The following is a 275,512-nucleotide window of genomic DNA, read 5'->3' as shown; positions in this document are numbered from 1 at the left end:
CCTGCACTTATAATTCTGGACAAAACTGAGTCAAAAGTATTGCATTACAAAATCATCATCTTTTTTTTTTTAATTTTTTTTTTTTAAGGTTTGGCATAAAGATTGTACCGTGCTATCAGTCATTAAAAGGTACATGCAAAATATAGCAAATGTCTCAATTAAAATCAGAGGAAAATATTCCTCTGCATTACATTTTCTTTAAAGAGACAAAGTTAAGATGATGATGCAATAAAGCAAAACATGAATCTGGAAGATGCATGGCATTGCTTTCTGTGTAGGACACATTTTGACTCATGACTTAGCGAGTATCCTACTGGTTATAAAACAAGTACCCCTGTAGTGGGACCTCCACGTGAGGGAATCAGTTTCCAGAAGGACAATAGCATCTTATTTTCTGCTCCCCTAGATTTATGGCTGAACTACCACCAGTAGTTTGGCTGCGGTGTAACAAGTATCTGACACCTGGAACACAATCCTAAGGGCTAATGACCACCAAGCTGATGCAATGTGTATTTCAAGAGGCAACTTAATATAAACTTTGGGCTACAAAGTACCACATTGTGCTGTAAGTGCCCATTCTTGTGTAATTTAAGTCTTCCTCAAGTTCAGCTTCCTATTGTATACCCACATTTCTGGATGTTAAAAGAAACTATCAATTATTTTTCCTTGCAAAATAATTGCAACAGTTTCAAATGAAACATAAAGAAATAAATGCAGTTTCTTATATTAATGAAATAAATACATAGGTTGTGTTTTTCAAGGAAGTGTTACAAAAAGATTGATAACTAGTGCAAAAAAGTAGGGGTATGAACACTATTATGAAACTGGGAACAAAGATCATTTATGACCTCTGTTTGTTTATTGATAAAAGATTTCCTAATAATCCAGAGAATTATATTTGTAAAATGTGATTTCCCTAGATATGGTGATGCAAGGCCATTTATATTCTTTTAATTTCTTGCACCTCTATTTAACTTAAGTACCATATACATGCTTGGAAACCTAGCTTTCAATAGCAGCAAAGTATGTACATAATTAGTAATGGGGCCTTCAATCATTCTCCCTCTCATGTTCCACTGTTTTCCCGTATTCCAGCACAGTTATGTGCCCTTTAAGCTATTTTTATCAAGTGTGACAACTTTGAACTTGTTCCAAGACCATATTGCCTTAGATGTGACCTTCTGGTGTGGAAGTTAAATGTTCTCTGAAAATCTTGCATATAACATGTACTTCTCTATATTTACTCTTAATGTAATATCTTCAAAGAATACCAAAAAGTCAGTGAAACATGAACTTTTTCTATAACAGCCTTAGAGCCTGATCCTTTATACATGACTTCAGTAGGATTTACACATGTGTAAGGGCTGTGGACCATGTGTGCAAATATGGACACATGTTGTATCATATTAAGGTTCAATAATAGGGCTGGCCAGGAAACAAGGATTCTGTTTCGTGAAAAATTCTGAGGTTTTGGCATTTGGTTACATTCTGATGCAGAATGAGATGAAGACTTTTCAGGATGTTTTGAAAGCAAGACAGTCCAAGAAAGAGACAGACAGACCGACTGACCACGGGGGCTAAGTAGTTACCTGTTGCAGCGAATCCCTGTTTCAGACAGCTTCAGATCTGACAGCAATGATTTAAATCTGGACAAGATGAATTTCCTCACTACCACATCATTTGGTGTCCACAAGCAAATGAAGCAAGCGTCCTTGTTTTGAATGAAATTCCGCTCTCATTTTGGGGTGGGCAGCTCTTGTCCGTCTCTAAATGATAGATCCCACATCACTGTGAATCAGTGGTTCTCTGTGCTTTGACCTGTGGAGCATCACTTAGCCATGAGATGTGTTGCATGCCAGGGGATGCAGGGGTGTATTTTGTCACAAGGCAGGTGACAGGCCACAGTGCTGTGCTCTGCTACCCAACAGCGCTCTTTAAACCCGTGTGGTATTCCCTGTGCAGCCACAATGTACTCAGCATGCACTCACAAAGCAGGGTTTGGGGGCAACGATGTAAGGAAAAGGGCTGGGTGTGATGGTTTTATACCTCAGTTTTTTATAACGTGCCACAAAAATTCCCGTCACTCGAGTTGTTTGTGTGTTTTATCTGCAAAATATTTGTCCAGGATATACACCTCTTAAGTGTCAGCTTTTCTCCAGGTTTACAAGGAATTGGGTATCCAAGGGAGCAAATTTTCTGTTTGATGAATGACGTCTAGTTAGAAAAGAAATACTGAATGAGTATGAACTCCATCAGGTCTGTTTTATTTCCTCACAAAATGAAAGTTAACGTTATTTGATTTACTCCTTCAGAAGAGTGTTGATAAAAAGATTTTGAGAAATTTGTATGCATTTGAGAGAGATATATGTACCACTGCAATAGCAAAATCAGGATAATTTTAAGTGTACCTGCAGCATTTTGTGCCCCAAAAATAACACCAAAACATTGTGCTGAGTTTTCCTGCAGTGATGTAGATAATTACATTAAAGCAATTCTTGCAAAAATTACATTTCCGTTTGGATTATGTTAATTAAAAAATGACTTTTTCAGGTTAGGCATAAGCTCTAGCAAACATTTGATGATAATTTAACTGAATATATATTTGAATAAAGAAGAAAAATAAAAAGAAAGAAGGAAAGAAGGAAAGAGAAAGAAAGAAAGAAGAAAGAAAGAAAGAAAGAAAGAAAGAAAGAAAGAAAGAAAGAAAGAGAAAGAAAGAAAGAGAAAGAAAGAAAGAAAAAGAAAGAAAGAAAGAAAGAAAGAAAGAAAGAAAGAAAGAAAGAAAGAAAGAAAGAAAGAAAGAAAGAAAGAAAGAAAGAAAGAAAGAAAGAAAAAGAAATATCTACAACCTTGAGTGAAATTCTTACAGACAAATGGAGTATAGCTTTGCCTGTGGGTTGAAAAAGACTTGGAAATATTAGCGGATGCCTGTTTTGTTCAGCTGCTTTACTGTCTGCAAGCACTCAACTGTGATAATGATAGGAAACAGTTAAAACAAGTATAGAAAACTTTCTAGAAGGGGAAATAGCAATTGACTGATACTGCTTATTTTAAATTTGAACAGTTAGAAAATTAATGAGCAGAAACAAAATCCAAATTTCCTGAGTTTGTTTCCAAGACAATTGTCTAAATTTAGTCTCTATGTTTTAAAAAGTTCACAAACTAAAATAAAAATAATTTTAAAAAGTGTTTGCTTTCTTCATCATTTGTTGCTAGCATGACCCAAGACAAGTTTCTGGAACATTTTGCCTAAGGGCCAGAGTAATAATTTCAGTCTGAATGTAAAGTACTATCCAGCAATCTGTCCTAGATCTTGACATAAGAATTGGCCAAGTAGACTTTTTTTCTGTTCTCTTTTATTAAAACAGTATTTCAAAGGGTAGTTTTCCAAAAAAGGCAGGGAATTGGATCTGCCCTTTTCAAAGATCAGATGATGGTAAGTTTTAGCATTTATGTGGTAGCACCAAAGAGGCATGACCTAGTCAAGCAGAGGCAGCTTAACAGATGATATGAAGTGTAAATGCTGAAGATCTGCTTCAGTGTGCCTGGTAAGTATTATAAGTATGGATTATTCCCACTTTGTAGATGTGGAAGCAAATCAGGAAGATCATGACTAGATTTAGACCAGAACTCGGTGTTAGAGACAGGGTTAGCATTTGAAAGCCGATTGCTCTCAGTTTTGCTCATGAACTCCAGCTGCTGGCTGTGCTGTGAGGTACCTGGCACTCCTGTGGCTGGCAGTCACACCACAGGTGGCCCAGCCCTGATGTCCATGGCTCCGAAGGCATCGCTTTTCGGCTCTGAGATCTGACCCGCAGCGTCACCAGCTGCGAGCCCTTGCTCACGTGGCTATGCCGCAGCAGGCCGCGGCCAGAGCTAAGAATGAGTCTTTTCACAGAAATTCTTAGTTTCACTAGGGATGCACTGTTAGCATGGCATTCCCCCCCCGACTGTGCATCCAGATATAGCGAACCATCAAGGCTACCTTCAGTTAATGCCTGTCTGCCCATGTCTCAGATCTCCACAGAACCAGGAGACCAGCAGCCAGGCTGTCCTGCGCCCCAGAGCTCAGCTGGGAATGGCCGTGTGAGGGACTACAAGCAGCGTCATTGTGGGGAGGAAAACAGTGGCACTGATGCACAGTAAAATACCAGAAAAACCATTTTATCAAACAAAGCCTTGAGTGGACTCCATGGACTGTGAAAGCTTTTGTCTGAAAGACGGAGGTGTCAGTCTTTATGTTCCATTGACCGACCAAAGGTGGTGTGAGCAGCCGTGATCTCATAAATGTATGGAATATAATAAGCAGAGTGTTTTAAAACTCTTTTAAAAACCTGGAGGAACCGAATTTGACTTTATTTTGATCTTGGTGCGTAGAGGCAAATGCCAGCCAGAAGAGGGAGCACATGTCAACTGGAAGACTATTCCCAGAGCTCCCCTGACCCAACTCATCATTCTGCTGACGAATACAGCCATGTTGGCAAAATAAATAAAGGAGATAAATCATGGCTTGCCTTCTGCATAAAGGGCAAAGCTGATAAGAATCAGATACTTGCCTACCCTGCTGAACTGCCTTAGCAGAAGGATTTCCACGTTTAAGAGTAGCTGGATTTGAGACAGAAATGTGTGTCATTGTGCTTTCCTGTACATCTCTCAGCTCATGAGAGCAGCGGTAGGCTCCTTGCTGGGCTCTCCTACTTTCAGCTCACAGGGATCACGTATGTGTAGCATGAGTCACTCCTTTCTCCAAAGAGGCCGCGACCATAAATTACTTTTCCCAACTCTCTCTCAACTCTCTTCCCTTTTTCGCCCTCTTTCTGTGACCCTTTTCTCACGACAGCTTTCGCTTAGCCTTATTTCTCCTGCTGCTCTCTTCCCCAGCTCTTTGCCCAGCCTCACCTCGTTAGGCTCCTGCACCCAACGAAGACAGGAGGCTGCAGGGGTCTGGCTGCTGGTGACAGCTGTGCCGCGGTGGGGTGGCTCACCCCGTGCCCAGGGCAGCCCCGCTGCCTCCAGCTGCTGCTGGCCGCCGCTGCCCCTGGGGCAGCTCCGCTCAGCGCTGGCAGAGGTGCCGCTTCCCCGCCACGTGGGACTTTCTGACATCTTTTCCCACTGGACAACAGCTCCGAATAGTTATCTTGGCATCGAGACCGAGCAGCTACGGCCGTAGGGTGCCTCGGAGGAGTTACATGTGTGTAATTGGGAAGCACTGATTCATCCAAGAGGGACTTATCACTCTTTCTTCAGTTTAGCACTCAACTGTGGTTGTGTGTGTGTTTATTTTCCTCCCTTTTTAACTTTTTCACCCTGCCCATATTTCATGTATTTCTCTTTTATTTTCCTTCCCCTTCACTACTTATGCTCTCTGTCCCCACCAGCCCCCACTTTTTGCTCTTGTTTGCCACATTCTTTACTCTCCACTGTTTCCTATTGTTCCTCTTGTTTTCTTTAGCTGCCCCCCTTCCACATTTTCTTTCTTTCACTTTCTTGCTCTTTACTCTTGTTCCCATCTCTTTGCCCCTAATCCCATCTCCAAAGTGACAGCTCACATCTTCATTCTGCCAGAAAATAGTCCCGCTTTTAAAATTAACATCTATTTTTCTTTCTCCTACTCTTCATGCCACTTAGTACGCCTTTCCCCGTTTGAAAGGAATAGTCGCTGAGCAGGGTTGCAAACTTGTTTTTAATGTTCAGAATTAAACAAGGGTTTCAGGAATATTAATTTGATAAATTATTTTCTCATTAATGTTTAATATGTTTACTTCTCAAATAGTCATTGTATTATGTTACAGCATATTTCACTTCTAACAGCAATCAATGAACGTATAAATAACAAACTTAAAATAATAAAAATTCACTTGTTACCAAACTGAAGATATTTTGAAAGGATAGAGCTTGGCATACACAAAACTCAGATATATTTGCAAATCTCGTTTTCATTTCAATTTTTCTGATCATATATGTCAATCATGTTTCTGCACATATAAATCAAGAAGCTAGGTATAAGTATTCTTTTTTTTTTTTTTAATTTGTCCTATAATGTGATTTTTTTCCAGATATTTTTCAAGCTCAACCAAAACCAGAAAACTTTCTTCCTTGTTATATTATTAAGACCAACAGAAGAGATATAACTGACAGTTTTATTTACATACTATAGTGGAGCAAGAGACCATTAGGCTTTACATAGTGTAGAGTAACTAATATTATTCTTTTCCATCTTTTTTTCTTTATGAGCCATTGAGCCCTTGATCTTTTTAAACAACACTAGGTCAAGTCACCTATCTAAGGAATAGTTTGCTAGAGAAAACAAAAAAGCAATGCAGTCTGATAGTCTTCAGATGCACTTTGTACCTTGTTATTTTAGTGTCAGCTATTGACAGATGTAGCTGGGGAATTTTCTGGTCCTCTTAGCAGCAACAGTTCAATCTTATATGGCACTTTTCACATCAGAGCACGTTACAAATAGCATTATCATCCCTTCTTTGCTAGCACAGGAGATTGGGTAGTGTAGGGATAACTGACAGGTTGTGGGTAAAGGAAAACTGGCTGGAAGAAATAAAATTCCGGTAAAAGACAAACACGAAATTACATCTTGCAATGACACTTTTCCCCAAAATATGATAAAAGAAGAACATTTCAAACCCTGCTGAAATTCACTATTCCTTGATCTGGCTTTAGACAGAGTTGCAAAAATAGTGAAATTAGAGTAACTTTTACTTGTACCATTTTGGATTAGTCCAGGTTTTAGTCCATTTTTTTTCATTTTTTTTTCCTCTTTGCTTTTTTTTTTTTTTTCCTAAAGTGCAAGTTCAGTCTCCGAGGAAACATTCCGTCTCTACCACACAAGTGGTAAATAAAATCTACAAATAAATTCTACTATTTCCCCAAATGCATAGGATACAAAAAAATGTATTCATTAGTGTGAGATATAAAAATGTACACTCACACTTCTGAAATCTCGGGCTGTTCATTTCACACTTGTGCCAAAGGCAAACAAACATAATTCTAACTGGCAGCTGGACGACATTCCAGGCAGCCACCACATTAATTCACTCACCTCCATCAGGCTCCGCTTGCAACCTGCACAGCTTGCTGCCAGGAAGCCTGGCAATAAATTCGAAGTCTAAATACCAAACAAGGTAGAAAATACCATGCAATGCGTTATTCTAAAGGACAAAATGGGCTTGCTCGATAGGAATACCAAAGAAGGGGCTTTTCTACCGGCTTTTGGCTTTTGTATTATTGCACCTGTGGAAGTTGGGAGCTGCTCACATAAAGCATAGATTTCCGTTGGTGGCCGAAGTCTTCATTTTTAACTCAAAATTGGAGACATTTTGTCAGTGCAGTCTATAGCTGGTTTGATTAAAATTAAGAGTGTGTATTGATGGTTTGCCAACCTCTGATAACACCTGATGTGGTTATAAGGGCTTGCAACAACTGTGTATTTTGCTGCTTCTGGAGACAAGTGTTGCATACACCACATAGCAGCTCTGCAACATCTGTCGTTGCAGGGCTGCTTATTTTCTCTTCAACAAAATGTATGTGAGAATGGAAGGCAAGTACCAAATAATAGCACCATTTATGGTTATATATTATATTTATTTACTTGTATGTATGCATATGTACACAAAACCATTCCATTCTTCTGTCAAACTGTAAGTCATCAAGATGAAAAACAAGAATTAAAAAGCAATCCTGTTCTTGGAGAAAACAGCATGCACCTCTCTTGCTTAACAGCAACTGCACAAAAAAATGGCCACTGTCTCAAAAGAGATACATTCTCATCAAGGCACAGCTAAGTTCCACAACAGAGGCATCACAAATCCAAAGTTTTGCAATATTGGCTATTTTGCTACTTTGTCAAGTTCACCTTTGGGGGGGGCAGTTGTGTATTCTGAAACAAAATGAACGCAATATGTTAATTTTTATTTCCCTGCAATGATTTTCAGGAGTCTGGTCTGGAAGAACACCCAGCAATTGAAAAGCCTTCCAAGTTCTCAGGTTCTTGTGAGCACGAAGATGTGGGCTGGAAAACTCAAGGGAACAACTGTCAGAAAAGGTTATGACAGTTTTGGCTTAAGGTTGCACTCAGCACACAGAAAAGTCAGCCATTCTTTACATTCGGGCCCCGGCCAAAAGTAAGTGGAACAAATGGGATAGTAAAGGAAGAAAATCATTCTCAGAGCTGCAGCAGGCACTTTAAGTTTTACTTTGCGTTTCGGGCAAAGTTGCTGACAATAATTTCATGCAAGCTGCTTCCGCCCATGTTAGTTTTACTGGCTTTGGTTTCGTTCACCGCCTTTAGGGATGGCAAAAAAACCTCGCTCTGTTTGATTAGCCTTCTATCTCAACTTTATCTTTTTAGAGTTTTGCAAAGCTGATAAAAATACAGAAGTTCACACAGAACAATTTATTTGGATTTCAGCCAAGCCTTTGATAAATTTGTGTGTCATGAGCTTCTGTATCAGCAAAAGTAGCTCATTTTTGAACAGGAGGATAAGAAGTCCTTTAAAACATATTTTACACCTTGGAGAAGTGCTGTAGTAAGTTAAACCTTACACACTGTGATCTATAAATTTCTCAGACTTTCTTTGAATTAACACCTACTCCACGTTACGCCAATGACTTATTTTCGGAGCTTGTGGTGTATGTGTGGGGGTGTCCAGCACACGATATCCACTTTTCTTATTTTCCTGAAGTCGTACCAGGACCTCCACCTGTAGGCTGTTTATTATATCGAGTGGCTGTAGTTTCTGTAGAATTAGAGCTAAAATGAGCTTGCTAACATAAATTGAATTCAATCCCTGTTTATTCCTCTTTCCAAATTCTAATTGCACTACATTTCCTGTCATTGGACCCTTGCCTTGGATGGATTTTTGTACTGCAGGGTATAAACTGTGCAAATGTCTCTTTTTTTTTCTCTTTTTTTTTTTTTTTTGACAGCATAGATGAAAACTTTCCCTTCGTTAACTTTGAGTTACTACACTCTCCACGAGGACTGAAGCTTTCCAGTCCCATGCTTTTCTTCGTTATGATTTTCTGCATCTCTGAATAGTTTAAATTGTTTTGTGGACTTCCTAAAATACCAACATCGGCTAAGGAGACTACAGGGTCAACAGGTCCTGCTATAATGACTAACTAGACAAGGACTAAGTGCTGCATCCCTTTCACATTTAAAACTCCTGTTGACCTCAAGAAACCGTAGGGAGATAGTCTGGTTTTAACTGTCTTCACCTCAGAAAGGGTATTCACTGCGTAAAGAGGACCGGAGACAAGATTACTGCACTTGAGGAACAACTCGGAGAAGTATATCTTCATTTGCATTTGCAAGTCTTTCCCCGTTTGAGTTTTTTTTTTTTTTCCTGCCATATGCCGAGCATTAAATGGCAACTTTTTGGCAATTTTAAACTGAATTTCTTTTTACACAAAATTACATTATTCTGCTGTATTTTTGTTCTATTTTCTTAGTGAAGATTTAAAATCTGAACTACGGAATAAGAGCTGCTTTTGGGCAGGGGGAGCGGGGGTGCAGTGTTCAGTTTTGAAAAGTCTCAAGATTTTATCTTGAGTTTCAATATTTGCTTCTTCCTTTATAACTGCCATTGTTGGACATGAATGAACCCGTGACCGTTTTAAGTTTTTTCCTTCTTTTTTTTTTTAAACTGGGTTTCTACCTCTTACATTCGTAACATCTGAAAATATAAACGCTAAATTGATAAAGGGCTAAAACTTTAAATATTCCTTTCTTTTTTTTTCTTTTCTTTTTTTTTTTTTTCTCTCCTGGAAGTTAAGATTTTTAAGCCAGTCTCATTATTTTTGAAGCCCATAGAACACCAGTTTTAGGGTTAGCGAAACTAGGAAAGGAAAGGAAAGGAAAGGAAAGGAAAGGAAAGGAAAGGAAAGGAAAGGAAAGGAAAGGAAAGGAAAGGAAAGGAAAGGAAAGGAAAGGAAAGGAAAGGAAAGGAAAGGAAAGGAAAGGAAAGGAAAGGAAAGGAAAGGAAAGGAAAGGAAAGGAAAGGAAAGGAAAGGAAAGGAAAGGAAAGGAAAGGAAAGGAAAGGAAAGGAAAGGAAAGGAAAGGAAAGGAAAGGAAAGGAAAGGAAAGGAAAGGAAAGGAAAGGAAAAAGGAAAGGAAAAAGGAAAGGAAAGAGGAAAGGGCCATAATTAAGGTACTCAATTATCATTTTCAATGATGTCCATACTGTGTTTGCTAAGATTACAGGTCAAAAATCTGTTGGTTTGTTTGTTTGTTTGTTTGTTTTCCAGCTGCCAACCTGTATCTTCCACCTGAGATTTGAAAGTAAAAAATACTCACTCTGCCTCGTAGGCAACAAAGATTCTGCAATAGGAAATCAGCTGACAATTTTGTTGATGATGTGCAAAACAGAATAGGAGCCAGCTCACCTTCCCAGGGCTCCCTGGCTCCGCAGTGCTAACAACAGTAAAATCAGGCTTCGGGTCAGGAAAGCCAGCAGCTCTAATTGCAGGATCCACGGGAACGGCCCCGTTGAGTGCAGGTGGGTGCGTTAATGTACAGCTTTGCTGACCGTAGCCTGCCTTAAGCCCCCAGCGCTCAGCTCTGGGCTGTGCCCGGCAGCTGGCTCTGCCTGGCCGCTGGTGCTGGGCTCCCACCGCTCTGCCCCAGCACCACCAGGCTGCCGCCCTTCCCTGCTGGTGGAGAGGACAGAGGGGAGCTGCCCGGCTTGTGGGGACAAGGTGTTGTGAGTGGGAATGCCAGCACAGCCGAGATGTTCCCTGGAATTAGGGACTGGAGCGAACAGTGCCTGGCTCTCCCGTGTGGCTGAGCGGCAGCCACAATCTCCCTCATGAGCAAGGGTGGGTGTTTTTCTTTCTTCCTGTCCCTAACAAAGAATTGACGGTCACTTGAAGAAAGAGGTCTTCCTCTTCCTAAATGAACTCTGCACAAAACTTCACCGTGATCTCCAGGGGTTTTAAAGTGTTTGTGGCTCTTCCTCCTGCCCACAGGAGAGGGAGAGCGAGGCACGAACCGGGGCTACGAGTCGCAGTTTGCTCACAGCCTGGGAAGAGCAACCACATGCATGAGCAGTTGCAACCCCTTACAAGGTTAAAATCTTGCCTGTGGCAAGGATTAGTTTAGTGAAAATGCATAAATAACATGGGTTTGTCTGCAATGATACATTCGGGTGTCTGACTCAGTATTATTACCCAGAATAATTAACTCAGCAATGGGGAAAACACACATATGCACAAATGAGGCGCTGATATTCATGAGATAAATTTAATTTATCATGAACTGTCTCACCTGCCTTCTGTTCTGTGTGCCATCAAGGCCTCTGAGACTAACTTGTAGAAGCCTGAAATTCATTAAGAATCAAATAACTAAAAATACAAATTGCCAGATAAAGTTTTCCTTTCTACTTCAGAGGTGGAACAAGCATGGGTCTTGGATAAAGTGATATTTAGCATTGCATCTGGGATAGATTCAATGGGGAGAACAGTGCAGGAGAGGGAGGGTTTCAGAGAGAGCAGAATGACAAATTACAGCATTATTAAATAAGGAGAAGCTATTCTGGGGTTCATTTTAGATTATTCTTAAATTGTAAAACATTCTCTTCTGGGTTGTCTAATTGGACTCATGTAAAATCAGTAGCCTGATTTTAGAAGACAGATTTGAAAATATTCTCAGAATAAAACCATAGTTACCATTTAGATGTTAAATAGAAGGGTCCCGAGAAAGAATAAGGATAGGTAGGAGAAGGGTTTTACCGTGCTCGGTTTGGGGTGGGTGTATTACTTACAAGCACATCTCTCTGTTGCCTCAGCTCATAGACTGCATCCCTTGCGCAAGGGGCTTCTCCAGAACTTTATTTTTACCCCCAGCATTTTGGAGCTGACTTTATTGGCAAACACTGTAAAAAGTCACAGATGTCTGTCATTGAAAGAAATGAACTTTATGCAGTTTGTTTCTTCCCACAGGAGTAGACAGCCATATCATTCCTTCTGGACATTTGCCAAATCCTTTTGGATAATTGGATAGAGATGCCGTGGACTTGTGAACAGTTGTATTTCTGCTGTGAACCCACAGTAGCTCTGTTTTATTTTTTTTCCACTGTGAACCTTGCTTGAGGAATGCTTGCTCTGTGGGCTTTATCTGCTCCTTCCTGGTAGGATTACTGAATGCTGTGCTGGCTTGCGATGTAGTGAAGCCATGTGAAGTGACATTAGCGGCCACGGGAGGATCTCTGGAGACATTAGCACACACACTGCCCTCGGATATCTGCTGAGCAAAGTAGGCTGAAGAAGAAGGAGGCATCCTCATTGCACCGGGCAAGAAGAAATAGTGGTGTGGCAGAGCACTTCTCATCATATAGGCTGAGAAAGAGAAACCCTGCTCTGCTTTCAACAAGGGAAAGGAAGGGCTTGGCTTTGCTTCTGCAAATACATATGGAAGGGAATAAAAAGACTAGCCCTAGCAGATATGCATCTGCTGCTGCAGAGCCATGTGCTACATGCCTTGAGTCAGGCAACAGGTCCTTCAACATCAAATGGCAACGTTGGGAATTTTGCTCTAGTAAAGCTAAGAAGTTTGGCCCATTAAAAATAACTAGATTATCCTTCAATTTTCAATCAGCTTTTCCAAGCCATATTCTTTTTCTTGTTTACATTCGTGTAAATCCATAGAGGAAGTAAGATGAAGTCATTAGTCCCTAGGTTACCCCATCGTAAAGGTTTGTTTTTCTAAATTCCATGACTCAGCTTTTAGGGACTTGGTTTGTTATCATTTCAGCAAACATTCTGAATCCCAGGAAAGTTCATCCCCTGGCAGTCTTTTTTTTCTGAAGGAGTTTGACACTAAGAAGGAATCAAAAACCACTTAGAAGGTTTTACTCGGGACTACAAATATTATGGAGGCACAAGTATTGCCAAGTGGTTAGCTGGAGGCCATATTCTGCAAATCCTAAAATCACAGGAGTATTGCTGTTTGCTTGAAAAAAAAAAAAAACTCACAATTTTAAGGACCGCTTATGTGAGTACGGAGCTGCAGGATGTGGCCTTTTCTGGCAAGGCCAAAACCATGGCTTTGCTGCATGTAGTTAACCTACATTTTGTTTAAAGGTATCCCATCAGTAAAGTGGAAACAGATTTTTCTTAACTAAGTGCTTACAGTGAAATTTAAAAATGCTGCCCTTGTCAGAGGTTAAACTGTTCCCTGCCTTGCTCTTATAAGCATTTTAAACTATCTACATTAAATACTGTAAATAGGAAATAGAAGGAATGAGGGTACAATCTAAGCAAAGTAAATGTAAAACAAAAGGGCGGTTTTGCTGTCCTTCCTAAAATGCATAAAAAGTCTGGCCATCTGCTTGTGTTTAACCAATAAAAAGTATGGTTTCACACCAAAAGAACAATTTATTCTGTGAATTAAGTCATTTTGAAGGCCTTATTAGGAATGGTCAGCCCTTGCACACGCAAGCAGAGTCAAGGGGTATATGCTTACCAATGCTAAATATTAAGTGCTTACTAATAAATAAATAAATGGATAGATATTAAGTGCTTACTAATATAGATAGTGTTGCAAAACTGGGGTCAAAAGTGTATGGAACAAGTGGATGCTGTTCTGACTCAACCCTGATCCAAGCAAAGCCCAAAGATCTGCACCACTGCCATAAAATAAATGACCCCCCTGGAAGTGGGGTCTGAAAAACCATGCCCAGTTTCTAATTTCCACAGCATCCCCTTCTATCGTGTTGCAGGGTTAAACATCTCACTGCTTAGGCCCATCTCTCCTGCTTACTTTCTCTGAGGTCTTGCCTTGTTTTCTGAGTGAAGAGAGTTGGGACTTTTTCCAGCATGGGTGTAGCTAGAAATGCTTACACACACCTCACTGAACCCATTGTGCTCCTGTCCACCCCCTCTCAATGTCAATATGCTCTGCATAACACGATCAGTAATGCGGTGGTGTAATTAGCTACAGAGGTCTAACTGTGTGCTAATAAAAGGCCTAAGGAAAACAAAAATCTGTCTTCCAGCAGGAGTGCCTGTCTAAACATTTATTTCCAACCTCACAGGCTTTACGTAAAGATATAGTGCATCTCTTCCCTAATAATACCTATAAATAAATAAACACTGACTTCAGTGAATCATCACTCCTTAAAAAACTATGCAGTGACTTACTTTTTGGCTTTTCTTCTACTTATTTTATTGTTTCTACTTTCCTTTGCCTTGCCCTGCAGTTTTCTCTACTTTTTTCCCACCACTTTTTGTCATATTTCCTTTTACCTACTAATTTTCCCCCTTTAAATTCTAATTTTGCACCACCTTCAGTTTGAACATCACTTTCTTTTCTCTACCTAGTAAGATCTTCCTCTTCCATATTCTTCATTTTCCATATTCTTCATTTTCCTTATTCTTTCATTTTCCGTATTCTTCATTATTCCTTCATTTCACTTTGGGCAGCTGGCTGCCCTCGCTGTGTCACTCACCTCCAAACCCTTCTCCCCACAGCTCCCCCACCCCCTTTTCTATCTGGCTCTCTGCACCCTCTGTGGTTATAGCCCACCTGTACTTGGAAATCCCAACTGAATTGCATGGAAATCTCTCAGGGAAGCTTATCCTACGTTTCTCGTGTTTCCCTGAAGCAGCTGTGCAGTGTATCAACTACACAAGGAAGGGCAGAGAATTTCCCTTAATGTGGCAAAATCCCTTAATGTGAAACTTTTAAGAGACAGGAAACTTAAGGTAAGTAAACAGGGCAGTATGAATACATACCAGTAGCAGGGATGCACACGTAAAGCTACAAAAAGCCCCTTTTTGAGTTGGCTTGTCAAGACAATGAAAAAAAAAAAAGTCCAAATTTTTAAAAAGACAAAATTATGAGAGAGGTAAGAAGCAGCCAAAACTGGCTGTAAGCACATTTGTCTCCACAGCACATTTTACACCAAAAGAGAAATAACCCCTGGACAAAAAGTCCTCACCCAAAAAAACTCCAACTTACCAAAAGCGATTTAAAAAACTGACTCTATGTTCTTTGTGTTTCTTCAGTGTCTTCACACTTTTTCTTCACCTTTACATTTCTTATCTTTTTCTCTTTTGAGAGGTTTCCTCTTACAGTGTGCAGGAGTTGCTTTCGTCTGCTGTTATCCTCTGCCTTTTTTGTGCGGTCTCACCCTTTCTCTCTGGATCACTCCTATTGCTCTTTCTCTTTCCTGTGTTCGCCAGTCTGACTCTTTGTGGGCTTTCTTTGTGTTCATCTTTTAACCCAGATGTTTCATCATACTTTCATCACCATAGAGGTCTTCTATGCTAGCTTCTTCCCACGCTACAAATTATGTATTTATACTCTGCTGGCATATTCACAGAAACAGCCTCCTTCTCTTTCACTTGCACGCACTCTCCTATGATCATGCATTACACCAGCACTTCAAAACTAAAATGAATATGTGGATATATGAAGATTTCCCCAATATGTGTTCATACATGCAAGCTCCACAAATCTATTCAAACCCTGCTCACAGGCTTGGTGCCAGAACCAGTTTATGTGGGAGTTGTAATGCAACCTCCCACAGCAACACATGTTCAACCTTTCTTCAGCACATGTACCCCACTTTCTTCTAGATGGTTTTTCCACATATGCGTGGAACCTCCTTCTCATGTGTTTTCTTCTTCCCTGTTTGTTCCATCCTCAGAGCCTTTCAAATAAAAAAGGTTCAGGTTTTGAGTGATTAGGTGTCAGCTAAGCTGAAAGTAGTTGGGGGAGCATTGTGAGGGAGAGAGTTTGTTCCTCCAGTTTGGAAAAGCTCTCCTGGTTTTCTCTTTATTGGTTTTAGTATATGTATATATACTAAATTTATATACCTGAAAAGGGCAAGGGGCATCTTCATTTTGAAAAGTAGGATACTGGTAGCAGCTCATTAAGCAACTAGCCTAGTCCAGTATCCTTACTTGATCTTAGGAAAAATCTGCTTTGACTTTTCAGAGGACAGTATTTATAGAATGCTCCTGTCGCTCTTGTTTTTATGCTTTTGTACTTGCCCTCAGGCATGTCAGAGAAGGAACTAAAAACTCAAAATATTGTAAGTAAAAAAGAATGTTCTCAGGATAAGAGCAGTTTCATGACAGAAGTGAGGTTCCCTAAAGCACTGCAAGGAAGGACAAACATAACTATTGACTCTTATTTGACTAATGACTGTGTAAACGATACAGGGCTACCAACCCTTCTGGGGGCTAAGTGACACAAAAAGGCTCACACACTCTTCAACGGGTCTAATTTTATCAGGACTTGGGTGAAAATATTTTACATTTCTCCAGGTAATGTCCCCTCCTCTTGCCCACCGAGAGAAAGACAACAAGGAGATGGGACTTCCAGCCTTTTGCAGTCTACCTAAGGTACTGAAGGTCAGCAGAGCGCTCTTGGCAGTGGAGATACCGGATGACATTGCAGCTACCTCCTTCCACCTACATTGCATGGGAGGGAAAGGCAAGCACCCACAGAGGGCACAGTTCAGTCTGACTGTCCCCTCAGCATGTGGCACGTACCAGCTACTCAGTGAGGATCTGGAGGAAGTGTTTCAGTGTGTACTTTGCCTAGAGCCCTTCAGAGTTGTGACTCTTGGCCTCTGCAATGTGCCCCTTGCCAACACCCTCTCAGCTCCTGTGAGACTTTCCCTTGTTGATTGCTGATGTGCTTAAAACCAGGATCTGAGTGAAGTTTATCCGAGCTGCCTGTTGTTGCCCTGTGCTTTCCCCTTTCAGTGCCTCCACCACACAACAAAACTGTGTGATCCAGGGCTGCCTTCAGCCCCCAAGCTGCTCTCAGGCTCTCCACACAACCCAATACCAACCTAGCTTGCACCTCAGCTTTGCTAGGAAATTTTTACGAGAAAAAAAATTTAGTTCTCCAGACCGCAGTGAAATGTTCTGGTGGCTGTGTTTCCTTGGATCAAAACTGTCGATCTGGTAAACACACAAGGAAGATCTCTTCTGGACAGGGTGCCCAAGTTTCTTTTTGATGGAAACCCAAGTATAGTGGAGCTGAGGAGGAAAGTGATATGTCATGAGAGTCATATTTAACATGGGTTTCCTATGCGGATATGTTGCTTGGCTCATTTCAGGAACCCCAACATGTTTCCAGGTCCACCAGCTGAGTGGTAACCTTAGCTCACCATGCCGGCCTGTCAGCAAGCCATAGTGGAAGATTTGCACCTTACTTGTGCACCAGGAACCTCACAGTGTTTCTTGTCTTACAGATAGAGGACTAGAAAGTAGGAGACTTAGACACTGACTCTGAGACCCGGTGCTTGTCTTACAGCCAGCTACAGCTGGTCATTGGTAGCAACTGGATTAGACCATCAATTAAAGGTTTGTATCACTTCAGACAGAAATATCAGCCACCTTCTAAACATCTAGTTATTATTTGCATAAAATGTTATCACATCCTTTTATAGTCACCTAATTTCTCCTACGGCAAACACCTTCCAGGCTGTTTCACCTGTACGCCAGTTATGCCACAGGACAGACCCTTGTCCAATGGTTTTTCTTGAGAGCTGGGCATTGCCTTTGTTCAAACCCTGCGTAGTAGCTGCTTCCTCCCCTATTATGTGTGTGAAAAGCAGGTGCACACAATGCCCCTGAAGCCTGAACTCACAGAAGGCCCCATAAAAGCATTGTTTAGTCTCCGGCATTAAATAACGTCCAGGAGACTAGGACATGTCTACCTTGCAGATGAAGAAACTTCTGCCTGAGCCGGCGTGGGTTGATAAGCAGGAGCAATGTGCCTGAACGAACGGGTTCTGCCTTACGCCATCCAGCTGCCAGACCTTGTCTAGCTCATTTGCACGGCGGTGATCTGTATGTAGCATGCCAGCTTGCTGACGTGGCTCTCTGCTAGCTTGGGCATCGCTGCTGTGCTCCACATGGAGACAATGCTGAGCAGCATCTGTCTGCCAGGGCGCGGCGGTGGGCATGAGGAGGAGATGCAGCAGAGGGAAGGAAGGCTGGCTGCTGCCATATTTTTATGGCCTTCTCATTTTACATTCTCATCATCTTATTTACATATGTTTTTATTACTTATGTTTGTGTTTTTTTTCCACAATGTTTTCTCTCTTTTCTCTTACTAGACTATGATAAATGTCAATTGACATTTTTCTTCGGGACTCAAATGCGTGGGAAAACCTTGGTGCAGCTACTGGAGAAAGAAACCATAGGAAGAAAACAACTTTGACATGATCCTGTCATTATGCCTATCAGGGAACATATCTCACAACTTTAAATGTAATGACCCTATCCAATAGGCAAGGATATAATATGCCACTAAAACAGGATTGAGACATTGCACCGATGACAGAAACATCCTTTTCTGTCAAGGTCACCCTTACCAACTGGATAAAAACACGCACTGGGAAGAGTGTCTTGTGACATGGTGTAAGTTTAAGGACAGAAAGTCATAAACAACTTTCAACACAAACCTCTGACACTGCAAAATTAGACTGATTCTGTATACGTGGAATTTTAGCCAGAGCTGTGCTGTAGCATGAAAATACAAAAAATGGTCAAGAAGCACTCTGACAGAGAGAAAATCCAGCTATATGCTATTTCTAATTGGAGTTTAAAAAAAAAAAAAAAGTAAGCCTCTGACCAATGTATGTATGAAGTGACAATAATCCCTTTTTTTTTATTCTTATATGGCTGGTTTCAAGGCAGAGATTTGGAAAATACCTGAAAACAAACTTTTCAAGACAAAGATTTGCAACTGCTTATGTCCAGCTTTCTGATAGAGTAGACACGCATCAGAGAAAATCTTTGCTTGCCTCTCAAGAATACTGGAGCTACGTGGATGAGTTGGGCAGAGGGGGTAGTGTATGTAAGGGCAGCTGGATGAACAAAAATAGAAACTTTTGAGAGTAAGGCAGAGGCATTTTGGAATAGAAGTCTGTATCTGGAGAGGCAGACACAGAGCATACTGGCCAAACTACATCAAGGATATCCAGGAACCTGGTGAGCAGATGTGAGGCATGTGGGGAAATGTGGTCCAAGCAGCACAAGAGACTGAAAGACTGCAGCATCCCTAGTGGGCCTCGGAGCACCACAGGAATGGATCTTGGGAGCAAATGCACCAGAAGTTACGATTTTGAGCTGGAAGTTGCTTACACACTACACATTCACACATCTTTTGCAAATGCAAAGTTAAAGTGCTGTCACAGCTGACTGTAAATTTTGCTCACATGACTTTGCTTTTGTGCTGCGTGTTGTGAGTTGAGACTCTCTCAAGTGCGAGGCATTAACCTAATCTAGGGGTGTGTTAACGTGGGCAGCTGCAATCACCTGAACAGAGCAAGAGGCTGTATCTCTGCAAAAAGACAAATAAAATATGTAGTCAGCCATTCCTGAATAAAGGAATAAGTGTACCAAGACCCTGAACAGCATCCTGAGGCTGCACACAATGCTGTCTGCATACTTCTGCATCCATAGCCTCAGCTATGTTGTAATTGGGTACCTCCCCAGGACAAACTGTGATCTTGAAAAAACTCCGGGCATTGAAAAAGTAAATTCCTGTTGATATAACACAGCAGTGGGCAATCATGTATTTCTCTGAGACATTATTATTACAACATCAGGACATTTGCATCAGCACTACATTGAGAAACTACAGCCACCGGAAGGACTGAGTGCGAGACAGCCTCTTGGCACTATTAGGAGATAAACACTCATTAAACTCCTACGGGGAATATCCAGGACCCTGTGCTACAGCACAGTGTGGAGCAACAACTCGCCAAGCCCTGAGGAAAATACCTTAGATCCCACACACAGTTAAGGGAAGAAAAATAGAGAGAGATGATGTTAAAAGTGTTAAAATATGTATGATGCTAGAGACGTTAAGACTTCAAAGGCGTGTAACACTGCTATGCACATAAGTTGGCCATGCTATTGCACTTAATTTTGGTACGTCAAAGAAATGCAGTAAATGGAACATCAATATACATATATTTGCTATGGGAGCATTAGCATGGAATAATTTACCATAAAAAACTGTTGGCTGATACCAGTAATATCTGTGAAGGCCCATCTATGTTGCTGCAATAAATACAATGACAGCAGCTGGAGCAATAGCTATGCCACCTTTAATCTAAATAGCTCATACAACAACAGTGACTGTGCACAGGAACAAGATTCAGCAAAAGCTTCACTAATCTGCCAGGGATGAGTGACTTGTTTACATAGGTACCCATGCAAGTCACAAATTGTTGATGACACTGTCTGAAGTGGTGTGAGGATGCTTACTTCTACTCCAGAATGACTGACGAGGTGCTTGGTCAGAGCAGACACCATGCAAGGCTGAAGGAACACTGCCAGGCTATTGAATTGTCTAGACTATCTCTCCACCCTTGCTTGAAAACTGAATGATCCAGGCTCTCATTGCCTTGTGCACTTACAGAAATCCACCTCCGGGCACCCCCTTGCCTCCACATGTGCTCCTTACAATCTTCTGGGACCGGTGGTGCCCAGGGAGGAGATGCCAGAGGACATCCCTCCTCCTGGCCCAGCTCTGCTGCACCATGGACAGGTGGGGAGCAAGTTCTGCTGCTGGTGTGTGGCTGAGTGGAGCCACTGATTTCTGTCTTCCCTTCTCTCCTGCAGCTGGTTTGCTCTGCACTGGAGCATGTGAAGTCACTCTTATACCGCACTAAGCACTAAAGCTGTTGTACAGAACCACCTACCTGGACGTGTATGAGAGAGTCAGGGGAATTCCTTCCTGAACCAAAGTCCAGCTGTGTCCAGTCTGGATATAGTAGAGTCCTACATAAAGAAGTGAAAATCTATTATATACATTTTTTACTTATATATTACTCATAACATTTAAAAATTGTACTTAACCTCTGAATATCTCTTTTTTGCTTTTACATGCAATCCAAGACAGTTCCCCCAATAGTTTTTTTACCTGCAACTAAATGCTGAAAATAAAAATCTTCATTTTCATTTCATTGCTGTTATTGCTGTCATCACTAAACCTAGTAACTGGGGTTTGTACTGGCCATCCAATACTGGCAGATAACTTTACGTCACTGCTAGTTAAACTTACATGAGAGTTAAAAATTTGCATAGAGAAATGGTAAATAATAAAAAGACAGACAGATAAGGATGACTCCTGTTTGAAAACAATAACAACAACAAAAATGCAACAACCAAAAACAAACAAACAAAAATAATAATAAAAAAGAAATCAGACTGTTTTTCTTGTATGTAAGTTACATAGTCAGGAATTAAAATATAGCCTGTAAGATGGAAAGTTTGTGCTATTAAAAAGTTCTGAAATTCATTTTCATTCTGAAAATTTCATTCTGAAAATGAATTTGGGGTAAGAGTCAATAATTTGCTGAATGCAACCTTTCCATGGGCACTGCAGCCAAAACAGATCCTAAGGGATCAGCCAGGAGCCCTTATGAAGAGTGAGGAAGATGATGTGACTGCTCGATTTAGCTTTGGTAAGACTCGTGATGGACTAGAGTCGATTCCTGATGTGCACCATCCATAAAGGATGCTGATAGATTACTCAGACTATGGAGAAGAGCCATGGGACTCATTACAGGATGTGAAAACATGTTTTACAGCAATGGACTCAAAGAGTTTAATCTGTTATTTTAAGAAAGAGGAGGCTAAGAGATGAGATGATCACAGTCTGTAAGTATCTATGGCAGGGATATGATTTTGATAAATGAGCGTTAGTCCAGCAAACAAAGGCTTAACAAAATTTAATTGCTGGAAGCTGAATCGAGGCAAATGCAAAATAAAAATAAGGCACAAAAATGTAAGGGCAAGAATAGTTGTTCCTTGAAACAATTCACTAAGTGTTGCTGTGGGCTCTTCATCACTGGAAATATTTTAATTGAGATTGGCTGCTTCTCTAAACTTTGTGCTCCAGTTCAAACAGGAATTAATTCAGGGAAGTCCCATGGCTTGTATTATAAAAGAGGCCAAGCCAGATGATCACAGTGGTCCCTTCTGACTTTCTAATTTATGAACTCTGATATAATCAGACCCTAGCACAATATAGCCATAGGCAAAACCACTTCCTATTCATCACAGATTATTCTGAGAAATGTTAACATCTTCTCATTATTTCATCAGGATAAATCAGGCATTACAGCTATGGCTGTATTAAGCTGGTAAAACATAACTGCAGTTTCATGTGTCTTTAACTCATTACCTTAAAAAACCTCAAAACATTTACCCAGCTCATCCTAACTATTCGGTGTAAAAAGCATTTAAATGCTGAGAACAATGAGTTCAGGCTCCAATACCACTGAGTTGTCCTTCAGTAAGAACACACAAAATGTATCCTTATAAATGAGCAACCCTAAAGTAAACCCTACATCACTATCACCTGGATGTAACTACACCTAATGTCCCCTTGATCTTTGCACAGAACTCTCGGTGCGTACACAGCGAGAGCAGTAAATGGCTCTAAGGAGGTAGATACTGTTTCACAAAAAGGTTTAAGACAAACACAGACAGCAGAGAAGTGCTGATTTAGTAACAGAATATTTTACAGCAAAGAAGGTCACAAATTGGCAGCATTAAAGGTTTTATTTTGGTTAGTTGACAAGTGCGAATAAATGCTGTACAGAACAGGTAGTCAAGTGCCAGCAATATTTTTCTTTTGAAAATGTTATCTTCACTTAGATCTTCTTCAGTAGAATATCACCAGTCAATCATAAAGCTGGCTGTTCCAGCCAAATACTTTTACCATTACACAATCCTGTGTGGATACTAGGTTCACGCGGTGGAGACATAATCCTGCAAAGCCTGAGGAAGATAATGTTTTCTAATCCAAAAAGAACCCATTTCCCCTTTATAAATTAGGAAATGAAACTTTTCAGAAAGTGGCTTTTAAAACCAACTTAAATTCCAACTCCAGATAGATTGGCTAAATTAAATTCACAGTGTTGGACCTTGTATTGGTAGGAAGAACGTCGGACAAACAGCTTATCTCCAGCGTGTTTTTAATGCACAGTCAGGTCAGTATCTTGTGACCAGCTTCACAGAACACATCAGACTTCTTAGCTAACGCACAATTTCCAAAAATCAGATAACTAAAACAAGCAATGGACTTCACAGTGACTTTAAGCAGAAAATGCAAAGAAATTTGTCAGAATACTGTGTAGCTTGTTGTGTCGTGCTAGCCACTGGTTCATTCTAGTTAAATTTACGTGAACTGTCCAGATCAGATTGTTTATTGCTTTTTTTTTTTTTTAATGTTCATGAGAAATTAGCATATTTTTAGAAATTAAAGTTTTGTTCTCATGGTCACCAGAAAAGAAATTTCAAAAGAGCTGTAGAGTCTCACTAATCTCCTCAGAGCTAGGTCATATTTTACATGATGGAGATGTCACATAATATCACCCCAAACATTTACATGCTTATCATCAGCAATAAAAAAGCAAGTGGATTGACTTAATGAGCTGACAAGCAGCAACTTGTGGATGAAGTTTAAGTATGCTACAGAACTACCAGCATGGCTCAAAGCTGATAATATCTTCTTTGGGTTTTCTTAATTTTTAATAGTCCTGACTGCATCTCTGCTACCACATCTTCCAAATCTTTTCCCTCTTCTGGCTGACTACAACACTCTCCCACTGTGATCTCCTCTAAACAGCTTTCTTCTATTCTTGGTGTTGTCTATTCTGTGTTACGACCCTTTCTTTTAACTTATTCCTCTCTGAATTCCTCTGTGTAATTCCTCTGAGTTACTTATTCTTCTCACTGGGTATTTACCTAGTTTATACTACTTGAATTCAGCATAAAACTACTAAAAGCAAAGTCAACATTTTATCCAGTTCTTCACAACACGAAAATGTCATATCTTGAGATGTACTTCCTTGCTTTCATCCCCAAACTGGTATTTAGAAAGGAAAATGTGAAGTAAATATATTACTGGCAGCTGTAACATAATAATTTGAGCACAAGCAAATTAGAGTAATGGTTTTGATATGGGCAATACCTTTTGGTAATGGGGTTGTATTCACAATATTGCTTTTGATTGCCAAAGATGCATGGATTGACCTGTATTCACCAACAACTAGCAGTCATGCCGTTACACTATCAGGAGGAAGAAAGCTATTGGCTGAGAAAGGAAATGAAAGACTATTTATTTCAATCCCCAGGAGGAAGTAGCAAAGCAACCTGAGTGAAAGCAAAAAACCTGAAAAGAGCATTGCATCTCTGAGAAGATGAAAGGGGGGTGTCAGTGATATCTCATGATTTATAATAGCTTTGCAGTTGGGCTGCAAAGTTGGCTGTGATGTGTGAATGTAATGTGTTTTCCTAATAAGAGGAATAAGTGCTCCAAGTTGATCCTTAAATAAATGTATAAAGTGCTGAAAAGCATGAGCACAGAGTATGGCTTAAGAAGTGTAAATACAGATATGAAATGACTGCTCTTGAGTGCAAGAGGCTGGGTGATGGAACAATGAGAATGAAAGAATATAGTGTTCCTAAAGAGCTTACTGTTTGGTAAGAAGGAAATGAGCATACTGTCTTCAGTCCTACACTCCCTCTTTCTTTCTTCCCTTTATTATCTTGCCAAAATTGTTTGCTTTTGAAAAATAATGAAGTTTTTCTGAAATAACAACCCTCCTTATAACTTCATACATTGCTTCATTTCTTTAAAGTGCTCAGCAAACATTGCCAAGTCATCCTAACAATATGGTTCTTAAATATGACAATGAGATAGAGAAACTGAACCCTGGAGATGAAATTACTCAGCTGGGGTCCCATATTTAAAGCTTTACAGTGATACTGTTGGACAAATTGTGATGATATGAACAAACAATGCTATTAAATAGCTGATAGTGGAATTAAGAGTGGAGCACAGGACTTCCTGCTTCTTCTTTTAATGTTGGGGACCACACAGCCTGCCTGTAGAATTCCATTTAATACCGTTTTTCTACACTATGTTCTTACTTTGCTGTATGAGCTTCTTGCCAATGAGTAATCAATTCCTGAGCTATCAGTTTAATAAGTTACACATTATGCCTTACTTGCACGTTTTATCAAATGGGATCTATGATCCATTCTAAACACCTTGCGGATTTAGAATATGTTGGGAACCCTGTGTGACCTGGAGATATCCAAACACTGCTGGATGCTCAATGACTCCAGCAGAAGAACGTGGTAGTCTCCACAGCAATCTGATTAGGAAAATGTCCCTATGTCAGACAAAAATTGTTCCACAATTGACAAACCAAACTGAAAGAATGAAGACTTCTAGTTCACTCAGATTATACCTTTTACTAATAACAGTGTTCCTTCCATGATCAAACTGAAGCACACTTAAGAGACAGTGTGAGTGCATTTTGTTGTTAGTATCTGTTCATATCTTTTTATTTAAGGACAGCTTTAACCTATGAGCAACTTGCAGGAAAAAATCAAATATACAACACCCACTCCCACTTACCAAATATCTAGGATTCAGGTTTGCCCTGATCTGTCAGTAATAGTAAAAAATACATAGTTTGCAAGAATGCAACAAAACAGGACAAATCCTATAGAACATGCATAGAATGCAATAGAATACGGAGAAGTACTTATTCTGTACTATAGGATAGCATTCTTTTCTGAAAATGTGTTCTTCAGTCATGTCATCCCTGAACAGATAATCTCTATTACAAATGCATTTTGAAGATCTCAGAAAATTGTAGTTTTTTTTTTTTAAATCAATTATTCATCAAAAATGTCTGATAAGAATACTTTTATATGTGATTGTTCTTCACCTCTGACGAGTTTACCAAAAACTGCTGGACATGCACTGAATAGGAAGTTATATCTTTCTGCTAACTCACTGAAATACCAAATCCATCATTCTGGATTTGGAACACTCCCTTGAGGACTTTGTGCCCATAAACCAATAAATGGATTACATTCATTCACATGTGTTTTTCCCATCTGTGACAGATAATGTGGCATGCCACAACTCAGGTAAAATGGGATGGTCAAAATGCAGTTTTTTTCATGCCCTACAATTCAAGAAGCATCAGGATAGATGCCAAGACTTTCAAAATCTTGAATCAAATACAGAGGCTGAACCCCAGAGGTTTAAATAAGGACACTGACATTTTTGAATATCTGGATGTAGACATCGCTGTTACTGAGGAGGAATACTCACAGCCCAGCTGCAAATGGGTAAAAATTACACTGAAAGCATCAGCTTGGGACTATGAGGCAATAACTCCCACAGTTTTCTTTCCTCCTCCCCCAAGCAGCAATAAAAATCCCACAGAACTGAAAAAGTTCTTTTTAGTTTGGATTTTAGAAGTTAAAAAATAGGTATGTCACTTTTATACAGCGTCTGATGTATTAAGTCTCAAATAACACAAGAATTCTTATGTAACCCAGTAATCAGTGGACTCAATTGTTTATAATATGCCAACAGTAAATGCAGGAGGAATTTATAATCATATTTTCATGGGGAGTAAGCCAAAACCCCTTCTGCAAGTCAAACAAACTGCTTCACTTTTTCATTTTGGACAGGTTTAAAACACAAAGAGATATGACAACGTGTCAGATAAATTTCTCTTCTGGCATTTTTCCCCATGGAGGTGACGCAAAGAAACGTAAGAAGGTGAGGTTGTTATGTCCACTATGTGTGTTATAGTTACTCTACAGGTGGATAGTTATGATAGTCTAATGACAATCTCCCCATAGTGAAAAGAATACAAAAAAAAAAAAAATTGGCTACATTTTCTACACTTCAATTCTTCTCCATTTTTTTCCTCCTCTCAAAATTTTCATTTCTTTCTCAGCATATCTTTCTAGTAGACATTTTTTTTTTCTTTCTTTCCTTCTTCTCTGCCTCGTTTAGATTCCCTCAACAATGGAAATTAAGTGGGGTTGACTGAATTGGTTTAAACACAATAGAAATACAGTTCCAGTGACTGGAATTTAAAGACAGATTTCCCCTGACTGATGTCTGCTAGTCAGAGCAGTTTTAAGGCAGTATTTTAAAATTATTTCAATACTTTAAAATTATTTCTCAGATGTTCCCTTTTCAAATGAGTGGTCCCAATTTCAGTAGGGAGACAGCTCCTTTCCCATCTCCTTGTTGCTGCTGGCCATCCGCTGCTTTCTCTCCTCAGCTTCCCCTGTTTCCTCCTCCCCCCATTCCCTTGTCCAGCCTGAAGCCTCTCCCAGAAGAGCATTCAGCTAGGGACATGCTTGAGCACCCCAAAAGCCAATCCATGCCCCCTGTCAGTCTCCCAGTGCCAGCAGGGCATTGTCCCTGCATTGGCTGGTCTACGCTAGGATTTATAACATGGCAGCACTGCAAAAGCACATCTTCTCTCCTCCCTCACTTTCAGTCAGGGCCGTTTTCAGACGCAGGCTGCCCTGGGGCTGGCTACCAGGGAGAAGAAAGCAGCCCTCACTGGAGCAAACTGGGCAGCAGCACAGGAGGAGGGGAGACATCCCTCAGGCACTTGCAGATTGCCACAGTGAGTAAAGGGGACACGGGTGACGATGGCAGGGAAGGCTTTTTGCCCAGGTGTAGTCAAGGAAATGTGAAGGACTGAGGGGTGACCTGGTACTTGAAGCTTAGTGGACATTTTCAAGGGTCCCCCGCTCAGTGGGGCCCCCTGATGCTTTCCTGATCTGCCTGTGAGCCCTCAACCCTTGTGCTCCTGCCCTTTTTTGCCTTTGCTCCTCATGTGTTTTGTTTTGTTTTGTTTTTTTTTTTCCATTTGTCATTTCTCCTCTGGGGAGGCCCTGACACTTTGGTTAGCCCATCAGTGCCCCAGCCGAGCCCCGAGCCAAGACTAACAAAAGCTTCACTGCTCCCCATTCATTTCTGCTCAGAAGGAAGGAAGAAAGGGTAGACACCCCGGGGAGGTGGGGGGGAAATGATGATCATCCCAAGGCACAGCTACGATTTCAGCCTCCAAATGTGGGTTGTAGTAGAGAAAATTAAGAAGCTGTCTTTCCCAAGCCCTGCAGCCAGGCTGGTCTGGGACACAGTGGAGGCTGCTCTTTTCACCTGGAAATGTCTCACAGATTCCTACCAAGGCTGATTCCTCTCCCAAAGTCCAAACCCTACTTCGCTTTAACACCTCTGTTTATGCTACAACTTTAAAGGCCAAGATCACAGCCTGAAATGGTGCAAAACTGCCAGTTTTTCCTTGGATTTAGGGTGAAACAAGCCTTTCTGCACTTGGGCAAAGGCCCTTCAGTGATGAGGCTAAGAGATTTGTGCTTGAAACATTCTTCGTAATACAACTTCAAGATGCTTGGCAAGGCTGAACTCCCGTGAAGGAATCTGATGCAAGAAAACAGATGAAAGCTGCAACGTAGTTGAAGGGAATTGCAGAGTTTTGATTGAGGACAGGATTTGGCCTCTATCACTGAACATTCATGAGGCCAAACATGATATGGAAACTGTTTCAGTAAATGTACTCCACAGAATCTACATGCCAGGGAGCCTGAGCAGCTTCATTTATCACTGCTGCACTGCTGGTGTTTGTCTTTATACAAGATTATAACTTTTTTTCCATTAAATCCCATGTCTGAGTAGCAGTCCCTATTGATTTCTAAGGACGCAGAAAGTGTTTATAACCAAATCAGTGTTATTTGGGGAAAAAAGCTACGTGATTCAAATCCTTCTGCCCGAGTGCATATGAGTTTGGATGTCATTCTGAAGCCACTGAGACTAAGCTGAAAATTAATTGCTACAGATAGGTGTGGCAAAGAGAAATATTAAAAGCTAAAAATACCATCTTTAGTACAGAAGACTGTCTGTGGCGGTACCCTAGCTTGACAAATAAGGAGAGAACTGTGGAAAAATTGAGGCTTTTTGATATCACTGAGAAAAACTAGTCAAGGATGTAGCTGCTTTTTCACTCTCCATCTACATCTGATTCATTTATGTTACTGCTCCCACGGTGTTTCTTTGAAGCAGCCCAAACACCACTAGCTAGAAGAGCTTTCCACTGTATTTTTTCCCACAAATTTGCTGATGGTTTTTCAAAAAAACATTTCACACATATTCACTTATTTTCATATGGAAATCTTTAACTCATGAAATAAAAAGAACTCTTTGGTCTCATATCCAATATTTATTCTAGTTACACACTTTTAAAGAGATGATACTGATTTGCGCCACTAAACAAAGAGCACATCAGTATTGCAAGCAGTCATTTTCCATCCAGCTAAGCTTTCTTTGGAATGTAGCTGTCAATTTTTCCTTTTTCAGACCCTGAAGGAAGTATCCACATTTATTCAAAATAAAGAATCCAAACTCTTGGACTCCTCAGAGCAAAATAAGCCAGAAGGTGGAGTTGCAACTGTAATTATGATCTCTTTAGTGCCTGAGGACAATGTCTTTAGTTAACTAGATGCATTCCACTGCTACTAATGCAGTCTGTTCATGTTTAAAAATGTTTATTTTTCCCTATCTAGTCCTAGCTTTCAATGTTATTGACAAATACAAGCAATGTGTGCATCCAATAAACATATGAAATGAATCACTGAAAACATCTCTTTCTTATCGGCCTATACCGGGTTCAAAGAATCAGCTTCATAAACTACTAGCTATTCTGTTATTTGATGTAAATATGATAAATATAATGCTTATCGCACCTTATTAATGCTCTTTGAATTGTTTTAAAGAAGTGTCTGTGTACCTAAAATGGAACTGATCAGATCATTTTCCCATATGAAAACACTTAAATTGCAGAGATCAGGGAATTACAGAGGTCAGAGAAAAAGTGAATCTTTGTGCACTTCAGCAGTGTGTCCTGTGAAGAAGGTATGGAAACCACACAAAGATACAGCTCTGTGAGGACACTCTGCTGCCAGCAGCTCTCCAGTTTTTGCACGGTGTGTTCCAACAAGAGGCTGCTTTCAGCTCCGCTTGCAGCAAAAACTATTGCAATATTCTTTGCACAAGCAAATATTACTTGATGTGGAAAAGAGTTTTAAGACAGTGAGCTGAATTACACAATGTAGTATAAGTGTGTCTACCCTTATTCTCCACCTTTTTTAGTTTGAAATATGGCGGAAATTTTTTCTCTGGGAGAAATATCCCTTTTTGACATTATATGCTGTACCTTCTTATTAGAACGTGATTAGGAGAGCTAAGAAAGGACTTACTCAACACTGTAAAAATTAGTACTTGTTTGAAATACGAGAACATTGTCCTGTTGCAAGCATTCAGAAATGATACTTAACTGTCAAAATCTTTTGCCGTCATTTATTGATTTTCCTCTGACAAAAGTTCCTGCCACAGATTTGAGATAAGCTGTGGTGTTGTAAAGCTGATGTGAAAGTTTGCCTACAATAAGGGAACTGAGAATAGTATATTATTTAGACATCTCTGTAACAAATTACTAAATTGTTACAGTAATTTAGTAAATTTAGTAATTCTGCTATACTACAAGTTGCTCAGCTGTTCCGAAGGCTAGGAGTCTGTGTGCGGATGCAGGTTGTGTCTATATGGAATTTGCACGGCAGTGCATTTTTTTAATCTACAGCCACATACTTCAGCAAAGCTAATGCAGGTGTGCGTCCTTCAAGCTGAATGAAAAGAGCCGCTTAGTCCCTTCATGCACAGGAGCCCGGAGACAATGAAAGATCCCAATGCCACCCAAATCATAGCAAAGCCCATATGGATGCAGGCTACACTGGACGAGAGTCAGCTGGGACATGCGGAGGCTGGGAAGGTGACTGGTTGGGTGTCGTGTGTGTCTGTCTGTGTGTGCCTGTCCGTAAGTAACAGCGGTCAGAGAAGCCATCCTGCGAGGGGCCCAAATCAGAGCGGCACGGCTCTGCGGGGAACACACTCCACACCAGAAGCAAGCTTGGAAACTCTGAGTAAGAAAAGTGCCTGTTGTTTGTTTCTGCTGTGTTCAGAGAAACAAGATTCTGAGTACATGCTTTGTAAATAAACCGAAGACATTCCTGACTCCTATCATCAATTTCTCCTCCTAATGGAAAAAATCCAGCAAGTTTCCACTCAGTGAACAGGGGCAATAACATAAGCACGAACACAAGGGTCAAGTCAAGTACTATCCACACGCGTACTGGTGCAGCCCTGCTCAGATCAACGCAGAAAAAAGGTCCCTCGATAGAGGAATCAGAGATACTCTTTCTCTCTCACTTGAAATTTTGAAATCAGAAAACTGACTGTAAAGGAACCAAAGGTCTCATCTCTTTGGCTAGAGAGAAAGTTGCACTTCCAACAAAGTGAAAGTAGAATTTGATTTCTCTGAACATTTTTAATTTATGGACGATCATTTTTCTAGACTTGAATGTACAGAATTAGCCTGGTCAAATCCCTTCTTCTTCAATCTTCCCAAATACAAAACAATTCTTATATCACAATACCAGCCTGTCTCATGAGGAATTGTGAGAGCTAACTTTTCAAACTTCAGTGATATGAGATCCTTTGGATAACAGATAGAAAGCACTCGGTTTCTATATGGACAAAAATACTTTTCCATAAGTGCAAGTCTTTGGAAAATATTGCAATTGAAAAACAAACAAACCAACAAACAAAACAAAACAAAGCAACAAAAGCAAAACAAAGCAAACAAAAACAAAGCAAAACAAAACCATCAGAGTAACTGTAACTGCTAGCCACATGTGCCCCTTAGGATTGAACATCATGTTCATTTCCATTTGATAATTTAGCATCCATATCAATGATATATTACAGATAAACACTAGTAGAAGCCTTGAAATTTTCTATCTTCTATTTAAAATTCACCTTTGAAAAATCACCTTCATTCCCATAAAAACACTCTTTGAAAGCTTCTAACTTTTACTCCTGGGATACCGCGATAAAAACGTGCATGTGGGGTTGAGTGCAGCAGCTAGGGTAAATCACATACTGCAACGCGCAGGCAGGGACTCACCAAGTGCATTCCTGCAAACAGCCTCACTCCCCTTGGCCACGTATTGTAGGCAGACGGAGAAGAGAGCATACAGGAGAGATCTGGGGATAAACTGAAGAGCTTGGCTACAAAAACTTTCATTACTCTAACACTCTGTCATTGAATAGCAGTCTTAGTGCAAGAGTAGTGCTCCTGACCACTGCCATAACATGGATAAATAGACAAAATTGGTAATATAATGATAACTAGACTGTGCATTGAAAGATGGTCTTACCAGTCTTATGTTCTTTCTGGAGGACCATCTCTCAACCAGATCTCCTGCTAAGGGTGTCTTGCAGGAGTAGGGCAAGAGCCAAGAAAGCACAGTAGCCTAAATGGTGTCAAAGGGATGACCCTTTGACCATGTGTCAGAGGGCTGACCATTTGACCGTGAGGGAATCCTTTAATCCTTTGGACGCTGCCTCTCTAAAGGTGCGTCACTGTTTTCTAGAAAGGAAAAGAAATAATAGCTGTAAGAAGTAAAAAGATCTTGCATGATCTCTAGATATAAATGGGAGGTGGGGGGAGAATGACAGTTACCCCAAAATTAAAAAAATAGAGATTGCAGAGGAAGTTGACTTAAAAGTTCAGAGGAAAAGCTGGATGAAAGGAGAACGAGTGACTGTCCTTCTGGTCTTGTGAGTTCTGCATTCCTGGCTGTATGGCTGCCCAGATTTAAGGAACAGGAAAACATGTCTCTTTTTGTTTGATTGTTTGTTTTGTTTTGTTTTGTTTTGCTTTGTTTGAAAGTGGGCAATGAAAGTAAAAGGTGTGAGGAAGAGGCAGGAGATGCGCAATAGGTCTGTGAGCTGTTAGCACGATAATGACTTCTACATCATGTTTCTGGATGAGGTGGTCCAGAGGTGCAGTGTAGAGAAACTGGGGAAGGAGGTCAGAGTCAAACCCGAAACACCCCACTGAAAATCTGTAGGGGAGGATAAGAAAGAGTTTCCAAAGAACATGTTACAAGAGTGATTGCAAAGCTGGGAGAAGCAGTAGAAGGCAGAGAGAAGACAAGAAACAAGAGGACAAGACTGCAAGAGGAGGCTCTAATTGTGGGGGAGAGGGGAGTGGAGGCATGAAGTTGGAAGGACAGTCTGAAAGGAGTGAGACTCAAGGATGAGAGAGGTCTGGAAATACTTCCCAGAAGCAGACCTCACTTACTCATAGGGAGTTTGTGCCATTGCCATGGAGTGAGAGTCCAGCTATGTCCCAGCCTCAGCACCTCCCAGCCGGGTGAAGGCTTGGCTCCCCTAAGCTGGGCTGATAACCACTTCCCAGAGCTGTGAGTTCACTGCCTGCAGGGTGCCCCATTCCTCCTCCTCCCACCCCAGCTCCCGTGCCCCGGCGCTCGTGCTCACCCAGCCCTGTGTTAAGCCAGAGTAGAACTAACGCAAGGAAGCAAATAGTTTTCCACCAGCTTAGTGTGCTATTAAGCACTACTTTAAATAGCAAAGAAAATACATGGGATGACATACGGAGACACTTTCCCACAGAAGCATTAAAGGCAGTTTAGCACAGTGCTTAGTTCCAAGACGTATGAGTATCTTTGATGTCTGAAGCCCCACCTTTACTACTGCTTGCTGCCTCAGAATGCTGGATGGAGAGAAGGATGGACATAGAGAGGCCAGTGGTTACTCTGAATAACAAACTAAAGAGGCTACATTATTTTAAATATAAGCGAATAATGCAGTAGCATGTTAATTGTGTATACAAATTGGAATTACAAGTTCTCATCACACTATGAAACACCTTATATATTTAACAGAAACTGCAAATACGTCAACCAGATGTATTTGGTCATAAAAAACACAATGTATCATTAAAGTGGAGACAGAAGGTGGGAAGATAGCTCTCTGCAGAGATAGGTGTGGAAGAAATATGACAATGAAAAACCAGGTACTATTAATGTTATAACACAAAAGACAATGGGACAAGGCAACATCCTATTCCCATAGGGCTGCCTGGCTGTCGCTGCAATATCTAGCTGCTGTTTTAGGATTTGTACAATATGCTGATGTAAAAAAAAAAAAAAAAAAAAAAAGTTCTAAAATCTCAGAAAATGCTTTGTCTAGACAGCAAATAATGGTGTTTGGTAACACTTATGCAAATTCAAATATATAATACTATAATTATGATTAGATTTTATAGGAGCATAACTGCATGCTAACTGCGCAAGCTATTGATAGTATTAACAAGCAATATAGCTATTCCCAGAAGAAAGATAAAAGGAATATAATGATGAAAGTGTATGTGTGGAGGCAGCTACCCACTGTGATGGTACATTTGCACACAGAGAGCAGCCACGAGGTACTGGGACTCCATTTTCAGAAAGTTTTTTGATGAGAGGGGACGTGATTCATGGAGGAAGGAATAAAAGCTGAATGTTTCACTATCTTGGCTCTGTTTCTTTGTTTGTCACAGAGCAATTGCTGACTTCGGCTGAGTCCGACGTTGCTCAGCCTCTTCTCGGTGCTTACTGTCAGCTTGTTCTGAAACTTTGTGATAGTGTCTGTTCATCACAAACACTCTAGGATATAGACCTGGACACAGAAGGCCATGGTGCACGTTAATCTAGCAGAACTAGCTGTTTATTCAGACAGTTCGCTGACACTTGTCGCTCAATTTTCTGAGGAGCATTTGGGAAGGGCGGGCTGCTGGGTACACACACCGCAGGCAGTAATGGTGTAGCCATGCCCAGGATGGGAGGGCATGACAGTAACATGATGTTTCTGACCCAGTTTGTTGAGGTTCGAAGCATTTTGGGGGAGCAGAGAGATGTCTGGAAGTTCAGGTCTGCCAGGCTGTGGGGCTGCATGGCCCACACTCCTGGAGGGATGTAAAAGTTGCAAGGTGCACAGGCAATAGAGAGAAAGGCCTAAAAAATCTCTGTCCTAAGAGAGAAAGCAGCTGGGATGAAGCTGATAAACTGCTGATTCCAGAGCCCAGATAGAAAACCAGAAAGCAGAGCTGCAGAAAAACTGAAAGCAGAAAACTCTTTGGAAAGGCTGAGCAAAGAAGTGGCATGACGCTCTCGGTTCCCCCTCTGGTTTGGGAAAGCAGAATCTCTGTTTATTCTATTTAAATAAACAGAATTGCACCATCAATCTCCCATCCAAAGGAAACACCCCACAAGACCTTAAATGCTGGCTCACCTCTCAGAGCAAATTATGACAATACATCTTGTCCAGTTTCTAACCTCCTGAAATACCTGTGTGATACTGGTCCAGCTGGCAGACCCGGGCACTCTCCCACCCTGCAGACATGGGAAAGGAGCAGCTGTTTCTACAGCAGCCTCACTCTTCCCAGAGCTCCCATGGGTGGAATTAAACCCATGGGGAAGGAAGCATCAATGGTCAGATGGTCTGAGGCAGGGAATTTGTACTGGGCTTGATTGAACCACCTGTTCCTCGTACAGAAATTGCACAATTTGCTTCTGATAGCTTTAGTACCACAAATAGATTGGCACAACTGGAGCTGGAAATCCCAGGTTTGCTTTACAATTCATCTCCTTTGAAAAGCTTTACCTGGGAGGGAGAGCGGCTGGTTCTTGGGTCTCATCCTGCAGGTGCCGGCTGCATGCCTCATCCCAAATAACTTCTCTGGGAGTCGAGTTTAGTCCTTTGATTAAAGCTAGCAGCAGTTTGCCAATGATAACCCAGTCCTTCTGTGAAGTAATGCAATTTAATTAACATGCATCTCTCCTGGACTGGCTAGAGGTGCAGGGTACTAAATGTGTTGAATACAAAGTAATACTGGTTAGCAGCTGAGGGCAGGAAAGGCAAAACTCCCACCTCAGATCAAAACTTCAGATGGAGAGTGCCTGGGCAGAATATAATCACCCAGACTTATCCACTCAAGTTGGCATGCCTAACTCCTAGGAAAAATTATGTGGGATCTTTGTCATGAATGACAACGGCTGATTTCACATCTTATCCCAAAAGACTCCACTAAAGATCTTTAGGAATTTCTTAAGTAACCACATATGTTGAACTGTTACTTATCTTAATGAAAAAAAGATAGTCACTTAACAAAAAGATATCCAGGGATGAGTTCACGCTACAGATTATACAATATATAACCACTCCCCCCACTGTCCCCCCCCCAAAAAATAAAAAAAGAGACAATTTTCATTTATACAAGCACAAATTTTCCATCTGAAAATACTAAGTGTAATTGTTTTCTGTCATTTGAAGGAAGTCCTGGCTCCACTGAAGTCAATGGCAAAACTCCCATGGACTTCAAATGGATCAGGACTTAAACCTTCGCCTTTAAGAACATGCCGACTGATTTTTAAATTTTCTTAAAAAAAAAAAATCAAAAGAAAAATAAATGTGCTTGTATTTAAAAGTTTTGATGCCAAGTTTCATCTCAGGATGAATTACTTCAGCCTTGATATAAATCTATCAAAAAAGGTTTAAAAAATGTAAAGATGAACACACCCTTAAAGAACAGCCCTGCTTTCCTCTTGTTCTTCTCTGGTCCATATCAAAGAATTTTGTACATAAAATAATATGAATAAAAGAGAAAAGATAAAATAACAAACCAAATAATCAACAACGTTACAGATACAGCCTGCAATTTAAAAATAGGCTAGATGTTGTAGTCCCAAGCATTTAATAGAAAAATATGTATTTCCCCAGCTTCAATTTTATTGAGATGCCAAACATTCAAGAAATAAAGCATAGCTATTTAAGTTAATTTACATCAAGTAAAAATGAATTCATTACAGATACTTAATCTGAATTAAAAAGAAAAAAAAAAAAAAAAAACTTTTTCCATTGAATTAAATGTCTTACATAATACAAGAAAGTTGACAGTCCAAAGATCAATCTGTCACTGTATCCACACTCTTTGGCAATTTTTCAGAGTGTTTGTTTAAGGACAGAGTGTAAAACCAGGTCAGTGTCTACTAAAATGCAGAAGATGCAGAGTAAATGAGAAGATTTTATTGTTTCTAAAAATGCATGTGAGATTTTCTAAATCTGTTATGTATCTGATAACGTTATCTTGCAGAGATCAGTGAAATAATGCTGCGGTTTGGTGTTAGCATACTACAGATAGATCACACAGAAACTTCAGCTTAAATGAAATATTTGCATGCATCCCATTGTAATCTTGCTTCGTTTCTAGCAACGTTAATCAAGAAAAATTTCTCCTGCACTTTCACATTTAAGTAGAAAAACAGCTGGTGTCTTTTGTCTCCGTCTGAAAATTAACCAAGCTCCTAAGCTCGAAATATTACCCAAACTAAGCAATTTATGCAGTTTTCCAGGATGCATTAACATAGCTCATCAATCATTGCAATGATAGTATGATGATGACGATACAATTTTGCTCTACTAGTTACAGTGATACAAAGCAAAAAGAAAAAAAAAAAAAGAAGAATCAAGCTGCTGAATGTTGTAGAAATGATTTCCCTACTTTCTGATTATGATTAAATCTTGGTGTGCTTTGAAATCCCTAATGTGTAATGCAAACCAGGATTTGGGGTGTTAGGAATGCATCCCCACCCTTCTTCCACAACGCTCTGCAAATTATCATCTGCAGACCCCAAATCCTTGAGTGGAGGGGGGAAGGAGTAAGAGGGAGGCAGAGAGCAGAGGAGGGGAGAGAGAGGAGAGATTAGAAGCACTTTTCACCTCTTGGTCCCGTCAGTGCGATCAGCGCCGAGAACCGTGCTTCAAATCCAGTGTTATCGTTAGGCCCGATTCAAAGGAAGTCAAATAGTCTACTGAGAAAACAGTGGAAAAAGTCAGGTCCTAAAGAAGTAAGTGCTGCATGTTGAAACGTATGCATGTCACACCCCATTTGTCTTTCATATTGAAGAATAAAGCAGCCTGTCCCGCAGCAGTTATTATACACCATATTCTTTATTTTAAAAATGCAAGAAATTTGGCACAAAGAACAAAAAATCAACTGATGAAAAGCATTTATGTCATGGTTTAAATTAAGACCTTTGTAATGCAAGAATTACATCAGCAGTGGGCTTAGCTTAATGAAAATAAGACAGTGTTTTTAAAAACCATGAACGAACAAATCCTCCCTGCTTTCTGAAAGAGACAAAGGGCAGAAATAGATAAATAGATAACTTAAGCTGAAATCAGAGCAAATCACACTCTACTACCTGTAGGAGTTACTGAACTTTTTATTCCACTGACAATTCTGTGTCAAAGAAGTAAAGCAAGAGGCTATTTTATATTCACATGTGGATTTTAAACATTTTCAGGGAATATTAGGTATTATGAAGTTTCTTCAATATTCTCATTGCTTGAACTTCTGACTAAGATTAATTGAATTTTTAGCTTTTCTTCCCTTTTGATGTGTTTTTGTTTTCAGATTCATTACAGGACTAAAAGTTCAAATGTGCTATTTTATCAGCTTTTTAAGATGTTTATCAGCATATTATTTTGATATAATGATGATTAAGGATTTTTTTTAAATATTATTTTAAATGAGAAGAAAATGAATATGAGTGGTTTGCAGCTAGTAGTTATGAAATAGTAATCATTTGATTAATGTTAAAATATACGGGTAGAGGTAGCAAAAGGGAAATGGATTCTCTTCTCTTCAGTATATAATGTTTTATATAAACTTTTGCCATCTATTCGTTGTGCACATTTTTATCTTTATGGGTCTGCCGAATGTTTTATGAGAATACGAGCAGCAATTCTCTGAAGTAAAAGAAACAGCTTAAGCAAGATAAAGTAGAATAGATTTCTAGGGGAGATCAGTAGAGAGTTTAAAAGCTAGAAAGAGAACTTCAGTGGTATGGTGAGTATAATTATATACAATATTAACATTTCTTTACTGCATTTATGTGACAGAACACTGTAATGCAATTGGATTGAGTTCGTGTTTTGCTGTTATTGATGATGAATGTAACTGTTTCAGTCACTAAACAACATATATATCGGGGGAGGCAATGTCCAAATATCTAAGTATTATTTACTCTATATAAAAATACATAGACAACAAAAATTGATTTTAATGGTATCAGTTTTCCAAGACAAAAATACTACTTGGTTTCTTTTTTAAATATGAACTGGTTATGAACTAATCATCTACATATTGCAAAATGATGTTATCTTAAATATTTGGGGATGTAAACATTTGAGATGGGCATGCAGAGCACACAATGGACACCAGTATTTATGTTTTTACAAGTCTGTTGGTTTTGAACAATACGATCAAACTAATGCCAATATTTGAGACAATGATATATATTAACACCTTGCCAATAGATCTGTTCTAAAGATTCCCTGAATTAGTTACGCAGAAGAGATTATTTCTGACAGAGATAAAACTAGCTAGCCAAACCCTGAAACATCCTTATTCTTATCAAAATTTCTCGATTGGGATTTCCAGGATGATGATAAATTCCCTGATACTGCTCCTTCTTGTAATGCATGATAAAATAAGCCTTATCCTCTGTGTTTACATGCACATCCAGTAATGAAGAGATGAATAGTAGAGGTTTTGTCAAAAAAAGATGATGTCAATGCAATAGAAAATAATAATTATCTTTCACTTTCAGGGGACTTCTGGCATCTGTTTCAGTTTTATTTTAAACAAGTGCAGAAAACAATTGACTTTCATTTTTTCACTTCCTTTGGGCTGTAGGAAAGAAAGGGTGAAGTGGAAGGATTTGGAAAGACGGGGCCTGATTCTGTACCCAGAACGGGTCAGCAACCCCCCTTGGTGTCAGTGAGACCTGCTTAAAAGCAGCAGCTGCAGGATTGGGACCAATGCTAAAAGCGATCTGGTGTAGATGAAGAAAGAAAGAGAAAGGAATCGGATATGCTGTTATTTTTATTTGCACACACACAAAAATGTTTCTTATTAATCAAATACTACCATTCCTCTTGTAATTGATGTCTCTTTGGGAGGACTCAGGAGGCTTGTTTGGAGTCTGCCCTGTCCTTGAAAAGAAGCAGACAATACACAGTGTTTACCAAGAAAGCCCTCCCTCTCTCTAAGTATTGTTTTCAAGGAATTTAGGTAGGAGCTAAACAAAACAAAACCACTATTTCAAGCTGTCTAAATAAAGAATAAAAAAAAAAAAAGGAGGGGGAATTTCTTCCAAGAATTCTCTGCCTCCTTGATGTCTGTCCTGTCATCTCAGATACCTCGTGCCTCCACCACATGAAATATCCACAGTCCCCAGGAAATGAAGAGGGGTAGTACACACCTTCCTGCGGGCAAAAAGGGGAAAAATACACCAGATTTTCTCCATGCATGATTCAAGAGAAACACAGTGTACTGACAAAAAGCAGCTAACTGCTAACCCATTTAACAGAAGCCAATAGCCAATGCAGCATTATCTGCCAGGAGGACACTTCTGCGATGTGGTGGGAGCAGCAAGGGGCTGGGGCAGAGAAGGTTTTCTCCCACCCGGGCTTTCCTGCCGTGTTGTGTTGAGCTGCTACGTAACACCCTTTGCTACAACAGTACACTTCTTAAAAACACAATGAATAAGAGGAACAGCCATTCTTATTGGAATAACTGCTACTTCTGCTTTTCCAGGGGACTTGACAGATGCCATTGTGAATATAAAGATAACATTTCTTTCCTCTCTGTCACTTGTAGGTGGGTCGGAGTAAGAATCTGCTCTCCTGCCTGCCTATAACTTCTTAGAAAACACTTCCACTGGTAGAAAGGGCATCGACACAAAAATCTTTCAAGCCAAGGGACTTTTTTTTTTTTTGTGAGCAAGGTTCAGACAGCTGAGATTGTCAGGCTGGATCCTGCATGAGACGCTTCGTGCTGTAGTTTACAAAGCAGATATTCCTCCCGATGCAGTAGGTCAAAACAGCAGGTCTTCAAACGTGGTCAACCAGGCATGGTTTCTGAAGAGCTGGCTACTCACCTGGTACTAAATTTCTTCCTTCTGCTAACTGCTAAATTGTGTTAGACACAGACAAAAACCCATTAGAGATTTTCCTTATATTAATTTTCTTAATATTAATTTTCCATGTCGGCAAGGGTTCTCTTTACCGCAAATATGTTTTGCAACTGTGGGCTGCATGGCTAGATCTGCATCGCAACTGCTATCTATTAAGGTATGAGCCACATCATGAAAATATTAGAGGATGTCTGTGTTAAAAAATGACTATCTCCTGTTTAAAGCAGATTTATATTAATAGAGATCCTAAGCCTAAAGTGTTTTGGGAAAACAATCCATAAGAAGCTTGATGTGGAGCTCATGTTCACAGGGCCTGATCTTTGCAAATGTGTACGCTCATAAATAGTTTTATTTGTGACAGAAGCTTTGCAGAGTTTAACAGCTCACCCTGTCAGATGACACGCAAACGTGTTTGCAAAATGGCCGTGCAGGCAGCCGTCTGAGCCTTAAAAACGGCACTTTGGTGCAAGACCGAAGAAGAATCTCACCAGCAAATGTTATTTGAACACTCTCGCTTGTTTCTAGACTAGAGTAAAAGGCGATGCAGCTTTAGACTCGGAAGTTTTGAAGATTATTTGCTGCTAATCCATCCCTATTACAGGCTATAACAAGAACTCTGCCCATGCCGTAAAAAAACACCACTAAGAACTGCCTTGACTCAAGGGCCTGGTAGCTGCCCACCTTGGGAATGAATGACCCGTGTCGACTTTGCCCAGCTGGATAATTAAATAACACTAAATAATAATTAGCAAAATAAAATTGTAATAGTCTTTCTTCTTGCTCAAGAGGGGAGAATCAGTTATAAATGCATTTTCCTAATACCGACCTGAATTGTATTGCCTCAAAACTTTACAGCTAGATGTGTGAATTTTTTTCTGTAGAAAAAAAGTCTAATTTTATCTTCCTCAGCATTTAAAGCTGAGCCTGATATATGGATATATATTTACACACAGATGGATTTTTGCCCTTCCAGCTCCAGAGATTTCAGTCTTTTCATTTGTAATTGCCTTGACACATTCCTACCTCCATTTATTTTAATCATCTCAGATTGCGACTAGTATTTGGAAACTGGAGCGCTTAGGCTAATTCAGAAGTAGTTTCTGAAAGAAAAATTCTCTTATACAGTATTCTGCAACACTGCTGTTGTAACATATTGCAAATTGGTGGTGTTAGACTACCGTAAGAGAATACTACCACTTAACTCAGCCCTTCTGAAATGTTTACTTTATCCCTACAAAAAATATCTAATTAAGCCCTGCGATCAACTTCATTACATAAATGTTAGTTTCCCTGGGCTGGCAACATGGATACTGAGACACAGATGGGTTAAATGAGTTGTTAAAAGCCACACAGTAGCTGCATTTTTATTATAAGGGTTAGCTCGAAGGGTAGCTTCACTGATTTAAAATATGAACAAAGGAAAGAGAATCCATATGAAAAACAAATGAAAAAACTTCACCCTCTGTGGACAAATTTCTGCTGAAAAGGATATGCGTAGTGATCAAAGCAAAGTTTAAAGAATGAGCGTCTGGAAAAAAAAAACTTTAAAAGATGTTTTAGTTATAATAACGCAGTTATCCAAATGTCAGTGAATTTGATCAAAGCTGATCTGCAGAGCTCAGGTTTAGCATTAGGTGAGTCATTTTCTTTTATTAGTGATGCTTTTTCATTCAAATGGGTAAAAAGGTGAGAGTTTGGATATGTTGAAGGTTTCATTGGCTTACAGTAGGGACAGACAAATGAGGCCCACCTAGTTTTACAATCTGGCCCACAGCTACTTTGTTTTTAATAAAATGCAGCATATTGAAAGGGCATGTCTCAACATGTCTTGACCCATCCAAACTGGATCAAGATGGCGAGTCCCGTATAGAAACCAGTCCGCTCCCAGGATGGAGCCTGTTATCCCTGGGGAGCAGGAAGGGTCAACGCCATGCCCATGGAGAAACTAGCCGGCCCTGCTCCTCCACCCCTCACCTAGGGGTTGTCAACCATCTTGACCAGCCTTTGTGCTGCCACAAGCTGTCCAAATTGTGGAAAACAGAGGGCTGTCAAGTCCCCCAGGAATCACAGAGCGGTTTAGGTTAGAAGGGACATCTGGAGGACCTCTGGTCCAATGCCAGGTTCAAGTCAGTGGAAAGCCCACCTGATTTAGAGGCAGGGGCCTTCTCCCCACCTGTGCTTCAACCACACACATATGAGAACAGTCTCTGGGGCTCCCCAAGGAGAGGGAATAATACCCCAGTCAAAAACTCAATTTCTCCTCCTATGGCCCCTGACCAACATCCCTCACTGCCAGAGAGGAGTATTCCAGAGTGCCTCAGCTGCTACCTGGCAAAGATAGCTTCTGAAAAACAAGCTTTAAAAATAAAACAGTCTTTCTCACCCTCTTTATTGTGACCAGGGCATTGCAGCATGCTCAGGGACTTGCTGGCATGCTTTGGCTACAAACTATGTGAAGGTAGGACAGGGAGTTCTCAAGTGGTTTTGGTAGGGTGTCTACTTCAACAGGGCCCTGATCCTCCATTGATCTTGGTGCTATTAGAATATTATAGTATTAATAGCAGTGTTAAGGTTGAGAGCTTGGGGAGCTGCTACTTTTCACAGCTTGCGACTGAAACCGTATAACTGCACTTTACAGCGCTTTCTCTCATCTGCAATTTCCTGTTGCTGAAACTTGAAGAATTTCAGTCAGGCCGCGTTGCTGTGCGCAAGTGGCTGCGGGGCAAAGGCCGGGGAGCTGGGAAGCGCCTGTGCCGCTCTCTCACCTGGATCAGGGTGTCGCTGGGGGGCTTCTGGGGAAGTTAACTGATTGTACCCCAGAGTTTGGGGCACGAACAACTTACTGCAAGGCAAGGTAGTGTCATCCTGCAGCTGGGTAGCTCTTGGGTGGCAAGCATCCATGTGCACTCTTGTAGGCGGCAGGACCTGGTAGCAAAAGCCAGACATCTCATCCTTTGGGTGGGAGAGGGAAAGTTAATTCGTGTTTATGAGGGGGTTAAAGAATACACAAGAGCAGTTTCTTGGCAGTAGTTGAGATGCTGAACTTTCACACCCCCTGTTTTCCCTGCAGTAACTTGTTCATCTGCCCATATCCTCACTTCCCAGTTGGAAAACACTCTTTAAGCAAACAAATTGAATGCTGCATCTCTAGGGCCAGTCTTCAGCGAAGGCTGCAAAGTCTACAGCTCCAGCCCAAGCTCCTGCGTCATAATCACAGCTCATTTGTCATTTATTGTGTTATTTTAGGGAAACGAGCCAGTTGTGCCCCCAGGAAAGGACAGGACCATGCGACTACAGCACTATGTAATATTCCATTAAAAACTTTGTGTTTCTAGAGTTTGTTTGTTTGTTTTTATTTAGCTAGACAAATGAGACTCAGAAACATTTGAGTTGCCCATAGCTGAACCAGTGATGAACTGTTCAGTTAGATAATTTTTATTTTTTTAAATAGCAGTTCAAAGTATGAATCATGACAAAGATACAGTTATAGCTTAGCAAGAACATGTCGTGATGGTATGAGATGCCACATGCCTCATAATGCAACATTTAATTTCAAGACCTACTTCTCTGTGGAAGAGAATTAAAGAATAATGGGCACATTGTGAAAGAAGAGAAGGATCTAACTTGTCCACCCAGACTCATTTTGCCATCTCCGTAAGTGAAATCTTGAAAGCTTCCATGTTTTCGTAGGGTTTCTCTGTGGCACTCCATGCCTTTGCTCTGCAGAACGGGGCCAGGCCTCTTGGCTGCCACCACTTCTGCCATGGAGTGGAAGAAGGAGTCCGCGGCATGGAAATAGGAGGCAGAGGCACAGGGTGCTTGCATGGTGGCATGATTCACCCCAGCAAAACCAGCTCCTGGCCTGGATCTGGGAGGTGTTTACATTATACCCCAGTCAGGCGGACTTAAATTTGAGCTGAAAACCAGGGGCAGCCTGCGGGTGAGCCGCCTTTGCGTTGCCCCGTAGGCAGCCTCAGCAGGCCCTTAGGCCGGAGCCACCTCTGAATCCCATCTGCCATCACAGTCAGGCTTTGGAGCCTTCTAGAAATACCCCTGAGAGTTTGTCTTCCTGCTGCCCTCCTTACCAGCCCCACGCAGACGCAGACAGGCCCGCACAGCCTCAGGCTTGTGCCTGCACATCACGGGTGCCTCAGGGTTGTTCTGGAAGTGCTAATTATTGCCGTCCCCAGGGCAGGCCTCAGGGGCAGGCCAGCAGGCAGCCTGTGACGTTAGGTGGTGCTGAGTTTGCAGGCGGCGTAGCCTTTTTCCTGCTCGCACACCAAGCGGTGGGCATCGTCACCCAACCTAACCTAGCAGGGCCCCCAGCAGGAGGGGTGCCCACTACCCTAGGAGCATTTGCTAGCTGCTGAACCCCCAGTGAGTCTCAGATGAACAGGGGCCAGCTGTCTGAATCTGTTTATCAAGTCAGAGCATTTACAAGGTTTAAATAAAAGGCACCTAATGCACATAACTTGTGCTGAAAATACCAAACCTGGGGCGGCTGTGCTGGTTTTGCACAGAGATTTGAGTATGAGCTCTCCCTGTGTGCGCAGCATGGCACGTGCCTGCTTTGAACACGGGCGAACTTGCATTAACACGATGGGAAGGAGCAGCTACATTCTAGCACACCAGTGATCCATGCAAAATGGGTCACCGGGAGATTTAGAAACTGTACCTTTCAATCCCAGCCAAGGAGGTGCATCAAGGCACGCTGACGTGAAGGACGACTGACACACCTCGAGGCATCTTCAGTGCACTGTGTGGCGGTGATGCCAAAGGATGTCAGCTGGCAGTCTCAGAGACAATGCCTCGTAAATAAGCTCAGAGGAAAAAGGGGAAAGAAAAAAAAAAAAATCTTACTTCCTCTTACGCTTGAGAAAAAGAAAACCAATCAATCAATCAATCAATGTCTCCTTCCCCCCCAGATGAATGAGCAGGTCTTCAAAATGCCCCGACGTGCAGAATAGCCCTCTCAAGGGAGCTGCGGTCTGACGCGCTGCCAAGGAGCGGGAGGCTCAGCACTGCCTACGGCAAGGCGCAGCGCCGGCAGGGTGCTCGGCGCCTGCACCAGGTGAAGTTCCTCGTCTGCAAAGCCACAAGTCCGGGGGATTTTTCTGCACCGAGGGGAAGCTGCAAGGACTGGGGTTTGCAGCCTTCTCCCAGGCTCAGCCCGCAGCCCTGTGAGGCGATGGAGCCACTCTCTGGATCCGAGGAGAATTTCAGGGAAGCAGAAGTCCTGCTGCTGCCCCGGTCCTGCCGGGAGCAAGGTGGTGGTGGATGGGCCACCAAGGCCCGTAGACTGGCTCTTTTGCTCTCATGCAGCCAGGGGACTGTCCAACACCTTCCTCGTGCTTTTAAAGTTTTAAATCGCTATCTCAAGCCAATCTGCAATGCAAAGTTTAATCCCTGTCCTGGAAAAAAGGAGAGGCAGTGTCCCACTGGCAGCACCGTGCTGGCACCAGTCATGCACAACTCCAGCTCAGCCATGTGGGGATGGAGGTGTGAGGTCCCCGCGTTGGGGACCAAACATTTTCAGGTCTTGCTCCGCTCATCAGAAATTCCTGCTTAGCTCAAGCAGTGGCTGAAAATTGCACCCTGCGAGCAGTGCTCAGCCTCCTGGGAGAGGCTGGGAGGAGTGGGGGGGAAGCCTATACCTCCCATTTCCTTAATTACACAGATTTAGAAAAAAAAAAAAATTGCTGCCCTTGGCATAAAAATTTTTGCATTTCTCATTTCTTCTCCTAGAAGATTTCAGGCAAAGTTTCACAAATGAACAGCTGCATCTGGATTTTTTTTTTTAATGGAGTTTTAAATGAATGTTTTATTCAGATGCCATGCCTTTATTTTGAAAGTAAACAAATGTTTTTTAAATCTAAGTATTTAATAACTTCAACAAAAATAACTTTTTGGCTAATAGGTACCCTGTGTTTGCCATAATTATACTTTTATAAATAAGAAAAAGAAGATACGAGAGCTTCTGTAATCAGGGAGGAAAAGAGATGCTATGAGGAGGGAATTGTGAGCTGGAAACATATTAATATAAAAGCTACATATGCGTGTGTAACATAGTTTAGTAAAACAAAGTTGCCCTCCTACACAAAGAGCCTCTATGCAGTTACAGAACGATGAGCACAGAGCTGGTGGAGGCTCTCCACCACCAGAGCAGCTCAGCTGACTGACTGTGTCCTAACATTTTGGGGATGGCAAGCAGCTTTTCTTGTTCACCACAAACCCTTCCCTCCTTTTGACCTCAGGGCTCCCAGGGCCATGCTGGTGGCTTTGTGCCAGAGCTGGTGTCACTGAAGTGGCCCGGGTCTGCCTGTGGCACCTGCACGCTCACCTGAGCAACAGGGGGATGTGGCATCTCTCCTTGCTGGGGAGGGCAAGGAAGGACTGGCAGAGTGTGAGAGGTACCAGGCAGGGAAAGAGAGGTGTGGGTTGGTGAAGAGAGAGGAGCTTGTGTAAGCTTGTAGCTGGAGGAAGCAACAAGTGGAAGCTGGAAGGGGCAGGTTCAAAAAGGGAAGGAGGTGGGAGGGAGAAAAAGTTCAAGTAATTAAAAATTTGGATGCATTTAACTCAAATGACATGAACTGATTCAAATAGTGGGAACCTCAGCACCACATGTCCATGCCACATCCCTGGGGTGCTGCTGTGCTGTCCCCGTTTAGATCCAGGCTGTGCCTGGCTGTGGGGTCTCCTCCTTGGAGCCCTTCAGAAGCCGCCTGGACGTGGTGCTGGGCACCCTGCTCTGGGTGTCCCTGCTTGGGCACGGCTGGCACCGGGTGGCTCCAGAGGGCCCTGCAGGCCTCGGGCACCCTGGGATCCGTGATTCTGTGGTCCTGGGGCGGGACTGGCACAGGGGATGGTGTTGTCAGCAAAGCTGCCCTGGCATTGGGAGTGCCGGTGTGGAACAGCGTGGGCTGCAGGTGCTGTGCGGGAGAAGCCCTCGCAGCAAAGCGTTAGGCGCACACAGCTGAACCGAGCTGCTCCACCGTCAGCCACGACAGCATTCATTCCAGCAACTCATGTACAAAGAGCTCAGTTAGTAGATGTAACTTCAAGGACCATGATTTTTTTTTTTTTTGGTCTGATTTGGCCACCAGAAATGGAGATCGTGGCTGCAGTATTCTATTATCTGCTGCGTTTTGTCCCCAGCACGGCCAGCCCTTCTGCCTGCTGCCCACCACAGCTGTCTGCTGTCTGTAACGCGGCCGAAGGCGCAGAACAAGCAGTGCCAGCGCGGGAGCAGGAGCCACAGCGCAGGAAATAAAGGGACAACAAGGGACAGAGGAGCAGGCAGAAGCAAGAGGCAGGTGCTTTGGGAAGCGGCAGGAGCACGTAGCTGTGCGCCGTGTGCTGGAGCAGAGCTCCGGGAGGAAGAAAGGTACTTTGTACAGAAACAAATGGCAGTAACGGGGATATTACTGCGTTTAGTGTTTGCATTGGGAAATTCAGGATGGCACTTTATGGCTGTAAGAAAACTAGCCCTGCCCCAGAGATAGCTTTACAGAACCTGTTTCTCTTCCAAACAGGGCTAAACACAATGAACCGCATATATATTGTAACGTGTCTTTTATAGCTGTCTCCGAAGTTTCCCAACAAGAGATAATCTTTTAAAAGTGAATGGAGCATGTCAGTGCCATTGGAAAGTATATTGATGTCAAAGAGAAACACTAAATCAACCCCTGACGTTTAAGATTATAGCTACTGGTTTAAATTTAAAGTACAGCCAAGGGACCGACTGTTGGAGATACTTGTCGCTGCCCCTATTCAGCTCTTTGGTCTTTGTTCCGTCCGCTGAACTTTTGAAATCCCGAGAAGATAAATTTACAGTCTGTGTCTGCTCAGTGGGAAGACTGTTAAACAAGAAACCCCAAACAATTAAATAAAACCTTAGCTATATGCAATCGTTTTAATTTAGTCCTTTGATATGGTTCATCTGATTAAGTTCTTTCCAAACAAACTGCACGTCGAGCCTGGCCTAGGAGCAGAATAAGCCCATATGTATCCTGACAGGGGTGTTTACTCGAGCAGAGCTATCCCAGCCTCGCTGTGCACACTCGGTTCTGAGAACAAGAAACTGGGGACACAAAAGGGCCTGGGGACAGGAACTCGGAGAACAATAAGGGTAGAGAAGCTTAGAGGAAATAACCTACTGGGAGAATGGGAATGCACTGGGAATAGAAAAATCAGTCAGACAGGAAGAAATCAGATATTGGGAAGATGCCCGCAGAGAGGGAGCAAGGGATGTCTGTAAAGAGAGGTTGGGGTGGAGGGGTGTGCTGGGGAGGGAGGACATGCCGCCAGCCCTGGGGGGACCAAGGGTGCCCCTGGGGTGTGATAGCCCGGCAAGGGAAGGGGTGCCACTCAAGGGGGGTGAAGAAAGCAGATGGCCCTTAAATAAACTTAGACTAGGGAAGCTGTCCTACAGCCAGCAGACCAGTATCTCTGGCTGCAGAGACGCTTTTTTCCCTCCCTGTCTTGCTGGACAGGAGCAGACGGAGAGATAGGCCTTGTCCACCTAGGAAATTTCGGCTGGGTTTGAGGTGGCCTCGCCTGCTGCATCAGTGGAAATCCACCTGGCTGCCTTGGCCTGGGGCAGAGCGGGGCTGGCTCAGGGGTCCGCAGCCCTATGCGGGGTAGCGAGCAGCAACGCAGCCCTTTCAGCACCGATGGCCTGACCACGGCTCAGGCACTGCTGGTTGTGTCTTGCTGCCCATTAGCAGGGTTCGGGTTCCCTGCTGTAGGACCGGTGAGGGACGGGGATGGGGACACCGCAGCCACCCCAGCCCGGTCAGCATCTGCTGACCTACAGCTGGTGGGACCTGTCCCCAAAGCACGGCACATCCCACGGCACCTGCCATGGTGGGGCACGGGAGTGGAGCCCCCCCTTACTGAGTTGAGGCCAGGAGGGTCCCCCCCGGGGTCAAAGCTTGCTGGGGCAGGGGGGAAGATTTCTCCTCATCTGGACCAGACTTCGGGAGAGGAGGGGGGGCAGGACAGGTGTCCCCAGCCTGGAAAAGAAGAACCTGGGGGGGGCTAAACTGGGGGAAGGAGGGTGCTGGGAGCGACAAGGGTGGCAGAGGAGGGGGATGCACCTCCAAAACTCCCCACAGTAAGGGGGGGGAACGACACAGGGTGACCGGAGACACTGGCAAGGGCGACAAGTGGGGGGAGGCTCTATGCCTCCACTCTGCTACCTGCAAGCAGGGGCCCCCAGGGAAGGGAAGGAGGGAACTGGGGGAGAGGGGGGGGCGAGGGTCTCCCGGGGGAGCGAGCAGCCAGCGTGGGTCCCCCTTTCCTCCCGGCCCCCCCCCCATGCTCAGTGGAGGGGAAGGAGGGAAAGGACGGGGGGAGGGGGGGGGGCAACACGAGGGGGGGGCTGCCAGAGCCCCCGGCCCTCGAGGGGTCCACGGGGTCCCGGGGCGTTGCTCGGGGCTCGCTGTTTGCTCGCCGAGCGGTGGGGAAGGAATCGTCTTCTGTGGGATAAAGTCCCTGTCTACGCGGGTGAATTGCCCGTGTCCAAAGTCTAATGGCAGGGGACTATCTCCTGCAATCTCCACGAAAGGGATGACTTTTACAATACATGGGCTGATTGCAAATAAGTTACTAATAAGCTGCTTTGGCGTAAGAAGGGCTCTATACATTATTTCCTAAGATCTGTTTATTTGCAAGTATTTCTTTCTTTCTCTTCTTTTTAGAAAAAAAAAAACGTATTTCGTTCGGGAAAATAATAAAAGTACAGAAGTTAATATTTAGACATTCGTAGTATTAAGTAATAGAGCTATAAACTCTCAAATACGGCACTTTCATTTTACTTAACAATAGATAACACAAAAGCAACAGTGAAACAGGCCAAACAAAAGCGATCACCAAAATTGTTGTGACAGTACAATTACCCGACTAGGAAATTTATTCAATATGCTTTACCATTGCATCGACACAGCAGGAAAAAAAAGCCCAAACGTTCAGAGAATAATACAACCAGGCAGGAGGTATTTGGAAAAAAAAAAGGATTTATTTTGAAATACACTTTCTTAAGAGATACTTTGACTCCCGGATTTGTTATCGCCGTGCATCTGACATGACAACACGAAACGAACAAACAACGAAAACCACATTTCTGTACAGAGCTCTAAAATGAGCCGCGAGTATCTACAAGGAGTAGCTTTACGCCTCGGTGTGGCTTGGAGAGGGGCCCGATCCTGCAGTCCACGCTCTCTTAAACGAGTTTTGCAGACGCGTGCTAGGAAAGATTGGCCCCTGAGCCTGCCCTGCGTTGTGTGTGTGTGTGTGTGCACGCCTGTGACTTTCTGCCATACAGTCCTTGAGTAAAATGAGCAACTCGGAGCTGCGGGCGCGGGTGCGGGGTCCCGGGCTGCTCTAGAAGTCCTGCCGGGGGGTGTGAGTTAGGCTGTGCCGCCGTAGATCACAGTTTCGCCTGAACACTTTGCCGCACTGCTCACAGTTGTAGGGCTTGATGTCTGTATGGGTAAGAAGGTGAGTTTTCAGGTTACTTCTCTGATTAAAGGTTCTTCCACATGTGGGGCATTTGTGTGGAGATTCCTGTTCAGATTTGAAGCAAGCAAAGGATTAATCCTTCACAAACTACCTGCCTTTCGCGTATCGCTGCGCTTTTCGTTAGCAAAAACGCTTCGAAACGTCGGGAAAAGCGGCACGGGCGCGGGGCGGCCGCCCGAGGTAGGACGGGGGGGGACACACGGCGACATCGGCCGCGTCCTGCCCCACGCCTCGGGGGCTCCGGCGCCCCCCGCGCCCCCCTCCCGCAGCCCCGGCCCCGCGCAGCCCCCGCGCAGCCCCCGCCGTCAACGAAAAAAGCCCCGAAAGGGCTGCGCGGATAAAACCAAAAGCGAAGCTCGCTCCCCGCCGCCTCCAGCCAGCCCGGAGCGGCCGCGGATTTGAAGCGCCGGCTCTCGCCGCCCCGCGCCGCAGCCGCAGCCCCGTCCCCGAGGCAGCCCCGAGCCGTGCCGAGCCGTGCCGGCGGCACACGAGCGGAGGAAAGGGGAGGGCAGCGCCGGGCTCACCTGCATGTGGAGGGTTTTGTGGACCGCCAGGGTCCTGGACTGGCAGAAGCCCTTCCCGCACTCCTGGCACTTGAAGGGTTTCTCTTTGGAATGGATGTACCTGCAAGGAGGCAACCGCGGGGGTGAGCGGCGCTGCCGGGACCGCGGGGGGACAACGCGGCTCCCTCCCCCCCAGAACCCCTCGCCCCGCTTTTGCTTAATTAATTAATTAATTTATTTATTTATTTATCGCTCTTTTTACGGCGAGCCCCGTCGGCTCAAAACGCTGCCGGCGATTCGCAGCCGCTCCGCGGGGCCGGCTTCGGGCCGCACGGCCGGGGAAGCTCCGCCGGCGGCGGCCGAGCCCGTTCCTCTGCCCGGCGGCAAAGCCGGGGGGGTTCCGCCTCGCCCCCCCACCTCCAGCAGGACCCCGCTTCGCAAGGGGGTCTCCGAGCGGCCCCCCCGACGGCTTCACCCCTGCCACCCCCCCCGGAGCAGAGCCCGGGACCCCGCAGGGCTCGGCTTTTGGCAGCCGGGTGATTCGGGTTTATTTTTGGGGGGGTCCCCGCTGCCTTCCCTCTCAGCCCAGCGATGCGGAGCCCGCCCCCCCACCTCCCCCCCCCCCCGCTGCTCCTGCCCCTCACCGGTGGTCCCGCAGGTGGTCCTGCCTCCGGAAAGCCTTGTGGCAGATGTCGCAGGTGTAGGGCCGCTCGTCCGTGTGGGTCCGCTCGTGGATGAGGAGGTTGTAGGACTTGGTGAAGTGCCTGCCGCAGAACTTGCAGATGAATTCCTTTTTCGTCTTGGAGGGCAGGCGGCCCCGGGAAGGCTTTCTGTCCGGGGACAGCTTGCTGATCCCCGACAGGGGGGACGCCAGTCCGGGGCTCAGCTTGGCCAGCTCGCCCACTTTCGGGGGGTCCTCCTGCGTGGCGGCCACGGCCAGGTTGGCAAAGTCAAAGCGGGGCCTGTCCTTGTGCAAGGCCGGGAGGACGTGGGCGATGGCCCCTTGCTTGGGGTGGAAGAGGTGCGTGGCGAAGGGGAGAGCGGGGAAAGGGAAGCGGGAGTCCACCAGGCCCTGGGCGGCCGCCATCTCCGTGATGGTGGAGCGGGTGATTTCGTGCACATTGGGGTAACCCAATGTCCAGTGGTTCATGTGCATGGTTTGCACGGCGCTGAGTCCGTACAGACCTTGCAGCTGGTCCACAGCTGCAGGGAAGGTGTTCACAGCCTGGAGGAAGGAGTAGTTGGTGAGTTGCAGGGATGGGTGCAGCGGGATGGGGGCCGGCAGCGCCTTGCTTCCCATCTTCCCGGGGCGCCGGAGCTGGTGCCTCTGCTGGCCTTTTGAGACGGGGACAAAATCCTAGGGAGAAAGAAAGGGGAAAAGGAGGGGAGAGAGAGACTTTTACTGAAAGCGGCGTGGTTTTTTCCCCCCCCGGGGCCGAGGCGAGCTGCCGGGGCCGCTGCCGTGTTCCTGCCCCCGCTCCCCGTCCCGCCGGCGGCCGCCACCGGCGCGATGGCTGCGCCCGCAGAAACGAAAGCGTGAAAAAAAAAACAACAATAATAATCAAAATAGCCCTCCCAGAAGCACTCCTTCAACCGAAACTTAAAACACTATTTTTTTTTAAAAAAAAAAGAGGAAAAAAAAAATAAAAGCCTGACTCCCATCAGACAAACCGCGGAGAAACGCACCCGGGACGCGCAGCCGGAGCCGCTCCGCGGGGTCCCCGCGGTCCCAGCGCGGCCACCTCGGGGTCCCCGCGGCCTCCCCCCTTGTCCCCCCCTGCCCCGAGCTGGCCCCCGGCCTCGCTGCCAGCCTCGGCTCGGCCTCCCGCAGCCCCCGGGGCGCGGAGGCCCCGACCCCGAGCCCTCCTTGGCCCGGACCCCCCCCGGGAAGGCGCAGGGTGCGAGCGCAGAGCCCAGGCAGGGCCCGGGGTGGTGGTGGGGGGCGGCTTTTTATTTTATTATTATTTTTTTTAATCCCTTCTCGGCTGCTTATTTTTCTTCCTTCAACACCAACCCATTTATCAAGATAATCGAGGGAGAGCGAAGCGGCTCCTGCCCCCCACACGCACACCTCCTTACCCCCGCCCCCCCAACCCCCCCACCCCCCTTCCCCGAGCTGCCGGTCCTAAATAAATCCACTTTGCGCTCAGATCCCTTCCAGATGGCCCCACACAGCCCAGCCGAGCCACCCCGGCTGCGGCCGGCCCCGAGGCCTCCCCGGCCGTCGGTGGCTTTCGCTCAAGCCCCTCCGGCCCGAAACCGTCGGGGCCGCTCCTCCCGGCGGCCTGCACCGGCACCCCCGGAGCCGCTCTGCTCCCTCCAGGCCCGGGGGAAGCTCCGGTCCCGCCGCCAGGCTTCGGTGCCGGGAGCCCAGCGGCCGGCCCAAGCCGTGGAAAGGGGCTCCTGGCCCGCAGCGGAGCTTTGGGAGGGCCGCGGAGTGAGCCGGCTCCTCTTGGGGTTTGGGAGCAGGGGCCGGCAAGGCGTGCTTCCCAAAAATATTAAAAAAAAATAAAAATATAAAAATTATAATAATAAAAAAATCGAAAGGCCTTATCCTTAAAAAATAAAAACAAATATATAGATCACACCGCTCAAAAAAAAAAAAAATAGAGCGATTCGAAATAAGAAGAGGAGTAAAAGGGAAGGTCGAGGCCGCCGAGCTGGCCCCGCACGGAGCCCTCCAGGCCGCCGCAGGGCTGGGGCTGCCCCGCCGGCTCCCCGCAGCCTCGGCCCCTCGGATGGGTTTCGAAACCCCTTCGCCCCCAGCCTCTGCACCGCTCCGGGCTGGCCCCGTGGAGAAGAAACGCGGAGAAGCCGCTCGGGGGGGCATCCCCGAGCGCTCCCCGCTCCCATTTTCGTTTTCTTCGGGCCGCGGCTCGCCGCTGCCCGGCTCCCCCCGTTTGCTCCCGCAGCGAGCCCAAGGGCAGCGTTATGGGGGTGACCCCGCGCACACGGCGACGTTTTTATTTCTTATTTTTTATATATATTTTTTTTTCTTCAGGGAGGTGGTCGCACGGAAACCCTTATTTTTAAAGACCTCGCAGCGGCGGCTCCTTGCTCCCACCCCGCCAGGGAACACCGAGGAGCGGGGAAAAACCCTCCCGGCCTCGGCAGGCTCCAGAGCTCATTCGGCACCGCGAAGGGACCCCGCAAATCTCGGCGAAAGGAGCGCGCTCAGCGCCGAAATCCCCATTTTTAACCCCAATTTTTTCCACGTGCCCCCCCCTTGCCCCAACCGCGCTACGCCTGGCGCTGCTCTTTCGGGGGGGGGGGGGAACCCCATTAAAAACTATCGGAAAAAAACCACCGCCGAGCGTCCCCGTGCCGGCTTTTAAGGCCACTTTCCACCAAGGTGAAGGGGGGAAAGTCAACCAAAAACGGATGTTACTTAAACCTTGGCACTTCCTTTTCCCTTCCCATCCAGGGCGCTTCGTTGAACGACGCCTGCTGTCTCCGCGGCGAGCCCCTCGCTACCTGCCTGCCCCCGACCCTACCCGGGCCGCCGTTCCCCTTCCTCCTGCTCCGATTTAGGGCCGGGGAACGGCCCCGGTGCTCCCCGGGTCCCCTCCAGCCCCCCGCGGCCACCCCCGGCTATTTCGACGGAGCCGGGGCTTCTCCAGCGCGACCCCGGGGAAAAAATACATACATATATATAAATCCCTCCCCGGCAGGAATTTGGCGTGAACACCTCCACCGAGCTTAACGGGGTGCGGTGGGAGAGGAAAGGGGGTGCCCAAAGGGTGGCACTCGGGGACCCCACGGCCGAGCCGCCCCCCCTCCCACCGACGGCACCGGGCAGCGCTTACCTACCGCAGCGGGCTGCTCCTCCCGGGCCTCCCGGGGCAAAAGCGAGGCGGCACCTTCACGGAGCCATTACATCCACAGCAAGGCGGGGTGGGGGGGAAGCTCAGCGGGGCCGGGACCCGGCGGCGGCCGGCATGGTGGGGACGTGGGGGGCTGCAGCTGGCGGCCGGGGTCGGGGGTCGGGGGTGGAAGGGGGGGGGTGGGGGCCGCGCGTGTCCCGGTGTAAAGCCGCCTCCTGCCTTCGAGCCCGGCGAGGCTCGGCGCGAGTGTGAGCCGCCCCCTGCCCGGTCCATCACATTTCAGCGGTGAGTGGTGGCGAGGAGCCGCTGTCCCCGCCCGCCCGCCCGCCGCCGGCCCACCCCGCGGCGCGCTCAGCCCCGCGCTCGGGGCCGCGCACCCGCCCCGGCCCGCCCCCGGCCCGCCCCGCCGCGCCGGCCCCGCTGTTTACTCGTGTTTGGGTAGCAACTGGGCTTTAAAGGGGCAGGATCGCCCCCCCTTTTCCTTGTCCCCCCCCCTTCAGCGCGGCGTTACCTAAGGTGACTCGTGCCCCCCCCCCCCCGCCTCGCAGCGCCGCTGCCGGGGGAGGTTCGGGGGCGCGCACCCCGCCGCCGGCCCCGTTGAGCTGCCCGCAACCCTATGCCCTGTTCAGCACCCGGTGTGAAATAAAACTAAAAAAAAAAACCCAAACCCCCCCCAGCGCAGATCGGGGCCCGGCAGGACCGGGAGGCGCAGGTAGTGCTCACGTCCAAAGGGCTGCGCGGCCGCCATGGCGGGTCGCCCTCCGGGCCACCACCTCCTGGGAGCTCCTGGGCTTCCCCGCAGCAAGCCACCGGGCGACAACCAGCGGAAAAAAATCCCTGTGTGTGTGTACGGGGGGGGGGGGGGGGGGACGCATCGGTGTGCGGGGTGCCCCCGCGCAGCCCCGCACCTGGGGCAGGCAGGGCGTTTGCGGAGCGGTTTCGGTTTTCGTGCCCGGGGAGCTGGGGCTGGATTCGGCCTCACTCCGGATTGCTCGGCTCCAAAAGGCGCTGAGCTCCTCGCTCCGCAAGGCTCCGGGCCGGGGTTTTAGGGAGTTTTAATAAGAACGTTATCTTTCTCTATACATTACTGAAATCCCAAGGGGGGGAGGGATTTATTGTATAACCTGGCCGGCAGATCCGAGGCTCTGAGTGTAAAAAGATGTGAGGAGAAATGGCGTGTGCGAACAGCTCTGAAAATGGCTCAAGGTAGGCTGTGTGGCGTTTAATTCAAGCCCGCTGAAGAGAAGAGGACGCAAGCGACGTTTGCATTGGGAATTTTTTCTCTTTTTAGTATATAGGAGAAAAAAATATCCCAACCTGGGGCGGGCAAGGGGCAGCTTTGGACGTGTCCCCGCGCCGGGGACGGGAGCCCAGGCTCCTGATCCTAAAGGAACGCGCCGCTGTAAATCCCGGCCCCATACACAAACGGCATTTGGGCTCCTCGACCCGAAAACGCCGGCGGGGGAGGCTCCACTTTTGGGGAGCCTGAAGCGGGGATCCCCGGAGCCCGCTGCGGGGCTGGGTGCGGGACGGGGCGCGGGGAGCGGGGCCGAGCCGGGCCGAGCCGGGCCGGGCCGGGGTCAGCGGCACGGTGCGGTGGGGGTGCCGGGTCCCCGAGGGGTCGCATCCTGCTTCGGGGCCGGCTGGTCGAGAACGAAGCGGCCACGGGAGTTTTTATTCGCCTTTTCCACCCCGCGCTGCAGCATTTCGGGGGGCCGTGGGGACCCTTCCCCGTCGACAAAAAGGCCGGAGGGGGTTGTTTCTCCTCCGCCTTCGTTTCTCGCCTTTCCAGCGAGGCAAAGAAAAGCCGCACTTGTTGGGGAAAGAAAAAAAAAGACAAAAATCAAACAAACAAAAGCCCGAGTTCGGGAAGCGACCGGCCGGCCGGCCAAACGAAAAAAAGCCTCCAAACCCAAAAGCAGGAGAGGGGAACGAAAAGCTCCCCGGGCCGCTGGCTCCGTAGACGGCTGGCGGTCCGGGGCCGGTCCGGGGGAGCGGGGAACCCCGCGGGCAGCTCGGGCCGGCTGTCCCCCGCTGTCCCCGGCCAGCAGGTGCTCGGCGACAGCCCTCGGGGAGCCCCGGGAGGGGGGGCCGTCGGACCCCGACCCCTCCGCGCCCCCCCGACGGCGGTGCCCGGCTGGCACCGACGGCAGCGGCCACAGCGGCTTGTGGGGCTCGGGGCTGCCGTCCCGAGCAGGTGCCTTCCTCCTTCTCCTCCTCCTCCTCCTCCTCCTCCTGCTGCTCCCGCTGCTGCTGCTGCTGCTCAGCACAGCCCGCGGCCGCGCCGTGCCCGGGGCGGTGCCGGGCGGTGCGGCGGGGGCCTGGGAGCCCCGCACCCGGCCCGCGGTGCTGCAGCGCCCCCTGGGGGGCTCCCGGGTGCACGCCGCCCCCCCCCGGCTCGGCTCGGCACGGCGCGGCTCGGCACGGCCCCGGGAACGGGACGGCGGCGGCTGCCGGCAGCGTGTGCCGTCGAGCAGCTCCGCGGTCGCCTCGGTCTCCTCGCTCGTCTCGCTCGTCTTTCTTAATTTTTATTTTTATTTTTAGGTTTTTCAAAGAAAAAAAAAAACAAACACCGCGACGGGGAAAAACGCCCCATTGGGATGCGGGGCCGAGCCGTCGGGGAAAGGGGGCTCCGGGGAGCGCAGCCGCTGATGCTGCGGCACCGGCGACACCGGGGACACCTCGGGGGGCTCTCGGTGGCTCTGCCGCCGCGGTGCTGCCCGCTTCGGGAGCCGCCCCGACCGTTCCCCGACGGTGCTGCGAGCCCGGGGGCAGCGACAGCATCGCCGTGCCCCCCCCCGGGGCTCCGCGGCTCCTCGCCGGGGTCACCCCGCCGCCCCCCGGCCCCGGGCGGTGGTCGGGTCCCTCCCCGGGTCAGGCCGGTGCCTTAAACGGCTCGGAGCGAGCACCCAGGGCTTAGTTCGTTTTCCTTCTATTATTTTCAATATTATTATTTTCTTCCTCTCTTTTTCTTTATCTTTTTTCATTTTTTTTTAAGGAAAAAAAAGTGACCGCCCGTCTATCTGGCACCCGATTCCGCCCGTGTTTCTTGGTGACCGAGCCAGCACCTACTTCCCTCGGCTTTATTCTGTTTTGTTGTTGGTTTTGTTGCTGTTTTTGTTGATGTTTTTATTGATATTTTTAGCACAACAGCCCCGAAATGGCAGCGTTCAACACCCACGCGTGAGCGGCAGGAGGGGGACACGGCGGGGGCGATCCCCTGGCAGCATCACCCTCCCCCCAAAAAAATCCCCTCGTAGCATCACCCCTCCAAAAAAAAAAAAAAACCAAAAAACTAATTCCCCCGTAAAACATCGCCGCGATGAGCTGGGAAGCGAAGCGAAGGGAATTCGGAGCGGCTGCACCTCCGTGCCTCCCGCGGAGGCTCAGCCTCCGCCACCCCTCGCCCACGGCCTCTACCCCCGGCGGTCCCCCCGACGGCCCCAGCCCGTGCCCGGTGTGTGTGTGCGTGCAGGGGGGCACCGCAGCCCCCTTCTCCCCTCTCTCGGAGCCCGGTGCCGCACGTCGGGGCTGCCCGCAGCCTCCGGCAGGGAGCCGGGGCACCCAGGGGGATCGGGGGATCCCAGGGGGTCGGGCACCCACCAGTTCGAGCAGCTGTTCCAGGCTGGGAGGCTGGCGAGGTGCGCAGTCCCAGAGCCAAGTGTTATTGGGGAAATGCGGGGGAAACATCGTAGAGATGCCATAAATTGGTTTAAGGAGGGCGGCTGTGATTTCGGGCTCCTGCCTCGTAACTCACCTAGGATGGGAGAACTCGGAGGGGGCAGAGAACGGGGCACGTACGTCTCGTCCCGTGCCTTATATTAAATAACTCGCTCTCCTCTGGAGTATTTTCTTTATTACGCGTGGTCATTAGATACATCTGCGGGCTGAGCAGGGGTTTGTTTATGCCAGCACAATACTCCGAAACCGGGGCTTTTCCATCGAATACGTGTACGCCGTAATCCCCTTTTACCTACCCTCCCCGTGTGCGTTTCCTGTTTCCAGCACACATTCTCCGTGTCTGAGCTATGGCGAGGGATATGTTATAAAGCAGGGTGCCACGGAGCGTTTCAGATAGTTCCAGAGCACTACAAGCACGGTGCGAGCATATGCAAATCATCACTTACAGATGTGCGCGCTGTCTGTATTAATCTCGGCATGCTTTTCCAATTGTTTGTGGCATCTCGTTCGAAGAAAAGCACAATAATGGAGATTCTGAATAAGTACCAATTGTTCCTGGGCAGACTCGCCCCCACGATGGGCAGACGAACCTTTCTGACGAAACCTTGCGCTTCTCAGCAAAATTAGCAAAAAAAAAAGGGGGATTGAAGATTTCTGAAAGACGAGGAAATTGAGGGAAAACTTACCCCGGAAAGGTATGTGAAGCATCTAAAAGATGAGGGCTGTCTAAGGCTGAACGCTACCCTGTATATCTATTGGATATGATCCAGAAAAGCACTTAAGTGCATGCTTAAGTTCGTCACAACACCCAGGACAGTACCTAGGCAGGTGCTTCAGCTTCTTTATATGCCAAAGTCCCACGCTCAGCACCTATTTCACTGTTTTCTTAAAGAGTTTCTGAGTCAGGGCCATTACTAGTTAGATCCTCATCAAAATAAAGACATGAAAAGAAGTTTATTTAAAACAAAAACAAACAAAACAAAAACAAACAAACAAAAAAACAGCTACCATTCCAGGCAAGGTTCAGCAGCAGCAGCATGGGTGCTGGCCTTGTGGGTGGAAGGACGGCTGCTGCTCCATGAAGCCTGCAGGCAGGATGCTGGTGTGCCCTGAGATCATTCAGAGCAGGGAGGTGTGGATCTAGTCCGTGGCATGGGAAAAAAAAAACATTTTGCCATGATCTCTGAGGGAATCAAGTGTCCACAGCCACCTGGGAGAGACATGGGCAAGGTCAGGCTGGGGCACAGAAAGGCTGCGCGGTCAAAGCAGTGACTGAGAAGGAGGGTGGATCAGCTCAGGAATGGGTCTGCCAGAAAGCAGAAAAATCTAGGACAAATCGGACTGACACCAAGCACTGTGTTCCCACCTCCTTTGCTCACAAACCCTGCTTTCTGTTCCCGAGTGGCACAGATCCCCGCTCAGAGGACTGGCATTCACCCTCCTCCCCTTAGTTTCCTTCCCCAGACCCTTCAAAAGCAACTGAGGGACCCACCCAGGCTGGTAGGCAGGAGGATGAAAACCAGTGAGCAGACGTTTCTCCTGTTTCGGCCGTGCCAGGCGGCGTGGTACGGCTGGTAAAGAACATCAGCAGTTACTGCACATCTGCCTCGTTTGCGCCGCCTGTTTCATTTATTTGACCTGCTCACTCACGATAGGCTGGGGAAACTTATTAGCTGGTTATAGTGCTCGTCCAAATGCCCCTTTGGGAACGGTTTCCAAGAAAAATACAAAGCCCATTCATTTCAACAACAGAACTTATTTTAGCCACAAGAGAAGTGCTGAAAGCCCGGACCATTGCGCTGCAGCAGAAACAGCAGTGCCTCCAGGCTGCTATTTTCAGCTTCGCAGATCGATGAAGAAAGGCAGGAGATACTGTCAGCCACACCACAGACTTCCAAGGGCAGTACGCATTCCCCTTTTCCACTTCATTTGTCCTGCTGGTTGCTGATTGCTCCAATACAGTCAGGACTGTTGAGTTTCCCCACTGCACTTGTCGGAGGCTGCCTGCCTAGGCGTAGCTCTGTTTCAGGCTGTTTCAGGCATGAAGGGGAGCAGCAGAGGCTCTGGAACAGAAAATGGTTTGGAGAGAGGGCCCCCGGTTGTGAGGGCAGCAAGGAGCCCAGACCTTCAGGGAGCCTGGGACGGTGGCCATGGAAAGTCGAGAGGAAGCCTCCACCATTAGCAGAAATGTAAATGACAGAGAAATCTGAAGCTCCTTACAGTAAATGAAAAAACATCTTCTGAGTCTAAGAAAGGAAGACTCTTGATGCCACCTGAAAGGTTCTTTGGACAAAAAGCATCTTGTGTCGGACCTGAGGGTGGAGAAGTCACTGTGAACTTGGCCAGAGGGCTTTGCCCAAGCTGGCACAGTGAGAACATCTGCTGGGAAGAAGGGACAAGCACACATAACATGGCATCTTACCCTTGGTGAGAGGCAGCCTGCAGCCAGAGCAGGCACTCCTGAGCTCTGCGAAGGGGACCACCACCAAGGGTCAGCAGCAGGTTAAGCAGGGCTAACCCTGACCTTTCTCCAGTCTCCAAGCAGACAGCTCTTGAGCAAATACAAAACCACAGTTATTAAGGAGCACTTAAACAACCCCAATAACAAAATAGAGTGAAGTGGAGCCAAAACTGCAGATCTGTTTTGTCCAAAGCATAATATTTATAGACGACTGAAAGGCAGAAGAATCGGTTTTCGGGACTGTGCCTACACCCAGATAGTGGAGGCACACTTGAAAGTGCCTGTCCTTTGAAACACAGCGAGACATGAATTTCAGCTTCTCGGAAATAATGTTGTCATTCCTAGAGCTATTACATGTGCTTGGTAAATGAGAACATTAGAAATAACTTACGGATAGAGCTACAGGTGGAGCCTGAAACGCTAAAAAGCTGTTCAAAGCACCACTTATGTCTGATCTAGTTCAGCATTAGTCTAATGTTATCTTTCCCCCCCCTCAATGGTTTCAAGAAGATGTAGAAAAACAGAGCAGAGCTGATGTTTACTTTTACAGCTAATGGTTCCTCAAATCTACGAGAACTTCTAAGGAACAGATAAAAGCAGCTGCAAGAGTGATCTAGAAATAAACATCTAGAAGAAAACATAGCTGCAATCAAAGTTCCAGCTGGTCTCTTCTCAATGCTTATCAGGAGTCTTTTTAATCAGGCATTTTGAAGTCAGAGGCTTATTTCCAACAGCTTTTGCCCATACATATATATATATAAGTCCCTTGAAATATTACAGAAGTTCTGTTTCACATCAAAATAGCATACATTGTCACTGAAATTATTAATTTTCTTTTCCTCATCCCCCATATTCTCTCTGGGCCCCTCTTTTGCATCTGGCATGTGTACTGATACTTGAGATGACAAATACTGATAACTGCGAGGCTGCAACGCTGCATACTTCCACAGCGCGAAGCTCAGCCAAAGTTAGGCATTGATTTATGGGCTGTATTCTGTTCAACACGGCAAGGTTGTATTTTTTTTTTTCTTTCCTAATTCCTTACCTTTAATCCTTGCCACCTTCAACCTAGCGTGTGTCAAATTTCCATCTTATTGTTGCAGCTGTGGTTTCTTACAACTAAAGCACGCTTCTTGAAGGCACTGACACATTCTTAGGTTTATTCGCAGATTTAAACGCTCAATTGTTCAAAAAAATGCCTGAGCTCATTAAAACGTGATGGCATTTAGAAGTTTTTTTTTTTTTCCTGTTAAAGGGTTGATACAGAGGTTTAAAAAAAATGGGGATGTTGGAATGACTATTTGTATTCAGCCCAAATCTGTAGAAAGTGTGGTAACTTATGCAGGGGTAGAGACCTGAAGCCCAGGGTTCTCATTAGTAAAGAGGTTGTTTACAAAATACCCAAGACAGCAAAAAAAGCTCTCTCTCACATAAAAAAGTCTTTTGCAGGTGTACAGACGAAAGGAAGCAAACCCTCTACCATCCAGGTATGGTGTTACTTTGGGTGCCTTCGTGACCCCTAGTAGGAGACAGCAGACAGATCGCCCAAGGATCTATATGCTTACAGAAAGGAGCTCCAAAAGGGAAGTATTTTTGTTACGACCTTCGCTGCTTGAATACCCACTTCTCTGTGCTCTCCTATGGAAAACGGACCAGAGGCTAGACGCTATAAGTATTCCTCCAAGGAGTGAGTGCTCCCAAGGCAGTGAGAGCTGCTCCGGGCAGCTCCAGGGCCGCGTCTCCGTCTCTTCCCACAGGTGAGCTGGTGAAAAGCACCAAACCTTTACTTCAGCCTTTCCAAGTTCAGTCTGGCACAGTAACTCAAGCCCGCTTTTATCATCTTCGACAGCTAAGATGATAGCGTTTTCCACCAGAGCAGCTGAGATATGTCCCCATTCCAGGAAAAGGCCAAGAAAATAGCCGAGAGCAGTAAGAAGTTAAACCTCTGCAAAAAATCTGCCAGAGGACATCTGTCAAAGCCCAAAGAGTTCCAGTTATGTATGATTTCATTTGATCCCAGAGGCTAAATAATGTACAGGAAAGATTTAATAATGTTATGCAGATTATGTGTGGAAATGTAAAAGGACCCGAATACAATGCCAGTTTGAGAAATGTTCGTGTGCTCATAGCTCTATTATGGCCACAAAGTCAGAAAACACAGCTTGAGCAATAGGCTATGATAATAAAATTAAAAATTGGAAGTGCTAGAATATTTACTCAGGTGAGACTGTTTGATTAAAAAAAAAGATGACTTAATATTTTCTCTCTGCCAGGAAATGATCAGTGGAGAGAGCCCCGTTCCCGTTTCCACCACATTTCCATGTGAAACCTTGATAGTGAAAACACCGTAACCAAGGGTCGCTGGTCACAACATTTCCAAGTGCTCGTGCAAAGGAGATGTCAGCTATTAAAAGAGGAACAAAAAACTGAATGGGCCTCAGCCAGGATCTGCCAAGTGGCATCTGTCAAGTCACCGACTGGCGTAATGCTCCCACGCCACGTGGCACTGTTTAAATGCTGGCAAAAAAATGGATTATTAAGCGGGCTTCTTCACCAGGGTGGCCATGGGCTTCATCATGAAAAGATGACCTGAAAGCAGAAGCAAGTGGATCCTATCTGGAAATACCTGAAAACTTCAGTGCGGACTCTTACAAAGAAACAAGTGCAATGTTTCCTGAGGCTGGCACTTGCGGTGGTCTTTCTTTGACCGGTGCTTTTAGCTCCCTCGGGATAGTGGTTATAGCTTTAGCAGCTGAAAACTTATGCTCACCAGTTTTTTCTTTCAGTGGAAGGATCTGAGCCTTTTCCTTCTAAGGTCGGATCTCTATTTGAAAGGAGTTTCAGCAGGTTTCTTAGGTTTCTCATTTCCTCTTGCTATTTCTGCTCTCATCTGTTTTGCAAATGGCCACCGTAATATTAAGCTTATCTAATGGCCAGGCCTCCTCCTGGAAGAGTGCCAGTGGCGGTCTGAAAACGAGGCATCTGAAAGCGTTCAGAGGAGATGGCCATCACCTTCTCCCTGAACCTCAAACATAAAACTTCCCTGACAAGCACATACTCCAATGTCATGAAAAGCAAGAGGTTACTCTTAAATTCAGATACCACGTTAACTGGCTTCCTCGGTGACGCTTGGACATAGCGCTGAACTGAGCTCACTCTAAAAATAATAAGTTCTTTTTTTCCAGTGTTTAGAAAAGATGCTACTTGTACATGGACAGAGTAAAGAGTGAATGTCCCAATGACAGCTTCACCGTGAACGTGAATTTCATTCTACAGTTGCTTCTCCTCATTTTGTTAACTTCGATCGTTTTCTCCCTCGCTGTGGCATATTCCAGGTCACCGGATGGTTGGGGTCAGAAGGGACCTCTGGAGGAACTCTGGTCCAACCCCCCCGTCCATCTATTCCTGGCCTTTGACGTTAGGCCAGAGTGAGTGCAGGCACAGCTGTGTCCATCATCTCCTCAACCAGGGAGACTTAGGGGCTTTGTAACTATTCCTGCTGAGAAAGATGGCAAGGGTGGAACAATTTTCTTTTCCTTGGTAAGGGGAAGTCTATGAAAATGCAAGATGTGACACAGGTCTTTATGTGCAGACACACACAGAAGACAAAATCTCCTGGATTTTACCATTGACCTTGGTGAGACCTGGATTTTATTCAAAAGGAGGAATTCAGTGGGGGTGCTGGGTCTCCGGTGTAGGAACTTGAGAAGAAGCCTAAAAAGTCTGACCAAGTTCTGCATAAGACACTCTGAGGACTCACCATATAAGCAATAAAGACTGACACAACAGCTAACTAGCTGAATGTCATAAAAAGAAAAAACACAGGTTTACTGTTGTATCTTTTATTTGTGTGAGACCTGAGAAGGAAGAGCCAAGAGTGGCTTCTATACATCTTGTAGAAGAACCAATGCTGTAGGAATGCAGGACCGGGGTCTGTGCGGACAAATCCTTCGTTTGGGTTTCTGCTTTGCCAAAGAGAAGGAATTTTGACCTTGTGGGGGAGAGAAAGAAAGAACAGGCCCAAAACTGGAAACTGAAGTATGTAGACACCGACACAAGAGGGTATTGCCTGGAGTAACTTTTTGTTTTTCTTTTTTGGAAAGAGGGTTGACAACAGGAAGAGGAAGGTTTGCTGGCTGCTGCGATGTCTGAGGCAGGCAGGTGCGATGAAACTAAAGGAGGTATCATGGTGTGCAATGCAACACGTCCTTCTGGAAAAGAAACAAGTCACCCACTTAATAATGTTTTATTAGACTAAGGGTTACTTTAGCTTAGTTTATTTTATTTTTTTTTGCATAAATAATAATTGATTTAGAAGGATGCTCTTATTTAAGTGACGTTAGGCGAAAGTTAAGCTGAAAACATCAGATGGACAGACCGTCAGCTGGTATAAATGAGCACAGCTCCGGGGGTGTCCGCTGCTGACTTACACCGGCTGCGGGGCTGCCCCAGCAGAGCCCTTGGTTGATGAAACAACCTTTCCTAAGGCTGAGGAATCCAAACAACACTGCCCAGGCTCCCTCCAGTTTCTAGCTCATGCGATAAGGTCTTGCGCTGGTCTTCCTGTCCTGCAACTAGGACAAACAAACAAAAACAGAATTTCTGGAATCCATCGCGTTTCTGCAGGATGTTATTTAAAAATTATACTGCAAAAGATTATTACCACAGGCACACGGCTTTAGAACAGACTTCCTAGAAGCACAGCAAGTTTGGGGAAAACCCCACAAACAATCCCCCTTACTGTAAGGCACCTGTTCTCCTTAAAACACTTTTGTTTTTAGTGGAAGTCACCCCAGCTGAATTAAATTTGTTTCCCTTGGGTCTGCATTTTCTTTAGCCAACACAACAGCTGCACCATGTGGAGATGAGCCACAAGAAGTGTAACAACACATGTTTGTGATTGCTGTATCAGCTTTGGCAGATTTAAGTGCAGAGGTCTTTAGCTGCCTTCTATTAGAGAGCCAGCTTTACAATATATACAACATCTTGCAAAGTAGTAGCAATAATATATGTAGTTTTATGTATTTCTTGTACATGCTGGTACAGTAAAACCAGAAAGGAACTGGCTATTACTTATAGCTATAAATATTGCGTTAAGCACAAACATTTTCTTTTGCATGTAAAAGTAGGAACAGAACAGGAGGATGGGTTGGCTATGATAAAATCCCCAGAGCCCTCCTGTGCTAGCTGTTACCAGTCCTGCAGAGATGCTCAACCATCCAGGATTCGCAGCAACCCTCTTTTTTCAAAGCTGCAGTAAATTTATTCTCTCCAAGAAATTGCTGAATTCCTGGAAAATAATGCATAATCTTGGTACAGAGTGCTTTTTTTTTTTTTTTCTCGTTTCAAGAACAGGTGCCAAAAACTGGTCTCGCAGAGCCTAATTCAATATATGTTGGAGTGCAGCTTTAAATTCTGCATTTGGGACATTTAATTAAGAGCTGTTGAGTATCCTACCCACGTCACGAAGTGAGGTACTTGTTTTTGAAAGATCATTTTGAAACTCCAAGATAAATGCCAATAATAGAGCACAAAATCAAACATTTGTGTTTAAAATGTATTGTTCCTGTTGCTTTGTTTTCAACTATTATCATGCATTTATTTCAGTGGGCGCTCTTTCTAACTCCTTCATGTGATTTTAATCTCCCAACACACTTTCTCAGTTAAAATTACTATACTATATAAAAAGCCAACACAGCATTGCGTAAGTGTCCCCGTGACTCTGAAGAGCACTTTCTTCCACTGTCTAAAATTTCAAATTCTTAGAATCTATTCAATGATAAGGAGGCTGCTTTTACGTTGCCTATTTTATCTCCTTGGACTGCATCATTTCTAATCAAATGAGCCCACGACACATTATTAAGAGGTTATGTCAAAGAAATGGTTGTGTCTAATGTGATCTGCCTCTAATTTTGACCTTTCCTCCATCCTCTTGGAATATGAATCGGGCTGAGGGTGGAAACACCAGTCAAGCAAAAGTCTGCATTTATACTCACACTCCCATGAGCAAATTAGGCAGGACTCTCCTCTGAGAACTGACCCCAGAGGAGTATATCTGAAAGAAAGACATCATTGATGCTAATAGATTTTGGACCAGGTCCTAGAGATCCTCTGCCTAGTCAGAACTGTAAAAAGCAGGGATTTTCTATCTATTCATCTTCCTGAGAGACGCAATATATATTAAAACGTGTAGTTTGGCTTTTTTGCTTCTGTTTCAGTTTTTCACTGTATTGCCTAGTATTCAAATTAGCACATTCGCTTAGAAATTAGCTTTAAGGAATTTAAAACGGGCATTGTTAACCCGGTAAGAGCAGCTTAATACCACCAGTGTAACAAATTAGATCATGGAACTACAGAGGAGCTCAAGGATGAAGCAATAAAAGCTGTGTATCAGCCAGTTCAAGGTTACAGAAAACATTAAACTCTCTCTTGTTTAGAAGACATTGAAATGTGATATATGAACACAAAAGAAGCAATGTCTTTAAATCTTAAAACGATTAGCAGCTTTACTCTGTAGGGATCTTGGGCAGGAGATGGACTCCACCCTGAGGAAGATAAAAGACCTCAGTTTTCTCAACTGGAAGGAGTGATTCATTTTAGGTGGAAGTGGTATGCATGCGATATTCCTCATGTGGTAAATTAACTGTTTCCATTAAGAAAGTTCCTAGCATATGGAATTGGTCTCTTCTGCTCTGAAGAGAAAATTGTGCCACCAGAAAAGTGCTTCTTTTATTTTTCTTTTTCTTTTTTCTTTTCTTTTCTTTTTTTTTCAAAACCCAGTCTGCTTAAAAATGGGCAGTGCTGATGGCTGTCGATAAACCCTTTTTTGCTATTCAGTAAATCGATTCGTCTTTCACTGTTTCCCTGCTTGCAACTTAAGAATTAAGAACTTGTATTATTTAGTGAAGGAATAATGGGAAAAGCTTAGTTCTGAAATTTACTGGAGTTCATAAGCTCTCTAGATAGTAACTTGCTTTATGTTTTGCTGTGTTTCTATAGGCTGACCTATGTATACTCAGTCATTTCAAGAGCTTTCTTTTTTGCAGAAAGTGCCCGTGTCACTGTGCGGTGACGGTACTCAAAAGGACTCATCTTAGGTAGAGGGGAGGCTGCTGTAAATGCTCCCATGCTGAACCAAACTGAGCCCGATTAGTGGGGGCTTCAATCAGTGCACCGCATAAAGCAAGCCTGTAAAACTTCATTATTTGCTGCTTTGTTGTTGTGTTGCTTTTTTTTGGTGCCTTTTTTTTAAAGTTATATTTTATGGGTCACCGTGAGGAAGGCTTCCTGCTGCTTTTAAGAGCAGAATGGGAATGTAAGTGCAAATCCTAATCTTTTTCTTGTTTTGAATATATTCCTGCTTTCCATGGTATCTTATCTTGTAATCAGACCCGTTACTTCAGAGGCAGTCATGAAATGGTTGTTATGCCACTGAACTGAACGTTTTTTGTGAAGTTTTAAGACTAGAAATGTATTTAGGTATTTCTTTAAAAGTGACTGTGCATGTTACATGAGTAGCTTATTTGGACTTGAATTATGATCTTCAGACATGTTTTGATTGGGAGAGGTTGGAGAAAAAAAAGTAGGAAACTGAAATTTGGTGGTTTCTTGATTGTAAAGTCATTAGAATGAGTGATTTGTTTATTTATTTTTATTTTTTTTTCACATACAGAATAGCTTCATTGCTTTGTAGCTATGAAGCAAGCTGGAGATGAACTTCAGAAATACATAGATAGGGTTTTACTAAAAAAATAAATAGAGAAAGTCCTGTAACTAGAATAAACTGTGAACATGTCATGGCATAGGTTTTGTAGTGCTCAGCACTCACGGGGTTCTTTCCAGTAGTACTGGGTTCTCCTTATATGTACTTCGTTGGTCTGTACTTGTGCTTTTTATGCTTTTCTTCATGCACTTCTGTGAAAGGTCCACAAGAACAATGAAAATTCCCTTCTTTGAAGCTGAAAGAATGGATCTTGTTAGCCTCTTGAAAGCGTTGTCCCCCCAAATAAAAAATATCCTAATGTTCCCTAAACACTTCTGTCCCATATTCTGTCCCACCAGCTCTCAGTGCAGGAGCTAAAGGAAGACAAGCTGCAGCCTTCACAGCGGGGGAAGCCTTGGGCATAAAGCTGTGTGCAGTCAGACAGCTGAAGTTTGTTTCACGTAGGACTTGTTTCGTCAAGTCATGAGGATTCAATCATTCACTATTGATATTAGTTTCCATTCCTAATGCGGGCATCAGGCCTTGCTAGATAATTATCATTTATTCTCCAGTGTCCAAGCACATGTCTTTGCAGACTGAAGAGCAGATGGCTGCCTCTAGAAAGAGGGGGAATATTTTCACATAGATGGGAATCCAGAGTCACTCAGAGTATTACCACAGCAGCAGTAATTCCTCTGCAAACCAAAAGGAGTTTTTTTTTCAAGTGGATGCTAATCCTTAGATCCCATGAGCACAATCAATGCAGCTGTACTACACACTGGGATATCTTTTGTGGTTAACTGTAAATAGCAACTCGGTATCCATGGCTTATTTTTTACCATAGTGTACTATAATAGGGAAAATAGCAAATGGTACGGCTATATATAGCCTGGTACTAAGACTGCGAGCTAAACGGTCAGTCAATAGAAAAATCCTAGCCTAATCAACAAGTGTCTTTAGGTCTAGCGAGGCTATTTTGGATACTAAAATGATGTATAGGAGGTAGTGAGAACAGCTGTAGCAGTACAACTAATGTTTTCTTATTCCATGTTTTAGGAACTTTCTGAATCACTGATTTTGTCAGAGTGAATACAGATGGCAGAATCTGTACCTCTATTTCCTGGCTATTTATTTTCTGCACCTTTCTTTTGCTGGACTAGCAAAATGCGAATGCTTTCCTTTTATGCAACATTAATTGTCTATTAAGTTGTGAGTAGCTCAGGAAAAGAAATCAAATACTCAGGAAAAGAAAACAAATTTTTATTCCTAACCTTCATAAAAACTTGATTTTAAAATGTAAATTGGAGTCCAAACTTGAGAATATGCTGTTCTTTTTATTTTATTTATAACTATTTTATGACTGACAGGGTTAGGAAAGTATATAACAAATTCTTAGATAAGCCTTCAAGGTTACTTCACATTAGACATGATAGGTAGGAAACAAAAACAGGCAGAAGTCAGTTTTTCTTATCTTCTTTATAAACAAGCTGGTATTTCATTCAAGGCCTTTCCCTTAACTTTCAGCATACCAGATCACTATCAGGCAATCACCCGGAGAGACATGCAAACATGTTGTTGTTGACTATTTGTCTACTGAATTTATGAATCAGTTTCCTAAGGAAATAAGGCTCCTGCTTTCATTTCACCTATGTGCATGCTGCTGAGCCTTTCCTTTATTACTCCTTCACATATACATATATATTCCCTTTATTCACAATAATTTGGGACTCTTTAATCATACTAATCAAGTCTGATGGAAAGCTGAAGGTCTGTAATGATATTGAGTTCCTATCTGCACCAAACCCACAGCTGATGGGTAGAGGAGGGCACGTCCTGTTTGTGGGGCTGCCCACCCCACAGTAAGGGAAGTTCTGGGTTTGGCTGCTGGATTTGCTGCCGTGCTGCGGACCAAAGTGCCAGCCTTTCCCCGTGAGTTAAACAGGGAGTTATAATGCAGACATGGAATATGCCATCTCATAGCTCTTTGGGGTAATGTCAGGGTGGGTCAAGGCAATATGAGACATTTGGTGATGTGGAGGGGTCAGAAGGAACACAGAGCTGGGGGCGTGCCTCGGCATCTACGAGGGCACTAAGGGTACCACGGGTTTTGGCATGCAGAAGTGAATGGAGCCATTTTAGGATGACAGAGGAGACATTGGGCACTGAGGGCCCTGTCAAAGAACCGGGTGGCCTCTGTGGTGAATGGGTAGAAAACACATGGAGCAAGAAGCTGGGCTGTGAATGGCACCATGGATGTGATGAAAGGCTACGTATACTGCGTATGAAGAGCATAAGACATTTGTGACACCAATCAGTAAGAAAACACGTAGTATTAATTCTGTTTTTGTTTTCCTAAGACTACTGTGTTTTAGTTAAAATGCGTGTCGTTTAAATGAACCTGATCAAATACCTTTTGAAGTGAATGTTTCTTTTATTTGCTATCAAAGGAACGAGATAAGGTCCTTCCTATAACATACAGAATTTATTTACATGGTGTTTAGGAATATGACTTTGAAGTATGTGTTTGTAATTTAAATCTTTTGGTAATACCTGTTTCTAACTCAGATGTGAGATTTTCAGGTAATTTTTATCTTTCTCAGTTTTACTGTGAATTCTGCACAACTGAGGCAGGAGGGATAACCTGGAACATGTTGGTTTATATATTTAGGGGCTTGGGGACTGTCTTAGCTTGTGGTTATACACCACCTAATTCTTGGCCATGCCATCATAATTTCTAATTCTATTGCAGAATAAGTGATTATAATATAAATTGTTTTATTTGATTATAAAATAACATTTCAATATAAAATAATTATAGTACTCAAAAGCTAAGTATGGTCTTCATCCATCCTTTGGTCTAAGGACTTGTATTTGATGTTGATGCCAGTTCTGCAGAGAAGGGAGTCCTAATGCATGCCGTTAAATTGGTGAAGTGGATGAAACACTTTAGAGGAAAATGAACAACTCAGTTAGTTTTCTCCTATATTTTTACGATTGGGCTACATTAAGAATTTTCTTACTCACCTACCTTTTCAGTAGTGTTATGTAGTTCCACTCTTGGAAGAAATGATGGGAATAGTCCTGTAGATTGTCTGCAACTTCCTCATCTCCATGTTGTCTAGACACCAGCAACCTCATAGTATATATTCATGCCTCCAGAACATTTAGACTTCCCTTTACTGGAAAGCCTGAATTAGGCAGTAGGAACAGAGGGAGTCTGTTTTCCCTTTCAAAATTCCTTCTTTGCTAGTGGCTAGGTACAGTTTTGTAATGAATACCAAGTCAGTGTCATATTTCACTGCAAGGTTCCCAAATTCATGTTGCAGGGAAAAAGTGAGATGATGTTATTTATTCTAGTGTTACAGATGTAAAAATACCATTTGAAAGGAGAGGAGATAATAAAGTGACCTTGAAAAATACTACGGTATATATATTATCTTCCTATTAACATTTTATTTTCAGCATAAATGTACCTAGAGAGCATTCTGGCAGTTCACAAGGCGCCACTGAAACTTCTGTGAGTAAGGCATGGAATTGGTCCCTATTTTTGGCACTGCTCACCTCACCAGGTTATAAAGCTGGGTTACCTAACTTTTTCTGTTTCAGACGTCCTGAATTCTTTCACACTCTTCTTGCTTCAGTGGTAGAGATGGAAGGCAGTACCATACCCTTCTTCCACAATTATCTGGTGGTCAGGGTATTTTTGGGTAGTGGGGTTTGTGGCATTAAATCACTTTGGATGAAGGCTAAATCTACTATTCTAAGACAAGTTTTCTTTAGCCTTGTTCTCTTCAACTGTTTTTAATGTAGGGGGAGGAGTGGCAGATTAGGCCGTTTAGCCTTTTTTCTTTTTCTTTTCTTTTCTTTTTTTTTTTTTTTTTTCGAGAGAAAGGGATTTGTGTGAATGGGGAGATAAAGCATTTCTTGGCTTTTTTTTTTTTTCTTTTGCCTTGGTGTTATGACTATAATACAGTACCTGTATTTTTTGTAAAACTGCTTTTCCTTGCTGGAATATGCAGCTTATCATAGCTGTGGCTTAAGAGGAGGAACTGGAAAAAACCTTCCTCCTCTGAAATAACTTGAACATATTGTCTTCAAGTCTTGTGTTAAAGGATGTGGAGGCAGTCTCTGCATTCCAGGAGTGACACAGCCAAATAGGGATGCCAAGTGGCCCTTCACTTGCTGAAACTGGTGAAATGTAAATAATAATACTGATGAAAATAATAATTGGTCAGTGTATCAGCCAAATATCCTGTAAAACAATGTTGGAAAATAGCCACATGGCATCTTCTACCTGCCTGACCTCACTATTCCTAGAACAGGGAGATGGGAAGTCTTGCAGGGTTCCTCCCCATCATTATCTAATGCACTCATACTACACTGACTCTGAGGCATCTGCTGGCTTCTTCTCCTGGGTGTTTTTTTTGGCATCTCCTACAAGCAGTTATCCATACCATAGACAGCTCTGGCAGTACTGCTTGGTAAGCCACTCTGGCTTATGGGATGATACTTGAAGAGCTCCGTGTTGATCTGTTGTGCGAAGGAAGATGTCCTTGCAGTTTTTCCATGACTCAGAAAAAAAAACAAAGAAACCCAAAAGGTCACATGGTGGTGTGTGATTTGTTTCATGGGCTCATTCAGTATTGCCATTGTGTATTCAGCCTGACCACAGTGAGTCAACTGGACTGGATTGACTTCAGGCGAAGCAGACAACTTTCACAGCAGCGGGACTTCAGTCATTCAACATTCCCTTGCTAACGCACATCAGGGAAATCACATTAGGTGTGGTACATGGATTTTTATTTTTATTTTTTTTGGAGTGCTTGTTGTGCATCTAAAATCAGCTTAATAGAGGAATTTGGGCATCTCCATATTTTTATGGGTCTTACCCAAGTGTTTTACTACCTTGAACTCCTATTAGTGAAGCAAATAAACCAGCTTTCAGGAAAGGATATAGATGTTGGCTGACACATCTAACTTTTCTTCTATTGACTTGGCTGGCTCTGCTTGGATGCACTGTCAGTCAGCCTCTTACATTGCTACGTAAACAGCCCAAAGTTGGAAGTTGTAACGTGGAGAACTGCAGATAACTGTCCCACGGCAGTCAGCAGCCTTAAAAAACTGCTGTTTGAATAATTATGTGCCAGCTTCCTATGGCTTTGCAGGGTAATTGTATGCTTTGGCACTAGAAAAAGCCAGGCACCGACTGCCAGCGCTTTCTACCTCAGAGCGGTGCTCTGCCACCCGAGCCAGCTTAGGAAAGCAGCTCCGTGATTAATACAGCCATGATTAATTAACGTAGCTTTCCCCTGCTCTGGAGCCATTTGCCCACTGAAAAAAAGCCAGGGTGCTTTTTTTTGGGGGGGGGGGGGGGGGGGGCTGGAGGCCGCCTGAGGCGGCCGGGCCTGGCCCGTCGGCAGGACTACAACTCCCGGCATGCCCCGCGGGGCACAGCCTCACGGAGCACGCCGGGAGCGAAGCGCCGCGGGCCGACCTCCATTTTCTCCCCCCCCACCGGCCTCCCGCTCTTCCCGTGGCGCGCTGGGCGGGGTCTCCTTTGAGCGACTTCCCCTCTGACCAACCAGCGCTCGCCGTGCCGCGGCTTCCAACCAATGAGCGCGCGCGTCCCCGCCCCCCGAGGAGGTAGCGGTAGTGGCGGCAGCCGGCAGCGGCCGCGGCCGGGGGAGGGCGCGAGCTGCGCTTAAAGGGCCCGCAGCGCGCACGCCGCGGTCCGAGGCGCGGGGTCGGGGTCGGGCGGCCGCCGGCCGGGGCTGCCCGGGGCCGCTCCGCACGGTGGCGGCGGGGCCGGGGGGCGGCGGCGGCATGGAGCAGGCGGCGCCCAAGAGGTAAGGGCCGGGGCCCCTTCCCCTCCCGGAAGCGAGCGTAGGCCTTTTGGGGCCGGGGCTGGTGGGGGGGAGTGGGCGTGTTTTTATTTTTAATTTTTAATTTTTTTGGCCCGGAGCCGTGCGCTCTGTAGGTGGCAGGGTCGGGGTGCCTGCGGGCTGGGGCTGCCCTCCCGCCCCGGGGAGAGGCCAGAGTCGAGCTCCGTGCCCGCAGCACCCTGCTTTCCCCGGGTATTTACACGCCTGGTCATCTTAATCCCTCTTATTTTTATTTATTTAGCCTCCAGCCTTTGCCTTTTGTCTCTGTGTAATGTTGTGAAACCTGCTTTAAACGTGACGGTCATCGCAGTGCACAAAACTCTTTTGCAAATGGGCGTACTTGAAGTGGAGCAGTACTCGCTGGGATGCACTTATCCTATGTGGGAAGTGCTTAAAGCGGAGCAGTACTTGCTGGGATTCATTTATCCTACATGGGAAGTGGCCGTGTGCTGTACAGATTGCAGTTACGCAGCTCTCATGTGCCCACCGTGTTGGAGCTGCAAGTGCTTTACTCCCACTTCCTGTTAATGTAACGAAAAATATAGGAACTGCCCGATGTAAACTTGGCCCAGAAGATAACAAATCATTTTTTTTCCTTTAAGCACGCTTGTTTGTGTTCAGAGCCCTTAGAATTCCTTAAAGCGACTTCCTGTGGGATGACAGGACTTGGGGAAAGTGCAGCTGTGAGCTTGTATTGGTCTTTCTCCAATAGTAAGTCCAGTGACAGTATCTACTACTGAAAAGTTTAATGAGGAACTGATTAGTAGCTATTATGCGGAGTTCCTTTACGTGCTCCCAAAGCCCAAGCTGAAGGTTGGCTGGCTGCTGCAGAAGCTGCACCAAATTCAGTGTCAGTTCTTACTTCTCCAAACTGAACGTGTGAGAAGGAGCACCCAGTACGGGCTTAGTTTGATTTGAGGGTTGGGGATGAGCTTTGTAGTGTTTGACTCTGCTTTGGGATGAAACCCCTCATCCTGGGTTTGACCCAACACGTTTGGGTGGATGGGTAGTACAGAAATTAACTGGAGAATCTTTAATACCGCGTAGAGGCGGCGAGGTGGGATTCTGATGACTGAATTCATTTCTGAAGTGGTACCGGCGTGGTTGACAAGATTTCCCACAAACGTGTTTTCTGCAATCTCTTTTATTTTTGGGGGAGTGCAGGGGTGCTTAGTTATGAGACTTAGAAGTGTAGGATTCAGCCACTTTTCTGTTTTAAGCTTATATGACTTTAGGGTATGAGGTGGAGGGAGAAAGGAGAGGCCTGCAGTGTGGTTCCACACTGGCAGTACTACGTGTCTCGAATAAAAGGAACGGGAGAGGCAGCAGTAAGCGTTTAGGAGAAATGGGAGTGTGTGAGAAGTAATCGGTATTACAGGCACTGGTGCAAAGCTTGGGCTCCGGTGATACCAAAGGACTGAGAATAAAACTTGAAGCTAGCATATCCTACAGTGTTGTGTGTGTGTGTGTTTTGTCTGCTTGTTTCTTTTTTTTTTGTTTTTGTTTTGAAGATCTAGGCATTGCTCTAACGTCATTACCTAGCTGTAAGTCTGGCTAGCCCGGTAGATGTTGGGGAGCTGTCTAAATCCGTAGTTTGAGTCAGGAGGAACTACAAAGCTGATGAGGGAACTCTTAATTTCGGGCAAGTTCTTATACTTTTCGTGTATTTTGATGTTTTATTTCTGGAAACTTAAATGTCATGAGACTGTAGCGGGTTTGTTTCTTTAGTGCGAGGGGAGGCTTTTTTTTAATGAGATATTAAAGTTTGTGGTCTGTGCATGTATATCTTCTTGATCTGTTTGTTTTTACAGTTTGCTTGCTGTTCCCAACAGTTCTTGTTCTGCTAGGCCACCCCCATCTGTGAGGGTAGGCATACAGGTTTCTTTTGTTCTCTTATTTTGCGGGCCGCGTTTTCGATGCCTGCCTGGGAAGCAGTGGTGACTTGGGATGGATAAATGTGTTTTCTGGCAGAAGAGATGCGATCAGGCTGCTTTACGTTGGTGCTCGCTGTCCACGGGAGCAGTTACTGCTTGGGCCCTGTTGCTGCAGCGGGCCTCACGTAAGACATTCATCCAGAGGTAGCAAGAATGGCACGTGAACACCGCAAAACTACAGAGACATCTTAAAATCTGTGTTCTCTTACAGGTGTAGGACTCTTATTTCCCAGTTCCATGTAAAGGAACGCACAAAAATTCTCCTGTGTAGAAGCTTGCAAATCTTAAAACAGCCCTTCAGAGAGCAGCAGTGATGGTGTCCGAGTGACAGGCCAGGCCGTTGCAGCTTTTAAAATGGGAATGGCATCAGAAGCTTTTAGTGTTTGTCTCTGTGCAACAGTAAGAAAAGACATCTGAGCAATTCTTTTCAGAATAATTGTTTACTTTTTAATAATTTAGAGTAGGTGTTCTGATTTCATAGTCAACTCTTGTCACAGTGATTGACACACAGCATTTTCTTGTATCTGAATTTCTGTTTCAGATGTGTTTTATTTATAGTTCCTCATTATATCAAGAGTGAATGTCATTTCTGTAGTCACTTACAAGTGATCGACAGTTGCAGAGTCTGCCTTTGAGTTGTTAGTGATTTGTCCCTGCTATTATGATTGCATTTTCCTGTTTAAATGAACCTGCTCACATATAAGGAAATAGATTGCATATGAGGGAAAGTAACCAGAACTGCCTGAAAAATGCATGGTGGTTAATGTTCATGTGAGTGGGTGTGTAGGTTCATATGGATGGCAACTCTCAAGTTCCTCCTGAAAAGTGGTAAGACACAGGTGTAAGTTTGCTTGGGTCTTATTGGTAGAAAACTAAATGGAAGTACGCAATATAATAACGTGAACTCTCTTAAACTTGCATCTGTTTGTGTCAACTGCGTAAAGCAGTGTAAATGTCTCAAGGTTTTCACGTGCCACTTCTATTTCTGATGAGTACAGTGACTTGTCTTGCTAGATTCTCTTTTAGTGCATCATTATAATTGATCCCAGCCATTCTTTTTAAATGTTTCAGTGTGCCAGTTCTTCTGCAAAATAAACCACACATTCATGTTTCATGGAGTGGTCTCCAGTTTTCCATAACTCATGACAGTAATTGTTGGAGCTGTATTCCTTAGTCCTGCTTTATTTATTTATTTTTGTTAGCTTTCTTTTTTCTTAATACCTACCTCTGTAATGCATCCCAAATTTATTTTGTAAAATTTGTACATTATGATCATAGGACACTAAACTGATTCTTCTTTGTAGGTTGGAGGTGGGCAGGGGAATCTCATGCTCTTTTAGGTCCCAATTCAGATTTTTATGGTCTTTATGCTGGGTTTGGTAGTCTTGGGTGCCTTTCACTGTTTCTGAAATTATTTTTTTCTGTTTATTTAGTTTTGTTGGCATACTTCAATGATGTGTAAGATTCCAGTCATACTAATAAGTATGGATGTTGTCTCCCATCGCCTGGATGAAAGTGAACTTCTTTGTTAGGGTGTATTTTCCTTCTTTAAGGAATTGGGTCTTATGCAGCAAGTCAAACCTGCTTGGCACAAGACAGTTGTCCCAGACATGTAGTTCAGTTGGTCCTCGTGCTTGCAGGAAGGCTTCTCCTTCTGGACAGCTTGAAATTGCCCACAGTCACTACCTGATGCTTGGGGCAACCTTTCTGGAGCAAACAGAAACAAAATGACTTTCTCCCTAGGGTTTATATAGTTAACTTCTACGCTTCTTCAGACTTTCTCACAGTTACATATATACATGGCAGTTGGATCCTGTGGCCAGCATTAAACTGTTTCGGAGTTGGCTGATAGCACTTATTTCTAATGTAGAGCACCTTCATGCTTAAGAAAAGGCAGTGATGCTTCTGAATGTTTGGCTTGGTGTCTTGTTTATTTGTGTACAGGAGGGGAGGCTGGCGGGATGGACAGGTGCTGGGGAATGGCTGCACGCGTGCACTGATTCTGAAGTCTTGGATGTGTTCCCCTGTCCCTACTTGCAGTTGCTTCTTTTTAAGAACAGTGATATTAACATTTGACGTTGATGGTAACATCCATGGTCCTTTCTTGTATTCTGCGTAGTGCTTTGCAGCCGTTATAGCATCCATCTTCCTCCCTGCCCCTCACTAAGTTTTCAGAAGTGCTTTCTCTATTGCAGCCCTTTCAGGCCATATCAAGTGCTGTTGTTTAATGACTTCTATTTCTACAAGGTTAACAGAATCCCCAGCTTTAAGCAGCCTGAGCCATGAGGATCTTTGTGCAGCTCAAGGAACTGCAGTGCTAATAGTGTCATCTGAACTCCGGACCTAGTGTCTGTACTCTTACTGTATCCTTGTAAAGCAGCGTGGAGTACTTGGAGCAGTGTGTTTGATAAAGTTCCTGAGGCCGGCATATCTTTCTTCCCTGAAAGAGGTTTAATGCTTAGCTGTGCTAGTGCTCAGTGTTGGTCTCATGACGTGTTTGTCAGAGTTGAATAATGGGAAAATAATTTTAATGGCAGTGTGCGTGGTTTTTTGTCTTTAGGCTGCCTCTTGAGTAGTCCAGGTCATTTCTTATTTGACAGGGATGCTTGGTTTTGTTCAGTTCTTGGCTGGTCGTGGTTGCTTCCCTCGATCTTCTCAAGCAGCCCCAACATCCTGGCATTAATGGTGCTGTTGAAACTCCTTTGGTATTAAGCATATTCCAAAGTTCTTAGCAAATCTGCTTCATGAAAGAGAAGATAAATCCAGAAGTGAGAACTCGAAGCACGTTTTGAAGAGGTGATAAGAACAGATTCCTGCCTCCCTTATTTTAGCAAGCATTGTTCTTTAGAGCAGGTGGAAGTGTCTCTTGTTATGCCTCGTGGGGAGAGCTCACTGGGTTTTCTTCCAGCTACTATCAAGTTCAGTCTCTGGACTGTGCTGCTGAGTATGTTTTTGTTATGCAGCCCTTCAGCTGAGTGACAGACTCAGCTAGTGGTCATGCTTGCTATTTTTTTTGAGGCACTACTGGCATTGCAAGCATTCTGTGAACGCTTTCTGCTGGTGGCAAGCAGGGAGTGACTGCAGTAACTTTCCTTTTGTGACTGCTGCCTTTAAGGATGCAGGCAACCTGTTCAGAGAGGGGCAGAAAAAAAATTGGAACAAAAGAATTAAAATAAATGACTTGTTTCTTTAATACCTGCATGCAAAGTCTTCCTCCCTCCATTTCTTGTTATGACTTACTCATTCGGTAACAAAATCTGTACTTTCCTGCAAGACTTTTTTAAGTTCCATCTTTCTGCTTTCTAGTTTCTAACGAGCAGAGAGAGGGCGAAAAAGAAAGCAGATTGTTGTGTGTTCCTGTGTTTGATTTGTAGGCTGCTCATGCGGACATTCTTGAGCTGCTCTCATCTGAGCTTTCAGCTGCTTTGTCTGTGTTCATGAGTTCTGATTTCCCTTTGCTCTAGAGATTTCTATTCTCCCTTAAACATACAGGTTTTCCAGGTTCCTGCCTGTTCAGTTTAGCCAACTGCATGGTCTTTGGAGCAGTTCATACGCTTTGCATTACTGATCACGGATGAATGTTACACTCAAATCACTGCTACATCTGTCACGTAGGTATTTGATATGTAAATGCACGTGTGTAAGCACTCCAGCACTGCTTGCTTTCCTTGTTTAGCACCAGTCCGTATGACCAGCCCACTTAGCCACTTTCTTTACATTTCTGTCTTTACTTAGATGGTTGGCAGTCGCAAGTCCCTTTTTGCTCAGGAATTGCTTTGTCAAGCACTTCACCTATTGATTTATTTGTTCTTTTAGTTCTGTGTATCACAAAAATATATTTTAATATGAAGGAGTTTCTTTTCAGTGCTGCTGTTCTAATGTTAGATCTGTCAATCTCTTCTGTCCGTGCCTTCTTCCCTTCCCCTGTTTCGTATTCATTTCCAGGAAAGTGTCACAGGATAACGTATTTTCCATAAGGTCTCAATGATCTGCAGTGCTTCAAAGCCTTCCCCTCGTGCCCCGTTTTCTCCTCTTGCATATGGAATACATCGGCTCTATCTAACACTACAGCACCAGCTATTATTCTTCAGCTCATCTCCTTTAATAGTACCCTTGGCTACCACATAGAGTTAAACTTGTGATTTCAGTCGTGTAGCAGAATTCCCTGTAGCTGTCAGGGTGAGGGATTTACACGTTGCAGCCACACGGCCTCGCAGCACCATGTGGGTGGTTATATTTTTCCCGCTCTGTGTTCGGAGTCAGCTTCATCAAAAGCTTGCAGCCAGGTTGCGTTCTCGGATCTGCGAGGCATCTGGGGAGAGACCAGGGCTGCTTGTAAGGGACAGAGGGTAAGCAGTGAGAGTGAGTTGAAGATGCTGGGAGAAATGAGTGACACAGGTTTGCAACTGCCAGAAAACTGGTGGAGAAAAAAAAAATCAGTGGTGTGTAATCAGATTTTGTTGCACCTGTCCCTGTGTATATTCCCCAAGAGGCAGGAAGGACTGCACCAACAACTCTTAGAGTACTTATCTCTTGGGAATGTAGTGTTTTGATACCGTTTGTGTGGCTGAGGTGCCACCCTATGCTCCTAGAGTCATCCCAACTCTGGGTTCTGCCTTTTAACCTGATGTAATTCATTGCCTTACCCCAGCCCTTCAGATGGGTGAAGGACTGGTTTATACTTTCTCAGATAATGGTGACGTAGGGTACTCTAGTCAGTAATGACCATGTGTTTGTATGATGCCTGCTTTTTGATGAAAGGTGTGCCTTAGTGTGTTCTCTGGCTGTTTCTGCTTTAGTGAAGGAAGTGGTTTAGACAGTGAATTTGTCCCACGCTGCTTTGAGTTGAGCAAATGCTAGTGAGAAAGTGATAATGACAAAAATTGGCATAACTTTCTCCAAGTTGTATGATGGTTGATAAAATTCTTACTGCGTTTTAATTAGACATCTTATTTTCATTGCACTATGTTTTTCTTCATAGTCCTTTTCTTCTGTCTGTGTACTTGTATGAAAAAAAGTTTGAGTTCTGTCTCTCTCCCCTGCAAAAAATAAACAAGAAACTTTGTCTTTCTTCTAGCAAACTGAAAAAGCTCAGTGAAGATAGTTTAACTAAGCAGCCTGAAGAAGTCTTTGATGTTTTGGAGAAACTTGGTGAAGGGTAAGTGCAGCTATTTATGAGGGGATGGGATCAGAGGGAGGCAGTATATAAAGCATGTGTTGGAATATTAAGTTACAGAGAGAGTGACTTTAAGTATCCTAAGGAATGCTTCTCTAGGCAACTTTTAATAATAAAGCAAATGCATACGTCAGTAAACTTCCATGCTTCCCCAAATCTATTTGTGTTTTTGACATCCCTCAATTATTGGGGTAGCAACGGTTTGCGTCTGCATGGAAATTAGATATGCTACATCTTGACAAAGATTCATTATTCAGAGTCACAACTTTGCTGAGGTCCTGATAGAACTGAAATTTTTGCAGCCTGACAAAAACCTCAAACTTCTACTTGAACATATGGCTTCTATGACTTTTTCTGCATGCTAGAAGTGAGAGGCAATTTATATTGTAAGAAGGATAACACTTTGATTCCCTCTTTTAGGTCTTATGGTAGCGTGTTTAAAGCAATACACAAAGAGTCTGGACAAGTTGTAGCAATTAAGCAGGTCCCTGTGGAGTCAGATCTTCAAGAAATAATTAAAGAAATCTCTATAATGCAACAATGTGACAGGTAGGTATAACAATTCTGCTTCGTTTCTAAGACTTTTGTGAAAATGTATTTGTACTTGTAATGTATTGGTAATATAGTTGAAATATAGGCAGCTGCAAACTTCCATATGGAAATTTAAAGCAGTTTGTGTTGGACGATCTGCATAAAGCAACCACTTTGAGGACCGACTCCTATCCTTACCTTGGATTGAAGGAAGTACCAACAGTGTACATCATAGAAACTGTTGAAAGAATAAGTACTTGCATCTGCTTACAATTCCCCATGCTTGCTTCACTGTTCTTGCATTAGCAAGCCCAAAAGGTTAATATTTCCTGTCTATGCTCTTAGGCAATGTGAATTCTGAATTACCCATTTCAGAAGATCAATCAAAATGTTTCTAGCACAAGGTTAATGGCTAGCTGTTAACTTTCAAAACAGTATTCCATTGTTAGTCTTTTTCATGCAGGAACGTACCTTTTGAAAAGTGAGCAATCTTCAAGTAGTTCTGAAGGACTGTTACCTTACACTGGCTCATAAGTAATAAATCTTAGGATTTTTAGTATTGTAGGAATGGAAGCCTAAAGAGAGAGTGTCTTGAAAGATGCAGAAATTATTTCTTGTTTCTTCTCTCTCTCTGAAGTAGGATTTTTTTCCCCTAATTTTTTGGAATAATCTGACTGAGAGGTTATAAACACAACCTTAAGATGAGTATTTAGTCTGATCAGTGGTACGAGAGTATTGTTTGCAACTCAAAGCCTAATTCAAGTTGGGAGAAACTTTGTTTAAAATATTGATTGTTGTAGTTATTATCTTGGTGAATTGTATTACAGCAAGAGGTCTGTTATTTCTCGGTTGTGTTTATGCTTTTGTGCTGTGGTGATGTTGAAGTTGTCTTTAAATGAAAAATTTGTCCTTGTTTGACAGTAGCCCATGAGAATGAGCTGTTCTTCAGACTTCTTTAGCACCTCTGCCTGCAAGCCCTGATCCAAGCACTTGGTATCTGTAGCCTATATACACGCACAACCTTAATCCATTCCCTTCTGGTCTTGACTGCTTTGAACTGCAAGAAGTTTGTTAGATCTGTGGGCAAGGGAAGTGGGAGGAAAAGGAAAGATTAACATTTTTTTCCCCACTTTCATGTGTAAAACGGTTATTTCGGGTGATATTAAGAGGGTTTGGGACCCTTGAGTATTGTTTGAGGTGCCTCTTAATCCTTTTTGTCCCTGTGAGACTTCATCTGTTTGGTCAGTTGAAACTCTGTAACAGGCATGTACTAAAGAAGAAAGTGATCTTGTTTGTCTGCTTTACGATGGAACTAGACAAGATTCCCAGAGTAGATCCTCAGATTTTCCTGTACACTGAAAAGAGAAACTCAAATATATTTACTTGGATTGTTCTCATTGCTGTGCTCCTAATTCCATCTTCCAACTGCTTCATTTTTTTCTTATTATTTAAAGGAAGGTATTGAATAGGTTGAAAAATAGCACCTCGTGAATTCTCCGAAGTAGCTGTCCTGTGGGGGTCAGTGGTAGGATAGCAGCTGTTAGGCTCTGCACAGGCTTGTGCCTTGTGAGCTGATTGGAAGCAGTGGTCATTAGTTTGAGATCAGTATTGAAATACAGTCTTAAAACAAGTGTCTGTGAAATACAGCATACGCTGACAAAAAAAAAAAAGCGGTGATACTTGATGATCTTTTCAAATTTTCAGCTTTCTTTTTGTACTATGTTTCTTGTGCCAGTTTCATTCTTGTTCCTAGGTGAGTCTACTCATCTCTCACTCGTGTCCCCTGTCTAGCCCCTTACTTCTCTGCTTTTCCTCTTTGTTCCCTGCTTCTCCTTGAGCAATGTAGAACATTTTATTAGTAGTAGGACATGTACTATTGTATAATTCTTGAATTTAGGAATAAGGGTTTAGAATTACAGAACACAAGCTCTTCGTGCAGTGGACGAGATGCAGCTATTCTCTGTTTGAAAAGGAAGGTTGGGTTGCAGCTCTGCACCATGCGGTTGCTTCTGTGTCCTGTTCCTCAGTGCAGAGAGAGTGCTGCATAGCCCTGGTGGGAGGGAGGGGTCGCACACAAAACCAAGTCTTAGGGCTCACTTTTTCATGTAGGATGATTCCACAGATGTTACAGGAAAGCACTGTTGTTGCAGCATCTCAAATAAAATGCCCAAATCCTAATGCTGTTTCTTTCTCCCCCATGCCTGCTTCTAGAACTGGTACACTGATTGTTCTGTATCTCTTCTAGGGGAAAAAATGCATATTCTAAGACAAGCAGTTAATATGGAAAAGACTGTCCCATGTAGCTAAACAGGACAAAGCCTTAAGTAAATGTGAGCGATGTTTTGAGGTTGCATAGCACTTGATATCTTGCCTTGATTTGTATGAATACACAATTAATGCTGGGAATACCAGCATAGTGAAAGTCTGACAAGAGATGGTCACAAAAATCAGTGGGTTTTCTTTAGAAATAATAGTACTTTTCCTCACATCAGGAGTTTCACAGGGGCAAGATCAGCATGTAGTACTTGTGTTTTTAGAAATAACGAGCAGGAGGGAATGGGCCCACCTTGTCTCTTGTAAAGGCAAGTTCCTATAGTATTAACAGTTGCTCTTTAATGAAGTAGTTTGCTTTTGGTTTTGACCAATGTATACAAAGAGAGCATTAAGTTGCAGGAGTCAAACAAATCTTTTTCTAATAGTGCTTTTCTGATAACAACAAGTTGCTGTCAGACATGCCCATCCAAAAAAAATAATTCCATGATAGAAAAAAAACGTTTAGTTCTACGTGATGATGTGGGTGTTCTGAACAGAAGCCGCTGAGGTCTCAGTATCTTATTTGCTGTCTTTGTAGGAGACTGGTGGCAATCTAACTGTAACCTCCTTTGCTTAAGTTCCTGGGAAAAATCCTTCAACTTTTTATTTCAGTAAATACACCATCTAATCACTTTTGTGGAGGAAGATCCTTGTTACATCTTTACCACATGCTTTTGCCTTTCCTTTGCATGTGCCTCAGAGGCAGCATGCCTCGTGACAAACTGGTGAGCATGAAATGAATGTGTTGTGTGAGGATATAGTACTGTCAGAAACTTGAGATGCTTCAATATGAAAATGCTTTTGCAGATCCATAAGTCCTGTTCAAACCAACACTAGATTCTGTTTCCATTAAGTAGTCTAGATCTGCACTTAGTTAAGTTTATGCCTGAAAAAACACAAACATTTGGGAGTCTCCATGTTGTTTTTTTTTTTTGCTCAGTACTAAGAGAAGAAAACGAGATGACTTTCTTTTTTTAAGACAGTAGTGAAAGAAGGAAAACATTCAGTAACTTTTTGAAAAGAGTTAAAAAAAAAAAAAAGTTAGGCCTTAGAGTAGGAGAGAACCAAGCTTTGTATCAGAAGACTAATGTTTGGGAAAACTGTGTCTCTATATGAAGATCACTGGAAGCTTGTGATATGTACAGTGTCTTTTATCATTTTCTTAATCAGCCGAACCTTACTGTTTCAGCAAAGCATTGGTTATGCTAACTACAGTTTTAAAATGTATTTGGTTAAATTTGCTCTTTGGTTGTGTTAGTGTCTGTCAAACTGTTTTGTTTTTTTTAACACCACTTGTACTGATTTCTACCCCCCCCCCCCCCCCCCCCCCAAGAGTTCATCTATTTATTTAATTCTTTTTCTCCCCATCCAGTCCCTATGTTGTCAAGTACTATGGCAGCTATTTTAAGAACACTGATCTGTGGATTGTTATGGAATACTGTGGAGCTGGCTCTGTTTCGGACATAATTAGACTTCGTAACAAAACGGTGAGTTTTCTTCCAGAAATGTATATAGCATGTATTTAAAATAAACCGTGAATTAAGACTAGAAGCTGTCAGAGTTACAAGATGAGACCTTGGATGGTGTGATGGGACTTACTTTTGCGTTGGTTGTGCAGTTGCTCTGTATTGTTGTTAAGTATTTATCCATTCTTTGCTGATGTAATCATGAGAATTGGAACATGCATCTTCAAATGGAAAGGTCCTGTAAGTGTCTTAAAAATTACTACTTCATGAAATGCAGAATTGTGTGGCTTCTTCCACCTGATGGCCTATTAGCAGGCTGTTTAGTATATGCATGACTCGAAAGCAGGCACCAAGTTGTCTTGCTTCCACTCAGTAATTAAGGAGCGTGTAAAGTAATTGGTATTATTCAAGGGCTGAGAAGGGAAAGGGATGCCAATTAGGGAATGTGAGAGGGAACTAAAAGGGAGACTTGTAGGGAGGAGTTGCAGAGTGGTGATACTAGCAGTAACGTAGGGGAAGATGAAAACCTGTAGGAAACAGGCTTTGTTATTTTCTTCACAGAAACTGCTTAAGTGAAGATTTTATTGTAGATATCCAACAATCTTTCGATCCTTTGAGGACACTGTCTCCAGTGGTGGCCTGTAATATAAGATAAACATTTGACTAACAAGTACTATGAGATGGTACTCCACTTGCTAGCTTTCTGCGCTTTGTCATGGTACTCTGAAATACTAGTACCGCATGTGAGTGAGGAGAGGAAAAAGAGGCTTAAAAAAAAAGTAAGGGAAGGTGGGGTTAGACTTATTAAGAAGTAGAATGATATCCACTGTAGGGGGAACCCCTATGGAAAAGGTCGCAGGGTGCTGTGATGTTAAACTGATGACTGGAGAAAAGCCAAATGTGACATCAGATTGCATGGGTCAAGTTCCTGCATCCTTTGGAATTTGTCCTTACAGTTTTATATTATACGAGGGTTAGGAGAATCGCAGAATGGCTGAGTTTGGCAGGGACCTCTGGAGATTTTGTCCAACCCCCCTGCTCAAGTAGGGCCCAGCTTTTGAATATCTCCAGGGCTGGAGATTCCATAGTCTCTCTGGGCAGCCTGTGCCAGTGCTTGGTCACCCGCGCAGCACAGAAGTGCTCCTGGTGCTCAGGGGGAGCCTCCTGGGGGCCAGTTTGTGTCCAGGGCCTTCTGCCCAGGCACTGGGGCACCACTGAACACAGCCTGGCTCTGTCCCCTCTGCACCCTCCCTTCAGGTATTTATACATGTTGACGACATCTCCTCTGAGCCTCTTCTTTAGGTTGAAGAGTCCCAGCAGCCTTTCAGCCTTTATAGGAGAGATGCTTTGGTCCCTTGATCATCTTGCTGGCCACCTGCTGGACTCTTTCCAGTATGTCCAGGCCTCTCTTTTGCTGGAGAGCCCAGAACTGGACACAGTGTTCCAGGTGTAGCCTCACCACTACTGAGCAGAGGGGAAGGATCACCTCCCTTTACCTGCTGGTGATGCCTTGCAGCCAAGAACATCGTTAGAAGGCTTAGCAGCAAAGGCACATCACTGACTCATGGTCAACTTGGTGCCCACCAGGACCCCTGGGTCTGTTTCTGCAGAGCTGCTTCCCAGCTGGGAGGCCCCCAGCCTGTGCTGATGCCTGGGATTGTTCCTGCCCAGGTGCAGGACTTTGCACTTCTCCCTTTTGAATGTGATGAAGTTCATGTCAGCCCATTTCTCCAGCCTGCCTGGGTCCCTCTGGGTGGCAGCACGGCCCTCGGGTGTATCAGCCATTCCTCCCAGCTTTGTGTCCTCTGCAGACTTGCTGACTGTGCTCTACCCCATCATCCAGATCATAACAAAGATTAATTGCAGGAAGATTGCAGAAGATTGATGTGATTAAATAGCATAAATTCTATTCTAAGAAATAAAATCAATAAGTAGGTGGATACATGTAATGAGGGAAGAGTCAGCATACCTTTTGTAAAAGCAAGCCATGCTGTGCATGGCTAGCAGAATTTTGTAAAGGAGTTATTGGGCATGTGAATAATGCTGGCCGGTGTGGATGTGCTTGGTATCAAAAGGGTTTTGGACAGACTTCCACACCAGAGGCTCTTCAATAAATACACCTGTAGTGGAGTAGATAGAAAGTTCTGTCACTGGTGGATAACCCTTTTAAAGATAGAAAGGAGGGAGCAGGGAAGCAGTCATTGTGGGAAATCAACATGAGTCTATCCTCTTTGGGAAAGAGGGTAGAAATACTGATGAGATACTGTTTTTACTACTAGAAACACACTGAAAGACTTGAGAGGCTATGTGAAACTGAGCGTGTGACTGAGAAAGTAAGTTTAAGTAAATGTGAAGACATGCATTTGGCTTGGTGGTGGCAAAATCTCTTTTATACAGGTTCAAGAGCGCTTCAGCTTAATATTAAGAAGTAATTACATAAGTAAAGGAGTTGCCAAAGAGGAAAATAGTGTCAAGGACATCACAGAAAAGAATATTGACAGGAATGATCAGAAGTAAGGAATTCTTCTCAATAAGGATGTACTGAATATATTAGGATACTTGTGTGGAACACAGGTAGCAGAGGGGGAGACAAAGTGGAAGGTTTAGAAAAGCATGAGTGGCATGAAGTCAGTAAGATATGCTTTTGTGCTTTTTTTTTTTTAAAGTTATCACTTGTATTAGATTGAAAGCAAAACTGTTTTCTACCCTTGTGGAAATTCTTCTCCATGTATCTGCTGTATAGTTACAGAAGATCCTATAGATTTTAAGTTTGTTTTCAGAAGGAATTGAACCAGACCAAGAAAAAATAACTGCTGCTGAACGCAAATATTCAATATCTGGAGCAGGACATACAGTATTCTATAGATCGCTTATGAGAAGGTGAAGCAGGGAGCTATGACTGTTTGCTTGATGTGTTCTTATGTTCTTCCCTAGTTGCCTGCTATAGGCCGCTGATGAAGGTAGACTACCAGGCTACATAGAACTGTTATTCTACCATTGAATAGGAGCTGTTGTGGTGTGTATAATAATAAAAAAGCCAAGCAAAATCCTCTATTTTTCACTTTGTGTGCCTATATCTCACAAATTTTGGAAGAGTTAGTCAGGGGCTTTGGATTTGTTTGAATTCTTCTGCTCTAGCCCCCAAAATGTTTCATAATTTTAACATCTCCCTGCATCATATGATGCTGAGATTCTGCAAGTTGAATGTTACTGGGTATTTAATTTGTAGATACTGGTGAGGGTTGCCATTCAGTCTCCTTTGTTTTATTGTTAAATATGGAAGCTATTCAGTGTTCTGTCTGCATGAGACAGTTCAGACTGACAATTGTTATTGTGTCTATGCACTGGATTTAAAACCCCAAAATGAGCTTGAATTTGCATATGTCTTTACAACTCTCTTGTATGGTAAGCTTGTGGAAAATATTATTCGGTCACAAGAACAGACAATGTGATGTGGTTCCAAGTCTTCCCTGGCAAGCATGCGTGGTGGTGGTCTGCATTGGACACTTTATAAAAAAAGAACTTGTAAAGCAAGAACAAGAATTTGACTTTTGCAATTGGTATATTTTTTTAAAAGTATCTATTTTTCTACAGATTAAACTTAAAAATGAAAAAAGGTTGCTTCCTGTGGTGTCTAGTTAGTGAAACAGAAATAATTGCTCTAATTTGCTTAAATTACCTTATTTTAAGAATGTGCTCTTTTGAAATTAGTCTTCTCTTTTCAATTCCATTTGTATTCCCTGGATATAATTCTAGGCTGTCTGAAAGAGCTCTGAATAGTTTAATAAAGCTCTGTACAGTTTAATTACTAGTCTACTAAAATTAACTGTTGATATTGAAACTCTACATGAAAAAGTTAACCTTAGTAACCTGAAGTTGGTGCACGTTCCCTTAGTTGTTGCTATAATTTATAAAAATGAAATGAATTTTTTAATGATGACTGAGAAACAAAGGAGAACTTTTTGTGAAACACTGATCTGATTACCTGGACTATTCTGCGAAGGAAAGCTTGTGACTTAGTTGAATGAGGCTGGTTGAAGTATTTCAGCTTTCTATTGCTCACCTCTATTTATGTTTTTTTTTTTTAATGGAAAGTAGTGGTTTTACTGTACTTCTATTTTTTCTCAAGTAAGTAGAAGTGTCTTCACTTGGAAGTGAGGAGGGAATTGATTCTTACTTTGTCAGAATGTGTACTGAATAGCCCCAACACCAAGAGTTGTTGGTTGTTTAATTTTCTTGAGTTGTCAAATGAAGATTGTGGCTGGGCCAAAAAAGTTTTCCCATTTCTCCTTGTCTAAGGGAAAAGAAACTGAGGAAGAGAGATGAAGTGAGAACCTGAAGTAAGGCCTTCCTTTTCTGTAGCTGTGTTTTCTCTACTTCAACAGTTCTGTTCTTCTACTAGAAAGTGAACAGTACTGTGCTTTGCTTTATTGGATAAAAAATGAGGAAAGCAGACTCCAAAGCTAAGCTCTGACTGGTGACTGATGGCCTGTTTGTATCCAGAGGTGTTCAACTTGACAGGAGCAGCACCTCATCTGAGAAGCCCAAGCCACTACTTCAGAAGTTAATTCAACCCCCAGAATTTGGCTTGTTTTTTAGTGTGTCAGGCAGATGAGCAGCGCTGGAGCAAGCTTATGATGCCTGCTAGCTCATCTGAGGTGTGGCATTTACCAGTCCCAAGGCATCAGAGCTGTGTATCTCTTTTTGTCTGCTTCTCTCTGTGGTTGACTTGGGCGATGCATTTATCTGATATGTCAGGCTGTGGGTTGTTGCCAAAAGGGCAGTGCCCCTGTTATCCTCCAACCTGGCTGCTGTGTTCGTGCCATTTCCATATCTCAGACACAGCGATTGGGTGGTTACGGGATGATCTTGAACAAGCTTGAAGGTCTGATGGGGGAACTTCTTCCTTTCTGGTCTGTGCCTCCACTCCTGTGAGCCAACTTGAGACTCGCTGTGGCAGCAAAGTGGCTAAATCTGTTGCAAGAGAGACATTAAAAGCCAGTAATGGGGAAAGGGAGGGAAAAGACGGAATGGGACTGTCTTCTCAGTGGCAGCTTGCAATGGGATGAGATAATTACAGTGTGAAGCAATACTTTGTCCTGCTGGCTGCTGTGAACATGCTGGGGTGGTGGTGGTGGGGAGGATATTGACACACCAGCAACCCTGCCTCTCTGCTGATAACTGGGGTTGCCCTTGCTCATTCGTTGATCATAATTAATTGGGTCATCCTAATCCCATCTCTTTTGGAGACCAAATTGAGTTGGTTGTAGCATGCCTCTCTAGAGATGGGTAGAAAGGGGTTGATCCTAGATGTCTTGGTTACCCCATTCAGTGTTTAACCTTATAAACCAAGATAGTCTACAGTAGCTTCTGCAGTGTGGCACACAGCCTATGAAGAGCTTGTGTAGCAAAATCCTATTTATGGCTCTGATCAAGTGGCTGTTACATAACTTCTGGGTGGCATTGTCCTGATTTTAGCAATTATTATTGCTTAGTTCTTTAGAGTAGCATTGTAAGTTCCTTCAGAAATGGGTTGTTGTCTGAATCTCAAACTGATAGACCTTTCATGTGACATTGCAATAAAACAGTATCAACCTACCTGGAAACTTGTTCATAGCAGAAAATTAGTGTTCATCTCTTGGAAAACAAGTGTTTGTTATGTGTGTGCCAGAAGTGAGATGAATATTATATATCGGTTAATTGGTACAAAAGAAGAACAAGTTAGAGCTGCTGTTATTCATCTGTTTCCAAAGTAACTATTCATATACTATATGCAAATATGACTGCAAAAAAAAGTATTCAGAAAATGAGAAATTCTGGAATGAAGACTGGTTGTGTAGCGTCCTCTGGATGTTTTGAAGACGGTGACAAAGGAGGAGAACAGTGTGCCACTGATTTGAAACAAATAGTAGTTTGGAAGGGACTTCTTGGAAGTCATCCAATCCAATCTCTTGCTTCAAGGAAAGTAAACTGTGAAGTTTGATTAGATTGATCAGGACCTTGTCTATCTGAGTTCTGAAAAATCTGTGAAGGTGGAGGTTCAACAGTTTATCTGTCTCTCTGGATTTATTTCTTCTTGGATCTAACTGGAAGTTTCTTTGTGGCAACTTGTGACTGCTGCCTATTCTGCTTTTTCTTTGCAATTCTGAGGAGTGTCTGCCTCTTCTGTGTGTGGGTTGTGTTGTAGTATGGTGTTTTGTTTTTCTTTTAAATCCTCACGTTAGGTAGTTAGAAATGGCATTGAAATGCCTCTTCAACTTGCGCTCTAGCCCCAGAGCGCTTAGTGGTCCACTGCTAATCGTCCTCCAGTTTTTCAGTGTTTCTTTACAGTAGCCTGCAACCAGGCATGATGTTCCAGATCTGGCTTTATAAGCCCTGAATAAAGGGGAATATTTATGTGCCTTAACTTGCTGACTGCTTTCCTAGTGATGACTGATACATGGTGAGCCTTCACTGCTTCTTGGGTGTATTGCTGACTCATGTTCAGCTTGTCTTGGGATCTTCTCCACCCCAAACCTTTCCTGCCGTGATGCTACCTGCCCCATTGATCAGCAGCCCACACTGTTGCATGATATGGGGTTCGTGTGTCCCAGGTGTAGGAATTTGGTCTTGGTTGAACTTCATGAGTTTGCTGCCAATCTATTTCCTCCAGCTTGTCGAGGTCCCTCTGAGTGGCAGCCCTGCCTTTTAGTGTTGCCTTTTAGTGTAGTGATAACTTCTCCTGTTTTGCCTCACCTACAAGCTTTATGAGGGTATGTCCTAGCTTACTGTCCATGTTGTTGATGAGGATGTTGAAGTATTTACCCTATAACCAACCCTAAGAAATAGCACTTACAGCTAGTTGTTAGTTACACTTTGAACCACCACTGTGCCCAGCAGTTGAACCAATTGTTCATCCTCATCTGCTCCGAGTCCCCAGTTTGGCTGAAAAAAACATAGGAGAGATTTTCAACAGCCTTCCTAAAGTCAAAGTAAATGATATCCACAGTTCTCTTTTCATCCTTTTGAGAAGGTGACCAGGTTAATTTGGCATGACATCTCTCAAGTAAACTTGTGCTGGTTGTTTCTAATCACCTTCTTACCCCTTCTGTGTGTAGAAAATAGCTTCTGCAAGGATTGGCTCCATAATATCGCCGGGAGTGAGAACAAACTGACCAGCCTGTAATTACTTGCATCATCCTTCTTGTGCTTTGTGAATATGGTGTTTTAAGGGATGTCCCCTAGTTGTTCCAGCTTCTTAAAGATGACAAAAAGTAGCTTTAGGTTAGCACGAGCCAGTACCTCAGCACCTCTGAATGCATCTCATCTGTTCCCATGGGCTTGCGTTTGTCCAGTTTACTGCAGTAATTACAGGTTGCCAGGATGGCTGAGGCTGGCAGGGCCCTCTGGAGCCACCCGGTGCCAGCCGTGCCCAAGCAGGGACACCCAGAGCAGGGTGCCCAGCACCACGTCCAGGCGGCTTCTGAAGGTCTCCAAGGAGGAGACCCCACAGCCTCTGGGCAGCCTGTGCCAGGGCTCCGTCACCCGCACAGCACAGAAGTGCTTCCTGACTCATTTCTTACTCATTCCAACATGCTGCTAGGCAGAGAGGACTGAGATCCAGAGGAAACCCTAATAAAGATGGAGACAAAAAAGATGGATAGGAACTTTTCTGCATCTTTGCTAACAGATTGACCACCTCATTTGGCAGAAGGCCAGAATTTGTCTTGATCTCTTTTGCTGCATATAGACCAATAAAAGCTGCTCTTGTTATCCTCTATTGCTGTCCACTTTCAAACCCAGCCTAAGCTTGACCTTCGTAATGCAGCTCCTTATTACCCAGGCAATGCTTCTTTATTTGTGTTTTGTAATCTGTTACTGCTGCTGTCTCCTATCCACTGTGGTTTTTGTACTTCAGTTCAGTCAGAAGTTCACTGTTCAATCAAAATAACCTCCTGCTATACTTGCTCACTGTCTTGCCCGTCAGGATGGACTGTTTTTGTGCTTTGAGGAGGTTGCCCTTGACGTTCAACCAGCTCTCCAAGGTTCCAGTACCCTTCAGGGCAACATGTGCTGGGATCCCACCTACTGATTTCTTTAGCAAGCCAAGGTTTGCTATCTAGAAATCTGGTTTTGCTACTTGCCTCTGTATCGTAACGTTCACCATCTCATCATCACTGCCAAAGCTGCTGCAGATGCTGACATGCCTGGTGAGTTATCCTTGCTTATGAATAGCTGAGCCAGTGGAACACCTCCCATTGTGGGCCTGTACAGCACCTCCTGTGACAACTATTACTGTGCGCTCCTGGAATTTTTTGTACTATACTGTGTTGCCCTACCAACAGGTATTGAGGTGGTTGAAATTCCCCCTCATCAGAACAATAGCCTGTAATTAGGGGTGCTTCTTCCAGGGCTGTGGATGGCTTCATCTTTGCCTCTTTGTGTGGTTTGTTGGAAATGGCGCGATGACATTCACCTTTTGGGTTACCCTTCTGTTTTTTTTGACTTGCAAGCTCTCGAGTGTCCCGCAGCAGAGCTACATGCATTTAAACTGTGTGTCTGTGTAGAGCTCAACTCTCCCCTGCCCAGTCCTGCTTATATTGCATGAGGTGCCTGTACCCATCTTTCACACCAAGCTGGTTGTATGAGTTATCCCATCATGTCTCTAATTCCAGCAATACTTTGGCTCTGCAGCTGTGCACTAGGTTAGCAAGCTTTTTAGCAAAGACAACGTTGGCCTGTTTTGTGAGGTAGATTCTCTTTTTCCCCAGCAATTCTAATTCCTCTGAGGATCCTGTGGTGATAAAACCCTAGTGCTCTGCTGGTGTTACCAGGCATGCTGAAGGGTGGTGATCTGCAGATGTACCTGCTTCTGCTCAGGCCTTCCCCTGCTCTGGCAGGATCAAGAAAACCATCACGCTGCCCCTTGTTCACTTCAAGCAGGTGACTTGAGGCTTCTCTTGATAGCATTGTCAGGGTTGGTGGGGGTGAGCAGCAAAGGGTGGTGCTGTGAACAGGTGTGTAGCGTGTGAGCAAAGTGATCTGTTTGCAAGTATGTTTTTTTATCACTGTAAAGATCTTTTAAGCAGTGACAGCTCAAGTAAGTGGTTCCTGCTGGAAAGATGTGTGGTGATACTCTTTTAAGCAGCCTCTGTCTAGGGCTTCCACTGGGCTTCTTGACCCTAACTGCAGTGCTTGGTCAGAACATGACTTGGAAGAACCACACTAAATAGGTGCTGATCACAGCTGTTTGTCCTGATTACACATGCACAACAAAATACATTAGGGAGGTGATCCTCCTCTGCTCAGTCCTGGTGAGGCCTCACCTGGAGTACTGTGTCCAGCTTAGGGCCCCCAGTACAAGAGGAACATGGAGCTGCCGGAGTGAGTCTAGAGGAGGGCTATGAAGAAGATCAGGGGCCTGGAGCACCTGTCGTACGAGGACAGGCTGAGAGAGCTGGGCCTGTTTAGCTTGGAGAAGAGAAGACTGAGGGGAGATCTTATCAATGTGTACAAATATCTGAGGGGAGGGTGTCAAGAAGATGGGGCCAGACTATTTTCAGTGGTGCCTAGCGAAAGGACAAAAGGCAATGGGCACTAAGTGAAACACAGGGAATTCTGGCTGAATACGAGGAAACATTTCTTTACTGTGAGGGTGACAGAGCACTGGAACAGGTTGCCCAGAGAGGTTGTGGAGTCTCCTTCTCTGGAAATACTCAAAACCTGCCTGGATGCCACCCTGCGCAATGTGCTCTAGGTGGTCCTCCTTAGCAGGGGGCTGGACCAGATGATTTCCAGAGGTCCCTTCCTACCTCAACCATTCTGTGATTGTGTGACATTGTGATACTGAATCATAGTTAAAATCCATTTTCCCATGTTGTCTGTACTTTGTACAGTGCTGAAGAGGCTTTGTGCTGTTCTGCAATAGTTCCAAGTCTGTCATCAGTACCTCCTAAACTTGTTGAGTACGTCATAGCTGTCCTTCAGCAAGCTGAAACTTGGTAGTGGACAATAAGTCCTACCGAGTCTAGCTTCCCTATTCTAATCAGTTTTTGATCTTGCTGTCTGCTAATTACAGCCAGCTGATGTTGGGCATGTGACCATGGGAGATGCATGAGATTTCCTGAAATAGCTTTCCATACTAGCCATTAGATGTTGATTAGATAACTTTTTATGTTGCTACTGGGTTCTGCTGTTTTTCAAACTACAGGTAGAACTGGAATTCTACGTGCTGCAGTTTTCCTAGTGCTATCTTGAGCTATCCAGGTTCAAAAATGCTAATTTAAGAAAATGGGATCTGTTGCATGTTACATTCAAGACACGTTACAGAGGTCATGCTACTGGGATTACATAGTCAAAAACTTGAATCTGAAGAGCTTGCTGTCACCTGTGCAGTGCTATTTCTGTGGATAGGCAGTATGTCTATTACTGTACAATTCCCATGTGATTTTATGTGCAGAATGACTTAGGTACAGTAGGATGCATAATACTTGTTGCTTCCCTTCCTTTATCATATGATCCTGTGCCTAAGTTTTACATCTGTAAAATTGGTAATTCTCCTTTGGCAGTGAGTTCTTTTTTCCCCTTCAATACCATAATATTGAGCTGTCCTCTTAGCTATAATACAGGAAGAAAAAAGGGGTTATATACCGTAGTTTGAGCAATTACTCAGTCTTCGACCACACCATGTCAGCATAAGTAATTTAAATGTCACAATGTGGTATCTCACTCAAGACATAGGCTGTGAATTTGTTTGAAGAGTACTGTCCTCACATAGAGTGTGCAGAACTGCTTATAAAAGAAGTCTCAAAGGCAATTGCTCTGAAAGTGAAACTCAGATAATTATTGGCTTTGGGAAACTGTAATCTCATTAAAGTTTGTAGCAGTCAAAGCAGGAACCAGAATTTAATATTGGCTTCAGTCTAGAGCTGCAACCATAATACATTTTTTCTCTGAAGCTTTTTGCCTTACTTGAAGGGTAATTTATGAACTGTTGCAGGCAGCAGAGGTGTCTCAATTCTCCCATGCTTATTTGCTCGTGTCCCCCATCTCAGCATCTTTGTTAGTCCAGCCATATTTTCACATAAATGAAGAAGAGTGGTATGTGATATGAGGAGATTGGTGATGTCCGAGCTTCATAGCTTCTTCTGGGGAAGGAATGATTATCCCATGGGCCCTTTATTTGCCGTGAAAAGGGACCAACCCAGTGTGCTTGATCTAATCAGTCTGTTCAAATGCAGTGATGTGATACTTCCTGGAAGCATCAGGCTTAATGTGCATGTATTACTTAGTGTAAAAAGAGCAGCTGGGAAAGGACATAGGCAGTTAAAGCAATTGAGCTTTCTAAGGGGCCCTCAGGAAGAAGAGTGACTGACTGTGAGCAGAGAACCTGGTTAGATGAGTTGTCTCAACAGCTGCATGGATTAGGTAGTGTGTGATAGGCTGTATAAAGGCACCCTTCAGTCTCCCATGTGTGACATCCATAGCCAGTTAAATAGAAATATGTAGATTAGCTGGCCTCTGAATAGATGTGAAACACCTGAGTCTTCCGTGATTTGATTTGTCCCAAATTTCCACTTTAACGATTGCCTTTGTTATTTGATGCTTTTATGTAGGCTATGGAGTTATTTGCCTTTTTCTTTCTTGTACTTTTTAATGTGTAACTTGCATGTGGTTTTGATGATGATGGATTTGAAGCTGCTTCATGGGTGACTCACATTTAGAGGGTAGCACCAGCTATCAGAGGGACACAGCATACAGAGCGAGAGCTAGCCAAAGATACCAAGGAGATAAATGAGGATCTGGACACAACTGGAAATCAGAAGTGAAGCAGAAAGATGACAACTGTGAAATTGCACTAAGGTGCTATGTACAGAGCATGCTATGCTCTGAAGGAGAATGGTGCTTTATGTTTAAAGCCTCAGAATCAAATAAATCAACTGTTTTAACAGGAAACATAAATCCCATATGGCTCAATCTAGCAATAGTACAGCATGAGAACCATACATCTGGACCAGGATAGTAACCCTGACTGTAACATATTCCTAGTATTAAAATATTAAATAGCTTTGTTAGTTTTAATTGTACTGGGTGCTAGTTATTAATGGCACAAGTTGTATCTCTTCATCAAACTACTGCTGGAACTAGAGAGCGCTGGGTGTTAGTAGATAAGTTGTTTGCTGCGACAAGGAGTATTATGGGCGGACTGCAAGTCGAAAGTCATTCAGGAGGATAATACAGGCACTGTGCAACTTACGTGGTATAGCAGGCTGCAGTACACTCTCTTGTCGCTTGCTGGTTTCTTGATCCTTAGCTTCTTTGTCAACCTCTTGATACTCAACCTTTTGATACAAGTGTTGTGATAACCTCTCCTTTTGAGAGCTGGATTTTGCCATGCGGCTGTAAAAGCACTTCTCCGTCTAGAGGTGACCCCGAGATCTCCATGTGGTTTACCCACTAGTATTTCAAGAACTGCAAGCAGGGCTTTACTTCCTTAAGAACACTTAGTATTGAAGAGAGACCTTCCCTTCAGAGATTTCTAATCAGTTTCTCATAATACTTCTTTCTAGAGGAAAGCAGGCAGTGAGTTACATAATCTCACTGTACGTTTGTCAGTGCTCTGTTTTTTGTTGTTGATGGTGTCTTTTAATATGCATATTCATGATTGCATGGGAGTCATCAGAGACTAAGGACGCTGTTTCTGAACTGGAGTAGATTTGGCAAAGCTCCAGCAGTAAGTGTTACATTCAGCATATCATAAACTCTTTAACTGAATTTTGTTAATAGCTAGAACTTGGATCGCACGTAGTGTGAGTCTTCAGATAATGTTTTATTGTACTTAACCAGAAAACTACTGGCTCGTGCACTCTGGCCTGTCTCTTTCTCCAGATATCCTTCCTTCTGACCATAGTTCACTTTACTGTACATTTGACTTTGGAGTCCCATCTTGCTTGATTGCAGAGCAGGTAGGCAGTTTTCCTCCCTCAGGGACAGAGCAATACCAGGAAAGCTGCCGTGCTTGAGCTGTGCACAACAGGGTTTTCAGTTCTCATGGCATACGTTTGAAGCAGCGCAGCAGCCAGCATGAAGAAGCAGCACAAATAAAGGCTTTGAGCAGCATGCCACTGAATAGAATCACTGTGCAAGATCTCGGAGAGAAATGGCAGGCAAGGAATGCGTAATGCGCTGTGGAGGCGGTCACCGATGACTGTGGAGCATGGAGTTAGTCCCACCATAGAGTTCATCCTCTGCTTGCATAGGGAAAGGCTCATACAAGTCTCTGAAAGCCTCTGGGTGTAGTAGCATGTACTTATTTGGAAGGAGCAGCTCCTACCTCTGCTGCATCCCTGTTAACTGACTGTGCCGTTAATTGAATTGTGGAACTGATTTGTTGGAAAAATAATTTGGCAGGCAGGTTTATTTTTAACTAGGGTCAGTTACAGTCATTTAGTGGAAGGGCTGACAGTAGGAATTACTGCTGTAGGCTTCAGCAAAAGGAGGGACTGGAGCTTGGCACTGCAGCTTAAGTGAGTGCATGTGTAACTGTGCCCTTGGGCTCCACGCCCAGGTTTTATGAGACTGGAGTGAAGCAGGAATAGGGAAGTGGTTCTATTTGTTAAATAATTAAAGCTAGTTATGAGTAACTCAGGTGCGGATCATCTTGCTGACTAATCATTTTTTCATTTCTGTTGAGTCATCCTGCTGGCTTGCGGAGGGATTGTAAGCGGTTTTGGTTCTTGGTTTTGTTTTTGGAAGGGAGCTGCAGATGTGTACCAGCACTTTCAAAACTGAAAGTGGAAGGAATTGCTATTGCTTAACTTAATTTCTGGATAGGATTGTGAAAATAGAAGGAAATTACAACCTGGTCTTGCAGCCAAATTAGAATATTCATCTTTGGTTTGGTAGCTTCTTGCATTTCCAAGCATGTCCCAAGTTCATTTGATTAGTTCTTGTATTAAAGCACTGACAAGCTGTAATTGAACAGCATTTCAGTTGACTGAACAGTTTCTTAGTATTTCGTTAAAGTTGCATCACATGGGATGAATCATGTGTATGTGGGTGTGTTTTCTTTTATTCTAAAATGTTGATCAAAATCTGAGAAGTGTACTTCAGGGGTCTGATACGTGTGAAGGATTCACTCTTACTGCTTCTCTGGTAGCACTTTCGCAGGTTGTGTGTTCCAGTTGTGCTGATCTAAAGCAATGAAGATAAACAATTGTGAAGTTCACACTGCTTCTTTATTTATAGTAGATGTTTAATCAAGGATTTTTTTTAAGTTTTAACACTGAAGTTTGTCTAGTCTGCTTGAAAAAAATGAAATCAAGCAGAAAATGTTCCTAATGTTTGCTTTGTGATGCTGTCATGGAGTTCAATAAATATTCCTGCTGACAATTTTTTGTTTGTTTGTTTTACTCTTCAATTTTTCATTTTCATTTTTCAACTTGTATTCAGTCTTACTGTGTCCTTTCTTGCTACTGTGACTAACTTGAGAATACATTTCCATTCATCCTGACTGACAAATAAACAACAAATGTGACAATGTGAAAGAGTGCCAATTTAACTGTGCTAGCTGTACTGCTGACTTCAGCAGCACTAAAACCCCAAAGAACTTTAATTCTCATACCTGAATCCTCAGAAGTAGTTGAAGGACATGCTGTTACTTAAGAATGCAAAGAAACCCGTTAAAAATTCAGCATGGCTGTGGATTATAGTGTTATAAACTGGCAAATGTTATGTAAGGGAATCATTTATTTTTTTTTGGAGATCAGGAGTTATGTCTGTGAATACGTCTAAAGTCATGGGCTGACATGTTATACTATCATTGTATAGCGGTACTTGTGCTTACTGAAATGTGGATCATTGAATAAAATATATTCAGGGCCAGCTCTAGCTATATGAAGATTCCTGTTAGTTCAGGTATACAATTTTCCAGTGCAATAGTAATACAATATATCACAACGTAGCTTTTGGGGATTATCTACACACTAAGAACTAACAGGAAACCTTTGCATAGACAGCAAAATAATTAACGTTCTTGGAAGATATTTTAAAGGATACAGTGTTTGTGGCTGAAATGGAAGACCCATTATATTTTCCTGTGAGGATGTCACCTAACAGTTCTTGAATAATGCAGGTACTCTAAAAAGAACCCAAAAGTTCAGGGAGCATTCATTCTTTGCATCAGTCGACACCAAGAAAGAAAAATAGTGGAAGAAAAAGCGCATAGCATCTGGTTGGCATCCATTCTCAGTCATTTCTGTAATTGTCTATGGATCAAAGGAACAGGTGATAATAGTTACTGGCACCTTCTAGCATAAAAGTACCCTGACATCTTAGTTGCCTTTTTTGGGCTGAGTGGGACTTCGGGAAGGTTATAGGGGCACATCTGTGTGGGTGTAGTTCTGTAGCTTTGTGTCAGTTTGGAGCACAGGCAGAGTGAGAAATGTTTATCCTCAAAAATGAGCATTTACTTTTATTCCATATAAAATGAAAGGACCAGTCTTAAAAAGAACATAAAAACATCTCCTAAAAACGTAGGCTTCAGTAGAATCCTGCAAACTAGTTAGTCAGACAATCCTCCTAACAATTACTACCTGTATTTGTGCATGCTGCGTTATCTAACTACAGGTAGTAAGTAATAAGCTCTCTGCGATGACTGTTTTATACTTTGTGAAGAATATATAATTTATTTATTTATTTGGCTATTTTCTGTATACCTCTGTCCCTTGCTTTTTTCTTTTTTTTTGTTTGTTCTTGGTGGAGAAGCTCTTGGTTCATCCTCTCTAATTTGAAGACTGCTAGCAATAAGAAACTAATAAGTGATGCAGAGTTTGGAATTGCTGATGAACAAAAGCAGATACTTTTACAAAGGATGGCAACATCTAAAGAGTAATAATTTTTAACAGGCAAGAGAATATTGCATATTCTGCCATCTGATCTGCATCAGTCAGCCCCTTTGCTAATTTTGCAGCTTGCTTGCTCAAATCAGATTCTAGCCATGTAAGAGTATGGCTATATGGATCAAGTTACTAGATAAAGAGTTTTGAATTGTAAATGCTATTGGACATATTCCTTTCCATAAAATACCTCACGTACATCGTGTGATAAACGTTATGAAACGATCGTATTTTAAATAGCCTAAACGTATAGAAACAGTCTATGTGTATACCTGAAAATGAAAATGGTTTTGTTTTCTTGCAGCTAACAGAAGATGAAATTGCAACTATTCTGAAATCTACTCTTAAAGGACTTGAATATTTGCACTTTATGAGAAAAATACATAGAGATATCAAGGCTGGAAACATCCTTCTCAACACTGAAGGGCATGCAAAATTAGCTGATTTTGGTGTAGCTGGCCAGTTAACAGTAAGTACACGCGGAAAGATGATTTAAAAATGCTTTAGTGCTCCTAACCATATTTTATACTTTTGTCTTTTTCTCTGCCTTGAATTTTGTGTCTGAAGAGAAACTAGTGGTGCTAACAGTCTTTATCATGATGAGTATTTTGTGTATCACAAGGCTATTTATTTTTTCTTTTTTCTTTTTTTACTATTATAACCCATTGCGCTTCAAATGATTGCTGATCATGCTTTAAAGTTTTGTCACCTGTTTGGCTTCTAAAGGCTGGTGGCATGAATCTGTTTGGTCTTAATTGATGTCATTACCATTTGACCTTTGGGTGGCTAATTTAACTTTTAAATATAGAATTAATATCAAAGGAATTTGTGAAAATAAACATCACTGTTTTAATTGCATAAATAATATAATTACAGGATACAATGGCAAAACGTAATACTGTTATAGGAACTCCGTTTTGGATGGCTCCAGAAGTAATACAGGAGATTGGCTATAACTGTGTGGCAGACATCTGGTCCCTTGGTATCACTTCAATAGAAATGGCTGAAGGAAAGCCGCCATATGCTGATATTCATCCAATGAGGGTAAGTGTATGCCCTAGCAATTACTTCTAGTTGTATTTTTTTTTTTTTTAAGTGCTAATATGGAATCATAAAACGGTGCATTCATGGACAAAATTTAGGACTAGGGATTTCTACTTGCTGTGATGCTTCCTATTTGCTGCAGTTTGTTTTTTAACATGTGTTCGTAAGGTGTCAGAGTGTTATCTCCACTAGAGAGAGAACTAAAACAGTAAGTGCTTAATTGACTTAAGGCAACGTACAGAGTCTGTTTCAGACTATATCTGCTCTTTGTAGAGTTCCATAACCAAGAGGCTGTCCTCCTTTGTAAGTGAGTTTTGACTTAAAGGTCGTCTAGAAGAGTATTTAGGATTCCTCTGTGTGAGCACTGCTGATGTTAGTAACCTTTGGTAGCTTTTATTTTCTTTACCAGCTCTTACAGTCTGTTGCTGAACCAATGTACTTCTTGCAAAATAAAAATGTAAATAGAATTAGTCACTCTATGAGAAGTAGCATTTATAAAGGAATTACTCTGAGAAGTTCATAGGGAAAAATGCTTGTCTAGGGATAACTGCTGCCAGTGCTAGTCATGCTTTTGTTTTCTTTTTTGAAACAAACACTAGAATAACTACACTGAGCATCAACAGATAATCATTTCTTCGTTTGTTTACACGTAAAACCCATTTGGTACTAAAAAGGCACTTTATGTTAAAAGCAGATTATTTTTCATCTTTGTGCTTTGCTGTAAAAATCATATACACATTAGATTATGTTATTCAGTTTTCTTTTGCTCGTGTGTCATATATCAGGATCACAATATAAGTATGCCAGCAGTCTTCAGAGAGAAGGTGCTGTTCATATGTGATTACTGTAAGGTAACACATTTCTAAGTTCAAGTATATTTAGTGCTGATGGCTTCTTGGTTTTTGTTTGTTTGTGCTTTTTGGACCTGAGATGTTTCCTGATTTTTTTTCAGTGTGCAGCTCAGCTAAAACTAGTGAGTGTTTTGTTTCCAACTGCAAAACTTAGTATTTTTCTTGCACCGCTTTTTTTTTCTGGGTAGCTAACTATTTTAAAATTAGTGTCCAGACTGAAAATACTCAGATGAAAGCTGATAACAAGATAAGTATCTCTGTAGCTTGTTTCAATTTCAATGGGAATGTAATTTTGATGAATAGACATGTTGGGGAAAAATATTTGAAGAATTATTCATTATGAATCAGTTGCATTTTATCATGGTGGCTTTTTTGCTTGTACTTTCAATGAAGTTGTCCTTATTACAGCTGAGTTCATTTGACATAATTGTGTGTAGTTGCACTAGCTGTTGAAAGGTGAGGACTGCATTATCAGTGAGGATTTTATAAGCATGACAATAGCTGCTTATAAATCAAAGGTCACTGTTTGAGTTTGAAGGCTTGTGAATCTGTTTAATTCTTGTAATCAAACGAATGCTATCAAAGGCCAAAGTAATTTAACACAACAATTCTGGATTACATAGAACATGTTTTCTTGTTAATAAATTACGTTATGGTTTTTAAGGGCTTGTATGCAGTTAGTAGTCTTTTATGTATTTGATACCTAGAGTTTTTCTTAATTTTTATTAGTGAGTTGTTACAGTGGTTAACAAGAAATACACAGATTTAAGTTGCAATAGTTTTCCCAGTGTCATATGATACAGCTTCACAGGACGTTTGGACATATGTAGATGCTTTCCTACTTTGTTTTAGTTATGACACAGAATTGATATAGGCAAGCATGAAAGCTTGGGCAAATTTTCGTTGCATTTTCTAGATGTTGTTGGAGTTCTGTGGTATTTATGTAAGGCACAATTTTGTTACTTGGGAATGCATGTTGAAATTACCATGTGCGCTATTTTGCTGTAGGCTGGTTGGCACTGCCACAAAGGTAATGCACTGCCAGTAGGCCATTTCCTTGTCAACTGCATTTACAGCTTAATAGAAATATTACATGACTTCTTTAAACAAGTGTTTTGGCAGAGAGGAAATAGCAGATTCCATGCAAACAAGCATAGCTTCCTCTGCTTAACCACACTATGTCTACTCTGAAGAGTTGTGCTGGTTTCAGCTGGGAAAGAATGAGAAGCAGGGGGTGCAAAATGGAATTTGGTGTGGGGGGAAAAAATCAGTTCCTCTCTGTTCAAGTATTCTTGGCTTAGTATACTTGACTGCGTAAGTGTCATCAGTGATATTTTCACTTGTTTCTGGGGCAAATCAGAGTTCAAAATAACCTGTTGTTGTTGTACTTGGTTTGAGGCTCAAAGGTCAAGACCATTTGCAAGCCTGGTAGTCTAATGCTTTGTTCATGTAAGAATTACAGAATGCCTCGCATATTTCATGTCAGAGTCCTTTTTTGTGCTTTTGGTGGTGCTGTAATAATGGTATGCTTTGTTAGTAAGGGAAACTTCTGTGTTTTCTCTGAATCTTCCTCAAAGAAGTGTTTTCAGATAGTGGGGGGAAAAAAGTGTTTTTCAGATAGGGAAAAAATTCAGACATTGTCAAGGCTGCCCTAAACTATGGTGATACAGTCGCTAGAAATAGCAGCGAATCTGCTGTTGAGTCAAAACAAACAAACAAACAAAAAAAACCACACTATAACCTAGATAATTTAACAGGGCTAAAAGTCTGATTGCAGTAGTCAGTGCAATGACCAGGGTTAATGTGGGTAATGGTGTATGCATCTGCCTTTGATTCCCCTGCTGGGATGAGCAGTTCTGAATTTATTATAGTGGAGCTAATTAAAGGGGGCTTCTGCGTGGGTCTAGAGCAAGACTAAAGCTCCTGTTCTGAACCTGCACTGAGAGGCTTTAACAGCTGTGCTCCTGTGTTTCCTATGGACTGCAGCATGTGTGCTGACTGTTTGAATTCAATTCAGACAGTGGTAGGAGAAATACTTGATCAGAACAATTAACCGCCTTGTGTAGTCTCTTCTCTTCCTGCAATATCTGTCTTTAATGTCTGTTTCTAAAGGCCTCTCTTCTCTTTTTTTTTTTTTTGGTGAAAAGACAAAGGTTGGCCCTATTTTTCCATAGCAGGTCTGATTATGCTTTTTGGTGGAAGGTGGTAGAGTGCTTTTGATGTATCTACTGTGTTTGCTAATCAAGCTGTAATATCAAATTTGGTGTGTAAATGAGTTGTCTTTGGAAGATTGTTTAAGCTGCAGGGTTTTTATTTGATCACAATCTACCTACTGCTGACACTTGTCTTTGTTAAGTAGACTAACTTTGCCATAAAGCTCACCTTGCACCTCAAGAATGGCAGCTTTTGAGGACCTTTCTCTAGGGACCACCCTTATGTATTTTCAGTACATTAATGCAATGGTCACTTACTGCCATGAGGCTGTGATTTTCATGATCAACTTAAGCCCATTAAAGCATGGGCTGGATTAGGAATCCTAGCCAGGAGCTACTGCTGACCTTTCTGGTAAGCAAACACTGGCGTTTTTGTGGCCTCACAAGGAGCTGGGCAGAAGAACCAACCTTCTGGGAAGCTAACCTGAGAGGAACCTGCTGGAGCTGAGCAAGAGGAGCTGCAGGAGCACGCAGGTGGACGGGGGAAGTGGTTGAGTGGAGTTACTACTTCTGGCCACAGCTATGTGCTGAGCCTTGTAGGCTGACTGTGAAACTGCAGCCTGTATTTCATAAAACTTGCTCTTCTTTGCAAGGTCAACACTTACTGACAGGATGGAGCGTTTCAGATAAATGCTGGTAGCTCAAAAAAAAAAAAATAAAATTCTTTCATGCTTATCAGGCAGCTGCAATAATTCATGTTGCTGCAGTATGGAAGAAGCTGGTGGTAGATGCGTTTTTCAACACTTCACAGTATTGGCCTTTGTTTCTTTCTGGTGAGGTTTGTTGGAAATGGACCATGTGGGCATCACATGTTCTACAGTGACTTGGAGGAAGCCAATTTGAACTGCTTCCATTTGCTTTAAGTCCAATCATGATATTTATTTTTCCATGGCACTTACCCAGATTATCCATGCCTCCTGCTTAGCCTGTGTCATTTCCATCCTGGACTAATCTGTTTGTAATAACCTTTTATGCCTGATGTATCTTATAACAATCTACCATTTCCCAGTTATTTATTCTCAGCATATTGCATTAAAAGTGGAGACTGAAGTGAGAATTATTGCTGTGTAAAGCTGCAAGAACCAAGGAAGGTGTCCCGTTGAGCATCACTGTCTGATTTCGACCGGTTTTCAATCATTGAGTAAATGGTTTCCTCTATGTTTTTTATGCCAGAAGTTGAGGATGGAGGGGAGGAAAAAACAAACAAACAAACACCTTTTGGCATTGTCAAGTGATTTTTCTATGTAACCAGTTCAAATAGGAGGAATGCTTACTTTTTTTTCCCCTTCTTCTCCAACAGATGAAGTTTTCTCATCAGTTTCTTTTGTTTTATTTGAGAGGTCACATTAGCATTACTGCTTTCAATTTAAAGCAGAATTATAAAAGTATATTATACTATTTTCTTATTTTAGTGCTTCTGCTTATCTTTAGAAAAGAGTTTGAGGTAACTTCCAAAAGTCATTCCCTTTTAAAAAAAAACTCTCTATGAGGCGCTTGTTAATTTGTAACTTGAGATCTTGACTGCTGTTTCTAGATAGAGCAAGTTAATATTTAAAGAGATTTAAATATGGATTGTTGATTGTATATTACTGTTTATTACTTTACTACCTGTTCAAAATCTTGTGGAAGAAGGCAGTGAGTTGTGGTAGGACTCACTGAGTGGGATTCCTCAGGGAGGTCATAATTCTTCAGAATTTCTGTTGTGGATTCTGTGTTATGATAAGTTATTTAACTGTAGGCAAACAATGTGCTTTAAAGTGACTAGAAGCACTAGGATTATTTTAAAATAGTTAAACCATAAGTCTTGGAAAAAAGCATGTGAGACCCTAACACATGCAGTTCTGTCAATGATAGGGTTATACTAATGCGTGTAGTTAAAGGAACAAAAAAAAAAAAACAAAACCCTGGCTTCCCTTTTCTAACTGGATCTTCCATTGTGTCTTGTCAGTTTCTTAAAATTTGGTTCCTCAAGATAGGATTTTAGTGTGTGCTGTCCAACACAATGCCAATTAAATTCTAAATTCTTCAATACTAAATGGTGATGCTCTGTATAATTAGGTATGCTAATATGTGGTGACCTAATTCTGTGACGTGATATGGTTGAAGCAGAAAACTAGAATTTGAGAAGCCTGTATCTTGCTGCAGGCTTCCCAAAGAGCTGTTGGGAGACCTTTAGGTGTCTCTGAGCTTTACGTGGAGTTTTTGTTTGCTTTAAACTGACCTTAAATGCAAGTGCTGGCTTCAGAGGGGCTTTCTTCCTGCCATTTCTGTTGCAATGAGCATTTAGGCAGCCACATGATGAACTGGTTCAGAAACTGACCAAATAACAAGTATTAGTTTTCACTGATACGTGGTGCTAGGATGAGGTTGGAGGACCGAATTGTGTGTCTAGAACTGGTAGGAGAATCATCCCTTTTGGGGGATCAACCAAGTTTCTGCTGAGGTTGACTTGAAGCAGTTGCAAAACTGGAGTCTGAGCTATGCATCTGTAAATATGCTATGATTAAAATGTAAGAGTTATTTAGGGAAATTCCTGTGTGTATATATAAGTACAGAATCATCTAGGTTGGAAGAGACCTCCAAGATCACTGACTCCAACCTCTGACCTAACACTAACAAGTCCTCCACTAAACCATATCACTAAGCTCAACATCTAAATGCCTTTTAAAGACCTCCAGGGATGGTGACTGAACCACTTCCCTGGGCAGCCCATTCCAATGCCTAACAACCCTTTCAGTAAAGAAGTTCTTCCTAATATCCAACCGAAGGGAGCTACAGCAGTAGTTGCAGTGCTGCCATGTTATTTTTGCTGCTCTTGCTTTCATTCACCTTTTGCCTGTGGGAATGGTCTGAGAAGAAGGAAAGAGATGGATTGCTCTTCTTTCTTCTGATAGAATGGGAAGTAGCTACAGGCCATAGAGCTTCTCTTACTGCTTTGTAGCCCATCTTACCTGTCCTTTCAGACTTTTCTAATGGGGCATATCAATAAAGTGAGACAGGTTTCTAGACTTTTTAAGGGTAGATGTGCCCTCTGCAAAGCTTCCCTCCTTCCCCACCTCATCCGCTCTTCCAGCGGTACCACAGCAACCGTATTTAAAGATGAACTTCATGAGGTAAACTTCTACTGGCACGCATGTGGCTGAAGGCCAGTGTTGTTTCATGAGCTATTTGCCCCTGTGGGGAAAAATAGGGCCCCAGTTTCAAATAGGTGTCATAACTTTGTTCAAGAACAAAATGAGCACAGCTGGTACTGTGTAACAGAAAATCATGTTCTTTATATCATTTTTTTTTTTTCCATCAATGTCAAAGGAGTTGTTTCCCACATAATCACCATGAGAAATGCAATTCTATATAGTAACAGGATATGTAGCAATTTTCTTTTTAGACAGTAGTAGTGTTTTGTGGTTCAAACCAGTTGTACCTACACTAATACCATCACTGAGCAAGGATTTGTATCTTGATTTCTTTTTTGTTCACAGCTTTCTTCTTTCTAAGTTGAATTCCAAGGAAGTATGACTTTAATATTTAATCCCTGTGGGATGCAGGGAGGAATCAAATTTTGAAAGGATTTCATTTGCTTACTTGCTTGTCACCAGCCCTGCCATGGTCTGAATGTAGAGGAGGAGACTACTGGGAGCGTTCTGATGAGTGAGGAGGTCAACCCAGACAGTACGCCGCTGGTGTAGGCCAGTTTCTTGTGATAAAGAAATATAATTTCTTCCCACTTTCCGGCATGTCTAGCATAGAATTTTAATGAAGGTTCCTATATACCAAGCATTGCTTGCTTTTGGTAAACTATACACTGGGAAAATAAACATATGTGAATTGTGCTCACACATTGAAAACAAAATATATGAGTAAGGCCTGTGATATTTTACTTATCTTATGAAGTTGAAATTGCTTAACTTTACCAGGTTCAGTTAGATGCCTTGCATCTGCTAGACAGTGATAACATGGCAGCAGCCAGTTCCCAAGACTTGACAGCTTGTTGTGCAAAGGCATAGCATGCTTAGGATCAGCCCATTTCATGCAGAAAAGGGAGTTTTTTGTAATACTGTTATGAAAGCAAGTTAGGAGAAATGTCGTTTGTCCTCTGGCAACATTAAATGAAAGATTTTTCTCCCTAATGCTCTAAGGAACTTTTTGAAGAGGTTTTGTCACGTTGCTTTATGCAGAGTTAGTATTCCCTTCTTCCCACAGAAAAGATCGGCAGATAGCTGCGGCTTACTGGACTTGGCGAGTGCAAACCATGTAAAGTAGTGCGTACATACAGTAGTCCAGTTTCATTGTTTCCATAGGGGACCACAAAGAGGCACAGAACTGGTGTGATGATCTAGTTTCTTTCAGCTAAGATACTACCTCATCAGCACAGGGCTCTTCATACAGAGCAAAAATGACACCAAGCAGGATGTAAGGTAGGGAGAAAAACAAAAGATGGGGATAACAGCAAACATAGTTGGGTTGAGTTCAGCTTCAGAAGTGCAGAAGATACTATTCAGGTAAGGCAGGGGAAGCTGTGTAAAATCTGGAAGAGTTGACTAATGGGAGAAAATCCACGCATTATAAATGTTCACATTCATTAGTATTTGTATGACTAGCCAGCACAGAATACTAGGATAACAACATTGCTACATGTATTATGAAAACAATAGATTAAGGTGTGTATGATCAATTAAATCAAAGGATGCCAAAGCTCCATTCCTGCTTTTGGAATGTCTGTAGTCTGATGTATATAATTCTTCTCTGCTCTAGGCATTGCTTCTCTCTTCTATTCTTTTATTTTTTTTCTCGCATGCCTCTACTTTGTTCTTCCCTTAAGAGAAGAAATGTCTTGAAATGTTACGCAGTGAAACTGTTGTGATACAACTGAAGCACAATTAAAACGGTGTGTGGTTATAGAATCCTGCATAAATGCTTCACTTGTTTTTTGGAGAACGAACTTTCAAATCAATAGAATTATTTGGGGCAGGATAAATAAGTTTATCACTGTTAAAAGTATATATTCTTTAATTTTTTTGTGATCCCAGGTTTGTTGGTTGCATCAGTGCACAAAAAGGAAATGTTAATCTGTCATGTGTAATAAAGTAGCAGAAATGGAGAATATTTGAAATTTGGACTGGAACTGGAGTTTAATTTGAATTAAATGGAAAACATTTATTTCATGTTTCTAAATGAGGATTTAATTAAAATTAAATTGGTTCATCTTTTTAGACTTACCCCTGAATAGGAAATTTGAAACATATTTGAGTTGATGGTTGGTTTTCTCTGACTTTGATTAATCACTTTCAAAGTAAGCGGAGGATCAGTACAGTAATTTCATAATTACACACAAGTGAGTTAACTTGAAACCTTAACTAAAATAACTGTAAGGGAAGTTTGATGTTGGTTAGTTTCATGTAATGCTGTGTATCTTTTGTGTATGACTAAAATTCTTAGAAGTGCTAATCTGAAAAAAGGACCATACCATGATACTACCCACTTATTTGCAAGGTACCTCAATAGGGAAATGTTTGACCTGGTAATATTGTTTTTCAAAGACACTGGAACACTAAATGGGGGCTGAATGAAGCCATGAAATAAGTGGAAGGATTCTTGATGAGTTCAGTGAGCATTGCATCCAGTGCACATCTGTAAGCATTGGTAAAAGTTGTTTGATGGACCTGTTCTTGTGGTTAAAGCCAGGAATATATTCAGCAAACCAACCTAGCACAGCGTGGGTTAATGTTATTCTCTACTACTGAGCTGGCCTCTTTCTCCCTGGAGGAATGTTGGAAATAAACAAAAAAACACAAACAAAACCCTCCACCAAAAAACTCATTCAGAAGTTTTAAATCACTGTAAATCTGCTCATTTGTGATGTTAGGAAAACTGTAAACATAGATCAAAGTGCAAAGCAAAACTATTCTGCAACTTGATGATCTCAAAAAATTTTTATTTGAAATAGACAACCAGTAGTAAATCATCAAGATGCATTGAAACTAGAATCACAAGTTGTATGTTACAAGACTTGTTTATTAATTAACATTACAGCATTCTTGCTTGAATAAGCCTTTCCATCATTTGTACACATAATTGTATGCTGAGTTTGTTCAGTTTATTTTTACCTTGCGCAATGGACTTGGAAAAATATTCGGCAAGGTGTTTATGCACAGATTTATGAGAACTCCTTTTACTAAAAATTCTACAATACCCTGCAGGATATTGTAAAATACAGCATGGATTTCAAAACTTTAAGTGAATAGCTATATATATGCACATATATACACACACACAAACGTATACATGTCCTTAAATATACATATGACGCATATGCATGCATCAATTTTTTTATTTCTAGCATCTTTCAAGTTCCATGATAAACCCAAAATATAAAAGGTGAATTTTTTTATTCAGAGGTCTGTCAGCTAGCTTTATAGAAGAGGGAATTCGTGCATTGCTTTTAATTGAAATAGGTCCACTTGGATTTTTGCACCTGACTAGTGTCTTTTTAAGCCAAAAAAGAACTCAGTAAATCTTAAAACTTCGTTGGAAGCTTGAATCAATGCTTCTTCATTCAAGTGAATCTGTTCATTTTTTTCTTAAACGTTAATGATTTCTCTCTGTATAGTCGGTAGACGTAGTCCTCTTCAAGGAGACTTGACTAGTGTATAGCTCAAGTCTTAATACATTATTACACTTTTTAAAAGCAGAAGTGTATTTACTTGGGTTTTGGTTAGAGGGATATTTGATTTTGAATTATGTGGCAGAAAACTGCAATCAGATTAGGAGGAAAATATTATTGCTACTCACCGTAAGATTTCTTTTTTTTTTTTTGTGCTTTAAATTTATACTGTTTACTTAGTTTAAAAAAAAATCTAAAAATTGCTGCAATTGAAAGGAAGGTAAAATTTGGAATTGATAGAGTTCATTAAGACTGTATGTACCCAGTTTCTGGTCTGGTATTATATTGCCTTAAAATGTACACTCAGTCAGTTTTAAAGAGGATGATGCATAATAAATGTAAGAAATTTATTTAAAAGGAAAGGTTGCCAATCAGACTAAATTTGTTTCAGTTAAAACTTGATGGTCTAAAGACAACTTATAATCCTTTTCTTGTTATAAAGTATTGTCAAATTTGTAGTAGTATCAGTTAAAAAGTTTATGGAAACTTTGTTTTAAGGTGGTTTAAAATAGAACTAAATCTTTAATTTGTATTTGATGGCACCTGTTTTCATTTTGTTTCCCCGGCAACACCAGTGGTATCAAAAATTGCCCGTAGACCACCCTGGTTTTAGAGAAGAATTAAACCAGCCTGTCTTTTTCATTTCAGCCTTTTATTTTACTGACTAAATATTTAAACAGAGCTCTAACACGCAGTCAGCGGTCTGTGAACTGACTCCGATGACTGGGAGATGCAACTTGTGATTTTTTGTATTACAATTTTCTGTATCAATTTCAGTTTTTATAGGTTATTTTAAAAATGCCATAAGAGAATGTATAGGAAATACTTTCAATAATATCCCATGGCAGAAAGCAGCATTGCCTACCTGCAAAAGTAGAATAAAAGTTTGCATTTGTTAGCTAGCATGATCTGTTTTCAAAACTATATAGATCCAAGTTCTTATTCCAGATGTGAGTTCTCCATTATTGACGTTCCCCTGGGAAGGAAAGAAAGCCAAGACAAACGTTACCTCCAGATTTCTGCTTTCTTCTGTGCCTCTTTACCGTGTCTGAGAACTCACATTGATTGTGAAAATTGTTTGAGGTGTTTGGAATGCCATACATATCTCAATGTGTTATGGGTTTTATGCACTGGTCCATGTTTTAGAAAAGTAAAACTAGATTAACTCTTGGAAGTGTTGCTTATTGCGTGCCTACCTGAAGAACTCTGCTAACAAAAGCCTCCTGTGCCAAGCATGTTCCTGCGCTCCGTGCCGTCCTGGTGTGTTCTCATGGAACAAATCAGAACCATCAAGACAACTTCTGATTTAGTGCGAATTATGGAACACGTGAGAGTCTAGGAAGTGTCAGGTGTGTGGTGTTTTTCATTCTTCCCCAGAAATTTAGAATAGTTTACGAAGTGATCTGATCTAAGAAAAGAATATTTTGGTGGGGATGAACTCTGAAGGTGTTCTAGGGAACATGTGTAGGCCCTTGCAGTACTTCCCAGTACCTGGGGAGTGCCGGAACCATGGATGTAGAGTTGGCAATAAAGGTGGAAGCCCAGTATTCTCTCTGCTGCTACCTTTTTTCTGTGCATGCTATGAGTAGTTGCGTGATTGGAGCCTCATATGGTAGCAAGCCCAAGATTTATGGGGAAACGAACATGCATGTGTTGAAATACCCTTCCTGTTAAAACAGATGACTCCTTAAGGAATGTTGTAATGATGAACCCTGGCCTGGGGACAAAGGGCATTGGACAGGTACGTGCAGACACAAGTGAGCTTTGTCTGTATTGTCCTTTCACTTTTGGAGAAAAGTTTGAGCAACAGAGTGAGCACTTTGAATGCTTTAATTTTACGTCAGGTGAAGGTGGAATGTTAACTCTATCTTGGTTTTGTTTATTTTTGATATTCAGAGAAACACATTTGTGTAAACTTTCCTTTCGATATGCAGAAAGAGTAAATGCTTATTTTTTCGGGTGAAAATGAGTGTGTGCAATTTCCTAATTTAAAAAAAAGAAGAAACAGCTTTATTGAATACAGTGCAGCTCAACACTGAGAGGTAATTGAATTCTGTAGAAAAATCAATGCAAAGTTTCTTAAGACTTGGTCCTTCTTTTGTGTGAATTGTTAAGTATCCTTCGACTTCAGTTTAAACAAATGGTGAGACTGGAGCAACTGGATATGATGCCAGGTTTTTGGTGGGAAAATACGTTGAGTACAAAGTAGCTAGAAGGTTCTTGCTAGACTGGAAATCCTAGAGTAAGCTGATGAGGCTAGAGAAGGGTCTTAGTGCTGTATCCCTGGATGAACAGTAGGGCAGGCCAAAGGGCGTGACTGCTTCCGTGGGTGATGGAACGTGGACGGGTGCTAAGCTATGGGTGCCCTCAGGGAGCAGTATGTGCCCCTGCTCCAGCTCCGTGGTCGCACGCTGCACTACTGTGCAACTGTATGCCAAGTGGTATACCTGGCCTCTGAGTTCATTCACTTGTTCACCTCTCTCCGTGTAAAAACATACCTGCCATCTTGGGCTGTAATTGATTTTAGTACTAGATTCCCTCATGCTGCCAGGACTAGCTTGTTGACTTTATGTCAGCTGAGGGTAGGTGAACCTTCAGTTCAGCGTAACGTTAGCTGGTTCAAAGTTAAACCTGTGAAATTTCTGTTTTTAAGTAACTTGCCTGGAGGGGGGAGAGTATTCTGTTGCATTATTTATGATCCGGCAGTAGGATTCTGAAGACTGCTTTGGTGTCATCTGAAACAAGCCCTGCTAAAAATCACTTGGATCAACATGCCTGTAATGTGGCTAAACAGTGTCAGTGTGACTAATATTGACAAACATGTCTGTGCTGAACGTGTTTTATCTGGTGTGTGTGACAACAGTGATGATTGTGGTAGAACTGGCAAGATGGGGAGAGCCGGCCAGTGGACCTGGACAGACTTCCCTGACGAATGCAGAAGATCGATACTGCCACGACGTGTCCCCATCTGTTCTAGCTATACCGAAATAGCACAGTCACACCCTCAGCTGCGACCTTTGTCATCCAGGATTCTTTGGATAACTTGAACAAAATGAAAGCATGGCTTTAACTGAAGACAGTTTTTCAGAGTTTGAACTGTATAGAGAAAAGTTTTAAATACTTTCAAATCTTATCAGAAGAAACCCCATAACTTTCTCAATGCTAACTGAGAAAATAATCACACTCTAAACACCTTTGCTACCTTTTTCTTCCGACTTGAAGTGCGAAATGTAATTAACTTGGCTAGCTGTCATGGAAAGGAACAGCTCTAAGATGTGTAAGGATTTTTGCACCTGCTGTTTTATAATGTCTTGTGCTTGTCGTAGCTGACAAACTTGTCTGTTATCATCACTGCACTGATCTAAATTTCTGATTTTAATAGCAAACTTTTTTGAGGTTGTGGCAATTTTCTTACAAAATGAGTTGCTTTTGTTTAATGCAGTTGGAGAAAGGCAGGACTTGGAAGCATGGGAGAAGTCGCCTCCCTTTTCAGTGGTAAGAAGCTGTTACATCAGCAAAACTGTATCACATCAGGTGTGCTGACACAGCTGCTTTTGAAGAGTATAGAAATTGTTTAATTGAGGTGATACTGGCTGAAAAACAAAACTTTCTGGAGGAAGAAATTTAGCATACATGGACATAAAGGTCTGCAGGTGGAGGTTTTGTGGAGCAACTGCTCCCACAAAGGCAGCCTGTCTTCGTCTTGAAATATTTCTAGTTTTACAGATTATTATTTCAAAATATTGCCAGAGATGCACAAACAACTCTGTATATTGAGTATGTTTGGTGTACCTAAGCTCTCACTAGTAACGACTCCCAAAAGAATGGAAAGGTTACTTGTTTGTATTTATGGTATTCCAAGAATTAGGTGGAAAAAATTAAAAAGTTTGGAAAGAAGTGTTCCGATTTCTCTTTTGGGTGGCATTGATCATTTTGGCCAAAAGCCTTTGGTGTTCTTTGTTCCATCAAAGAAGGTAGGAGGAGATTAAACACAGACTACAAGAATGCAGTCAATCTCACCCTTTATTTCTGAATCAGGCATAATGTTTAAACGACCTAACATCTTTCACAGTTCACAAAAGCTGTTCTCTCACCAGGCCTACTTTTGCACATTTGATTTATGCAAGAGGGGGTCAAAGCAGGCTGTTGCCCTCTGTTGTTAGGTTTGTCCTGTGTTGTCTACGATCCTAAAACATGCTGCAGCTACAAGTGTCCTATTTGCAACCAAACTGTGCTTCTGATTGATGTGCTTCTTGAAAGTGTGTTGTTTTGTTGGTGCATTGGGATCTTTGCTTCTACATCAGTGGCTGACAGGTGTCTTAAAGAAGCCTATTTGACCCCCTATTAGGCTTGCTTTGTATTCAGCAAATATAGTTTCAAACAAATCAATTTCCTTGTATTTGATAAACGTAAACAAGTATTTGGTGCCCCTGGGGATACACTTAACATTAGGTTACATACAGGCACACAGAAAAGAAAGTTTTCATGAAAATTGTTCTTTGTTTTTGTTTCCTTTTCTTTATGACCTTGTCCTTTGTAAATATTAAGCTTTTAATATAGCTTCAGAGCAGTGGTAAAATTACACTTCCAAGTAACGGTGTTTGAACTGTGGTGTTAACTTCAGATTGATCATTATTCGTCGTCATTATTTTTAAAAGAATTGTTAGGATTTCGTTTCTGATCTTACATCTTTGGTAATTCTTACATAGATAGGTTTTGTTATAACACATTTTGGCTTTCTGGGGCTACTTTCACTCATTGGCTTTTTTTTTTTGTAGACTAGTTCTTGACCTTTGGTATTTACATTTTTTTATGGATTAAGTCATAGTTCTTGAGTTTTGGTATTTTCTTTTTATTATGGGTTAAGTCAGTCGGGTATAATGTTCATGTTCACAAGCCATTAATGACCGTGTTTATACTTCATATACTTCAGGTGCTACTGTATGTACTGGGTGCATTGTTTTCCACCACTGCTGCTTGATAGTCCAGTTAGCATGTTACCTTGCTCACTTACCTGTATGCACACAGTAAAAACACGGTTGGCTCACTTTTCGCTCAAATCTTAAGGGAACTTGTTTTCTATGAGGTTAACATTTGCTGTTAATGGAAGAAAAATATTTACAGGGAATGCCATAATTAGGTTTGTAACATAGATAACTTATAACAATTATCAGAAGAGTCGTGGTGACTATAGACTGGTAACTCTGGCAATTGCATAGTAACCTTTTTCTTTTTTTTTTTCTTTCCCTTTTATAACTTTACTTTGATCAAAAGGTGAGTGCTACAAAAATAAGTGACTTGACACTCCAGAATTCTGGTGGCTGACGGAAGTCTCTATCTTGTTTCATTTCCTTTGACAATGTTTTTATAAATAGCTTTGCAGAGCAACTTTAGAGGTGCTAAGACAAAACTAATTTTGTAGCAGTTAGTCTTTTTGAATATTTAACTCCAGCCTAATTGGCTAATAAATAGATTTCACTTGCAAAGAAACAGGGTATTAACTTGTACTGGGTGTTACCTGTGCGTAAGCAGATAATGCTGTGGACTTTTTTTTAAGTGTCCATCATAGATAACTCCAGTGTAAGTTGTATTAAAGCAGTTTTGTCCTGAAATGACAGTGGTGCATCTCAGTGTTAAATACACATATATTTTTCTTGTGGTTTTCATTATATCTTTTTATTTTATCTGTCAGTAGGAGGACTCTGCGTATTTGCGGATGCTTCTCAGAATCAAAATATTTAGTTGCGTTTCCCTTCTACACCCTAGAATTGCTTCTACCAAAGAAGAATAACAAATGGTTCTGTTTTTTGCTCTCCCAATTCTGAAATATTTTACATCTTATTGCTGTTCAGTCTTCTGGACTTGGACATCTAGCTAGCTGGTAGGATTATTCTGGACCATTTAAAAGTATTACCAGAATATTATAGGAATTTGTTTTTTTTTTTGTGATGTTACTATTCTGTCCTCCCCCTTTCCCATGCCTAATAGTAAATTACAGGAGTCTTTTTGTATTTATGTACTTGTTTCTGTGCTTATTTGTAAAGATACAGGGAATTTTCTATTAAGTTTGTAAGAACTCTGCTAGGCTTTTGACATTTAAAATATTGGCTTTTGGTTGCTGTTCAGAACTCAGAATTTCTTCAGAAATAAAGATCATCATCTGCGAGAGAAATTTGTTCTACTAAATAATGTGCTATGTTTCTTATGCCTTTGCATTTCAGTTGGTGATGGTTTAAATTATGACACCCAGTCCTTGGCCTTAGGGCTTGTGATTCTGTAACTTTTTTCAGATGCATCAAGCAAGCATTGCCTAATCTGTTATGAAAGTGAAAGAAAAGTTGTTCAATAATTCTGACTAAGTTGTGCTGCTAACATCTGTTTCCGATAAAATATTGGTAATATAATAAGAATTTGAAAGAATTGTGTGATTACTGGGTTCAAATAACCATTCAAATGATAGTCAACCAAAGATAGCTTTTCCTTCCTTTAGAGAGTCATTTATATGTATGAGGTGTTATTAAGTCCAAATGGCAGAGAAATCTAATGCTGAGTGGCATGTGAAGGCAATGCGTGTTGTTTTGAGATGCTATTCTTCATGGAAACTGACAGGTTTCTAAGATAAGTTTGTAATTGCTTCTTGAATTCATCATTAAGTGTATTTATAATTTAATTAAGGAAACTGGTTGAATACTCATTGTGAAAATGAAGGTGACTTGCTGTTACAGAAAATTCAAAAATGTATGCTTGACTTTTGACTTTTAATCACTATTTTTAATCCATAGAACAGTGGTTCTCTAAAGATTTTGTCTTTTGATGGGCATGGTGGTGAGTCCTTCAAAACAGCCTGTTCAGAACCAGAGTAATGGCTGAACTGAAACTTGGCTGGTCCTGCACCACAATTTAAGGCCAGACTTTGATACTTGGTCTGTGGTGTTAGTCAGGCAAGATCTGCACAGAACTTCTGGCTGTTTTGCTGATTTCCACGCATTCACCTCATTTCTTTTCCCTGGTCCTTTGGATATGCGAAGGGAGACTCTTTGGCAGGCAATAGAGAAAAGGTGAAGTCAGAGGATGGGACCATCGCAAAGTGTCTTTCCTGTAGGTTTGCAGCTCTGTTTCATAGTTTCTTTATCAATGTCTGTGAAAACAATGTGTGCATGTCTGTATTTGATTGTCATTCATTTTTTGAATGACTCTTAGACCACAGAAAAATTTTTGGTCTCCATATATATATGAAGTTTGCATATTACAGGGAGAACACATTCTACGCTTGCCTTTAATTATATTTTTTTCCATGAAATACTCATACATTGTGTTAGGATCTTCAGTGAATATGAGAATCCAGCCCTGGTGATCTCCGTCACTGCAGGAACCTCTACTTCCAAATTTTTCAGTTGTGTATGTTTCAGCTGTATTTCGTTGTTACCACATGGCAACTTCCTAAGGAAAAAAACAAAGCAGTTGCTATAAGGTCAGGGTGTGCGTGTGAGTATATCAGGTGATGTAACTCTTTACACTGTAAGAACTCACCCTTTCTTAACTGCTGCACCTTGTGTGTACGCTTTTCTGAGTATCTTCAACTCAGATTCAGACAGCCTCGATCGACAAATGTGTGTAAGTCTTATTTGGAGTCAGGCCAGTGAATTTCAAAAACTAGCTCTAGGAGATACCTGGATAGTCACGGGCCTCAGGATTTTCAGAGAAAGATGAGCAGAAAACTGAGGCTCTGTCAGTTTTATTATTAAGGATGGAGTGTCTCAGGAATGCTAAACTAGTATGTAGAAGATACTCATTGTTTACATGGTCTTTCTAGTTATGCATTCCCAACATTAATCGGATGCCAAATATTTCCTTTGGAGCAGAATTCACCAGAGCTCCTGGTAAATCATTACGTATTTATCTGGCTACACAGATTCACATGAAAACTTTTTAACTTCTGTCTTCCAGTAGTTGAATATTGTTGTATCAAAAATATAATTACAGGCATTGAACCTTTGTATGGATTTAGTCCTGGTCAGCTACATAGTTTGCATGTATGTAAAATCAATATTTTAGTTTAATCTGTGCTTGAGTTTCAACTCATGCTACTGAATTATTTGCCTTGCTTTTCTCTTTACGCAGTTAATGTTTTAAACAAGTGCTTTTGTCAGTCTAACACAATAAGGCATTTCAGCCTAGTAATCTGTAACAGGCATGCTCTTTCTAGCTTCCTGCATGTAGGGGAAGGATGTAGAAATCTCATATCTCCCTTTCCTTTTGTATGTTGGTTGAGTTAGGATCGTCTTCAGAATTTGCTCCTGCTTGAAATAAAGGCTTGGATGGGTGAGATTTTCTTTGCTTTCTTTGATTCAAGATAATGCTCTTTATTCTTCCTGGATAGCTTGTTTAATCATCCTTACAGCACTCCTAGCTGAGTTTTTGCGTTCCTGTTGACTGAGGAAGGCTTATTTCGTTCTTCAGTGTCTGTATCCATTTGTGGACAAAGATGATTCACCAAAACCTTTGGCTTGCTGAGGCCTTGGTTGTGCAGTATGTTGGGCAATGCCACCAGGAAGGCATGTTGGGGTACGCTATGCTGTTTTTGAGTCATTGTTTCAGAACGTTGCCCCACATAGCTCTTTGTAAGGAGACAAGAGAAACTGCAAGAAGAATAATCAAGATATTGATCACCCTCTGTGCTTTCTGGTCTTGCTGTCTGTTCTAGAGAAACTCTTGCTTTATTACTTGTGCTTGGTGCTTTCAGGCTGACTGCCATGCTTTCAGGTAGAGCACCCAGACTTTCTCTCCCCAAAGTTTGAGCCAGTAGTCTTTGGCAGCTTTCCAGCTCTTGCTATCTTCTGATCCTGTTGCTCTTCTTACTCTGACATGAAATGGATTTGTAAAATTGCAATTTACAACCTGATGTTAGGCTACACACATAGGATTCCAGAGGGAAGATACGAGCCCGTATGTGGCTCTAAATACCATGATAGAGGAAAGACTGTTCCAGAAAATTTTAAAGGGCCAAGAAAGATGTAGATATTGTAAGTACAGTAATGGCACTCCTAATGCAAAGTTGTATGATGACTTCTGGTTTATATCAGTATATTGTTTTGGTATGGATGAGTGCACTGTATGTCTGGAATCCACATGTACGCTGTGCTATTCCTGTCCTTGCAAAAGGATGCCACTATCTTCCATCTCCCATCAACAACACCAGAAACAGTCAACATCAGAGCTCTGCTGTGGCCTGAGGACGTTGCTCTTGTTGGTCAGATGTACATATGATCTCTTTTATGAGAGGAACGTTGCCAAAAGAAAGATGTAAGAAGTCAAGGGAGGTTCAAGTCGCTATGAAAGTGTGTGGCCACTATGCTTACTTTCTATCTTTTCATCTTGGATTTATACAGTAATGTAATATTTTTCAGGATCAGCTTCTGACAGTTTTCAGACAGTAGATCTGGGGCAATGTTTCAAGACTTACCCTTTGAGACTAGGGACTTGCCATAGTATGTCTCTTTTTTTTTTTTTCTGCATTGGAGAAAAGCAAAGAAAGTAACAATTTCCCCTATTCTGTGTCAGGCCTTGTTTTCAGATTTTTTTATCACTTCTCCCTTTATTGGTTCCCCTGAGGTAGTGCTTTAATTCGGTCATCATGCTATGTTCGAGTGCTAGGAGTTCTGGTCAGCTAAGAAGTGTGTTAGAGCATGCCTGAGATATTCCCTTACCTCCCCAGTCTGCTTGGATTCTGTCAGTGCAGGTAGGTGGTCTTTGCCTTAAGTTCTGGATCCGTTTGCTGAGGCTTAGAGATCAGTGTGTCCTTCTGAAATGTGATTCGGATTCACAGGGGTAGCATATGCATGGTTCCGCTTCAGATACTCCTGAGGAGCCTGTACCCATTGTACTTTCAGCATCAGGGAGACAAGATCTTTCTGTATTCTTTGTGAATAGATCCCCATTTCTTTCTCCAGTTCTAGAGTGCTAAAGTAAGGAAAGTCTTTTCTCACTTAAGCGTTGTGATGTGGCAGGTACATAATTTCAGCTTTGCAAGTGGAGAAGGTATTTTGTATCTTGTCCCTAATCACAATTAGAGTTGATTAAGAGTACAGTAAATTTCTTTTTCTTGTACTGAGAGATTCTGCTCTGCAGTAGCATCAAAGGCTGATGCTGAAGTCTGAAGGCACCAGGGCGGGAGCAGCCACATGCTCCAGTACAGGGTAGGGCCTGCCCAGCTGGAAAGCAGCTTGGCAGAAAAGGGTATGGGGATCCTTGTGGACACCAAGTTGAATGTGAGCCACTGACATCTTTGTTGTTGACGTGAACAATGACACTGAGTGCACCCTCAGCAAGTTTGCCGATGACACCAAGCTGTGTGGTGCGGTTGACATGCAGGAAAGAAGAGATGCCATCCAGAGGGACTTGGGCAGGCCTGAGAGGTGGGCCTGTGTGAGCCTTGTGAGGTTCAACAAGGCCGAGTGTGAGGTCCTGCATCTGGGCCAGGGCAATCCCAAGCACAAATACAGGTTGGGAGGAGAATGGGTTGAGAGCAGCCCTGAGGAGAAGGACCTGGGGGTGGTGGTTGACGAGAAGCTCGACATGAGCCAACAATGTGTGCTTGCAGCCCAGAAAGCCAACCGTATCCTGGGCTGCACCAAAAGCAGCATGGCCAGCAGGGTGAAGAGGGTGATTCTCTCCCTCCGCTCTGCTCTGAGACCTCACCTGCAGCCCTGTGTTCAGCTCTGGGGCCCCCAGTGCAAGGAGGACATGGACCTGTTGGAGTGAGTCCAGAGGAGGGCCACAAGGATGCTCAGAGGGCTGGAGCACCTCTCCTATGAAGACAGGCTGAGGGAGCTGGGGTTGTGCAGCCTGGAGAAGAGAAGGCTCCAGGGAGACCTTACAGCGGCCTTCCAGTGCCTAAAGGGGGCCTGCAGGAAAGCTGGGGAGGGACTCTTTGGCAGGGGGTGTAGTGGCAGGGAAAGAGGGAATGGCTTTAAACTAAAAGAGGGGAGATTTATATTAAATATTAGGAGGAAATTCTTCACTCAGTGAGTGGTGAGGCCCTGGCACAGGCTGCCCAGAGAAGCTGTGGATGCCCCATCCCTGGAGGTGCTCAAGGCCAGGCTGGATGGGGCTTTGGGCAACCTGGTGTGGTGGGAGGTGTCCCTGCCCATGGCAGGGGGCTGGAACTGGGTGGACTTTAAGGTCCCTTCCAACCCAAACCATTCTGTGATCTTCCACATGAGGAGAGGTTGAGAGAGCTGGGACTGCTCAGCCTGGAGAAGAGGAGACTCAGGGGGATCTCATCACTGTCTATAAATACCTGAAGGGAGAGTGCAGTGAGGACGGAGCCAGGCTCTTCTCAGTGCCAGGACAAGAGGCAGTGGGCAAAACTGGAATTCAGGAGGCTCTCTCTGAACATAAGGACTCAATTTTTTCTTTTTAAACTGTGTAGGTGACAGAGCATTGGCACAACAGGTTGTTAAGAGGTTGTGGAGTCTACCTCCTTGGAGACCTTCAGAAGCCACCTAGACATAATCCTGGGCACCTTCCTTTGGGTGGGACCAGGTGGCTTCCAGAGATTCCTGCCAGCCTCAGCCACTCTGATTCTGTGGCGTCTCTCAGAAATTCTTTTGAGTTTATAGCCATTTGCTTCCATCTACGCCTTTTAATATAATCCTCCTTTTTGTTAACCTTTGATCTGCAAAAAGGAATGGAACATTTCAGTTAATTTTCTTACTCTTGCTGCAGTCTTTCATTAGGATTAAGCTATTGTTTTCTTACATTGGGAAGTTAACCAGCTGATGTTTTTCCAGAACTACATGCATCCCACAGCTAACATTGTAGATGTCAGGCATGCTTTATTTTTCTATTTGTCTGTCAAGTTCTTTTGCTTCTATTGTCTCTGCTGTAGGAAGCTCTTTAAATACTGTTTTCTCAAGCTGACGACCATCGTGTTGGATAGAGGCATTTCTGTGAAGCTGTTTGAGTGGGAGGAAGGAATGAATACATACAATTAGAGAGAAAGAGAGAGGTGAGATCTTCAGCATTTTCAAAGCATGTCTTTCTCAGATCTGCAAAACCTTTGCTTGGTAGATCTGTGCATTTGTTGCAAAACACGATGCTATTCAGAGGCTGCTCAAAGTGAGAACTCTTGACAAGATGCTCTTTGAGCTGCTTTTCATGTGAACTGTGTAGTTCTCTGGAAGTTGATCATTATCGCTGGAAGAGCCAGGAGTATGAATATCAACATATCTGTTCAAGGATGAAGGAAGGCACTTACATGTAACTGTATACAGCTGCCATATCTTGAAGAACCTCTGCAGTCGAGATTTCTTCCCTAGCCCTTCTGCCTTGAGGCCTTTTTGTAGAAACCTGGGACAAGCTGCTAGGAATTAAGGGTATGATATGGCCCATTTATATGATATCAGTGTTTCTAGTCACTGGTTCAGCCATTGCTGTATTGTTTGCATACTTGAGTGATTACAACAGCCGCATTGCTGAACTGAAATTTTTCCAGTAACATAGGTTGTAAATTTTTGTTCCCTAAGCTGTTTGTGAAGGAATGTTATTTCTGTTTGTACCTACAGTAATGGAGCTCTGCTTTCGATTTTTTTCTCCTTACTGTCAGTCACTTATGGCAGCTATGATAAGCATCTTTGAATGGAACAAAATGCAACAGGCTAGAAGAGACCCTTAGAAAAGTTAAGAAAATGTGATTAATAAGAGTGTTTGGACAAGGCAGTACAACACCAAAACCTGGATCAGAACCAAAACCTATAAAACTTTGTCACTGCTGAAATGAAATATTCTAGGTTAAATACTTTGGGAGTCTTAATAAATGCCTGCTTTGCATTTTTTTATTCTCCCTTCATATTTGTTTAAAACTTGGTTTAAGCAAAGAAATTTGGAGGTCAGTTCCTCCTACTACAAACCTTCTGTCTCAGTGTCTGTATTCTTCTGGCTTCAAAATTTTACTTTTAAAATTTTTGAAATTTTTCTTGATTAAATTCTTACAAATCTTTCTTAATTCACTTTTTTTAGTACTGTAGAGTGACGACATGTGCATGCAACTAAGGAGTTTATCTGCTTGAACTCTGTTATTTCCCTTAGGATGTAGAGTATTGTGAAGATAATGACCAGGCTTGGAGATCAGTAATGGCATAATGGCATCTAATTAGTGCGTATTGCACCATGGTCTGCTTTCTGTATTGGGTGAAGTTTGTTAAAAAGTGAGTGGGTCATGTTGGGAGAAAGTAAAGATGGGTAGAAATGCCTTGAGATGTTGCAAATAATAACAAACTTGCATCATTCAGTGCAGAGTAGAATAAGCTACTAACTGGGCTACTATTTTTAAATACTTGTTACTTTTAACAGTTGATACTACTATTCCAGAAGTGTAAAACTTTTGAAAAAAGCATGTCAAATTCAGAAATGGGTAGAAACAATAGCATTGATAGATTTACAGTCAGTTACAGTAGGTCTAACTTTGGTGTTTTATTTAGTAGTGCAGGTTTTAGTTATTTTATAGCTAGTGGTTTTGTCAGAATAATCTCTGCCTTTGATCATGAATAAGACATTAACAAAGACATATTGTTTATTTGCTTTTTGGAGATAAGCTTGAGGATTTTCCTACCCCTCTGGAACTAGTTTCTCTGCATTATCAGTAAAGGTTATTGTATGGCTAATTACATGTCAGTTCAGGTTGATTTAAGAATACAAATGTTATTGCAGAAATAGAAGAGGCTTAGACAATTATTATTTTTAGTGTTCACCAAACCTCCAGGGCTATGTTTTTCTTTTTTATTGCGGTAAGTTCAAATGAGCAGGCTTGAAAAGGTTAGTTAGCCACTTGGGATATTAAAAATAAAGTGGAAACTACATTGTTTGTAGTTTTTATAATATTAAAAATGCATTAAAAAAAATGAGTAGAGAAAGAGGAAACAGCAAACTTCTGGTGAGTCTGTTCCTGTCTATCACCTACTGGGGGAGCAGGAAGAGATGGCTTTTAAATGAGTACATCCAAATGTGAGAAATCCAGAAGGCGTGCAGGAAAAATAAGTAGTTTTTAGCTTCGGTTCTATGTTTTGATGTTAGTCAAAATGTAATTCAAGCAATTGTATTCTGTAGCCACTGTATGACCTACCCAGCGGCAATCAGCCCCCCTCCCCCTTTTTTTAAGCTAATTGGCCAATGTTTAGTTTACTAAATGTCATCTGGACTCAGTAAAAAGCAAGTGACCTGCATTGAATTAGTGTAATTGTAATACAAACAGAACATCTCATAGTTTTGGTCTTATACAGGAAAAGAGAAAGTTGGAAAGATTTTTTCAGTTTGATAAATAAAACTGAAAATATGGGGAGCCAACTTTTGGCTCACAGTTCATTTTACCTGTTAGTGGCTTACCTCTTAGAAATAAAAAATGGCATTTGGATTTTGTGTGTATGTTTTCTCTTTGGAACTTTGGCCCCTCTGGAAGAATCTTCCTTAGGTTGTGTTGTCTGTGAGTTATTAAATCATGATCAGTCGTTACCAATGCAAATTTCATCAGAGGCATTGCCATTTCAGAAAGATAATTTTTTTGATTACTGTCTAGGATTTGGTGTTTTATTTTACCTCTGTTGTGACTGATTTGGTAGTATCAATTTTGATTGTTGTTACAGGGTTCATACTTTCTGCTCTCTGTTTCAGAGAGCAATGCTTGCATCCAAAATAACCAAGTGCCATCAAGTATCAGTTCCAATTGTATATTTGAATTTTTAACTTTGACTTTGCTCTTTTAGTTGTATTATTCAGTTTGGCTTTAAAAGGTGATACTTTAAAATGTAAGATGAGCGTCATTGTGTAAGTAATATTGTCTTGATTCTACTTCTACTATCATTTGGTGATTCTACTTCTCATTTGGTGATTCAAATGTCCAGATTGTACTTCGTTAGGCCTCCTACAGCTTGTATCTGTATCATGGCCTACAGAGTAGGGGGGGGGAACTCAAAACCTGCATGGATGCCATCCTGTGCAGTGTGCTCTAGGTGATCCTGCTCAGCAGGGGGGTTGGGCTGGATGATCTTCAGAGGTCCCTTCCAACCTCAGCCATTTTGTGATTCTGTGATTCTATGCACTAGCAACTGCATTCCCTTACAGAAAAGGATGTAGATAACATTTACACTAATGTAAAAATTAAATTAAACGGCCACAGTGTAAATGGTATTTCTGTGAAACTAGCTAAGAGTTCCAATGTTCTCCCCAATAGGTAAGGAGGATAATGGTGTTCTCTGTACATACCTAGTATCTGGGAAAACCACACTTCTGAGTCTTGTGTTCTCCCAGTACTGTGTGTCAGTGGTCCACAGACAGGAGAAGGTGCTTTCCGCCTTTACTTGAAGGAAGATGGAGCTTTGAGACATAAGGAGGTAGTGTTCACTTACTAGTAGTAACATGACTACTAGTAGTATTACTACTAGGTAGTGTTCAGTTACTAGTGTTCCAGTCATAGACTACAAAATCTTCTGTAATTAATTAGACGCTTCCATTATTTCAGTGGATTGTGGGTGTTTAATATCTGGAATCTTGTAGTTCTATTTTTGTTCGTAGTTGGAACACTGCAAATGAATGAGTCATTTCTGCTTGTGATAAAGCAAAAACCGATCCCAAACACCTGTTGGTTGTCATTCGTGAAAGAAATAGTAGGAAACAGCAAATGTTGTTTCAAGAATTGCTCCTTAGTGTTTTATGTTTCTTCTGTCGGGTGTGGTCATTGTTTGCCTACGTGGGTTGCTCTAACACGATGATCTTCCTTTGCTGTTAACAACATCACCTTTGGAGATCCCCGTGAGCAGTCAGCCACTGTAGCTTTCACAGTCACAGTGTGCAGGTCATTTTTCTAGCAAGGTTCTCTACTGGTTGTGACATGGCTAGTTTCAATGACTGCTTTCTTCTGTGTTATGTGTAACTTCTTGAAGTATTGATTCTTAGATCTAGGTCCTTATGTAATTGATGTATAATCAGAAGCCAAGGAGCTGTTCCAGGGAGAGAAAACAATCTGAAGGACTAGTTGCATATGGAGTGTTGCGAAGACTTTCATTTCATCGTTGTGTAATGCACCATTCTGCTGAATTTGTAAGTTAGATGTGGGGAAAATAGCATGTCTCTTCAGGCTTTGTTGTGTGAACATTTAGGGAGTGTATACGGATGGTTTGTGTGGACACAGGGCGAATGGGAAGGTGGTGGTGGCAAAGATTTTCCAATCACATGCACAAATTTTCATTGTGCCATTCTGAAGCTGTTTTGTGTGTGATTTTTTGGTAGAATACAGTTAATTTCAGTTAATTTAAAACTTTCCTACTTTCTAATCTGAATATTCTTTGCTGAAACTTTAACTCATTAGCTCTTTGTTCTGTTCCTTACAGACTTGAAGAATATTGTTTTTCCCCCTTTAAAGTGGCATTTAACATGTTGGAGACATTATCATGTTTCACACTATAGTCACCTCCTCTTTAGTCTAAGCAATCCTAATTCGTTCAAGCTTTACTTGCAGATTGTGGTTTTTTTAAATATCTAAGCATTCTAGTGGCTCTCTTTTGGACCATGTTCAGCTGGTGCGCATCTCTCCAAAAGTGTGATGCCTTAAAACTGAACACAATACTACTGCTGGAGGTCTAACGTGTCTTAAACAAAGAACAACTACTGCATATTTCTTGAATGTCTTCTGTTGTTACTACTGTGTGTGGTTATGGCAGAAGTTTCACGTTTACTGGCCAGCCAATTTACTGCAGCTTTTTCTCACAAATATAAGTTACTCACTTTTTGACTCCTCTATTAGTAAATAAAACTGCAAATGCAGTTTTTCCACTTCATGTCTTAGTGAATGTTAATGTATTTCTGGATGTAATCACTGCCTCATTTTCTGGGAAACTATCGAAAAGACTGTGGGAAGAAAAGAAAAGATTCTGTTATTAAAGTAAACTATATTGTTGTGGTTTTCTTGGATGGAAAGTAAGTTTCTTAGTCTGGATAACAGAATTGATGTAATGCCTTTAAGGCAATGCATTATATGCAATACACCACTATGTCTGTGAACTTCAAAATACTACTGAATCAGCAGTAGAAGGAAACTATAGTGAAACAAGAACAAATTAATCGAAAGAATATTCCCTGGATTTAGTCTCTTGTACTTTGAGAACAATTCCCATGTTTTGTGACTGATAAGAAACAAGATGTTCAGGTTCAATGCTGAAAAATACTACTTGTTCGTGTTCCGTACTCATGTTCTTAGACCTCTCAGATTCTGTGCAAATTGGAATTTAAGTGGTAGCAAGATGCTTCTATCCAAGAGAGGTACCCAGAACTCATGAAGGCACCTTCTTGCTCTTTGGTTTCCTGGACACTGGTGTGCCTGTGAAATATCCTTTAGGCAGTGAGTTGTCTGGCTCTTGAGTAAGGTCTGCCCTCACGGAGAATCTGATCTGAGAGTCTCTTAAATGAAGCTAAAGTTATGGTAGGACCCAGAATTGCCTGCTCTGAGGTGGAGTTGGCTCGGTCTCTGTTACACTGATTTTCTCACGAAGAGCTGGTGACGCTTGACATGATCAAAAGGAAGTTTGTTCCAATACACTATATTTAAAAATACATTCTTTTACGAGTCTTCATCAAGTAAAAATTGAATTAGGTTAGACCACTGCATGAGATATTTCTTTCAATCTAGAGGCAACTTGTTTAATGCCCGTTTCTTTTGTCCTGCCTTAAAGAAAAAAAGAGGAAAAGGGGGGTGGGGGTGGGGAACACAACAACAAAACCCAACCTACCAAACCCCTCTTCCCACCCTTGAAAAGACCTCTAAAAACATGTACATCCTCCCTCCTTCTGCTGCTAGTTAAGTGTGTCTTGCATGGTCAGTGTTGAGACAGTGTACTTCTCAGAATGATAATAAATTAATTTGTGGCTCATTCTGAGTTTTTCTTTTGGTGAGTGGAATTGTTGGACATGCTATCAAATCCTTTCATAGACAATGTCTGACTGCTTCAGCTTCTTTCAGGTGATTGAAACTCCTGAGGGCTTTTGCATGACTTGCAGGCTTTTTTTGTCGTGTTTTGTGGTAGTGTTCGATGTATTATTGTTATTATTTTAAATCACCGTGAGTTTTTTTTGTCCTGCACGCTGCAAAAATGTGTGGACTTATAATTACTGGTGATGTGATCTTTCAGTAAAATGTGTCAATAAAAAAAAATCTATAAAATGTTAAGTAGTTACGTGGTTTTGTACTTATTTTTGAATTATTCACAATTATATTTCTCTGAAAAATCCTTTACGTGGTGTTTTTAATATATATCCAAAACCTCTAGATGCCTGGGGTAGTTTAAGGAAAAAATCTTGAGTAGCTTGGAATGACTGTGTTTTCAGTGAATGTCTTCACTTTAAAAGTTGTGTAATTTGGTTTACTTAAAAACAAACAAACGAAAAACCACAACCAAGTGTTAGTGCGTAGTCAGAAACCTTCATTAGATTATGGATATTTTGAGGCTTTCTTTTTCATTTCTACAAGCTTTGAAAAGACATCTATTGCACTGCTTTACAGACTTGCTATCTTACATTGCAGGGGAGAACACTGAGGGTCAGATTGCTGTTTCTTCTGTTGCAACTTCACTGACTTCAGTGAGTTTGTAGCATTGCAGGTGAAATGGAAACGTAACGTTACTTCTCTAAAAAAGAAAGGAAATGGGAGGATGAAATTCATGTAAAGGGCAGATTTCACGAATATTTTGTACTGAAGAGTTAGGTTCAGGAAAATGAGCCCTGCTGAATTGGATGGAAAAAATCTTTAACTATGCCATTTTAAAATACAAGATGGAAAGCTGGGACAAGATAATGGCTGAAAAACCTGCAGGCAAAAGTCATGAAAACTTCCCCGTATCGTGGGGAAATATTTAACTACATTGCCTGGAGAAAAGACCTGGGTAGGTCTGCTGGACTTGAAGGGAGAATAAGAAGAATAATCCAGCAACAAAATAAGGCTATTGGAGATAAACAAAGTTGTTTCTTGGCATACAACCTAGTTAAGTACTTCATTGAGTTGCTTCCAGATCTCTTTGGATAGTAAAAGTGGTAATTTAAGAGAGATCAAAAATTAAAAACAAAAACAACAAAAAAGAACGACAGCAAAAACCCTGGATAAATTAGAGAGTTAACTGGCAGTTGGACAGTAAGCTGAGGGGATATTTCTGGGAAAAGATTGGTGGTAATAAATATTTTTATTACTCAGCAGAAAAAAGGATTTGAATAATGGGCACGTACGTAGGTGGCACAGTCCTTTATATGAATTAGCAGTGGGAACTTCCTCTTGTTACTGCTAATTGGATAACAGCCAGTGTAATAAATGCTGCCTTTCAAGCACGCTGATGCAGGTTTGTCTCAGGATATGCTAAAACTTAAATCCCATGACATGTCATAACTTCAAAAAAAAAAAATAAAAATTGCTTGTATGAGCGAGCTTGTTTACAAACAAAAGAACTAACCCCTGGTCTGGATTAACCTGTGGTTTTGACAATGGTGACTATGTCAAGTTGTCACCAAACAAATTATCTGTAGTATTCTTTTGAAACTGAAAGCAAATTTTTTTAAGTGTCACCTTCAAGTAGAAAGAATTCATTTTAGATGTGAGTCTTTTGCAGCTGCTGTTGTGTGATGATGTTATCAAGGTGAAGGTTGATTCTCTTCAGCGGGTGTACAATTGCACCTGCTATTGCGAAATGTTTGAGATTGGTATCTTTACATTCTTGACCTATTGTAACGCTGTCAAAATGTTATGAACTTACTAGCAATAATAAATATACGGGTCAATGTGTGTCTTATCTTTCAGTAACCCATCTTTGTTGTTAATCATGTGATTATTCTTTTCATTATCTGTCTTTTCGCGGCGTTTATTACTTTATTGCTTTACATCTTAAATGCATCATACTTTGCTTTGAACAGCAAAGGTCATCTTTCCAGAGAAGCCATTCCAGTGAACGGCTTTTAAACCACCGGTAACAGCTGTGGTGTGTTCTTCCTTTTCTTTTTCCCCTCAGAGTTTTCATTTTTTGTTTGTATTAATAATGCTACTGGTGTTAATATGTGAGGTGTCTGTCATGTTTTCATAAAATAAATGGAATATTGTTTTCACTGTGTGTAGCTGTTGAATGTTCTATGTGGTGGTGAATATAAATGTTACGTGTGTTCCGTATGTTGTATTTCCCACCATTAGTATTAAAAATTCTGTATTATTGTTTGTCCAAAAGGTCTCTGGACTAAATCTCCACCTACCCCTCACATGCTTGAGGGCTGTGTTCGTAATTCTACCTCTGCTTCACTGGGAGCTTGGAGAAGCAGGCAGGTATGCCAGCACCCTGTTCCGAGTTTCTTCTTCAGTTTGATGAATTGCCAGTGCTAACTCTGTGAAGAAAGTGACTTTTTGAATGAATAGTGGTAGAAATCTTCAAGTTCTTGCTTAATGTTGGAATTGCAGTCTTGCTGAAAGTATTTATTTTTTTAAAAAGTTTTGCACTGTCCCTTTTTCAAGTTTTGTGAAAGCGGAGAACTTTCCCTTCCGTCAAGATGATCAGGCTTTCAGAAGAATTTAACTGCTGTTTATTTCAGATGGGATTTCAAAACATTTTTCTTTTGATACTTCATTATTAATGTTGACTGAAAGATAATTTACTGTATACTTTGTGTTTGGTAGGTGGACCAATTCATGTATTAGTACTCTGAAATGTCACACATTAGTAACAGTCCTCCCATTTTATTTATAGTGCTTTTTTCTTGCTTTATCAGTTTTCAGCCAGTTCAGCAGAGCAAATGAGACCTCAAAAGATACTATTAAGAAAATGTAAGGTGTTGGAAAACTCAACCAGCAAGATCCCAGCACAGTGTAGCATGTTAGCTCCTGTCTGTCTGCTTCAGGCTGCAGGCCCAGAGTGAACACGGGCAAGAGTTTGACAAGCTAAGAAAAATCATGATAAACGGCTAGCAACAAAATCCAGAATAACAGTTGATATTTCACAGCAAGGACCTGCAAATAACGATAACGTGATATCCTAGGAGGTGTTCTCTACCCTGCTGGAAGTCAGGAATGGCATGAAGGTGCTAGGCCGCATGTGGCGTTGAGCTCAGGGTGGGCACAGTTGTGTCTGTAGAACAGGGACATGGAGTCACAACATAGAGTGGCACAGCCTGAGCCAGCAGGGGAAACTGGGGCTGAACCTCCAGGATTTACTTCCACTTGGACCTTCAGGGGCTACCTTGACTTGATGAGCCTATGAAGGGTATTCCCAGGAGGTCTGACTGATGCATCTGCTCCTCGGATTGTCACTGGGACAGGCTGGCAGGTGGCAAGCGCTCTGTCTGTTTAGCTCTGTGGAGACACAAGTGTCTCAAAATACCAAAAGCGTTGCTACTACAGTCATGTAGCTGTTATTAATTTGTGGCTAATAGCTTCTTGAGGGAGAGGCTTAATGAGCTGGTATTCAGATGTATAATAGCTTAATTTTTGCAAGTCCTGCTGTGTTTCTAGGAAAAAAAAAAAACCCCAAACCTCAATAAACTGTTGGCATCTTCAGGCTGTGGTCTTGGTTCCATTTTGCTGTCCAGCAAAGACAATGGTTAAAGAATTCAGAAGCAAGTAGGGGACCTGGGTGAAGGTCTCGCTCTCTCAAGTTATTGATGTCCTGCATAGCGGGGCCATCTACACGTCAGCTTTCGGGGTGGAGGTGAATATGCGAACATATGCTAATTTTGTGAAATGATTTTTTAAATATGTATACCACCATGCCCTAATCAACGATCATCATGGCTAATTCTGATTTTGATAGGGAACTGTTTTTTTTTATTGATATGCTCCAAGTAACTTTACTGAGAAGAATATATATTTGTAAATGGAGAACATCATCTTTGATAGCTTAAAACAAGAGTGTGTTTTTTGGCTAAGGTATTGAAGAAGCAGTTGTCATTTGGGTGGCTGGATCAGTCTGGAGTGGTTATCCACTGATATCTGATATCTGAAGATACATTCAGAAAATGTTTTTTATGACACAGTTTTGGAAAAGTGTTACTGATAAATTAAGAAAATAATATTTACTTGAAAGCTTTAGCATTTCTCTGCTCTTTAATTCAGGGTAAATTGTTATTCAGCTTTTCTTGTGCAAAACTGAAGTGTGTACTTTTCTTCAGTGTAATTCTTCAAGCAACATCAGTTTGAAGTAGGAGAGGCAGTGAAAATGAAGAAAATGACATTGCACGGGCCACTGGATGCACAGTTTTGATTTGAGTAGTTCATCTCAACCTCTAGTTCATGCTGCTCTGTTGCCACTGAGGTCAATAAATAGCAGTGCTCAGGGGAGGGTGTGTGTGTAATTGAGTAAATGGGGATTGGTACATGGCTGAGGAAAAGAAAAATTAAAAAAATTGCTATGGGGTACTGCAGTGACACACAAACATAAGCTTTTCAAACACTTGAAATCAATCACACATTCAGATTCCAGTTAGGGATTTTATCAAAATGTGGGGATACTGAAAATCTCTTTGGATCATCTATCTAGGAACAAGACCTATTTGTAATTCTGGGCAAAAGAGGATGAGTATGCTAGGTCTCCACAAACTGCGTTTGTGGGCTGAAGGAAGGTAGTAATTAGGATGCTTCTAATAATTAAATTAAACTTACACTGAAACGGAACAGGAACCAACTTCCTTGTTGTTAAACACACAATGGGTTGTTCAGTAAACTTGTTTTTCACTGTTGCCGAGTTTTTGCCAAAACAAATAGAAAAGCTGAGCAAAGAAAAACCCACATAGGACCTGCAGCTACCTCTCCCTTCTTGTCCATGCTGTTGCTTCATTTCTAGGCAGTTGTTGAATTGTATAATTAGTCATGTTTTGGTAGCCTTTTTGAAGCCTGTTCAAGAGGGGAAACAAGTTCTAGGACATAAATCACAAGTTTTTTTTCCAGCTGATCATTTGTTTCTAAAACCAATAAAATGTTGCACTGTTTAGTATACATAATCCTCTTCTCTGCCTTCAGTAGTATTTTGTGATCTGAAGTGTGCTGCTGTGTTTAAATGTATGTTAGAGTCTACTTTGTGCAGGTGATTGATAACCATGTATAATTGTGGTGCCCAAAACTATGGATTCACAAACCATCAGTGGATGTCTTGTATCCTATCCTTACCCTGTTTCTTAAAAATTAAATGAATAAATAAATAAAAAAGCATCACTGCAGATGCTAGCTATGCTGCTTCACAGCACGAAAATGATAAAATTACTGCAATCTAAAAATGTTTGCTTATTCTTCAGTAGCATAAATGAAATAGAGCAAATAACAGTAACAGGAAATCAAAAGCCTTTATTACAAGTCACTGAAGTAAGTGATAGAGAAGTTATTCTATGAGCTTTTTTTTTTTTTTTTTAAAAAAAAAGTACGTCTACCACAATTGGTAGATCAGTTACTGTTGATGACTTAATGTGGTTTTGGGCTGTGTGAAATACAGATGGATTACCCTAACTGACTGGCGGGAGGAACGAGCTGCGAGGATTTTCTGAGTAGGGAATTCCAAATGCAATGTATGACGATATCATTTTTCTTTTGGCATTGCCTAATTCATCTCGTTACACTTTCACGCCAATAAAAATTGTCCATAAGAGAACCTTCACCAATGAAATGTTTGCAGCCTGGCTTTATTTTAAAATGCTGGGCCCTTTAAGAATAATAAAAAGAAAATTATATGCTGACTCGCTCGTTTCTGCTCTCTCTAGAGACTCGGCCCGCTGTCCAACATTCAGCTTAACTGCAGCAGCTGGTTAGTGGGCAGATAAGTGCTTCCAGAGTAAGCTGGGCAGTGGCTCTGGTAGAAACTGGGTTACGTTGCCTAGTGCCCAGAGCTGGCCACTGAAAGCTGCCCTAGATGATGTCTCGTCTCTTCAGCACAGCACTTCCAATGCCCCTCTGGCCCTATTCTCTTGTCATATATTATATTGTTGTATATATTGTATTCATCTGGTTTCCCTGAGGGGCGTAGAACTTGTCTCAGAGCTCCATGTTAAAGACGATGCAGAAAAGAGTTGTGCTCGAGGCTTAGGAGTGGCAAGGGTAGTTCAGGACAAATAGAGCATCGGGTCTCTGTTAGACAGGCAAAGACAAACACAGGTAAAGCTGTCATGGTCCCTAAGGCCTGAGTTTTGATGTCTCACAGCTTAGAGATTTATTTAAAGGATGACTAAATGGTTAAAACTGAAGATTGAGACTTCTTCAATCCCACTGCCTTGACAATATTTGATCCCTTACTTGAGTAAGGCTTGCCAGCCTGCCTCAGGTACACAGGGCAATGTGGAAAGCGATGTTGAATGTGGGAGAGAGAAGAATTAACCCTGTTCCTTTCTTCACAGAAAGGGTTGTGAGGCATTGGAATAGGCTGCCCAGGGAAGTGATTCGGTCACTGTTCCTGGAGGTCTTTAAAAGACGTTTAGATTTAGAGCTTAGTGATATGGTTTAGTGGAGGTCTTGTTAGTGTTAGGTCAGAGGTTGGACTAGGTGATCTTGGAGGTCTGTTCCAACCTAGATGATTCTGTGATTAGTATGTCAGAGCCCTGTCTGTGGAACAATTTCCTCTGATGTGTCGTCCTGCAGTTGGTGCTGTGGTGCTGCCAGGAGTGGCTCTAAGGTGGATGGAAGGATGCCTTAAGTGCTAGCTGGTGCCACAGCGGTGGAATCTATCTATTTATTTAGAGCATTAAGTACCTAACTAATAATAGCTGTAGGAAACTTTTAGAGAAAATTATAGGTGGAACGGAAGCAAGAAATTGCTACAGGTAACACTTTAGGAGAGCAAAAGAAGCAGAGAAACATAGTATAAGATGAAAGAAGAATGTAAGAAAGAAGTGAAATGTCTTTTATTTGAAAATAGGGTGGAGTTCTGTTAGGATAGAAAAGCTGCATTTGACAAGAAGTGAAAGCACAAAGTAAGGATTAAATTCCTGTTAGATAAGAATTTTGGTTTTATTCCAGGAGGTCTGGGACTAGTTTTATAATTCTCTGGTGATTGCTCTGCAAGTTCCTTGGAAAGAAACGGAAGAAAAGAGAAGCTAAATTGTGGATTGTTTTGAAGGAGAAAGGGAGCTTAACTTTTATGCACAGAAGCATGCAAGCCAGTATTAGGAAGTAAAGGGGCAAGGTGGAATTGAAGGTGACATCCAACATTTCAGGCTAGTTAAGAAAAGGGAACAATGAGGGAAGTTCGCACGAGCAAGTGCATGATCTAATTAGCATGTTGGACTACGCATTTGGAAGAACTAGTTTCTATGCTTTCTTGTATTACAAAATTTTAATGCAATCCAGTTTTTTTTAGATAACAGCTCATATCACATATTGAGATTTTTAAAAAGTCTGCAGTTTAAGCATTAAATAAGTATACATGTTTCTGAAGTAGGCACTTCAGCAAATGTACAAAGCATAAATGTCATCTTAGGACTCTAGCTTTGAGTATCTCCCCTTGAGACTTTTATTGCTTGCCATAAAAGAATGATTCATTATTTCTGACTTGTCATTGTCCTTTTGTAAGGCATTAAGAAGTCAGTTCTTTGTTATAGTTTGCTGCTGTATAGTTGGTCAAAATAGTTTCCTGGAAAACTTTCTGCACATTTGAGCTTGATACAACTCCAGAGCTACTCTCTTCTTATATGCTGAGACAGGTCAATGTTTATTGTCAAATAGGAGGTATACATTTTGACACCCCACAAACAGAAGTCACCAGTTCTCTGTCATGGCTGTGTGCTTTCAATAGCTACTGAACAGCTAGCAGAGCTAGCTGTTACAAGTAGCTATAGATAAGATTAAAATCATCAGCTCAGAGTTCAGAGGAATCATTACTTTCAAGGACAGGAGCAGCTGAATTTGTTCTACGCTGCTTTACCAGAAGCACTTCATTTGTACTGGCAGTCTTGGATCATGAGTAAGTAATTATGGCCAGTGGCAAGGTAATAGAGTGCTGCTTCTTCTGAGTTCGCTCACCGGCTTGGCAAGGCTGTCCACTGACAATATGAAGCTATTGTAGCATACATCTTAATTTATTACATAAAATGCCTAGATTTGGTCCTGTAATGTTTGTATTAGGCAGTGTTAGATAGTGAAATAAGTTTTGTACGTGTTTAAGTATTTGAATTGAAATAAAGTATTCGATACTGAAATAATTTATCAAGATACAATAAATAAGTGTATCATTCTGTATGGGTCCTGCCTTTCTTCAGCATATGTGAAGAATTTTAGAAAAAGGATTTTGAAAAAGTTAAACCCTCTTTGAAGACCAGTCAAGCTTCTCAGGAAGCTATGGATACAATATTGGGAAGCTTTCTCTTCCTTCTCCCCATGTTTCAAATGGTTTGAAGCTTCTGCTGCCTCTACTATGTTAGTGGTATGCATATTTAATTTTTTTGCACTTTTCACTTTTCCACTGAGTATGTAATTCTGTCTATGCTTGTAGAGAGAAACATATGAAGGACTGCAGGCTTACAAAACTTCTACTTCCTTTCACTTTTGAAAACGTGACAAAACTATGCCTGCTGTTAGGAGGAGGAGAAAATGTTCATTTCTGTCAGTAGACCTGGTTTTCAATAGGTGTCTTGTTGTCACATGTAAATCTTCTGAAGTGATGCTGTATGCATTTGGTATTACATATGGAAGTTCAGAATTTCCAGTTATCTTACAGTGGTCTGTCATAAAACAAATGGTACAATTTATCTAGCTTTGAGATTTCTTTATATATATATACACACATGCACACACACATTTATATATACATATAAAATGAATCTTTTTTTTCTAATTGAAGAATGTGGGTATGGTTCTCAGCAGTGTGGAATTTTATTTGTAGGTAAAATGTTGCCTTTTCACTTTCAAGTAAAATCTAATTGCTAATAGGCAAGTTACTTGATTATTTTTGTCATCGTTTAGGCCTTAGGTCTTACAGCACTTGTTTCAAAAGCATATTAGGAAAAACAAGTTTTAAAATTACAACCAAATAATAATGAATGCAGAAGCAAATAGTAGTCCTACCAACTCTCCTGAGCATTTCTCATATAAAATGAAATGTAGCTAAGAGATGAGAAGGTGAACTTGGCTTTTCACAGTGACTTTCTTGTGTCTGTTTAAATGAGCAGTACCATTATTTCTACGAAGAAATTTCAAAAGAACAAAATCATCTCTCGAGACTGATAAACAATAGATAAAATGGAGAGTGATGTGCTCAGTGGGATACAGTTTAAATAGAAAAATCTAATGGGAAGTAGCTACATTAGTAGCAGATGGATTTGCTTCCTGAATCTCAATCTGAGTGGAAATCCTAGCCTACTTAAAATTTGTTTTCCAGATTCTTAACCTGATAAGGAAGGTGGATAAAGCAATTTATTTCCTTGGCTTCAGTGCTGCGATAATGTGTTTTGTTTAACTTGCTATTGTTTGCTTTTTATCTAGGCTATTTTTATGATTCCTACAAATCCTCCTCCAACCTTTCGGAAGCCAGAGCTCTGGTCTGATGAATTCACAGATTTTGTGAAGAAATGTTTAGTGAAAAATCCCGAACAAAGAGCTACAGCAACACAGCTGCTACAGGTCAGTATTTAAGTTTCTGAGGAAATGCAAGTTTTATGGTGTTTTTTTCCCCTCTGGTTTTAAATCAGAACTGAAAATTTCTAAGAGCAAGCCTTATTTTAGCTATTATGCCTTATTTCTTTTCTATTTCTTGGCCTTTTCCTTCAGCTCCTGTATCATTTTATTTTTCCTTTGTTGCTTCTAAACAATAAATTGTTTATTATACTGTTTAGGGCTGGTTCGTGCTATTAAAATTGTATTCTTGTTTGCTGGGTAAAGGCCTTCAGTAGATCTCAGGGTTTAGGCACGTGTTAAGTAAAGGAACTGAGCCCAGGTGACCCCTCAGTGTGGACCACCCATGGAGTATACTCAATCTGCCCTTTTGGTTATGTCAAATTAAACAAGACAGGTTGTTCTGTGCCCTAGAATGGTCTGATGCAGATGGACAGTATAAGAAGGTTGTTCTTGGACTGACTTACCCCAGTTTTTAAATTGGAGCCGCAATAGGCAGCGTGGACCTGTGCGCCAGGTCACTTGCTGAGCTGCTTAGTGCTTGGAAATTTAACAGTTGTTTTATTTTGGCACTGAGGTATAAATGAAACAGATAAATTTCTAAGAAGTACAGAAACGAAACAGGAGGGACTGATCTATCAAGGAAGACTAAGTATTGTGAAATCTACATCATTTTACAAGGGCTGCACATGTTGGTGCATGGGGGACAGAGAAAACGTGAAGACAAGTTTCTTCCTTTGGCCCTTTATTTGTGTTATCCCCTGCCTTCAGTGCTGCCATAGTCAGCCTTCAAATAACTAAGGGAAAACATGCCTGTCTGTGTGTTGTAAAACAAAGGTAATGAACTGGGGGGGGGGGAACCCAGCATTAACAAAAAAACAAGATGTGTCAATTTCTAGAAAAACTATAATAGGTTCTTGATGATGGAAATGGAATCTAAAAATTCTTGTAAATAAGCTTTCATAGCTAACGAGACAAGTGAAAAATGTTACTCCTTTTACTTTCCTGATTACCAATTCATTAAGCTTCTTCCTTTACACTTTTCACTGCTATTGGTAAATATTATTCTTGATTTTCTTTACCAGTCTATATAAGAATCTGATTTTCTGAAACTTCTGCTTTTAAGACAATTGTGATAGATTTATTTATTCTTTAAGTTGGAAGTTGGTCTTTTTAAAATTTAAATTAGTCAACTCCTCTACAAGGAATAACGTAAAAAATTTTCAAAGTAGTTTCCAGTAATAACTTAGTAAATTTATAAGTCATGGTATGAAGTGTTTTATTTTTCACACTGTGAGAACACCATGTAGAGTGGAAGGACAGTAAAAATTGGAACTTTGTGATTTTTTAGTATGATGACAGTATTTGAGACCTTAAAGATTAGAATTTCATGTGGTTAACTGATGGCTGGCATCTGGATAAAAGAGACTTGCATTAGTGCACACAAGTAACACAAAAGCGTCAGTGCTACTCTTTCCAAATACTTACTGGCCGGAGAACCAAGTGCTGCGTTCATCACACGTAGGTGTTGCCTCTTCCCCAGCTGGACCGTGGAGCGTGCGCGATGGAGCTGGAGGTGCTGTGGGCGTGTTGAAAGGATATGAGCAGGAACGAAAGCACTGCTTGTGGGGAAAGGTCACGGAGGAAAAAGGAGGGTAATTGGATTAATATATCAAAGGAGAAGATAGGTAAATAGGTACAGGACAACTGGATTCGTCAGTTCTTCACGGAACAATTTTTTAATGTTTAACAGGACATTTCTGAAGCTTGCAGAGCTACTTTTTGCCTTGATTGCATTTTCATATGATGGTACAAAACCAGGGTATTACTAACAGCAGGTGTTTACTAGAGAGTAAAATGAATGTAAATGGTATTGTCCACAGGTTGTCTTAAAGGAGGAACTGTTGCTTTAAATGGCCTTGAATTAGAATTAGTCTTCCTGCTAAAAGTAATGTATTTTGTTTTGCTTGTTCTACATTTCAGCATCCTAGATGAAGAAATGTTTTATGACATATTAAAGTACAGGTTTGTTGAAGTAAGCAACAGCCACAGTTGCTCAGCTTACAGCCACTAATTTATGCTGTCAGCTTGTTAAGATTAATTAAATGCTGTAACTGAATATCTGAAAAAGTTTGTTTTTCTATGTCAGACAATCACCACTCTATTTATTTACTACTTAATGCACATTTCCTTTGGACAATTATGTCCTTAACTATAAAGCAGTTGTTTTATGATTACATTTCCCAAGGCTTGTTGTTTTTTCTTTTTTATTTTTTTTTTAATATAAGGTAAGTAAAAGTAAAATCTTAGTTAGGAAGCAGCTAAAAGTTATCGCAAGTTGTGTTAGCGCAGATTTTAATTACTGTGTGATGTGAAGTTTATCACATTTATCACTGATGTCTGTGGTGTTGAATAACACTTGCAATTAAATCTGAATCCTATCTGTTGTAATGATGTTATATAATTTCTTTTTTTTTTTCTAGCACACATTTATAAAGAATGCAAAGCCTGTTTCAATTTTAAGGGACCTGATCACTGAAGCTATGGAGATAAAGGCAAAGCGACATGAGGAACAGCAGAGGGAACTAGAAGAGGAGGAAGAAAACTCGGTCTGTGATTTTTTTTTTTCCCCCTATAACCATCCATATTTTATAGATAAGTTACTGTTCTTTTTTGCCTGCTTCTTGTCCTTATATGTTCAAATACTTTTCTTTACTGTTTCTACCAGTTCTTTAGCCTGTGAGGTCTGAGTGTTCTACTCTTATTCATAATGAATAATGCTTCTGTGAGTAATGCTGTATGAGCCACCTTTCAGCACTATTTCATGTGGTGCCCTAGTAAGTTTTAGGAGGTGGGAAAAGAAACCATGTCAACTTCAGCTGTTCAGACTAACATTAAAAAAATAAATACTGTTGGGGTCCCATATTCACACGTGGGCTTTTAGGAAAATGCTATAATTTTCAGAAGTTCAGACTACTTAGCTTTTTTGTAACGTCTAATACACAAAATAGTTATTTATGAAGCACAATAAGTACGTATTACAATACAGTTTAAATCAAGTTGTGCGTATAAAGTGAAAATGGCAAAAACATTTCATTCCTCAGATGCTGCTGTTAGCATATGTTTGAGGTGAGAAGCAGGTCATGTGGTAAATAGATTGTATTTGTAATTATTTGGCAGTGTTGGAAATAAGCCAGTGTTCCTAGCATTATTTCTCTCCCTACATGATTTATTTTAGGTCAGTCTTATGCAATGCAGCACTATGTGCTTCAAAGAAGCCTATTGCCACACACACAATGAGAGCCAAGGTCATTGAGGAATAACACAGAGAAAAGATGGAGACTGGAATGTCAGTAGAAATCTTACAGCTTTGAGTAAACAAAAGAGAGCGGGATAGCAATGCACTCTGCCCTATCCCAAATCATAGGATCTTTATGTATTATGGAGTGTTAGCTGATGATCTATATGTGGGAATACTTTTAAAACAAATACCGTGCAGTATTTCATATCCTAATTTATAGTATGGTCTTCTGTTTGCTGGATGTCTGGTTGTTCGAAGGGTATATTCTAAGAATATATATATAGCTTGTCTTTTTTAAAGTTGGTTTACTCTGGATAGTATTTGCTTAGTAATAAATCAACCAGGGAAGGTTGGGAATTATTTTTCTACGTTAGGAAATGCTACTTGTGAGATGTGTGACTTGACATGCGGTGTTGATGTTCATTACTTAATATATAGAATAGTTGACATCTGAAGAGACTGATTATTACAGATGTTAAAAGCTGATGTCATTACTAGCACGCTTTCCTCCCTACTGTTGCCTTATGAATTGTGGACCTCAAACATTTGGGCATTGTTGATGCTTTATTGATGAACCCCAATGTTTAGCATAAGGACACCTCAAATATAGGGTTTGAGTAGTATTCTGCTGCCTCTGTTATGTCGCACTAGATAGGAGTTTTACCATGTACTTCTGTTGTTCGGTGAAGTGATAGATTATAAGTTTAAAAAGACAGTAAGACCCTGCTTGTCGTTACGTGTGAGAGGTGCATCAGATCTTGAAAATTACAAATATCTTTGGTAATCAGGGTTGAGACAGAAATAGCTGTTTGTTAAAAATAAGTGCAGTTGTTTTGTAGTCTATGAAATGTGAAGTTTATCTTTTTTTATTGATTGTATCAGAATTTCTAGGGACTGTAGTCATCCGCCAGTGCATGAGCATCATCATACTCTGAACCAGAGGACAGCATCTGCTTGAAAGAAATTGGTCTTAAGTATAAGGCAGAAGACTGGAGTGGATAACAGGGAAGAACGGACAAGGAGATGCAGATTAGTTAGCATGGGAAGCTCTGGCATTAGCTTGCCTTGCTCCATCTTCTTTCAGGATCATGCTGTAGAGGAGTTTTAAAGGACAGTAATGGCAGTCTTGCAGAGGGCTGGGGTCAATCCTGCCAGTAGTAGCAGGGGACCTGAGGAAATGATAAAGGCATTCACTTTGAATTTGTTAGCTCACTTGTTAAGTGAGTCATGGAAGAGACCAATTTGAGGTGGAGTTGACTTCTGAGGACAGAATGAGATGACAGAACGGGAGAAGGCCACAAAGGGGTCCTCATCAGCTCAGAAAAGGAAGGCAGTTGAAAAATGAAAACTGAAGTATGACTTTATCATAATGAAACACAGAAGTGGAGAGACATACAGCAGCAGACTAGGCTACACAAATAGTCTGAAGTCAAATTCATTGTGGGCTAAGGTAAATGAGGCTACCTTATGTTTATTACAGACCTTTGTATGCTTTTGAAGCTACCGTAATTCATAAGATGTGTTTGCTTTACCAGGGTAGTGTGATTGTGAGCTTAACTGTGTAGTTTTCCAGCAAAAGTCAGCATTGCTCGTGGTAGATACAATGTCTTGTTTTTTTGTTTTTTTTTTGGAGTTAGTCTGTGTCATTCTTGTAAACTTCAGTAGGGGAAGGAACAGATCTCCTTTGAGCTTGGGGAAAGTTTCAGACATAGAAGACCACATGCAAATGTAAAAAGAAGATACCATAGTAAGTGGAGCAAACAAAAAGGACGTAATAGCTGGTGCTGCTGGCAGACTGGGAAATGACACTTGTCAATGATGATTTCTTCACCCCCCCCTTCCTCCCATTGATGGATAAATAAATTTCATTATTTCTGGGTGGTAATTATTCTGGAGAGGTTTTGTGCCTTTTTCCTCTTTAGCTTCATCAGATTATCAGAGAAAACTTAAAAGCTACCATAAGCTATTTACTACAGCAAAAATACCATGTAATAAATGAAAGGGTATCCAGGTATTTTTGCTATAAGATTTATATTGAATCGTTTTTCAAAAGTTTGCATTTACCAAAAGATTAGTAAAAAGAGTTTTTAATCCTGCTTTGTTAAATATTTTGGTTTAAGTTCTTCTGTGCTGTTGAGAGATATATTCCTTATGTCTTTGTATGGTTTTATGATTCTAAAAATAATCTGTGGTAAGGATTGTAAAGCTGTGATTAGGATGTAATTTTATTTCTGTTAAAATTGTTAATATGATATTTGTCAGCAGGCATGATCTTTGCTATCAGTAAACATATGTCTATATCCATTTTGTAATGTTTGGTAAGCCTTGACTGAAAAAAGTTTGGAAATGCTTAATTTCATAGAAAAAGTGAAGTTATAGGTGAGTAAAAGACAGATTGCTGATGGTGAGGTGAGGAGGAGGGATTTCTTTATTGACAAATACAGTTAGTCAAAAGTCCATGTTAGGTAGTGACCTGCAAATAGTTTTCATACTGTCACAATGCATGACTCATCTTGTTAAAAAATGGTTTTAATAATCACTCAGTTGTGACACTGACTTCCCAAATCTTGCCACTGAATTTTAGTGCAACACATCGTTGTAAGAAATTCCAGATGGCTTTGAGAGATGACACCAACATCTTCAGTTGCACTTGTTAAAGATTCTGAACAGCTGAAAGCACAAAAATAAGAAATTGTGCTGAACAGCGGGACAAGCTATTACATTTTTTTATTTAACTGGAGAAGTTGTCTGTACCATTTTTGCTGAACGTGTGTTATTCGTGTGTTCACAGTGCAACGCGATGCATGTTAGAAGACTGGAGCATCATGTAGGTGTGAGGCCCTAATCAAGTGAAATTCTGGACAGTGCAGATTTTAGTTTTTAAAGCTTACTAGGCAGATATCAATGAAGGAGGCCACAGGTGGTTTTAGGAAACCACAATCCTGAAAAATACAGGTGGTCTTGTGTGCTGTTTGCATGATCAAGCAGCTCAAATGATAGCATAGGTTTTGATTAGCCAACGTGCACTGATGGCTGCGGTTCTACGACAAGCTGTGGCAGTCCCTGCCTATTCTTCGTGTAGCAGTAGTGATGGGAAGTTACAAGTCTATTTCCTCATCTTTTAGTATCTACAAATGTTTTCAGATTGTATGTGGAATCGGAATCACTGTTCAGTTGGAAGGTAGCAGCCACATAGCACATAAATTCTGCAAAACAATACCTTAAAAGTGGATTTGTCCCAGTGATACGGCTGTGAAGGCCTAACCTGGAGGTGCTAAGGCAGACTCAGGCCTGAGGAATGTGCGTGTAGTAACTCCTAGGAGCAAGGGCAAGTGTTGGTGTTAATGGTAAGCAGACAGTCTATCGGTGTTAAAGGTCTCTCATGGGCAGTGACTTGAGTCCATATAACTATTGAAAAAGAATGGTTTGAGTTAACCTATCTGGGGCTTGAATTTATTGCTCTGAAACCCCAAGAATTTCCTATGCGAAGCTCGAGCAGTTGTGCTAATTGCTCACTGCTACGGGTGTTGGGACCCCTCAGGAAGGAAGGCATAAAATATCTGTAGTGTGATGTTCTTTTAGTTAGGAAACAGGATTTAGCTCTAACTACTGTATTTGCATATGTGTATGTACATTTAATTCCCTCTCAGTTACGTATGTATTGTAATGGACACCTGACCAAGTGGAATGAGAAGGGATGGGTGATTGTGAAAAATTGCCCTGGGGGTGTTCAAGGAAAGGTTGGACATGGTGCTTAGGGACACGGTTCAGTGGGTGACATTGGTGGGGGGGGGATGGTTGGGCCAGATGATCTTGGTGGAGGTCTCTTCCAACCTTTATGATTTATGATTTCACAATTAAGTACTTAATTTTCAGGATCAATTCAGTTTGTTATCCTTCAAGTGAGGAAGAGTCACATCACCAAAACCACTTTCTACTTCTTGGATTTACCACTTGCTGTGAATGCTTTGTAGTACAGGAAGTTGTCAATCACAATGAAAATATTTTCTGCTCTTCAAAACCGTATAGTATACAGCCGTAAATAAACGGCTGTGTTTAAATACAGTCTTTATGTCTATATCCTTCCAGAGATATATAATATCATTAAAAATAGCGTGCTCTGAATGGACTTCATGCCTGTTACAAGAGCTGCTTGTGTGATGAGAATGCGTTCTGACAAACTGACATGTTTTGATAGGTGCTGAGGTAATTGTACAGATTTTTTTAATTAAGCAAAAATTGCAAGTGGTGTATTCTACAGAAGGTTAATCCCAATATCAAAGTTTAAATGTTAGTTTAGGCATTGCTAAACATGACCAATCTCTTCTCGTGTGCGTTTTTTGAAGTGTGGTGTGAGTTTGGTTCTGAGGTTGGGCAGCTGTATTGTGGGAATGCAAACCGACTTGTTGCCTGGCAGCTCGCAGGAAACACATCTAAATATTTATTTCTGTGGATCTTTAAAGGAATGAGCTAATAAGCAGCTCTTCCTGTATGTTTTCTTTTGCATTTTAATGTCTCTATTATGTGAGGAATGTTTAATTATTTTAGGGTACTCAAATAATTACTGCTCCAGTAAGCAATGTTTGCTTTTTTCTTAGTTATCAGCTGGCAACTACCAGAGACTTAGACAACTGCCAGTTATCAGTTATTCCTATGTTAAGGCTTATTCATTCAAAAGTTCATTTGATTAATCATATATTAGTTATGAAACATCTTCTGCCTTTTGAGACCTTAGGAAATAATTGTTGTTCTTATTCCTTTATATGTTTATATCCTTTTTATATGTTTATAGTCTTTAAATCATTGTTTTAAAAGACTACTGAGTCATTTAAGTTATTTTGTATCTTAAATCTGATACACCAGACTGTATTTTTAGAGGTTTTTATATTTACTTTCATGCATCTTTGTGTGTATGTGCTTGTGTGTATGATATGTTACATCTATTTATCTACCTATAGATAATATATGTAGCTTTGCAGGACAAATATAATGTTAAAACTTCCTGTTCTCATAGCATTTTTCCTCTTAAGTCAAAGGACATGTGTTATATGTAGCAATTGATCTTGACTACAGTCCTCTAAGTGTCCTGAAATTAAGTAAGAAATACCTAGAGGTTATTTTGTCCATTGAAATACACCTATCCAAGGGGTACCAACAGCTGTTCAGGAGCATATTGTTCAAGTCCTCAGCAATTTAGAGCCAAAAGGATGACTAAACAGTGTGGTAGGTGTAAGCAACAAGTCATTGTCACTAGGTTTGTCAGTTAAAAGTGTGTAGAAAATAAGTTTAAATGTTGTTTCATGGCTAAATTTAGTCTGAATGTATAGGTCTCTTGGAATTTGCTGGGATCTGAGCGTGTGCTGAAAGTCAAGTCTTTGTGTTTTTGCTGATATGTTTTGCTGATAACTTATGTGTGTGCTCAGTACTAAGCATGTACTCAGGTTGTAGCTGGGCTTTATAGGTGTTAGGAACTTTTAAAAATCCTTGTTCTTGCCCAAACTGTAGTATGTATTTATGTAGCTACTATAGTGCTTTTACAAAAAGATAACTGCGACTACAGCCACGTTTTTCAAGGGTGATGATGAGGTGTTAATAGTAAATGAAATTATTTTACAGGATACTAAATTTTGCCAGCATGTAAATCTTCCTTTAATGTCTTGCAGTCTAGTCGCTGTCTTTGGTGCCATCTAGTGTTTTTTTATTCACACAAACCACAGCTAAAGAGATTTCAAAGGCAAGCTGCTACATTTCCTTGTCTTTTTTTTTTTTTTAACTAGTCTTCAACCTTTTTTTCCCCATACGAATCTTAAAAACACAACAGGAAAAATCAATGAATCTTAATCACTTCTCATTTGATTATATTCTAATGTAGGTTCACATATGATATGCAAGCTCATCTCTTCTGTGAATACTTTTCTTGTGTGTTGATGCTATCTTCTATGTAAAAAACATATTTTTCGAGTCTTGCACATTGCTACTGAATTGTTCTTGAGTTTGCTCTCCTGGTAATCGAGTCTTCATGATTATGTTTTTGTGCTTTAAGGGTTTGCTTTGTTAATCTTCTAACTTACTTTGGTAGATAAAGAGATCCAAAGAATTAGTCCCATAAGGTTGCAGGATATTGGCAATCTTTTACTTATTCTTTCTTTGGGGTATAATGTTGTTCGGAGTTTCTGTGGTTGATTGTAATCTCTTTAGCATCTCAAGAGATGTTAGCTGTCGTGCTTGTGCACACTTCCAGTTGCTGTGTACTGGCAAATTAGAAATAAAAGTTTGATGCTTGTCACTTGTACACAAGAGAATGGCAGACAGTTTAAAACCATAGCTAGCTGTTTCTATTACTTGATTTTTGGATCTGTTTTTGTAAACAATATGAGAACATGACACTTCAGCTTTAAGACCTTATATTCTTTCCTCGTTAAAATTGATATTATGTTTGTTTTTTATTTAATCAGGGAGTTTACCTGTTTTAATAACAGATCAGAAGTTCTACATCAATATTTATGAACTCTAAAGTATGAATCATAATTTGTTCAAGGAATCACTTTCATCTGTCATATAAACATGCACTTACATAATTTTATAAAAAAATATCCTGTTACTTTTTCAGGTCCACTCTGCTTTTCTGCAGTATTAGCTAAATCTCATATTTGTGAGAAATACTGGGATGACAAATCTGGAAGCAACTGGGCTTACTTCAAAAAATTGATCACTTTTTTGTAGGCACAGGCCCTGAAAAAACTCGATATTGCTCTCTTTCATTATATCATTCCTGATCTAGAGAAAACACTGCTGATCAAAATTGTTGTGTGCTTCCATTTTTGGGGCCACTACCCTGTTAGTACCGAGGTTGGCTTATGTGATTCCCAGTCTTCTAGATACTGGATGATAACTGTTCTCTGCTGGGAGCTAATAGTAAGACAAAGACTTTTGTCACTCTTGGATTGGAAAATAAAATGCTGTTCTTTGAAAAAATCCCGATACTTGATTTGACTCAAGAACTAAAAACTCTGTATTTTTAATGAAGCAGAAGATATGAAAATGGTTCACTTATGAATCCGTTTCATATTTGATCATATTTCTGGCCATTACTCTTTTCTTTTTTTTTTTTTTCCCCCCCCACTTCTAAAACAAGAATTGAAACTTCAGGAAAATGTTTTTTCACTTCTGCTTTCAACTTTAGTAAGTTTAGCATGCGGATGTTAATACTAGGCAAGCAAACCTGTAAATCGGATGTTACTGTGTTTTAAAGTCAGAGATTTGCCCGTGTGTTAGAGATGCTTCATTTGTAGCCTTCAGTAGGAGAAGCAGCAGGATGTCATGACTAAGTCAGGCACTGTAGTGCTGTACTGAAAGAAACACTCATAAACAAACACCTTTGGCACTTCTAAAATACAACAAAAAAGAGAATATTGGATGAAAAAACTTTACTTTCCAAGTAAGGTACTTCTCAGGAAAGGTAAAATATAACTTACAGAAACCAGCGGGGTCAGCAAGAACATTCAGGAAAAATAAAAGTAGTAACAAAAATTAAAGTTGCCACCAGGAGGAGCACTACTAAAATATCCTTATTTATTTAAGGGCACAGTCCTCTAGTGCTGTATCTGTAAACTATCTCTATCTTTGGGAATATCATACTTTTTTAAGATAGGGTACTAAAAAGAGTGTTTTAGGACGCAGCTTAAGAAATGCAAATGAGCTAATATTTTTAGAAATTATAATCTGGAAAATGATGATTCTTTTGACATTTGGAATTTTATTCACAGATTTAGATCTGTATCCCGGTTTCAGTATGTTACGCAGTTAGCTAGACTCTCTGAATTAAAATTAGATCTATTTTTGTGTCTCTGGGTTGAGACGTAGCAAGATTCTTTTCAGGAGCTGGTCTGTTGGTATTGCTACTTACTGCAGTTCTCTGTATCTGCTCTGACCAACGATTGGCAAAACAAGCACTCATGTAATATAGCTGGCTCTTCAAATTACATCTGTACTGCAGGCAAATCCCTGCTATGTTAGAGAATACCAGGAAAGGAAAGGAACTAGTTCAGTAAGAAACAGCAAGTTCCAGAACTGAAGGGTTTGGGGACTAGGGTTCTTTTTTCTTTGTACAGGTCTCTTCATAGTTAAAACATAAAATATATAAAGCAATAGGAAGATGTAAGCAAAAGGGAAAACTAGTGGGTCAAGTCTTGTTTCAACATTACCTATAGCAACAAGCATGTTATTTGTAACTGGCAAATAATAAAGTGTTAGATGATAGCTTTTCAAGATGAGCTGTGTAGTTAGAATATTTTGCTAATCAGGGATAGAGTTTGTTTGGAATGCAAATTAAGTTTTGTCATAGCACAGGGTATGCATGCATATATGGATCTTTTTTCTGTCTTGTCTAGGAAGGTTATAAAATCAATGAAAGTAGCATTTATACAGAAAATTAAAAAAAAAGGCATACAGTGTCTTCATGAAGAGGGATATTATTTCTTGCACTATTAATTACGGGTACACTTATTAAATTGTTTTTATTATTGTTGTTGTTGAGTAATAAAATTTACTCATAGAAAATGTATGTAGCCCGTCACGTTATTCCTGAAATCCTGTACTGTCGTGCATATCCTCAAAATCAAACTTCAGAAGTGACTGAAATTTCCCAGTAGTGTTTTCAAATATTAGTATTCCACATAAATTTTATAATTCGTTAACTGCATTGTCACTATTTCTGTTTTACATTCCTGGCACGTTACTGTCATTGATTCAAAATGCTCTTTTATCTCTTCATAATGTTAGCTCTTCCCTCACCCCCACCCTTGGCTATTAAGCATGGGCTTTATAGATGTTTTTCTACACTGTATAAATCGTTTTGCTTGCTCTTTTGAAAGTTTTTCTTTAAAAGAGAACTAATACTTGAAGTAAGCCAAGCTGATTTTTCCATTCCTGGGGTGGACTTCCAAAACTTTCAGAAGGTTGTTTAATACTTGTTTGAACTGTCATCTGGGTGCTGTGTGATATAAGATGCAGGGCATGGTATTTATTTAGGGATGATCAGCACAAATCCTTGGTGATGGTCTGCTACAAAACAACCAAATCACCTTGTGTGACATGTGGTACTGATCTTGGATCCCAAAGAAGTAAAAGGGGTCTTGAAAATCAGTGAGATGTTCAAAGCTGGGTGCTGATGGAAAGTGGGTGTGTGGGACACACTTCTGGTAAATCCATCCTGCCATACATCTGGCAGAAAGAAGAAAGTTTTTATTCTTCCTTTATAAAGTGCTTTTTTTGTTTTGTTTTGTTAAATATTTTTAAGTCTGGAAGTCTAGCAGTACAACTAGGTCGTGTGAAGATACAAAAACCAGTGAATAAGCATCCAGATTTCTTCTTAACTTTGTTTTTTTGAAATGCGCTACTGAATTCTGACAAACTTTTCTTGATAGGATGAAGATGAGCTGGACTCGCACACCATGGTGAAGACCAGTTCAGAGAGTGCTGGTACCATGAGGGCTACAAGCACGATGAGTGAAGGTGCTCAGACGATGATTGAACACAACAGTACCATGTTAGAGTCGGACTTGGGGACCATGGTAATAAATAGCGATGATGATGAAGAGGAAGATGGGACCATGAAAAGTATGTTGCTGTTTTACTTCCCTTTTCTATTAATGCTACACTATGTTTTCTGCATGAGAACGTTGTGTCATCAGTGTCCTTTATGTGTCAAATTCTGTGGTTAAAAGTTGGAAAGAGGGGTATTTGGCACTGCTATAGTAGGAGATTCAAAGCATAAGCCTGGTTTTGGTACTTTGCAAGTCTCTCTGGAGGACTCTGAAATTAGTCTTTTGTGAATTCTCCTTTCTGTTACTTGTCTCTTGCTTTTTGCCTCTTGTCCCACATACATTTGCACCAGTTCCTTGGAGCTAAAGTGAAATGGTGTGATTGTGTGGGAAGCTGCTGCTTCAATGTCAGTGTTCATGGGAACTCGTCATGACTCTCTATGGGTGCAGCAATCACTGCAGGTCTTGCTGCAAAGTTGTTTTGTATTTCATGATTAACTAGCAGATTTTTCTCTTGGAAGAGAGTATTATTATTTGAACATTTGTTGAAATCTAATTCAGTAATGCTTGATTTAAAGGAATGATCAAAAAATAACAAAACCTAAATAAAAAAAAATCTAAATTGACTTCAGCAGCATAACTGATTACATAACAACGAGGAAAAAAGTTTCAAGGTATAAAATTATAAATTACACTGAGATATGCATAATGTGTAGTTGTTAAACAGTAAATTTACATGTTTACTTTTTGATGTGTTCATTGTTTGGCTGAGGACTGCTGCAGAATTAGTCCCACTGAATTAAACAGAATTATTTCTTTGAATGGGCAGAATCAATAGGTGAGTCTAACTCTATGTGCCTGATCCTGTAAGTCATAATGTAATGTATTATTCCAGGATATTATTTACATATGTTTGCTGAATCCAAGTATAAGGTTGCATTTCTGTTTGCATATATACACTTGCTGCAATTTGATTGGAAAGATGGGTTCGAAGTGCAAATCAGGTATGTTTTCTTTTTGGTTCAGTGTATAGCAAATGGGCAGGAAAGGGGGATTTGTTGATTTGTGTTTTTCTTTCTTTTAGTTTTCTTAGCAATAAACATACCTCTTGATTAGTGATTAGTTTAAGTAGGATGATTCACATCATGAAACCACTCTGTACATGCTTTAATTCGTTTTCATGCTGAAACAGTATTTGTCTATTAAACTGAGAGGATAATGGAAGGTTAGAATAAGTGATCTTAAACTAATACATTTCAACAAGTTAAGGAAAAGATTAGTGATGCAAAAAAAACTGAAAAGTTATTGCAAACAAATTTAGTGTAAAGGATAATAAAATAATTCTTGTGGTGGAAGTATTATGAAGTAGGGGGGTTGTGCAGTTTCTATGCAGTTGTTCAAATCACCAGGGCTTAATAACTATCCACGTAACTTTTCTATGTACTGGGGGGAAATACCTGTCAATATGCCAAACTGATCAAAAACGTTTCCTTACATTTACACTGAAATCTCTTATTGTGATTCTTTCTTATGTTGTTGGAGACGCTGTTTTTTTAAAAAAGTACAGTCATTTTCAGTCTGAATTTATTCTAGTAGCAATCTGTAATAAGAAAGTAATTACCTTTCTATACCTTGACATTTTGTCAGTGCAGTTCGTAAACCTGTTCTTCCCTCTTACCGAACAGAAGAATGCAGTCCCTGGGACAGCAGGCTTCCTCCCCCAGAGCTAACTGTCTTGACACCTGTAACCCCAGCAAAGGAAAGCCAGCACCCTGGAAGCAGCCTGATAGCAAGTGATGGTTTCATCTGGCTGGCAGGGGACAGGTTTGGGTTCCTGCATTTGCACAGTGAACTTTACTGTGTTTTACATTAGATGCTGACTGCTTAAAAGTTAGAACTGATTCAAGAATAGGGCCTCCACATCTGTCAGCTGAAAATATAAATCATGTTTACTTTAGCTGGTCCTTCTCCGGTTCTGTGATTCGTGTGTCATGGGCTGAAGCAGGAGCACTAGCAGGTGTCCTAAATAAACGTCACCAGGAATGGATGTACAAATCATTGCTCTTCTTGAGAGGCAGATGCAGATTTGTCCTACTTTCTGCTTGAAAAAGACAAGATTTTAGAGATCGGTTGCTTTTTTCAACCTTTATGGGCAAGATGGGTGCTTCCTATGTGTTTGCGTGACTTGATAGTAATAAATCAGACCAGGTAGCTTAGAAGTGCTCTCTGATACTTCTGAATAACACTTGCAAGCAGTATGGAGAAATAAGCTTAGTTAACTAGGGAAGAGGGCTTTTATTTCCTTCCTAGAGACACAAAATATTTATGACAAACATTTTTGTAATGCTCTTGTTTAGTTTCACATTTGTTTCCCTCTGCCTTTTGTTTCCCTGCTCAAGGACAAAATAAGAAACAATAATAAGTTTTTATTTATAAGTGCCCATACTTAGAGGCCTCTGGGAGCCATGACAGAAAATAATTAAAACCATGTATATATATTTTTTTCACAAACAGTGAATTGTGCCCAAATAAAACTGGGATTTGGAACAAAGAGGGCTGTCATCCCACCCCAACAAACCATACACAGCCCAGCAATAAACCACATTTGTGCTTTCTTGCTTAGTATGCCTGTACACGCTCTTCTCTCCTGCTACATACTGATTATGCAGTATGTAGCAGGAGGGCAGAAAATGCAGAGTACACATAGGTGGGAGGACAGAGTTAAGTCAGTCTCCTCTGTAAGGGTGCTTGGGTAGCTCTGAAATGCATACTTCTTAGGAAGGTCCCACAGCTGGATTTTCAATTCAAAAGAAAAAGATTATTTTTTTTTTATAACCTGTGACCTAGGTTCTGTAACAGTCTTGGTGTGGCCCAGGCACATGTACAACCCCCCTGTAGACTTCAGTAAGACTCCGCATGTTGTCTTGCTGTACATATGTTTATGGGATGGGACAAAAGAGTTGATGATAAAAGTTAAGAAGAGGTGAAAGAAGGACAGAATAAATAGCTAGCTTTGCTTGAATGAAATAAACGTTTTGGAGTGTAGTTTTTGATTTTATTATATTTTTTCCTTTAAGGATGAGATTTATTTTTCAGACCCTTAACTTGATACCAATATTCTCAGGGCACTTCATTTTCCTATTCTGGATATAACCCTTTAAATAAGACCTACTTAGATGTCTTTTCTAATCAAAGAAGTATTACTGATCCTGGTGTCTATTAGTTTTTGCACATTCTGCAATATTTTCTCCTCTTGTTGATAAATATAATTGGAATACTCTTACCAGTGCTTTATATCTGGAGAAAAAAAGAACTGCAATGAAAGCGATACCTCAGAATTTGAAAGCCATTTGCCATTTTCCTGTTTATGGACAAGTTCCTTATGATCCTCTTCATTACATACTGTCAATGAATTCATACATACCGTAAACAGGTCTAAGAGATTGTTCTTTTCAATCAAGATTTCATTGGAAGACATTTCTGAATTGGGGAGGTTTTCTGTTTATGCTTTTTTTTCCTCATAGGTAATTTATAAGAATGAATGAATGCTCCATTTATGGTGGGGGGTTTTGTAATGTATACTATCTTCTGTAATGTGGAATTTTATCACTTTGAGAAAATCCAGTCATCCGATGTCAGTATATACCCATGTGCATTACTATAATAATAGAATAGAATAGCTGTGCTAATAGAAGTTAGTAAGGTGTGACTTTTTTCCTGTAGCACTGTTAGTTATTCCATGTTGGGTTCCTAAATGTTCACATAAATGGCTTTTAAAATTACCCAGCAACCTAATTCAGACAGTACTTCTCTAATGATCTCTTCAGCACTTAGCTTGCTATCTCTTGAGACTACATTGCTTTAGTAAAAGAGACTCAAACACAGAGTTCTTTGGATTTTACATCTCTCGTAATTTAAAACAATTCTTAAAAATTGTCTTCCCTTTTTGGCAATTAAGATGTCTTAGCTTGAATAGTGTAATTATGAATTTATAGGAACTCAGCAAGGAAATTTAATTATGGCCTGGTTTCAACAGTGCTTTAGCCTGGGCATTGATATTTCATTGATGTAGTTTTGTTTAAGCATGTTTACTGTGCTCATGTTAAGACAGTTTGCTTGATGCCATATGCAGGTGTACTAATGTTTTTCCTCATATGTACAGAAACTATGTACGGTAGCTGTTTCCAAGCCTCTTCCAAGACTTGAGACCTCTCCTGTGATTGGTGATCAAGTTGTACATTTATGTCACTAGTAGGAGTATGTTTTACAAATGGGATTTTTTTTGAAAGAAAAATAATGTTGGCAGTTCTGGTTCAAGAGCTGTTGCAAAATACTGGCTTAACATGGATTTCTTTGTTTTGCAGAAATAAAGTGCGCCTCAGCTGGAACAGAGTAATGAGTTTATAACAGTAGTGTCATTGAATTTTTGTATTATATTTTTGGAAAAATATAACAAAATTGTTAAATTAGTTTTACCAGTCTCATTCTCAGGAAGCAAAGAAATACTTTGTGCAGGAAACTTTTTCTATAAAAGCCTTTAAACTTGAGTTCACAGACTCAAAAAAATTGAAAGTTTTCTCTGGTTGAAAAACAGCTGAATTTTCCACTTAAATGCCAGTTGCAATTATTGCTGATAAATAGGTATATTATGAAACAAAAATCTTGTATAATAGAGTTTTCAATAGTATAATAAATACCAGTTTTGTACTTTCATTTTTGCCCTCTTGCGTATCTGCCCTGAATACTGAATGAGGCCTGGGTTTGAATAAAGACGTGGGTGTGTAAGTCATACTGATACGACAACTACAAAATCAATAATCAGTAGCTACTTTATTAGGCAGATATCTGTAGTCAAACATTTCCTAGATACATTTCTTAGTCCTCTGTTAGGTTTCCGCCTGCTCTGGCCTAAGTAAATGGCGGTCAAGTTTCTGCTGATACTTCCTTGTGATTCAGAAACTCTGCAGACTGACCCTGAAGTCTCTGAGGTGGTTGCCTAATGGGCATTCGTAAAACGTGCCTGATACGTACTGGCAGAACTGGCCTGCTCATGAAATGCAGTCACAAGCTGTTAAGAATATGTCTGAACCACACAACGGCTCAGGTTGGAAGGGACCTTAAAGCCCACCCAGTTCCACCCCCCTGCCATGGACAGGGACACCTCCCACCAGTCCAGGTTGCCCAAAGCCCCATCCAGCCTGGCCTCGAGCACCTCCAGGGATGGGGCATCCACAGCTTCTCTGGGCAGCCTGCGCCAGTGCCTCACCACCCTCTGAGAGAATAATTTCTTCCTAATATCTAATACCTACCCTCTTCTAGTTTAAAGCCATTCATCCTTGTCCTGTCACTGACTGAGCAAAAAGTTTCTCCCCATCTTTTTTATAAGCCTCCTGTAAGTATTGAAAAACAGCAATAAGGTCACCCCTGTAGCCTTTTCTTCTCCAGGCTGAACAGCCCCAGCTCTGTCAGACTTTCTTCACAGGAGAGGTGCTCCAGCCCTCTGATCAACTTTCTGGCCTTCCTCTGGACCCACTCTAACAGCCCCACATCCTTCTTGTACTGGGGACCCCAGACCTGGATGCAGCACTCCAGGTGGGGCCTCACAAGCATAGAGCAGAGGAGGACAATCACCTCCCTCCACCTGCTGGCCACTCCTCTGTTGATGCAGCCCAGGACACAGTTGGCCTTCTGGGTTGCAAGTGCACACTGCTGGCTCATGTTGAGCTTTTTGTCCACCAGAACCCCCAAGTCCTTCTCCACAGGGCTGCTCTCAATGAGTTCTTCCCTAAGCCTGTCCTCATGTCTGGGATTGCCCTGACCTAGGTGCAGCACCTTGTACATGGCCTTGTTGAACCTCATGAGGTTGACACGGGCCCACTCCTCAAGCTAGTCCAGGTCCCTCTGGATGGCATCCCTTCCTTCTTTCCTGCTGACTGCACCACTTAGCTGGGTGTCATCTGCAGACTTGTTGTGGGTGCACTCGATCCCATCATCTATGTAGTTATGAAGACGGTAGTTGTATGCACTTCTGATGCGGTAGTGTACTGGTTGGAGAGCTTGCCCAGTGACTGAAGTCTAAAATCCAGGATCTCTTCAGCCCTATTGTATTCCCCACTCCCAGCTCCCATTTCCCAGGAGAATTACCTGCCACTGTGTTGTAGGCTAGGTATGAAACACAAAGCCTAAGTATGTGTTATTGTGTAAGCTGCTGTAGCCTTTGTAGGGAAGGGGATAGTCCAAGGAAGATTAAAGCCGCTTGTGATACGGCTTCTCACACTCATAGTGACAAAGGAATTTATTCAGAGGAAATAAAGATACTGGCAGGAACTTCACAGAATTGCTGCAGCTAGGAGAGCCTCATCTCCAGACTTCACAGAAGGGGCAGCAGCTGAAAATGTAAGTCAGCTGAGCGGCAGATGGGGATCCCCAGGATGGGGAAGGCTGGGGAAACTTGTGGCTTTTGGCAAAAGGAGGAAAGCTTTGCTCTGTAGATTTGCAGCTGCAGAAGAGGTCCAGTGCCCTGGTAGTAATGGTGTGAGAGAAGGCTTTGCCTGGGGAAGCCTAAGAGGCTTCCCTTAGGAAAACGTAAACAAAGAAACTCTCCTTTGTGTTGAGATAATGTTAGTTTTCTTTGCAACAGCTGTAGTTGCACTCTACCTTAGCTTTGTGATGTGATTATACCCTACATTATTCTACATTATATCCTACATTATTCTTCATGAGCACGTTGCCCTTGCCCATCATCCCTGAGCCTTCTCCCAATCTAGGGGTTTATTGGTCAGTCCCAGGGACTTAAACCTCCCTGACATCGACTGGAAGAGGCACTGCAGTAAGAAATCCAGGAGGCTTCTGGAGGGCATCAGAGATAGTTTCTTGATGCTGGAACTGGAGGAGCTGAAGAGAGGTAATGCAGAGCTGGGTCTGCTATTCACAAGCGAGGCACAACTGGTTGGGGTTGACAGTCAGTGGCAGCTCGACTGTATTGACCATGACATGGAGGAGTTGAAGATCCTGAGTAAGAGGGACAGTTAGGTACAGACCCTGGATTTCAGGGAACAGATTTTGGCCCTTGAAGGGCACTTACTGAGGCAGCTTCAGAGGTGGCTCTGAAGGGCAAAGGAAGTTGAGAGTGCTGGCAGCTCTTTTAAGATGTCATTCCTCAAGCTCAAGCATGGTCCAGAACATCCCCAGAATCGGGATATGGTTGATATGTTTGAGGGCATGGTTGCTATCCAGACAGACCTAGACAGACTGGAAGAATGAACCTTAGGAAGTTCACCAAGGACAAGGGTGAAGTCCTGCAACTGAGAAGGAAGAACCCCAGTAATGCTACGGCCTGGGGAACTCTGCTGAAATGGTCCTGGGGATCTTGGTGGGCGTGAGCCAGCAGTGCGCTGGAGGAGTAAAGGTGGCCAGGAGCACGTGGGCTGTATAAGAGCATGACCGGCAGGCATATCAAGCGAAGTGGTTGTCTTTTGCTCAGTACTTGTGAGACCACATCTAGAATAGTGTCCAGTTTTGACTCCCTGAAACTGGAAAAACATGAATTGAAGGAGTTCCGGGTAGGATTACCTAAATAGTTGGGGTTAGTTTGCGAGGACAAGCTGAGGCAGTGACAGGTGTCCAGCCTGGAGAACGGTGGCTACAGAGGACCTAAAAGCAGCCTTTCAGTATCTGTGAGAAGGTTGTGAAGTTGGGCTGTTTGCTGGTATGTGGCAGGACGATTCAGAAAAACATAAATTGAAACAAAAGAAACTTGATATAGATTATTTCCTTATGAGGGTAGCCCAGAGAAGATGTGCAGTGTCCAGTTGTGCAGAGGTATAGTGATCTCTCGTCATCCCTTCCAACCCGATTTTTTTTATCGTTACCCTAAAACCTTGTAATTACATTTTATACTTAATGTATGTGTGTACTTTAATACTTTATGTTTTTTAATAGTTCAGGCTCTACCTGTACCTTCTGTACAAATCTCTTCTTTGCACAAGTTTTCCTCATAAAAAGGAATAATAGAATAATAGAAGTTTATTGAAGGTCTTCTAAAAGGATTTAAAATCAATTTAACATTAATATTTTGCTGTTGGAAATGCATCATTACGAAGGTGTTTCTTCTTTATCATAGAACCATGGAATGGTTTGGATTGGAAGGGGCCTTGGTGATTATTATTTATAGATGATGTAAATTGAATTTGATCAAGATATGCATTAGAATGGAACGTGTATTCTTTCTTATTTTGAAATGCCTATTTAGAATTAATTTTCCCCATTATAGCTCTTTTAATTACAGTATGTTATTTAAAATAGGGTAACAGAGCTGATGTTCTGTTACATAAGTCATTGCCATGTTCATTTTATCCAGCATATGTTTTGGAGGAAATCTTACTATGCAACTCTGTGGGAACAGCCACACTGATTGTGTTCCTGTCGATGGTATTGCAGAGGTAGAACACATTTTTCCAGCATCCATGGTAGTCACTGCATTCCATGACTTGCAAACAGTTTCACAGTACAACCTATGTTGCTTTACTCTGGCATAAGGAGTCTAAGTCTTCTGTAAAGTCAACACACAAGAGAGTCTTTGGAGGGTCTTTAAACTAGTAGCTGTCAACCTGTCCTTTTTTCCATGAAATACTAACTAAACTTGTTCATGTTGCATTAGCTGGACATCAAAAGGAGTCTCTTTTTGCTTTGAATTACTTGTAACAATGAAATAAAATGTTAATCTTGAAATAAATTTCTGATTTTTTTTTCCTTGCACTGGAACAAAACAAACTTTGAAACACGTCATTTTTCAGGAATAATATTTCTGGTTTTGCATGGTAGTTTTTGTGTTTGCAGTGCATGAAAGCAGCTTTTATTCTGTTAAGTAGGTTAACTAACTGTGTACTAAATTAGAATCAGAAGTAAGTCCTAAATTCATTTTTGTCAAATCAAGTAAAACAAGTCCTGAAAGTGTAAATTAAATATGTTTTGTTCATTTCAGGGAAATTTAATTTTCTAATCCTGCTGACCCACTTTCCTTAGTATGCATTTGATAACAAGGAATTTGGAGGAGTTGTGTTTTTTTTTTTTTTTAACATATGTAGGCATTCTTCTGTTGCATAGGTAGGGAAGATAGTTATAACTAGCTCTAAAATGTAATGCTTGGAAATATTTAGTATTTTCTGTTACATGAGAGGAGGGAGAGTGTCCTGTAATGGGCAACATAGTGGTACTTCAGCATTTCCTACAGAGACATTGTTAATCTTGTTTAAAAGTATGTCTTAAGGATGAGACTCAAGTGCAGCAGTCTGAGCAGAAGAAAAAAATTGGATGTGAAAGGTCATCAACGTGGTGTCCTATCTTTCTTGTACGAATAGTTTCATGGGTTTTGGGAAGTCATCAGCAAGAAATAACAAAAAATAAAATAAAATTAAAACAATGCATTGTGTTCTGATTTTACCCTCCTCTTCCTCTGCGTGCTACTACCTTCTCTTGGGTGTTTTCTGAATTTATGCTTTGTTGAAGTATAAATTCTTCTATTTTTACTCTTAAGTGCTTATTTCTGTGTTTTGTGGCATCCCTGCTGCTTTCTTTTCATCCCTTCTACTGCTCCAGACTCAGGTGATCTACAAATGCCTAGGATATCTGCTCTGTGGTCTGCTAATTTTAACCTGAAGCTTAATTCCCTGAATATTTCTGTATGGTTGACAGTTGTAATTAAATAAATGATAGAGCAATGAGATAATTAAGACCTGGGATTAGAAAAGAATATGACTACAACAGAAGGAAAAACTGTTTAAAAAAAAAATGAGGCGAGAAGATGTGTATGAAAACATGGCAGAATGAATGGGGGAATCATCATGGAGTAGGAGAGAAGCAAATGGACTCCTGTACAGTAAAGCTTAGATTAATACTCCAGGCAGAAAAACACATTCAAAAACCCAGGAGAAAATATACTCCTACAGAATGATATAGAAAAGGCAGAAGGAAGAGAATAAATAAATCAACATGCTACAAAAGAGGGTTGTGCAGAAATAAGGTTTAATTAAAAAACGCTATTAATCAGGCAGAAAAAATAGAATGAATTAAAAAATTTCAGGACAGAGAGTGGGTTATCATAGGAATAGATGATGAAATAAGAGGTGAAAGAGGAACAAAAAAACCCCAAAAAACTAATAAAATAATAAAAACAAACTTAAGGCCAGATGTGGAGATAGCAAGGTCTAGTGATCATGAAACAGGCTCAAAAAGATATTTCCAGTATTTTTCACTGTTTAAAACTAGTGGTTTCTATAAAAGAAATCCTAATTCTTTTATTATATTTATAATTGAAATTTTTTGTAAATATATATAATTGCAGTCCTACCTGCAATTTTTTTTTCAGCTTGGTTATTTATATTTCCCATCCTGTTTCATATTTTACTTGGAGAAATGTATTTCATTTCTCTGTGGGATGTGTTACACTGTAAGCAAATGTGTGTTTCGTGAATCATAATGCTATGCAGAATATAGGCTCTGAGGTGACATTTCTTATATTTTAGTTATTGTTCAGTTTAGTAATTAACTTGTTTTGAAATAAAAGCAAATTTCAGTCATTCAGTGTTGTAGATATTTTCTTAAAATTTAGTTTCATGAAAAGGATATTAGAATGGGAGTTTGCAGTGATCTTGATCTGATTCGTAAAGCTCTTGCAGCTGCATACATGATGACAAAAATCCCCCAGGATTTCCACTCCATAGAGATGGGCGCTTTACAACCATCTGTAGAGTGTGATCCCATAATATGCTGAGAATCCTAAACTGGCAGTGAATTTGATGGAGTAGCATTTAGACATGGTTTGCGTGTTTTGTTTTTTTTTTTTTTCTCAAGTTCTAAATAACTTTTTAAGTCATACCTTGTGTGAAACTACTGGAACTTTGTTGCTTTCCTCCATGTGTATGAGGACCAGGCCTTAAAGTTAAGGGCATTCAGCACCCAAAGGGATGCTTAGCACCTTGTGTTATTCAGTTTCTATAACAACAAATAGATATCGCATGAAGTAACTTCTAATATTATTCGTGTGCAACTCTGAAATGTGTTGAACATTTCTCCACATTGTATCTTGCTACAAAATTATCATTCTTCGGCTATGAGCTTTTATGCAAAAGATCCTCAGGGGACAAATGGAGGCATGCACCACGTACGGATGACTGTATTAGTTTCTGCAAACTTGTAGAAAAATTAAAAAATGGAGTTTATTTTACAGTGCAGTAAATCTTATATCTTTAAATTTTTCTTTTCTTTTTTTCTTTCAACTAAGGAAATGCTACTTCACCGCAAGTTCAAAGACCTTCTTTCATGGACTACTTTGATAAACAAGATTCCAAGAATAAAAGCCCTGAAAATTGTAATCAGAACATGCACGAACCTTATCACATATCCAAAAATGTTTTCCCTGATAACTGGAAAGTCCCTCAAGATGGAGACTTTGATTTTGTAAGTACATTTTTATACTTTTAAACATGCTGTTTGTTTTATATTTGCCAAAATAATTAATCCGATTCTAAAATTATGTTGATTACAAGCAAAATAAGTAATCTTTCAAGAATATTATCCAATTACCTAATCGTAATGTTTCATACTGGCTGTGAAATAAGTACGTTTGCTTTATGCAGGACCTTTTTAATAATGGGTGCCATGTGACATTATAAATATACTTCTTTCTAACTACAGTTTTTTTGGAAAAAGTATTTTTGGTTCTTTATAACTTAAGTTACAAGAACTTTCACATTTGACCCGGTTCCATTAAAAAAAAATTGCTACAGGTGTGGAATATTGTCATGTTTAGTGAGTATCTCAGTGAGATCATAAACATTTTAAACTGGATGGAGACATTTAATCAATATCCTTGGAGATGGTTAAGATCACTTAACAACCTGGCTTCTGCAAAATAGTGATATTATTCCAAGAGCATGTATCTCTCTATGTAGAGTTATTATATCTAACACCCATCTATCTGTTCAGGATTTTTTCTCCTCTCCAAAATATGTGTAGTTTCTTTTTGCCTACATTGCAAGTTATAGCAGGGGCAAAAAAAAATTTCTAAGCTGTAATGTGTGTATATTAATTTTAGGATGCTCTCAAAGTGGCATAAATATCTCTTGTTCAGAAACCTGCAGATAATTACACCTGGTTTTTACTCATTATTTTTTTAACATTATTGAATGAACGAGTTTAGTTTATCTGCTGTAGCTTAAACATGTTCCTCACTGCAGTGCAGTAGCTAAATATGATCACATGGCACCTTTTTGAAAGTACACTTGGGATTTGGAGAAAAACATTGTGTTTAATTTTAGGTGACAGCTGTAGGTGTGGGATTTTTTTTTTCCAGTTTTCACTTACTGCATTTCTACATAAAGCTGACTCTTAAATTTTAAGCTACTGGAGGAAAGCCAGCTTAACAGCACAGTACAAGCTGTTGCTGACAGAGTTTTGATTAAGCTGGTTTTTAGTTTGGGTATTTTTTTAGGCTTTTTTTTTGACCATTAGATGTAATAGTCATCCTGATAATTGACTAACAAAATAATTACTTGCATTATTCATTGGAAAATAACTGGCTGTTAGTTAAGTGGGTTTATTATAGTAGCAATAAAATTGCCCTTAAAACGATTGAAAATTCATTCTATCTTTTCCATCACTTGCTAAGAAATGCAAGCAAAAATGTTTCTTTTTTTGTAAATGCTAAAGATCCTGATTCTGTAAGTGCTTATTCATGAATACTTTGCGCATGAATAATCCTGTGGAGCTGGTTGATACTGCTTGTACATGTGAGTTTTCCTCCTGAAGTAAGAGTTTGTCCTAGAACCAAACCTGGGGGAGGTCTGATCTTCAGAAGTAACGATGCTGTGTGTGGTAGGCGAACCTTGCTGGTCGTGTTAGTGTGACTGGCATGTGCAAGGCTTTAGAAGCTGCATGATGTACAGTTTGTCCTCGAGTTCCGAAAAAGACAGGCAGTGTTGTAAGATTTGTTGCTACAAATGATTCTGATTGAGGAACGAATAGGGTTTCAAAAAATGAATAGCTATCCACATGGGCAATGTATGTTACTTAGTTTTGTGGGAGATTTGGTTTTAAGCACGACAAAAGCCAAGTACTTCGATGGGTAAGCCAGCCTAAGAAAGAGTTTAGGAAGACTTATCAATAATGGATGCACTGTTCAGAGTAGCCCACTAAAGGAATATGTTTCTCAGAAACATGTGGTACCAGCTGATGTCACACAGGATACTGGTTTTAACAGCCTGCTGGTTTGAACCATAGGCAATTATTATTTATTTATACATTTTAGAAGGACTTCCCTTTATCTTCTAGTCAGTGAGTGGCAATATTGGTAAGTGGCCTGTGAGAGAGTTTCTGAAAGGCCAAGTCAGTGGGCAGCATGCATAATACATTGTCTACTTTTTATAATATCATCATGAATGTTTTAAGTTGCTGACATGAAGTCTTTAAACAATTCTTGAAAGGGATAAATAATGAAAACTTTTTGTACTAAATCATTCTGTTCTCTTTTGGTTGGAGTTAGCTTTAATGGGATCTAGAAAGGGATCCTGACATTAAATGCTGACAGTCATCATTTTATTTAAAGAAGGGATTAACACCCTGGAATTAAGGTATAAATGAACAAAATCTAACTTACTGGTAGTATACTCTCATAGTACTCTATCTGTCTGTATAGAAGGGGGTTGTCTAAGTTGGAGGTAGCCTAACTTGTTTGCTTGAATGATACCATTATCCGCTGAAAGCTTTCTTAACCATGTACCCTTGTAAGCCACACATAGCATGCCAGCTCTGGCAGCCAGCAAGCACTTTACTTGAGAGCATGGAGTGAGACAGTGCCATGCTGAGAAGTGGTATTTGAATGTATCGCATAAAAAGACTTTGAAGTTTATTAGTGTATAGGTCTCTTACAGCATAAAATGGAGAAGCAAAAATGCTACAGAGATACTGGTAGGAGGGAGAAGGTAACAGGATGAAGAAACGATCCTTATCATTCCTTGCAATTAATCAGTTTGCTTATTTCTCTGTATAAAGTGAGACCTGCAGAATTAGGAGACAGTTCTGGGCAAACGGTATGTTTGCTTTAGGTCTCAGTGATACTTTATCCTATTAGAATTACTAGTATATTCTACTGTTTTAATAAAACAATAAACAGTTATTTAATTTTGCTAAAACAGACATATAATGCAGAAATAGCAGTTAGCCTTACGCACTTGCTAATGTTTTTAGGTAATGTAAATAAGTGATGCAGGAAATTCTTCTCATAAAGTGGATAAATGAATGTATAAAATGATGCAAAATGAATTTAGCACTGAGTCTGGTTTGAAAGTTTTTGTGTGTGTAGTTTTCTGTTCTGATGTAAATGTTTTAAGAACTACTTGCCAATGAAAACAAGAGACTTTTCCAAGAAAATAAGATGCTCTGGTCACCAATCTGAACTTTAAAAAAAAATAAAGCTAGCAGCATTTTTTTCTTCTGAAAGTACGTATTTACACTTTGTTTTTCACTGTTTCAAGTCCATCTGCTTTGAAAATCAAAAGCTGCTCTTGCTATTTTTCAACTGATATGCCATATGGGAGTTTGAGATCCCTCTCTCTCCTGTGGACTGTTGGTCCTGATGGCCCTCAGTTTCTTGATCAGTCCGTGCTAGTTACTGAAGTCATGTTCCATGAATTGGTGAGAAAAAGTTGCCACTGCAGACTTTCAAGTTTTGCTTTGTACTGAATCAGGTATATTATAAAATAAAATATAAATAAAATAAATAAAATAAATATAAATAAAAAATAAAAAATAAATAAATAAAAAATAAATAAAAAATAAAAATAAAATAAAATACAAAAATATATTATAAAAAAACTTCTAACTATACTTAATTCTGAAACTGTACATCACCTGGAATATTATGTTCTTCCAAATGTACCCCGTCATATATGCTTTGGGACAAGGATGTTGTTTTCCGTGAACAACAGGTGGGGATTGTTGTTGGTGTTGTTTACTACATTTCTTCTTGCTTTAAAAAAAAGAAAAAAGCATTCTTCAGTGTTCTCTTTTCTGTGACCAGGAACTTGTATAGGGTTGGAGGGTTGGATTTTTGAATCATCGCTTTCAGTTATTCTATGGTCTACATATGTTGTCTCATGGTAAATTCTGAAAACCTCAAAATATGCCTCTTTGATGTTAGTCGATCTCAGGTAAATGCATTTCTGGTGAAGTACGTATCACTTCAGCATTTAGAAAAGGGAGTGTTCAAGGTATAAATCTTACAAAAAGAGACCAGTGCTTGTTGAAACTTCAGCCTTTATTAAAATTTGAATATATACTTCACGCTCAAACATCACTGGGTTTTAGTTTTCAGTGATTACTTCTGACTATAGGCATTCATTTTATTTACATGCTTCCTTATTTTTAAGGCGTGCAGCAAATAACAAAATTAAAGCAGTATTTTAAACCTTAATCTGCTCGGTTTTATTTGGGGTTAAGTGATGTTTTATTCACAGCAAACCTTGATGTCAACAATATACTACTCCTTGTGAGGAGAAGTGGCATAATGTCTTTGAAGAAGTAATAATGATACTCACGGAAATGTTAATGATGTATGATATAAGCAGCTTTTCATAATGAATCTTAACTATTTAACGGGCCTACTTCTAGTCTTTCTGCCTCACAGCTCACAAGACTGTTGTTTGGAACAGCGTACCAAATTATACTGAATGATGTGGTGCTTGTTTTGACTGCCTAAGCGACCAGTCCTTTTAGGAACAGATTTTTTTTTATAGGTGTTGGGCATTTGAATAACCCTATTGCTATTATGATGGTAGTTTTCCATCAGATATGTTCATGCTGGAGAGAAGTGTGTATTAAATGAGCAGTATAACTAAAGGTGTCATGGAAGCAGCTTGCTCAGATTTATCCTTTTGCTGTTCTCAGTTCAAGACGTTGTGGTGTTTTGTATATAGCTATTGTCTTTTTTTTAATGTATCTTATATGAAAGTTTTCACCAAAAAATAGAGTGAACTTTTAATAAGCAAAAAAATGTTTGAAACTTCCATCATGTGGGGAAAAACAGCTAAAATTTAGCTTGCAAGACTAATTTGCTATATTTATGCTTTGTCAATTGACCTGCTTCTTATATTTTTACTGTATCATAACATTTTACCGCTCATGAAGATATGAAATTGCTGTGTAGAACCTCCTGACCTGATTGCTGTGTAAAACCTCCTGATGTGTGTTAGTGTGGGACACAATGTTAACAAAGGGTTTACATGCACTACAATGAAGTGATATCTAATTGATGATAACCTGTGAGTGGACACTACTTAGAATGAGGTGCCAAACTTCATTTGCATCGATTCAATGTACAATTTCATTTGAAATGAAAAAATATTTACTTTTTATTTTTAAAATGTTGATGATAAAATGTTAAAAGGCAAATCTATTTACTATAGCAATGCTAGGGTAATGATTTCTGTCGTTAGTAGAATTATTTCCAAACAGGAATGGTATCCAGATTGTTAAATATTAAACAGTGAACATGTAGATCATGTTTTCCAGTAACTACAGTATCATGTTTAAGTAGATGCATTTTGGGTGACTTAAAGATTCTGGAACAGCAACAAAAATTTGAAAAGCCATCTGTTACTCTAGGCAGAATATTTTCCTGAGTTTTAACCAGATCAAATTCTTCAGAGCATAATCATTGTGAAATAATAATATTGCAAATACTGAGTATTTTAGTTATCATTTACAAATGTACAATGTGACAATTTATTCACTAAAAATTCAATACCATAAAATAACTGAAAGCCACACAAAATTTAATGAAAACTTCATTAATGAAGCCAAGCAGATCTAGCCTAGCCTGATCTTCATTGGAAATGCCTCTCTATCCAAAATCTTGGCTGTATTTAGTCTGATTTTATTTAAGCAGCAGATGAGTTTGTTGATACAGTCTTCTTCTAATTAATGGGAATGAATGTATTTCATTTAGTTTCAACCATTTCAGACCCTTCTTGAAGTCATGAAAATTTTAAATGAAGTATTAACATAGATTCATTCTGCTTTATTTTTACTTAGTTGTATATCGTGAAGCATTTCCAGATGCTGACAGGAAGAACATCAGAAAATAGAGATATCTGTGTCGTGTTTTCTTAACTGAGGAAATAAACTTAGGTTTTTGGTTCATGTGGTCTGTACGCAGATGAGATAAACAGAAGACTACTTACCGTGTCATATCATTAGCAAAAGTACTGTGAATTGGTGTCAGCAATTAGTCTGTGTGCAGAATTTTGTTCACTCCTGTTCAGAGACACCGCACAGATGAGAGAGACTGTGAAACGAGTATAATGCATATAATGCACTTTATCTAGATCGTTGTGTGAGGACAGTGTGAACTTCAGCACTGGGGATTTTCTGAGCCTCTGGTAATAGAAAGCCAGTACAGAAGCTTCTTGTGTGTTGAGTGGTTATTTAAAATAATAAAAGGTGTGGGGGTAATTCAGTGGGAGGAGTGCTGTCGGTGCTAGGAGTTCAGTGTGGATAACTTGCAAGCCATGGCCGTGGTTTATTCCGCTGTATCATACAGCTGTGCGGGAGGTCAGTAGGGGAGATTGTGCTGGCCTGACATGTAAACTGAAAATGTAAATTTTTTTTTCCCTTAGGCAAAGAGAACAGACCAACCTATTAAATTTTTAGTTTTTAATTCTGCAAGTCAAATACCAACTGATTTAGTTAAATCCTGTTTATATATTCTAACAACGGAAAGGGAATTATTATTAGAAGAAAGTGGGGGAATATACTACATGAGCAAAGTGTTTCTCTGAGTGATATTGAATATACGATCTTTTCTCTTTGAAAATGCTCCTTCCCTAATTATTCTAGATGTAAGTAATGGAAAATCAAGCCTAATAATTTGGTCTTAAACATGAATGAATTATTTAGGCTGTAAACAGAATCCATCCTTTCTGTTTGTCTTAACTTGTAGCATTATTTTAAAGCTGCTACTCTGATCACTAAATCATTCACGCCAAAGTGCTGGCACTGTACTTCTGCAGTTTTAGAAGGTGAATATGAATTTTGTATCCTAAAAGTGAACAGAAGATACCTCTCTAGAACAAAAAGCTTTTTGACATTCTTATATGTGAATAACAGGATTATGTATTTTTACTTATCATTCACACATCCTCTGAGGATGAGACAAGAACTCAAAGGCTTAAATTGCAGCAGTGTATTTTGAAGCTAAGCAGCGAGAAGAACGTCTGATGGAATAACAAACTGCTACAGTCGGTTGCCTCAGAGGGTTACAGAAGTTGTCACTATTGCCTGTTAAAGACCTGGTCAGATAAACATGTCAGGAATAGTTTTGGTGTAGAGTTAATCATGCTTGGAGCAGACAACTGTTGTAGATGACCTTCTCCTATAAATGTCTCCAACAGCCTTAAATCCTATGAGGATTTAAGCTACTGCTGGTGGCTGAACTTTGTAATCATAAAAAATTTTGAGAACACATAGGTCACTACAAGCTCAAGCTTTCAAAAATAGTCACATACCTAATCTGTTTATTAGGCGTCTCAGTATTTTGGAGGATCTAGACCTTGGGTAACCTTGACAATTTTTGCAATTAGCAGTCAACTAGTGTTTCCAAACATGAGTCTGCCTCTGGAAAATTTCAGCCAAGATTCGGTGAGTAAAACTTAACAGGGTTTAAAACTTAAAACTTAACCTGAAAGCTTAAAGCATTCCTGCTATCTTCATATTTTTATCGTGTCAAATAGTTTCAGTGTGCAAAGTATTTTTTTTTAATTATAAAGTAGCTTCTAGTTGACAATGCACTACAAAATTTGTTTTTCAACCAATTTTCAAATTCTTGGTTTAGAGTTAAGAATGAAACTGCTTTACTCCAGAGTCTAAATTTAAAAACCTAAAAAGGTCTAGCTTCCTTTTTTTCTCCCCCTCATTAGTTCAAATAGAGTCTGAAGTGTAGTTATAGCGTATATATTTAGTTACACAGTATGCCTGTAATTTATGCGTAGTTTGAAGAGAACAAATGAAAGGAATGAGTGAATCCGATGAGCTGGGACAGCAGTGCAGGTTAAAGGAGCGCTTGTTTCCATAATAACCAACTGCTTGTGCCTCTCGGAGACCCTTGGAAAGGCCTGGTAATGGGCACAGCCCAGAAAGAGCTTTGCAATACTTGGGGAAAAACAGTTCTGGTTGGATAAGTTTTAGAGAACGCTTTTTTGTGCATCTAAACAGTTCAGTTTCTGATCTCTGTATTCTGTTTTCTCTCTCATAAAAAAAAAACAAAAACGGGGTGGTGGTGGTGGTGGTATTTAATCCAAATACTTTCCATGTTGCATAAATGACTATTAATGACAGGACAGCGTACCGCACTGTTGTGTATAATGTCTGATCCCCAGAGTGAGTGCTGACACCAAGGGGTGCGCGTGTCATTTTGTGGGATTCAGCTGAGTTCCTTAAAACCGTCTCTATGAAAGCATCATGCACGCTTACCACCAAGAAACAAAATCTGTTCTCCTACTCTTTGGTATGATGATTAATGATAATGAAAAGGGGTAAAAATAAAACTTGCCTCAGGAGAGTGGGCGATTGGAATTTTGCAAGACTGTTTTAAGTTAATTTTTTGTACCTCCTTAGTTTTGAAGAGGGTTTCCTCATTATGTGGTTTGGTAAAGAGCATGGGGTATTTTTTTTCTTTTCTTCAGTTAAGCATTTATGTTTTGTTTGTTTGTTTATTTTACTGGACTCAAATAGGAGCATGAGAACTTGTCAGATAGCATTCTAGCAATTTAAGAGTAAAATTTTGGATTAGTTTAGTATCTGTGTGGCCAACTCTCAATAATCAAGAAGCTCGTATTAGATTTCTGTGCCTTGTGTTTTGATCGGCAGCCAATAAGTACCATGTGTAGACTACATATTAAGCATGGATGATAACAATATTTCATAAACAAAATACTAGAAATTAAATGTCTGATATTTAATACTATTAAGCTTTATGAAGAACTGAAAAATTTCTATGTGGTTTTTGTTTGCAAGTAATGTGGAATTTGAAGGAAGACTTTTTGCATTAAGACATCCAAATAGAGGGCTCTTAATACTTGGAGTTCTTTGTTATTTGGAATTAACGTCTGTAGACATCTGATTAGACTGGACTTTGCACACATGTGCCAAAAACAGGGATTGCCCAGAATATTTTGCTTTACATGTACGTTTTAATTCTTTTCTTATGATTTGCATAATTCAGAGGGGAAAAAAGGGAATTCCTACGAAACTTGAAAACAAAATCTTTCTGTAAGAATATTTTTATATTCTATAAAATGATTCCTATAAAAATTCTGATTTGCTTGTATTTTATTAATGTGTGAAATGTTTAAATTAAAGTGATCTAAACGTCATACTTTTACCCTAGAACTCTGCCTAAAGATACCTCATAGCCCATATTTACTTTTATTTTGAGTTGTACCATTGCTATGCACTAGTCAATTTAATTTTGGTTAAAGAAAAAAGAAAGTGAGCGTTTTTACAGAGATGTGTAAAGCCATAAGGTGATTGTTTAGAGACTTGATTTTTTTTTCCTATTCATTGTTGTTAATTGAGTCTGGATAAAAAGTGTACTTCGTGGACAACACCGGTCCCTAGCAAGGTGGAAAACATGATATAAAATCACCCAAGTAGAGGGTAAAAAAATACAGAATGAAATTGGCAAGTTCTTGTACTTATTTTCTAGTGTTGTATGAGTAACAATTCAAAAATAAAACCATACATGCCCAGTATGTGAAGCTGTAGCTATTGACAAACCCTCTCTTGAAGGGTTAATCCCATACTTGCTAAAGTCAGTGACAAAGTTCCTATTGACAGCCATGTTAACTTTAGATGTCCAGAGTATTTGAGAGAAATCACGTTCATTTGTTTGCCTAAATGTGAAACTGCATTTGGATCTAGGGTTGGAAATTACACAGCTTGTAATGTTTCTCCTAGTGTCACTTAGTTTAGAGCACGTGCGCCTGGTTCCTAGGAAATAAATGCCTGAAGAACTAATGCTTATGTAGCATCTACTTCAAGATCTTTGTATTACTGATGCTTATATTTGTGTTGAGAGTAGGAGTTATACAGACATAAGAATGTTAGTAAGAAAACTTAGTTTCTGAATGTAAGTAAGAGACACCAGGGCAAAGTTGTGCTCTAGGAAAGCTCTGAAGTTAGAGTAACATGGTTTCTAGCTGTTTCAAAAAGCTGCTTGATGCTGAGAACCCTAACAATGTTTCCCTGACAGCTTTCAGTGTGCCATAGTGAGAGCTAAAAGAAGTTAGTTTAAATTATTTTGAAGAATTTAACTTATTTTATTTACATTGGAGCGGACCAGGGTCATGGGCTAGGGCTCTGGTAGCTGTGAAGCAAGAATTTTGCAAACTGTGCAGCCTTGGGTGCACGATATTATCATCAGCATGTTGTAGTGCTTATAGATGTGAATTAGTTCGAACTTTTTATAAACATGTTTGATTTTTTTTTCCCTCATGGTGTCACTACAGGCCAATATATTTAGATGTTTTTTATATTTGGATGTTCTTCTTTCAAGAAAGAATGGGAAAAAAATGTTCTTTGAAGATGCTTGCAGACCAGACTTCCCCATCACCCCAGAAAGTTCTCTTGGATCCAAAACTTTCTGTTAGTCCCAAAATTACTTTCTCTTTTCTTTTGTTGTATCCTCGTTGAAGATTGTGCTTTTTGGCATAGGGAATTACTTTAACAAGTGTGTGAATGGAAGTGGAGGCTATCTTAATGGGAGTTCTTTGGGCATCAGTCCCACTGGAACCTGTAGGGGAGGTACTTACATTTTCTGAAGGCGATTCATGTGTTTCTAAAGTAAACATTCTTTTTCTCCAGTATGAAAAGGAAAATTTATGGAAGGTAACAACCAAAATAAACACTAATAAAGGAAAGAAAATTTACGTGTACTCTGTGAACAGGATTGCATTTATGTTGAGCTTATTCCCATTAAAATTCTGAGGGACAAAGTGAAACAATATCAAAAGTCTCTGTACTCAGGATTCTCTTCTAGAGTAGGTTTGGACACATTCTGAAGAGCTTTTTTTTTTTTTTTTCACTCAAAGTGCTGTAAGTTTGGTGTATATAAAGTGCAAAGCTTAATGTTAAGAATGGAGCACAGGACTGTGTCTCCACATAGCTGCAGTGTTGGTTGTTATTACTTTCACAGAATGGCTGTTTATTTTTAGTTCAAATTACCTGTACTTCATTGTCATCCATACGTGAGAACATGCACCTCTACAAGACAGATAAGAACTAAAGATAAGAACTAGTATCCAGATACCATTCCTGGTGATAGACTAGTGGTAGCTCCGTGGTGCTTGTGATGTGCGTGTATAAGATGGAATGGGCTTTTTAGTTTGCTTTTGCAAAGTTAGAAATTTTGTGGCTATTTCTATATTTCTATCTTTCTGAAGAGTTTCCGTTAACTCATGGAATACTACTGCGAGTCAAGATAGAGTCTGATGTAAGTAAGCCTTATATTCAGGCAAATTCAATTAAAGTAACAAAGGCATTAAATTTAAAAAATGAAGTTAATGCTGGTCCTTTGGGATTTTGTGTGACTAATTATTCACTGAGATGTGAACACCTGTGTGCACCCCACCAGCTGTGTTACTTGAGAGAAACAGAGGAGAAAGTGGTAGGAGTGTGTTCGTCACCTCACAGCTTGAGATATCTCTCTCTGTATAATCTTGTGCTCTACTTTTGCTCATCCTTTTGCTCTACTGTTTTATGTGTTGTCTCTTGAGCCAGTTAACTTTCCTTTTCATGGGTTTCAAACAGGCCTGGTTTGCTGTGATTGGTTTTCCCTACGTCAAGTACTCTGACAAAGCACAGCAGGTTTGAGTGGTACTACAACCCAGAGCCCTTTGAAGCAATGCGGTTACGGCCAAATAACGCTCCTTTCACTTATACTCGGTGGTTTACAGGGTTAAACCCTCAAATCATGTAGCACCCTTTTATTACGAAACAGCAAAGCAAACAAACCAACAAAAAATAAGTTTGCAGAGGAAATGAAATGGAAAGAGGGGTTGCTTCTGAAGAGGAAATCGTGAAGGATGTGGGGAAGGAGCGGTGGGTGTGCCAGGCCTGGTGTTACTGAGCGCCTCCGCAGCCTGTGAAACTGGAGAGCCTTGCCTTCTCCTCACGGCTGGTGACACCACGGCAGCTGCCCACTGATCATCTCAGAGGTGGGCTAATTCGAAACTCCAGGGGAAAACGCATTGGAAACAGTGGTTAGTTTGAAACTACCTGACCTGTTTTCCATGTTTTAAAGAGCTGTTGCTACGGCAACAGCAGCTCGCAGAGGACGAGCGCTGCCGAGTTTGAGGTTGGCAGTCATGGGCGTGCGGAGGGGGCGTTTCGCTTCCAACACCGAGCTGTGGTCCCTGCCCGCAGCTTTTACAGATACCGCCGCTACCCCAGACCTAGCACGGATACAGGAGAAAGCATGTTACCTAAATCCTAATGGAGCAGTTTACTAATCTGTCTTGATTTCAACTCATTCTTCCTTTGTTCATCTCCCTCTTATGGCCTGCTTCCCGAAATAGATCACCACCAAAGAACAGTAGTTACCATATCCTGTGGTCCTCAAGCTGCCCTGTCACCAAACACCAGGATCATTGTTCTGCAATTCCATGTCCCATGTTATGGAAGTCAGCAAATGTAAGCTGTGTTTGACCATGGGTTAGGGAGAAATTAACTCCAGAGCTGAGATGCCTTCACTGAAAAATAGCCTGACAGTTTTAATCAGTGAATTGCTATCTGAAATGCCTCTGCTGCTGGCAGTTGCCATTGTAACATATGGGGGAGAGAAGATTTTGCAGATGGCCAATTCAAAAAACTATTTTACAGCTTTAAATTGAAAATCAGTGCAGTGAACTTCACCTGACATCTGGAGGGTACTGTGCATATTGTGAAAACAGTCACTGAGTAGGTGGACAACAATACAGTATGCTAACAGAGATGTTTGTCTAGTAGAGGTGTAATCCAATTTTCAATTTACTGCATTTTTTTTATTATGGAGTGAGAAAAGCAACTGTAGCATGATCCATGTCTGAAAGGAAAATGCATTCTTGCCGAGCACAAATTTTAAGAGGAGACCTAGTCATAACTACAACTTGGATAACCAGGAGCGGTTGGGAGTCCAACAAAACACCTTAAGTGTAGTAATCCTAGAGCTTCTGCCTTACTGAGTGGGAGCTAAGAGAAGAAAGAACACTAGCTGCTTTTTTTCAAATCTCTAAAATTTCAAACTTGCCCATGTAGAGCCATCGATTGAAAACCTACATCTACCTCTAACAAGCAATTTATAAGCATAAACATGAGAGTGCTGTTTTTCCCAGTTAGCAAAAAAACAAACAGCACAGACAAACAATGTCACAATTGTGAATGATTGTCAACTAAAGTAATCTCATCAAATGAATAAAGTGTTAAAAGAAAAAAAAAGACACACCGTTGAGATGCTGATCCAGATCACAGTGTCTTCAGATGCTGAGTAAGTATATTGACTGTTAGAGAGAGGAAATCAAAAAGGGGAATAAAATACTGTGAGTCTGGGTGGAAGGGACAGGGAAGAGAAGGAAATGAGGAAGATCATGGTTAGTTTTTCCAATCCCTGCTCATGGGATTGGATTAATCTGAGCTGGTCCCACAGAGGTTTTTCTCTGAACAAGCAGCCTTGAGCCTTAGTCATTGTGGCAGGGTCAGCCCAACCCAGCCTTCAGTGCAGTAGTGCATATGTAACAGTTGCCACTTGAGTGTATTAAAATGCATGTTGTGAGATGAGATAGGAGCCGATTAGGTAAGACTTGAGAGTTCAAGTGTCAGTTATTTCTGCTTCCATGAGAAATGGAACTAGCCTCAGAATGCCTATGCATTTTTTTAACGTGCTATCAGTAAGTTCTTGTGAAACACGTGCTAGAAGAAAATGTCAATTATAAATAGTTTATATCCCAGAAGAAGCTGAATAGAATTTTGCACAACCAAGCAGTTGTTCATTCATAAACCCCAGGCATTTTCAGTTTACCCAGTACATAACGTCTGCTGAAGGAAACAGAAAGCATTGCAAATACTTAGATTAGATAACTTTCTGATGTGTTATGTATTATCTCAAATCATTCATAATTTCATGTTTAATACTGAAGTTAAGGGTTTTGTTGGCATGTCTAGACTTTCTTAATGTTCTCTTATGACCATAAAACTTACCAAAAGGTGTTGAGGGCTAATTGGAAAGGAAGGTATATAGTTGTTTTACTTATATCTGGATTCCAAAATTGTCTGAGGGTAGAGACTCCACACCTTCTAGGCAATCTAGTTCAGTATATGAACACACACACACTACACTGATCGTGACTTGTACAACATTTTTCGTAATGTTTGCCTTCATAAAAAAAAAACAAAACAAAAAAAACCCTACACTTTTTCCTTTCACTATATATGTTTGAAAACGTACTACTGACCTTTCAGCAGCTCTATAAATTAAATTTTTATTTCCACAGTTTTAGATAAAATTGTCATCCATGCAGATTGAGTCTGGTAGGGTTTTTCTTTAAGCAGAGACTTCATCAAGAGAATTTTTTGCTTCACTGAAGCAGTGCTACATCTATTCAGAATCACTCCTTTATGTATTAGTAGGATGTACCAAGTGATTCAAATTTTTCTTTTACTAACTAGGGAGAAAGGTTTTATGTTTGGTAGGGCAACAGTAATGCAAATCCAGCCCTCTGTTTGAACAGCAAGTTCAGAGTTGGTAGGCCCAGAGCTGTGCAACGTGTTAAGGTGTGTGGCACGTGAGTCATCACTGCTGTGCATGCCAAAAAGGCCTCTTCTGCTGAAATGGAAAATGGTGAGATCAGTGATAAACTTGAGTTTTCTTTGATGCATATATAAACATGCATGCACGCATACATATATATAGAAAAAATCCAATATAAACTTAGGCCACTGGTGACCTAAGACTGCTATAGAGACTACAAGCTGAGACTGGCTAACTGTGAATTGAAGTATGAAAGCTCTTTGACACGAATAGAGATGTCTCAGTTACAACGATGGAGAAAACTAACCAAAAACGTGAACGAAATAGTTTAGACCCTCTGCTGCTTGTAGCTTGTTGCTCCTCTCTGTGTTATTCTTCTTGCTTCTTGGAACGTGTATCTAATGTGTTACAGGTGAGTGGAGACCAGCTATAGCCTGACTGACATTGTGCTGGTCAGAGGCTGAATGCACTGGCTTGGTCATGATACTGCACTAGCTGGTCATATTGCTTCCAGTTATCTCAGCGTACTGGAGTGTATGAAGGTACGCAAACAGACATACCTTTTCCTCTTGTGGGCGTCTGTGTAACCATTTCTAGTTGTCACCGTATTCCATTTATTGTGAGTTATTTGTTGTCCTTCAAAGATTTTGCATCTGTGTGTGTTGTACACGTTCCAAAAAGAATGACCCTCCCACCTATTTGAATTTTGTGTCTAGTCAGGTTGTTCTCACAGAGCAGTTCATCTGAGCTATGTCTAATGCAGACGAGAATGATTCTCAAAAGCACTAGGAAGGATTGTGAACATACCAGATATTCAAAATACTTGAGGAACTTTAAAGTATTCACCATCTTCAGTTCCACTAAAAATACACTATTTAGTCATCTAGCAGTACATACGTGAGTTGAAATAGTTTTATTTAATATATAATTAACTTTGTTTAGTGGAGTTATTTCAGTCATGCAGATGTTCACCTGTGTATGTAATCCAACAGGCACGTATTCCTTCAGTGTGTATGTGTATTGGTACACACCTCTATCTTTCGGAGAGGGATCGCACATTTTACAAAAATTTCATGTTGTACCTAAAAGTACACTATTGACACAATTCTGAATAAAGGGTGGTGTGTAAAGGGTCTGGCCCTGCGGAGGTTTGGAAAACATGCCTTGGAGGAATGTTTCTGAGGCATGAAGTTTTCCAGTAACTTAGGTTGAGTGGAGCAAAATGCCTGCCATGGAAGTAGTTGAGACTGATTAAAAATGTCAGATTTCATTCTTTTTATATTTAGTACTTTTCTTTTGTCTGAAGGGCTTTTTTGTTCCCCACTGCATTTTTGTTGCTTCATACAGAAATACCATAAAAGGGAGTTTACCCAAAGTCATGACTCAGAGCTGTATACATATGCAAGCTTTGCTGGTTGCCCGTTAAACCACATTGTTTGAAATGTTTTGGTTATGATTAGGTGTGGCTGTGATATTGCAAAGTGCCCATGTTGTTTGATCCCTAAACTAATGCCAACTGCTTTTGTAAAAGTCAATGTTTTTATGTGGTTTTAGTTTGAACAAATGCTCAATTATGAAAGAACTCCTAGACCTGCAAAAGAACTACAGATCTCTTTCTTCTGCAGCTTTGTATAACATACTGAACTATTCATTGCAATAAGTATTTTTAGTTTAAGAGAAGTGTACAAGTTCAGATATGAAATGATACTGATAAGAACGTGATAGTTTTCTGTAAATATTCTTTGTGTATCAAATGGTGAATCTCAAAAAGCGATGGTGAGGGTATTAGAACTGATACTAACTGTACGTTGTGGGAGGTTGAAGATTATACTGAACTATCTGTTTTGGTTACTGACTTAAAGAAACAATTTTTTTTTTTATAATTAGGAAAAAATCCCCACACATTTACAACCATCCTGAACAGGCATAACAAATAATCCTATCAAAGAAGTCATCTGCTTTATTCAGGGTGTTGCCACATGATGGACTTTGTGATTTGACTTCTGAAGGTTCTCGGGAGAGGCTGACACGCGTTCTTTCCTTAGTCTCACCTCCTAGTAATGCACCTATAGGCATGTTCGCAGGTGGTGGTGGGAATTTTGAACACTTACACTAGAGGTTTCTGTGGTCCTGCCCTGTGGTACACCCACGGAGTGGGGATTGGGCTGAATGACACTGGGCTCCAATTCGTAAGCTATTTCTATTTTTTTAATTGCTCTCTGAAGTATGTTTCATTTGGTCTTCCTTTTCTGTGTTTGAATGTATTTTTCTTTCTTTTTTTTTTTTTCCTGGTCCTTTTCAGAGTCATTCTATTATTTTGTTCCTTACTTGGATTTCATTTAAGTTTTTTTTGTCCCAATGTTTTGGGCCAACAGTTGCTTAAGCCATTTGTTTTGAATGCAATAGTCATTCTTGGTTTTAGTTTGATGAGGAGAAAACATACTCGAGAAATTTCTATTTATAAAGAAGTTAAGTCTCCAGTTGTGAGAAGTATCAAAAATTACTTCAGATATATCATTCTGAAAGATGTTTTATTTGTTTGGACTTCTGGATCAAGTTTGCTCCAGTTCTTGTTTGACAGAACTTTCCCCAGAAAAAAAGTTTGATGTCACGACTTTAAATTTCATCTTTATTCCATTTTGAGCAAATTCCCACCTTGTGAAAGTGAAGCTCCATCTTAGCTTTTAAATATGGCGGAGCTCTTTGCTTCCCAGTGCAGGGTGTCTGCGGCGAGGTTTTGGTAGCAGGGGGAGGAGGTGAGGTGCTGCCATGGGCAGCAGCCAGCTCCGCGAAGGCCCCACTGCAGGATGGAGCTGAGCCCGTCAGCCAAGTTGGTGGTGCCTCTGGGAGAGCACATTTAAGAAAGGGAAAAACCACCCGTTGGACCAAGGAGGTGGAAACAGAAAGAGTGAGAGACAATAGAGGGAACACCAAAGCCAAAGGGGGCAGAGGAGGAAGCGCCCTGTGGCAGAGCAGAAGGCCACGCTGCTACAGCGTGTGGAAGACCCACACTGGAGCAGACAGATATTTGTGAAAGAAATGCAGACCGTGGAGAGCCCATGCTGGAGCAGAGGAAGAGTGTGAGGAGGAAGGATTGACAACAAGGAACTGTTACATGTGGACCATAACTGCTGACCCTCCATCTCCCCAGCACTGCCTTGGGTGTGGTGGTGGCAGGTGGATAACTGTGGAGAAAGTGGAGTGAAGCTGAGCCTGGGGAAGAGGGGAAGAAACGAGTTGCTTTAATGTTTGTCTTTTTGTTTCTCACTACCCAAATCTATTTTAATTGGCAATAAATTAAATTAAATTTCTCCACATCAAGTATGTTTAGCCTGTGATGGTAATCAGTAAGCGATCTCCCAGACTTTACCTTGAGCCACAAGCTTTCTCACCCTTTTTCTCCCCCTTTGCTGCTGAGGAGGGGGAGTGAGCGAGCAGCTGGGTTAGCCAAAGTTAACCGATCACACCCACTAAGATTCATTTCAGCAGTCTTCCTTGGCTAGAAGTTCATCTCCATCTTTGACATAAGCATATGGGAGCAGTTTTGTGGCCCATAACAGCTCTTCTTTATCTTTTCGTGACACAGTACTTCTGTCGTGCAGCCACAGCTCAGTAACTAGCATCACTGCAGATGCTTGCTTGGTTGGAAGGAGCGCCAGGTCTGGTTCCCCCTCAGTGATCTGAAGCACAAATACCATCTGTCCTACAGTTAAGATCACTTCAGTGGGTTTCTACGTAACTGCTCACACTTGCCAGACACAGAGAATCAGTCTAGTAATTTCTAGTAAAATCAGTCTCTGTAACTTCTTTTTACAGAACTGTCCTCAGATTGCCCCGTATCACATGTACAGAAGTACTGCTTCCAAATTCCTCCTCATTAAAGTCAGCAGCTTTCTCTGAAACTTCTAAGAAGGTCTTGTCTTCTGTATAAGGACTTCAGGGTGGCCTGAATGAGTTTCTTGGCTTGTCTCTGGAGTGACTAGCTGTCCTCAGAATTGTGATCAAGTCAGAGCTGGCTCAGAGCTGGTGATGTTTTGCAACAGCTAGCTGATTGCAAGTAGCTATACTAGTGAATGTTTAAGTCTTAAAGCTGGTGAACTTCATCAGGCAGACACATGCTTTATACAGATACAGCCCAATGGGAAGTTACAGTTGAAGAAACTGATTTCCTCCCACTGCCCCGTCCCACTCCGTGCTCCCCTGTGTCAGTAGAGTATTAGGAGCAATCTAAGCCTCCGTACGTCAAGAATCCCAAGAGCACACCAGGAGGATAGTTTGTATGAACACGCAAGGAAGCATGAGATCTTGGTGCTCTACAGAAAAGAAGATACTTGGAATTAATCTATCTAGTGTCAGACTCATATATTGACTGTCTGTTTCTTGACATCCCTACTAATATTGGGTAATGGAGACTGTTGCGTAGTCTGCGAGTAGTCTGCAGGATGACGTTCAAGCCATTTCTCTAGGACCTGGGATATGTTTCAATAGGCCTGTCCAGCTTTGTTTTCTTCCACTGTGTTTTGAGGGGGAGGTCTCCTTCACTGACTCATATCAGTTTTGGAAACCAAAAAGAACAGTTGTTCTTCAGGCACTCTTTAGGAGTGCACTTACCTGTTGGAAATCTTTTCATGTCATTCTTCAGTAAAATTTCCTAATAGCTTAATAGGAGTTTCTGGCTGATTTAATGAACCATTTTTATTTTATTGAGACTTTAATGTTATCTTTACATCCCCTTGCGGATCATCTTTTTGAGCTTGTGGCTACACATTCGCTTCTTCATTATTCTAATTCTTTTAGTGAAAAGTATTTTCTATTGATTACTACATTCTTGGAAAAAATATACCTCAGGTCATGCTGGCTTTCTTTATGTTGGTAAGAATATACAAAGTGTTGCTCTTCATGTGATTCCTGCAGAATTTGAGTCAAGCCAGGAAATCAACCTCACTGTTTTCTTACCTAAATGACATACATCCAGGACTGAGACATCAGTGTTTTTTTTTTATTTTTTTTTTTTATTTGGACGAGAAGATTTAGGAAGATTGTTCAGCTTGTCAAGTGTGTGGCAGAAGGGCCTGTGTATATAATGATTTCCGCACGAGGAAATAGTGTAGTGAGAATAGTATCCAAGAGTACTAAGAGTGTGATTCATGTGCATCCACATGAGCACAAGTGTGCTTTGAGAAATGTATCCATCATTGAGGCTTGCAGATTTGTCTAGGTAAATTCCATGCAATCATCTTAGGTGCTTAATGCCGCCTTTGCCTCAGTCTTTAGCGGCAATACCGGTTGTTCTCCGGACACCCAGTGCCCTGAGCTGGTGGAAGGGGATGGGGAGCAGGACGTGGCCTTCGCTATCCATGAGGAAATGGTTGGCGACCTGCTACGGAGCTTGGATGTGCGCAAGTCGATGGGGCCGGATGGGATCCACCCAAGGGTACTGAGAGAACTGGCGGAGGAGCTGGCCGAGCCGCTTTCCATCATTTATCGGCAGTCCTGGCTATCGGGGGAGGTCCCGGTTGACTGGCGGCTAGCCAATGTGACGCCCATCTATAAGAAGGGCCGGAGGGCAGACCCGGGGAACTATAGGCCTGTCAGTTTGACCTCAGTGCCGGGGAAGCTCATGGAGCAGATTATCTTGAGGGTCATCACGCGGCACTTGCAGGGCAAGCAGGCGATCAGGCCCAGTCAGCATGGGTTTATGAAAGGCAGGTCCTGCTTGACGAACCTGATCTCCTTCTATGACCAAGTGACGCGCTTGGTGGATGAGGGAAAGGCTGTGGACGTGGTCTACCTTGACCTCAGTAAGGCTTTTGACACCGTTCCCCACAACATTCTCCTCAAGAAACTGGCTGCTCGGGGCTTGGACTGGCGTACGCTTCGCTGGGTTAGAAACTGGCTGGATGGCCGGGCCCAGAGCGTTGTGGTGAATGGAGTCAAATCTGGTTGGAGGCCGGTCACTAGTGGAGTCCCCCAGGGCTCGGTACTGGGGCCGGTCCTCTTTAATATCTTTATTGATGATCTGGATGAGGGCGTCCAGTGCACCCTCAGTAAGTTTGCAGATGACACCAAGCTAAGTGCGTGTGTCGATCTGCTCGAGGGCAGGAAGGCTCTGCAGGAGGATCTGGATAGGCTGGAGCGATGGGCTGAGGTCAACTGCATGAAGTTCAACAAGGCCAAGTGCCGGGTCCTGCACCTGGGCTGCAACAACCCCAAGCAGAGCTACAGGCTGGGAGATGAGTGGCTGGGAAGCTGCCTGGCCGAGAAGGACCTGGGAGTATTGGTGGATAGTCGGCTGAATATGAGCCAGCAGTGTGCTCAGGTGGCCAAGAAGGCCAACGGCATCCTGGCCTGTATAAGAAGCAGTGTGGCCAGCAGGTCGAGGGAAGTGATTGTGCCCCTGTACTCGGCTCTGGTGAGGCCGCACCTCGAGTACTGTGTTCAGTTTTGGGCCCCTCGCTACAGGAAGGACATGGACGTGCTCGAGCGAGTCCAGAGAAGGGCGACCAAGCTTGTGAGGGGTCTGGAGAACAAGTCTTACGAGGAGCGGCTGAGGGAGCTGGGCTTGTTCAGCCTGGAGAAGAGGAGGCTCAGGGGCGACCTCATCGCTCTCTACAGTTACCTGAAAGGAGGCTGTAGAGAGGTGGGGGTTGGTCTATTCTCCCACGTGCCTAGTGACAGGACGAGGGGGAATGGGCTAAAGTTGCGACAGGGGAGTTTTAGGTTGGATGTTAGGAAGTACTTCTTTACCGAAAGGGTTATTAAGCATTGGAACGGGCTGCCCAGGGAGGTGGTGGAGTCACCATCCCTGGAGGTCTTTAAAAGACGTTTAGATGTAGAGCTTAGGGATATGGTTTAGTGGAGTACTTAGTGTTAGGTCGGAGGTTGGACTCGATGATCTTGAGGTCTCTTCCAACCTAGAGAAATCTGTGTGAAATCTGTGAATCTGTGAATCTAAGCACAGAAACATCATGGAGGGCTCCTGGGAGTGATACAGCTCGTGAGAGTGGATCTTCAATCATTGCTTTCCTTAAGACACTAAGTTTCTTCATCAGTTAACCCGTAGGTTCATCTTTTAATGGAAGTTCTTCAAGTAGCCATATTTACGTGTGTATTCCTAACTCTATCTGTTAAAGTCCTGTCAAAATGTGTGTGGGACTGTAGATGTGAAGAACTGAGGATGCACGTGTACCAGTTGGTACTTCGTGTGTGCAATCTCCTCAGCAGAGCCTTGAGTTCCTTTGCCGATGAATACCGGGATCATGCATAAGGGCAACACATTTCAAAGACTTTCTAGTTACTACTCAATAACATTTTTTTTATCTGGTGCTGTATTGTCTTATTTAGAAAGAAGCAAAAAACCATTTGGGAATTAAATAGGGAGCATACTCAGGGAGTATGCTTCAAAACCCACTAGTTCAATTAGACAAGTGGAATTACGGGATACCAAAACATAACAAAATTGATAAAAACATCTTAAAAACGTAAAACAATGACCACAAAAAAAAAGGGGGGGGGAGAAGAAACTGTGCAAAAAACTCTTACTGAGCAGGAAAAATAGTAGAAATTGGAAAGAAACAGGAAAAGGAAACAAAACAGATTTTAAATAGGGAACTTATGATGAGGACCATTTAGAGAGGGACACGACTAGAGGATGATTTAGTATATAGGCAAGGATGCAGTTATGTTTATGAGAGGGAAAAGGGTAAATAACTTAAAGATGAGATAACATCAGGCTGGACAATGCTTATTTAATTTTCTCCTTGAAGGATCCTACATCTAAATGTGTAGTTTTTTACCTAACAACTACTCATTTAAGTTTTGGGATTGTTAACTTCACACATTTCCAGAAAAAACGAAAATAATGAAACCGCCATCAGGCTTCAAGTCTTCTGCTAACATTGGAAAATGTGTAACGCTTGTTCTTTTTCACTGCCAGGTTTATGTTTTTGATTTCCTATCTGGGCATTTAGAAGAACTGGGATTTTTTTCAGGCGGAAGGCATTCTGGGACAAAGATGAAGGGAAAAGCTTTAGGAGTAAAATCAGAAGAAAGCTTGAACTGTGGTTATTCTCCATGACAATACAATCTAATTATAACCATATTAGAGAAGCAGAGTTGTGGAGGTAAATAGCTAGTGCAGTATATGAGTTATACTTTCGTATGTTAATATGACTATAGAAGACATTCAAATTGTTTTATTTCAGCACTTACTGCTATTCCAGTTAAAGCTGTAATTCTTTGAATATCCATACAGTATGGAAAATATTAAAAATAACAAAAAGCAGAAAGTAGCTCTTTTAATTGGAAGGAAGGTGGTTTTTTTTTGAGTTGCTGCCTTGTTTCTGTTGTAATAGACATAAAACCCCCATCGTCTGTTAACCACACCATAGCAAGGCACTTAATGATAGTTGTCACTGAGAATTTTATTCATTTTCTGTTAAAGCTGTTGGTGTGAACAGGTACCATTTAGAGTATTTGTAGACCCAAACTCTCTTATTTTCTGAAATTTATGTTGTCCTGTATTTTTTAAATGGTTTGTATCTTATAATTCAGAACTTAAAATACTAGTTTATAGAAAGTTAAACTAGTGAAGGAAATCACTGATCTGAGCCAAAAAAAAAATTTTATATGTTCTTTCATAAGACTGATGATAGTATCTGCTACCCTTGTTTTAGATGCTTTTTCTAATTTTTTTGAGTTGCATCCAGTTTCTTTTATACAAACACTCACCTTGTTGTGTCTTCTCCTTCTACCTTTCCAGTTACTATAAATGCTGAGTTACAATACTGTGATAACAGTTAATGAATGGCTAGATCAAAGAATTTGTAATAAATTAATCTCACGTGACATCTCACAAGTTACACAGGAGGTTTTTGTATGAAGTGGGAAAATGTGTAAACTTAATTCTGATTTAGTTAGATTTTGTCACCAGTAATTTGTACTTACCAAAAGCTTTCTTATCTCTGCAAGATATTTGTCAGTCACTGTGTTTGCCCCTCTGAGAATTTGTAATGACCCTCTTTGACCCTCTCATTCCTTTTCTTTGCAAATACCAGGTTTTACCTCTGATTCAGTATGGTATTGACTTACTCGTGTTATTTAAGCTGTAGTTTGCAATTTGTGCTTATACTACCAGTTCTTTAGTCTCAGGAGTCGAATCTTCTGCATGTTTTCTGCAGAGTACCTAGTAGTTTGACAGGTGCTATAAACAAGAAAAATTAAAGCAATTACGTGAGAAAATCTGGATGGTCTCAACAGTAGTTTGCATCTGCCACTAACTTGTGGGTAGGCAGGATTACCTTGAAGACACCTTGTATTTGAGGGAAAACTTGCTTTTGCTATTCATTTTTGGGCAGGCAGAATTTCTCTGAAGATATGTTGTACCTAAATGCACTACTTATTGACCATCACCACTTTCTGATCTTAGCTTTTTAGATTTTTCTTAAACAATCTGGATAATCCTGACTCCCATAAGTTTTTGGGAAAGAATTCTCAAAGTCATTTTTCTCCTTGGAATCGAAAGCAGATAGGTCTAAAATATTTCAAGTATATTGTTTTCTTGAGAAAGGTATAAAGTAAAGGTGATTTCTGTAGACTGTTAAGAATTTTTCTTGGCCTTTTAAAATTTTGCATTCAGATAAACTTGAGTTTCTCTTTCCCTTTATGTTTAAATGAACAACTAACTTGAAGAAAATACTGAGTTACAAAACCCCACAAATCCACTGGTAATATCTGTTACAACTCAAAATAACTGCAATGACTATTTCTTCTTCCCATGGTTTCTGAACTTATACTTGAGATGTGTGGACCTGGTAATTTAAGTATGAGTGCAAGCAGAAGTCATGCTAAAGTAGATTAGCAACTAAATAACGCTTCCAACATTTTATTTTCCTGTGTGCTACTGAATTATTTTTATTTAGTAAGGTAGTTCTTCTTCCAAACCACCGTTAATCCAAAAACCGAGAGATTAAAATGACTCACTAAATGATCTTTTCTGTATCCCTACTAAAGTAGATTGACCCAACAATGTGCTACTGAATGCAGAGTAGTTTAACAAGCCTGAATTGAAGTTACTTTCATCACTTTCCTTGGGAGACTGCATCACAGTTTTATAGATCAGACCACTAAGGGATTTTTTTAATTTATTTTCGGTTTAAAATTTCATGAAGATATGCCTATGTATAGCTCTTAGAACAGTCTTTAGCAATTCTTATTCCTCCAAGGAGTAAGAACTTTCTCAATTTGTGTAGGTTATTAAATTTTCCCTTACACGTCCATCTCAGGGAGAATATTGCACAAATAAAATGTTTGAGTATACAAATACCCACCGCAGGAATTAAGATGAAGATTTGGAGTTCGTTTCTACTTTGAAGGGCTCTGGAGCACAACCAAGCTGTCAGTAGCTGCCAAGAACACGATCAGTTCCCCCATGTGTCAGTTCTGTACTTGCATCTTGAGCATCCACAGGTGGGAATAGCTTGTTCTTCAGGAATAGGGGCATCTGTCAGCGGGGCACTGGTTGGGAGTTGTGACAGTCTGTCTCTGGTTCTGGAACAGCAGCACAGGAAAAAATACAGTAACTGCCTTGCGGCCCCTTGGCAGCAGCAAGGCTGTGCAAGCGGAGGAAGGGGGGAGTTAGTCTGTATGCCATCTTCCTAAAGGAGCTGCTTGCCATCTCTCTGTATTAAACTAACTGTAGAAAGACTCAGAGAAAAGGTTTTTGAACTCAGAATCTTTCCTTCTGGGCACTAAGACAAAACACTGTCAAATTAAAAATAAATAAATAAAATACACTGTTGTTTCTTGTGTGAGCTGTTTTCAGATATCATGCAAATAAATTATTGGTTTCACGGAAGGAAGAGGCTAGCAAGTGGTAGACAGCAAGGAATTTGTCCTCAGGGATGCTGCCAGGGTTATTAAAATAGTTGTGCAGTGTAGAAAGTGTAGATGAGCCATTATCTTCAGTCTCAGTATTTCATTGATACAATCCAGCAGTTTGTAGGAGTGTTTTTTTTAGAGTGAATGGACTTTATTGAGATGCTTTGTAGCTGCTATTCAGGGCTTGAAAGAAGACAGTATCTTTTACTATGCAGTATATTAAGGAAGGTTAATTAAGTTCATTACTAGAAATATGAATTCCAACATGAGGAAATGGTCTTTGAAACTTCTAGATTGCATCTTGATAAATAGTTCATTCAATAAATAAATAAGAATAAATGTTTGTGGACTGATTTTTAGGATTGAGTTCTGATTTTCACTATAGATTTGCCTTCTTGCAATATTTTGACAAGTTTATTGTGCTGTAATTCCAGCTATAGAAATGTGTTTTGAACAATTCAGAGACTAAATAATGTCAGTTTATTTGGATCAGATTTAATTGAACACAAAATTATATTAATTTGCTACTGTTGTGATTGTGAAATGGTGACTTTTTTTTCCTTTGTTTATTTAGGAAAGGACTCATCAAGAAAACTGCTAGGGTTTTTGATTCACAGATGAACTGTGCTTTAAATCTTTGTGCCCATTCGCTTCAGAGTTCATGAGCACTCAGTTATATTAGAGCATTTTGTCCTGCCTTGTCTCAAGGTGTTTTTTCCAGATTATCTTTTTAACCGCTGGTTCTGATTTTATTCCTCTGTGCTGATGTAACGCACCTATTTTGCTCCAGGCTGTGTTTGTGTCACTAGCATGGTTTGACAGACAGCATTTTTTTCCTTTCAAACTAGCATAGCTGTGCCAGAGCTTAAGGAATGAAACACTTTTTGAACCTCTGAGGAATGATTTTCCTGGTATATGAATTGCAGAGTTTTTGAAAACAAGACAATAATTATAGGATTCAAATACTGTGGTTTTTAGGGAGACTTGTCTTTATTCAGCTATGTACTACACCATACATTCACGTAGTTTTTCAGTGTGCAAAATGATGGAAGAGACTTAATATATTAAACAAAAATGCCTTCAGGTTCTCACCCTTCTGAAAATCTGTTGTGCTGTCTAACCAGGTCATGTCAGGGTGTTGGCTGAACAGGAGACAGTCGGGAGTGATGGATAAGCAGGGATGAAGGGAAGAGAAGACTTTTCCTGAGGGGGAAGGTGCTAGCTCTGGCCACTTACATGCTTTAGTGGGGGCAGTATCTGTGTGTTTGGTCTAGCCTATGTTGCAGGAATAAGATTTTCTGATAGCTAAAGCAATGTAATTGCACTGCCAGGGACCGTTTTGTTGCCAGACAACAGTGAAAGGATTCAGATCTGAGTGTTTATTCACCAGCCTTTTGTTGCCTCGTGTAAAGCAGAAATGAATAAATTGTTACAATCAGGAAAACAGTGGCACAGAAACAGAAAATGAGCGTTTCCAAGATAAGCTCACAGCAGAACTGCGGTAAGATGCAGGAGTTTGGACTTCAGGCCTTATGTAAAGGGTAAACTCCTCTTACGGTCATATATCTCACCTTCACTTCCAAATGAAGTGAACTACTACTTTGTGACATGCTTACCTTACTTAGATTGTGTCCCATTCTGGGCAGGTTGGAAATGCCACGTAGTGGAGTCTTGGTTCAGATGCTGTTGCAGCTCAGATAAAAAATAAGTAATGTATTTCATCATTTAATCAACACCTATTACCTACATGATGTGTGTTATAAAACATTTTCCTACTATTTCCTCTTTTTCAATATATTGTCCTCTTTTTCAATATATTGAATTCTGTCTGTTGGATGTTAAAAACTTGGGGTTCTTTTCTCCTTTAGACAATTGCAATTCTCCTTATTTTGTCAGCCAAAAAAAGTGCTGGATGTTTGTCAATGTACATGATAACCTTGAATATCTTTGCTTATCTGCATAAAGTACTTTCATGTGAATTGTGTAACCAAAAAATGGATTAAGAATCATTTTTCTCAACAAGCACCCACCCCTACTGAATATGCAAAACACTCTATCTAACTTTGTCACCTCTGTTCAAAACTTGGGATATGTCAGTGGTGATAGTAGCCTGTTCTCATGCAGAAACACTGTCAAAATTTCTAATGGCCAATTTCTGCACCCCTTGTGCACAGAAGTGTTTTGTTTTAGAAGTATGCAATGGGCAGAGATACAGAACATAGGAAAATATTCTGAGAGTATGCATTTGTAAAGCCAGGTGTTTATGAATTAATTAGCCAGTAGTTTGGTAGATCTTTGAGTGTGTTTAAATTTTAATTCCTGCCTTTCCTACTGCTGTTATTGATATGGTTTACCTCGAACGCACCGTACGTTCACTGTTCTGGCACATTGAGGAGGGAAGGATTAGAGCTGTAATGGTGACCAAATTCACAAGAATAAGGAAATGACTGGAAATCTTTTGAGGAGAACGTGTACTTAAGTGATTCCTTTACTAAAATGAATTTGCAATGTCAAAAAAGTACATAACGCAAAATGATACGTGGTCTAGTTACATTACAGAAATTCTGGGCGTTATTGAATTTTGTATAGGCTTTACATTCTGATGACTTTAAATCCCAGATGCTTTATTGAATATGCTGTGCCTAATTTAGTGTTTACTTGGACACAAATAGGAGTAAAAAATGTGCATCAAACGTATGAAGACTATTCACCGAAGCATTTTTATAAAAACAAATTTTCACTAAAACTCTTCAACTGAAGAAGGAGTTTAAGTACCTACTCGATTTCAAGCTGTAAGTAACCACGTTACAGCAGTAGGATAACTAATGTGCTTAAAATAAACATGGCTTTTAAAATAGTTTCTTGTGTCAGAGCCCTTTGCCTCTTCTGCAGCATATTTTCATTGCTACAGTTTCATATTCCCTTTGTTCCTATGGCTGTGATACTCATGCAAAATCACTGGTTTCTGAAAAATGTTGCTTCAGCTCCAACAGGCTGCTGGTTGTCAAATCTAGATTTAGTATAGTCTAACACATTAAAAATATCGGTAGTGTGAACTTGGTGTTTACCTATAGAACTGTTTATAGCACTATTGAAATCTAAGAGGGATTTGCATTAATAATGAAGAAAGCCATAAAGAGTGTGTACAGATGTTTCCTAATGCAGTAAGTCTGTTGCTCTAAAGGCATATGATCACATTTGGAAAATTGCTATTGCATGTCTTGGCAGTTCGTTAAAAACTGAAAACTTCAAGTTAACCGGTATTTTGATAGACTAAGTTCAAGGTCACCTTTTGTTTAAATGATGTTTTGTTTTCTGTAATTAGACCATGCCAGGTGTATTAAGTATGTAATTAAAAACACAAGGTTTGGCTAATTCAGAGTAAATGAGAACGAAATACAAGGTCATTATTCGTCTCTAGTGAGACTCCAGATGAACAGAGCACATGGAACTATTTATAAAACATTTTGCATGGTTAAAAATTGCTTTAGGTTGCTGTCCATGGCTTTTAAATTAAACTACTCACAGATTTTTACAAAAGTACCTGTAGCGTAGAAATATGTTCCCATGCCGAGTGCTGAATTTGGATGGAAACAAAATATATGTGATGCATAATTTTATGGCATAGATCAAAAAAAAAGAAAAAAGAAGAAAGTAGTATGAGACACTCTGCAAAATGTCATTAAGGTGCACTTCCAGTGATAGCCACAGTACCAAGCAACTGATTCAGAGCAGTAGAAATAATATTGGAAACTGCAGGGGCAACTTCTGTGTTTGTGGGTTGAATTTCTTGCTCTATAAATGCTCTGTGTAGTACAGGGGTGGAAAGTTGCCATTTGACACACAGTAACCAAATACAGAATTTATTCATCAGTGGTGATCTCCATTGCTTCTGCACCTCTGACCCACCTGAACTTCTCTTGAGGGCCCCATGGGTCTCACAGCGTGCAGCTGGAGTGGGATCTGACCAGTCCTGAGTAGAGCCAGAAGAAGTTGGTACATATACATGTATGACATATATATATGTCATATGACATATATAGTAATGTGTGTTTCTTAGATTTCATGTATACAAGAAGTTAAATTCCTTAGATTTGTCTTCAAAAATTAAAATAGTCCAGTGCTACAGGGGTGCGTGAAGTTTAAGCTACTGTTTACAAAAGTAACAATTGATATTTTGGAAAATACCACTGGAGATCAACCGATTGGTGTTTTTAGAAAATCAAGTCCATGCTCTAAAATCAGTCACTTGGAGGCACCGTAAATTGGCCTCAATGAATTTAGGTGAAACAAGGAAGGCCGATACTTTGCTTTCACGGGCCTTTGTAGTTTGAATATCTCTGGTTGAAAAGATAAAAACTGGATTGTTTAGAGTTGCATGTTTTCTTCAGAACTCTGATGCACTTGGAAGTGCTTTCTGGGGAGAGGCCCCTATTCTTTTGAGTTTGTATCAACATCTTCACTCCGCTTAAAGGCAACCAGGAACTGAAGAGGGGTGCCGCTGAAGGACCATCAGGAGTAGTGGAGTTGTTCCTTTCAGTCCTGTAGAAATGCAGTCAACAGAAATGAGTTGCTGAACCTCACACTTAGGCTGTAATTTCTAACACAGAAATTTCATGGAGCTCAAATAAAGTAATTGGAAAGTTCATTTTGCGATTTGTCTTCTTGTAGAGGTAGGTCCAGAAGTGCAGCAAGCCTAGAAACTGTCAAGAGTGTGGATTAGCATGAGAGAACAATTCGTATTCTTCTATTTGTATCTTGTCTACTGTTTGTGTCTTGTTATTTCTTTTACATCTGAGGCTTGTTAAACTCCCAGGTGAGGAGGAGGGATTGCCGTGGTATTTCTGGGATGGTTTAGTTGCAGTTATGGGAATATAATGATGTTTGAAATTACTTTCACCTCAGATTACTGCATGCGTTCCTAAATTATTTCTCTTCATAGCTTTGCCTTCCCCTTGTTTACTGTTACATTACTAATTCTCTTTTCCTATTACTTGTGTTTTTTTTTCCTTGATCTTATTTTCTACTGTAAAATCTTCACTACGTTTCCAGTTTGTCTTGACAACCTTGGATCTGCAAAAGTATATATTTTGTGGAACCTACAGCCAAACCATTGCCCTGGTTTCTCATTACATGATAATCCTGCTCTTGAGATGCAAAACAAAGCAACTGACATTTGCAAAGGCCGTCTCAAAAGGAAAGCAAAGGTGGCCAGATGTACCTGGGTCGTGTGGTGCCGGAGCAGTCTGTAGCATACGCTAGAGCTGTTGTAGTTAATTGTAGCCTATCTCAGCTGCCAGCAGTCCTCTGCAGCTCAGGGGCTCTATAGCACTGAGCAGTGAAGCCGGCACACTCCCTCTGTGTCCATCTTGAAGTGTGTATACACACACACACAAACACACTTTGCTGGGATTCACGAGGCATTGAAGTAAAGAGTCTGCATGCATACGCCTACAGCTATACGTACAGGGTCTGTAACTGTACAGCTCCTGTATTCCCCGTCTGGGAATATGCAGTCCCCTTTGTAAAAGTGCATGTTGATGCCAGAGTCACGGGAATGCCCCTGTCTGTTACCAGGCCATGATTTATTGGAAGCTTGCTAGAGTTTTTCAGCTAAAAATTAAAATGAGTGCCTGATGTATGAAACTACTGACTTAGGAGGCTGGTGATCCTGCCAGTTGTCTTTGCAGGACTGACTACATGTAAAACATTTTTTAAAAATAATTATTAATTTGGAATGCAGTGTCCCTGAGAATATACAAACACATCACATAAATCATATTTTAAGTAAGATCTGGTTTGCCTCTTATTATCAGCAATACAAGTTTCTTTAACTGAACAAAGGTGAAAGATCAAAATAAGACACATTCCATTCCTGATGTTAAATGAAAGCATGTTTATGCTTGATATGATGGGAAATAGCTTAAAGAATATTTTATTCTTTAAAGGGGAAAAAAAAAAGGAAAGAAGCAAAGAAAGGAAGGAAAAAAAGACATTTTAAAACTGCCAAGGACTTTGAATGAAGGTGGTTATCAGTTGAGTATGTGTCAGGTATTTAAGTGAAAGCTGGCTGGCTTATCCGTATGTTTTAATATTAATTTTTATCTGACTGTGCCAGCAAACTTCATGCTTTGGTTGGCTTGTACTCCTCTAAATACATGGTGCTTAGTGCCAAGCAGTCTGTGATCACAACTGACCTTTGGTGAAATTTAACTTGAATTGCTGTGTTTGATACATTTGTGGATATGGGATATGCATCTTTATGTATGTGTAATGTCTTACATATTTCTCTGCAGGACGTTCATTCCCACTGCGTTCTCCAAGGGAGTTTTTCTGCTTGCTCTGGTGGTTGCTGTTGAATCTTTGTGACATTTGTACAATAGAAAAAAACATATGTAGATTTGTGGGAAAACACAGAGTAAAAATGCTGCTTTGTGTTACTTCTGTTAATAGCAGACGTGTCCGTTTGTGAAGCAGGCAAGAGAGAGAATTTTGCTGTAAATACAGCAGGACTTTATATCAGTTTAGGGAGGCCTACAGGAAACATCTCAGGAGGTTGGTAAATGTCTTAGATTGTTAAACGTGATCTGCAAGTTAACAAAAACAATGATAACATGGTGCTGCATTTTATTTTATGGAAATTGTTGTGAAGTCTGCTTTGTTGCTGCTCTTGTTTTGTTAATGATTTTTTAGTGATGATACCTTGAGGCGTGTGGTCAGTTTTATAACAGAAAGGTATTTTGAAAGCCAGGAAAAAAAAAAAGTTTGTTTTTCTTAAAGGTCAGTTAATGTTGGGTGGGAATGCAGATCACCTACAGTGATGCTGCAAGTGGGAAGTCTCATGCTGGCACTGATGCTTTAGGAAGTTAATATCTAGGTGGACAATGTGTAAATCTTGAATAGGGAGCTTCCTGTCTTTGCTCTCAAAGTTTTCCTTTATATTCCTTCCTTCTTGAGTAGAAATACTAGGTGACTTCATAATTGAGTGTAAAAGGGCTTTCAGTTATTATTTGTGGGAGGCTTATGTTAAGAAATACTTCCTTTCAGAGTGTATGTATTTTAAGGTTAAACTGAAACATGCTCAGTCAGAGCTTTGTCATTGACAGTAGCCATCTCAGATTTTGAAATTTTGTTCTGATTTTGAAATCTTCAAAGCAGTCACCTGAAATGAGTTGAATTCTTTTATATTGACATGTGTGATGATGATGTGATACACGGAATCTACATTCAGTTTGACTGCACTTCAGTCTTTTCTTCATTAAAAGCCATCAGCCTTATGGCTTAGGTATTGTTAGAGCTCATCCCGTGGTCCTGGACACGTGCTGCCCTGGATGGCAGTGAGTAAAAGCCTCCTGTACCCTGCTGGCTTTGGTTTGCCACTTTAGGCTGGGAATAGCCCTAGCATGTCATTTTAGTAACACCTTTTGACCTCAGTGTTACAGGTTTCATAGTATGAAGTGTTTCAGTCTTACCAGTAAAAACAGTAATTTCTTCAGGAGTAAGATACATTTTTCTTGTGGTGTTGTAAAATCTTGGTATTTGGAAAGTTGTAGTAGGCTATGAAGAAGCATACTTTGTAATACGTATTTTTTTCCTGTTCATATATATGTATGTATATATGTATATATATCTACATATATATAAATATGTCCACAAATGCCTTTTAATTATAGGAGAGAGAATTGCTTAATAAACATGCACTTTCTGGTGAAATGTTTCCTAATGAGATTGTGGTTGTGACTTAAGCTTTTATTCTAATTAGTTGCGTTGTTTTTAATGATCAAGCAAAATCTGTGGTAAAAAGTGAAATAGTAGTTTCCTTGCTGAAATATTTTAACTGAAACATTTTTTTTGAAGAGTTAAGATTGCCAAAAACATCACATATTTAAAAGCAGCGTATGAATAGCAGAGCTGCAGTTCTTGTGATAGCTCTGATGAAAATGCAAAGACAAAGTGGTGCTTTTGCACAGTGGTGAGGAGCTGTGATGCCAAGTCACTGAAGACTTCTCAAAAACCTTTTGAATGCTTCCAAATTAAGCTGTGGGCTGCCCAAGCAGTTAATTGAAAGCAGGGCAGGGCTTCAGTGATAACACGACATAAAGGACAGACTGTCAGTGGACTGCCAGAGACACCTTAAACTTTTTCTTTAAAGTCAGTATTTCTTCCTCTTCAGGGGTGTGAAGGCTTTTTAGAAAGACATTTGATGAGTTAGATCGTGTTTGAAAATGTATTGCTATATGACAACTGCAGTGTTCAATTGGATCCCAATCTACATCCAGTATTAAGGCATAATTTACATTCTTTTTGTAATGTGAGAAGAGCAAATTTATAGAGAATAAAATAATCTGGTACCAAACTCTTGTTCTGCCTTTATTCTCTTTTCATTTTGCTCATGACATTTGTATTTTATGTTATCAAGATACATAAAAATGTGAGAAATTATTGCAGTGGCTTATTTTGTAAGATGGTGTTTTAAAAAGCAGTTGCCAAAAGCAGGCATTGTACAGTCTACTGCTGATACCACAGCATTTACTGTGTGCATCTTGCATTTTAAAAAATACCGTTCAAGTAAGTAACAAGTTTAGTAGCACCTAAAAATCCCCAAGAAATAATTGGTACAAAAGCTTTGCTTGCTTGCGTTACATTTTCACCTACCACTTGACTGGTTTTGAGATCCCCTGCTATTTTGTTATGTGTAGGGCAGTCTTGTTATTCCACTGTCAAATGTAACATGCATCCTAAAATGTGTGGAGGATACACCATCTCTGCGTTTCTTTGAAAGGGATGTGAATACCAGAACGAGCGAAAAGCCTGTTTTGATTCCCACCCTTCTGCAGAATCCCTCGCTGCTGTATTTAGGTTACTTGCTTGCAGTTCTGCTTGCAGACTGGATTTGAGGAAACTACCAATCCCGTTGCCAAAGCTTTGGGGGAAATATTTTATACGATTAATTCTTTAGTAGTCGTAGTGTATAAAATCAATTTTACTCACTTTGCCATGAAAGCATGATCATCTTTCATAAGTTTTTCTGACTGCCCCCCCAACCTATACTTATCCCAAATGGGATATTCAGTTTTACTATGTGTTTTCTGTTAACATTTAATCGTGTTGGTGTTTCTAATTTTTAATTGCCCTGTTCAGAGAGAAATCTTTTGCAATCTAGCCGTATATTATTTTTGGTCTGTTTCCTGAAGAAATGCGACTTACACGATGGTGCTGTTTGTCCTGGTAACTCTGGAGCATTATTGTCCAAATTCGACCAAGGTGGAGGTCTCGAAGGAAGTTAATTTGCCAAAAGTTTCTTAAATAAAACAAAATAATTGGTGTCTGAGAAGAGGCACGCAGATTAATACCTGTGCTGAGGTGTGGGTTGTGGTCTGAGGCCTGCCTGTTGGTCAACGCTCACCCCAGTAGCTTGGAAGCAGGGATGAAGGGGGACACCTTACCCTCGTGCACGGAGGACATGGGGCATGGGGTGAGAGGCAGGTGAAAAGAGGGCACCTGCTGGTTTCTGTGACTTTCCCTGTATTGATCAGAAACCAGTGAGGTGAGCCGGCCTGGCTTGCTTAACAAACATCTGCCTCCCCGTGCCGTGCCCTCTCTCCCAGCTCGCCCCGCAGTTGCAAGTTGGTAGAGCTCATGGAAGGAGGCAGTCAGGAGCCCGAGGGTTTCACACAGTAGGACTGACCCTTCTGGCTACCTCCTGTCATTAGATCAGATTAAGTGTAAAATGAATCTGCTTCCTTAATCTCTATCCTTTTTTTTGACAGCTCCCCAACTCTACTGCTGTTTTATTATCAGCAAATCGAGACGTCCTTTCTGTTCAGATTCGCCTGTGGTTTAGTTGCATCTCACCTGAACTAACTTTTTTTATGCAAGAATTCCCTTCTTTATGTAATGGTTTCCATATGTCTGCTGAATCAAATCTAAACTTACCATCTTTGGTTCGAGCTCCATTTTAATCCCATCTGCTTTTTTGTCCTTCTTTGAAACAAGAGAGATGTGAAAAGAAAGTGGTTTTTTTTCTTGACTGTGCTCTCAATACGAGTCAGTGGATGACATCCAGAAATGAGTTTTACTGGATGGAAGTTCAATTTTGGCTTTGTTAATTCTTTGAACAAAGAGCTGTAAATGCATTATTTCTTCTACTGTATCCAAACTTTGATTTTTTGACTGGTCCATGTGTTGATTCTAGCTTTGATATAAAGGTATCTGTTTAACATTTATTTTTATTTTGGGAGAAATTAATGCATTAAAGGTGTTTTGCTTGTAGGTAGGAATGTCATATTATCCAGCCTGTATGACTTCCATGTCAAACAAAATTCAGGCTTCAGGATGTTTTCTCGGAAAGGTCGTTGGAAAGGTGAGGAGCAGAGATGAAATGATATCATTTCATGTTTACATTTATTATACAGTGCAGTAGTGGGTTGACCTACAGGAAAATAGATCCCTACATTTGAATTCCTTTGTAACTTCCTAAGTCAATTGTTAGTTCCTTCTGCTGGAGGGAATTTTAGCAAACCATGTAGAACTGGCAGCAATTTAGCTATTACTGTATTCTGGTTTTGAGGGCTTTTAACTATTTATATAGTATGACACTGTAGCGCTATTATTATAAGCAAGAGATTTAAAAAAAAAATCAGAAATGAGTTTGTATCATTATCTCTGCTGGATGTTTTCACAAAAAATTTCATCTAATATGTTTTAGTTTTCTCAGAGGTTTCAACTAATCTGCATGTAATCTCTGTTGGAGAACACTGGTAATATTCCATGTAACTACCTTTTTGATTTCCCCACCTTAACTGCCCTTTTCTGTTTGCCCACCTTTTTATAATTCTATCCATGAACTTGTTTGTGCGTAAAATTTTCCTTGAGGCTACTGCTGACACAACTTGTTCTATTCTTATCTGTTTCTATGGCGTTTTATCCTTTATTGCTTGGTATTTTCTTATACAGTTGTCTATGGTTGTTATAGCAACAATAAATAGCAAATTTGTCAATTTTCAAGCAGCGTGGCTACTTTTTAAAATATTCTGTGATATTAATTGCCAAGCAAGAGATGAAATATGTTCAGCATAGTTTAGCAAATTAACATGATTAAGTTAAATTATCTTGTAGGGTTTTTTGATGTTGCGGCTCCTAGATAAGGGGTTATGCACTGTGCTGCTATTTGGGAGAGTATTAATATAATCCATTTGTGGGGAAAAAAATCATTAAGTTATTGAAACTTCTCCTTTGCTATTGTTATGCTAATGGCCAAGATTTGGTAAATGTTGCTGGCATTCTAGCAACATCCTCATCAGCCAGGCTAGTAGGTGTGTAGTTCGTAATTGCCAGAGTTCCCTGTGTGATACAGACCATCAGGTGGCGTAAGCACAAGCTCCCAGAATGGAAGATGTTTGGGGATACTGATGTCAAAACCAACAGAAGACTGTGTTTAATGCAAGAGGAAATACTGATGGGGGCGAGAGGAATGTGGTTTGGGTTCAGAATGGTTGAGGACGGCAAGAAGGCAATACTTCTGTAAATGAGTGCCTAAAGTCAGAATCATTAGTGAGAGTGGAAACTATCAAATTAATTATTTTTAAAAATGAAAGGTTAAACAAGCCCATGTTTTTTATACAATATGCTATGTTGCAACTTTAAAATATCTCCTGATATGTTTGAAATTTTAAAATATTTTGAAGTCATTATTTGTATTGATTGTGCCTTTTATTAAAGCCTTTGGTGAATTTGACATTCACCTGTAACAATAATTTGCCATAATAAATTATTTTTTGTTTTCCCTAATATATTTCACATTACAGCATTGTGAATTCTCAGAAAATACATGGTATATGTAATTTCAACTGTGTGCAAGTGTGTGCATAGGATTAACTACGAATATTATAATGAAAACCTTACCTTCTCAGTGGCATCAAAAAAAACCTGCCATTGCCTTATCCATGTCCATAGTGTTCTTAAATTGTTAGCGTAACTTCTCTGATGATAGGATGCTGGGACATCTAGGCTTCGATTACACTGTGATTTCAGACCGTAAGAATGCAAGGTCTTCAGCTGTGTCAGCAGCAGTGCAAGTCTCAAAGACAGTAAGCAGAAAACGAGGTATAATTTTTCACCCATCCAAACCAGATCTGGCAGCTTTTTTCTTCTGGAAGAAGAGAATTAGCAAATTGGTCCATTATTCGATATGTGTGGTAGTTCAACAAGGCAGTTTGTATTCAAACCCTAACAGCTTTTCTGAAGATGGTGGCTTAAAGCCAAAATCCATTTTTCTGTCACTTGTAGGTTCTTCATGGAAAATCATTCAAGCATACAAATGGAAATATCCCTCTTTTTTATACAGATTGAAAGGGGAGAGGAGAGGGAGAGGAGCGGAGCATTGGGGACTCCTTCAGTTATTGCATTTCTACAGTTCTTAAGATTTATTCCTGTATTTTAAAACCAGTTTTTAAACTACTTGATAAGGTGCTGTTTTCTACTTGTGACATTTAATATGTTAACCTTTTAAAGATACTGATTTTTTTTATTTCATCCTTCTGCCATGTAAGGTGAATTTCATTAGCATCAACTCAAGAATGTGTAATTGTGTTTTTTTCTGAGTAGTTTTTCTTCAACATTAAGTCCTAATGTCTGCATCCAGATACGTGCAATAACTGTATCAAAAAGTAATCCACACGTGTTGCTAAATTCATATTTAATACAGAAAGTCTAGGACAGATATGCAATCTGTCTGACCCTAGCCCTATGTTTCCCTGCTCTTGCACTCATGCATATGCATTAGATCTGTTGGTGATGAGGGAGTTGTTCACACCCTCTCTGTTCTTCAGGCTCTGAGCAATGACACTTAATAGGCGATCAGACCCATTAATTTGTACCTTGTGTGTGTTCAGTGTTATGTCTCTGAATACAGCATGCCATTCATACTGAGGAATAGATGTGCTGTGAGCAGAAAACCCAGTGATGCATTTTAAATACATTGCAAGAGCATTTAATAACTGTAGCATTTATATTTTTGTCTTTACTTTGGAAAAGCACTACCCTGAAGGCGGTCTTGACAGTTGAACTGCTTTTACAAGGCAATGTAAATTGAAATAAGCTTTTAATTACTTCTGAAAGTGCAGTTGTGAAACATAATTTTATTTAAAGATGAGCCTGTGAACTGCATAATAGTCGACTGAATTGAGCACAGATTTTGTCTGAGTACTGACACCTTGTATTTGAGGAGTGCATTTGTCTGGCTCACATTTTCCTTATCCTTTTTATACAGTCTAGGAATGTGCTGGATGGATTGTTTGGCGTGAGTTGGAGCTTGATAGGAGCTCTTCAGTATTTCCTGCCATGATGGTTAGAGTTGGAAATAATATAGAAGAGGCCCTTGCTTTTACTTCAGTCTCCAAATTATGAATGCTAATCAAGTTTAAAACCTAGATTAGATTTCAGTGTTTTTCAGGAGAAGGACTTAGATTTGAAGTTACAGCCATCTCAACTTCAAGTGCAGTATGTGTAGTATTTTCATTGTTGATACACTATGCAATGAATAAGATTTTATGATTATTTTCCTTTACTGATACTGTACAAGTAATAGGATTTTATGGTATGTTTTTTTTTTCCTTTTCTTGACTGATTTTTTTTTTTTTTGAAACACAACCAAAATGTAGATAATCAGTAAAATGAATTGAAAAACAGCAGTGGGTAAAGAGGCCAGAAGGATTCTACTGAGGCTGGGGTCACATCATACGTCCGGAGGGTTTGCAGAGCTTGTACCATTCCCTTGCTGTGGGCTGTATAATTGATGTAATTTACTCCAGAGATGCGGAAGTGGAATAGTGAGTGCTATGAATTGGGACTGGGATTAATTGACAGTGTTGTCACAAAAGCTTCCACAGTACCTGTTTGCATTGAGGTTGGCTCTGTCTAATGTTTTTCCCTCATCGTAATAAACCACAACTATATCTGCAAACTGTAATCAAAAAAACCTGATTAAACAAACTAATGTTCTGCGCTCTGTAGCAAAGTGAGTAGATCAAATGCTGTAGACCTTCCTAGGAGATAATACTGTGAAGGTAAGAAAGCTAATTTTTGGCTTAATCACATGAATGTTTGAGTCATGGACAAAATATTTGATAATAAAATATTTCTCTGGCAAGTGATTTTGGCAATTCTGGGACTCAGTAAGTGAATATGCCACTGAGTCATTTTATCTTGTTCAGTAAATAAACGAGGTTTCTACACTAATAATACAGCAAGCATCTCACTTTTCACAGGGTGGATTGTGTTTTAGATAATAGAATTAGATTGTGTGTCAGTGTTGAAATAGCCTGCATTTCGTGTTCATTAAAATGATAGTGCTTTTTACTGCTATTTAATATTGCTTGTGTGTTTTGGTTCATGGGCCTTTTGATTCATGTGTTTTAATTATTGTCTTGTTCTATATTTTCTTACTTCCAGGATACTTCTTAGTATGATACTTGTAGTGAGAGTAGTGTCCTACTTGTTTTTAAAGGATAAGACAGTGTGTATTATTGAAAACCTGCAAGCTTAGTGGTACTGTGTGATAGGTTATCAATTTCTATATTTGTTAACTTATTTTAGATCTTATCTAGTCTGGACTAGAAGCAAGACAGCAGCAAATCTGGACATTTAGTCCATTGTGATGTGGATTTCGCCAGGTTGGCTAAAGATTATTTGATGCTCAGTGTTTTTTTAATTAAAATTGTGTTTCATAAGCGTAGGGCTGGTGCATTTCACTGAAAGAAAAACTGATCCTGCTTCAGCGAGCCTGCTGAAACTCAGCATTGTCTGGCTGATTTGCAGATAAGACTTCAGTGAAACAGCTGTGTTGTTAGGAAGAATTAGAGCGTCCCTTCAGCTTGTAAAGAGGTTTTCAAAAATCTTCTGAGTTCTTGAAGATGTTAAGAAAGTTTCCGGATGGGTTTCGATCAGTTTTCCTACCACCAGAGCTGTCCTTGCAGGGCAGCGATCTGGGACTGGGGCCTTGTTCCCCAGCTGCTGCAGGTCCCTGTGCAGCATCCGCAGGCCCTGTGTCTGTGCCCCCCTCAGCTAGGTTTGGCTGTCCTCCTTTCCATCTCCCCTGTCGCCAGGGCATTAATCTGTGTGGTTTTTGTGGGGCAGGAGTCTCTGTTTCTCCCTGCTGTGACTAACAGCTGGGTTAAACTTCTCCTCTTAGCCCTGGCTTTGCCCAGTTGCTGCGTTCAGCTTCGGCCCTTCCTGGTGTATCTCAGGCCTCTGTCAAATGATGTCTCCGTTTCGCTGTCTTTTTGCTGTCTTTGCAGTATTTTCTTCCTTCCCATAGGGAATATGAAACCTGGCCGTTGTTGCCTATAAATTACCCTAAGTTTCTGGACATAAGATTTTTCCTGTCCGTCTTGTACCCAAAGCGGTTGAAACCTATACGTTGTCAGACGTGACTGCTAGAATGCTTTCTGCATGAAATGCAAACCAGCAAACAATATGTCTATCATTTTTCCACTTATTAAAGATGATATGTTATTTTCCTCGATCCTTTCTGAATAGGCTATTTTAAACCGAACTGAGTTTTCTTCCTTATAAAGAATATAACCAAGTCAGGGTTCGTCGGCAAACGAGATAAGAATTTGTGTGTGCATTTAGGGCCGGGGGGAGGCCGTCCTCCCGCAGACTTTCCGTGTCAGGAAAACTTAGTTTTGCTGTATCTGTTTTTGTTTTAGTTTGGGGCATGAACATTCTGTATTTCTAAGAGGTTTGAGATTCGCCTGTGTTGTTCTTCACTAGGACACTGAGCTTTAAGGTTTAGTTTAAAATTCTTTTAGCCTCTTCCATAGCTCTTCAGGTTAAATGCTTTTCTGCGTCTGGGCTTAACTTTGCATGTATGTATCTCTTGTGCCTTACAGAGATCCTGATTATTTAATGTGTTTAAATTTTTTTCTCATATCATCTTAAATTGAACTATTAAAGTAAAATAGCTTTAAGTGATATCATTATGTATTTCAAGAATTTGCAGGTTTTAATACTGTTTTCTTCTTAACTTCAGGACTTGCATGTCATATTCTTTATGCCTTTAACTTTACTTCTAAATACAGTTTTGCATTTAGAAAATATTGTAGCAAAAATGGAACATCATTCATATTTTATTATATCTTTGCTATGTTTGGGGGTCCTTAGCTGAATGAGTTTTACATTTTTTAATGCTTCTGATCCCAAATCTTTTGTATCTCGGTAGTTAATGCAGTTTACATTTGCATGTAGATAAACAGAACTTTAAAAAGATGTAAAAATGTTGTTTTCTGAGCATTTTATAAGTGATCTTCTCATGGAAGAATCAAATGTCAAGAGGCAGTGCCTTAGCTTGAAAAAACTTTTGAAGTAACATCTGCATTTATATATAGCTGAATGATAATTGCAATTTGCTGAAATGGGATACGGAGTTCTTGTGTCTTGAGTGCGCTGTGAGGTACCTGCTGATAGCTGAGCTAATTATGAAGGACAACTAAAAGTGCTTGCCCTGGGGATTTACACATTAATAAATATAAAATGCAGACTTTTAGTTACTACATATCTAATACAATAAAAACTCTAGCTGCAGAATTCATTTTTGTTTTAAAACTTGGTATCTATGTGGGTTATATTTGAAATTATTTTTTTTTTAATCCCCCCCCCCTCCAAAAGCAGAAAGAGCCAGGAGGAGATCCTGTGTGCTTTTAGATCAGGTGTGGCAGCTGCTCTGCTATAAGCAGTGTGTGATATTTGTCACCCAGCTTAAATATCATTATAAATATCCAGATGGAGTGTTTTTCCTAAGCTTTAGATTATTTACTCTGTTGCGAGCTCCACTAAACATTTATAGTGTATTTTGTGGCTAACTGTAGCTTGAGATGCCTGATATAGAAAATCACAGTATTTAAAAAAAGAAAACCACCAAGGTCTCCCTCTAAGGCATTTCAAACGGTGATTTTTTTTTGCTTGTGATAATCTAAAAGTCATTTTGAAAAATGTCTGTGATGGATGATGCAGTTCTAGAGAGAGGGCAAAAGCAAATTAAAATATCGTGCTTCATCAGACTCAGTTGTAAGTGTATAATGTAAGAATACACTCTCTAAATGACAGAAGCAAGAGAGACTGGTACGCTTTTTTTTTTCTTTTGTGCACTCTTTAAATTTATTATCTATCAGATAGTGAAGAATTGATCTCAAAGTTACTTATTAATGATATTTTCTACCAGTTTTCCTGGGATACATTGCTTGCAGTTTATTTCCGTATGTTCAGGTTCTATTTACATTGTTGTATCCCTTTTAGAAAAAAATTATAACCCCCCCAACCACGTGAACATCAGCAGCTTTAGTAGTAAAAACAATGTAAATGATATTTAAACTGCTTAGGATATGATAAAGCATAAACACATACTACATGACGAGTGTTGTCAGGAACTGTAAAATTGCAATATGCAAGAGTTTCAGTATCATTTTTACATGGCTTTTCATGATGACTTCTGTTTTTCCTTAGATTTCAATTCCTGTAGTCAAGTTAGCTCATTAAAGTTTTAGGCTCCTAGTTTGTTTTTTTTTTTTTTTCTCTGAACTGTTTAGCCGTTACAATTGCAGAAATGCTTTGATTCTGGCTGCCTCGTCATGACTCAGAAATAAAAAGGGAAGTAAAAAGACACCTCCCTCCTCCAAGGAATTGTCATTTTAGGAATCTAATTTTTTATTGGTAGTTTAATGAAGGTTAAGGACCCAGCTCGTAATTTTTGAATTTTAGGATTGGCAATACTTAGTGTACTTAAAGGAAAAGCCCTGGGTAGTATGCAACAAAGGTATGCAAATGATAGCATGCACTAATGCTCTAGAAAACTCATTTTTTGTTGGTGGTGGTTTGCTATTTCAGTGTAACTTTGTATGAAGCTGAGAAAAGCTTTCTAGAGCTGAGAAATGCTGATGATAGTAACTGAGATTAAGCTTTGTGTTGTTAAAGTGATATATGGTTTTAATATATGAACAGAGAGGGTTCTAGTAGTGAAGACAGGAATCAATCATGGAACATTTATATACAAATTTATTCCTAAAAGGACTTTTTAAAATTAATTGAAGCTGTCCCTGTTTAATTTTCTGTTAATGTCCTGTGCTTATTTTAACCCTCAAAATGCTTAAGGTAGTCCTGTGGAATAAAATTTTGGTTTTATATGTTAGGCTACTGGTTCTGCCCTCCTGTACATAAATCGTCAAAAACAGTGATAGTAAATGAGGTTATTTTTTATATTCATTGTATTTTTTATATAACACCATGTTTTGTGTTTTGCAGTAAGGATACTCGCTTCCCAAACATACCGAAATAAATTCTCTTCCCTGTCCAAGTTTTTTTTCTCTTGTGACTGATTTGCCTGTTCTAGCGACAACAGGGCTGCGATGAGAGCAGCTCAGAGCTCTGATGTGTGGCTAGTGGGTGTTTCAAGTAGGTCATTGCCCAGCGATGCTGCTACCAGGTCAGTAAGTTTTGATGTATGTGCAGAGCAGTTCTCCCCTTGTCGCTGCACGGGAGCAGCTGACGGTAACTGTGGTATATTTCCTTGCATGTAGGGCTAAAAAAACCTACTAGATAAGTGAGCTTTTGGGTTGGGGTACGAATTCATAGACCAGAAAAATGATTTGGAGAGGCCCACCTTTTATCTTGGCATCCTGACTCAAGTCTAATTTTTTACATTGGTAAAAAGGATTTTGAAATCACCAGTGGACCTCATTCCGTAAAAGAGAAGAAAGCTGCTCAGCAAAGGTAAAGGAACAGCTACAGCGGGAAGAGAGTTTCTCTTACCCAAGGCCACTAACAACACAAAACAATCCAAGGCATGCACTGGTTAAATCTTAGAAAGTGCTATAGGCAACCCACTTTTGCAATTGCCATAGAAAATTATTGTTGTTAGCCATTCTGTTGATAGTTCATATTGTAGGAATTACTAGCAGATGGGAAAATAGATGACTCAGAATACAGTATTAACAATCCATATTTTTTTAATCAAAGGCCTCTAATAAGGCATGTTGCATCTGTAAGATTCATTTAAGCAGTTGCTAGGAAGAACTTGTTTTTTCAAGTAAACACAACAAACTTGATACAGATTATTTTTTGATTGAATATCTATTTTCTTAACAATTTAGACCCTGAAAATACATTTGCTTGTTTTCGTTGCACCAGCTTAATGGCAGTATTCCATAATTTAGTTTGATAGACTGGAGGTTTGTAATGGTAATTCATGCATTATGGAATTACTAATGAAATCTAATTTTATCATATTGAAAACATCACAGGCCTAGAGATTTTATTTACCTCCGTTAGCTGTCAAGGGTGGATTAAGATTATAGTGTGCTACATCCACCAAAACTTTGGATTTCGCCCCCTGAAAAGTTTGGATGGCTATAGATATGTGCTGGCCAAGTCTAGTTAATGAATTCCAGACTCTTTTCCAGACCCCTTCGCTGCAATTCATGGTCTGCAGGCACCACCAAGTATCTCAGATACTTTTCCTTCCTCTTGAGTCCTTTGCTGGACACAGGTAATTAGGATTTGCATTGCACCCCTTGACTTGATGACTTCTGAGAATCCACTTTTGGTTGTACATCATCTCCTTTCTTTTCACTGTATTACTAGAGAGCTTTAGTCTTTAGACAGCAACACATATATATTTTCCAATTGACCATTTTGGCCTGAATCTTCATCAATATGATTTGACCAGGGTTGCCAACAGAATATGTAAGGCATGTTGTAGGTCTTCCTTCAGGCAGAAGTATTGACTGCAAGTAATTATTCTTTGCTAAAAATGCCAGTCCGAATGAAGCTGGTCCATCTGGAATGCAAGAAGTTAGACTGAAAAAAAAATAAAAATAGAATTTGTTGTACTTCCCATGCTGGACTTTAGTTCTAAGAGATGATCACATCAGTATGGGAGGAGAAAATTCCTTCCGTGGCATTGTTTGAAGACATGTAATAAAAAGCAAGCTACCTGAAGCCAGCATCGACCAGAATAAAAATGTTTTCTTCATAGAAAATCATCCTCTGATGAAATGGTCGAACTGCGCTGCAATCCAGCTACCTTCCATTATACCACTGGATTAGTTTTTCTTTAGCTACGGCGCTTACAGCTGCTTCTTAAAAACCCAGATAATGGTTCTGATTTGTTCTGCTGCTTTTTGAGTTCTGCATGTAGCCTTTCTTGGAAAACTGACCCAATTATGAATAAGTTGAACAGCGAGCCGGGAAGAGGCAGACAATTGGTGTCCTACTTGCTAAAAGTTCAAGATGAGGTACACCAGGTTGCCACGCTTCTGCCTCCTAAGAGGAGACTTGTGTTGTGCAACTGGAAACGGTAATTCAGCCACAGGGTTAGGTGCCTTGCTTCTGTGCTGGTTGTCTCCAGCTCAGAGTGGTGCTGCCTACAGGGTCTTCTGCCACTGGCAGCTTGGGCTGATGGAGCTCCTCTTTGCTCAGGTTCCTTTCGTCCACCAGGATTTCACCCTACATCAGGGAGAGGAGGAGGCAGAGACGAGAGCTGCTGGCATTCAGCTTGCACCAGCGGGAGCTCCTTGCACAGGGATAACTTCGAGCTGGCCTCTTTGTAGGCAGTCAGCATCCTTTAATAGAGTTCCACCGGGGCTTCTTTGGATGCGACTGTCTTGAGAATGTCACCTTGTAGCAGAAATTATTCAATGTTATCCAGCTTTGCTTTGTATCTTATTCCTTGCCTCTCTTACTCATTTTAAGTCTCTTTCGCTATTAAATTAAGAAATACACCTTTTGGAAGAAAAGGATTTTTTTTCTCTACACAACTTTTTCTACTAGAAACCTGAATATGCATAGCCACTCTGAAAGACTCGGTGTGTGAAACAGATATACACATCTTTTTAAAATATTATGTATTTACATTGTGTTGCACCTAATTGATAGGTTCATGGTGCTGTAAGTCTCAGCTGGGACTGTTGCTTTCCCAAAGCCAGTGATTCCCAGGTGATACAAGGGGTCCCAGCGAAGACAAATGCTCCATTTGCCTTCCAGAAGCTCCATTCACTGGAGACTGCCTCTGTAACAACAAACTACGCGGGAAATCAGTTCTGGCTGTTTAAATTGCAGGCTGTTTGCAGGTGAAAGTAAATGGGAGTGCCAAGCTCTATCACTTTAAGAAATTGAATCAAAACATTCATCATGCAAGGGAATAAATTGCATAGGGATAATTACATTTCCTGTATGAGTTGTTTCTGCGCATCTCACTTAACGTTTGCTGTTGCATTCAGTGTTTGCTCTTTTGCCAGCTTTAGGGTTCAGGAGGTAATATCCGTAAAACAGACAGAAGTCGAGAAAAAAATATTCTGAAATTTGCTGAAGAGACATAGACATATGTGCACACAAACGTACACACATCCCAAAATGAGCTGCAGCTTTTAGATGTGATTAAGTGGTTTTCTATGGTGCGTAGAGCTCTGTGACCACTTCTGTCTTATCCAGCATCTGAAGCCAGATAGATGAGATTCATAACTCTGTTTTCAGATCCTTCATTTCCCTCTTTTCTGTCATTTGCTTCCTCTGAGTGTCCCAAGCATCAACCGCTTATACAGATGAGTACTGCAGTTCCCTGAGTCCCCTGGGTGACGTGACTGAGATCACTCTGCACAATTCTCATTCTCTGGATTTAAAAATTCATTCCCTTCGTATTTTAATTTCCAGCCCAGCTGTCTGTGATCCTTAAAGATTATTTAATTCTGTTTGCTGGCTCTGCTTCCTGACTGAAATTTAAATAAAAACGTACCCATCATATTCTTCTCTGACAATTTATTTAAAAAATATATATATGTCTTTCAGCACAGAATAATTATGTGATCACATGAATTTGAGTCTACTGTGTGCAGTGTAAGCCTGATGTCTACAGCGGTGATTCAGAGGGAGTAAGTGGCTGACCCAGACCAGACAGGAGACTTCATCAGTGACACTTGTCACAAACACACAAGTGGTTATTGATGGTGCCTTCCTTAGTCCATTTGCTAGTCCATGAAGCTGCATATCATAGAATCATAGACTTTTTCCTCCCCGACATGCTAAAAACCATAGTTTTATTGCTTCTCTCATCCGTGCTGCTTGTAGTCGGTTAAAGGGGAATCAGTGCCGTTATGTCGCCTTGTAATACTGCAAGTTCCTCTGACACCTCACTGCTCTAAAGAATATCCTCACTGAAAAGTGTCTGTAATATGCTGGTTGCATTTACCAAGTGGCTAAAAAAGAACTTTTTTTAATCTCTTCTTTCTCTGAAAGCGGGAAGGTGTTTTTCTGTAAGTGTCTTGGTGTCCGAGAAATTATGATTCTTCTCCCCTATCCTTTCTTGCATTCATCAGTGGGGAGAGGTGTAGTAAACCAGACTGTTTAATTATATGGGTATTTAATTATTTGGGAGGCAACTCCTTCCCTCCGAAGAAACAAAAGGTGCCATTTGTCCTTGTGATGATGAGCTGCTGAGCACATCTGGGGTGTCTGAAGCTGATGCTGCTCTGAGGATCTTTGGTCATTGAAGATGTTTCTACTTCTGGCTTCTAATTCTCTCTTTCACAGGAATCTTACTGTTAAAATGACACGGAATGAAAACGGGTATCTTTTCCTCTATGTTCTTGCATGATTTTCTGGGCTCGACTCCCTGTGGATTATGACTTAAAGTTATTTGTTTACTATGTACAACATCGTGTATTGGTGGAAGTCATAGCACCGGGGTTTGGACCGTATGTAGCAATACGTGCTGCTGATTTACATGCCTCAGAAGCTGATAAAAATAAAGATCAAAAGTAGCATTTCATTTCTCAGGGAAAGCAGATCAGACGGTGTTGATGGAAGACTGCCCTAGATTCATAAACTAAGCGTTGACTCATTAGTAGGTTGATTCAGAAAATGTTGTCTTTTTTTTTTTCCTGAGTTAGGTGGTGTGCTTGTTTGCAATGCCAGCATATTTGCAAACAAAATATAGATTGCCTCTTTCCTGGGATGAACTTGTGTGCCGTTTGCAATCTATCGATGTGTGCCACACTCATCTCTGACTGAAGAGTAATTGGCACATAGGCAATTCCGACAAGAGAGAGATGCAGAGAGGTACTCCGCTTGCTCAAGAAAAAAATACACAGGCCAACCAAAGGAAGATATTTCAAATGTAGATCCTGCCCTGCGAGAGCAGATGGGGCAGTAACGCCCGACGTGCCCCAGTGCCTGCCGAGATCCAGCCTTTACTTGCAGCAGCCAAGTAGCCAGAGGAGGGGTTTACTTGTATGACCCGTTGCTCTTAATGAATGAAATGTAATGAACTGATTAACACTGTGAGAGAAGAGAGTGGGCAAAGGTAACTCCCTCCCACGAATTCAGGAGGTTGGTTTGTGCATTATTTAACCACCCTGCTGGCAGTTTGCCTTGCCTAGCCCTGGCAGTGGTGCGTTGAGGAATGCAGGTGTCTTGTCATTCTTATCAGAAAGTACCTCCAGATCCGTCAGGCTATGCCTTACAGCAGTTCTCTATTTCTTAAGGCTGCTATGAGAGGCTGAATTCAGTAAAGAAGTATTTCATTAATCAGTATAATGTATGTACATGAATATAATCCTGTATAGTATGGCATGCATTTTTTCAGCCTAAGGAGTTTAACTCCAGGCCTATATTTATTCACAGTGTATTTACAAGGTATGTGAAGTGTTTGCTGCTTTTTCTTTTTATTAACTGTACTGCATGTGTGTGTGTGTTTGCATATGCTGTTAAATTATTTACTGTGGAGCGCACTAAGGCTTCTGACTGCATGAACAGCGATATATGTATGTATACACACACAGTATGAAAAAAGACATTGCAACTGTAAATTAAAAGGTTATGAAAGGTGGTTTTCATTTTTATCGTAATACGTTTTTAACCTATTTTGTGTTTTTGTTTGTTTGCCTGTTTGGTTGTTTTACAGTTAAAGAATCTAAGTTTAGAAGAATTACAGATGAGATTAAAGGCTTTGGACCCTATGATGGAACGAGAAATTGAAGAGCTTCGTCAGAGGTACACTGCAAAAAGGCAACCTATCCTAGATGCGATGGATGCCAAGAAGCGGAGACAACAAAATTTCTGAGTTTGTTTTACTTTCAGAGATAATGCTACGAGTCAATGTGGACACTGGTAACTTTATAAGTCTGAAGGAGTTTTAAAAATCCAATCTTTTCAATTTTCCTTCACAACCGATGACAATTGGAGCAGTGAAAGAACACATGGTGTTCTCCAAAGGCAGTGAAACACATGACCACTCGCTATATTTTCAAATGTTTAATGTAATAGAAGTTTAATCTGTTACTTCCCAATCTTTTTCAGGTGTATCGTGGTAACTTTGTGTTGTACATTAGGAGTTGTGTTTTGGAGCACCTGGAACTATTTCTTGATTGTGCAACACTACAGAGCCTTACGTTGCAATATATTTTCCTCCCACTTAGTAGCATATTTATTATGTAATCTTTGGTTATCCTATTTATTTTATGCCTGTTTTCTTTTTATTAGGAAGTGTTAGGATAATATTGTGGAGAGCAGAGCCAGATAAGATAAAATTAGTATTGTAGTATAATGAAAAGAAGCTCACCACTATATTGTCTTTTAAAACTCCGAATTCAGCAATTGTCCCAATTCAGGACAGCACTTGAACATGTGTCCAGTCCATTCCTATCAGTACAACTTTAAGCGTAATCTAAATAATAAGCACATGTTCTCTGTTCTGAATCAGGGATTGTAGCTGTAGTTGAGCAATACAATTGCTACACTCGAGACCATTCTTTTAAATAATATTTCTATCATTTTTAAGCACACCGAATGATCTCTCACTAAACAAGAAAACAAGTGCCTAATTGGTTTTGATTTTTCTATTGTTCAGGAGAAGCAATGCTTGCAGTCACTCCTGCAGTGTAAATTTTCAATTGCTATCGCAATTCTGACCAGTATAAACCCCTGTTTTGCACCGTAGTTTTATAATGAAGTAACAGCTACACTTTCTGGATATGTGGGATTATTTTTTTTTTTGGTTCATTTAATTTTATAGCACTATTTTGAGGGGAGAGGGGAGTTATTCGTGGTTTGGGTTTGGTTTGGTTTCACATTATAGACATTAAGGGATAGTAATTTAAAAGCCAAAGAAAATCAATTGAATACTTACACATAGTAAGTACTGAAAAGAAGCAATGTTTTGCAGTCCTCTGAGGGTTCTGTCCTGCAGTCACTGAACATTCAAAATTCCTGTAGTCTTCTGTGGTAGATTTTGGGGAATCGGAAATGCAGGACCAAGCTCTTAATACCTTTTTACAACTTCTTCTGTCTGATTTATATTGTGTGATATCTAGTAGGTAGAATTTACAGCATTGCAAGAACTATTTCAGACTTAGCCGAAAATGTGATCCACTTTCTGAACAATCTACTGTGTTCTCTATTGCAATCTTTACAATTGTTGCCTTTTGTGTAATTAACTTTACTGTGATAGTCATACTTTTTTAAACAGTACAGCTGAAAAGACCTTTACTTTCAACCTCCAGCTGTTAAGCTTTTAATGGTGACTACTGTACGGGCATCTTCTGTTGAATGTTTTCTGGAAGTTAGTAATCATCTCATACCTCTTAACAGTTACTGTCATCATACGTGGACCATTTAGACAGAACAGTGCAGATTTTGGAAATGGTGCATTAGATCACAAAGCTTATGCAAAAGGAAAACAATAGATACTACAAGATCAGCATATTACAGCCGTGCTGGGACCAGTATTTGGTTTGAGCTGTATCACAGCCATTGTTGTCACTGTCATTCTGTGTGTGTGTTTGCGTGCATGCCACGCTCTAATTTGTAAACCCTAGAGTCAAATAAATTTTAATTGTGATTGTTAGAACATCCTTACCCTCAACTCTTTTTATATTTCTTGAAATAAAGACCATCCCTTATGAAGAAGCAAGAGCACAGAAGATCCATAAAAATTACTTTAGGCAAGATAAATGCACCTTGTATTTTTATGCCTCACATTTATACAATGAAATGATATAAAGTAAAAAAAATAGCATAATCATATCATCGTATCATTAGATTATAATCATAATGCAGGAAAAATAACAGCGGCAACTCCCTCATTTGTGTGGTTCTTATTTATTTAAAGCTCATTAATTCTTCAACTTTCTGGTGTGTGTGTGTATACATATATACATACAGACACGCACCCATATATAAGCAGAAATCTAGAACAGGAAGATTTAAACTATCAGGAGAGGAACCTAACTTGCCTTTTGTTGGTGTGCCTTTTAAGCAAAGTGTCATTGTCCAGACACTCTTGCTTGCATCATTAGCGGCTTTCTTTCCCCTTATTCTCTGAAACTTTTCCCAGCAAGAAAGGGCTTTGATTTGAATAATGTCTTTACAGTGTAATGTATAATGTAATATAATGATCACAATTTTCATATTTTGTGTATTCTGAAAGCTTTTTAATGCAGTCAAAGCTTTTTAATGCAGTGCGCTAAATATGAATTAACTGTCCAGCAGGACTCCAATAAAAGGCCATTTTAGACTAGAGGTGTTGCAGTCTGACATCTGAAAGGTATCAGAAGACAAAGGACGTCCTCTCTTCACTCCTGATCTGTCTGCATAGAAACAATTCGTGTAAACTTTGTGCACTAGCGCATACACACATGCAGGAGAAAAATCTGAAAGCCATGGAATAAATAAAATGCAAAAGAAAGAAACAAGCCACTTAAAGGTTTAAAAAAAAAGAAAGAAAAAAGCTTCTGAGACACTGTAACCTGGGTAGATACAGGAAGCTTGTGACCAAAGAACACTACCACCAATGAATATGAAATTATTCACATTGCCCTTCTGGGATGTGCACACTGCAGTCAGTGTCAAAGCTGTCTTTGGCTTCAGAGGCCAGAATATCAGGCTCTGAATGATGATATCAGGCTCTGAATGATGTGCAAGCATAATATATAGAAATAGGTTTCATATTAAGAGATGGACACAACTTATTATTAGTTTCTACTGTTCATACAAGTGAATCAAATCATCCATGTTGATAGCTACACATCTCTACTGGAGGGTGAGCGTCTCTGTAGAGGAAAGCAGATAGCACAATAAACAGGACATTTTAAAAGCAAGACTTGGAGGAAATCTGGTAGAACTACTGACAAGTTAACCTTCAGTGAGATTTTAACTGAGCGATTTCTTGTTTGTTTCTGACTTTGTTTAAGTTTAGGAAGGAAAAAAAAAGAAAAAAAAAATACCTATTACTAAACATTTGTAATAAAAGCTAATTTTTCATGTATAATGTTGTCTTGTTGTTCATTCTAACTAAAGGTAACGTTAGTGGTAACTGTTAATGTTCGTTTACATAGCCATCTCTCATGTTTTTGTTTCCTTTCTATATTATTCACAGTGTACTTCTGTTATACTCACAGAAAAACACATCTTTCAAAGTCAGCTCTGGAAAGGATCTCAGTGGAAGAGCATTAGGCCAATCTAAGGAAAGAAATCCTCAATTGTTCGTGGAGGTGTCTCTCTGCAGTCTCCACTTCCTAATGGCCTAATCCTGAGAGACCCCAGTAGGTTGGAGGTATTCGTAGACATCCTTTACTTAGAGGTTTGATTTTCTAGGGTAATGAGAATAATAGTTGATGAATAGTCTTAACTGGGGAAAGCTACAACATTCAATAACTCAATTTTGATTCCATACCCTATGTCTTTTCTGATTTTTTTCTTTAGTTATTCTTCTCTGAGAATTTGCCCAAAAAGACGCTTTAGTATAAGGGACTCATGAATAAAACTCCTTAGACAGCCACACTATCTTTGAAGTGACAAAATTCTACCGCTAAACTTAATTAATCTGACAGTTATTGGATATTATAATTATTTACTGTTTATCCACAGTAAATAATAGCTTGCCTGTATTTGCCCAGGTATATTCAGAGGGGAGTGTACAGTGGCTCAGGCTGTGTCCATCTGCACGGTGTTGGACTTCCAAATACAGGAGTGGCTGATGATAAATGAATCAATGCACAAGTCCATGAGATAGCATTAGTTACTATTAACAGGCATTGGTGCTTCTAAGTGGAATGTATTCTGTACAAATTCTGTACAGCACTCCGTGTGCACGCTGTTTTATCAAATGATGAAGGTTTCATTTTCTTTTTTAATTGTATTCATGGATATAAAACTAATTAAAAAGACCTTATAACATGAGGAAGCCTTTATTTCTTTGCATTTGTAAATATTCAGGGCTCCATCTTACTGTAGTGTTTCTTTCTGTACTTCAGAAGGCAAAGGCGGGTGTTCTCTAACATACAGCGAGTTGGGAAATTGCTTTAGGGAATTTTCTGTACCAGGCTGTGGTGCGACAGTGTTTTGTCCACTATGGCCAATGAAGACCTTGGAGAAGACAAGTCTGGGTAGCAGGTGGTGTTTCCTGCCAGTGTTTTGTACCAGGTGTTGCAGTATTGTAATCCTTTTTGGGAAAGGCAAAATTACACTGATGGCCCAGCGTAAGGTCATTAAGTTGCACATGGTGATTAGCCCCGTTAAGTTTGTTGTAAAATACATTTTCTTCACAAACCTATTTTCTTTTTATCGTTTTAGTGTATTCCATATGGAAAGGGACTCCTATTTACATGGTGTGCCTCATCTGTTTTTTGTTTTCCTTTGTTAGAGTGTTTAAAGAATACTCATTAATTCCTCCTGGTTTGTTTCTCCCCTTCCCCCTGCTCAGGAGGACAAATGTGGGCATTACTTATAAGAGCTTTCCCTTAGTCAGCTGTTCTTGGGATGTTGTCCCACCAATGCCAGCAACAGCATTTATTCTTTTCTTCAGTGACCAGAGATCATTGAAGCAAAGTCTCAGCTGCCCTATTTTCCCATTATTTGAAAATATGGTATGTTCAGATCCTAATCAAAACTCTCTTTTTTCAGAGTATTTGTTAGTCCCAGACTGAATAGGTACTAAGTGCTTTTTTCCGTTGTTTGCTTTACAAATCCCTCTGTGTGGACTCATTTTTAATTTCACTAGGTCTTAGAGAGTCTTCCAGGTTAGAGGAGATAACTCTATTTGTCATAAAAACGGGAAGAAAAAAAATTCTTCAGGGAGAGAAGAAACACCATATGGCATTTGCACCTGGCCAGGTTTCTTCCAAGGCTAACTATGGATGTTAGGAAAAAAAAATACATTGGCTGACATCAGCATCTATGTAACTTACTGTTCCATGTCTGTGTTTCACATCTGACTTGCTTCCATTAATGTTTGTTGGTTTTTATGTCTGTGCTTTGTTATTCAGTTGCCACTTGTACAGATAGTGTTGTTTTTTGGTTTTAATTTATAAATGAAAACATACCATAACGATGTCAAGTAAATAAACCATGGGGGGAAACAAAACAGAAAAACAATCGAAGTCACTGAAGGGATGGTTCATTCTCTTCCTTTCTTTCTCTCTCTGTGTGTTCAAACCAATGCCTGTGGTCAGGGAGGCCTTGTAAGAGCCAGCTCACCATCCTAGGGTCAGAGCCACGCTGCGGTGGCAAATGGCTTTTGATGCAACTTTTCTTTGGTGGCCGGACTTCAACCTGGCCTGGTGCAGATGTAGGTATGCCCACACGATTGTCAAAAGTGTTTGAAAATCATGTTGAATCTTTGGAAATGAAAAAGTTCCTTGTGTCCATTTATATAGTGATGTACAAAAAAAAAAAAAAAAAAGGCTTGGTGGCCATTAGGAAATAATCTTAGCACAGTGGGAGAGTCTGTGTAATTGAATCAAGTAACAATTCCTTACCCTACACGACAACGTTGCTTAGTCCAGTTGTGCCATTCCTTGGCTTCTCAAGGTTTCACTGTAGGCAATGGGTTTATCTTTGATGGAAGTGATGGTGGGAGCAGGAAGCTTGCACGTGCTAGGGGCAAACAGCCGAAGATCTCGCTTGGTGCATGACCACATGCTTATGTACCTGGATATATGTTTTACTTGGTCAAATAAATTAAACTGTATGGTCTTTACTAAAGACCCAGCTTGCTCAATGTGGGTATTCTCTCTCTCTCTCTCTCTCTCTATATATATATATATTATATTACAAAATCTCTCCCTGTCCCATTCCCAGAGAGAAACAGCCCCCTAATCACGTTTCTCCCCTCAAAGACAATATTTGGAACTGCCTGGTATAATCGATGTAATCCTTCTCTCTCTGTACACAGGTGTGCACATGTACACACACAGACACACACCCTCTGCCCCCAGCTCATTCCTTCACTCACTTCTGGTCACTTCATGTCTCTGGCCCTCGGATATTTATGGCTCGACGCCTTTCCCTCTTGAGATTTTTCTGCTGCTTTGCACTCCTCCTGGACTTCCAAAGCCTGCATGGTTACTGTTAAGGAAAAACGCACAGCAAATACATCAAAGAGGAAGACCAAAAGCTTTTGATTTGATTTATCTGACGCTAAGCCTTTAGTGTGATGCATCAATTGATATTTCATTTTTATTACAGTACAATTGGGTATACAGACTTAACAGCGAGAGGTGTCCTTTTGATCTCTCACAGCACATGAAAACAGGTGTCATAGTCCAGAGATTATGTAGGTCAGAGATTATTTGAAGAAGGATTAAGTAGAGTTACCATTTTTCTTAGCAACCATATCCAAAAGCATGAGATTCTTTTTAAAATGTGGGCCTTAATTCAGCTTGTAGATAAGTCATATTTATTTGTCACATGCCCTTTCCCTGCTGAAACTCTGGAAGGACAGAATTTTTCAAGTGCTTTGCATTAAAAAATGCAGAAACAAACCAAACTCTGTACTTATAAATACAGTCAATAAAATAACTTCTGAGTCTCTTAAAATCCTGTTTTGTTCTTTTTTTCTGTTAGTTGATCTTTGCAGAATAAAGTTCTTGAGAGCCTCCAGAAAATAGCAGGGTGATGGGACTAACAATACTCAACGCTGTACTGATTTATGCACACACCTAATTAATTATAATCCAAATCTGATTTACCTCTGAAAAGTAAGCAGAAGTCTCCGACGCAGTAAGTACTGGTGCTGTATTTCAATAAATACAGCTGTACTTCTGAAATACTGCTCGTGTTCCAAGAATCTCTTTGATCCCATTAGAAACCCAAACACACCCAGAAGTGATTTGGTAGCCCCCTATGGGTTCGTGCTAGAAAGGGCTGATGGGCTCTGCATCTCTTGTGTTTTTTCAGCAACCTCTTACCGCCAAGGAAGCAGAGCCACCACCGACTGCTCGGCTTTCAGACAAGCCCATTAGCTTTTGGGGTTATTTGTAGTCCACAATTTCATGTGTCTGAAATCAATGGCAATAATGTTGTGTTTGATTCAAGCAACCTACGTCTCCTGTTTAGTGTAGTTGTGTTTTGTTGACACAGATGTTTAAGCAGCCCTCAGGTATATAATTATTGGGATAAATAAAGGATTGAGAATTTCTATAATCATAGGACCAATAGCCCCACATCCCAACAGTTAATGCAAATTTATCCAAGAGTGAGTACAATTTTGAAGCCTTTTAAACGTGGTTAACATTGATTTATTCAGCCTATCAACTGACATAATTTTTATACATCTCATAGCACTTATCTTCAGTTACTGCCTCCACAAAAAGCACAATAGTTAGGTCTTACCTTGCAGCTGAAGTAGGAGGGAGTCTTATTAGCAAAATGTTTGACTAATAATTTATTTTGTAGACAGACATGCTGAAGTGTTTAGTTCAGCTCTTTGCTCCAGAACAAGGAACGGTGATTAAGTCTTATTTAAGAAGAGATTACTCTCGTGTTTCTGAGCCATCTTCCACCTTCTGTACTGTTCAGTGGAAACGAGGCTGCTCAGGACTGAAAGCGTGCAGTGCTGCAGACCCCCAAAACTACTGGGTTCCCTCATCACAGCAAGCAACAGAAGCTTATTTGCCTCTTCGAGCTGCTTCCATTCATGTGTGTGTTGTGTTTTTTTTTCTCAATGTATAGGATGAATGTTTTTATTTTAAAAGCCCAGTGCCCAAGTAGCTTACTCTTTCATTCACCACAGCTTTTTTCTCACCTTCTCCAGCAGGATGAAGAGATGCATTTTGCTTTTAGTTGTGTTCCCTAAGGAAAGAAAAGTGCCTGATATTCCAGATATCTTGATTCGGGAAACATTAGCTCTCTGTCAAAACACGCAGCCTTTCTCTATTCTTGGTATGCCTAGACTGACCTCTCCGTGCATCTAAAGGGAAATCACCGAAGAAAATCAAATGCACCTAAAAACACCTGCTGCCTCCCGCTCCCAGCGTGACTCCTGGCACATTGCATGGTTTCATTGCTGCTCCTGGGGCTTCACTGGGACCAGAAGATCCCATTCTGACTCAGGTTCGCCTGAGAGGGGGCTCAGGGCTGTGGCCCACGCTCACGGAGGAGCTGCAGGAGATGGCGATGCTGCTGCTACCTGGTCTCTGGCTGTCGGAGCTCCTCACCCTCAAGGAGTGCAAAAAACCAGTTGTCCAGCCCCGTAGGTAGCTCACCTTCTGGCTGAACGTAGCGGGTCGGAGACTTGGGCAGTCTGAGATGTTCCTGCTGGGATGCCGGCCTTGCCCATTGGCTGGCGGTGCAAGACGGCGTCGCATGGGGGCAATGACCCACTCTTCCTGCAGGTGCGTGCGAGCACCGCCAGCCTCTTTCCATCTTTCAGCTTTCTGCAAGGCATGCTCCCACAGTGAGTTAGAAGCTGTGCCTTGCTTTGGGAAGAAGGAAGAGTGAAACAGCACAATGAATGGGCTTTTCCTAAATGTAAATTACATTTCTAGTGTGTGATCTTTTGTCATGCCTGGAAAACCCAACGTACGGAAGCGTTGGCTCAAGATCTCGGGTGCTTAGGCGCTGGTACAATGGAAATAAATTAAGAATGTACTTGGTAATTAAAAGGCTGGTCATTAAAGGGTCTGTGCTGAGGCGTAAATGTTCAGAACATTACCTGGAATGGGACAGAATGTGAATTTCAAAAATAGCACGGTAATTTAGGAGGAGGATTTCCACTGGAAGTTGGAGGGATTCGTATTCCTAAATCAGGAGCTCCGACCACTGGCTTTGCTGTGCTATGACCCCACCACATCACCCCTTCGTCACACGCCGGGGGGCTGCAGGAATAGCCACGTCACAGATGGAGAGGGTGAATCAAGAGAGCAGGGCTTACAACGGGGAGAGCTGTGGCTGCTGGTAAGCCAACGGTGACATTAGAGCGTCACCAACCTTCCAAATGCGATAACAATTTCTCCAAAGGCCAGCAGTGCGACCGGTGGAACAGTCTGCTCAGAAGTGCAGGCTCATGCGCCACGCAGAGCACCTGCGCTGGTGGTGACCACCAACAGATGTTGGCCTGCAAATGAGCAGCACTCTTCAGATGCATAGAACAAATCAGCAGGTTTATAGCAGAATTTGTCCAAACCCTGAAAAAAATGAGCCATGTTTATCTCCGAATAGGGTTCAGTGAGAAGCCAAACCCCACTGGTACCTTGGAAGGAAGAAGAGCTTGAGGTGCTGATGTTTCTTCTACGCTTCTGTGAAGTTGAAGGGTTGGCTGCACGCCGCTGCCTCCTCCAGCCAGCTGCATGCATTTATCAAAGTGAAGACTTCCATGATTTAGGGTTGTGTGAAAAGGGTGAGATAATGTCAGGCAAACAAATTGCTCCTTGTCCAGTTTGACTCTCAACCAGAGGCTGTGAGATGATTCCCCATTTGCTGTACTAGCAGCAGAAATAAACACTAGAGCCAGAGCTTGGCCAGCAGCATCGCGCTATTTCAGGAAATACTTTCTAGATTGCTTGGAGGTTGCCTCTTCCAGCTGATGACCCATCCCTTTATGCATGAGAGGTGAAGAGATTAACGAACCTTGATGAGGGCGATACAAACTCAGCGGTTGCTCAGAAGGCACATCTGTTATGACCGTGAATCAACTAGGTGGAGAACTGGTGCTTTGAGTAATGTATTGCCTGTTGTGGCACTGGTAAACCTGTCAATTACTCTCAGGTGTAAAGCATAGTCCTTTTATTTATCTTTTTTTTTTCCGCCAAAAGGAAAAGGCAGAATCTGTAAAAGATGCTTCAGAAACCGGATGAGAATATTGTTCTAGCTCTGCCTAAATAGTGGGGCATCTTAAAAATAAGTTACAGGAGTTAAAATTAATTTCTGGTGTAACTAAAGGGGAAGCTAGGCGCATAAATTGGGGAGAAAACAAACAAACAAACAAACAAACAAAAAAAGAACATGGTAAGAAAATACTTGTTTTGGTACAACACCTCGCCACGGGGTATGAGTGGTGACTGTGGGTTGGATGTTGTTTGGAAGTACCATCGAAGGTAAATGAAAGTCAGGAATATTGTGAGAGGAAACGGATAACTAAGACAGCAAGAGCAGTTACTCCACGGGCTTTCTGCAGCTTGTATGTGCACAGCTGGGGCCTCCGAGGGTGGGGGTTGGTTTGGAGGAGATGAAAGGTCATGTCAAATTGATTTAGCACCTACAAGTGCTATTGGTATGCTGCTTAGTCCCTAATCTATGAGGTAGAGAACAAGAAGCTTGTGCTATTTGCTCATCTAAAATATGTGTTTCAATCCCCTCCCTCCCCCAATTTACTGCATTTATAAAGTAGAAATTTAGCTTGATGTGTATATTTAAAATAAATCTGTCTTCACAAGAAGATGAAGGCTTCTCTTTTATTATAATATATACTAACAATATCCTGAAATGTAAATAAATTCTTAATCTCTGTGTTAATATACATATTTTGTGCATTTAATTTCCATGTTGTGGCACAATGCTGAGATCTTGAGTGAGTAGCACACTACGGGGACAAGAAACGCAGTACAAAGAGCACCAGATAGTGTAGTTCGCTGCCATCTCATAAAGTCCTGTACAAAAAAAAGGTACCAATACTGAAGGTATTCAAGTTGGAAAATTAAATGCAAAGTTCGTTGTTCTTAAGTTTTCCTTGTGAAGTAGATCATGCTGTACTATGTGAAGAAAAGACAGTCTGCTTTCAGAGTGGGTAAGGTAGTCTGCAGGGAGAGAGAATTTGCAAGTGATGGAAGTACGTGAATCATAAAACAGGCAATAATACAAAATCCGAACACACATAAAAAGCTTAATCACAATCTATGTATAGATTTTACTTCTCGGGAAAATAACGTAACATATTGCTTCTCGGGGACATCTCTGAACGATAGCCTAGATTTGTACTAGAAGTCAAGATTCTCTAACAGTTCATTCCTGGCAAGAAAGTTTCTTCATTTGGAATATTACCGTAATCCTCACTGAAGCGCTTCAGGGCTTTCAGCCTAAGGAGAGCAGTAGCAGCACTTATGCTGCCGTCAGGCAGGTGACCATCAAAAGGCAGGAGGAGCACGTACCACGAGCAACGTTTTCACTAAACTGCACACCCATAGTAAGCAGGTTGTTGACCACAATGATGCTCAAGTTTCAGATACTGGAGAAAGTTGCCAGTTAGTCCACTAATACTTTAATTCAGACCTGTAGTTTTATAACTGAAGATGCCCTGCTCTTACAAACCAGTGATTTAAAAAGCCTGGGGCAAGTACTGGTTACTCAAAAAGTACTCCTTCTCTTCGCCTCATAAAAGTTTTTGAGATATTGAAGTTTTCTGTCAAAATATAAACATTTTCCTGTTTAATGAGAAATGAAGACCTCCACCACGGGCTGGACTGAGCACTAGCAAGAGGTTACTTCATAAAATGGCAGGAAGGATGGGCCTCGTTCTTCCTTGCCCTGGTATTTTTGGTGAGTTAAGACAACATTACTTTACTCGCAATAATTGTCATCCTCCTTGGTGAAAAATTCTGTTAGCCTAAGCAAATATTAATAGTGCTGTATAAAGTGATCTCATTCAAGATACAATGCTGTGCAGTGCCAGCTCAAACAGATTAAATCTAAGCAGAAGTAAGGCAGAAAAAAAAAAAAAAAAAAAGCTACATCCCCTAGGATGATCAGAGGAACGAGGCTTGCAAAAAAAACTACAGGGATCTTGGCAGGTATCGCCCCCTGAAAATAAGCCTGTAAGTGCATGTGATGGCTGTCTATCTATACATCATGCATGCAAGCGCTAGGAGGAAAAGGAATTATTTAAGCTACAGAAGAGTGCCGGCATGAGAACAGCCTCATATAAAGCAGCTGTTAATAACATTATGCTAAAAGTTGCACAAGCCTCGGAGAGCAGCGCAGTTCTGGAACGCAGTTCCAGAGTAGTGGGAGCAACGTCTGACTACTTCTAACATGGAGCTAGTTAAGTTTATGAAGGGAATTCCTGCGTACTGCATAAAGTCATTGTCATGATAATAAGAACATATTAAATTTCAGTACTTTATTTATTTAGTGTCTTTGATCCAAAGCACTTATATAAAAAAGCAATAATGAAAATTCCTTTCAACCAGTACAATAAAAGTCATAATTCCTTGGGGTATTTCATTTTCTTTAGTAAAATGCAATTTGGACACATTCCATTCAATACTTGCAGAAATGACAGAGCATCAGCCCTATGAGTAATAAATCTAGAACATAAGATAAGCTATAGGTTATTGAAATGATGTGTTGCAAAGTTTGGAATCAACCTTTGCAATGCTAAACTCACAACAGCTGAGGAAATTTGTGACTCTTTGGCAAGTTTACAGATCTCCTCAAATAACTTCCCGGAAAGTCACTGGTTTTGAACTCCGTGAATCTACTGCTCGCAAAAGTGAGATAAAACCACTGCTTAGAGTGAGGTTGTCTGCAGGTCCCGAGGCAACAGACCCGATGGGGGCTGCATTGGCCTCGAAACCAATGGGAGATTTTGCCTCCCTGGCAGTATTTAACCTGACTGGAGTGTACGGATGTGCTACGCAAACCCTTCTCTTCCTTCTCTTACTTCTTTCACAGAGTTTCAATCCAACAGGTAACCTAGTGCTGTGCCATGTTTCATATGGGTATCTGTAGGTGTATGATAGTTTAGACTCATGCAATACGAAGAAGAGACAAGACTATTGAATTTGTGCCTGTGATGACCCAGTAGAGAACTTGAACCAGCCTTCCAGAAGTGAAAAACCTCGGCAAAATGTTTCAAATTTGGATGCCTAATTTGGGTCATCCAAGTCAAGCTTCAGGGCCATGTGTACAGCTTTTTGATGTTTGGAGCTACCGAGCAACATCTCGCCTACCGACTTCACGGCTTGTATAGGCTATGCTGAAATCTGTACAAGTTTTATTCTGGTAAGACTAGAAAGGACCTGTTTTCCTCACGATTCATGGCTTATTGACCTCAGGAGAGGGTGTTCAAAGGAACTTTTGGGCGGGGAGGGTGAGGTGGGGTGTAAGTTATTTCCCATTGTGTAGCCTTTGACAGATCACTGGAATCTGATCCTGGGTGCTCGGCTTTCTGGTTTTAGGTGGAGCTGACACACCACCACCACCAAAAGATCCAGACCAGACAGCAACCCCTAACAGTCTAAAAAGGGACTTATCCATACCATATTTGCTTTATTCTGCCAGTTGGGTGACTTTAATTTGGGTGCCACTCCTTGTTATGGTATGCAAACACAGGCTTCCAAACAGGATAAATTCAGCTTTAGTATTTTAATTTCCGTTCTAACCTGTTTGAATTTATTTTCTGAACCTCTCCAGTCTTCACAAGAAAAAAATAAAAACAAAAAAGTAGCAGAACGCGTAATAAATGGGGCAGAAAAACTGCAGGATTTGAAGAGAAATGCTGCTCTGCCCTCTGAGTGCCGGGAGTTTGTTTCACAGCACAACTCACCAGAAATGTAAGGGCTCTGCCTGTTGGCTACAAGTGCTTGATCTCTGTACAATTACATAAGGGAAAAGGCTGATCACTCAAATAATAAGTTTATGTAGATTCATGGTTACTCTTGAGAACCCAGATGATCTGCTCTCTTAAAAAAAAAAGACTTGAAAAAGTACAGGCCAGCCCTTGAGAGGATTTAAACCGGCTACGTCACAAAACCGGGTGGGAGGATCTGCCCACAGTGAGTGCAGTATTAAGCTCTTTTTCTGTATCTGTTCTTTTCTTAGGCCCTTACAGTCTTTCTTAGCTGTAACTTGTGAGTTCTTTTCAGAGGGAAAATGTGACTTGCAGGGTATTTTTTTTTTCCCCTTAGAGTTTCCTTGGCAGAAAGCGTAATGGAATTGGCTGCCATCAACACCTGCTTTCAAGCTTTCCTGATAAAATTAGATTTTGTATCTCAGCATCACATATGGCAACTTTATAATTAGTCTTTTTGCAGTATATGAATGTCAGTTCCTAAAATGCTGCCTGTACTGTTCATGTGGGAATATTTCTCTTCATTAAACAAACCCAGATTTTCCACTGGAGCTCCTAATTGTTGAAAACCCACGTTTTTGTGTGGCTAATCTCAGAACCATTTTGATGGGCTGAAATGCAGAGCATTTCATTGGAACAAGGCTGTGAGCACATCCCTTCTGAAAAGAGAAACCTGAGATGTCTTCATGCCCCTCCACACCTAGAGTCACTTGAGGAACTCTTTGACTATGCAGCTATCTGAAAATGAGGGTTGGGCTTCTCCAGAGGGCTCGGTGTTGACCTAATGTTGGAAACAGAGGTAGGTCTATGCTTAGGAGCTTCTAAAAAGTACTACTGTACACAGCATCTCAAAACAAGAACACTCAGTTTTTAACACGTGCTAAAGAGTAAGCAAACTTCCACTGAAATGTGAAGCTCAGAGGTGTTTTCAGACATGTGATGAGCAGAATTACCAGTCAGAAAGACGGGGAAAAGTGTTCCCGTGTCAGTGATTCACAGGTGCTTCTTTAAAAACAGTTATAAAATGCATCAGAAGTCCTACATTTGCCACGTGATAGTCTTGAACTAGTACAGATACCAGTACAGGTGATAGGTGATTTGTTCATCGTTAGTTACACAGCTGAGAATTTTTATTCCACTCGGTTATGCTCATTTCTCTGCTCAAATGAGGAAGTGCACAAAGTAATAAATCATCACTATACTGCTAGCACTAATGCCATGGGAGTGGTAACACTTGTATGAAAAGGTCAGCATTCAGTACCGATGCAACAGGATGAGGATGTGCAAACTGTCAACTTGTAATGTAAATTTCTTTAGTTTCTCAAGTGCAAAGTTAGTGCAGTGTCAGCAACATTATCCTCTAGGAAAAAAAAAAAAAGACAAATAGGAAAACATTCATAAACGTAGCTCTTGATAGCTTTCATGCAAACTGCTGTCAAACTTTTACACTAATGCAGTGAATCATTCAGGCTCAGCTCACTGGGGGTACTCCTGCTCATATTGGTAAGACTGGCCATAAGGGATTTAACTTTATAAGCATAGTAGTCCCTTAAATTGACCGATGGAACTTCTTTCATGCCATCACCAAAATCACAGCTTCTCATGGCACTCTCTAGCTGCTTCTGACGCCTGTAGAAGTGGGAGAATTTATTGAAGATCAGTGTAATGGGAAGCACTACCACTAGGATACCGGCTAGGATGCATGCAGATGCTGTCAACTTGCCAGCCGTGCTCCCTGGCACAACATCCCCGTAGCCAACCGTGGTCATGCTAACCGTAGCCCACCACCAACAAGCCGGGATGGTGGCTAACCCCTCATTCTCTTCTTTTTCAATGGTGTAAGCCACGACTGAGAAAATGGAGATGCCAACAGAGAGGTAAAGTAAAAGAAGCCCTACCTCTCTGTAGCTATACTTCAGGGTGGCTCCAAGAGACCTGAGACCTGTTGAGTGTCTAGCAAGCTTTAAGATGCGAAAGATCCTCATGAGTCTCAGGACTTGTGCAACCCTGCCTAAATTTGCCAAGGTCGGACTACTTTCCACCACCAAGTTGACAATTAAGGTAATATAAAATGGTAGGATGGACATTAGGTCAATCAAATTCAGGGCATGCTTGAAAAATTTTAAAAAGTCAGGAGCTACTGCAAATCTCGCCACCAGTTCAAAAGTGAACCATGCAATACCAAAGTGTTCCACGATTTCAAAGCGAGGGTCCTCCTCGGGGGTCCCGTTGCTGTCAACAATCTGAAAGTCTGGGAGGCTGTTCAGGCACATGGTCACGATGGAGCCCAGCACCACCACTATTGAAAGGACACTGAAGATTCGGCTTAAGACTGAGTAGCCAGGATTATCCAAAGCCAGCCAGAGCTGCCTCCTTATGTTTCCAAAGGGTTGTTTGTCAAACTTAGAGGCATCATTGTAGAATGCCAAAATCTCATCAAAAGAAGATGTGGTACTTTCCTGGTCACTTTGTTCCTCCCATTTCTCTTGGTCTGGCTCCATTTTCCTCCCATGGTAGCTGTAACTGCAGCATGAGTCTATAAAGAATTCATTGATTCCCCAATATTCAATCTCCTGGCTGAAAGAAAACACACAGAGTTCACCCATCACATGGAGCTTGCCAGTGTTATAAAAATGTAGCACGTAAGGGAAGAGCTCAGGGTTCCTGTCAAAATAAAATTCGTTCTTGGTGTCATCATAGTCATCGCAGAGCTCCAGGATCGACTCCTTCGAGTGGCAGCTCAGCAGTTTGCCCAGTCTGGTCTCGGGGAACCTTAGCAATGTGTTGGATCTCATCTTTTTCTTAAAGCCTCCAACGTTGATGCTGATCTCATTGTCTTCGAAATTTGCCTCAGATAAAGCCTTCAGACTCTGCCCTGTCATAGTGAGCTCCTTCGAAGGGTGTACAGGGAGTAAAAACCTAGGATACAATTGCACAAAAAAATCAGCAGAATGGGCAAATCTACAGCATGTTCACCCACTGACTTTCTTTCTCTCCTATTCTTTCCCTTTCCTTCTTTCTTCCTTTCTTTCTTCTCTTTCTTTCTTTTTTTCTTATTTTTTCATGTTTTCTTTCTTTTTCTTTCTTCCTCTTTCTTTTTCTTTTTTTCTTTTTCTTTCTTTCTTTCTTTTTCTTTCTTTCCTTCTTCTTTCATCTTTTTCTTTCTTTCCTTATCTTTATCTTTTTTCTTTCCTTTCATCTTTATCTTTCCTTCCTTCCTTTTTTCTTTCCTTCTCTCTCTCTTTCATCTTTATTTCTTTCATCTCTTTCTCCCCTTCATCTTTCCCTTTCTCTCTCTCATTCATCTCTCTCTCTCTCCTTGTATTTCCCTTTCTTTCTTTCCTCTCCTCTCCCTTCCCTTCCCTTCCCTTCCCTTCCCTTCCCTCTCCCCTCTCCCCCTTTCCTCCCCCCTTCCCCTTCCCTCTCCCACCTCCCCACCGAAGCCCCCCCAGGGCTGCTCCTTTGTCTCAGCGCCGCTCCCCTCCCCGCTCTCCCCCGGCCCCTTTCCCCCCCTCACCCCCTTGCACCCACCCCCCGCTGCCCCCTCAGCCCCCCGGACCTCTCCTCCCGCACCGGGACAGCCCTCCCGGGGCCCCGCAGCCCCCCGCAGCCCGGGGGGGGGGGGCTCCCTCCCTACCGTGCTCCCTCAGCGGCCGCGGCGCCCTGACGGCCCCCGCCCGCGTCCCGCCATCGCCGCCTCCTCCCGCCGCGGTGCTGAAGGGACAGCGGCGGCTCCAGCGGCGGCGGCGGCGGCGGCGCAGCTTCTCGTCATGGCGACGACCCCCCGCGGGGGCCGCCCTCCCCTTCTTCCCCGCCGCTCCGACCTCACAGCCCCGCCGCTGGCGGCTGGGGAGGGGCGGCACGGCGCAGCCGCCCCTGGGCGGTGGGTGTGCGGCTGTCTGTCCGTCCGTCCGTCTGTCTGTCTGTGTGTACGGGGGGAGGTCTTCTGACGACCCCCCCCCCCCCGCCGCCGGTGCTGGCCCCTCTTGAGGCGCGGGTGTGCCTCGCCCCTCGGCCGCCGCCCACCGCCCGTGGCTGGGTTGGGGCGGAGGTTGTACCTCACGCCTCAGGAGGCACTGGGATCGGCCATCGAGGCTGGGGAGACCTCCGAGATCACCTGGTCCAACCATCCCCCTGCCACCAATGTCACCCACTGAACCGTGTCCCCAAGCACCACGTCCAGCCTTTCCTTGAACACCCCCAGTGACGGTGACTCCACCACCTCCCTGGGCAGCCCGTCCCAGTGCCTGACTGCTCTTTCTGAGAAGAAATGTCCCCTCATTTCCAGCCCGAACCTCCCTTGGCACAATATGAGGCCATACCCTTGAGCCCCACCCGCGAGACACCCCCCGGTTTTAAAATACAACCCTGTAAGTAACTGCAGGCAGACACGGGGTGGGACAGGTCAGTGACGGTGTCTGCCATCGGCTGGGTCTCCAGAGCCTACTCAGACTCCTACATGGGGTGCCAGCAGCACCCCGCCGTGCCCCGCTGACACTGCTGCTGTGTGTGGCTGGAGCCCCGCACCTCTGGGGACGCTCCCACAGGGCGGTGCATGAGCCACAGCACCCTCAGCCCCCCAGGGACACTGCTTCTTGCAGGCACTGCTCCTGCTTGCCTTTTCCTGGCTGATGCTTGGCTCTCCTGACGGCGGGTGCCTGGGATGCAGGCTGTCCTGCTGCCCCCCTTTCCCCCTGGGTGTCCCTCCCTTTGCTGTAGATGCCCCAGGGCTGGGCTCTGGGTCCCAGGGGGCTTCGCCACGCGTCCACTGGCGTTTCACGGACCTCTCCTGCTTCCCATCGGCTGCACAGTTAAGTCAGTGTGTGACAGCCTCCCTCAAGGCTGATTAACCCATCACCGGGGAAGGACTGATTATACCGGCTCTTAATGCCCAGGGGCAGGGATGGCAGGACACAGGGCTGGGAACCACCACGTTGGGCTTTCTGAGCTGGATGTCCCTCCTTGCTCCCCAGGGCTTGGCTAAATCACAGAACTTCTCTGCTTTAGTTTCCCACTCACCATTAGAACAAAAATAACTCATGTTCCTTAGTGATGTTGCAAGGAATAGTGAGCTACTGCTGACAGTGCATTCAAGCAATGTCTTTTCACCAGCTCTGCGCTATCCTAGATATCTAGCGGGGCTTGAAACATATTGAATTTGAAAAAGATGTATTTTTCATTACTTTTCTTTTTTAGTTTTAAATTAGATTTTTTTCCCCCTAATGCTGCTTTGGAAGAAATTGAGTGGAGATATGCTTAGAGGATTTTCAAGCTTTTATACAGTGTCCTCTCCTTTTAAGCTACTTGGCTAAGGAAAAAAAAATATATATAGGCAGCCTCATGCTAATTTCAGGAAATGCATTTATCCACCTCTGTTCTTATCCTTTCCCTGGAAAAGTCACCGGTCACTCTCCATATCTAACCTGGGATATTTCTGTATTTTCTGATTAAATGGCACAGCAGAGTTCATGCAGAGGTGCTGGAAATAACTTAAACAGCAAAGTAATATAACTGTGTTAGGATACAACTCCTCCAAGGCTAATATAACTGCTCCTGTAATTAGGGCTAATTGGCTCAGCCGGAGCATTTTCATAATAAGGCTAAAATGCTGCTAGCACCCAAGGTAGTAATCCAAAATTGATCTGAACGTTCCTGCAAGGCACGCGCTCTGCTCCACAGCCACCCGCTATCGCTGACACAGTGCTTTTGCCTTTTCCAGCCCTAAGAACAGGACGAATTGCTGCAGACGCACTCACGTTGGTGGAATCTAAGGCAAATGATCCACTTTGGTATGTCAAAAGGAATCAGATATGTCATTTTTTTTTCTGAAGATGAGCCAGTGATGTATCAGAAAAGAGTGAAGTTCAGGAAGCACTAGTAATAAATCAAATAAATAAAAAAAAATGGCTTCGACTAAACTGCCCTATGGATGTTCCCTGGATGGGGGAAAATGGAAGAGGAGTGTGGAGGTGGGGCTGGCATGGGAAGGAAGCAAGAGAGGATTGCCTTTTGGGCAAGGTAAATGGGCGACTAACATCACCTGAGGGCCGCATCACAAATAACCAACTAGCTTTGGGTCTGCAGGAGTAACCTGTTTGACTCTGAGACTGTGTGAGAAGGACAGGGTTTGTTTTATTGGTACACAGCGTACCATGTTATTTAAGGAACACGAGAAGGTGCCAGCGCTACGTGAAGGCATGGGCTAGGTGCTGGTGCCTGGCTGGGACTCCTGTGGCGTGCCTCGCATGGCTATACACCCTGCCTGGGGTTTGTAGTGACCCAAAATGTGACAGAATGGGGAATTATTGCCATGCTGGCAACAAACCGGGGGTAGGAAGCTGCCACCTGGACACGTTGTCCGTGTCCCTGTCTGGCCCCTGTTGGCAGCCCCACACCTGCACTACCCTGCAGGGAGTTTAATGCTGACGGGGGCATGTGGCACTGAGAACCTGGGTGCCTTGTCAGCTTTGGAAGAAGTGAAACGGCTCCTTCTGCAGCCTTAATTAAATATTGAATAGGATCTAAATGAAGATATTGGACCTAAGTCAGTGTTTTAATCAGCACTTCCACTGGCTGGTGGATAGATTCACTTTGGACGTAAGGCCACAAACATCTATTAGGCTGGAGGTGGGAAGTCTGAAATTAAGATTTACTGGAAGATCATCCCCCTTCGGTCCTGGAACCAGACTGAAACTTACATTCTTGCTGACCATTTTCTTTTGCACCAGATAGATTGGGAAATCCTGGAGTCTTGATGTGTTACTTTGAGATCAACAGATAAAATCTGATTTTCTTTGCAAAGCCTCACAGATAGCTGGGAGCAAAGCTTAGATCTTTTCTTGACATCATTCCTGCTACCTCGACCATTGACTGTGGCCAACTGGTAAATACGTTTATAAATATTTATTCATTTATATATATATTTTGCACATAGTGCTCATTTAAATACTGGAAGAGGCCTGTAACAGAATATTGCCAAGTCAAAAAGAATGAATAACTTGACAACGAATTTAAACAATTTCATAAAGGCTACTTCCCTCTCTGGATGCTTACACAGATGATGTGAGTGCAGCCAGAACCGGACAGAGCCCCCATCTGACAGGAGATATGAAGAGGAGGGGTTGGTCCAAATCCACCTTGCTCTTACCCTCTCGTGTCAGCATGGTGGCTGCTCTCATATCTTTTAGCTGCTGGTGATCTGTGGCCAGCTTTTTCTAACTGAAGTTTTAAAGAAGCTGAGTCTAGCCCATCTGTAGGATCTTTCAGCTGTTCTTGAAAGAACGGTGTCAAACCTCCCTGCCGTAACCCCAGGCAGAAATGCAGTGCCATTTGCTCATGAACCTGCTCATTATGTAAGTGTCCTGACAGACGTGCCTGCTTTCCTTGGGAGGCAAAGGCTTTCTGTGAGCTGTTGTGGCATTTGCAGTATAAGGCTGGGGAGGGAGGTGAGTCAAATGCATTACTAAGCTTGAAGTGCATAAAGCAGTGGCAGTGATGTCTGAAAACAAACCTCTAATGTGACAAACTGAAACTCCTGTGGACCACAGAAAGGCCATCTGTCAGCTAAAGAAAATGAACCACGCTGCCTGCATTTCATTTTGCCTGACAGTGGCTCTACAGTGGCAAATCCTGATCATTTGTGGTGCTCTGAATGCATGAGCAATGAAGGTTTGCTGTGATGACTCTGCTGTCCCCTGCCTTTTGTTGAGACTTGACCTGCTTAGTCACTGCTGTGCCTGCAGCACCTGATGCTTGACTACAAGGGACACTTGATAATATTTACCTTTGCAAGCCCTGTGGGCAGGCAGCACTGTCTTCCTTGGGGAAATCACTATACCCTGGAGTCATGGAGTGCAAGGCAAGAAAGGATCATTGGCTTCCATTTAGCACAGACTGTGGAACTTCAGCCTCTTGTCCCCTACTGAAAACTGGTGTCTGTGATGGGTTGAATGAACCAAGCCTACAAACCCGACTGAAAAATATTAGAGGAGTCTGCAGCGGGTATGTTTACATGAGCATTCTGCTTGGGATTAGGGTTGCGCTTTTGAAGTCATCCTCCTGATTGGCTCCAATGCTTTGATTTGGTTTACACTGAGGCTGAGAACTGCATTCCTTCTGGATAAAAATGTCCCAAAAGCTGAGCTGCAGGAGTATGTCTAATGCAGTCCAACACAAATGAATATTCGGTCCACAGGACTAGCCTAGGGCTACTCCAAATAACCCCTGAATCATCTATGGCATGCACATAATATCCTCAGCACCATTTTTTTTTTCACTTTATTGAGCTGCTCTGAATGAGCCACACCAGTTGTGAGTGTATTTATAACCAATGCCTAGCTCAGGTGTAGCTGTCTGTACTGTAGGTACTCTATGTTAAAGGAGAGGCATGGTTGTACTTTGGAATTGGAAAGCATTTCCAGTAGCAATAAGCAATGGGGAAGAAGGGTTCCCAGGACTGCAGGTTTGGATTTAGGATGATGCACTGGGAGAAGAACTCATTAAGAGCAGCCCTGTGGAGAAGGACCTGGGGCTTCTGGTGGTCAAAAAGCTTGACATGAGCCAGCAGCGCGTGCTTGCAGCCCCAAAGGCCAACTGCGTCCTGGGCTGCATCAACAAAGGAGTGGCCAGCATGGGAGGGAGGAGATTGTCACCCTCTGCTCTGCGTTTGTGAGGCCCCACCTGGAGTGCTGCGTCCAGATCTTGGGCCCCCAGCACAAGAAGGATGTGGGGCTGTTAGAGCAGGTCCAGAGGAGGGCCACGAAGATGCTCAGAGGGCTGGAGCACCTCTCCTGTGAAGGAAGGCAGAGAGCTGGGGATGTTCAACCTGGAGAAGGCTCCACGGTGACCTTGTTGCAGCTTTTTAAAACTTAAAGGGGGCTTATAAAAAAGACAGAGAGCAACTTTTTGCTGTCAGATAATGACAGGACAAAGGGGAATGGCTTTAAACTAAAAGAGGGAACATTCAGATTAGAGGTTAGGAGGAAATTCTTCACTCAGAGGGCAGTGAGGCCCTGGCACAGGTTGCCCAGAGAACCTGTGGATGCCTCATCCCTGGAGGTGTTCAAGACCAGGCTGGATGGAACCCTGGGCAACCTTACCTAGTGGGTGGCATCCCTGCCTGTGTCAGGGGGATTGGAACTGGATGGGCTTTAAGGTCCCTTCCAACCCAAGCTGTCCTACAATATGATTCCGTTCTATGACACTGGGGCATACCGGCATACCAGTGACATTCTCTGCACATTGCAGAAGTGTTTCTGCAGAGGGAGAGCAGAAAATCTATGTGCCACACCTGGGTGGCCACTGCCACCCCTCACTAGCTACCCAAACATCCTGATGCTGCAGGTAGTGTCTCACTAACCTCTGCCTGCTGGAAGTCCTGGAGCTACTCTTTAATCTGCCACATAAAACCTGGTAAAACCTGCATTTGCCTGTGTTGTGATTTGCTGTCAATGACTCACGTTGTGTTTTTATTTTGACTGAGTGTCACCTGAAAGCTGCAATTTTGGAAACAAAGAAGGTAAATGGCTGTGAGCAGCCTGTAATTTCTGCCCCATATGGATGGCACAAGGCAGAGAGGGGTGCAGTGTTCCTGGACTGAGGCACTGTTTCCTTCTGAGTGCCATAAGTGGCCCACTACATTATCCACTGTATAGCCCCAAAGACAAATGCTTTCTGCCCTCTGTAACATCCTTAATTCCCACGAGCAAGAGGAGTTATCTCAAGATAGACACAACAGAAGAGCTGCCCATTTTGTCTGGTGTCAGCTGTGCTCTTGTAGGTCAATCCTGCTTCCTAGGAAAGGGAGAGACCAAATGCTGCCTTGAGAGAACACTCACCTAGGTCCTTGGACGCCTCTGTGGTTGAGGTCATAGAGATTTGGGTAAAAAGATTTTTGTGAGGTAACATAAGTACTGGGACCCAGCTCTGATCACAGAGGACCATCAGAGGCTCCAGCACTTCTACATCCAACATTTGTCCATCTCAGCGCAGAATCAGAAGCTGCTGGTTCCTGTCTCCTGCACACGGTTCTCAGCTTCTTCAGTGTGAAATCCCAGCAATGTCTGTCTTTTTATGAAGCTACCTAGAATCAGAGACTTTGCTTTATCTTCATATTCCTTGCAAAGGATTGAGCTGGTACATCGTGGCCTCTGGAGTTCACAGTTCTTCAGTCTCCACTTAGGTTGCACCAGCTGCTCCGCCAAGAGGAGAGCAAAGTTCGCCTCCAAAATCAGCCTGACAGTGAAGAAGGCGAAGGGCCCTGGGTGACTAAGGAAGTAGCTACCTGACAAGGAAGGGTCCCTGACAGCACACGTACATCCTCACTGCCCAGCATTGCCAAAAGGGAGTGAGTGACAGGCTCGTCACGCATGTCACACATGCCAGCTTCCTGAAGCTTCCCAGGACAGCTGCTGTGAATACTCTCCCCTGGTTTGTGTCCTGTGGACCATTCACCATTCCCTCATAAACCACCATGTGCAAAATTTGCCAGCTGGCAATTTAAGACAAATCTCTCTCTCCTTGAGCTGTCTTGTAGCACATAGCCTGGAAGGGCACTGTCTAGGAGATAAGTAACCATTACGCTCAGCCAACAAGATATGTTTCTCTAATGGCATTGCCTTCAGCGATTTCTCCTCTTTTAGTAACAGACTAAAGCAGAAAGAGAAATATTTTGTGACGCACAGAGCCATATCGTGATTGCTACAGACTATTTAAAAAATTCTGCTTAGTGGAAAACAGAGTCAGCTTCAAACACTTACTTTTTAATAACTGCCCACACAGCAAACAGAATTTAAAAACTTTTCCATAGCCTGCTTAATGCTTATGTGACCATGTTGAATGGGACAGCACCTCCTGTCCCGTCAACACTGATAATGAACCGTTTGCAGCAATGGTCCATCTCTGATTCACCCACTAAAACTGTGCCATGGTAGTGCCTTTCCTGAAATGTATCTCAAATACAGTTTGGGCTGTAATTTATCCTAAAGGCTTGACTTGCCTGTCTGAGGGTGTGATTGGGAGTTTGCACATTCTTCTCTCTCTCCAAATATTCCAAAAAATATTTAAGAAATCTCTCACTAGTGGATGAAGGATCAAGAAGCTATTTCCTTTGGATTCATTTTGATATTTTTGGATTATATTTAAAATAAGAGCAAGCCAATTCAAAAAGAAAAGAAAACAAAACAAACCCCCCAAAAAAACCCACCAAACTGGATCGCTAAATAAGATTCTAATTAATGTTTCCCACTGTTATCATGAAACAAAAGGTTTTAAAGTCTCTAAAACATGTTGGGACATCTGTGCTCAGTTTCTACACACAATGCAGAAAGTCCAAAACATCATGGGAAACCTTATTTTGAAGGGATGCCAGTCCAGATCCATGCTCAGAAAAGTTTCATATGGTTCAGATCAGATTTTAAAAAACTCTCTGAACTGTTTTATCCTTTGCTAACATGATTTTAAACTTCAGATTTTTTAACCTTAATTCAACAAAGCACTTAACGATATGCTTAATTACAACCACCTCTGGTTTTCAGAACCATGCTTTTCTTTGGTCTCCTGGAGTTTGTTATTTCTATAATAAAGAGTAAGAGGAAATAATGCAGTAATTTTTTTTTCAAGAGCATGCTATGGAGTTATGAGAATACTGCAGTCATTTAAACCTCAGAACTCAGCTCACTGACATACATTTGGTATAAAGTCGAGTGGGGCTAGCGTGTTGTGAGTACAGGGAAACATGAATTCCATTTTATTTGTTTTTCTTTTCAAACCACTGCTTTGTAGAGCAATTCTGAACTTTGCTGCAGTCAGAACATTACACTAACCAGCTGCTGAACAAAGACTTCAGTGAATCTAGGTCAGGTCTAATTTGTGGAGCTAGTGGAGTTAGTCACTAATGGCAGCTTTCTGAAAGGTACAGATGGAGAATCCATGAGCTGTGGGAACAGAATTACGGGGCTTCTTCTCACCATCAGTTTTAATGCGATTTGTTTTATTTCCTTTTCCAGGAGTTCCTTTTTCTCAGAGTTCCTAGTAAAAGAGAGATTAAATGTGACAGCCACATCTGTTTTAGGAAATTCCCGTGGAGATATCAGATTGGTAGCTGGCTCAAGCAATGTTAAAAGTGAATGCTTCTGGTCCGAGCAGGTGGTCTATGAACACTATGAAAAATCCCTAGCTTTTTATAGCGACTTTCATCTGAGGATCTCAAAGTGCTATATAAATATAAGTTGATCAGGCCTTACAACATCGCTGTGAGGTGATCACTTTGTAATTGTAGGGAGTGGGTTTTATGGCTCACAAGTTTGCTGCTGGCTGTGAAATCCTATTTGTGACTCACACAATCTGCCCCAAGTAGAGCAGATGAATTGCTGCTGTGTCTGGAAATGAGAGCTGTTTGAGATGCAGCGGTACTTGTTCCACTCTTACAAGGGTTCTTCTCCCCTTCCAGCTTGCTCCTTGTTCTTCCCTTCACTTTTCCCCAGTACCCCTGCCAAGTGCACACACTAGCCGTGCTTCCTTTTGCGTGTCCCACCTTGGGCCACATTTTCCAGAGGTAACTTGTCATAGATTCATGCTCTGCAGATTGTTTCTCTGCAGTTCCTTGGACAAAATACGTGCTTAGATGTATCTCAGCTGGCCAAGGCATGGCAGTAGGGTTAGTACTCAGTAGTAGGGTAGTTAGGGTAGTAGATTAGCTAGGGTAGTTCTCAGTGTTTTTGGGGTTGATTTAAAGTGTTAACAGAGCATCACACAGATCATGTCAGTAGACAGAGAACATCTGACTGAGCCATATCCTGCAGCCAGCAGAAGAGGCTGCCTTGTACAGCAGTCCTGTCTGCCCTACAAATGGGCTGGAGCATCAGGGTAACCAAGGGCATGTTTGCTTTGGTGAATATTACTTTTGTATTTCAGAAAAAACAGCTTATTTCAGAATCGGGTCATAACATGAGAAATATTATTAGTGTGTATGCATCTGTGTATATTTTTATGTGTGTATCTGCAATGTTTATGGTATCCATCGATATTTATTAGTCTTTAGGACAGGGATTTGGCACAAAATCAGTATTTTTGAGTTTTTGTTTGTTTCTATAGCTGTAGAGGCTACTTATGCTGAGCACGCTTTGATTTGCACTGAACATACTTTAAATTCTGCCATATTATATCTCGCATCCTCTTGGAATGTAGTTTTGGGCTCTCCAAAGACTCTGTCACTTCCTTCAGTAAAATGTGAGTTGGAGGGTATGGGGAAGATCAGTATTTCCAGATGAAAATGCACCTGGTTGCTTGGATAAAGACATGAGGCTTTGTTGTCTGTGTGATAACACTCAGGTTATAAATATCAACTTCTGACAACGTCAACCCACAATCCCTAATGCTAGCTGTAAATCCTGGTTTGTTCTTTTAAGCATTCTGTAAAATATGATTGTCGTCCAAGGCTGAGAGAAGAGTCCCCCACAGTGTTAGTCTGGAACTTGAACTGCATATTATACCTCTTGGTATAATAAGGCTGATAATACTAACTCTATCCCCAGCCAACATCTGCAGCGCAATGAAAACCTTAAATGCAAAGATATTTGAGGTTTGTATGCTATTACACCGAAGAAAAACTTGCCATCAGATTTGCAAGTGTTTATAATTTTTAAATTTGCTTTGTAAAGGGCTTTACCTTCCGATCTCCATAGCAGGCAGCACATCTGGATTTCCACCCTGATTGTGACCTCTGGATATTGCCATAACATAAACATTAAACAAAAGTAATTATTGATAAAAACCTGGTCAAGTTATTTCTTGTCTTGATTTGTGGTTTAGAAGATTTCCATGGACATGTGTTGTTCCTAATATACAGCTACCAAAAAAAAGATTAATGAAATGACCAGTGTCTGAGGATTGTGTCACTGGATTAAAAAAGCTGAGGATTCTTTCCAATGGCTGAACCAAAGTGACTGAGCTCAGCTCACAGTCCATTCACATTTTGGCTATGTGGCAACACGCTACAGATTTGTTAGCAAACAGCATTAAATAATCAGATGGAACCAAAAATTGTCTGGGAGAGACTGGGAACTTGACTGGGGGAAAGGAAGCAATCAAGAAGTTTACTACTGTAAAAGTTCGTTCTGTACCCCAAAGAGGAGAGCAAGGAGAACAGTTTCTTGGAGTTTAAGATGTGTAATAGCAGGCAAATGCTCAGAGCATCCAGTTCTCAACACAGCAAACAGTAACCTAGAAACATATGTGGTGTGCAATAACACTCATAAATCTTAAGAGATTATGTGTTCCTAATGCAAGACTTCAGACTGATCTATTTTGTTAAGTGCCAAACTTCAGCATGATTCAATCAAGTTTTTCTTAATCTGAATTTATTTACTCTCGGTGATGATGATTCATTGAACATGCCTGTAGTCCAGTCTGTTGAACTAATTTATCAGGCATTTTGATGGACTGGTGATTTGTCTTCTCTGAACATTTCATGGTTTATTTATTTATATCATCTGGATTGTGTAGAACAAGAACTGCAGTTCTGCTAAGAATTAGACATTCCTCAATGATGCCTTTAGTAACAGGAAACGCTTTCTAGATAGGTATTCTTATTGCAATGTAGCCAAATAGCTAAGCCAGGAAAATTTCTCTTATCTACAGATCCATTTCCCCTCACTAAATTCCTGTGTTAATCTGGGTAGATTTGTATCAGAGACACAGCCTTGGAAAGATGGAGGGACAACAGCGGTGAGGCTTCCCTGTGCAGGACATGGGCTTTTCCTGGAGGTTTTCCCAAGAGTATAGGTCAGAAGAAGAAATAAGACACAAGGAGCTTGCCTACACAGCCAAATGGACATGGGATTACTGTGCAGAGAGGCCTTCTCACACTCTCTGTCCTCTGGCTCTTATGGATAATGACAGCATGCAGACCAGGCTGGACTTCAGCGTATGTTGGCAACTCATATACATTCCCAGAACGGTACTTAAATCACTGTTTTATACTGAAACCCATCTCAATGTGACCACAGTGCTGTGACCACTTATTAAAGCTAACATCAGCTCAACTGCAAGCAGCTGGCATGCCTACCTTCAACACAGGTATGTTGCTTTGGCCTTCTCTTCTCCAAGGGGATTTATCTCACCTGGTGATTTTCAGAAAGACTTACAACTCTCTACCTGTGAAAGGAATAAAAAGTAAACATGTAGAAGAAGCTATTTCCCAAAGTCAAAGATGTTCATTTTGTGTTTGGCTGGGTGCAGAATGAAAACGTGGAACAGGATGGAACAGACCAGGACAGCAAAGTCTTCCGAAGGGGAGCAGTCAGGCAGGTCTGGGCTCCCCAGTACAAGGGACATGGACATAGCTAAAGCCAGTTCAGTGATGGGCCATTAGGATGTTTAAGGGACTGGAGCATCTGACATAGGAGGAGAGGCTGAGAGCTGGGGCTGTCCAGCCAGGAGAAGAGAAGGGTCAGGGGGATCTCAGCTATGCGTATAAATACCTGGCTGGGTAAAGAAAATGGAGCCAAACATGGGCACAAGCTGGAACACAGGATATTCCATTAAGATGAAAGAAAAAAAAAAAACACATTTCAAAGCAAGGGTGATTGATCAACGACACAGGCTGCCCAAAGAGGCTGTAAGTCTCCATCCTTGCAGATATTCAAAACCTGACTGGATATGTCCCTGGCAACCTGACCCTGCTTTGGGCAGGCACTGACTAGAGGTGCCTGCCAGCCTCAGCGGTTGTGTGGTTCATAGAATCACAGAATGGTTTGGGTTGGAAGGGACCTGAAAGTCCATCTAGTTCCAACTCCTCTGCCATGGGCAGGGACACCTCCCACCAGCCCAGGTTGCCCAAAGACCCATCCAGCCTGGCCTTGAGCACCTCCAGGGATGGGGCATCCACAGCTTCTCTGGGCAGCCTGTGCCAGGGCCTCACACCCTCAGAGTGAAGAATTTCTTCCTTATATCTAACCTATACCTACTCTCTTTTAGTTTAAAGCCATTCCTCCTTGTCCTGTCACTACACCCCCTGCCAAAGAGTCCCTCCCCAGCTTTCCTGTAGGCCCCCTTTAGGCACTGGAAGGCCGCTGTAAGGTCTGCCCGGGGCCTTCTCTTCTCCAGGCTGAACAACCCCAGCTCCCTCAGCCTGTCTTCATGGAGAGGTGCTCCAGCTCTCTGATCATCTTCATGGCCCTCCTCTGGACTCAACCTAGTAAGTCCATGTCCTTTTTATAACGGAGGCCCCAGAGCTGAACGCAGGCTCCAGGTGGGGTCTCACGAGAGCAGAGCAGAGGGGGACAATCACCTCCCTCACCCTGCTGGCCACGCTGCTTTTGGTGCAGCCCAGAATACAGTTGGCTTTCTGGGCTGCTGGCACACATTGCTGGCCCATGTTGAGCTTCTCATCAACCAATCTTGTTCCATGAGATTCAATTATAAAATTTCAAGTATTTGTTAATGCAGATGGTAGCAGTGAGCTGAGCATTTCAGTGCATCAAGTAGATGTTAACCCTCTTGACTCTCAGGCACGCGATGTTCTTTTGTTGAGCAGACAAACAGTAGACCTAAATTACAGATCAAGCATCATTAGTGGAACAACAGAACTAGCACACATTTGATATTATATATGTGAACAAAGGTACGTCGCATGGCTATCAGCTAGTAGGGATGCGTTTCAAATACAAATTGGCTGTGCTTTATTCACTACTGGTCAAGGACTGATGTTCCTGCCATATCACTGGGCCTTATCAATGACATTAGATTTTGGCCCCTTTTCTTGTTGTTGCTCTTTCATGGGCTACATCAGCTCAACTTGGCTCAAAGACTTCCTGAAGAGTTGTGTCATTTGGGGATTTTGCCCAGTCATTAGAAAGAAACTGTAACGATCTAATGTTCCTCGGATTTTTGCTGTAAGTCACTGTGTTTGTAAGTAGCACTGATCATGGCAAAAATATGTCCTTTTTTTCTCTGATATGTTCTTCTGGCTTCCCAGTGTACTGACCTGCTTGGTAGGTTAGCTAGCCCTAAATACAAGCCAATTCTTGCATACCTGAGGACAGTGAAATGCATTTAAGATATCTCTAACACATTTGGCATGTTTAAATATATCCTTTCAGCTTGTCTTCTTTCACATAGCTTCTGAGTGATATTAATAATAATGTCATTTAATTCGGATGAGTGGTTCTATGGTTCTGGCTTCTACATCCCAAATGCAATCCTTCCAGCCTTGGCCTCTTTTCCTCTGCAGGGAAATTGATTAGACTTTTTCAGTCATTCTATATATTTAAAGCTGGAAGACCCATTTGTATACAGGTCTAAAGTTATTAAACAATCAGATGTACTTCAAATCTAATAGTTTTATTAGTGCCTCTATGTTGACTTTGATTGAGGTAAGAGATTTACATTGCCAAGAAGAAATTAATTGCACCTTTATGTGTAGACATATGTACTAGATCATTCTTGAATTTTTAACATGGGAAAGCAGTCACACTTAAATGATAAAATGTATTTATATAACACTATCGTTACTTGCTGGTGTTACTTATCTGGAAACAACTATACAGGAGTCAGTGTAATTGGATGTATATAAAACCAGTGGAAGATCAGAACTGAGATCTATGCTGTCAACTTTACTTTAGGTTCAGAAATCAGCACAGGAATCATGCACAGCTTCAGGAGGAAGGTACCAAGGTTTCCTATCCAGTTAGAAATCCACAGTGTGTTACTTGTCCCTGACATTGGTGCAGACAAATGTGGCCAGCTGACCCTCTTTTAACAATATAGCTCTGATTTTTTTTATAACTGCAGGTTAGCCAGCATACCATTATACCTACAAAATTAACAAAACCTGAAGGAAAGAATCTGGAGTGACAGAAGGAGATGTACGTTTTTTGAGGAATATTTTTCAAGAAAAGAAGACATATCGCTAGTTCCTTCTGGAATGCCAAACCACATCTGAAAATATGCAAATGCAAAAACCATCTGAAGATAGCAGCCTATCGTTATTAGCAGCTCTGCCAGTGTATCTCCACAGACCACTGAACAGCATGGAGGATAGAAAAGGTTCAGTTCTGCTGTTTACCCAGCTGTGGATCAGCTGGTTCCATATGACAAATTTGTCTTTCCAGTTTGCTTTTGTAAAAAACTAAGAAATTACTTGAAACAGTAAAAAAATAAACCCATAAAAGAACACCATATTTGTCAAGCCAGGACAGAGAATGCCAGAAATAAAGTTGCCATAATTCAGGTCCACTCTGTGTATTGTCATCCAATTTGTAATTGCATGACCACAGCCTGTTTTTTGTTTTTTTTCCCCACTGCACAGGATGGACCTGCTGTGGGATGAATCATGGTTACCTCATTGCAGAAACTGGAATTTGGAGGGTGATGGCAGAGGATTTCAAGATAGGAAAGGATTGTGCTGTGGTTTGGGAAACTGAGCGTTGTCCTGGTATTGGATTTTGTTGCTATTATGGATTTTGTTGTTATTATCTTGAACATCATTCCTATGAAATGCTGGGCTAGTCACTTAACTCAAAACTTTTCACAGATGTTAACTGATTTTCTGGAAACCCTGTCAACTGGAACCTGGTTTGGGATATGGTGAATTCTCACTATTATGGGAGCTGTGCTTTGAAGATATGTTGTAGATCCTGAAAAAAAATCTGTTCTTTTAAGCACCTCAAGTCAGAAACCAAAGTTATGGTTTCTTTTAACAATTTTGACTTCTATTTCTTTACACCTCAGCTGCTATGGGTAAACAAGGAAGTTAATGTTTCCTCCTCGTCTTCAGGAGCCCTGGGAAGATAAAATATCAGTGTTTGCAGAACACTGGGATACTGCAGAGGAGAAGACCATAAAATGCCTTTTTGGGAATAAGTAGTTGAGTTTCAGTGCTGTGTCAGATGATAGGTGCCATGCTTAGAATAACAGTGTTTTAGGTTGGTTTTTTTTTGTTTTGTTTTGTTTTGTTTTGTTTTCAAATATTCAGGCTGTTATTTTCATATAGAGAATTAGCTGAGATCCATGGTTAGGCTTTGAATGTTCATTTAGTCCATTCCTCTGCTTGAGAGCAGTATCATTTAGGCCTAATATATTCCTGTGAGGTACTTGTCTAAGTGACAGACTTTTCACAATCTCCTTGCATGATTTTCCATTGCTTTACTTTCTTTACCATTAAAAGTACTTTTCCAGTAGCTAGCTGTAATCTCCTCTGCTGCTTGCCCAGTCCTCAGGGAAGAGGAAAGAGTTTCTCTATGGGACAGCCTCACCGTGTGCATGTAAAAGGGCACAGAAACAAGGTTCTTCTTTTATTTCCAAAGAGTTTTAAATACTGCCCCAAACAAATAGTCTGCAACAGCTCAGGCTGGGGGCTGACTGCCTGACGACCAGCCTGGCAGAAAAGGCCCTGGGGCTCCTGGTGGACAACAAGCCAGACACGAGCCAGATCTGGGCTGTGCTAGGTGGCACACGGCTATCAGGTCGAGGGAGGGGATCCTTTGCCTCTGCTCAGCGCTGGGGGGAAACATATGGAGTGCTGTGCCCAGCTCTGGGCTCCCCACTATAAGACCTGGACATCATAGAGTATACCCAGTGAAGGGCCATTAAAATGTTTAAGGGGCTCAAGCACCTGATGTACGAGGGTGCACTGAGAGAGCTGGGAGTGTTCAGCTTGGAGGAGGGAGCTCATCGATGTGTATAAATATCTAAGGGAGGGGGTTGTAAAGAAGATAGGACCAGTCTCTTCTCAGTGATGCCCTTGGGACAAACTGAAACACAGGAAATTCCACTGAGAGATCGGAAAATACATCTTCAGTGCAAAGGTTGTCAAATACTGGCCCAAAGAAGTTGAGGAATCTCCATCCTTGGAGATATTCAAACCTGACTGGACATGATTCTGGGCAGCCTGCTGTAGCTGACCCTGCTTGGGGCAGGGATTGACTAGATGAACTCTACAGGTACCTGCCAGCCTCAGCCATTGCGTGGTTTGGTGACTACAGCAGTGTATAGAAAGCACGAGCCTGCATGAGCAGTTCCTGCGGAGAACTGAAGGTATTGAGAAGCTGTTCTTGGAGACAGGTGTTTCACTCACGGGCAGTCTGTACATTAAGGGGAATCAAAGTAGATACACTTAATGTTTGAATACCTTTTACAAATCTATAGGGTGAGACTCCTCCCTTGCTCCTGAGGATCTGGAGTTTGGGTACCTTCCCAGCTCTCTGCAGTAAGGCGTAATTTTTAATATATATATTTTTTAATTTATTTCCATCCTTGTGTACTTTTTCAAAAACATTAAGTATTGCTTAAGTAAAGAAATACAGCTTGCTGCCAAGTCTAATGCTCCTATCACCAGTGACACATTAAAATGTTCCTCACTTTTGCTTTTGTCCTTATCTTCCTCAGACAGCTGGGAAGCCTGTTCCCAGTGTCTTATGCTTGAAGACATTATTTTCAATGGATTTCTTCTTTCATTTTCTTCTTCTCCTTCCCTTCAGCACAGAGCATGAGATCTCATTTTATAATGCATTATAGCTGCTTGTCTGGGGAAGGGAGTTATCTCAATGAAGGGCAATTTTCCAGTATATTCTGAACATTCTTGTGGTGCACGTAAGAGGTTTAATGTCTTAAAACACTGATCCTGTAAGATATTAGTACTAGATTAACCTACACCATAAGCAAAACTAAACCTCAAAATTCCCATGCCCTTTCCACTTCACCCTCAGATTGCCTAAATTCCTGAGCCATCTGCGTGTCTGTCAGCCAAGTTTCTCTCAATCATCTGCTTCTGGTCCTGCCTCCAGAGCCATCCAAATCTGTATTACACTGAGCAGCCAGCTTGGAAGTTCACAATCTACTCTTGCCACCCCGCCTTTTCTTCTCTTGAAGGTTTTTCATGCCTCCTTCCTTCTCCTGAAGAAGAGACGGTGTGAATGCTTTCCTCTAGCTCTGCTGTTAGAGCAGTCACTCCTGCTGAACGACGGAATATTTTTCTTGGGACTGAAAGCTAGACCTGTGGCCTCCTGCATGATGAGAACATCATTTTCATTTCTCATCCAGTAAACCCTCAAGGGGATACAAGCATCAATGGAAGGGATGGTAACCACTGTTCCTTCTGCTAGGCTGAGTAGTTAGGACGCTCTTTGAGGAGCTGTGAGATGTGAGCTCAAATGCAGCCTGGTGAAAGGGGGAGTGTTCTCAGGGCTCCCATGTCCCCAGTGAATAGTCCAGCCCCTGAGTTTGAGGTGTCAAGGTCTCTGATCTGAACCTAACTTTTTTCTCGGTACTACCTGTTGGCACTTTAGTTCCTTGGCCTCCCTCTCATCCTTGTGTTTTCATTAGTTGTCCCCAGGTTTTATTATTTTTGCCTTCCCATAAAACTGTGCTGCGTGGATAGTTTAGGGGAGAGAAAGGCTCACATCTTAGGATTTTACAACAGATGAGATGTATTAGCACACAAACCCTTTTATCTGGACTGCAGTCACCCTGGCTGCCATTGCCCTGTATATTCATTCAGTCCATCCTCTCAAAGACAAAAGCCCGTTTGCTAAAGCACATTCTCTCATGTGCCTTTGCGCAGTCTAGTTTTAAGGGATTCAGAAAGAAGAAATGTCAGACCCCTTTGCAGGTAGCTGTCTCACGGGGCAGTACAGCTCACACTGTCACTGAGCTAGCCTATATTTCTTTTAGCTTGTTTCTGACCCTTGTTCCTTCCCACTCCATAAATCAGTCCTCCTCCTCTTTTGTGGTGTTTACACTGTCCAAATAGATAGAGGTCCCCGGGGTGGTTCCTCACCTCCGGCAGATTGTCTCAGCATTAACGCCTGAGCACACTCTGATCTCTTTGCTCAGCTGTCAAGCAGCCAAACTCATCTCATTGTCTTAATTCCTCATAAATCAATAGGTCCAGATACTTACCCTCGTGCTTCCTTTGGGATGAGTCTGTTCCACAAGCTCACAGCCAGTTTGTTGGTCTCTGCCATTATTAAGACCTTCTGTCTCCTTTCCTTAAGCACATTTCTCCGCTTCATGTCTGTATTTGAGGCTGTGCTTCCTCCTGCAGACCATTGCTTTTGCCCATCCACTTGGCTCTCACTTCGCTATTTCCAGCCTGTCTAGGTTTCTTTGTGTTTTGTGTCTGTCCCCATTGGTTTACACAACACCTCTCTAATTCATAGGAGTCGTTACATCAAATATAAATTGAATGAATGTGGTGTTTACTGCTTCCTTCCAGATCATTAATAGACATTAAATAAAACCAGACTTAGAGCAGATTTCTAGCCCTCTTCCCCTCCCCTCCCCACACCCAATCCATGCCCCAGATACTCTCCCATCGGCTCTTTATATTTATCTTTCATCCCTCTTTGTTTATGGACTCACAGCCTGTGTTCAATCTCTGTGACAGTGCTCACTTCCCAGCCAACTTGCATTCATTTTCAAGGCATGTTTTGTAGCTGAGGCTTTTCTCAGAACTGGCCGTAGGCTGGTTCTTCATTCCCTTCATCTTTTGGTCCTGTAAATTAAAAAGAAAGGAGTGATCATATATTTTTTTGAAAAAATTCAGTCTTTATTGACTCTCCGGGATGACTTTCACACCGATGCTAAGCAAATGCACCATCACTCATGATAGGGGATGCATTCCCTTTTCCACCAGTATGAAATGTTCTTGTCCTCCTCACTGTTTATTGAATGCATTAATCCCATTGTACTTACTAATCCAGTCACTTAAGAGTGTAATATATGGGTCATGATGACCATTCAGTTGCTCTTCCATGCTGGCTCTCATCTGCCTCTTACCAGCAAATATTTAATCCATCTGCTTAGGAAGGTCTTGAATTTGTAGGAAGAGGAACGATATTGTCATTGACAAATTATGAGAAACAAATTGTGACCGATCAAGGAGGGTGCAGAGAGGAGGGAGACTCATGTGGTTGAAATGTCATCTCCAGCAGAACCAATGTCCCTCACACATTGCAGTTGGACCTGTAATATGACTGCAGAAACCTGGTCTCTGAAGGCAGTATTAGGGAACAGGAGGAGTTGCATCTCATCTCTTATCCTTGTTGCTCCACAGCAGGCTGTTGCTGTGGCTCAGTCATACAGGTCAGCAAAGAAGGCAATGATGGGAATTGTTGAGATCTTGCACGTGAGGATTACCATCACTGGTGGAGTTACGAGGAGAAATACTATGCGAGCTTTCCATTTCACTGTTGGACATTTCATTTCTCTGAATTCCATCGGTTCTGAGAAATGCATGTCAAAAACTCATTTATTTCCATGAGAAAGACATCTCAACATCTTGCCAATCTCTTCTTGCCCCTTATATTAGGGGCAGAGTTCAAGTCTTTCAGTGCTCTTGGTTTTCTCTGCTACTTCATTTTCTGCTTTCTTATTCTCTGCTTTCTGAAGAGACACTTGACCTCCCTCAGTTCCTGTACCCTTACAATGAGTCACTAGTTGGGCAAAGATCTGTGGGAAAAAGGCACAACTCTCCCTGGAAAATATCCAAAGGATCACTTGGAAGAGTAAAAATGGCTTACCAACACTTGTCTTTCATCAGCAGGTTCGTGCCTTGCTGCTCTAGAGGCTTTGGTCTGTTACACTTTTAAATTGTTCCCTGCTTTAAGAGGCTGGGGGAGGACACTATGTCGTTGTGGTACACTATGAGCCAGATACAGATGGTGGACAGGGTGGGGGAAGCACAATGAAACAATAAAACAGTCTTGGTCAACCTGATCAGCACCAGTCTCAGCCTGTTCGTGGCCTACCTGCTGCAAGTGTCTGCTGAGTAAGCTTTGGGACAGAGGATTTACAAAGAGGGCTTTCAGGATGAGCAGGGTACAGAGATGTACCTTGGTCTTGATCTAGATCTGTATCTTGAGTAAGCAAAACTGATAGATAGTAAAGACAAATCTTGAACTTCCACACCAGGAGAACCAATGATGGGATTCAAAAGAGGTGGTGTGGGCGGAGAGGTGTGGGCCAAGGCTGAGCATGAGGGGTGGGTGGTAGGACCTAGTGTTTGATCCAGCAGAGAGCTGGGTAGGAAGCAGGGCCAGCAGCCATAGCCCAGGCAGGCTGATATCAAGGATGGGAGAAGCCAGGAGCTTTTCAGCACAGGGGGACCGTGCTCAGTGATCAAGTAGAGGACACAGGACCTGATGAAGGGTTCTGCACTGACAACTCCGTAAATTAAAGTACGCAGGCTGAATCTCTGGCACGGATGCTAACTGGCACAGGATGGGCCTTATTTATGCCTGTTAGCTCGCTTAGCTTCCAAAAAAGGATGAGTGCGTGCAATCCCTGACTTGATCTACATCCCAAATCACGCCTTTGAACTGTTTAGGAGTGTTTCTTGGCACAGCCCCAAGGCATGACAAGGGCTGTTCTTACAACCTTACAGTTACTGTGATAGAGTTCAGTGCCTAGGAACGGTCCCTGGTGCTTTTTAATTTACTTACACGGATGATGCTTTATAAACAGCAAGGCAGCAAGGGACAGGATAGAGTGTAGGCCAAGGTTCTGACCAAAGGTCAGCACCGTGGAGTCCAAACAGCATGGCAGGTGTTGTGGTTTAACCCGGCTGGCAGCTAAACACCACACAGCCGTTCGCTCATCTTCTCATCCTAATCCAAAACATAGCACCCTACCAGCTACTATGAGGAAAATTAACTCTGTCCTAACTGGAACCAGGACAGCAGGGCCTCGGGATCAGGATCAGGAAACCCCGGAGCAAGACCTAGGAAGAAAACGAGAAAGAGGTGGCAGGGCAAGGCAGCAGAAGGCAAGATCAAGAGTCAGGACCCAGAAACACCCCTTGAAGAGTGACGGAACGCAGCAGGCCAATAGAGACAAATCTACCACAGCTCCCTGTTACCAGATCCTGCTAGCTGCAGGGCTAAACATGTATTCTCAACAGGCACACACACAAACACACATTTGTAACACATCCACACACCCCAACACAAGGACAGATAAACATAGATTAACACAGGCAGAAGTTCTCAGCACTTACAGAAACACAAACAGCACCGAAGGCCTATCCAGTTCCTCTTCCTGATCAGGATAAAAGTCCTCTGGTGGCAAATACACATATATATTCCATATAGATCCCCCCAGTAGCTGGCAAGGTCAGGCACCCAACCTACCCACCAGCTAGCTCTTGTATCTTCTTGTCTCCAGTCACCTCACCTACAGAGACACACAGACACATGCACATGCACCCACCCACAGACAGACGGACTCCCAGTTGGCCCTGAGAGTCCAGAGTCTGTCTAGAAGTTGCCCTGGGCCTCCCAGTGCCTCCAGCAGTCAGCTCCCCCTGTGGTAACACACATATATGCACATGCCCAGCCCAGGCTTATGATAGTAGGCTCCCAGGCCACTTCTCACCGGCTAGTCCAGCCTGATATCTGCTATCGGTCATGTACTGACGCACGAGCCCTCACTTGCTCCAGCTGCTGCCCCCCAGGCATGTGGGCCCTTATGGCTTGCGGTCCAAACCCAGTTGCTGACAGTTAGACCTCCACACACACTCATGCAGGCCAAGAAGAGTCCATTCACACTGCAAAATAGAGATGGAGGTTAATGAGCTCATTAAAGACAGGACAGACTGAGCTGACCAGGTACAAGCCATAGCCAAGCAAACACACTGACCAGCCACGTGTTTGCGTGCAAGCAGCCTCTTTTATTTCCTTGTCCCTCTCTTTTCCCATGCTTCTTCCTCCCAGACAACCTTTGTCAATGCCTTTCCCTATCTGTGGTCCTTCTAAACATCCCAAAATAAGTCCCGTACCTCCCCCTCACACTGTGAGGTGTGCTGGAGAGCCTTTCCATTGGCTCACCTCGCTTCACATCACCCCTGGCCCATGGGGCTGAGCGTGCCCTAGGGAGAGTCCTCAGGAGGGCTGGGTCAGGGGCTGTTTCTCTAATAACAGTTCTTAACAGACACAAAGCAGCATGAGAAATCCCTTATAAAAGTCATATTTTAGAAATAAAATACAGGAAAAAATAGCGGGTAAATATGAAGAAATGAATGGATGCAAAAGCCTCAGCGAGTCATGGACCTCTCTTTGCTTTGTTCCTATGTGTCACTGTGGAGATATTGGTGATTATGAATGAGATCTGGCTCTCTTGGCCTCAACAGGAGTGTCACTGTGGAGTCACTTGCTTTTTGTAAGGATGCTTCCCATGGTAAGGGCTGCAGTCTGAAGGAATTATTTTTGTGAATGAAGATTATTGGTGATTTTGTCAGCCTCATTTAAAACACACACGTAACAAAGACAGCACTAGCTACCTATCCACCTGCTGAGGAATGGAGAGATCAAGAATTTTTCATCTTTGGCATAGACAGCATAAATGTTGTACAGAGACCCTGGTTCTTGGAGAGCATGGGAATAACAGTGCAAAAAAATCACATTTCCGATACTTTTAGGAACCAGATTTTCAGCTTTATTCTCCACCTAAGCCTTTATTAGGAATAAGTGTACTAGAGTAAGGGAATAGATGGAGTGCTCTGTCTTGCAGTGAATCCTTTAAGAGCTAAATCATTAAATGGTACTAAGCTCCTCCAACCCAGTTTGAAGCCAGAGTACAACAGAAGATTAGACGCCACTAACTAGTCCCTGCTGTCCTTGCTCCTCAGTTTCACTAAGCAGTCTCAGCTGCTTTGGAGGATCTGGACTTTTCTGTTCATGAGAAAAATGTTCTCAATGACTGTGCTTATAAAGACACAAAGCATCAGTTTCACCAAGCCATGTACCTAAGTGCAACGTTTAAAAGGGTAAAGCCACCCATGGTTTGAATAAAGTTGAACTGCAAAAGTCATTAAGATGCTACTCCTCAGCCAGCATGGTGATTCCAGGGAGAGGGTCCCCAGTGCAGAGGCACAGCGTTAGTGAGCTGCCAGTGCAATTCCCAGCCCCACGCACTGTGCCGAAACCACATCTGCAGTAATGACACCAGACTTGGACAGCTTGGTGTGGAAAATTATGGCAAGCTCAAGTCTCTGGAGAGAGGAAAAGGGAAGGGTTTAGAGTGACTTTGCACCTGCGAAACAATGTGCTGCTATTACAATGCCCAGCACCAGCCAGACTTTGCTCCAGGGAGGCCTGGAGTGCTTTAGAAAGCTTTTTGCAACAGCTATGGTCGCTATAAACACAAACGGAGAAAGCAGCTATTAAAAGATTCTTGAAAGGCTCTCTGTTGGTTTCTGCTCTCTCTAGCTGCCTGTGGAAAGGTTAAGGATGCAGTGAATGCCAAATGATAAGCTTTACAGTCCTCAGGACTCCGGAGACCTGAAAGAAATCTGCTGGTAATTGTTTTAAGCTAATGATTCCCTGCAGGTTGATTGGTGCTTATGTGCCTAGGGGCGAGAGGCTGTAGTTACAGAAGTTATGAAAACAAATTGCCTCTGTGTTAAGGAATGCCAAGCCGCCTGTTCAGTTTAACCCACTTCTACATTTTTTATTTTAAGGTCTGTTTGCAAACTCTGAGTTTGGGCCCTGCTGATTAAACAGCCTCCTGCTAGGACGTACTGGGATAAATCCCTGAACCATATCAGGGCACTGACGGCAGGACACTGTCTCTCCTGGTTAAATTAGGGGGACTTCAGTGTGTTGCATTTAATGCGCATTACATTGGTTATTAGGCTTTTGGGATTTCCCTTCCCTTGGAAAATTTGAAAAACCTATAATGCTATCAACAGATGGGAGCTGTGTTTAGTTTCAGTCTGTGACTGACAAATGCCTCTCAAGGGTACTAACTTGGGTTGGAGCTGGAAAATCACCTGGTCTCCAGAAAGGCCATCAAGGAGACTTTGTTCTGGGGCTGGATCCTCCAAAGGACTTGGATACACAGGTCCTGCCTGCATGGATCAGCCAAAGCCAGCGCAAAAAGTATGGTTCCCAGAGACCACAGCTCAGACTAATTTTGCAGATACCTTAGGCCTCTGGGAAAGTTGCAAAAAAGGTAAAAATGTCTGCTGGAACTTAGCATCAGGTTCCTAAAACCAGGGTGGATGCGGAGCAATGTCAATGCCTGCCTGGACAGACAGACACGGGCAGGTTGGAGGCTGCTGGCTTTGAGCCAGCTGGCACCTGGGGTCAGGCACTGCCTGTAGCTGGTGAGTAGGAAAAGCTGAACCAGGAGGTCCTAACCCTGAAAACCCTGATGGTTTTGAGCCACAACCACATGGTGTGCCACCAAAAAGAGTGCTGCCTAACAGTGTGCTGCCCATCAACGCCGTGCCACCTGTGGGCTCCTTGACTGCTCACCAGGAGCTGTGCCACAGTGCCAGGCCCTCGGCTGAGATGCCTGCTGGGAGAGTTAAGCTTAACAGCTCGCCCAGACCTGGCAGAAGAGAAGACAACCACTGCAGGGACAGGTTTCCTCCAATCCCCCATGCAGCTAAGTGACCAGCAGTGCCCTGGTCCAAAGTGTTTTGCAGGAGCACCTTTGCCAGCAGAAGACATTAGACTGGGAAGTCTAATCTGATGGCAAATCCTGTGCTCAAGAATAAAGGGAGATGTTCTGGCGTCCTGGGACACACAAAAAATTAGAGACCTGGAGTGTTTAAAGACAATGAGTGAAGGCTCAGGTGTTACCTTTCACCATGGCTTGTCTTCTTCACTTCCTGTACCAACAAGAGTAAAATGTGTGATTTCCAGTTTCAAGGGTCAGCACTGCCCAACCAGGCCATATTCGGCTTGCTGGGGAGCTACTAGGGAGCTGGCAAGTGAGGCAGAAAGGGATGGATTTGGATTTTCCTCTAACGCTTCCTGCAAGCTGAAAGGAAAAGTTACTCACAGAGCTTCCATCCCTGTTGCAGCCTTGTGACTGGTGCAGGGTTGGGTTAGGGTTAGCCTGGTGACCGGTGCAGGGTTAGGGTCAGGGTTAGCCTGGTGACCAGCTGCAGAGATGGATGCTCTATGGCAGGGATTCCACAGCAAGTCTCTGGTGCTCGCTGTGTCAAACCTGCCCCAAACCCCCCTGCAGCCGTCTTGTCTGCCTGGTGTCGGCTATGAGATACAGCTTTAGGGTAAATGGACATGTATTGGACATTCATGTGCGACCCACACACCCAAAGGCAGGACGGCTCCAAATGCTCTCCATTGATTGCATAAAACCCATACTTGAGAATAGGTATCTGTCCAGACTACCTATATGGCATGTGATTTGGGCCCAAAACACAGTATTAGGTTCAGACTCAGTGGGCAATATAGACATAATACTTACACTTCCAGTTCTCTTTTGAAATAGAGATTAATTTTGTCAGTCTTATTTTTGAAGGACAATCAGTAAAAGTACTGCTCCCTTTATTATTTATAATATTCCTTATTTCATCATCACCAGCCATGTATTAGCTATGAAACAGTAGCACAAGCCCTGATTTTTTCCATCATGTGCAGGGATTGAAGTAATTCTGTAAACACCTCAGCAAATAGGACACAAGCTTCTCTGGGAACCCGTGCATTTTATGTAAGATGAGTATGTGATCGTTTTGAACTCAAGGGCTATTTTTGTGATGTGGGGGAGAGAAAGGCAGTTTGAGCTGGGAGCCTGGATGATTTCAGAGGCGTGCTGAGTTTTACCAAGGGAGGTGAACTTTCCCCCTCTCCGGAGCTTTAGCCTTTCAGTGCAATCACTGCTACATCTTCTGAAAACCTAAACAAAGCCAGCTTTGGGGAAATATTTGTTATTATCCACTGAGGGACGAGAGAGGCACGAGATACCAACAAACAAGAACATGTTCTTTTCCTGAAGAATTTAAATTGATCACAACCAGAGTGGGAAGCAAAGTACCTAACACAGTATTATTATTCAATCTGTCTGCATGAAACCTGCTCTTTCAGAATCAGCAGGACCTTCACAAATCTTGTAATAGGCAGCTGCTGCTTAAAATAATGTAACACAGACCAACAAGCCCATTGAAGGCAAGAACAGTAGATTGACTGCACATTCATGGCTTTCTTTAAAAATTACGAATTGATTACACCCCTCTCTGAGAAATATCCCTACCTATTGCAATACTCTGTTCAGCTACATCTAGCTGTAAGCTTCCAAGTCAAATAAGCTAGTAAGTGCATACACATTTATGCTTCTCTTGGTAATCATGACCTTTCCGTAGTATTCTGCAGGCAAATGCTCTAGCTGTCAGTGATATAATACAGATGCAAGTTTCTCTGTCAAATAAAGCTGCGCACTAGACATGCAATCTCATTGCTATTGAAATAAAATCAACATGGAAATATTTTTATTTCTACAATAACTTAAATTAGCAGAAAAATTGCAACTGACTATAATCCCCAAGCAACTAAATGGTATGCATTTTGGAGCTTGCTTCTCTAATAAATTGACTACTGCAATCAATATGGTCTGCATCATCCACATGAAAAGAGTGCTTTCTTCCCATCCGTACAATAAGGCACATAATCACCTCTGCAGGCCAAGAAATCCTTCGGCAAATGTACAAACAAAGAAATACAACAACAGAGGCTTACAACAAACATCTGAACAATTTCTATCAGTGATGTTTTTGATAGTATCCGTCACCTCATTTTAGATTTCATTAAGTGATATGCATCACTGGCCAATCAAAGCTGACGGTTACCCATTCCAAGAACATTTCTCTGCCTATTACACTTGTTATGAGATGAGGCAAATTTTCAGAAACACAGCTCATAGATTCAGGGGATTTTTAAGCCCAGGAGGGACTGCCAGCTGAGCCCAACCTCCTGTGTATCTCCAGTTATTCAATTACTTCCCATTGCTTCTGAGTCCAACAGATAGTTCTTTTTTTTTTTTTGGTTTTTGTTTTTTAACTAAAATTTAGCTTGCAGAAAGGCATCCAGACTTGAACAGGGGACATTATGAGAAAATTATGGAAAATACATCCCTTCCAACTTTTTTCCCAGTGGTTAATTGTTCTCATTGCTAAGAATCTGTGCTTTATTTCCAATGTGAATTCATTTGGCTTCATCTCTCATCCATGGTTCTCGTTATGCTTTTCTCCATGAAAACCAAGTGCCCCTTCAAATCAGATATTCCATTAAGTTGGTTACAGATTAGTTCTTTATCTTTATCTTTTTTTTTTAAACCAATTTAGCAAACTGAGCTCTTTAAATATACAAAAATAAGACGTTTGCTCCAGTCCTCTAATATTTCTCTGTCTCTGCTTCATCTTCAGTTTCCCAAAAGCCTTCTAAAAAGCTTGAGAAAGAACATGCTGCTGATATACAGTACCATGGTTTTAATGCCCATACTCAGTGGCAGATTTCATTTAGTTTTGCCCACCATCAGTTCCTCTATGTTATTGCACTGGGAGCTTCCAGTAAGGTATTTGTTTACTGGGATCCCTACATTGTAGTCCAAATCAGCAATCCAAGACTAAAATCTGCAAAGATTTGGTCTCCATTACTTGTTCAGTAATATATAATGTAGAATTTACCTGTATTAAAGGTATTTAGAATCAGTGCACAGTCTCAGTCTTGCATAACTGTCCAGCCCTCACAATTATTTACCTTTCTGTTACCAAATATCTTATTAGCAATGATTTTCTGCTTCTAGATCACTGGTGAAGATATCAAGCAGTGCCAGGCTCAGCACCCACCCTGACAGAGCCTTAATAAAGCCAGCCTGATTTGATAACGGCTGTCATTATGATATGTCAGCTCCTCACCAGCTTAATGTTTACTTTATTGATATTTTTTAGTGCTTTCATCAAAGCATTGTGTAACACTAGATCTGGTACGTTGCAGAGGTGGAAATGCATTGTTTACACAGATTTGCCTTTACCAACATAAGATGTGATTCTATCAGAAAACTAAAGTAGGGTTGTTGGGAAAGAACTGATCTTTACCTTTGTATATTTATGAACTCCCTGAAGAAACCATGATTAGACCTAGAAAGGTGAGGTGTGAGGGCTCAGCTTCTCCCTCCACAGCTCATCCAAGAGCAACTCTGATAGCTTTCAGACTTGCGTTGCTCATCCCAGTCAGCTCCAGCAGGCTGGAGAGGTGGTGCCACTGGGGAGGAAGCTTGTAGTTACATTCGTTTCAGGTAGAGAAGAGGAAGCGAAATGGGGTTTTAGGCCAGCCTGGTGCTGTCGTCCAAGTGCCTGCTTAGCCCCAGTATCACCAGTGATCTCCGGTGAGCCCCTTTCTCACCAGTGGTTGCCTCTTCTGAAAATCCACTGTGATTCTCCCATGTGAAATGCCTTCCCAAGGGCCAGGGAGCCTTAGACAGGCTATGGTAGCCCTGCATGTGACCATTTGGTGACCTTCTCCATCCTTCTTCAAGGATGGGGAAAAACACATCTGAATACATAGGGCAGCTTTAGATTAACTTCAGAGAGCTGGAGCAGTTCTGATAGTACCAGTGGAGCTGGAATTTCCTGCATTATATTTGACTGGCAATAGCAAAAAAAAAAAAAAAAGAGTGGCCAAAAAAATGTATGTGGGTTGCAAATCATGTGAGGACCTTTTCCTCCTCTTTGCAACTTCTCCCCCAGATTTAGTGTTTTCTCCTTGATGGTTGGGCTCTGCTTTTTTTCCTTTGTAACTGAAGAAGCTCATTGCGAGTTTGTGGGTTTCTGAAGAAGTGTCGCCCTTTATTGCTCATGTGCAGAAATGATATTAAAAATAAACCAGCCAGTTGTCATAGATCAGGAACATGCATATGAATTAGAAACAGACAGTAAGCAATATCTGGGAAAATTCATATCATCAAAAGCTTAGAGGGTTGTAGTCAAGTTCAGTTAGGTCACAGGTAAAGCTTTCTGAAAATGGGATCAATAAATAGGTTTGTATGAACTGCGAGTGTATTTTTAGTGATGCAAATTTTAACTTGGATTTAACCATCTTCCTGTACAGTCTATAGCCCAAGCCCCGCCACGCTGAGTTACTGCGGGAAAAGCTGGAGAGGAAATTGAGCAGAAACCAGCCATAAACAGAAACCACACTAACTCAATTATTCTAAGTCCTGAGCCTGAATATAAAATAGGTACCATTAAAGTATGGATATTTTACACCATGGCTGGTTATCTCTCTGTTGGCAAAGACTGGGGAATTCAAAATATTTCCCCCTCACAGTAAGTCTGAAATTACTGGTTTTGACGGAGGACATTCAGCGTTGAATGTTGTCCCCAGTAGAGGATGAGATACCTACATGATAACAGTACAGGATATTTGCATATGCATGAAATCAACATGCTACTTCTTCTGGGGTCTCAGCTCTGAGTAGAAGCACTCTGATGAGTGCTGACAGCTTTTCTTCAGCCGGGAGTGTGATGTGAGGGCTGTGGGAGAGGCTCAGAGGGGTCACAACATGTTCTTGCCTGATGCTGATGTGTGTTAATGGCTTATCTGTTCACACGAGCTGTGCACCCATAGAGCGATGGTTTGATTTCTTCATCTGTACGGCAACCAGCTTGCCAAGGGAACTTATCTGCTAATATAATGAATCCCTAGGTTAAGGGGCGGTTGGCTACCGGACTGTGATTCTTGTAGTCAGCTATGTGTTGCTCCATGTTCCGGGCTAGTGGCAAAGTTGTGCTCAGTCATGGAAAAACTCAGCTTGAGAAACAGTGCTGCCAACACCGATTTTAACACAAGTGTCATCATATTTCTGTTTTTTTTTTTCTTAGAGCTGTGGAGAAAAGTAATTGAGTGAGAAGCTTAGGGTATATTTAAAGAAGGAAGGGCAGTAGGAGAAAAACTCAAAATATGATGCACACACTTCCTAATGTCTCAGAAGACAGGGAGAAAAAATAGTGAAGGCATTGATTGATCTGTTAAAAAAACGTCATAAACTAACTTCATGATTGTCTTAAACAAACTTCATGATTTATATTTTGTAGGCATTTCTCCCGAGTGTTCGACAGCTTTGGGCTATTCGGATGCTTCGGCAAGAAACCAGATGGAAAGAAACAGGGGAAACTGAGCTAGGGAGCTGCGTTGTAGTGGGCATTCCCACCATCCCAGGTGAAAGGGAAGCTAGGCTTTGCTTTCCTGCTGTTTTCAAGCTACCGTCTATGTTTATGGATGGTTGGGAGAAGGTCCATGCCAGCTGAATGCAGGCCAGGGTGCTGCTGCTTCGTCTATGGCCCTCGCTGGAGCCAAACCCAGATGAACCTGGTTCCTCCTTGCACCAGCCCTGGTGCACGTGTGGCGTGCTGGGGGCTCACATCAGACCTTGGGGATGGAGAACAGTGAGAGTGGGAAAGGGCTGAGGGGACAGCCTGGTCTAAGAGAGCCTTTTGGAGCTTTTCTTGCATGTGAAAAGATGGTGGTGGTCCTGCCTGCCTCTCAGGCACATTTCTCATCTCTAGGTGCCATCACCACAGTCCCTGGACTTCATAGTCCTCCTGGGGTCATAGAGGACACTTGTCCGTGATGAAGGGAAAGTGGGGCTGCTGGGGGAGTGTTTCCCACACAGACACCGGCTGTGGGACTCCTCTTCAGGCATGAAATGTGGTGAGGGAATGGGGTGGCTACAAACAGGTCTGAGCCTGTTTGGGTAAGGAAATGAACTCATGGCCAGAAATATCAAATGGACAGTAGAAAAATTACAGCTGTGAGCCTGGAATACAACACAAACATAAAATAAACCTTAAAAGCCCCCAGAGAGAACTGCAGAGGTGCCTCCACCCTTTTAGGTTGTCAGCAAACATCTCAATGGCAAAGAGAATGGAAGGCATCGAAATGCACTCAAAAATCTGCATCCCTGCAGGCTCATAATGTATGCACCTCGTAACTCAAGAAACTCAGGAAGACAACATTTTTTAACCTCTTTCTTTATCATCTTTTATTATTATTATTTTTTTTTATTATTTTTTTTTCAACAGGAGAAAGGAGGTGATTGCACTAATGTATTTCTAGGGTTCATTAATTTGTCTCTTCAAATGGCAAGATGAATCACAAACTCAGACTCAGTTGTTTTCCAAGTCAAAGAATGGATTTAAAATTTTCCTTTCACAAATAAAAGTCACGGGGCCAAAATTTGACAGTTGCTGCTGGCGAGTCTCTTCCAATGAAAATAGGTGTCCTTCACATGCAGAAACCCCGTGCAGAGCCAGAGCCCGTAAGCAGAGTGCATTGTGCTTCTAAGTCCTTCTGAACTGGGGCCATGATCATGAAATCTGTAACATAAGGACGGTGTTCTGAATTACAGCACACTGAATAATTGGTGGCGGCTGATTTGCCTAGTGAATGTTGCTGGCCTTTCAAAGAGACTTGCCCCAATGTTTCCTAAATGCGTTCAATGTGAGCTGCTCAGGCACAGATGTCTGTGCATCGCTCTGGCTTTGCGAGCTCGGTTGGAAGCAATTAATGATGTTAGTGTTTGATGCTCAAAACTCAGGCTGCAGAAGTCTCAAGAGTTCCTTTCCTCCCTTGGAGCACATGGTTTGCGTTGTTTCAGCGCACCAGTCAAAGGAAGCATTCAAGCATGTGCTGATCGATGGACGGGGCCGAAAGCAGGTTCCCAGGGTAGATGTGTGCAAAGCTGAGCTTTGTGCTTTTCCCTTGTGTTTGCTGACGCTGCCCTGTTCTGGCTCACAACCCTGCAAGTACACTCATCAGCCAAAGTCAGTGCTCCAGGCAACTTCCTTACCAAATTTGCCAAAGATTTACGTTCCAAAATCTCATCTTTCAGTTCTGAATAAAGGATGTTTATAGTCCTCATTACTGCGGAATAATGTGAAAAATGTATAAAACATGTCAGTGCTGTCTTTGAGCCTTTGTTTTTGACAAGCGGAGTTCATTTGAAACTCGGAGTGCTCAGAAGGCCATGGACAGATTCCTCCCTGCTCAAGCAAGCTTCAAATCAAGATCTGCGTGTCTTGGACTGCGTCTCAGCTGTCTCCTAACGGCAGTGTCAGGACCCCCATCAGGAGGGGCTGTGTCAGCCATCCTTATTCCTACCCTCCTTGGCACGGCCGGAGGTACAGCCCGCACACACATGCCAGGAGATGTGGGAATACGTGTCCGGATAGAGCTGCACACTGACCCACCATCAGGAGATCCTGCAGACCGAGTTGGCCGGTGGTCACCACGGCAGCCGGGTGACTTGGAGGTGCACAGGCTGCTGAGTCCATCATCCTGTGGAGCCTTGCAGGCGTCGAGGGTGAGGTTAAATGCCAAAATCACGGGGAAGACAGATGAGGATTTGAGCCCACAGTCTACTGAGAACGTAGCAAAGCACTTAAGCAAAGCAGCAGTCCAGCAAAGCACTTAGCGTGCACTTAACTTCAAGCCTGTAAGCAATTCATTTCTGAGTGTTCGTAACTATAAGGAATCAAAAAAAAAAAAAAAGAAAAAAAATGTCCTATATTACATTGGTGAGCATACTCATAAGCCTGCAGTACAATGTTCTGCAGATGGCCATATATTTTCCTTCCTTGTTGAGTGAATGAGATCTTCCAAAATTTTTACAATGTCCTTTTGGTAATTATTAGACTGATGAGTAGTTACTGAGAAGGAAAGCAAAGCGATGGTCAGACCTTTCTTCCTCAGAATCTGCCAGGTAAACAGCCACTCTCATTCTGCAGAACTCTTACTGATGCTTCCTTGTAAAGCTGCATACCACAAGTCTGTTAATACATAATGCTGAGAGAAACTCCAGCGCTATGCAATGTACGATCCACCCGTGTATATTCGAGCTGCATGAATCACAATGTATTTAGAGATCTCCTTCCCTGTAAGTGTGATCTATTTACAAGCATGCGTAGGTTTTCAGAGTTTCACAATAGCTGGCATAAGAGCATAATTTATCTAAAAGCACCCATTTTGTTCTGGCCTATTTGCTAGTCATGTGAGCATAGTTATTTTTTTGAAATACAGCATCTGATTCTGAATTCTTAGCAAAACTTTGTTCCTGCTCTATCTGAGGTGTTTTGTTTGCAAGAAACACTTTCTCCTGACAGGCCTCTGACATTTAACACCGAGTGTTTCAATGCAGAATAAATGTGAATTTCATCCCTGTGTTTCTTGTCAAATCTGGTGTCTCTATGTACTGTGTACGTTTCAGAAGCTGAGGACATTCAGGCAAATAGAAGCCACTGGGCTGTGCCTAACACAACGCTGGTACAGTATATAACTTTTACAAGCCTCATAAGATTAATTTAGACTCAAAAGTCTTTATTACCCTCATTCTTTTGCTGAAAGTAATAACCGAAACCACAAACTACCATTCGAAGAACCACCCAAGCAGCGGGTTGGTCCCTGGCAGATCTCTCGTATTAGACCACTGGGGCTAAATTTCATCTGCATTGCTGTGCCTTGTGTTCCCATTGACCAGCTCCAGGCAGCTGCCTGCTTACTGCCTCCTTCAGGTCCTATGACTCACTCTCTGAGGCTCTCCCACTGCCGTAAGGAGATAGGTGACATTTAGACTAGCATTTTTTCTACACTTGCTCAAAGATGAGGCCAATTTCAGTGCAGCTGTGCGTGAGTGTGGGGCTAAGTCCCTGCGGCTGCTGGCTCCTGCACTGACCTGTTTGCACCTACCCTTTCTTGCAGGTTCTCCATGCGTGTGTAGCACCAGTGGCATTCTCTTGGATAACAGCGGCAAGTAAAGGCCTCCCCGTTTGCCTTTTCTTCCTGAGATGTATCAGATTGTGTAAAGGAATAAGCTAAATTAGGAACATGGAAATCCCATAGGAAAACAGAAATAAAAGGGATTTGTGTAACTTCATGAAACATTTTGAGATAAATTGTTGGAGTGTTCTATATGCGAGCTAGGTGCTATCATCCCTATCAATAACTACCAATTCGGTCCAAAGGTAAACAAATAACTAATATTGTAGAAAAATGGACCTCTCACTTTTGAAGGCTCTGCAGACCACATCTGCATTCACAAGAGGTGTCCCATTGATTGAGACTAGCATTACGTAAATAATAATGAAATGACAAGCTGCAAAGGAGCATCACCAGTCATCTCTGCGTGCGTTACCTAAGAGGCTCTGTGGTATAACTCAGATATAGGCACTGATTACCCGCACCAGGTACCTGACGGCACGCTCTGGGTTCTGCCTAGTCCCTTTTCCGTGTCCTTCTGAGGTGCAGGGAGATGCAGGAATCATTTGTAGGCAGGTCTTGCCCAAGTATAGAAGGGGAACATAACTTGGGTGTGTGCCAAGATGCTCAAAAGTACTCTCAAGTCCAGGAAATCACGTAAAAGGTGTGTAAAATTTTATTTTTTTTTTAATCAAAAAAAAGCAATTTCTGCCCCAGGGTACATGCTCACAACTCACACTTTGGAGATTACTCCTGTGTATCTGATAGCAGAATTTAAAAGCAGCACAAAATTGCCAAACGAGAAACCATAAAGAATCCATCTCCTGGGGCAGCAATCTCAAAATCCCATGAAATGGCTCTGTGAAAGCCTCCTGCAGCCAACTTTGCAGATAGTCCCTCTCTGTGGTTTCAGGCAAGTAAGAGCTGTGCAGTTCTCACCCTGTTGAAGTAAATAGCAAATACCTCAATGACTAAGTGCGGCCAAGATTTCACCCAGGAATTTAAGTGTTACAGCATTATAGCTTCCTTTCCTGACAACTCAGAGAGCTGGACAACAGCTTGTTTGGGCATATTTAAAAACAAACTGTTGAAAGGGAGTATCAGAGTGTTGCTAAGACCCTTCGGGCATGTTCCTCATTTGTGCTATAAAATCTGACACAGAGAAGCAGAAGGATTTGTTTCTGAAGGCTAATGTTCTTTCCTTCATGCCCAGCAATAGTGCAGTGCTGTACTGCTTGGAGAAGCCGCTCTGGAGAGCATCTCAGTCATATTTTGCCAGGAATAGGAAGGCTGATTTCACCGCTTCTGCTGGAATTGCTCCCACCCTGCATGCTGTTGAATCATCTGTGCTGATGAGGACATATTTTGGGGGATGCCTCCTCCTGTACAGAGATGCCATTTGCTTTTTGGAGAGGATCACCTGTGCCACATGGCAGGTATTTACAACTGGGGGTAAAGCCAGCAGCAGCCTCCATTAAGGTTTTTCCTAGAAATCACATTTCTGGTTGATCTGTCTGAGCACTTTGTCAGGAGGATGAGACTGTTCCATAACTTCTTGCCCTGAGATTTTTCAGAGAGCCTCTGTAAAATTTTCTCAGACAGGACAGAGCTTACCTGCACATAGATCTTTATAGTCACTGGTGGTAGCACCTTTTGTGGGTTGAGAAGAAGTGTTTTGCTTAGAGCAGGATGAAGGGAAATTCCCCCTCCTTCTCATCAGCATATGTGACCCTGGCAAGTGAGATCTCACCACAGGAATTAGAGATGAGTTTTCTGAGACTGCTTTCTTCAGCTTAGAGGTATGTCAATGCCATGGACACCACCATGGCTAAGATACTGGGGTGACTACAGCAAGACAGACCATCGCATTCAAGCGACACTGAACAGAGGAAGCATGGGCAGGGTTATGGTGTCCTTCCTGGCTTACATTTGCAGTGTCCTGCACTCAGTCTTGGGGCTATGCAAACCCACATCTGGTTTCTCTGGAGAAATGTACCCAGGCCAAACCTCCTCAGACCCCAGCTGGGTGAGAACATCATTATATCTGAATCTTGACCAAAACTTGGTAACTTCCTTTAAATCTCTTCCTTTGTCACATAACTTTTCAAACAGATCCCCTCACCAGCAAATACGTGCAGACTAGCAATACCTGACAACGTGCATTTTTACTACTGAGGAAAATTTAACTTTGGAGCAATTCATTTAGGGATGATTCAGGTTCTCTGTTGGTCGAGTCTGGATATGGATGTGTTCAACAAGAAATTTGAGACATGATGCAGACATCAGCCCAGATATTGTCTGTGTGACAAGAGATCTAGTTACATAATTTTCAGATATCCTTCTATCCCTGGACTCCACTTCCATGTTTTCTTTACCCCAAAGATAAAGAAGGTTTGAATGTGTGAAGAAAGTAGCATGTGCTCACTGTGGATCAAATGGTTTGGGATCTAAAAGAGAGAACCCTTCTGTGTCTGGCTTTGTTTTTTATGTTTTTCCTTGTATGTTAAGTATTTCTCTTTGCTTTCCCCTGAGTTCTAATTGCATATCTCAAAGTACATTTCTTTAGTTTCCCTGATTTTGAGAATATTTGTACAGACATGAAGATTTTGCAAAGGCTGGGTAAGAACTGGATCGTTCTTGCACAAAGGCAAATCTAGTACAAATCTATTCATTTCCATTCAGATAGCTGAACATGTAATTCATGTGTGTAAGATTCATATGCAGCCCATAATAACAGTGCATGTATGCCAGGGAAGGAGATGGCCTCCTTTAGGTGGCCTCTTCAATTTGGACAAGATTCCCCACTTCAGTGCTGCGAGCCATTATAACATGTGAGTTTCGTTGTGTCACTAGAGGTGGTCCAAAACCAGAGTGCCTGCTCTGAGAAAAGCTTGTAAAAAAATTGGCTTGGGCCAAACTGGCCTGAAATCTTTTTTTTTTTTTTTTTTTTCTGTCTTTCCTACTTAAGTTCAGGAGCTGTGTCAGTCCCACCCTACTATCCTGTCCCACGGACAGAAACGCCGGGGCTTGTCTCAGTCCTCAGGGACTGGGCTGTGCGGCTGGGAAGCAGGCAGCTCCACCTGAGGCTGGGTTTTGCTTGTTCAGTTTGGTGGAAGCTTGAAAAAAAGGAAAAAAAAAAAAAAGATTTGATCATGAAGTATAGTTCTGTTGGGAAAACTATGCCGTGTTTCCTATGACTGCAGGCAGCCCCAAGAGCTGGTGAGATGCTTCTTTTCAAAGAATACACTTTATTACTCTGAGATAAGAAGCATTGAGCCCTTCTCACTGGTGTTTCCTATTAGCCACTACAGCAATCTGTATTACCTTTCTCACCTCCTGCAGATTTCTGGAAGATAAACTAATCGCATCATGAGGGAGCCTGGCCAGTTCAGACCAGATGCCCTTAGGAGCAAGGAGTGGCTCTCGGGATCCCTTCTGATCCTGTAATGGAAACCTTTTGTAATTGCGCTGATCTTCAAAGAAGCAACGTGAAAATTCATGGTGGAGACGACAAGCCACGAGAGCCGATATTTTAAAAAAATGGATCACTTGCCAGGACTGCCAGCTGCTGGCCAGACGCAGAATAAGCTGCCTTCCTCAAGCAGCCATGTCCCCCATCTGCTGAATAAATGCTCCTTTTGTGCACGTTTTCACAGCTGAGGCTTGAACCAAGAGCCTTGTGGTCTGCAGACAGCAGCTCCATGAAAACAGCCAAAAAGTTTCTTGCTCTGGACTAGACAGGCAGGAAGCTAAAACCTTTCTCAGCTGGAAGCATTCTTTGCCTATCTCACAACATCCCTTCCAATCATATAAAAATCTTTGAAGGAGAACATCTCCCTGCAATCCTTCACAGAGAAAATCCACTCAGGCAAGGCATATTTTTGGGAAGGGGCCAGCTTTGCTTGGTGGTCCTGGCTTTTGGCATCCGCCATGACTCAGTAGGGAAGAGAGAATAAATAAAATACTATTAGGAGGTACAACAATGTTACCAAATGGGATTGTGCCTTTCCCAATTAGAGTTGTTTTTCCTATCTCCATATGTTGCATATTACAGAGCCCTTTTGTTGGTAAACATATCCATGGCTCCCTGCAGGGGTGCCAGGGCCACTCACCAGCAACTTTGAGACTGAAATTGTGCATGAAGTCCAACATGCCATGCAAAGATGCTCGCGTTTCCATCTGTGCGCTGCCACGACGCAGAGACTCTCAGCATCTGGAAGCAGCCTGCACCACGGTCCTTCCACAGGTACCTCACCCTGAACGAAGCAGGGAAGTTGGGAACGGACCCAGACTTTTTGGTTCTTTATACGGTGGATCCGCATTTAATAATAAAGCGACAGGAACATGTCCGTGACTCTGTCTGAGAGTCACTGAGACCGTAACAAGGCTGACGGTAACGTATGTGTATGTGTTTTGCCCTGTCTTCGGAGGCAGAGCTTGAGGTTACAACCTCATGGACAGGCGGTCATCGTGGCCTAGCCATCCATGGCTATCTGCTACATCATAGTATCTCACTTTTGCATCTAAGCTTTGAAATCACCCGGCACATTGTTGGCAGGACAGGCAAGAAAATTCCCAAATCCTGGTCCTCAGAGCTGCGCTTTGAGCACTGTTCATTTAACGTTGCAGCAAAGCAGGCGTGGGGTTGTAACAAAGCTTGAGCAAGAAGCACAGCAGACTCAATTTTCCCTTGTAGGTATGGTACGGGCTTTGAAATAGGATCTGCTTCTTACTGCAGCTGCTATTTTGTTAGCCTTTCCTGGCTAACCAGGGAAAAGCTGATGGGCACCGGAAAATTTCTTCATCGTGTATTTCTCCATTAATTGCTCCGAATGTGTGTGATTCAAGAGTGATGTAAATCATCACTGCCACCTCACTCTATTTATCTGTTTCCTCAGCAGGCTCTCATGGTAACCAGCAACTACTGTATTTAAAGAATGCGCTGCACCACACCTACTCTGCACAGTGCTTTGCTATGGAAGAGGGAGAGAAAGAAATAAAAAGGCAGAAAGATAGAAAGGCAGACAAAGGGAGAAAGAGATGGAGCTAAAAACCTTTTAAAGAAAAAAAAAATCCCGTGTCCTTTATCAGAAAAAGGGAAAGATTAGATTTATTCCTGGAGTGACTATGAATACCAGATCAGCTAACTGCAGTTTAGGAGGTCTTTCTATATAGTCTACCCAATCCCAGTTATTTTAATTCTGTGTTGCCAGCTGGCCTCTGCAGAAATCTATTCAGGGTTCAATTCTAAACAGTAATGTTTGGGAAAAGTACAATCTAAAACAGACAGATCTGTATGTGTTTAGGTTTTGCTTTCTTTCCACTTTTAAATATTAAAAATTGACTCCAGCTGTGGGGTAAAGTAACGCCCAACCTATAAAGACACTGACAAATAAATCACAATGCAATTTGCTGTGCATTTTCTGAGGTCTAAACACCAGCTCTTGAAAGGAATTTTCCATGATTACATCTTGGGAAGATATCTTCACTACCAACAACGCGTTTGACTTTTATACTTCTTAAAAGTCATCACATTCCAGCAGGGCCAGACCCTGCCGTTCCTTCTCTGGCACGTATCTGAGGAGTTCGCTGAGCTATCTGATGCTACATAGGACACATGTAAAGCTTCACTGTCCCATTCTAGGATGCTGTTCACCAGAACAGCTACCTTGTGTACTTATAATTCACTTTTTTGTGAGGGTAAGTCACCGATTGCTCAGCCCCCTCAGCTGATCAGTTCTGCTTCAGTCCCCTTCTCTGCTGTGTCAAGTTTAGGCAGCCTTGCCTGGAGTTAAAGCTTTTATTATTATTCATCTCAAAATCACCGACCAGCAGAAGGTTTCCCACTTCATCAGGGTGCAGCCCAGAGAAGCAAGGTTTAGCTCCTGGAGTCTGATCCAGCTCAACCTGCCTCATTTTGTGCCCTACAGCAATTGCTCCTTCCTGTCCTACGTTTCCTCCTCAAAAAGGGATAAATATTTAGTGTTTGAGAAAGGAAGAAGAAGATGGAAATTCCATCCCAAAGGCACCGCACTGCGTTTTTCAGGGAACAGCCATTAATCCACAGAGCCCCCTTCATCTGCACAGTCTAGCTAATAATCTAGAAATAGCTCTGATGTTGATATCATATTTTTAAAATTATAAATTAACTTACAATTGAAAAAAGCTGGCTTTGAACCAAAACACCTTGAACTATCCTATTTCAATTATTTACAAAACATTACAAAAAGAAGGTTTCTGGCCATTGCCCTCTTCCTGCCAAAAGCTGCAACGTAAACTTTTTTTTTTTTTTTGGGGGGGGGTGGGAAAGTAATTAAAACAAAAAACATTCCTGACCAGCTCTGCTCCGCATGGCATTTTGCTGGCGCTTGCTTCAGATCTGCAAGTTGGTCTCCCCTTCAGAGCTGGCCTGTCCCCACCAGGGAGGGGAGTTAAGAGGTTCCTGCTGTTCCCTGCCTCCAGCTACGCTACTGCTGCCTCTGTGGCACTGGCTCAGTGTTTTGTGTACTATTGCTCTCAACTAGACCAGTGAAAAAGAGGAAAGGCTGTGCAAAATATGCTTTTGTTTCCACCGGATCAGTTCCCTGATCCAGCCCAAGTTTTGTATTTTCCTAATGGGGTGATTGGAAAAATAACGCTGGTGGAGATCAGCAGGATCCCAGAGTGTCTGAGGCCGGCAGGGCCCTCTGGAGCCAGCCGGTGCCACCCGTGCCCAAGCAGGGACACCCAGAGCAGGGTGCCCAGCACCACGTCCAGGCGGCTTCTGAAGGGCTCCAAGGAGGAGACGTCGCAGTCCCTTTGGACGGATGGTTGGAGCCTCCTGCATGTCTTCCTTGTCACTGGAGGAGCCCTAAAGTGCAATTTAATTTTTAAAAGACATCACTAGGCCCCAAAAAGATGTCCTTCTTGACCCAGCAACTTTGCCCCCCTATTCAAACTCCCGCACCCATGTTCTCGTGTGGGCAGCGTAAGACCACTCTTCAGAGCATCACCCTCCCCAGCCTCACCCAGATCTTTGCTTTGGGGTTACTGCGCCTTCTTGCCCCCATGCGAGGTGCCCTGCAACAGCCTGTGCGTAACCCCAGGCTCTTCAAGGGGTGAGGGTCTTGGGCAGGGTGGGTGCCAGAAGCTGTGGGAGATCCAGGCAGGGGGTGGATTTCGTGCACCCTTTATTACTTTACAACTCAAATTGTTGTTCTTCTTCCCATGCAAATAGGTCACAAGCTCTAACAAGAACCACAGGAAAGAGCACTCTGCACTGAACAAACACTGCTCAAAGGCACCAGGGCAGTCTGGCATGGGAGGAAAACCCCTGACTGCACTTCAGAGCTCCTCTTCACCTGGAAATCCAAAGAAGAGAAGCAAGGGCATGCTCCCAAGTTAAATAGAAGCTACAGTGTAAGAACAAGATAACCATGAGAAAGACTTAGAGACCCCGAAGCAGTTACCATTAGCAAGAGATGTAGAAAAAAAAAAAAAAGGCTAAAGAAAGGGTTCAATGATGCAGCTGATGTAGATGAAGAAATTCTACCAAAAAAAAATTGAAAATAAGAATTTGTAAACAGATGCACAATGTAATTGATAGCAACAAGGGGACAGTGTCTTAGGAGAAAGCAGGGTGAAACATAAGAAGCCTATTTTGTTGGGTTAGATATCTCACACAGGAGGGCTTAATAAAACTTAGCGAGACAAAGCATTATCAAAACCAAACTCTGAACCAGAAGCAACTAACTTTGAATTGTGGCAATATCACAGAGAAAGAAAATATGTGGCAATATCACAGAGATAGAAAAAGATGCCTGTATTTAAAGTGGATGAGGGGTAGGGGAAGGGTCCAGAATAACTTAGACAATAACTTAGACAAGTTCGTGATGATTTAAAGTTATTCAAATGAATGCATTTATTTAGGAGCAACTAGACAGAAAATACATGGTAAGAAACAGGAACATGCAATTGTCAAGAACAGATCACGTCAAAGCAATCTACTTTCCTTCTTTGAAAATAAATGGACATCACTGAAAAGGCAGAATTAGATGTGATCTGTCTTGACTTTGGTAAGATTTTTGACATTTTTGGATAAAATGTTCTCATGCAGGGATGGTCCAGCTGAAACTGCTATGGGGAGGATGCACAAATGGTTGGAAAATGTAATTAAAAGAAAGAAGTTCTCAAGAATTCGCTGACAAACTGGACAAGTGGCGTGCATGGGAATTCTTAGAAATCTGTCCTGGACTTGGTATTTTCATGAATGACTTGAATGATGGAAGAAGAGACATGCTTGTGAAATCCACACATGACTCCATGCTGGCAGGCTCTGTGGAGGCCAGGAGAAGAATTTAAAATGATCTTGATAAATTTAAGAAATGGTCTGAAATCAATTAGATGAAATTCAATAAAGGCAAGTGCAAAGTCCTAGACTTGGGAAGGGAAAAATCTATCACACAAAGACAAAATAGATGCAGGAATGTCTCTTTCTAAAAGTAAGGCAATTTTTGAGCAGAAAGGACTTAAAATTGCAGTCCAATTTTCATGAATCCTGAGGGCAACTAAAGTGTCAGGTAGTGAATGAGCGCTCCTCTAAGGCTTCAGCCTTAACTTTCCACCTGATCAAAAGATCACAGAAGTTTTTACGTTTCCATTTCCTAAAAGACAGGGAAAGGGCAAAAGGGCAGCTTTGTTCTCTCCTGGCACTGGGACCCTTCCTTACTGTGCTACTGCTATAAGTTAAGGTCCATTTGGAAACTGCTTGAGCAAAGAATGAGGAAAAAAAATATATATGCCTTTTGTTTTCTCCATAAATATCAATACATCAATATCAATATCAAGAGCCTCTCTATTTTCCTAGCTGATAATATCCTGCCTGGCCACATGGAGATAAATCAAAGCAGGCTGTTAGGGAGAAACTAGCAGGAAATGAAACGATGTAAAGGTAGAAGTAAGTAGAAATGAATAAGGTCCTATCATGGAGAATACCAGGAGTACCCCAAAAAGTGATGGGAATTGTTAATGAGAAAATGGCCCTTTCCGTGGCTCTGAGTGTGTGTGATAGTTATTGCTGGAGAGAGATTTCATTTCCTTGTGGGAAGGCACTATTGCCATCAAATTCTGCCTGGATCCTGGTACAGGATCCAAGGAGATCCTCAGGCCAGGAGGACACTGGTGTGGGCAGGGACATCTGGAAAGAGCCACTGCCAGACAGCCTGCCACCCGGGGAGGAAAGAGGCTGAGCAAAGAGGCAGGAGAAGGGCTCTCTCACCCTCCTCCGCTGCTCTGCAGCTCTGGGAGAATGAAGACATAAAGCTTTGTTTTAATTGTGTTGGTTTTGGCTTTGGGATCGACCCTCCCAGGTTGCTGGCACACAACCCCGGAGCAGCCAGGCTTCTGCATGCTGGACCAAGGTGGATGTCACCGCTCTCCCCTGGGGGCTGATTTAGTTTTTAGAGTAGTTGTCACTAACAGGGCTCCTTTGGTCCGCACGGAGCATGGGGTAAAATGGGAGGCTTTGTAGAGGCAGCTGAAGGATGTGCTCTTTGTAGAGGGAGTGACCTCTGCCTCCCCCACGCTGTGTGTGGGGTCTCCACTTCTCCTGTCATTTATAAGAAAAAGCT

At 41.6% G+C, this 275,512-nt stretch overlaps 4 protein-coding genes and 1 long non-coding RNA gene across 8 annotated transcripts; 2 read left to right on the top strand and 3 right to left on the bottom strand.

Moving 5' to 3' along the window:
- Positions 1–4,414: 4,414 nt before the first annotated feature.
- Positions 4,415–46,578, bottom strand: LOC308189079. Its single transcript, XR_013945999.1, has 7 exons — positions 45,474–46,578; positions 43,642–43,750; positions 37,536–37,627; positions 35,421–35,560; positions 20,695–20,773; positions 11,779–17,011; positions 4,415–7,894 (listed from the first exon to the last, which is right to left on the bottom strand). It is a non-coding gene; the product is annotated as an uncharacterized lncRNA (long non-coding RNA).
- A 4,216-nt stretch (positions 46,579–50,794) lies between these two features.
- Positions 50,795–55,896, bottom strand: OSR2 (odd-skipped related transciption factor 2). Of its 3 annotated transcripts, none has more exons than XM_080581299.1 (4): positions 55,629–55,896; positions 52,467–53,179; positions 51,844–51,943; positions 50,795–51,364 (listed from the first exon to the last, which is right to left on the bottom strand). In XM_080581299.1, the coding sequence occupies exons 2-4, from the start codon at positions 53,120–53,122 to the stop codon at positions 51,182–51,184; spliced, it is 939 nt and encodes a 312-aa protein (XP_080437425.1). In that variant the 5' UTR covers positions 53,123–53,179; positions 55,629–55,896; the 3' UTR covers positions 50,795–51,181. The 3 variants fall into 3 exon arrangements, with proteins under 3 accessions (XP_080437425.1, XP_080437427.1, XP_080437426.1); XM_080581301.1 differs by having other exon boundaries at positions 50,795–51,282; XM_080581300.1 differs by having other exon boundaries at positions 55,633–55,771.
- A 496-nt stretch (positions 55,897–56,392) lies between these two features.
- Positions 56,393–75,036, top strand: LOC308190722 (uncharacterized protein; the record flags this gene model as incomplete). The annotated part of the gene is made up of 3 exons (XM_080582377.1): positions 56,393–56,485; positions 56,853–63,545; positions 64,062–75,036. The coding sequence occupies 2 exons, from the start codon at positions 56,393–56,395 to the stop codon at positions 58,188–58,190; spliced, it is 1,431 nt and encodes a 476-aa protein (XP_080438503.1). The 3' UTR covers positions 58,191–63,545; positions 64,062–75,036.
- A 139-nt stretch (positions 75,037–75,175) lies between these two features.
- Positions 75,176–216,492, top strand: STK3 (serine/threonine kinase 3). Its single transcript, XM_080583193.1, has 11 exons — positions 75,176–75,336; positions 82,384–82,464; positions 82,903–83,031; positions 86,699–86,813; positions 102,972–103,136; positions 103,544–103,711; positions 140,900–141,037; positions 143,512–143,637; positions 153,755–153,947; positions 165,153–165,328; positions 214,534–216,492. Exons 1-11 carry the CDS (start codon positions 75,314–75,316, stop codon positions 214,690–214,692), a joined length of 1,473 nt encoding a protein of 490 aa, XP_080439319.1. The 5' UTR covers positions 75,176–75,313; the 3' UTR covers positions 214,693–216,492.
- An 8,792-nt stretch (positions 216,493–225,284) lies between these two features.
- Positions 225,285–250,771, bottom strand: KCNS2 (potassium voltage-gated channel modifier subfamily S member 2). Of its 2 annotated transcripts, XM_080583195.1 has the most exons (3): positions 250,309–250,771; positions 243,476–243,564; positions 225,285–231,330 (listed from the first exon to the last, which is right to left on the bottom strand). In XM_080583195.1, exon 3 carries the CDS (start codon positions 231,291–231,293, stop codon positions 229,860–229,862), a length of 1,434 nt encoding a protein of 477 aa, XP_080439321.1. In that variant the 5' UTR covers positions 231,294–231,330; positions 243,476–243,564; positions 250,309–250,771; the 3' UTR covers positions 225,285–229,859. The 2 variants fall into 2 exon arrangements, with proteins under 2 accessions (XP_080439321.1, XP_080439320.1); XM_080583194.1 differs by lacking the exons at positions 243,476–243,564; positions 250,309–250,771 and adding an exon at positions 232,049–233,503.
- Between the last annotated feature and the right edge of the window lie 24,741 nt (positions 250,772–275,512).

This window comes from Anser brachyrhynchus (genome assembly GCF_964034855.1).
Source record: "Anser brachyrhynchus genome assembly, chromosome: 2".
NCBI classification, from domain to species: domain Eukaryota; kingdom Metazoa; phylum Chordata; class Aves; order Anseriformes; family Anatidae; genus Anser; species Anser brachyrhynchus.
The sequence above is the reverse complement of the archived record's forward strand: the minus strand, read 5'-3'. Positions and strand labels throughout refer to the sequence as shown.

What these genes read in the sequence shown, in the direction of transcription:
- OSR2 (XM_080581299.1), bottom strand. Translation starts at nt 53,122, where the DNA reads ATGGGAAGCAAGGCGCTGCCGGCCCCCATCCCGCTGCACCCATCCCTG. An exon ending in GACCACCTGCGGGACCACCG is followed by an intron (nt 51,944 to 52,466) that starts GTGAGGGGCAGG and finishes GCCTCCTTGCAG; the next exon opens with GTACATCCATTCCAAAGAGA. An exon ending in ACAAAACCCTCCACATGCAG is followed by an intron (nt 51,365 to 51,843) that starts GTGAGCCCGGCG and finishes AAATCTGAACAG; the next exon opens with GAATCTCCACACAAATGCCC.
- KCNS2 (XM_080583195.1), bottom strand. Translation starts at nt 231,293, where the DNA reads ATGACAGGGCAGAGTCTGAAGGCTTTATCTGAGGCAAATTTCGAAGAC.
- STK3 (XM_080583193.1), top strand. Translation starts at nt 75,314, where the DNA reads ATGGAGCAGGCGGCGCCCAAGAG. An exon ending in TTAGACTTCGTAACAAAACG is followed by an intron (nt 86,814 to 102,971) that starts GTGAGTTTTCTT and finishes GTTTTCTTGCAG; the next exon opens with CTAACAGAAGATGAAATTGC. An exon ending in CAGCAACACAGCTGCTACAG is followed by an intron (nt 141,038 to 143,511) that starts GTCAGTATTTAA and finishes TTTTTTTTCTAG; the next exon opens with CACACATTTATAAAGAATGC.